Consider the following 288,358-nt stretch of genomic DNA (forward strand, 5'->3'; position numbering starts at 1 on the left):
ATCAAGAAAAGAACAAAAATGACACATGTCTAGCATGATAAAAAGGCATGAAGTTTCCAGAGATTCTAGGAAGTTGAGAACTTTTTCTTTTAAAGTTTGCCCCAACCTGAACTTTTATCAATAAGAATTCAGGAGAGCAGATATGAACCAGGAACTGATTTTCTCTGCAACCTTTAACCTTTCAGAGAATTATTTATACAATAGATGAATTCAAGTTTGTATTTCTAATAAAACTGGGTAATTTACAAACTATGGCAAAAAATGTCATTTTCAGATAGAAAAAGTGTGTGGCTTGATATTTTTTCTACAAGCTACTTGTCTGCAAAGTAACTTTTCTCAGCAATAGTTTTCTTAATAACAGCTTCCAAATTTGGACAAATTAAGGCGTTAAATAAACCTGAGGGCTAAATGCAGAGAGAAATGGCACATACTAATTGAAATGTTAAAGACAGTTGGGCTTTACATGTTTCTGGGGAAGAGGTGTACCACCAATTTTAAATCTCATCTTAAGGAAAATGGTGCCTTCATGCTGATCTCCATTAGATCAAAGTTACATGTGTAGGTCCAATCTTGCTCCTACTAAAACTCTCACAGACTTCAAGACTAGGCCCAAATGACTTCAGTGTCAGGGTCAAAATTTCTATATAATGAACCCCAAGAGATTCTATTTCAAGCTGTAGGAGGCCCATCCTACCATTGTCAGGTTAAGTGAACATAGTATAACCATTAAATTCCCAGGAAAGAATAAAATAAAGGAGTCTGAAAAGATAGTGAGGCAGTCAAGGAGCGGTTGGAATTAAGTGGGAGAAAGCCTTTTAATAAAAATAACGTTATTTAAGGACTTTCACGCTATACTTATTTTCTCTATTTTCTGTACCATTTAGCAACGTTGTTTTCTTCTCTAACTTCTATACAGACTCCTCTATATGCCCTTTTATCTCCTTTGTTTGTTAAACTCTCCCCCACAGGTCTGTCTATACTGGTGCTACCTCAGTTCAGGTACAGCCACGCGTTACATAGACTCATAGAGCATATAGGTTCATAGGTTTTAAGGCCAGAAGTGGCTATTGCCATGTTATACAGCATGTAGGGTGACCAGATTACATGAACAAAGTATTGGGACACATGGGGGAGCAGATCCAGAGTGCAGCCGAAGCACACACACAAAAAAAAAAAAAAAAAAAAAAAAAAAAAAAAAAAAAAAAAAAAGCTGAGCCAGAGCTTCACCAAAGCAAAACAAAACAAAAAAACCAAACCAAAACAAAAAAAATGAGCCGGAATGTCGGGACAAATGGTGTCCCGACCATACATACATTGGGAAGTGGGACAGACGACTGAATATCGGGACGGTCCCGATTTTATCAGGACACCTGGTCACCCTATACAGCAGAGTCAGATTAGATGATCTAATGATTTCTTCTATCCTTAAAAATCTTTGAACCCATGCAGTTGTAACCCAGGCCGGCTGAGTGTGGTGCTCTGTCCCCCTCCAGTGGCACCTAGAACACCTAGAGACTGATGAGTCTGCTACAGCCTTGACTTACAGCCATGTGGCTTTTAGCTCATGCAGTAGAGACTCACGCATTTAGCTTCAGAGGTCCCAGGTTTGATCCTGCCAGCCACAAAAACGGGGTCTGTTGGCATTACATAGTGTCTGTGCAAAGGTGCTTGAGTACCCACTCTGGGCTGTACAGAGGGTCTCTGCACCAAGGCCACACAGGCCAGCACAGAAGGCTGTAACTGGAGAAGTGCCACAGATCCAGTGGCCCCAACATCTATCACAGTTGACCTGCAGGGACTGTGGTTACTGTTCCAGGCCAGCTGGAATAGCAGCCTCAAGGAGACTGCACAGCAGCTCCATTCACTGCCCGTGGGTTGTGGGGTTGGATTCTACTTCCTAGCCCAGAGGTTGGCAACCTTCCAGAAGTGGTGTGCTGATTCTTCATTTATTCACTCTAATTTAAGGTTTTGCGTGCCAGTAATACATTTTAATGTTTTTAGAAGATCTCTTTCTATAAGTCTGTAATATATAACTAAATTATTGTTGTATGTAAAGTAAATAAGGTTTTTAAAATGTTTAAAAAGCTTCATATTAAATTAAAATGCAGAGCCCCCCAGACCAGTGGCCAGGACTCGGGCAGTGAGAGTGCCGCTGAAAATCAGCTCGCGTGTCGCCTTCGGCATACGTGCCATAGGTTGCCTACCCCGTCCTAGCCTCTCCAGCTCCAGCTATATTGAGCTTGATTATAGGGGCTTTGTACAAGTGGAGTGTTTTTTTCCCCATGGAATATATTTTTCACCTCTACAAGAAGCAGTTGGAAGACTGACATTGAGGGCTTGTCTACATGAGAATACTCAGGAAAGTTATGACAAATCAGTGGTAGCTGTGAAGTAAATGCATATAATTTAAATAGCATTAAACCCCTCTGTGGATGCTCTGATTCAGAAGTAAAATGGCCTTAGTTCACTGTAGCTTAATCCTCCTTAAAGGCCACTTCTGAAGCTGAATATCCATGCAGGGATTTAAAGCACTTTAATTTATGCACTTTAACTTCATGCCATGAGTTGATTCAGATGAAGTCTCCTGAGGCCTGGTCTACACTACAAACTCTTCTTAGCATACCTATATGAGTATAGCTACTCTAGCAAAGCTCCATAGTGGAGACACTGCTTGTATTGAGGCAAAGTTAAACCACACCCCTGTATTATATAAATTATGCTGGCAGAAGGACACGTTTGCTAGTATAATTGTGTCAGCACTAAGGGTTTTTGCCATCCTAGCTACGTTGGTTAGGGGCGTAATTTTTTCACACTCCTATCTGAAATAGTTATGGTGGCAAAACTTTGTAATGTAGGCCAGGTCCCCATGTAGACAAGCCCTAAGAAGGAAAAAAGCTGGAAGTAGAAAATACACAAAGGTGCCAGTACAAAGTACTTGAGGAGAGCTTGTCTAGCCTCCTCTCCATCCCAAGGACCAAAGATTTGCAATTCTACATGTCTGGATTTACTGATCTAATGGCTTTGGTGTCAATAAATAATTCTCATTGATATCAAAGATTTTGGCTAAGTTTAGTGTACTATGTTCAGAGCATCTGGCCTATTATTTACAATAAATGTGTTTCTTTTTAATGCGTATGCATTTACATTTGACATTCTTGGCCTGATGCTAGTTGCTCAGTCAACTGATGCTATTCTCAGGAACACATCCAGCTTCCTTCATAACAAAGTCATCTATTACATTGAGAAGTGCTGATTTCCTCCCGCTGCCATGATCAATGGTAGCAGATGATTGTACGTTGTGAATCAAATGTAATCCCTATTATGTCTCTACAAATGTTCAGCCACAGAAAAATTGAATGTTTCCACATCCTTTCAATGTTTGAATAATGTAAATATCCATGATTCAAAATGTAGGACTCAGGGGAAAAATGGTATCAAAAGTGGTTCTGTGCTGCCAACAATTACCTGAGGCCAGAGACTGTGTTATCGGCAATGACAAAAAGAATTTGAATTATCCAAACATGAAGACTGATCCTTCTCTTATTGAAATCAATGGAAGTTCTTCCACTGACTTCTTCTGGGAACAGGATTGGACCCATAGTTTGTATAAATTCATGTAATTACATCAAATGTGGGACCATCATCTTTTCCCTTTGGAAAATATGTGTCGGATTTATATCAAAAGAAAATATCAAAGAGAACACAGAATATGTTTGTATTTAATTCTACTGAATGCAAAATAAGATATGTAAGGTAAAATTATTCCATCTGGAAGATCCCTGAGCTAAAATTTCTGGCTTTTGCCTGAGCTTCATGGGGACTCAGAATTTTGCAACTTTTACCAGTTATTTTCTTAACTAAAACTTATCTCAATGTGTAGATTTCACTATGGAAGTGAATTGTAGATCAAAACTTATGATTAATGGTCAACGAATATTTAGTTCCCACATCTGGGGCTATAGTTAAGTATGTTTTATTTGTCTGAGGTTTCTCATTCTGTCATCCTTCTGCAGAACATTTACCAAATGAAGAACAGCATTATCCAAATCAAATTGATCTCATCTAGAAAAAATAATGCCCATAACAATATATTTTGCAAACAAGTCATAACACGTTTCAGATACAGATGTCAATAGGAGTCACACATCTGGCTCTAGGGAGGTAATGTTGTAATCAAACAATATAAATCCTAAGAGCTGGTCTAATAATAAATCATAATATTATTATACAATAAAAATTCAGCAAATTTAAAAATATCTTTCATGTAAATTATTTGAAAGTTTTTCTTTTCATTATTTGACCAGCTTTATTCAAAAATAGCCTTGTGTCTTTCTTTTTGCCACATGAACTGAAATAAAAATTCCGTTATCTTCTGTCAAACCTATTTTGCTTCTCTTTTAAATGTGACAAAGCTATTTGGAGAAATTAAATCTATTTCTCTCTCTCTCTCTCTCCATGTATACATAGCGAGAACCAGATAATTAAAGCCAAGCTTCTGCAATTTGTAATGTAATTGTGGTAATGTTTATTTTTGTGGGGTACAGATCATTTCATTCATTCTTAGAACTCAAAACATTATTTTTACTCAACTTTTTGCATGCAATTATGTGATAATTTTTGCAAATGTTAAATATTTTTTGCAGCTGCACATTAAGTAAATACTATTTTTGATTCTAAAATAGTCATAATTATGTGTTAGTACATGAGTAAATGCAATGGTATTGATAATTGATAACCGTATTGAGGTTGCAGGAACAAACCATTCCGATGTGTAGAAAGAATAGTAAATATGGCAGGCGACCAGCTTGGCTTAACAGTGAAATCCTTGCTGATCTTAAACACAAAAAAGAAGCTTATAAGAAGTGGAAGATTGGACAAATGACCAGGGAGGAGAATAAAAATATTGCTGAGTGAAATCAGGAAGGTCAAATCACACTTGGAGTTGCAGCTAGCAAGAGATGTTAAGAGTAACAAGAAGGGTTTCTTCAAGTACGTTAGCAACAAGAAGAAAGTCAAGGAAAGTGTGGGCCCCTTACTGAATGAGGGAGGCAACCTAGTCGCAGAGGATGTGGAAAAAGCTAACGTACTCAATCCTTTTTTTGCCTCTTTTTTTCAGGAATAAGGTCATCTCCCAAACTGCTGCACTGGGCAGCACAGCATGAGGAGGAGGTGACCAGCCCTCTGTGGAGAAAGAAGTGGTTCAGGACTATTTAGAAAAGCTGGATGAGCACAAATCCATGGGGACGGATGTGCTGCATCCGAGGGTGCTAAAGGAGTTGGTGGATGTGATTGCAGAGCCATTGGCCATTATCTTTGAAAACTCATGGCAATCGGGGGAGGTTCCGGATGACTGGAAAAAGGTTAATGTAGTGCCCATCTTTATAAAAGGGAGGAAGGAGGATCCGGGGAACTACAGCCCATTCGGCCTCACCGCAGTCTCTGGAAAAATCATGAAGCAGGTCCTCAAGGAATCAATTCTGAAGCACTTAGAGGATCGGAAAATGATCAGGAACAGTCAGCATGGATTCATCAAGGGCAAGTCATGCCTGAGTAACCTAATTGCCTGCTATGAGGAGATAACTGGGTCTGTGGATGAGGGGAAAGGAGTGGACATGTTATTCCTTGACTTTAGCAAAGCTTTTGATACAGTCTGCCACAGTATTCTTGCCAGCAAGTTAAAGAAGTATGGGCTGGATGAATGGACTATAAGGTGGATAGAAAACTGGCTAAATTGTTGGGCTCAATGGGTAGTGATCAATGGCTCCATGTCTAGTTGGCAGCTGATATCAAGCGGAGTGCCCCAAGGGTCGGTCCTGGGGCCAGTTTTGTTCAATATCTTCATTAATGATCTGGAGGATGGCGTGGACTGCACCCTCAGCAAGTTTGTAGATGACACTAAACTGGGAGGAGTGGTAGATATGCTGGAGAGTAGAGATAGGAGACCTAGACAAATTAGAGGATTGGGCCAAAAGAAATCTGATGAGGTTCAACAGGACAAGTGCAGAGTCCTGCACTTAGAATGGAAGAATCCCATGCACTGTTACAGACTAGGGACCGAATGGCTAGGCAACAGTTCTGTAGAAAAGGACTTAGGGGTTACAGTGGATGAGAAGCTGGATATGAATCAACAGTGTGCCCTTGTTGCCAAGAAGGCTAACAGCATTTTGGGCTGTATAACTCGGGGCATTGCCAGCAGATTGAGGGATGTGATCATTCCCCTCTATTCTGCATTGGTGAGGCCTCATCTGGAGTACTGTGTCCAGTTTTGGGCCACATACTAAAAGAAGGATGTGGAAAAATTTGAGAGTCCAACGGAGGGCAACAAAAATGATTAGGGGGTCTGGAGCACATGACTTATGAGGAGAGGCTGAGGGAACTGGGATTGTTTAGTCTGCAGAAGAGAAGAATGAGGGGAGATTTGATAGCTGCTTTCAACTACCTGAAAGGGGATTCCAAAGAGGATGGATGTAGACTGTTCTCAGTGATACCAGATGACAGAACAAGGAGTAATGGTCTCAAGTTGCAATGGGGAAAATTTAGGTTGGATATTAGGGAAAACTTTTTCACTAGGAGAGTGGTGAAGCACTGGAATGGAATGGGTTACCTAGGGAGGTGGTGGAATCTCCTTTCTTAGAGGTTTTTAAGGTCAGGCTTGACAAATCCCTGGCTGGGATGATTTAGTTGGGGATTGGTCCTGCTCTGAGCAGGGGGTCTTGAGGTCCCTTCCAATCCTGATATTCTATGCTTCTGTGTGTATACAAGCAATATTAACCTCTTTTAAGTCATATCTTCTTAGAGAAACTTTGCCAGTTTCTAACAGTTTATTAACACTGGTTCCACCCCACTGGTGTTAGCAACATTGAGATCTCTACTGTATATAGGTAACCAGAAGCCACCTGAATTTTAAGCACCGTGACTCCAATTTAGCAAAAAACTTAAACAAATTAGTTGTCTCATGACTTTATTGGTCTTATTTACATGTTTAAAGTTAAGTACTTGGTTAAATTCTTTGCTGGATCTTGGCCTATATCAGTTACATGTTGAGTAGGGTTACATGACCTAGTGCTTAAAATGCTGGTAGCAGCTGGTCAGCTATCTACACTAGGGCTCTCAACTTTGTTAGCACTGGTGGTTAACAAAGATGAGAAATTTTTGCAAAATATCAATAGTGTAGACAAGGCCTTACAGTTAAAAGACACTGGTGAGTTGGAAGCAGGTTCAGCTGAAAGTTGCTTGGGTCTAATGATAGAAATGAAGTTGCACTATAAGTATCTAGCTTGTATGTAAGGCTCCTTCTTACTGTGTCAACTTGATTAGTTTTTGGTGGTACTTTTGTTGTTGCCATTCTGTTCCAACTACAGTCATTGTAACAAAAAGAAAATGCATGATTTTATGGGGAGGGTGAAGAGACAGATCCCCACAAACTTTATTTCCCTCTAGTGCTACTCCCAAATGCTTGGCTAGAGCAGGACAGGAGAAAATAACACAAAATATTCCTAGCTATAGCCCCTCTGCGTAGTGCAGCCTTTCTTTTCTCATGGGGATGTGGCAGCAGGGGAGGAAGAGCTGCAGCTGCTTCTGTGCTTCTTCCTCTCCCCCTGCAGAGATGCTAATGGCATGCTGGGGAGTCTGTACACAGCTGCCTGTTTCTGTTTCCCTCCTTTCAGTCAACACACTGCAGCCCCCAGTCCTGAGAGGAGGGTAGGCTGCAAGTAGGGGAGGAAGGAGACTCCCACAGTTTACAACTGTGTTTATAAGAGGCGATGTGCTGACGTGTATATGAGTCTAGGGATCAGGGCCGGCTCCAGTTTTTTTGCCGCCCCAAGACGCAAAAAAAAATAAAAAAAATAAAAAAATAAAGCCACGATCGGCGGCACTTCGGTGGTAGCTCAACCACACTGCTTCATACTTCAGCGGCAATTCAACGGTGGGTCCCTTTGCTCCGAGAGGGACTGAGGGACCCGTCGCGGAAGACCCAGACATGCCGTCCCTTTCCATTGGCCGCCTCAAACACCTGCTTCATTGGCTGTTGCCTGGAGCTAGCTTTGCTAGAGACAGTGGAGACACAAACTAGCTGTGTGTATGTACAGGGTGAAGTAGCTGGTAGGCAGACCCTGAAACCAACCATGTGTGAGGAAAAGGAAAGCAAGTTTACATGTGAGTAGGGCTCAAGGGGCTGAGATATTATTAATACTGTATGTAGTGGGTTGTAGGATTACATAAGTGGGAGGGTTACTGTGCAAAGGGAGCTAGTGAGGGGAAACTAGTGTATGTGTGGATGAGTCCTGAAGGGCGGAAGATGAATTACGTGATGTAGTGTGTGGGTACAGGGGATCTACTGAGGGGTGAGATAGCGTGTGAGGAGGCCAGTGCACTGTTGCTAACTCACAATTTTATTGCAAGTTGCGATGTGGTGTTCACCTCCACACGAGCCCTGCAAAGGTTAATGAGGCTCAGAAGGGGGGGCAATTAACTTGATAGGTCACACTAGAGAAGAATTAGGCTGGACGAGCAGCCCCTGACTGGGAATAGAGCCCAGCTGAGAAGGGACAGGCGGCTCTATGATAAAGTCTGGGAGTTGGCAGCAGAAAGGGGTCTGCAGTGTGGACCCCTACAGTCACTCCCTATATGTAGAGAGGGAAAGGAGGAAATCAGGGGAGAATCAAAGGGAAGGGCATACTCAGAGGAAGGTAGATAAAGAGCCTGATAGAGGCAAAAAGCTTGATAGAGATGAAGTAGGAGCAGCTCAGGGAAGCAGTAGCAAGGTTTGGGACGGTGCAGACCTTGGCTTCTGGTTGCAGGGTCCCTGGCCTGGAACCCAGAGTTATTGGTGAGCCTTGGTTTCCCTACGAGCTGCTGAGGAAGTGGCACAGACCGGGCAGTGGAGCGAAGACTGCCTAGGACAGTGACATAACCTTAGTCCCAGATTTGGACCTTAGCGTCCAAAATATGGGGGTTAGCATGAAAACCTCCAAGCTTAGTTACCAGCTTGGACCTGGTACCTGCTGCCACCACCCAAAAAATTAGAGTGTTTTGGGGCACTCTGGTCCCTCTGAAAAACCTTCCCTAGGGACCCCAAGACCCAAATCCCTTGAGTCTCACAACAAAGGGAAATAATCCTTTTTCCCTTCCCCCCTCCAGGTGCTCCTGGAGAGATACACAGACACAAGCTCTGTGAAACTACACAGAGAGACTCCCCCTCTCTGTTCCCAATCCTGAAAACAAAAAGTACTTTCCTATTCCCCCAGAGGGAATGCAAAGTCAGGCTAGCAATCCAACACACAGATCTCCCCTTGATTTCTTCCTCCCACCAATTCCCTGGTGAGTACAGACTCAATTTCCCTGAGTAAAGGAAAACTCCAACAGGTCTTAAAAGAAAGCTTTATATAAAAAAAGAAAGAAAAATACATACAAATGTTCTCTCTGTATTAAGATGATATAACACAGGGTCGATTGCTTAAAAGAATATTGAATAAACAGCCTTATTCAAAAGAAGAATACAAATCAAAGCACTCCAGCACTTATATTCATGCAAATACCAAAGAAAAGAAACCATATAACTTACTATCTGATCTCTTTGTCCTTACACTTAGAAACAGAAGATTAGAAAGTAGAACTACTTCTCCAAAGCTCAGAGAAAGCAGGCAGGCAGACAAAAACTCAGACACTCAATTCCCTCCACCCAAAGTTGAAAAAATCCGGTTTCCTGATTGGTCCTCTGGTCAGGTGCTTCAGGTGAAAGAGACATTAACCCTTAGCTATCTGTTTATGACAGACAGTCATCCAGTGGGGCTTTGGTATCCCAAAAGGGGAGGCGTATGGTGACCTGACAGGAGGGCCAAGTCATGAAGAGAGAGCATGAATGATCTATAGAAGGGGGCGTTGGACTTGAGCAGAGCCAGGAAGAGGCTCCCCTAGAGGTGAGTGAACCTTGTGATGCAAGTCTTGCGATAGTTGGTGTTTTCTTAATACCAAAGCTATACTAGACTTCATGGACACTCTGGCATTTCTCCCTTCTTGGGGTAAAAACTCTGCTTGTGATAGGTTTGGGGTTTTTTCTTTGGGGGGTGGGGGTTAGTGGCAGAAGGAGGTGTCAGAACTGAATGCCATTCTTATGCTGGAAATGTTTTCATTTTTAAAAAGGTAATTTTTCTAGCCCTCTTTGATGTAGAGAAATGCTTGAAAAGTGAAACCTAAATGATGAAAAACTATTAAGCCAATTTTTTAAAAATTATATATTTTTCAAAAGATCTCATGATTTTGGGGGCCTGTTTGTTCTTGGCACTATTGCTAGAGTATGTGACAGTGGGGCCCTCCCTGGGGGAGCTAGTGCATAGCTGCCAAGTTCTGTGAAGCAACATGTGTAATGTTTAATGCAAATTATTTACAAATCAGCTCATTAAATAGAACAACAAAATAGAGGCTGTTTAGTTGCCATCTTAATTACAGTTCAGCTAAACATGTGACACTTCTATTCTCCACGGGGCCTTGGGAATATGGAATGCTGCTAGTGTGTGAGAGAGTGGGGGCCCTAGCAAGAGGATGGCCAGTGTGTGTGTGTGTAGAGGGTCTCTAGTGAAGGTGGTGGGCTACTTTGTGAAGGGAGGGAAGCTTGTACACCTGTAGGGCACTAGGTAGGGTTGCCTGATGATAAAAGGGGGAAGAAGGAGAAAAAGAAACAAGATGACAAGACCACCACAATAGCTGGAAATCAAGCAGGGATTTCAGCTATGCTCTGAACACAAACATGGAATTTTGTTATCTCTTCTCATTAGTAGCAGAGCCAGAGAGGGAAGAACTTACCCAGATTAAAACTGTACCTTCATATTAATTCCACCCACCTGTGTTCTGTCCCAGTACTTTCCCCAGGAATTGAAATTAGAGGCAGTGTTCAAATTTTGGAAAGGGTTGGAAAATGACTAAATTGGTAACTAGGGTGCAAATTATTTACAAATCAGCTCATTAAATAGAACAGCAAAATGTCTGAAAACCGGCCCCACACCTTCCCCCAGGCCTCATCGCTCACTGCTCTCCCCCTCTACTCCAGTGTGAACAGGCCCAAGGGACTTGCAAACCCCAGCTTCAGCAGGCTGCCTGGGAGTGCAGCTCAGAAGAGCACTGCGGCCACATGGGAGCAGCCAGGCCACCCTGCTTGCGAACTAGGATGCGGCCCTCCTGCCTCCCTGTGCATTGTTGCCCAGCAACCCTCATCCCCACCTGCGTGGGTCCTCCCTGCCCTGGAGCTGCCTGAGAGTGCAGGCTGGGAAAACACCAGCTGGCAGAGCAGTTTGTGTTCCTTCTGTCCCAGGGAACATTCCATGCCTGCTGGGAGCTCCTTACCCCCTTGCCATGCCTGTCCTCCACTGCAGCCGTGCAGCCCATGCTCCTCAAAGGGGCAGCCCAAGCTGGTTCATGCATGTATGCTGCCATGGTAACTGCCACTTCAGGGCCAGGTGACAGGCTGCCACTCTCCCCTGAACTGCCTGCAGTAATTGGATTTTTAGTGTCCGGTCAGTACATTTGACTGGACACTGCCAGAAATTGCTGCATCACCTGTTTCCACCTAGTGTCTTCCTGTAATTTTCCTGCTCTTTTTCAGTATACTTGCAAATGGGTACAGGACAGGGGCACAGGGAAAAAAGTTTGTGCTTGTCAGATTTCAAATAAATCCATGTCTTCTAATTTGGCATGTCTTAGTTGTGTCACTTGAGCCATTCACCAGTCAAGGAGCCCATGTCAGACTTCGCTCTATAGTCAGTCTGAGCCCACTGCTGGCTAACTCCCAATCAGTCACAGATGCAGTCTTGTATAGTGCTCCACACACCATTTCATACTAAAAACATTGTTCTGACCTCTTAATTAGAAATGTATTGATACCATTAAGATTTAGAAGTGTATTTGTACCAGCTGTTAACTTTATACCAGCTAACAGTTCAATTTAGACATTATCCTCCCCCTTCTGTCTAGCATGTCCCTCTTTCCTTAAACAGAGACCTCTTTCCCTCTCAGCTCCCCAGAGAGTCACTCAAGTTCCAACAAGTTTGACCTGAAGCTGGGGTGGTGCTGGGGGAATGAAGATACAGCTGCCTTGGTGAAAACTGCATGGCACTTCTCCTTCCTAGCCCAGCGGGAGGGGTGGGGTGAGCAGGGGAACTGCCTGTACTTCACTTGGGATTTCCTGGGGCCAGGACATAAGTGTGCATGCACTTCACTTCCCCTCCCTCATGCTGCACGTGGGAGAGACGTGGAGGGTGGAGAAGGTCCCTGCCATTTCCTCCCTTGGACTGCAGGGCAGAGTGGGTGAGATTGCGGGAAGTTCCATGCCACTTCCCCAAGCAGGGGTTGGAGGGAGTCGGTGCTGCGTGTCCCTCCTGTAGGCAGAAACAAATTAACAGGGTCGGGTTGCTTCACTTCCCTTCCTTAGACGGGCTGGCGGGACATGTCCCACCCCCTTGTTCAGAAAGCAGTTGCTGTTAGTGGACGTGGGGGTCCCTCCCCTTCATCAAACCAGGAGGAGTCAGAGTGGCTGTGGTGGTCCGGGGAACAGCTGCATATCCAGGATCGCTCTCTCCCTGAAAAGTGTGGTATTCTTCCATCGACTGAGTCCATAGGGAAGTGTTTGCCAGGAGCTGTTACTCTGCAGAAATGCTGTGTGTGCAGATCCAACTCCTGGTTTGTTCCATGCTGCTAGTTTGCTACAGTTTGGCTGAAGACGATGCAGCTTTGAGTCAGGACCAAGTGCCCTACTTTCTGAGTAAGTGAAGCAATGAGCCATGTTGAGGAACTAGTGCGAAAGGCAGCTGCTTTGAACAGCCCTGAACTTAATGTTGTTGCTTTTTCCTTTTCCTCCTCCTGTTCTGTCCTGCAGTTTTCCTTTTCTTTTTTGTTTTCTTCCTGTTCTGTCCTGCAGTTGTAAACTGCACTCAGCCTGTTGGGGGATGTGTTTACACTGACAGCATGTTTACATGTGCAGCTCTTTGGCAGCAGCATGGGATTCTGGCTTTCGTTTGGAAAGTGAACATAATCACCAGGTTACACTAGGAAATGCTCTCTGTTTTTCAAACCAGACCCCTCTCCTCTTCTAGTGAGTCCTCTCTTCTTCTTCCTTCCTGTTCTGGAGAAAAGTTTCATCACCCCTACTGCCATTGTGCCACTTCCCCCATGTCCTCTATACTCTCTTAGGGGAGGATAGTGGTGCTGTCCTCATTCCCCTGAGGGAAGCCCACTCTCCTCAGGGCACTGTACTGAACTTTAGGGAGGGGAGTGAAGATGTTCCTTTCCCCACCCCAGCAATTACATGTTTGGTGAGAAGCATAAGGATTCCTCCATGCTAGGTTCTCCTACCTGCCAGAAGGCAGAGAGGTGAAGATCTGCCCTTCTTTCCTCTGCTTTTTGGGAGGGGAATGCGCATCTCTATTTACCCTTCTGATAGCTTCCCGGCCTTTCTTTTCTGTCTTTGGGCATGTCTTTACTGCAGAGTTAAGTGTTCGGGTGTTCACACCAGGGTGAACCTGTCTGAGATGTGAGCAGCCACACTAGAGAGCCTGACGTGTGTGGCACTAGGACTTTGGGGGGCAAATCCCATGGTTCTCTGTGCTGCAGTAAACTGAGCTGCTGCAGGGCCTCCCAGAGGGGGGACAAGTGGGGCAATTTGCCCCGGGCCCTGCAGGGGCCCCCACGAGAGTTTTTTGGAGCCCCTGAAGCAGGGTCCTTCACTTGCTCCAGGGCCCCGGAACTTCTTCTGCTCCAGGTCTTCGGCAGGGGAGTCCTTCCGCCCCAGGATCTGCCACCAAAGTGCTGGGTCTTCGGCGGCAATTCAGCGGTGGGGGCTCCCTGCTGCTGAAGACCCCAGGCCCCCTGAATCCTCTGGGCGGCCCTGAGCTGCTGTATGATTCTTTCCCAGTGAATTGTGGGAGAACTCGTCTGGCTTTCTGGGCACATAGGGGAATTGTGGGAAGGAAATAGAGAACTAAGTGATCTAGCCTGTGTCCTCACTGCAAGAGTGTGTTACCAGCCTGAGTGAAAGCCTCACATTCTGGCTTTAGCTACACCTCCAGGATAGGCCAGCTTGCCTGGGTTGAAAGTACCATCACACTGAGATAAAAGTTTTGTGTGTGGAAAGGAAAGGGGTTAGAGACGACTCCCAAATAAGAGCCCTGGTTAATTCTGCAGTGAAGACGGACCCTTGGTGGGAGGAAAACAAAGATCCCCTCTCCCACCTCAGTGGCTGCCTTTTTTCCTTTTATCCTGGGAGAATAGACTAGGCATCCCGTCAGATTTTCACCATTGCTCTCCTTCCCAGTGTCTTGTCAGAGGACAGTGAAGTTCTCCCTATTCCAAGCAACTTCCTACTACTCTCCCATCTGCTGCTGCTGAGGGGAGTAAAACCCTCTCTCATTACCACTATGAGAAGTTTCCCACTGCCTTTTGTGGGAAGTGGAGGTGGCCTGTTGCAGTGTTGAACATAGTAAACAGGAACTGAGAGTGCTGATCAGCTGTTGGCCTTTCACCCCTTGCAAGCTGACTTTTTTTTTTTGCATAGAATGATGAGCTAAGCATATTGTTCTATTCACAGTATGTTTTTCTTGTCCTAGCTTGACCATCTCCCTATATTGGATGGAGAAAAGCCAGCAATTCTAAATCGGTTGACATTTATGTTTGAAGGGCGTATCAAGTGGGGTCCCACGGGGATTAGTTCTGGGTCCGGTTCTGTTCAATATCTTTATCAATGATTTAGATAATGGCATAGAGAGTACACTTATAAAGTTTGCAGATGATACTAAGCTGGGAGTTCTTTGGAAGATAGGATTAAAATTCAAAATGAAAATGACAAACTGCAGAAATGGTCTGAAGTAAATAGGATGAAATTCAATAAGGACAAATGCACAGTACTTCACTTAGGACAGAACAATCAGTTGCACACTTACAAAATGGGAAATGACTGCCTAGGAAGGAGTACTGCGGAAAGAGATCTGTGAGTTAACAGTGTAACTCTTGTTGCAAAACAAGCAAACATCATTCTGGGACATATTAGCAGGAGTGTTGTAAGCAAGATATAAGTAATTCTTGTGTAACCCACACACCTTCTGGGTGAGGTGTTCTGTCCCATCTAGAGGCACCAAGACCACTTAGAGAGAGAGAAAAAATGAGTCTGCTCTACAGCCTTAGCTAACAACAAGTTAGCATTTAGCTCATGTGGTAGAGGCTCCTGTACTAAGCTCCAGAGGTCCTCAGTTCAGTTCTGCCTACTGACGACCTGGGTCTATCAGCAGTGCACATGCACTTTACTGCGTGCTGATTAAGCCTCAACTGGAGTCTTATGTCTGGTTCTGGGTGCCACATTTCAGGAAAAGATGTGGATAAATTGGAGAAAGTTCAGAGAAGAGCAACAAAAATGATTAAAAGTCTAGAAAACATGATCTCAGAGAAGATTGAAAAAATTGGGTTTGTTTAGTCTGGAAAAGAGAAGACTGAAGGGGTAGAGGCACCAGAACAGGGGGGAGCCAAGGGACTATGGCCCTCCCACTTTTTGCCATGGTCCCACCTCTGCCCTGCCTCTTCCCCCTGAGGCCTCGCCCCAGCTGGAAGCAGCGACCAATGGCAGCTGTGAGGAGCCCACCTTCCAACTATCCAGGGGAGGGTGGGGCCCAAGAGCAGCTCTGGCCTGTGTCCCCATTCCCGGGCCAGATGGAGGTTTCACGGCTTCCCACAGATGCCCAAGCAGCTCTATCATGGCCAAGCTGTGGCTCTGAGGCCCTGCCTCCCCCTCCCCGCCTAAGCCGGAGCCAGGTCAGGATAAGAGCCATGTGGGCACCTGTGGGGTGCTGCAGACCCTCTACCTGCCCTGGTAGGGAGCTTGGGGGACAGGGATATGGCTGGGGGTACTCTTGCCCCCCCCCGTCAAGCGGAGGGCCTGGGCTTCCTGGCCCCGCTCCAGCTTGGCTGGGGGCGGGGCCTTGGGGGGAAGAGGAGGGGCAGTGGTGGGGGCCCTTGCTCCCCCTACTTTTAGGAAGGCTCTGCTACCCCTGGAGAGGGGACATAACCTTTTGTGTACTTGAAAACTGTTACAAGGATGAGGGAGAAAAATTGTTCTCCTTAACCTCTGAGGACAGGATAAAAAGCAGTGGGCTTAAATTGCAACAAGGGCAGTTTAGGTGGACATTAGGAAAAACTTCCTGTCAGGCTGGTTAAGCACTGAAATAAAGTGCCCTAGGGAGGCTGTGGAATCTCCATCACTGGAGATTTTTAAGAGTAGGTTAGACAAGCATCCGTCAGGGATGGTCTAGATAATACTTAGTCCTGCCATGAGACTTCTCAAGGTTTCTTCCAGTCCTATGATTCAACTCTTCTCATTGACGCTTGCAAACTTGCAGAACCTCTAACTGTTCTTTGTTGTCCATGTTCGCTGAAGGGAACACAAGAAATAATGGGCTTAATCTACAACAAAGGAGATTTAGGTTAGATTTTAGGAAAATCTTTCCAGAGCTTAACTATGGTTATAGTTGAATAGGCTTCCGAGGGAGGTTGTGGAATCCCCGTCATTAGAGGTTTTTAAGAACGGGTTGTACAAACACCTATCAGGGATGGTCTAGGTCAGGGGTCAGCAACCTTTCAGAAGTGGTGTGCCAAGTCTTCATTTATTCACTCTAATTTAAGGTTTCGCATACATTTTAATGTTTTTAGAAGATCTCTTTCTATAAGTCTGTCATATATAAATAAACTATTGTTGAATGTAAAGTAAATAAGGTTTTAAAATGTTTAAGAAGCTTCATTTAAAATTAAATTAAAACGCAGAGCCTCCCGGACTGGTGGCCAGAATCTGGGCAGTATGAGTGCCACTGAAAATCAGCTCGCATGCTGCCTTTGGCACATGTGCCATAGGTTGCCTACCCCGATCTAGGTTTACTTGGTCCTGCCTCAGCGCAGAGGGGGATGGATTAGATGACCTCTCGGAGTCCCTTCTAGCTCTACATTTCCATGATTCTATGAATTCTCTATGGGAGGGGAAGGCAACCTATGGCACGCATGTCGAAGGCAGCACATGAGCTGATTTTCAGTGGCACTCACACTGCCCGGGTCCTGGCCACCTGTCCGAAGGGCTCTGCATTTTAATTTAATTTTAAATGAAGCTTCTTAAACATTTTATAAACCTTATTTACTTTACGTACAATAGTTTAGTTATAAATTATAGCCTTCTGGAAAGAGACCTTCTAAAAACGTTAAAATCTATTATTGGCACACGAAACCTTAAATCAGAGTGAATAAATTACGATTCGGCACACCACTTCTGAAAGGTTGTCGACCCCTGTTCTGTGGCCAAGATTTTGTGACTAATGATTTTGTGTGCCTCATTATTTGGGTAGCCAGCTTGAGCTATATTGAACAGGCCTGATTTTTAGAAAGTGCTGAGCATGTCTCAACTGAGCATAAAAATTACTGATTGCTCATGAAAGTCTCGTCCTATGTAGTTAACATTTTATATAACATAAAATAGGTGTCACAATGCTGGATACTTAAACAGAAACAAGAAAGAGTGACTTCAGAAGTACTAGCCTTAAATAAAAGGGTGGGATTTTTTTGCATTGGGCTATGAAGGATCGCTGAGAGCTTAATGCATTTTTTTTATGCCAGCACCAATTTGGAACAGTCTTCTTGTCTTTGGAGTACCAGTTGTTTTTAATATTTTACATGTAATTTGAAAGATAATTTCAAAGTTCTTTGTAAAAGTTAAGCATGTTTTAATTCAAATGGTCAAAACTAAGGCCCTGGTCCTGTATAATAATCTGCAAAAAAGTATCATGAACTGAAACTTCTTTTTTCCCCAGACAAAGGGATGTTTATCATCCAAAGTGAACATCTCAACCTGTGCATTAAAGCAGATACATTTAGACTTGTTCTTGAAGACTGCAGTCAACTTTCCAAATATATGTTGTGGAAATGGGTATCGAAACGTCATCTTTTCAACATAGGCAGAAGCACTTGTCTAGGACTGAACATCAGTAATGAAGAGCAACCATTAAGCCTGTTAGAATGTGATTCTGCTCAGCATTCATTATGGTGGAACTGTAATGGAAAGCTCTTGGTTGGTGCATCAGAATACAAACTAGCAGCTGAAAATGGCAAACACATTGTGGCAAAAAGAAACACTAATCACCAGTGGAAGCAGTACATGTCCTATGATGAAGATCTTTGTGAACATCCATTTCAAGGTAAAAATAAGTCTCCATCCACAGTGCCATTAGAATTTTGTACAGGTTCTCTGAAGCAGGGTGAGACATAACTTATCAATTTCATGATCATTCCTGACCTGCATCATGCTGAGTCTTTAAATTAGGGTGTGTGTTTGTGTGTGTGTGTGTGTGTGTTTGTTTTTTACAGTATTATAAAGCATCACAAGTTGGATCAGGATCCCAGTATTACAAGCCCTATGGTTTTAAAAATCCTCAGGCAAACTACAAATATTCATGAGATTTGATTTTTAAAAAAGCACGAAGTACTTTGAGTCTGGTGCTGACTTTCAGATTCTTCACAGATCCCATCATTCCTTCCCTCACCCTCCATTTCAGTGCATGCAAGAGGAAAAAGTCAAGCTCAAACACAAAATGTGTGTGCACAAATATCAGGAGGGAATTTCTCTATCTTCCCCCTGACATGGACTCCATATTTCCCTCTCTTAATCCCTGGGCCAGCATTCTCTTCTTCTCTGACCCCCTGTTCACCTTTCCTAAGCACTCAACACTCCCTTTCCCAGTTTCTTTCCTTTCCCTATGTAAATTGCAGTCTGCCCTCTTCTTGGTAATTCCAGTCGCACCCTCTTGCTCCTTGGCAGTGTCCAGAAGCTCCTTCTTCCTAGCCCAAGCAAGCTGCCACATGTTCCCTCCCCAACCCCTGAAGGCTCCAGCAGCCTTCATCACCCCTGCAGATTCCAGTGCCCTCCTCCAACCAGCCGGAGACCCTATTTCTCCTACCTTTCAGGCTCCATCAGCTGTCCTCCCATCTCCATCCTCCAGGGGAAGTGGCTCAGGTTCTCCCCTGAGCCTGTAGTTTCACTCTTCTGTAGCACAGCTACCAAAGTGGGAACTGCAGGCAGCACAGGAACATTTCTGAGCATGTGGAAGCACTAGCAACTGTCTGCAGTTTCCTGGTGCCTCTTTGTTCTGAGTAGGGAAGACCCCCAAATAGAACAGTAGAGCCACCCCATTGCCCCCACCAAGCTCAGCAATAGTGGCCTCACCAAGTTAGTGAAGGTATAGCTCCTGTCTGTAAGGGCTGGTCCACACTACGGGGGGAAATCTATCTTAGATACGCAACTTCAGCTACGTGAATAACGTAGCTGAAGTCAAATATCTAAGATCGGATTACTCACCCGTCCTCACCACGCGGGATCGATGTTCGCGGCTCTCCCTGTCGATTCCGCAACTCCGTTGGGGTTGATGGAGTTCCGGAATTGATATAAGCGTGCTCGGGGATCGATATATCGCGTCTAGATGAGACGCGATATATCGATCCCCGAGCAATCGATTTTAACCCGCTGATACGGCGGGTAGTCTGGACGTAGCCTACGATACAAAATCGACCAGAGGTCACAATACAGTGTAGCAATATGAGGACTGGCAACCTCAAGGTCTGGATTTGAACACCTGAAACACTGGGGTATGGAGATCAGTATTTTGGTTTATCCTGTTATAGAGAAAGGGACCAAGAGCAAATTTCAGGAGCCAGGCTCAGATTTTAGGGGTATTTTGATCTGGTGTTTTGGCTAAGTGGTGGATGTTGCATATAAACTAAAGAGTATAGGTTTCCATATTTATAGACAATACAAGCATCCAAATATGTTAACATTTATAAAAAAGAAATGAAGATACAGAGATAAAATTGTCACTGTCACATTTCCAGCACGAGCTGTACATTTGACGCCTGACTCGGTCTCTCCATGAGGACCTCTTTCAAGTAACAAGGCCAGCACCTGCACTTCTCTCCTGCAATTCACCCCAATGTTAGGCTGATTCTCCAAATTACAGCATCCCACTTTGCCAACCATGTTTGCTCAGCAGGTCCAACTAGGTTTGGCCCCTGAGATAGACTTCCTGTTGGGAGCTGTAAGCAGCATAAAAATGCAGTGAGTTAGAACAGCTTCATTAAAACAAAATAGTATTTATTCACTTATAGAAACATAGCAATCAGAGAGAAAAGGTTTAAAACAACAAAAAGGCCTAAACAAACATTATCTTACTTAAGCTTAGCATTTCTCTCAAGATTTAGGTAGGCCTGAATCCCTGTATTCCCAACATCTGGGAGAGGAAGATCAGTGTCTTCTCAGCGATCACTACCTCCTTCTGTGTCCCTCTGAGGTTCAGGGCTGAGGCTTAAATCCATCCGAAATCCTTTGCTTCATTTTCCCCCACTTGGATTCCCCCACCCTCTTGGGGTTGCTAAGCCAGCCTGATGATCAGAGCATGGTGAGGCTAAATCTTCAAAGGTATTGACACCTGTATTGTTTAAATACCAGCAATTGGCTACTTACAGCCATTGATTTTGGGTTCCTGCCGATGTGCAAAAAATCACTTAGGACTGATAGCATGATAGCAATCAAATAGAATGAGGTATGTGTAATATAAAAATAATACAGCTATCTCCCATGTGTCTAACACTGTCCATTAACATTGTTGGGCTTTAAACGAGATTCATAGTGAATAAACTACTCTCCCACCTTTATTGAGACAGACTGCCATCAGCTCTGGGAAACTAAAACTGTGTATGCTATGCCTGAGCTGTAGACAGAGGACTTTGATCTCCAGGCTATCAGTCCAGCACCTTTCACAAATATTAGTTTCATGCTAAAAACAATTATGGTGCTTTAAAAATGCCCCTACACTGAAGGGCAATACTGTGAAGTTAATAAATTATTTAGTGAGGTAAAGCTTCTTCGCAGGTTTCAGATGTACTTAATTTTTTCCATATTTTGTTAATGAAAATATAGTAGGAAAAAAATCTAGATTGTTTGTTTTGTAAAGGCATTAACCAAAACTATAGTGAATTCAAATAGCATTAGTTACTCTTCCCCAAAGTCAGATTGTTACCGTTCACACTGTAAAATATTTTTTTCCTTTGGTAAAATACACTGATTAAAATTCTACTGTCAAGGAACTATAGAACAGAGGAATAAACAGGGAAAATTCAAGAACAGTAGAAATCCATAAGATTCTCGGGGTTTGTTTGTCATTGAATTATGTACAAATAAGGATATGATGTTCAAAGCCCTGCTCTTGAAATGCTCTAAAAGGATTTGTGCATCCAGACCAGGCAATTGCATGGACATTTCTATGTGCAATTAGTTGCAAATGCAGATTTTGTATGCATAATTACTTTTTGCATATACATTTTTTTAGTAGTAAATCAGGGTCACAGTTTTGAAAAATTGCCTGAAAGTCTTAGGTTGACTGGAATTTTTAAAAAATAAACTTCTGCTGATGCAGGGTATGCTGCTGTAGTCTTAATAACAGCATTGCTGTGATATAAAGTTAAAAAAAAAAAAGTAGAAAAGAAACTAGTATTTGACTGATACAGATTTTTCTATTTCCTTTTATTTTATTTATTGTAGAAACATATACCCTGCTGGGAAATTCTCTTGGTTTCCCTTGTATTTTTCCATTTAAATATAAGAACAAATGGTACTACGAATGCACCAGAGAAAGCAGGGAATTTTACTGGTGTGCCACAACAAGTCGGTATGAACAAGATGAAAAATGGGGGTTTTGCCCAAATGCTGGTATGTACTGCCTTTCTTCTCTGTTTTGTAAATAAAAGTTTGTCTGATGTCATACACTAGTTCAAGGAGAGCAGGCTGTTTTATTAATTGCAAGATCCTTGCCATTCCATTAGTATGGATGTTTCTTCAAAAAATTATAGCCATTACTATAATTCTTTATGCTTATCTCTGAGACCCAGATCCCTAGAGCAAAATATGAATACAAGAGATGTCCACTGACCTCCCCTGACTGTACCCTTGCCTTTCTACCAGCCCACCCATCCAGATGATCTATGGAGACTTTCTCCACAGCATGCAGTGAATGATGATTCATTCTGTACAGGGCCTCTACTGTTTTTGACTACAGTACACCTTTTAAAGCTGCTTTTGGTCACACACTGCCTTTAACAGGCTCAGTATTTGGCACTTGGTTCTCCGCCCTTCCGGGGGGAGCTGCAGTCCACTGTCCAGCCACTTCCTCTGTGGCAAGTGCAGTCTACTGTTTAGCCACTTCACCAGTGGCAAGGAGCAGGGTGGGAGGGACCCAGGCCCACGGATTCGGCGGCTTGCCTGTGGGAGGTCCGCTGGTCCCATGGCTTCCACGTACTCACTGCCGAATTGCCGCCAAATCCGCGGGACCGGTGGACCTCCCGCCGGCACACCACCGAAGGCTGCCTGCCTGCCGCCCTCACAGGGATTGGCAGGACCCTGTGCCCCATGGTTTGCTGCCCCAGGCACGTGCTTGGAGTGCTGGTGCCTGGAGCCTCCGCTGACTATGGGTCCCGGCTCAGGGACCCTATAGATAGCGGCCAGTTACTGCATCCCCTCTGACTCCTCTGTGGATCTCCCTGGGCCACTTCCCCGTGGCCCCAGCACCCTCTTTGCCCTAGCCTCAGGGCCTCAGCCTCCAGCACTGCTACGTCCAGGGTGCTTGCTGCCCTCAGCCTGCAAGGCAGCTAGTCTACCTCCCTCCTTAAGCTCCAGGGAGTGACTCCTTCTGCTCTGCCCTGCAACCCTTCTTCTATGAGCCTGCCAGGCCATGACTGGCTGCTCCCCTCAGACCTTTTCTAATTGGCTGCCTCTGGTGCAGCTTCGCTAGGGCTGCTTTTAACCCCCTTTCTGATAGTGTGGGGCAGCTGCCCCATCACAAACAGCAAAAGACACATCATGACACCCAAGACCACCCACTGCCAAATTTCAAGTCCCTGCTCCAAAGAGCATTTTGAAGGAAAAGGTCTCCAGAATTTCTTAACGTTGGTAATCAACATATTTTCCCCTACCTATGTTCTCGGAAACAGCTGAGCTATTTTGGGCAAATTTCCCCCCCAAAAAAATTCTGCCTGAGACAGACAAGCAAGGTGGAAAATTGCAGCCCAAATGGTTAGAGTTCAGCAAAGTTATAAGCAGCTAAAAACAGGGTTTTGTAATGGGGAAATGTCAGGATATCTTAATAAGCAGTACTACCAGCCTTGCCTTTATTAATTGTTCATAATGTGTTCATCCCTTAACAGATGTCTTCTTGGGCACTGGGTAAGGGGAGATGTAATTGCCTATCCCTTCTGGCTGTGGGGATCGGGGTTTGCCCTGTTCCTACAAAATTCACTGTGAGTTAGTTTCACCATTAAGCTTCTAGGAGCTGGTGCAAATTGTCATAGCTCTGACTGCAGTGAAGCTATGACAATTTACACCAGGTGAGGACCTTCCCGCTAGTACTCACTAACTTTGTGAAAGGCTGAACAGTTCATTTACAGTGGTGAAAATTTTTAAACTTTTAAAATTCATATAGCATCCTATTTCCTTGTGTGCTTTTAACACTAAACATTGAAAATGAGTTCAGACTCATGCTTCAATAGCATTTCCACTTTGTGTTCAACATTAACTAGATTGTTATATTATAATGTTCTCTGTAATTGTTTTGTTGCATCATATTGTTTTTAACTGATTTTCACACAGAGCCTGGTAGTGATATTTTTTGGGAGAAGAACCCTGACACCCAAATTTGCTATCAGTTCAATCTTTTTTCTGTTCTTTCTTGGAATGAGGCACGTGTTGCATGTCAGACACAAGGAGGAGATTTGCTAAGTATCACAGACGTGGCAGAACAGAGGTATATAAGTGGTGAGTAGATGTGTAGTTATGTTAAAACTTACTTAAATATATATTTTGCTTCTTTAGTTGGGCAGTTCTATTCATTTCAGAAGGGCCAGGATTTCATCCCATGTGTCAAATACTGCTCTTTAGTAGAAATGGGCTCCAACCAAAAGCTGGACCCAAACATCCCCAGACTATGGAGAAGTTCAGACCCAAGTCTAGATCAAAACTTTACAGCTTTGCGATATTTCAGCCAAGTTGCCCGAGGAGCAGGCTGCATAGAGTGGCTATTTATTACTTAGATCTGTGGAGCCCCAACCAGTGTATTCATGTAGAAGGGTTTCTATAGATTTGCAAAGAGATGCTGCAACATAGCCACCAATATCTAGCATATACATCTCTTTTCTTACCCACTTCTGTTTTCAGGGCATTTCCACACCATTTGTTCCAATAAAAAAAATTTTAAAATCTGAGTGCAAGTAAGATATGGGCTTAACAAAGTCCAAGGTTTATGTGTATGTTACTCCAGGATGTAATTATTTTATTCTTTCCCCTTCCAAATGGTTTACTATAAGGCTTATTATTCCATTCTTGAAATTGAAGTCTTTTTGGAAGTGTGCTGAGGTGTATCTGGCCTTTGCAGCTCCATGCGGGTAGCCCTGAAGTCCTATACATCCCTACCCAGGAAGCAGTGAAGTGACAGGAAAGGAACAGTAAAGGTGGGTCCTCCAGGTCTACCTAAAGAAACCTCATGGAAGCAGTGAATCAGAATCCAGTAGCCTTAACTAAAAGAAGCTGCAGGACATTAGCAGGTCAGTTCCTGGCTGAGATCAGAGGAGTGAAAAAAGGTGCTCCTCTCTTGCTTGGAGGTAGTGAAGAACCTGAGGGAACTGGGCCTGAGATAAGGTTGAAGATAAAAGGGGCCCAGTAGGAAAAGGCCCAGGGAAAAGCCAGCAACAGATTGGAGTAAGTAGTGCGTGGCTTCTGTTCATCAGGTCCCTGAGATGGAACCTTGAGCAGTGAGTGAGCCCAGGTTCCCCTAACAGCCACAGGTAAAGTGGTGTAAACCCCAAGTAGAGGACCGGCCTTGTTTTGGATCCCAAACAAAGGGCTGAATTTATAGCACCCAGAGCTAGGGCTGAAGACCCTAGTGAGGGCAAATAGACTGTTTGTTATTGGATTCTTTAGTACCACAGAAAGGGCTTCTTTGTACTTTGTGACCTGGCTGGAGGACCAAGCCCCTGAAGACCTGCCTAAGTCAACTATAGTCTTCAGGGGGTGCCAGAGATGAGAAAAGGACTGCATTACCACACCTAGCTACTAGGAGGTGATCAGGCAATGAATGCCCTGGTTACAACTTTGTGCTAGAAGTGGGATTCAAATCTCTATCCCATCAAGGTAGGATGAAGAGACAAGGGTAAGCATTTAACTGCATCATGTATGAGATGTCTGATATCCCAGATCTATAAATGGTCTTCACTGCAGAAGATATGAGGGAGATTCCCAGACTTGCATCATTCTGTTTGAATAACAAATTCCAGGAACTGTCCCATGTTGAGGTGTCAGTAGAGGAGGTTTTGAAACAAATTCATAAAGTGTAATATGTCATGAGAACCAAATGGAGTTCCCCCAAGAGTTCTGAAAAGCTCAAATATGAAATTGCAGAACTACAACATGTGGTATGTAACCTATCACTTACAATCAGCTTCTGTACCAGATGACTAGAGGATAGCTAATGTGACACCATTTTTTTAAAAGGTTCCAGAGGTGATCCTGGCAATTTCAGGCCAGTAAACCTAACTTCAGTACCAGGGAAATAAGTTGGTTGAAACTATATTAAAGAATAGAATTATCAGACACATAGATGGACATGATTTGTTGGGAAACTGTGTGTACAAGGGTGATCCAGTTGAGATAGTGTGCTTGGACTTTCAGAAAACCTTTTATAAAGTCCTACACCAAAGGCTCTTAAGCAGAGTAAGCAATCATGAGATAAGAGGGAAGGTCTTCTCATGGATCAGTAACTGGGTAAAGGATAGGAAACATGGGTATGAATTAATGGTCATTTTTCACAGAGGAGGGAGGTAAATAGTGGGATCCCCCAAGGATCTGTACCGGGACCTGTGCAGTTCAACATATTCGTAAATGATCTGGACAAGGATAAATAGAGGAGGTGGCAAAATTTGCAGACAGTACAGGATTACTTGGGATAGTTAAGTCCAAATCTGACTGTGAAGAGTTACAAAGGGATCTCACAAAACTGGGTAAGGGGCAACACATTGGCAGGTGAAATTCAATGTTGATAAATGCAAAGTAACTCACACTGGAAAACGTAATCCCAACTGTACACACAAAGGATGGGGTCTAAATTATGTCACCACTCAAAGATCTTAGTGTGATCGTGAATAATTATCTGAAAACATCTGCTCAATGTGCAGTGGCAGTCAAAAAGCTAACAATGTTATGAGCCATTAGGAAAGGGATAGATCAGGGGTCGGCAACCTTTCAGAAGTAGTGTGCTGAGTCTTCATTTATTCACTCTGATTTAAGGTTTCGCCTGCCAGTAACACATTTAACGTTCTTAGAAGGGCTCTTTCTATAAGTCTATACTATATAACTAAACTATTGTTGTATGTAGGGTAAATAAGGTTTTTAAAATGTTTAAGAAGCTTCATTTAAAATTAAATAAAATGCAGAGCCTCCCAGACCAGTGGCCAGGACCCAGGCAGTGTGAGTGTCACTGAAAATCAGCTCGCGTGCCGCCTTCGGCACCCATGCCATAGGTTGCCTACCCCTGGGATAGATAATAAGACAGAAAATACCATAATGCCACTATAGTAATCCATTGTATGCCCGCATAGTGAATACTGCATATAGTTCGGGTTGCCCCATCGCAAACAAGATATATTGGAATTGGAAAAAGTACAGCGAAGGGCATGGAACAATCTCCATATGAGGAGAGATTAAAAAGACTGAGACTGCTCAGCTTAGAAAAATGGGATATGGTGGAGGTCTATGAAATCATGAATTGTGTGGAGAAAGTAAATAGAGGAGTGTTATTTACGCCTTCGCATAACACAAGAGCCATGGGTCACCCACTGAAATTAATAGGCAAAGGTTTAAGACAAACCTAAGTACTTCTTCACGCAATGCAAGGTCAGCCTGTGGAACACATTGCCAGGGGATGTTGTGAATGCCAGAAGCATAACTGGTTTCAAAAAAGAATTAGATAAGCTCATGGAGGATAGACCCATCAATGGCTGTTAGCCAACATGGTCAGGGATACAATTGCATGCTCTGAAGTGTCCCTAGCCTTGGTTTGCCAGAAGCTTGGAATGGGGGATGGATCACTTGATGGTTACCTGATCCATTCATTACCTCTGAAGCATCTGGCATTTGCCACTGGTTGGAAGACAGGATGCTGGGCTAAATGGACCTTTGTCTGACCCGGTATGTCTTAACAGGGTCTTCCTCAGCAGAAAGCATAGGGTAGCAGTCAAGAAGCAACAGTTAAGGGTGTGTAGACAGATGTTTAAAATACTCCAGTCATTTAATAGAACACCTGAAAAAGGTGACAAGGGCCCAACACAGCCTTACTAGGAGGGACCAATCATGGTAGGGGAACACAAGGCCAGGGAACCCCTATTTTAGAAGGAAAACAGAGCTCCGAGATTGGGATAGTTCGAATTGAAGACGGTCAAAGCCATAGCACAACTTGAGATGATCCGTTTAGTACAATTATACAGTCTAGGCAGAGAGGAGGTATGATGGTATTCAAATCAGATCTTCCCTCGCTGCTTCGGAGGCGAAGGTAGTGCTGCTAAAACAGCTATGGGATTCAGAGTCCAAGAAATGCCAGGCTGATGGCCACCAGACAGCTAAGGGGAACAGGGAACTAGATGACAGATGTCATCAACCAGCCAAGACTCTGTGGATGGACAATAGAGTGCCATGCAAAAGAATTTGAAGCTACTGCTGCAGCTGGAATAAAAGAGAGCTAACAAGCTTTAGAAGTGACTGAGAGATCCAGCCCAATGTCAGGATCCAGACACCAGTCCCTCCTCAGTCAAGCAGCTACTCATGGAGATGGGTCTAAAATGGGAGATGAAGAAAAGAGGCTGCTAAAGGAGCAACTGCAAAGTCTGCAGGTAGCGAAGCAGACTAAGACCTCCCAGTTCCAAGAACAGCTAGACAAGCTCACCGAGGAGTTAAAGGAGAATCAGAAGAGTTGCAGGCAACAACAGATGGAGAAGAAAACTCTTTAAATTGACAGCGGGGCAAAGATGGAGGTGATCTAGCAGAGCAAAGATTTGGTGCTGACATCTGTGCAGCTTTGTAACATGAAGTTACATCAGGATTTACAGACAGTTTTGCAGAATATCTCCGAGATGTAGGACCAGATACAGAGCCACCATAAAGAACACAAGATAGTTCTACAAGCTCTCTGGGACCAGATCCAGATCTTGGAAGCACATCAGAGGAGTCTGCAAGATCAGAACTTAGTGCTGCAAGCTTCAGCAACAACAGAGCAAGAAGGTGATGCTCATAGGACAATGGGATGACTTCAGCGTTCAGCTATGAGAAGTCATCTGAGCCAGCAACCACTTTCTGAAACAAATTTGAGGAATTGAGAGGACAGAGGATGATGGTCCAGAAGAAGGCAGAGAGGTGTGATTAAACACACAAGTATGGACTTGAAGTGGAAAGCAGGGTGATAGTTGACCAGGAAGCTTACATCCCCACAAGGAGCAGGGTAAGGATTTGAGCAGCCGGGAAAATAGTGTGAGGATATGGATTCACCGCCCAGTGAAGGACTTGGTATCAACAGCTGCCAGTACCAAGCCGCTGTTGACTGTAGAAGCTCCAACAATGTCAGTAGCCTTTACAGCTATCCAACCCCTCCTGGAGTGGAGAAAAGTAGAAGATTGGGTCACTGCAGGTGATAAGGTCAAACAGGAAGTCGTGTCTCAATTCAACATCCTTCAGGTCCAAAAGGTCAAGGCCTTGTAGGAACTCAAAGAGATGTGCTCCTCAGGGGACGAGATCTTAGCCCAAGCAGTGCAGTGGGAACAGGACCCATCTCATAATTGAAAAAGAGACTGGGGAACAGCAGTGTTTGCTGCAGAAGTTGCTGACTTAGCTCCACAATTTGCTTTAGGTCTAGTCAGGGTTGAAGTCTAGCGGGTTAAAGATAAAGAGTGGGAAAGCCTGAAGGCTGACGTAGCTCATCCTTTGAAAAGAGTTGGAATTGTGTAGGGTGCAACCACTACAACAGGAAGATGGTTTGAGCCCAAAGGGACATGAGCCAGTTGTAATTAAGAGCTGCCCTGCTATAGACCGAATGATGTGAGCTCACAATGAAGCTGCAAGCTAAAGCCACAACTGGACTCCTGCTAAAAAGAAGAGCTATAGCCAGAGGAAAAAGGAAGATAAAAGTGATCCCGATATACTGAATTTCATCCATAAAATAGCACTGGTACAGAAAGAACAAAAGCAGGTATTCCTAAGCCAGATGCTCCAAGCAGTGAGCAAAACAGTACAATCCCTGGTTTTTGGAAACTCTGAAAGTGATCTAAATGTAGCTTGCGAGAGCCTTATCTCTGAAGGTTGTACATGCAAGTGCATCCAGGGAGGTTCCTCTCCAGCTTAGGAGGCCACAGCAGAAAAGTTTCTTGCTAGTGAAATCCCAATTCTGTTAACCACTCTAGAGATGAAAAAGAGCTTCAGCCAGCTGAACGCTCGGCACATCATAAATTACAGCATGCCATGTGCACTGTATGGGGTACCTATAATGGGGGAGCTCCAGGCTTTCATCACTTCATATTTCTCTGAGGAAGATAAGGGTATTGCCAAGAACCTGGCTGACTTCCTTGTAATAGCTAAACAAAAAGTGTCCCCGGCTAGAGAACATAGTTAAAGGGTAACTTTGGTCAAACCCACCTTTTGATGCATGTTGGCTCCAGAGCAGGGCAACTCCCAGGGAGCCTAAATTGCAAAAGCTTTCCAGGCAGAGAGGTCTGAGAGAGAAGACCCTGAGGAAGCAGGGCAAAGCCTGGAAAAGAGAGAATGTTACCTTCAGACTGAACCACCAACCCAACTCCTTTCTGTAGGAGAAAGTATGTGACGGGGTGTATCTGGCCTCTGCAGCTCACTAAGGGAGACCCTACAGTCCTACTACATGCCACCCCAGGAAGCAGTGAAGTAACAGGAAAGGAACAGCAAAGATGGGTCTTCCAGGCCTGCTTAGAGAAACCTCACAGAAGCAGCTAATCAGAGCCCAGCAGGCTTAGAAAAAAGAGCCTGCAGAGCCTTAACACGTCAGTTCCTAGTTGGACCAACGGAGTGAAGAAGAGAGAGCAGACCAGAGGATGCTGGCCCTGAAATAGGGCTGGAGATAAAAGGGGCCCGGTACTAGGAAGAGACCCAGGAAAATAGTAGCCACAGATTGGAGTAAGTAGTACATGGCTGCTGTTTATAGGATTCTTGGTTTAGAACCCAGAGTAGTGGGTGATCCTAGGTTGCTCTAAGAGCCACAGGTAAAGTGGTGTAAATCCCAAGAAAGGGATAGGCCTTGTTTTGGCTCCAGAACAAAGGGCTGAATTTAATGGGCCCAGAGCTGGGGCTCAAGACCCTAGCGAGAGCAAATAGACTGTTAGTTATTGTACACTTTGCTACTGCAGAAGGGCTTCATTTAGATTTAATGAGTTGACCGGAGGCACAAGCTGCTGAAGACCTGCCAAGGTTGGCTGGCAGACTGCGGGGGGTGCCTGGAGTGAGAAAAGGATTGCAGTTTCACACTCAGCACTCAAGAGATGAGTGCCCCTATTACAGGAAGTTACAAGTCTGTCCATTTTCCCTGGAGAATTTCACAAATACAATGCGAGAGCCTTTTAATTGCAAGCTATAACTACCTTCTACCCTGTGTCAAAATCTATTTCTTCTGCAGTACCTGTACTAACTGGATTGGGCTGACCAGAAGGTTTTGCAGGCTTTAAGTAAATATCATAAACAGAAAACACTTCTTCGTCTTTGATATATTTGTTTACCTGCTTGTGGAAAGGGTCTCTTAAATAAGCCTTTGTTTGTGATCTTCCCTTAGAGCCTGATCCTGAAACCCTTAAACTCAATGGGATTTCTAGTTTGATTAAAGAATAAGTGTAGGTAAAGGGTTACAGAATTGGGCTTCTAGTTTTGTGCTCTAAAGACTGCTCTGAATCCTTATACTTCCCCTCTCTACAAATATAAGTTTTTTCCTGTTGTTGTAGCTGAGGCTTGGCCTGACATGAGTTATTAACACATGGAAGGAGGCCCCATTTCTTGAAGGTAGACTTTGGAGGTAAACAGATCATTAGGCTAAAAAGACAGAATGTCTGGACCAGTCAAGATAAGAAGGAGGACACCCAGGGAACAATTTACTACAAGCAAAATGATGATGAACAAGATAAGATAGGAATGTAGAGAGGTGGTAAAGAGGAGATCGCACATGGACAGTATATGCTGCACAGCAATTGGTTTTTGCAAAGTAACCAAGTCAATCCAAAAATGTGTGATGCAATGTATAGTAAATGCCATGAGATATGTAATGCATATAAAGGGAGAGGCTTTCTGTATAACTTTGGAGCTGTTATGTATCCTGCATCCATCCCTGCTGAACTGATCAGATTCAAATGCAATGTAGTGTTGCTGTATGCCAAGTAAAGATACCTGAGTGACACAGTCTGGAGTCAAACAGAATTCTTGGCTAAATGGAAAGAGGTGTCGGAGGGAATCCCAACACAGTGGTGCCATGCCTCTACCTGGATCCATTCATCTGGAGCAGGTAATGTATAGTTTATTATACGTGTCAAGGTTTGCAATGGCATTAGAAGGGTTTAAATTTGAAGTTGCCAGAGCACTGGAGGGGTGGGTTGTATCCAAAAGAGGCCCCTATGGACTCCCCAGAGATGTGTTTGGGGGAGACTGGAACTGAGTGGAAAAGGAATTCCAACACCTAGTGCTGGGTAAGAAATGTAAAACAGACAAGCAAAAGACTCTGTTACAAGGCTTAATATTGGGAATCCAAGCCTTGGATAAACAACTGAAGGACTTAAAAATTCAGGTCCACAAATTGGAAAAGGAAATAAATATACAAGGTACATGCAATACAATCCAACAAGACATGTTTGGAGAAGAATGAAAGCTGTGAGTCATTAAGGAGGAACAAGACCAGCTCATGAAACAAGTAGCAAATTTACAGGACTAGTTGTGGCAGTGCCAGCGTGATGGGAGATGGGACCCAGCAGGGTTTTCCCAATTTGCAGTGTAGCTATGGGACATGCTTGTGCAGTAGAGGGATGATTGGAATAGATATACTCAGTGTTTTTTAAAGGACTGGCCTTGAAAGATATGAACCACTTAGCTATGCAGAATTCGGAGACAGTATTGCAGAAATCTTGGGGAAGTTTGTGGACATGGGTCATAGAGCATACCCTGGAGGAGTCAGTTTTAGGGGCACAGTTGGCATGGGTGCTTTACAATTTAAGATCAGCTCAAGCCGAGGTGATTGTTTAATATGAAGTTCTTCCCAAAGGAGGGTCTGAGTGAACTAGCAGATCGCCTCCTTCAGTGGTGGAATCTACAGAAGCCTAATATGCATATTTACTAGCCTCAGGAGAGAGAACACCCATTGACATGTTGTTAGTTGTGCTGTCCGCAGAGTGCAAAGATCGTGTTTTACAATTTGACCTTAATCCTTCTAAGTTGTACAGTCTGTTGTCCAGAGGAGAGCACTGGTGGGGGCCACATATAAATCCACAGTGTTGGTGGCAGAAGCCAAGATTTTCCAAGTGGAATCCAGCCCTAGGGACAAGGGACTTTTTGGAAAGGGACAAGTAGATCAGGAACATCGAAGACTCTGGCTGCCATTTGGGCAGCTTAAGAAAGAGGAGGAGGAACTGGAGGAGGAAGTGAAGAGATTGAAAGCTCTGCAGGGTAGCCAGTCTGGTGAGCACCCAATAGGGCTGCCAGACCCTTGCATCCCAGCTGTCTCTCGTAGCACCTCTTTTAGAGGATGGCTGGCATGTCCCATGGTAAACATCTCTATAGTTGGGGTGGAAGAGAACATGTTACTAGACAGTGGGGTAGCAATAACCATGACAGGGAACTTGCCAAAAAGGACTGAGGAAGGGAGATTCAGGAAGTTACTGGAGTAACTTGTCCAGTTCAGGTTAGGGAAAAGGAAACAAGTATTATAGGAATATGAAGAGTGTGACATGGTAGTAAATTCACAAGAAGAAATTCTAGGGATTCATGTGTTAGTGGAAATGAAATTAGTGGTGGATTTGACCAATATGGTGCTTTGGGGGAATGTGGAAAAAGGTGTCATGCCCAATGCATAAGAAATTGCTCTGAGATATGAACAGGACACACCTGCTTGGGTACCCCAACTAGTGGAGACCATGTCAGAGTCAATATCCAGTACCTAAGGAGTCCTTCAGTCCAATTCAGGAGATAGTGGAGGTATTGTTAGAGCAAGGTGTGATAAAGCCAGTGTCCTCAGTGTGTAATTCCACAGCCTGGCCAATGCAGAAGCCAGAAGCGGGATGGAGGTTGACCATAGACTATTGGAGCGTAAACTATAGGGCAAAATCTGTGGCACCTTTATGGCTTATCCTGAGATGACTACAAAAATCTCTCATAGAATGAAGTGGTTTTCCGCGCTGAACATTAGTAATCGGTTCTGGTCCCTCCCCCTAGTCCCAGAGTGTCAGTACAGGATGGCTTTTACATGCGTGAGGGCAAGGATTCCCTCACCATTTACACTGCTTCACGTGAGCATGGACTCTGGGACTTCCCTCAGCCAGACAGACTCATCCAGTACATTGATGAAATACTAATTCAATCCCCTATAGAAGAGGAACATAAACAGGTTTTGTTTGAGGCTTTGCAGTGTCTGCAGTTGTCAGGATTAAAAGTGAATAGTGGAAATAATCACAGTTGGCAAGGAAGAGGTGACTTTCTTGGGAGTGTCATAGATGAGGAAGGGCGAAGTACAGACCACCAGAGAGCAGAGTTAATCTCCAAACTGCCCATCTCCACAGACAAACAGGTTCCACAATCTTTGTTTGGAATAACAGGATTTTGCAGGGAGTTTTCTCCCCAGCAAGTCCACTGTATGAATTGGTAATGGCACCTCATTGGGACTGGCAGGAAGAGCACACTGAAAAAGTGGCTGAGCCGAATAGGCTTTTGGGGCACTCTGTACTGACTCGTCCGGATGAAAGTAACACTGGGTGCATTAAAAAGTCTAACTCCAAACAGTATAGGGGTTGTGTTGATGCAGAAATATGGAGATCAGGATCAGCCGGTGGCATTTGCCTCCTGACTGCTGCAGAGTGTGGAACTAAAGTATAACTGGTGTGAGAAAATAATCTTGGCAGCATACTGGGCTATTATCAAGCACAAAAACTTGGTGGGAAGCCAAAACATGTTTATAGTCAGCCAGCATACTCCCCTTAAGGTAGTTCTAGGAGGAAACATATCAGCTGGGCAAGTGAGTAATGAAAGAATTTAGAAATGGACTCTGGCTTTGCAAGGAGAAAATATGGAGGCTGTTCAGCTTATGGAACCAATGGAATGGATTGCAGGAATTTGCATAGGAGGGATGCTACATGAGTGTGAGGTCAGCCCCTCTAGCACTGGATATCCAATCTTTTAAAAGAACTTTATGCTGGCAGAGTTCAAGAGGAAGAGGCGCTTTGATGTACATACTGCCATCTATCTGCAGAAGGACAGAGGAAAGGAGGTCTAGCAGCAGTAAAACTGAGGGATGGAATAATTATAAACACTTTACAATATAAATGCCGGTAAATCGGCTCAGTATGGAGAAGTGGCAGCAGTTATTGGTGTGTTGATGGAAGAAAAGGGATCTCTCTAAACTTATCATAGTTCTGGACTCAGATTGAGTGTTCAGGGTTGCTGTATGAATGTTAGCTTGGTGGGCTCAGAAGTAGTACTGGGCTACTGATGGAGGAGAGATCAAATTCAGTAGTATGTGGCAAATGTTGGCTGATTTTGGTTAAAATTGAGGTGCACAGGAAAAAAAGCCAACCTAGCCACCAAGGATGCAGCAGTTACTGAGTCACCTTGGCCTTGGGAGACCGCTTTGGAAGCAACCCCGGTAGCAGTGCTCACTTGACTTGAGGTCAGCAACAAACACAAGCTATAGCAGAGTGGCTACAAAACATTCAGAAACAGGATTTGGAGCTAGGATCACTTTGGGAGCAAGCATGCTGCAAGGAAGTGAAAGTAGCAGGTCAGGATTTAGTAATAGAGCACAGATTCTTACGTGTAAAATCAGAAAATGGTTTGGTATAGGTGGTACCACAGGATATGTGAAAAGATCTGCTATTATGGGTGCGTGGGGTGGCCACCCCAAACTGGCAGAGGCCAGAAATAGGTTGGCAAAGCTGGGGGTTGTGGCCCAAATGGTAAAGGGACCTAAAGGAGCATCTTGATGCCTGCCTAATCTGTGCCAGACACAATCAGCTAACAGAAATCATATGGGAGCTCTTATGAGACAGGCACCCAGAGGTCCTTGGAAAGAATTCAAATGGACTATACTGGGGAGTTACCCTTAAGCCCAAGAGGTAATAAATATGTGCTAGTGGTTGTGGGTGCTTTTTCTGATTAGATTGAGGCCTTCCCCACCAAGAATATGACTGCCCTAACTACAGCAAAAAACTGGTGTACAATTTGTCCTGCAGAAAAGGGTCTCTAAGGTGATTCTTAGTCAATGGGAGCAGCTTTGTGAGGTCTGTTGTCAAAGAAGTGTGCACTGTGCTGGACATCAGTGAGAAGTTCCACATTCCCATGTCATCTAGCAGCACCAGGACAGGTTGAGTGAATGAACAGAACCATAAAATCTGAACTCAAAAAAGGGTTAATGCTACAGACAGCAATTGGGATGAAGTGTTACCACTAGTACTAATGCATATCAGAGCTAGGGAGTGCAGATGCACAGGCTTTTGCCCCTACAAGGTCTTGATGGGAAGACAAATGACACGGTGGGAGGACGGGATTAACCCAGTTCCAGCCCATCTGGCTACAGTAGCTCTATCGGAAGCCCAGGTACAGGACTGGCAGATGCAAATTTTACAGGTCTAAAAGAGCTTGGTGGTAACCGATGAGGCAGAAGTACAGAAGGCCAAGACATGGTTCGATGCAAAAGGAGATCTAACTGAACATCAAGTAGGATCTAAATTCATGATCCACGATTTAGATCTTTACTACACTTTCCCAAAGGCAAAGAGGTATGGTCCATGTGTGATACTGGATCAGTTTGGTCCCTCTGTATGCTTGGTAGACCTGGGAAGTAAAGGGCGGAGTTGAGTTCATGCAAGCCAGCTCAAAATTCACAAAGTTCAGTAAAAGAGAGAATTTAGAAATGGTTTCTTTCCTCTTTGTCTTGCAGATCTGCATCCATGCAGTGGTGGTGGCTTCCAACATTGGACACACTCTTGTGGTTTGGTGTGGCATTAGTTCTGTGGTGAATTTTTACAGCTGTTCAGATCACTCCTCCTATCCAAGTAGAAAGCCAAAGATGTTGACAAGCCTCAGAAGATGAATGTTCATCTGGTCTTGTGGTAAACCCCTCTGGCACCATGCTTAAGATCATAGTGACGAGAGGTGATTTACCTTGCCATGTGTAGGTTTCAGGGGGCCTGCTATCTGGCTACCTACAGGGCATACGAATTATGTTCTGTGACTGGCAAAAACCTGCAGCTGTCGGGACTCTCTGACTCCAGTTCTTGTGGGTCCGGAATGTCAAGATGGCTAATGAAGTCCAGGTGGTTGATATGGACTTAAGGAACTATAGGATGCACTAGAATTTCAGAACTTTGGATGTTCTTATATACACTAATTGTACTGACATTGGACTCAGATGGATAGTTGACATTATCATTTCTTTTTCACTGCTTTGGTGGAGGGTGGTTTGAAACAGTGAGCCTATGGTTCCACAGCCTCCTATGCATATCCGCACTGTTCTCCCTCCACAGGGCTCAACATCCCCCCTCTATTTTATCCAATCACTGCTCCATAGCTAGAAAATGGTATTTTTAAATACCTCACTCATGAAATAGTGGTAGTAGATATATTTTAGGCTGTACAAAACACAGGTTGACTGGAACCTGCCCAGCCCTATGTTTAAAAAAAAAAAAGTTTACCAATAATATCAGGACACACATTTATTATGGGAGGATCTGGTGGGAGGCATATTCCAAGAAGTACACAAAAATCGTAGAGCCAAAAGGGACACAGTGGCACCATGTGTGTAGCACTGGAGTTGGGGGGTCTCTCTATGGAATTATGCAGATCTAAAGGAATTGAACCTTAAAATTAACTTGATAACTGATAGTTTAGGTTGAGCCATTAAAAAGGGAGGAAGGATTAGTACTTTAACCTTGCAGCAGGAGGCATTAACTATTAATGCACTCCATTGCACAAACATTAAAATGGATTAATATATCTGTGAATACTGTGATTGAATCATTGAATATTGCATGCTGCATATATGGTACCAAACTTGGTATGCGTCTAATGGAGGGAATAGAAGAAATAAAACAGACTGAATGTTAAACAGCACACTTATCTGAACCACGCTAATGGATATGGGAATTAAGAATATCGGGAAGGAAAATTTGCAATTTGCGAGGCTAAAAGGTCCTGTATCTTGGGCACCACATGAAATTAATAATTCAGCTGTGACAATTGTGATTGCTATTCCTAGATGGACAGGCCAGGAATCCTAAAAGATTGGTATATGTTAAGAGTATGTATGGTATATGTTAACAGTTAACAGTATAATAGAGAATGGGACCTATAAACAACATTATCCCAGTGTGAAGATGAAATAGACACAGTCTGCTGTAAACAAATCAAGCACAGATGGTTCTGTGAGTGCTCAGCCCGAATGAACCTCCCACAAGCAAGGGAGCTTGGGTCCAACTAGTCTTTAAAGAGAGAGTGAAGGAGGTGGTACGGCTTGGGGACACAGTTTGTGCTCTGGGATGCCACAACTTTTCAGTGGAGACAAAACCATGGTGGGACACTGGATGGATTTTGTCTGAACCTCACCTCTCTGACTCAGATTGGGACCCATGACCTATGGCCAAATGTGAAGATGAAGGAGAATGTGACAGAGGTCATGACAGACAACACCAAATGGGAATCACTGGTGACCAATCTCTTTGCACCCGTTCATTCCTTGTCCATTAACATCACTGATTTGATACAAAGGAAAATAGAGCAGTTCATGACCATTGCCCAGCTAATAGCCAAGCAATGATATTGTTATCATTGGGATGCTAGTGTTCAGGCAGTGGAAACACCATGGTGGGCTGTACTAGAGGAGATGAACTTGCATCCCCTGGTTCCTACTTGAAGTCTAATATTGATGGTAGTTCAAATAATTACAATTACTGCGGTCTTAGGCATGTGTTGCTGAATAATGAACTTAAAAAAGAGGGCACAGAAAGACAGAAATATGATGAATATGAATGCTAATATAAAACAGAAAGACAGAAGCAGAGGAATGTAGCTGAGACCTGGCCTGACATGAGTGATTAACACATGGAAGGAGGCTCCATTTCTTGAAGATAGACTTTAGAGGTAAACAGATCATTAAGCTAAAAAGACAGAATGTCTGGGCCAGCCAGGGTCAGAGGGTGGACAACCAGGGAACCATTTACTGCAAACAAGATAAGGAAGGAATGTAAAGAGGTAGTGTAGAGGAGGTCAGGATGGACAGTGCATGGACAGCTCAAAGTAATCAAGCCAATCCAAAAATGTGTGATGCAATGTATAGTAAATGCAATGAGATATGTATATAAAGGGAGAGAGTTTCTGTGTAATTTTGGAGCTATTCTGTACCCTTCATCCATTCCCACTGCGTTTAAACCTGATCAACTCAGTGTAGCATTGCGGTATGCCAAATGAAGATACCTGAGTGACAAAGTCTGGAGTCAAACTGAATTCTTGGGAAGCCAAGTGGAAAGAGGTCTTGGAGGGAATCCCAACAATTATTACTTTCAGTAATAGGATGTGGCTAACTCTGAAATTCCTATTACACTAGGATTTGAAATGTCTAGTTTGCAGGTGAAGGCACTAAATATTTGTGTACATAAGACTGGCCATACTAGGTCAGACCAAAGTTCCATCTAGCCCAGTATCCTGTCTTCCAACAGTGGCCAATGCCAGGTGCCCTAGAAGGAATGAACAGAACAGATAATCATCAAGTGATCCATTCCCTGTTGCTCATTCCCACCTTCTGGCAAACAGAGGCTAGGGACACCATCCCTGTCCATCCTGGCTAATAGCTATTGATGGACCTATCCTCCATGAATTTATCTAGTTATTTTTTTAACCCTGTTATAGACTTGGCCTTAACAACATCCTCTGGCAGAGAGTTCCACAGGTTGACTGTGCGTTGTGTGAAGAAATACTTCCTTTTATTTGTTTTAAACCTGCTGCTTATTAATTTAATTTGGTGACCCTAGCTCTTGTGTTATGAGGAGTAAATAACACTTCCTTATTTACTTTCTCCACACCACTCATGATTTTATAGACCTCAATCATATCCCTCCATAGTCATCTCTTTTCCAAGCTGAAAAATCCCAGTCTTATTTATCTCTCCTCATACGGAAGCCGTTCCATACCCCTGGTCATTTTTGTCCCCTTTTCTGAACCTTTTCCAATTCCAATATATCTTTTTTGAGATAGAGTGACCACATCTGTGCACAGTATTCAAGATGTGGGCGTTCCATGGATTTATATAGAGGCAATGTGATATTTTCTGTCTTATTATCTATCCCTTTCCTAATGATGCCCAACATTCTGTTTGCTTTTTTGACTGCCGCTACACATTGAGTGGATGTTCTCAGAGAACTATCCACAAGGACTCCAAGATCTTTCTTGAGAGGTAACAGCTAATTTAGACCCCATCATTTTATATGTATAGTTGGGATTACATTTTCCAATGTGTATTACTTTGCATTTAACAGGATTGAATTTCATCTACCATTTTGTTGCCCAGTCACCTAATTTTGAGAGATCCTTTTGTAGCTCTTCACAGTCTGCCTGAGATTTAACTATCTTGAGTAGTTTTGTATCATCTGCAAATGTTTTCACCTCACTGTTTAACCTTTTTCCAGATCATATATGAATATGTTGAATAGAGCTGGTCCCAGTACAGACCCGTGGGGGACACCACTCTTTACCTCTCTCCATTCTGAAAATTGACCATTTATTCCTACCCTTTGTTTCTTATCTTTTAACCAGTTACCAATCCATGAGAGAACCTTCCCTTTTATCCCATGACAGCTTACTTTGCTTAACAGCTGTAGGTGAGGGACCTTGTCAAAGGCTTTCTGAAAATCTAAGTACACTGTATCCACTGTATCTCCCTTGTCCACATGCTTGTTGACCCCCTCAAAGAATTCTAGTAAATTGGTGAGGCATGATTTCCCTTTACAAAAAACATGTTGACTCTTCTCCAACAAATTATGTTCTTTTAAGTGTCTGACAATTTTGTTTACTATAATTGACCGTAAAATCATATTTCATTCATAATGAGCAAGAAAAGCTGAAACAAGATGGAAGGTGAAGAGATCATGTTATTGCGGACATACGTTATTCCTGCACAGTGACTGGCTAAGTTAGTTGTCTTTCAGTATAATACTGATTAGTAATGGAATAGAACATTTTCAAGAGCAAAGATTAAATGCCAATGGCATTCCTAAGCCTTCTGGAGACTTGTTTTAAGCTTTGCTTTGTTATCACTATGAGCGATCAGAACAGTATATCTGAAATGTTCAACATGCTTTGCTTATTTTTTATATTTCAGAGAAGTTAAGCACTAAAGGAATTCTGCTGTGGACAGGGCTAAATAGACTGGATGAATCTTCTGGCTGGCAGTGGTCTGATGGAGCACCATTGGCATTTGTGAACTGGAGATCAAGTACTTGATGTTCCTCTTGCTCTGAATTATTGCATTGTAATTGTATGCTCTCTATAACTGAAATTTATAAGAGTATTGGCCTTTTTTGTGTTTTGTTTAGAGGGATATTCAAAATTCCAGGGACATAGATCAGGGTTTCATTAATTGGACTTTTTAAAGTGTATTTTAAAGATATTTTATATTAGGAATTTTAACTGATTAGTCTCACGTTAATATGATAAGCCTTATGACATCCCTTGTCCCATATTTCAAGGCCATTCATTTCCACAGAAAATGGACACTGGAACTTTTCAGGTATTTCATGGGATAGCACTCAATGAGCAAACACATACCAACAAATATAGAGTGTGATGTTCAACCATCCAATTCCTGTGAATTCAATCCATTCCTTTGCATTACCCAGTGCTGAGCAGTAAAACTTGTTTTACTTTACTGAGAGTTTGTGGTTTGTGTATCAATATGCTAACACCCGTAGAAGATTATAAGCCTGTTTTGCAATTCAAAAGTAAATTGTGGTTAATTTTACATTTTTTAAAATTGGTTGTAGATCTCACCAATAGAGCACTTGGAGAAAATGACTGTGTAGTCTTTAATTCAAAGGCACAGTATGACTGGCAAAGTTATAAATGTGAATCTGGATTGCCTTATGTATGCAAAAAATATGGAAATAGTACAGAATATGAAACATTTGGTAAGTCTCTCAATGGTAATATTTCCTTTGGTGGGTTTTTTGTTTTTTACAATAAAGTATCATCTATATTTAGCATTTGTATTGTGATACATGATACTGCATGTTCGTATGTGGATATGTTCTGTCTTTACCTAGTAGTTTTGAATGGTTTTATATTTCTACTTTTGTAAATAAATAAATAAATAAGCTATGATTGTATTATGAAAACAATAGAGCATAGCCTGAAATTAATTTTGTGTAATATATTCTTTTCTTTTATTGTTTAACTAAGACATATGGAAGTATCATCCTACCCGCTGTAACACTGGCTGGTATCCCTACAACCACAACTGCTACAAACTTCATAAAGAGGAAAAGAGCTGGAATGAGGCTTTACTGTCTTGCAAGACTGATAATAGCAATCTCATTAGTATAACTTCCTTGGCAGATGTGGAGTTACTTATTAACCTTCTTGAAGATGGTGAGTGCTGGAGAGTTAGTTTAAACTCTGTTACTTTTAATAACTGAATTCTTTTTGATTCATTAAGTTCTTTTTATGATGGGTTTCCACATGACTCAGGCATGATATTATTTGTCTTGTACAGACATATGATAGAATAAGAACTTATGATGCCTGCTCCTTTTAGGACAGGAGTGGACAAACTTTTGGGCCTGAGGGCCACATCTGGATATGGAAATTTTATGGCAGGCCATGAATGCTCACAAAATTTGGGATTGGGGTGTGGGAGGCGGTGAGGGCACTGGGATGGGGCCAGAAATGAGAAGTTCAGGGTGCAGGAGAATGTTCCAGGCTGGGACCAAAGGATTCAGAGGGTAGGAGGGGGATCAGGACTGGGGCAGTAGGTTGGGTCACAGGAGAGGGTTGAGGTGCAGGCTCTGGGCAGTGTTTACCTCAAGTAGCTCCCAGAAGCAGCAGCATGTCCCCACTCGGGCTCCTACACAGAGGCGCAGCCAGGTGGCTGTGTGTGCTGCCCTGTCTGCAGGCACCACCCCTGCACCTCCCATTGGCCATGGTTCTCAGCCAGTGAGAGCTGTGCGGGTAGCACTTGGGTGGGGGCAGCATGTGGAACCCCCTGGCTGCCCCTATGCGTAGGAGCCGGAGAGCGGACATGCCACTGTTTCCGAGAGCCACATAGAGTGGGGAAAGCCTCTGACCCCCCTCCCCGACATATTCTCCCCTTCATGCAAAAGAAGAGCAGTAGCCCATGCAGTTCAACGCCCTTTTGTAAGGCTCCAGAAAACTCTGCTCCCTCTAGGCAGTGGGACTAGCATCACGAGTCTAACGGTCAAGTGTCTTTTACCATAGATCTTGGCATATTCTAGCTTCTGAGCAAGTCCTGAGTAAGCCCTTTGCAGTCTGATTCTTTTTCTTTTCATTTTATTATTGATTGTGCCCCTACAAACTGCTCCCAAGCATCTATATCAGGGATCGGCAACCTTTCAGAAGTGGTGTGCTGAGTCTTCATTTATTCACTCTAATTTAAGGTTTCACGTGCCAGTAACACATTTTAATGTTTTTAGAAGGTCTCTTTCTACAAGTCTATAATATATAACTAAACTATTATTGTATGTAAAGTAAATAAGGCTTTTAAACTGTTTAAGAAGCTTCATTGAAATTAAATTAAAATGCAGAGCCCCCTGAACCCATGGCCAGGACCCAGGCAGTGTGAGTGCCACTGAAAATCGCACATGCCATAGGTTGCCTACCCCTGATCTATATTGTAAAATTCCAAGATTGTCACTCTGAAGCCTAGAATGTCCGAGTCATGCTTGTAGCTGTTTCCATCATTTCAGACTGACTGAGTGCTCATTGGGTTTACAGTTTCACCAGGTTCAATCATCACTGGAATTCATGGTCTGTTGCATATTTTTTTTTTTTACACTTTACAAATTACACCTGTATGACAGCATGGGCTTTTACTTAATTCAATAATACTCCCTGTGCAAAAGCAATGGAGCAAGAACTACTACTTCTCAAAGCAGCAATGTTTATGATACCTTTTTCTTTACCTACTCAGGGCAACTTAAGTTGCAATCTATAGTGGCTCTTCCAAGATGTCATGTCTCCCCAGCCATGTAGAGCAGAGCGCCCATTAGTTCCCAGCCACAGAGGCTGGGAGGAAAAGGATTAGGGCTGTCAATTTAATTGCGGTTAACTCAAAAAAATTAATCACAATTAAAAAAATTAATTGCAATTAGCCGCACTGTTAAACAATAGAATACCAATCGAAATTTCTTCAATATTTTTGGATGTTTTTCTACAGTGTATTTGTACAGCACTTGTATTAGGTTATTTGAAAAATACAATTTCTTGTTTTTTACAGTGCAAGTATTTGTAATAAAAATATAAAGTGAGCACTGTACACTTTGTATTCTGTGCTGTAATTGAAATCAATATATTTGAAAATGTAGAAAAAATCCAAAAATATTTAATTAAATGATATTCTATTATTGTGCAATTAATGGTGGTTGATTTTTTTGCTCACACAATTCATTTTTTCAATTGCTTGATAGCCCTAAAAAGGATACCACTCCATAGCCAACTTTGTCTTCTATACCATGTTTTGTCCCCCTTGCATGCATATGCTCTTAATTTCTTTTCCCCCTGTGGGCATTTACAGATCATAACATCACATACATTGGTTTACTTTTGAAGCCATTTTTTATAAAGTAAAGCAGAAACATATCTGTAAATTTTCAGAAATTTTGTGTAATTTATTTTTCTAAAAAAAGGTGAAACTGACTGAAATTCTGCATTTTTTAAAAAAGGTGCTGTTAATCCTATGGAAATAATTGGCATTTATTTCTGCTTCATCAAAATTTAAAATATCTTTTACAGAAAATGTAACCGAAACATGGATTGGCTTGAACAGTAATAAAACCCCCGTTATTTTTCAATGGTCTGATGGCTCCTCAGTAACCTACACTAACTGGCACAAACAAGAGCCTAATATCTTTCAGAGAACAAGTCAACTTTGTGTTTCAGCACAAGGATCTGTAAGTTTTCTTTCCTCCTTTCCTTTAAAAATAAAGTTAGGTTAGTCAATTTTGGTCATGATCACTGTCGGTCTTTTTAATATGCATATATTTTTCCATCCTTGACCACATTACAACATTGCCTGTTGATGCTTAATGACTCTGAGTCTTGAAAAGTATGATATAACCTTAAAAATCAGTTTTAGGACTGTGCTGATGCACAAACAAAAAAAGAATGAGTCATAACCATTGGGCCTCATCCTCAATAAGAAATGGAATAATGCAATGCTTGCCGAATGGAAGAAGACAAAAATTAGTGGGCAGGTAGTTTTGTTTCAGTGAAGAGAAAATAATTTAAAATTCATATAGAGTGCATCTTAACTTATTGTGTTTAGGTTATTAACCTGAAAGCTCCAAATGAATTTTTTTGATAAAGTATGCCCGTTTCATCTTACTCTCAGTTCTCAGCATTTATAGCAGTTTATGGAACATCTTGTAAAAATATACACCAAGGAGCAGCATATACTGTCTAATCCCACTCCAAGTCATTGGAAGTTTTGCCATTGGTTTTTATTGGCAGCAGGATTGAACTCTAAATCTGCCAGAGATTTTGAGACTGGGAGCAAAATGCATACTTTAAAAAAAAAAAAAAAAAGTAAATTACAGTTCCTACTAGCCAGACAAGGATATCTAAAAACATTCACCAATATTTTATCTGACCAAAGGATAATTTAGTAATGCTCAAACCCACTAATAAACTCTTTCCTTAATGCCATGTGACACCATTTTCAGGTTTTATAGTAAAATACGTTTTTGCCAAAGAATCCTCTATTCTGCACAATTATCAGAAATTTTATCTAGTCCCTAATAATTGGCCCAGTCCTGCAAACCCTTCCTCATGTGATTAATCCTTACTCATGGGAGTAGTCCCACAGAAACCAAGGATTACCCTTAATAACTAAGAACTGGAAGATCAGGCCTAATGTCTTGGAGCCGAAGATAATTAATTAAATTATAATTTAGATACACATGAGCATTTTTCACCCATTTTGCACAGGTGTAAATGACTATAGAAAGTGCAACGTAGCAGAGAACAAGGCACAAAATTTAACTTTTAAAGCATTCATTTTGTGCATGTCAAATAGTTTAAAAATGCCTAGGGGCCCAGACCCACAAACCTTTACTTGCTTGAGTAAAGACCATGCACGCGAAAAAGGATTAATCGTGTCAGGCCCAGTGGTAGCTAAGAAACATCTAAGACATGATTCTGAGAGAGCTAGCAACAGCAGTTCTCATTGGCTTCAATCAGTTAAAGGGCATTTCATCTTAATATTCAAAGAGACAAATCCTTCTTGCCTTACTCACACAAATAGTATCATTGAAGGTTTTTTCTGAAGTCAATGGGAAGACTAAACACAGGAATCAAGTGAGGAGAATGTGACTGTTTATTCTCTCATCCAAAAAGGTCTGTTAAATAAGAAAAGAAACTATGTAATTGTGTGTGCGTTTGATTTGGTTTTTTATTTGTTTTTTTTTTGTTAGGCAGGACACTGGCAAGTTAAAAATTGTGAGGATAGATATTTTTACATTTGTAAAATAGCAGGACAGCTTGAAAATGACACATCCAAGAAGGAATCAGACTGTCCAGAGGTGAGTTTGCATAGTGCTTTTTTTACTTCATAAAATGTGATAGGAAACCATTACATATTTGTATATAACTATGTTTGCTTTTTCACATTAAAAAATATACTTGAGTTTTCCTAGGAAAAATCTCATTCCCATTGTTGGCTTTAAAAATGTATAAACCAAAGATTAATGTAAAATTTGCAAGTGCTCCTTTTATGGATCACTGCCTTGTCTGAAGTTATGACCCAAGTTCCTGCTTCTTTCTAGATCAAAAGTCAAAATACTCTTGCAGACCATCTGTGCAAATAATGACTGTTACATGATGCCCCACCTCCCACATGGTTTTCATAGTTTCAAGTGGAATGTCAGGGTGAAAAATAATCAGGTTTTTTTTAATATGGAGAATGAACTTTTACACACAATTTGACTTTCCTTTCACTTTTGTAAAACAAATGGAAAGGCATGAAGCTATCTAAAAGGGAGAAAATAATAGGAATTCAAGCTTTTTAAACTATGTAGTCCAGTGGCAAAACTTTTTTTTCTTTTTGCTACCAGTTTGTTCAACAGACACAATATAAAGAAACGTTCTGGGATTGATGGGTTTTAGTGTCCTTGAAAATTGCTCAAAACTTTATAGAGAAGTTTTATAAAAGCTTTTTCAATAGAAATATTTGTCCTTTCTTTGTTGTGAAGGCGTATTTCTGCTCAATGTAATAGTTTCCTCCCTCATCACTCCTCCCTTTTTTTTTTTTTTTTTTTTTTTGGCATTCCCTTTCGATGTTTGATTAACAAAGCCATGTGCCAGAGGTCAAGAAACATGACAGATTCAATTTAAATTGGAGAAGGGACCAAGCTAAAAAGTTAGGACCTAGATCCAATTTTCCCCCAAATTCAAGTCTGTTCAGAACTTAGATTTCTGTTCAGGTCATTATGGAGCTAGAGACTTTCTGTGATATTTGTATCCACATCTGGAGCCAAATAGAAAATTCCCCAAAGTTAGGGTGCTTGCGTAAAAAGGCATTTCACTTGAGCCAATCTCTATTTTGAGGTATATCAAGTAAAAATATACTATATTATTATTCTCAGATGTTTTGTCATTCTAAGATGTGTTGTGCTGTGAGTACTCTTAAAAATGAAGTTTAAAAATCTGATCACAGAACAGGTCCTGAGTTCACTGAATCTTGTTTCCTTCTTGTGTTTCAAAGTAAAAAATGGTATTATGATGATACCGTTAGCAGGAGTTAATTATTTAAAGCCAATGAACTGACAGAATTGTTACAGATGTCTTTTTCTTTCAAAGACCCTACTTCTTCATCTCAGCTCTTGGGCACAGGCTGTTAAGATTCTTGCAGTTTAGTAAGAACATGTCATTTTTTATAATTTATAAAGCTGCGAGCACAGGAAAGACCTCATCAAAATCAAGAGTGGGCAACTTTTCTCCCCCATGCTAGTGTATGTGTAAGCTTTCATGTGTATGCTTTAACAAATTAGTAAAGCATTCAAATAGCTGGTGATGGGGCTGATATAAATATTTAGGTTAGATTAAAGTAGACAGAAGTGAATGGGAGTTTGCTTGGGAAAGGAATGCAGAATTTGGCCTTGTGACCGCATCCATCATCTTTAGGTAAAGGTGGTTCTCATTATTAATTAGCAGTAGTATGACCTTTGATTATCATTCAATAGTGCACTGCTAAATGAAGAACTTGGATTAACATTCAAGTATCAAGAGTTTTGTTGTATTTAGGTCTTTCCATCTACCTGCAGGTTGTGCACATTTATAATTTCTTTGACCCATCAGTCACTACGCTCTTTTTCGTTCCATTTGACTATTTCACATAGACGGCTATTCTATTAAAAAAAGAAAATCCTCACTGTGACGGGGCTGTTGATTACAAGTGGTACTGGCAAATGGTTAGGTTCCTGGGTCTCAACTCTCCCCCATCTCTAGTATTGCCTGCCAGTGGTCGCTCCAGCATGTTGGCAATCTCACTTCGAGTAGATACTGCCACACTGTCTGGAGTGGCTCATGATTGTGAGTGCCTATCTCAGGGCAGACTGTCAGAAAACAGGGCAGACACCCCAAACTGGTGGTGTGTTCTATAATTAGATTTCACCAAGCCAGTAACAAATGTGAACTCCTGGATCACTATACCAGTCTTACCGTGGAGTCACAGACAGTCCCCTTAGACTCTCCAGGCTTGCCACTGAGACAAACTGAACTTTGTGGTGAAAGTTCAATTAAACCTAAAATCACACCACATCAGGTTTCTCCCAAGAGACCAGTCACTTACCCACAGTAATTGGTACTCCAGATCTTACACCAAAGACAATGCTGGCAGCCAATTCTATAGTAAATTAACTAAAGGTTTATTAGCTAAGAAAAACAATGAGAGTTGTTGGGAGGTTAAAGCAGGTAAAATATATGTACAAGAGAACCATAGTCTATAATTCCAAATGGTAGCAAGATATAATAATCTGCTAGTTTCCTAAAGGTCTCTCAAGGCTATCAGGAATAACTGGGTATTTCCGTCTTCTCATTTAATTATTCTGCCTGTTAGAATCCAAACAGTGCAGAGATAAAGGGATTAAAAAGAGATTCTTTTAATCCATATTTATAGTGTCTTCACACAGAAAACAAGCTGACAATGTCGCTACCCAGATGGACTTTTCCTTTGATGAGTGGGGAATGCACATAGCCTCTAATCTCCAACCATCACATAATGGCCACTTGCTTTGAAATTAACATTTTCTGTTAAAGTCCTTAAATCCTTCATAGTATTTCACAAGATTTCTTCGCGTTATTTAGTTACAGGGGTATACACAAAGTAAATGTTTGCTATTACACTATAATAGGAACAAATAAGTGAAAACAGTACATAACATTCCTCTAGTTTTCATGACATTTAAACATCTCAGTACACACTTACACATTACTTTGATCTGTACTAATACACAAGTGAATTGGTCTGGGGTCCTGATCTGACCTGGTTGTCCAGCATCACAGATTGTAACTCAACCCTCTAGCCAGGTCACCCATGAAATCTTCCTTTTCTGTGAGTGAGTCCAACCAAGTATAGAAGTCCAAAGGCCCTCTGGCCCCCAAAAAGGAGTTTCCAGCCCAACTGAGGGCCCTCAAAGGCCTCACATCATTACTGCAGGGCTCACAATGTCTTTAATCCCTTTATCTCAAGGAGGGAGGGGTTTATACCACCCTCACAGCAGACTTGAGAGCCTGGACTCCCCTACCAGTCTATCTCCTATTCTATCTTATCTCTTCTCCTCCCCTTTCTGAGCTGTCCAGCTCTATTTTAAACTCCTCCTCCAGCTGGAGCAGGTTCTGCAGGTGCAATAGGGTGGGGCTACGTAGGCCCAGAACTGCTCCTTCTATCCCAGTGTTGAGTTTATATACCACATCATGCTCACATTTTTCTTCAGAAAGATATTCTTAATTTTGTTCCCTCTCTCCTTTGCCCTCATTGGGGTGAACAGAGCCAGTTTCATTAGACCAAGCCGTGAATGAGAGACGCTGAGTGATTTGAGTGTGATTTGAAGGCATTCAACCGTTGCAAAAGGCAGTGAAGCACCTCCCAGGATCAGAACTTACATGTCTGACTCATAGGTCATAAATAGTGGAATGTACTGTGGGAGTCGCCTCTTTGCTGTCTGTTATTTTTCATTCTGTAAAACGTGCTCAAGCTTGGTATAATTCCTTGATTTCTATGAGTCTGTTAATTTTTAACCTGATAGAAGCAGTTGTGTTCATTTGATCAAAAGTAGTCAGTAAGTTAAATTTTTATTTTGGAATCTTTATCTTGCTAATTAGTTTTCTCTTTCCATCTACTCTGTGTGTTGATTAAATAGATGTTGCATCCCCAAACTGTAGTTTTCTGTATTAGCATAGCTGCCATCACGTCATAGAAAATAATGCCTGTTACTAGTAAGAAAGTTAGCTTTATTCCTGGTTTCATTCTATGGGCTCTACCAGGTTTACTTATTCTTCCTTTTCTTTGTCATTGTTGATGTACAATAACTAGGTAAATTCTGGTGGCTTGTCTCACATCTGATTTTAAATTCATTATGCCTCTTATTTTTCTCTCAAGGATTCTTAGCCCGGGCATGTTTTTGTCTTTACGAAGCTAGTCTTATCTATTTTACTGTTGATTTTATTACTTGATCCTCAGACTGATAAGCATTAAAAATCTCTTGTGCATCTGATCAGCTGATGCAATAATTGCAGGAATCACTATTTTTCCACTTCTCTCAACTCACCATGAGCTATTTGGCTCTTCTTAAACTTTTATTTATTTACTCATTCAACTATTTGTTTAACCTGTTATCTGTTAACAGGGAGCAAATGTCTTGTAACAAAGGTCAGCTTCTCTATGGCAATCTGTCCAAAAACAATGTTTTTAAGAACTTTCCTTAAACCAGCTTCTGGTAGGTGTTCTGGAGCTGTCAGTTACTTGATGACAGAGAAAGAAGTGAGAGACAAGGTGAGTGAGGTAATATATTTTATTGGACCAACTTCTATTGGTGAGAGAGACAAGCTTTTGAGAAGTTGGTCCAATAAAAGATATTATTTGACCCACCTTCTCTCTCTAATATCCTGGGACTAACACAGCTACAACAACACTGCATACACATATATCAGTGGGCAGTTATGGTCCTCAGTAATTTAACTGACATGTTCAAAGCTATCATAGCATAGCACTAAAACAGGCATTTCTCTTATTTACTGCTTGTCACTTGTGGTAAAAAGGGCCCATCTCCCAATACTGATACTGTTAATGTTACCATGCCTGCTGAAAATAAGATAGGAAAGAAGAAGGTGCATTTAAGGGGTGGAATGCCAAGTACAATTGATGAACAAAAATGAAATAGAGACAAGGTGGGTGAGATAATATCTTTTATTGGACCAATTTCTGTTGGTGAGCTAGACAAGCTTTCCAGCTTACACAGAGCTCTTCGGGTCTGGGGAAATGTACTCAGTGTGTCACAGCTAAATACAAGATGGAACACATTGCTGAGCATAAGTAATGAGCATATATTTCAGGGGACTGTTCAAGGAGAAGTGACCTGTTAACAACCTGGAAGCTGGTGCAGGGAATTGTTAGTGGGTATAGATTGTTGTAATAAGCCATGATTTTTAGTGTCTAGCAAAGTTATGAATTTAAGCTCCAAGGATTGTTCATCTGTGGGTGAATACTTCTCACAAAATGTTCACTCTATATCTGAACTTCAGTCCTCATTCTCTAAGGAAATCTGCAAAACACTACAAAAATGTGCCTCATATGGAAGCAATTCCGTACCCCTAATCATTTTTGTTTCCCTTCTCTTACTTTTTCCGATTCTAATAAATCTTTTTTTGAGATGGAGAAACCAGAACTGCATGCAGTATTCAAGTTGTGGTGTACAATGGATATATGCAGTGTATTGTGATATTTTCTGTCTTTTTATCTATCCCTTTCCTAATGGCTCCAAACAATTTGTTAGCTTTTTTGACTGCCATTGAACACTCAATGGATGTTTTCAGAAAACTGTCCACAATGACTCCAAGATCTTTCTTGAGTGGTAACAGCTAATTTAGACCTGATCATTTTGTATGTATAACTGGAATTATGTTTCCCAGGGTTCACTACTTTGCACTTGTCAACATTGAATTTCTACTGCCATTTGGTTGCTTAATCACCCAGTTTTGTGAGATCCCTTTGTAACTTGTTACAGTCAGGTTTGGATTTAGCAATCTTGAGTAATATTTTACTGTTGGCAAACTTTGCCACGTCACTATTTATCCCCTTTTCCAGATCTTTTATGAATATGTTGAACTGCACAGGTCCCAGTTCAGATCCTTGGGGGACCTGCTATTTACCTCTCTCCATTTGTGAAAGCTGACCTTTTGTTCTTACCCTTGTTCTATATCTTTTACCCACTTACTAATCCATGACAGGACCTTCCCTCTTATCCCATGACTGCTTACTTTGTTTAAGAGCTTTTGGTGTGAGACCTTGTCAGAAGCTTTCTGAAAGTCCAATTACACTATATTGACTGGATCATCCTTGTCCATATGCTTGTTGAGACCCTAAAGCATTTTAATAGATTGGCAATGCATGACTTCCCTCTACAAAAGCTCTGTCAACTCTTCCCCAATGTGAACATCTTGGGATGAAAAAAATTAGACCTGTGTAATAGCTATAATGTGCTTCATTTATTTTATCCTGCGCTATTGGCATTTTAAAAAAAAATTGAAGAAAATTAAAAGTATTACTGTATTTGAAAACAGAGCAGGAAAATAATATGAAGTAAATAACAAGAAGGATGATTTGCCTTGTCAAAGGTCAGCATTGAGGCCACTTTTAGTATTAAGTAAACATTCCATTTTCAGTTTAAAACAAAAATCATACAGCTGTAACATATAATACTGTGACAGGGTACAATCTGGACTGATGAATAGCTGTGTTCCCTCAATTCTCCAAGCTGAGGTGCCTTTTACACTGTTTCTCTGTGACAACTACCACTCCTGGTCTGCTCTCACACAGCTTCCAGCATGTAAGTTACACCCCCATATATTGTATGAGTGCTATAGCCAGCCACCCTTGAATTACACTGCAGTGCAACACCTGCAGTCCCAGTCCCAGACTTTCTTCCAGAAATATGTCTTGTACTGCCCATCCCCTTCTGGACAATACAAGCTAATACAAAGCTCGTCATTAATAGAAAATGAGATGCACAAATCCTGTTATCCCAAGTGGAGTTTCCCAAACATTTCAGTCCAGACACAATGGTTTAGAACAATAAAACAATTTTATTAACTACAGAAATATTTTAAGTGACTACACATAATCAATAAAAGTCTCAATTGATTATACGAAAATAAAAGTAAAACCCAGCTAATGCCCAGTTAAATAAACTAAGTCAATTCAAAGCAAGGATCTCTCTGACCACATGTTTCAGCAGTCTTACTTGCTGAATTTCTTTCAGTCAGGATCTTTCCCCCAGTCCAATGCTGCTTCCTTTGTTCTTCAAGTGTTGTCAATGCCAGGGGTAGAGAGAAAGGGAGAGATCATTTAGGGTGTCTGCTCCCCCTTCTTATAGTTCTTTCCTTTCACTGAGAATCATCTCCAGCTAAGGTTCAGGAGACAGAAAGGATATGTGGACAGGAAACCCCCAGTTGTTTCTTTGTCTAGGTGTAATTTTTTGCCCACATCCTCTTTCCTGCCAAAGAATGGCCACTTAACCAGGTGATGGTCCCTTTGATTTTGTTGACACCTCTCTGAGGCACTAGCTAGCCTTTTGTCTCTGGAAAACAGGTTTGTGACTGCTCTCCAAACTTGGAACATGTCTTAGTAATATCATACAGTAGAATATTATAACTTTACATACAATGTTGCCACACACATCCTACCGGGACAATAATGATCAGCAAATTATGAGTTTTCAAATGATACCTCATAAGACATACTTTGCACAAAAAATATCATAATCTTATAAAAGGGATAAACATAGGGGTACAGATGGTCATAAATACCAGCTCAGTTGAATCAACATGCAATGTTTCTTACACTTTTTATATTCTACATTAGTAATGAGTTATCACAACTGTAAACTAACAAGCACAATTAAACACTTCATCCCAAAATGACATATCTAAATGTCCTGGCATGTGCCCCCAAGATTCAGTAAGTAAACTCATTACCCTGTATTGACTATGTTGCCTGATCTGTTCATTATGTATTAATTCCCAGTTAGCATTCTGTGGTTTGACAAGGTTCTTCCTCATGATCAGATCCAGAAATATTAAGGCTATTACAAGGAATCTCATGTGCCCGAAGGAGACAGTTACATTTCAGAAAGGTGTTCTGTCTTTTTAATATTTTTATTAGCACAGTTAGCAAAATCTCACACTCCAACCCAGCAAAGCGGAAAAATAATATAAGATGATCAAAACATCCCACATATGAGCATCCATATATTCTCACCACTCCCTGCAGAAAAACCCTAAGCGTTAGTCATCATCCTCACTGTCCCCACCATTGGTCGTCATCATCATGGCATCTCCCAAGGTATGCAGGCCAGGATCAGAGGCGGATTATGGTTTTGTGGGGCCCAGGGCCAGAGCAAGTGCCCCCCCACCCCTTCCATCTGCAGTCCCCTCCTCCCTCGGTGCTCCTGCCGGGGAGCAGGGTTGGGCACAGGGGCTTTCCCCGCCTGCCTGGTGCTTCTGCTGGGTGGAGGAGCAGAGTTGGGGTGCGGGGGCTTGCCCTGGTAGGAGTGCTGGGCAGGCAGGTGAAGTGTGTTAAGCTTCCCATGCCCCAACCCCACTCTCCAGCAGGAGCAAGCCCCAGCACCCTGACCCTGCTCCCCAGCAGAAGCGCCAGGCAGGCAGAGTGGGTTGGGGTGCAGGGGTGCCCATTTTTCCAGGGCCCATCAATTGGCCAGCGCCCCTGGTCACGGGCCCTGTTGGCCCAGTGGCTAATCCGCCACTGGCCAAGATACAGCTTTTATAATGTGTTACACTGATGTCCACTTTGCCTAATGCATATTCAGTAGGGGTTTCAGCCCCTTTTCCTTATCTGTATTTCCTCACCCTAGGGTGAGGAATGTAGGGGTGCCCTTCTCCCTTTTAGGTTACTTGGCCTTTTATCTCAAGCTCATTTGTACATCAATTAGCTACCATGGCATTCTTGTTGTTGGATATCTGCTGATGTTCCTAACTTAAATTATCTGAAGCTGGCATAATCAGGCATCTTGTGGTTAGCTGTCTTCAGTTCAGTGTTACTTATTACAGCATTCTGTCTTGTGATATCTTATGGTCTAGGGTTACTCCTGCTTAGCTGTTTATGATAAGGATTTTGGGGACTTAGACCTTGATTAGTTTAGCTAATATATTATTTTACAGCCCTTGTGGCTTGTAGGTTCACTGTGTTACTGCCTTAATTTATACCTATGCCTTACCTAGCAAATACACCTCTACCTCAATATAACGCTGTCCTCAGGAGCCAAAAAATCTTACCGCATTATAGGTAAAACTGCATTATTGCGAACTTGCTTTGGTCCACCAGAGTGCACAGCCCTGCCCCCCCGGAGCACTTCTTTAGTGCATTGTATCCAAATTTGTGTTATATCGGGTCACGTTATATTGAAGTAGAGGTGTACTTATACTTACAGGCTAAAAATCACAGATTATTAAATAAACTTTTTATGTAATATTTTTCATGTTTAATGGATTTAAACTCTCAGTTTTTGATTCTGTAAAATTGGGATACATCTTCTTACCTACCTCCCTCAGATACAACATCCTTTTTAAAAAAAATTAATACTGGTATTTAACTTAATATTAGCTTCTTGTTTTTACAAAGCGAAGTCAGTGACACCAGCCATATTTCAATATGTATTCAGTAATTCTTTTCTTTCTTGTATTGTGTTTGTATTCATTTAAAATTAGATCAAAAACAACTCCGGTTTATGAACGGAGTAGCTCATCACATGATAGCAGGAAACAGAGGGCTACTGAAAGCCTGGTTCATCAAATTGTCAGTCAGGTATGGTCACAAGGACTCCACCAGAGCAAAAAGAAAACGGGCACATATGATAACATAATTAGTGATGATTACATAGAAAGTACAAAGAGAGATCACTTGCTTAACAACCAAACCAATTGTGCATATATATTATATATATGATATATAAATAACCCTTATTTTTTTTAAGGGATGGGAGAGACATGGTGGATTTTGTTACAAAATCGACAATACCCCTCGAAGTTTTGAACATGCTTCCAGTGGCTATTACTGTCCTCCTTCACTTGTAACAGTAACAAACAGGTAGTTAATCCTATTAGACAGTGCAAAGATATTTGTAACAAATGTTATTCTAACATTAAAAAAAATAGAGAAAATGTTACTATTTATAAATAATACTACATAGATTAATGACTGACTAAAATCAAATGTTCATTTTGTCATTGTTTCCTTCCCGAGTAGGGATTAAATTTGGTAGAGTGCAATTACTGACCTGATGGACTGTGTGTGGGTGGTGGCAGGTTCCTACAGAAAATTTCAAGTTTTTTTTTTTTTTAAAAAAACAAAATCCAAAATACTTCCATTCTGAAATGTCACCATAGTGCTTCACGCTGCGGGGTGCGGGTGGGGGGTTAATAGTTAAGGTCCCTCAAGTTCCCATACTCCTCTATAGGCTGGACTCCTTGATCAGACTCCTATGAGGCACTAGGGCAGCATTTTAAACTGAAAGCATTTGGGGTTTTAGAATTCATTTTTTAACAAAAAATAAAAGAGAAATTTTCCATTGAAGCAGTTTATCAATGGAAGATCGTATTTTCATTTAAACAATTTTTTTTCCAAAAACAAAATCTGATTTCTGTGAAAATTTTCTGTCAGCTCCACTTTCTATATAGCCAGCGGGGAGAGCTGGGAAAAAAAAGTTGATACTCTTCAGTCATTTATAAAGTATATTAGTGTAGGTATACTACTGGTCAATGATACATAGGTGTAAATGTTGTAAGAGGGGTTCCTAGCTTGTCAAGATTTATTTTACTACAAACACATTAGTTTTGATTCCCTCCAGAATTAGTTGTGTGGAAAAGTTGGGGAAAAAAACTGCCAGTGCTAACAAGGCTTATGAGCACCTTTGCTCCAAGGAAACATTTCGAGTGTCTGAGGACAAATGGCCTGAGGAGGAACCCTTTTACGTGTTCTAACCCTATATCCAATTCTTTTCTGTTACTGTAAGAGCAATAAAAATGATCAGTTACATTGGAGTTTATTAGGCTGTCAAAAGATACAATTGGGTGACTGACCTCTAAACTTGACCCATAGAATTGATTCATACAGAACCATAACTAGGCATTTTAGCAGCCGGGGACAGCAAACATATTTGTGTCTTTTACCATTTTTATCATAATTTTTCCTCCTAGAGGCGATGTGGGGAGGGCACGTTGGGTCACATCCCCCCTGCCCCTGATTTTTTTTTTATTTATTTATTTTTTTTTGGTTATGCCCCAGACTGGCTGGGTGGCCCACTGAAGTGAGTCAGGTTGGAGGTGGAACTCCCTCTCTGAGCACCTTTACATGTCACCTCCATTTCTACTCCATTTTTCCGATCCTGCAGCTTTGCGCCATGGGTGGTTCCCCACTTGCCCAGCCCTGGTTTCATAGAATTCTTGGAAATGTGGGTCACCAGTCACTGCTATTGTGTCTCCTTTTTTTGCTCCCTTTATGAAATTGCTACCACTCTATGGTAGTAAATTACACAGGGACAGATACCTGGTTTAGTGGAAATTGAGGTTACTTTGCAGGATACGACTGTAAAGCCTTGATCCTGAGCACTCTGGCCCCACTCCAGCAAAGCAATAAACTACATGCTTGACTTTAGTAGAACTACTCTTGCTTAAAATTAAGCACATTTTTCAGTTCTTTGCTGGATTGGGACTGGAGTCCTCAGCACCTGGCTGGATCAAGCTCTAAATAAGTAATGTTCAAATATGCATAAAATATAAGGAAATACTTTATTTTTTGACCTTTTTATTTGATCATTATTTACACATACGAACTTTCTGTACAAATATTAACAAACTTACTCATATCCTGCATTTGTTACCATTAAGAGACCTCTTCGTGTTTGGTGAACCTCTTCTCAACTGTCCATTTATCTTTTCAAAATTGAAAAATGTTAACTAGAAATGATAAAACCTACTTGATCCTGGATGTGGAGGAATAGGGACCTGTCTGCATATATGGTGGGATTGTCCTACCATAATAATATTTTGTAGAAAAATAATAAATAGAATTTTTCAATATAACTAAAGTTAGGCTACCCACAGAATCCATAGTTGTTCTGTTAGGTTACAGTCTAAAGGAAGTGATTGAATGGGGTGGGAGGTAAGACACATTTATAACACAGTTACTTCTAGCATCCAGATATGTGCTTGCTCACTTTTGGAAAAGAATAGATTCCCTCAACATTAGTGACATGGAGAAATAAAGTATGAGAAACCCGTTCAGTTGAAAAAAATGACAGATAGCACTGTCAGGTTCAAGAGAATAATTCAGTGGGATGGATTTAAAAATCCAGGAGATAGGTTGATGGAGATTCTTCTTGCTAGGACAGTGATTCCCTACATTGTTCCTAATACTCAATAAGTATCTTAGTAGACAAGTAATGCATGTTGTGAATAGAAAGGAAAGATCCTGCAGTTGCTGAGCATCTACAACTCTCATTAGCATCAATGGGAATTGAGGATACACAGCACCTCACTGGAGGCACAGATGTGATAACTGTTCATCGCTTCCACATTATCATTGTTTCAGACACTGGTTTCCAGTTGCCATATTGCACTAGCTGAGAAAATAGTAGTAAACATGGCATTTTATTTATTGTTTGGTTTCTTGGTCCTGATGTGACAACCACAAACACGTTTCTCCAGAATTAATGATACTTAGAAGATTCTAAATTATCATAATCTCTGCCAATATAGAGCATATTACTAAGAAGGAGGATTGTGGGGATGGAGGAGAAGCAAAAAGTCATAAATAAAAAAATTAATGAATAGTAGCTACATAGGCCCAAATCCTACTAAGATGTATGCACATGTTTAACTTTACACTCTATGACCATTCCCATGGAATTCAATAGTTCTCACAGTGCCTAAAGTTAAGAGTATGTAAGTCTCTGCAGGATTGGGTCCTTAATGCAATGTATGTAATTTTATAGGAAGCTGATTAAATGTGTTGATAAGTTAAGGCATTTATTTGTATAATGCTATACCAATAAATTATATTTTTGTAGTAAAAACAGGATTAAATATACCATTTATTAATATCACCCACGGAACAGCTTTATCTGCAAGTGTCAGAGCTATTGGTGTAGTGCCACTAGTTACTTAGTGCCACTGGAGTGTCCAAATCAAATCCTGAAAAACATTGTTGTGACAAGTCTTTTCTTGTTTTCCCATCAGTATTCTTTCTGTAACTCCCTTTGAACTTCTGCACCACTCCTCCCTCATCATGCATATGAAGAGTCTCATTGTTAAGCTCTGCATTATTTATAAATAATGCCTTCTGGGTGTTATATTTTCTTTCCATATATTGTACCATAAGCATTGAGGTTATTGGTTTATATGCAAATTAGATAGCTTAAACGATTGTTTTGTAAAGCATTTGGGCATATGCGATAATAGCCAAATTCTGCCTGCATTGCAAATACATGACTGACATTTATTAGGAAGCGTAGATGGCTTTGGATATTTCTCTCTTTTGCATCATTCAAAATATTTCATGAGAATTATTCACTGAAATGTGAATTAGGGTATCTTATTTTGACAAGATTTTTATCTTGACCTTTTTAAAGATTTGAACAAGCATTTATCAACAGTATGATTCGTAGCATGGTGGAAACTGATAACACCTATTTTTGGATAGCCCTACAAGACCTTAACAATACAGGAGAATACTTCTGGCTAACTGCAGAGGGGAAGAATCAGCCTGTGAGCTATACAAACTGGAACAAGCATCAGCCAAGTGAGTAATATATTGTAGTGATAAATGACAACTTCTCGTTAAATTCTAATATCTCCCACTATATTCTTGGGCCAGAATTAGTTTTGTCACCCTTCTTACATAGCCAACATCACTTTTCTTCCTTTACTCTGCCCAAGATATGTGTAGCATTAGGCTCACTTTGGATCAGACTGTAATTTTACAGTCTGCCCTGAGAAAGGGATAGCACATAACAGCACCTCCCCATGAGCAATATACTCCTCACTGTGCACCCAGCCAGGTAATCTGTCCAGCTATGACGGTTTGGTGGGGAGGTACAGCCAGGGGACCTCCCACAGTCGGCTTCCTCCCAGCCCATTTCCTCACAGCCAGCAGTATTAGGCAAGTAACCTCAGCTTCCCACTCCCCTGTGTGATTGAGTAAAGGCTATAATAATGTAGCCCCTTACTTCCAGTCTCAACCAATCCATGGAGTCTCAGGCATGGCACAATCATACTCACTCCAGAATGAGCTCTCAGTGCTATCATATCGTTGATCGAAGAGTAAAATCTTCGGTTATGTGATCGTTTAAGGGAAGGTCTAATAAAAGATTTTACCTCAGCCACTTTGTCTCACTAAATGTTGAGTTTATTAGGAAAAATGGTTTAAATCTATTTAATTTGATGCCTTTCAGCATCATAGAAAGATGACCATTACTAATTCATAAAACTATGTCCTGTTTGGACACCGAATGTTTTGTTCTGATGCTGAATACTCTTCTTTTCCTTGCCTTAGGCCATTCTGGAGGGTGTGTTGTTGTTCGCAGAGGGCAGCCTCTTGGTTACTGGGAGGTGAAAAACTGTAAAAGCTTCAAAGCTTTGTCATTGTGTAAGCAAAAAATTGAATCATATGAAGAAAATGAGCCTAATTTTGAAGAACCTTTGGATGTATGTTATCCTGGATGGGAATCAGAATCTAATCTGCTCAGCTGCTACAAGGTAAAAAAGGGTTACCTAAATCTCTTGATTTGTGTCAGGATTTTACCTATTGTTCCAAACAACACTGTTTAAAGAAAGAAAATTCTTCATTTAAACTTAAAATTCTAAATTTTCCAAAAGAATCCAAGACTCCTTGTTGCACTTGATCTTTTCTCCATTGGACTGGGACTGAAAACTTATCAGTACCATTTTATACAGCATTTCAAAGTTAATGAAAGCCAAGGTAAGATTAGTGTCAGAAAAAGACAGGGCAAAATGTCTTTTATTGCAAGGGCAAATTGTACTTCCTTAAAACAATTTTTTTTTATTTTTAAAATATATCTTAGCCTCCCAAAATCAGTTTTGTTCTTAAATTTGTGGTGGTTCTTATTTTATATGCAGGTATTTCACAATGAGAAAGTTCTGATGAAAAGAACATGGGATGAAGCAGAAGCATTATGCCAAGATCTTGGAGCACATCTTGCCAGCTTTACCCAGGTGTATGAAGAGGATTTTTTGAACACGTTTTTAAACAAAATGTTTGATCGGTAAACATGTATTTATAAAATTTAATATCACCAAAGATTTTTTTAAACAAACAGAACTCTCTGTGCCTCTACATCCTCATCAACAGTGGCCAGTAATTGACTTAAATCTCCCTCGCTGACTGAAGTGAAGTTGAAAATGAATTTGTTCTTCCAAAAGAAGCACAATAGCAAAGTTCTAATGTAATTCCTTTTAAAGACCAACTTTATTTGTGCTAGGGCTGGAACAAGTCTTACCATAGTCCACTATTTTTCATCATGCTCAAACCCTCCATGATAGGGTGGTCCGTTTATTAATCCTAATGATTTGTAAAGGGTCTGTTGCTGCTGCCATTGACGTCCATTGATTTGAATGAGAGTAAGAGCAGGCCCTAGGTTTAGAATCTTTCAATAACAAAATACATTGAAAAAGCATAAGATGTGGTCAGATGGCATTTTATTGAGCAATGCCTACCCAGGAGATTTTACTCAGTGTTGTCCTAATAATCTTAATGCACGTGATTGTGTCTTTCTGTTGTTGCTAGCTCCTAGCTGTTGAAACAGCCTATTAAACCAAATGAATTACTCCTCTATCATAAGTGGCTAGAGATTGTGCATTTTGATGGTGAAAGTCCTGACAATTTGCTATATTTTTTATGTCAAGATGTGCTCCGTGTGGCCCTGATCCTTATCAATAGTTTACTCTGTGAATATTCATTAAAGTCATTGTAACCACATGAGTAACTTCTCACCAGTGGGAAAAGGGGCTTCGCCATCTGACCCAATATTTTTTACATTGCCACCTTTAAATAGGTAACTTAATATTTTTTTAATCAGAGAAACAGAAATTATTTTATTGATGCCAGCAACTCTGCAGAACATTCCTATGAACTTTAATAAATACATTACAATTTGACATATCTCAATTACCAGAATTTGCTATTTGCAGGCTATTTATACATTTTAAAAAGGCTCTATGAAGCTAGACAAGACAAACATATCAGCAATGTTCTTCAGTTGTTTTCTCTTTTGTCTGTCACAGGGCTGATGAAAGACAATTCTGGATTGGATTTAATAAAAGAAGCCCCTTGTCTGGAGGAACATGGGTGTGGTCTGATGGAACTCCTGTAAATACTCATTTGCTATATATTCTAAGGACCTATTAAATTATTACTGAGCATGAGACCACAATTTAAAAACAAACCTTCCAAATAGCCAAACTGTGTGGCCAGAAAAAACAAACTCTTCCTTCACACGCATCCACTTCACTAACCGTAATCTGCTTTTGAATTAACAGATTTAGTCACATCTCTTGTGCCACATCTTAAATGGTGGCAAGTTTTGATTTTGGCGCACACAGTGTGGGAATATTATTTGAAATGCTACATGGCATTCAAAAGTACTAAAGTGTTTCAAGGGCATGAAGAGACTTCCAGTAAAAAATATAATCATTAGAATTGTATCCAGAAACATACTACAGCAAAATCACTCTCTATACTAATGATGAAAATAAGTGCAGAACATAAATACAAAATGCAAATCATGCAATACTTTGAACACAGAGGAAAAATGACATTAGACATGGGGCAGTCCCCGTCAGGAATGGCAAAAAGTTACTGTTTAATGCTACTCAGTTAGCTATATGAAAAAGGGTTTGAAAATGAGCAAGGAGTACTGAATAGGGCCCGGGAAGAGAGTAACTGTGGACCTCATTTTAAGAGTTTTTCACCATACTTCAGGTACCCCACGTTTATTAGTTTTCTAATGGTGCAATGTATACATTTCAAAACACTTTACATTTAATTTTGTATTAAAACTTTTAAACATCTTATCTGGGAATCTCAGTAAGGGCTGAGGAAAGCATTGGTCTCTTGCAGGTTGTATCTGCATTTTTACAGAGCATATATGTTGAAGATGATTCAAGAAATTGTGCTGCATACAAAGTAAATAGAACAATCCTGCCATTGCATTGCAATGGGAAGCGTGAATGGATATGCAAAATACCAAAAGGTAAGAGTCATTAAGCTATATTTTAATTTATGTATGCTACTTATAGTTAGTCATTATGTTATAATGAATCATAGAATATCAGAGTTGAAAGGGACCTCAGGAGGTCATCTAGTCTAACCCCCTGCTCAAAGCAGGACCAATCCCCCAGACAGATTTTTGTTCCAGATCCCTAAATGGCCCCCTCAAGGATTAAACTCACAACCCTGGGTTTAACAGGCCAACGCTCAAACCACTGAGCTATTCCCTTCCCCCTGAAGAGACAGGGGAAATGTTTATGGGTTATAGAATTCTCTTATTCCATGCCAGAACTGTGTTGATGTCAATGGGTGTTCTGCTGCATAGAATGAAAGCAGGACTGTAGTACCCTTAGATTTTGGATTGAGATTGGTGTTCCATTTGCTGAATGGCCTTCAATGTGCACATTGTTTAGAAATGACCTATACTGATGAGCAGTATGTGGAGATGAATGTTCAGCTGAAAACCTAGAACAAGTGCTTTATCTTGTTGCTGAAAAGTGTCATATTAGTTTAAAAACTATATGCCCAATATTTATTTTATTCCCTTTTGAATTTTATACCTGATCAACAAAAGAAGTAATATAATTTTTTTTGTTAAATTCTACTGTATGATTGCTGTGTGAAATTATTGTTTCATATTATTATTTCTTTACAGGTGTTAAGCCAAAGAGTCCACAGTGGTACATAAATGGTATGAAAAAGGACATTTTAGTTTTCACATCTTGAAAAGCTATTATGTGGAATTATATATTTAAGCTCTGAGTTAAAATAATTAATATAAGTTAAACTCCCATTAAGTAACGTTGTAAGAATTATTGATCTCATTGCTTCTATAAGGCCCAATTTTGCCACTCTTAGGGCTGATCTTCACTCAGGGAGATCAACGCCGCTGCAGTTGTTGCAGCAGGAATCGAGTTAGCGGGTCTTCACTAGACCTGCTAAATCGACAGCAGAGTGCTCTCCAGTCAACCCAGGTATGCTGGCTCTCCATGAAAAGTAAAGGAAGTCGACCAGAGATTGTCTCCCATCGATGTAGCGCAGTGAAGACACTGGGGTAAGTCGACCTAAGCTATGTCGACTCCAGCTACGTTATTCACATAGCTGGAGTAGCATAACTTAGGTCAACTTACCCCCATAGTGAAGACAAGCCCCAACTCATAGTGGGAGTACTCAAGTAAGACACTACTCAACTAAAGATATCAGAATCTAGCCAAGAGCAGATGGTGTAGGAATTTGGTATCCTCCGAGACTCATTAAAATCAATGTGCCAAATTCTGCCTTTGCTTATATGCCATGCAGCCCCTCTAATGTCATTGGAGTTGCATGGGGTATGATTCAGACCAGATTTTGGCTTAGTATCTCTGTCAGTTTGTAATATATGATAGATCAAAGTTAATGAGAGGGTTTTTTATAATGGAATCTTTGTCTTGTGATATATAGTATATTCAGATATGTTTTGTTAGTTGCAAAGAATTTTCCATGTAAGAATCCAAAGGAGGTCTTAAACCTTGTGCTACACATTTGAATCTTTTGCTTCTATTTTAGAACCACCATGGTCTTACTATCAAGGAGCAGAATACCTCTTTCATATTAGTGCTTCAGAGTGGACCATCTTTGAGTTCATCTGTGGTTGGCTTCGTGGTGAAATAGTCACAATACAATCCTCTAGTGAACAAGAATTTATTCACAGTAGAATAAAACAGGTAACAAGACAAACCTTTGCAAAATTAAATTTCAGTACCAATAACATCTCTTGGAATTTCTGGTTTTCAGTTGCCTTTTATAAAAAGTTGAAAGTCGTATTATTTTAAAAACAATTCTGCTTATATTATTACTATTATCTTTACCTCTTACTTTATCATTGTAAAGGATTATCCTGCTTTATGTTAGTAACCTTTTGGGCGGGGGGGGGGGGGTGGGACAGTGGTAGTTGCAGTGATCTGAGCCAATGAAGAGACAGGTCAGCTTGCTGCGTAAGTGTCAAGAGAAACAAAAAACAGCTCCTTTCTCCAAAGTTGTGGAAGTGCTTGGATGTGCATGTAAAGGAGCTTCCCACACTGCATGCACTGTGCCTATTTTATCATAAGCTTCTCCCTCTTTGTTCCACTCATCCCTCTGTGTCTGTGCAGGACATAGGAGTTGTTGCAGCTTCACTGAGTCCAAATTTGCCATCATGGTTCCTAGCTCACTCACAGAGTGGGGCTATGGATGCAGTTGCATAAGGCCAGATTTGGTCTTATACAGTTGCACAACAATGCTCTCTTGTCATATAGTAAATTGTAGCTGGCCTTTGGGTAATGATACTAGAGAACGTATTGAGGGCTTATCTACGCGGTGGGGCAATGCACTGTATGGGGGAGTGACTTCTAAAGTGCATTAAGGTATTTCACATTAATTGATAGAGACTGCTGGTGCTCCCTAAAGGTTCCCTAATATGTTTTAATGTAGTACTGTTTAAAGTAGTGATGTTTGAAAGTGCACCAGCAGAATTTACATGGACCAATTAATGTGCAGCATTAATGTGGGATGGATATAACTTTCTGCAGCTCAGCATCTCTCTCAGTTCTGGTATGTATGGGCTATTCTCCTGTCTGCAGTTTTGGGGGCATTTCAATTCTGTAATACAGTCCTTGCTGGTTATGTCCCTTACTCTGGACTGCATCCATATCTTCTGTCTCAGCAGTTCAGGGGTGGTTTGCTTTGCTCTCAAGCATTTCTTTTCTGGCTTTAATTTTAATTGATTTTTTTGGGAAGTAATGAGCAACCTTTACTCTCCCTTCCTCCCATTCTCATGAGCAATGTTGTGGTCTCAGTCACAGCTGGATCCAGCCTCCCTACCAGACTTTTCTACTCCTTTTCAGGCATGTCAGAGTTGCCCAGAATTCACCAGGCTAATCAGAGTAGTATTCCCATATGTGAGGCAGCATTTATAGGTTCTCTAGAGGGTGAATTATGACCTATCTGTTCACAGCCAGCCAACCCTCGCTCTGCCAGGGCACAGGGCCTTAGAGTTGGACTGGCATGTTGGGTTCCCCGCCCTGAGGAGCTGCGACTCCACTGCAGAAAAGCCCAATGTGCATACGCAGAACGTGTCAGGGAGAGAATCCAAGACAAGGGGAATGCCAGTCAGCCAGCTCTGGGGGCAAGTCCCAGCACAGACCTGAGCCATAAGGAAAAAACCCTTAAGGGGCACCAGGTCATTCCCACCTTCTCGCACACACCCCTGACCCCCAGATAACGAAGTGCATCCTAAGCTCCTTGGGGAAAGAGGCAGGCTCCTGCACAGCTCCCCTTCTTCCCAACAGCAAATCCAAGGACTCTAGCAATGAGACCTCATCTCCCAGGCACGGTGCCACATTTGGCTACACTCCGCAAGACAGTCACTCCAAACAAATCCTGTGCTCATCCAAATTCACAGGTGCTCCCCTGTTTGTGGGAAAATTGGAGTGTAGCGGTCGGTGCTTCCAAACCAAAACCATCCCTCACCTCCACACACAGTCACTATCCTGCCTGCTAGATGAGTTGGCAACTTTAACAGGAACCTACTTGTGTGTTCCGTTTTGAGAAGGTGCTGATAAGGGCCCCGGAATCTTTCTTGCCGAAGGTGAACTCATCTTCTCATGTCTCACAGGAGATGATCTATCATTCTGTCCAACGCCATAGCCTCCTACAGAAAAGCTGTGGGGGAATATGGATGGTTCATAAAGCACTAAGGATCTATATCAAATGTAATGAATCAACAAGAAGACTGGGCTTCTTGTTCAAGTCCTTTCATCCAAAGTGCCAAGGGCTCTTGCTATTGAAATGATCCCTGGACAGATGGATCAGGTTATGCATTGTAGAGGCATAGAAGACATCAGGTTCATCTGTTGCTGGTGGAGTCAAGCACCTTTCATGAGGTTTATGATGACTGCATGAGGAGAAAGAATCTGTGTTTTCATTGCAGAGATCTACAGGGCAGCAACATGGTTCTCTGTTAACACCTCTATTGGATACTACAAGGTGGATTTTCTATCCTCTTCAGAGGCCTCCTTTGGCCAGAAGGTGCTACATGCCACTTTGGCAATTAATTTTGGGAGGTGTTTTCCACGTCTCATTTGACTTTATTATTCCTCCCTACTTCTGTTCACTGCTTGTTATTTCTCATACATCTCATGAGAAACACTGGGCTGCAGAATGGGCAATTTCATACGCGATAATTTCCTTTCTGATAGCAGCATCTTCCACAAGTCTACCTTCCCTGGCTGGCTTCTTACCCAAGGAGCGAAATTTAATTTTTATATCTACAATTTGTAGGCCTGTTAGCCTCCTATACATGGTTTACTGGTTGGCGTTGGAGCTATTGTTGTTAATCGTATTCTATGAGGCTTTTATACAGCTTGGAATGAATCACGTGGTGGCAAGCTGGAGAAGGAGACCTGACCAGCTGGGGTTATTATAGCAGCATTGAACTGCACCCAGAAACTGCAGACAGCAGGGCAATAACTCGTATGTATAAGGACTATGGGAGATGCTGCTAGCAGACAGGAAATTATCAGGTAAGAAATTTCGGCTGAATGCTTTGAAGTCCTCTTCTTAAGCATACATCTCTAAAGAGATAATTGAAGGGCTGTAGTTGCTCCTCAGCAGTGCTGAGCAGGAATCGGTAATGCACAAGTTTCCCACTCATTAAGCAGATCCAGAGCTGGTTTAGACCTTGCACAACAGATCAACTTTTCCTCTGAACAGGCCTTCCAGGGTGTCACTCCCAACTCCCATTCTTTAGAATGCTGCATACGATTTCTTCTGAATTAGAGCCCTTTGTTACTAAGGTAATTTGTATGAAAACCGGATTTTTGCTTCTAAATTATCATAATTCTCATTTGTATATGAAATCAGAATCTCCATGGCAATCGTTGTGATGTAATAAGCAGATTATTATTATTTTAAATGGAGGAAATAGCTGCAGAAACAGATGAATTCCCTAGAAACAAACAGCCTGTTTTCATTTAAATGTCATTAGTAATAAAGATTGAAGGAAGAAAAATAAAGAAAAACACATAATAGCTATGATTCTGATGCCTTAGTCAGAGCAATACTACACTGCAGCACTAATTTAAAAGATCACCAACCACTGCTGAGCCAAAAAGATTCAAGCTGTAATTGTTTACTGTCTACTTTTACTTTCAGCGTGTAAAGTCCTCTCTGCTTTTACCTTAAAAAGTAAAACAAAAACCTAAGCAGATTGTTTGTTTCTTAATGCAATAGGATTTCTTTAAGCTTTCAATGACTTACTAGCCTGTTTTCATCTGTAGTAGACAGTCAGAATTTTCACACAAAATATATTGAAAATGGATTTAAACAGGGATAGGTTGTAATGAAAGAACATCTTATCCTTGTATACATTGTACAGCAGATGCTTAAATCACCAGATCTATTGCTTCTTATTATAGTTTATGCTCTGAGATTATAACTTGGTTTTATTTAAAATATATATTTTGTTCATAAAGTATATATAACACAAAATATTTTTCTGACTTAAAATCATTTTGAAAATAGTTATTCAAATGATTATATGAAGCAGGACTGGGCCTTAGGTGTTTGTTTATGCTTTACTAGGAGAACTATATATAATTAAACACTGGTAAAAAAAAAATTCTTACAGCTATCAAAAAGTGACATACGCTGGTGGATTGGATTGCACTCTGAAGTATCTAGTGATGGATTTCGGTAAGAATGTACTTAAGTGTGTGCTTGGGATTTTAATTTTGTTTTGTCTTTTTTTTTTAATTGAAAGATCTTGTTTACAAGTTGCCCTTCAGTTTGTCAAAATAAGACCCTGTTTTATGACTGCATGGAGTGTCAAGGATCCACTTAGGTTATTGGGAGTGGGCTGTAATTCAGAATTTATTACTGTTTTTTCTACCATTTTAACAGTATTTCTACTGAAAGGGCTATAATGGATATAACACAACAATGTGAATAGGGGTTTTTGTGAGCTAATTAAGGGACATTTTCTATCCCCTATCTAGTATCAGAGGGTAGCCGTGTTAGTCTGGATCTGTAAAAGCAGCAAAGAATCCTGTGGCACCTTATAGACTAACAGACGTTTTGGAGCATGAGCTTTCGTGGGTGAATACCCACTTCCTCAGATGCAACTATCCCCTATCTGTTTGGTGGCATTTATTAATGTAGTGGCAATTTGAGGGGTGGAAAAAAGAAGAGAATGTCACTAAATGTTTAATAAAAATAACAAGGAGTCCAGTGGCACCTTAAAGACTAACCGATTTATTTGGGCATAAGCTTTCTTTGGTAAAAAACCCACTTTTTCAGATGCATGGAGTGAAAATTACAGATGCGGGTATTATTATATGGACTAAATGTTTAATGTTTCTATGCAGGTGGAGAGATGGGTCACCATTAGTATATGAGAACTGGAATGAAGGAAAAGAAAGATCTGTGCACACACAAGGTGAAAGGTGTGGCTTCATTTCATCACAGACAGGTCAATATTGCATTTCCCTTTGTTGCATTAATCCAAAACTAATCATTTTATGGGCCTGAAGGGGTTATTGCACATTTTATTGCTAAATTAGATTGAGGTTCGTATTTCTCTAGAACATGCAAAATAACCCACACTCTAATTTTTTTTTTTTTCAGTAAGTGAACTCTAGATCAGGGAGGGCAAACTACAGCCCACAGGCCAGATCCAGGCCGCAGGATTGCCAGCCCGGTGGCGCAGCGGGGCTAAGGCCGCCTCCTTGCCTGGCCTGACCCCACGCCACTCCCAGAAGCAGCCGGTATCACATCCTTGTGGCTCCGGCAGGGCAGGGGGGGCAGGGCAGAGGGCTCCATGTGCTGCACTCACCGACAGACACCGCCCCCCACAGCTCCCATTGGCCGGGAATGGGAAGCCAATGGGAACTTCGGGGATTGTAGTCACAGGCCTGAGCCCCCTAACCCCCTACATTGAGCCCTCTGCCGCACGCCTCCTGCACCCCAACACCCTGCCCTGAGCCCACTTCTGAACACCGCGTCCCCTCCTGCATTCCAACCCCTTTCCCTGAGCCCCTTCCTGCACACTGCACCCCCTCCTGCACCCCAGTCCCCTGCCCCATCCCTACATTCATGGCCCTGCATACAATTTTCCCACCCAGGTATGGGCCAAAAAATTTGCCCATCCCTGCTCTAGATAGTGACACTCTTATTTGGAACAAAGCAATGGCAAAATAACCTGAAAATATTCCCAGAGACTGACTCAAAGCATCTAAAACAAATATTTAAAGTTCCAGATTTTTAATATCAAAATTATAAATAATCTAATCATACAATGAATCTTCAGTGCATATTAGAAATTTTTCTTGCACAACAATAAAGCTAATGCACTGCCAGTTTTCAGCCAGTTGTTCATCTCAAATTAGCTGGATTGATTTAGTAATGGTTTTTAATACTTTTGTAAATTGTATTTATTCCAACACAAAACTTTACTAACTCACTGCTCTAGCTTGGTTTTGGTTCTTTAGCCAATTTGCTTAAGGATTGTTGGTACAATGTTTTGTTATTCTCTTGTCAACTCTTTACATCATTGGCTGGATCTATATTTTTGCTACAGTTATCAAAATTATAGTGTTGCCAACTCACAATTTTATCATGAATCTTGTGATATTGGATGTTTTTCTTAATGGCCAGCTCCTGATGTCATTTAGTAACTTAAGAGTCACAGCTTTTGGGTTTTTTTATTAAATTAAATTAACTTTCTAGCCCATGTGGCAGTGGAGAAAAGCTAAAAAATGTAACTAGGTGCACCCTAGGCTCAAAAAGCAGCAGTCAAATTTTAAAAAGAACCTAAAATGTATTATTTTTAATAATCTCATTATTTTTTGGAACCTTACTTTTGGGAGTTAGCAATACCGTAAGTTCCAGGTGTCAATCAAAAGGATGTTTGCTGTTTCTCAAAATAGATTAAGTGTTGAGAGTAGGTTGAGTGGCAAAGTTGTGTAGTTTTGTTACCTTGTAAGAAGCAGTGTTTTGAAGTGACGATAGGGGCAGCCAAAGATGAAATATGTAGGTAGGTGGTATTACTGTTTATCAGAGGGGCACATGGATTGCATCAACTATGGTAGTATCCACTGCTCCATCATGGAGTAACCAAGGTACTGCTGTGTTTTGAGAGAGAGCATGGCTATCCTCGTGGCCAAAAGTGAAGATGTTTAGTAGAACTTGCAAGAAAGAGAACAGATGAAATCAGACAAAACGGGACTCTTCGGCTGAGTTTGAAATGATTATTTACTCTTTTTTATTTTCTAGTATGGGTCATCACAGTTTACCAACACAGTCAGAAAGATTTTAGAGCATAGTAGCTGAACTGAGCTGGTGCTCCACTCCTGTTACTCCCCAGGGAGCTGCTGATGCTCAGACCCTCTGAGCATCAGCCCCTCTATGTTGTATAATTCTCAGCAATAAATTGCCACTAGAGGGTTGCACATGTCATTGCTCATGTAATTCAAGTTGTGTGTTATCCAGCTTACGTGTAAATGTAGGTGAGGGTGAAGGGGCCTGGCCAGAGAGTCAGCAAGGAGCTTGTGGTGGGGAGGGGCACAGCAGTGGGGTGAAAGGAGCAATTTGCCTGCCTGGAGGTAGGGGCTGGCTGGCCAGATTTGGAGAGGGAGGAGTGTACAGCTCAGTCTACATAAGCAGGGAAATGTGTAGCCCTCAAGTAAGCTTCTGTCTGTGATGTTTGTAGACAGCAGCAGAGAATGACAGGGAGTTTCCTCTACCTCCAGCACCAAATGGGCGGTCTTTGGGTCTGTTCTTAGTGAAAATCAAACTTTTCTGGTTTTCCAGTTTTGAAATTTGAGGAATTGACCAGATGTGATTTTCAAAAGTTGTTGTGTTATACAGATTTGAGCTGGACAAAAAATTTCCATTGACGGTTTTGTTGAAATTGAAATCGTTAGCAGAAACATGTTGATTCTGACAAAATTTTTCAACAGAAATAAGTCAAAATGTTTCACTTTGAGAGTGCTGAAATATTTTTGTTTTGATTCCTTTTGTTTAGTTCATATTATATTTAAATATTTAAATAGTATATTTAATATTAACATATGTTTAATATTTAATATAATATAAAAATAAATGAATTAAAATGATAGAAACAAAACACTTCAGCTCTATCAAAATAAAATATTTCAAAATGGTCCCAAATCAATTTTTTTCTGAATTTTCATTTCACAGCAAATCTCAAAATTTCAGATTTTTGTTCCAATTCAGAATGAAAACAAAATTGAAAATATCAGTATTTCCAGCGGAATGTAAATTCCAGTTCTTGGCCACCTCTAATATAGAAAGACATACAGAGAAATACCATTGAGTTGAATGTAGGGCCTTGTGTCATTTGGCCAATAAATGTATAGCAATATTAACAATAACATCTGAGAAACAGTAATATTTAGTCATCAAATTGATGTACATAGCAACTTTTCCAACATGAATGTATTAACATTTCTATAATTATTTTTCACAGGACTCTGGGGTGATGAAAACGGTACCATTTCTCTTCCTTCTATTTGTAAGCGTAAAACTGTATGGACAATAGAGAGAGAAATTCTAAAAGACCAGAACCAGCAAGGAGAATGTCCCAAAGGATGGCTGTACTTTGGATTCAAGGTAAAAAAAAATATATTTTTTTTTGTTTGTTCAAAACCCATTATAAATTTATGATAGTGAGTTTTAAGGATATTTAAGGATATTACAGATTACTGAAGATACTGTTTTCCCTTTTGACAACAGGCTTTTTAGGCATATAAATATAGGCCCCAATTCTGCAAATGATTATGCTAACCAGTACTTCTATACACAAGTAATCTCATTTAAGTTACAGAATGTTTTGACTTCGTTGAGTAAAATGCAAGTGCTTGTGTGCGAAGTTACTCGTGTTTTTGTGTCACATATATTTAGTGTCTGAAGGATTGGGGCCTTAGCCTGTTCCATACCCCATGGCCGAATTAAAACATATGCACTAAGAAGGCTTTTATTGCCTAGGAGTGTGATTCAAATATGACAAGAAGTCTGTGCTAAATGGAGCCCTGTATTTTTCCTTCAGAAATTGTCACATTCCTATACATGTTGTTACAATAATGTTCAGAAAAGATTATAAACCTAAGTCTATTCACACACTAGAGTTACAGTGATAAAATTTTCTTTCGGTTTATATTAAACCTGTGTATTCTGTAACCCCGGCACAGATAGGTAGCCAGACTCTCATCCCTCGTTAAACTCCACTGGCTTCAGGGCTAAATTTGGCCCAAGGAACATTTCACCTTTTAAACTGGTTTGAATCTAGCCCTGATCGCTTGTGACTGAAAATTAATATCAAGAATGTAGAAGAGATGTGTTTACGTAAATAAATGTTTATTTTTCAGTGACCTGTTTGAACTGATTTGATGGCTTCAGCTCAGTTCCTGTTGGGCAGTTGTCCACATCACAGTATTCATGACCCAGCTGATCTTGATTTTTCACTCTTGTTGACAGTCTTGGCAGAGAGGCCTAGATACTGAAAGAGCATGGACAGTGCCCTGCCTGCTTTTGAAATAATTGTCATTCTTGCTTAGGGTTCAAACACAAGGGCAGGCCATTGCCTTTGTTGTACCTATACTGTGGGTAATCAGAAGACTATAGTCTTCAGGGCTGTCAATACAGCACCTTTAACGATCACCAAACTCATTTTAAAATGTAAAAAAGTAAACATTTTTTGCTTTTGGGAATAGTGCTTTTTGATACAAATTCCAAAGGATCCAGACCATCTGACGAACTGGTATTCTGCCCAGTCTTTCTGCAGTGAACAGGATGGGTCACTAGCTTCTATTGAAAATGAAGTAGAACAAGGTACTTTACTGATAATACTGTATTGTATTATAATAAAGATGACATTTTATTTATTCTATTAAGAAGTAAAGCATAATCTTTATTACAAAACCAGGAATTAAGAATACTCACATTCCAATCCTGGCTATGCTACTAACTCTTTCAAGTGACTTCGAACAATCTCTTTAAAATCTCCATTCCTCAGTTTCTCAAACTGTGAAACAGGGATAATATTTCCTTGTGTTCCTCAAAAAGTGTATTTTGAGGATTAGTTATTGTTTGCACAACACTTTGTGCTTACATACAAAGGTGATGCATGAATTAGAAATGCCAAAGATAGAGGGATACATTTTTAAAGATTGCTTTATAAAATTCCTATATTAGGAAAACAACATTATAATATTATAAAATCTACCTAATTAAAAATAGTGGTAATAATGATGAAAAGCTAGTATCCTTGTTGCATGAATGTAGTGCATTGGGTCTTATCTGTACTATATTAGATTGGTTTTTTTATAGACTCTAGTTTGGACTGGTCAGAGTAACAAACACCTGTGCACTTGGCACTTTTTATGTTCCCTGTTCAAAAAAGTCCCAGGTTAAAATTTGTCATGTGTGTAAAGTTTTTTTTTGTTGGTTGGTTGGTTTTTTTAGTTGAACTAAAAATCTAGCCTTCAAGCTCTGTTACACAGTCTAATTTTTAACTATCATGGAGAAATGCATGTTCAGTGAAACAATCACATCAAAAAACTAAAATTGTTCCAACAGCTATGGGAACCTCTTCAACCCTAATTAGATAACGGTCTAGATCCTGACCCCACTGAAGTCAATCAGTACCAGTAAATTTAAGATTAGATGGAAATGAAATGCTGCTAGTGCTCTTTCTTTCTAATAAGGACAATACCAATGAAATGGCATTGGCTGATGATTAAGTTTATCCTTTGTTTTAATGTGCTAATTGTGGCTATAAAGAGAGAGTTGCCCAAATGACTTACAATACTGTATGCGTTAAAATTCATTCTTTCCTTTTGCAGCTTTCATAACAATGAATCTGTTTGGACAGAGGACTAGTGTTTGGATAGGTCTGCAGAGTGATGATTATGGAAAATGGGTGAATGAACATCCGAAGGTATATTCCAATTGGTCTCCAGTTGATGTAGTTCATGTAAGTTTTATGAAATGTGTTTTGTGGGGAAGTGTTGTTTTGTACATAATAATCAATGATTTATTAAATTGTGGGGAGGTGTTGTTTTGTACATAGTAATCAATGATTTTTTTAAAAGGATAGGGCCTGATTGACAGGGGCTCAACCTGGGCTTACTTTTGCATGTGCTAATAATGGGGGGTACAGTTTCATAGGTCCAATTAAATGGTCCTCTGTAGACATCTAGCTATTTGGGGTAGACACGCATATTGAATCATTTACTCCTACAGCTATTTACAGGCACAAAATTGGGGGCATAACAAGTGGTAATGAGTTTTTAAAATCTGCTCCAAAGAGATTGGGGAATCAAAATTATCATGAAGTGTACTGTGCAGTGTATTGCTTTATGCATAGAGAAATATTTAGTTAGTTCTGATTTCACATTCTTTCAACTGAATTATGCAACATTTTCATTATGATGTTTCAATTTTTAATTATGATATTGTACATTGCACTGTTCATGTTTAGTGACTGTCAGCTGGTTAATCTTCGGCATGCTTTCTCTTGTAATTTTTATTTTAATCTGTTAAGAGTTGGTTTTTAGGCAGTGTTTATTCATTATCATGATATATGTTTATTACAGGGTCAGAGATATAACAGTGCTAATATTCAAGAACAAGTTCCATTGTGTACGTTGGTATCAAATAACCCTAATTTTCATTTTACGGGAAAATGGTACTTAGAAAGCTGTCAGAAAAAGTATGGTTTTATCTGCCAAAAGGCTCAAGGTAAGGATTTGTTTCTGTTTTACTCTCGCCCTCAGCCCTCTCCACTGTTAATTAACTTACTCACTTTCTTCTCTCTCAGCTGTGTTATGTTGTATAAATTCTTTATAAACCATGGAATGTAAATTACCTCTTATATGGTTTCATGTCAACAGCCTAAAACTACAAATTATCTGTAGCATTTTGGATAAATCAGCATTGTTACGTGAGCAATACCAAGGGTATTATTTTTGGTTTTTTCTTCTGGCTACACAATGTATATCTTAGATCATGGAGGGGAACAGGTATTTGGGGTGATGCATAACTTGGAGTAATGGTATGAAATTTAGACTAACCATCAGAAAAAACTACTGACAATGAGATTCAGTATGAGACCTGTAAAACTGGATTATAGAAAACTTTAGGAAAAAGTACTGTAGAGAACAATCCACACAGACAGAAAGATAGACTAGAAGACCTAATATAGTTGGGTTTTTTCCATGGATTCCAAGGCCAGCAGGAACCATTGTAATCTTCTAGTCTGACCTTCTGTATAACACAGGCATAGAACTTCTGCAAAATAATTCCTAGAGTGTATCTTTTAGAAAACAATCCCATCTTGATTTAAAAATTAGGGCCCCCATTAGCAACACTGCCGTTTGATTCCCCATTTACAATTACTTTTTGAGACCTATATTTTAGCCAGCTTTTAATCCATTTAATGTGTCCCATATTATTTTTATCATAGAGACAAGGTGGCTGAGGTAGTATCTTTTATTGAACCAACTTTAGAGCTACAGAGAGCTTTTCTCACTTGGGATGGGTCATTTAGTCATTTGTTCAGAGCTTCGTTTGTAGAAAAGTTACTCCAGAGAGAAGAAGCAGGAATGAAGACAAAATGGAGATGATGCAGCTGCCCTTTATATTCTTTTGCCATGTGGCTTGTATTTCCTTTGTCCCAAACACAAACTGCCCAGCACATGGCATGGAAAAGCCTTAGTATTCTGTCCATAAGGATACCAAATGCCTTGCTGACTCATGAAGTGTATTCCCAGGTTCCTTGCAGTGGGTTCATTGTACAGTTGATTACCCTTGAAGGGCCATCGAACAGGCTAGGCACTGCTGATGCTAATCTTTCTGGGGACGTCACAGAAACACAGCACAAGTTTGAAAATACAGATATACCTCACCATACAAAGTGATACAAAAATATAAACAAGATGATCATACTTGGCAAGTTATAACATTTTCGCTATTTTTATAGCTGCCTTCACTTCCCCTCTAAACATATTGGTATTTTTTTACCAGTAGGGCCTTCTTCCTTGATTGTGGGTATCCAATAAAGAGTTCTTGAGTAATTCCCAATTATCATTCACATTTTTCTGATTTTAAATTCTTCCTCCCAACTGATTTGGCTCAGAAGTGTTTTAAAGCTTTGTGCAATTGATCTTTTTTTCTCCCTCTCATCTGGTTCTGTTACCGTTCTATCCATTTGCCAGAATCAGTGAGATACTGCATAGGATATGTGACGCTCTTTACAGCTAATTTCTGAAGTCATCCCATAGTCTTTGTACTGTGTGCATTCATCTTTGACTCTGAGACTCATGCACAATTTTATCCCCTTGAAAAGGTAGACCTCACAGTTGAATATGTACATTACTCACTGTGCAAAATATGTATTTTTTACAATTCAAAACCAGGCTCTTATTAGCATAATAAGCAGATAAGCACACCTTTGGATTACTCCAGCTCCTCAGTCCAGTGGGAGATCAAGGAGATCCACAGTAAACAGGTGTGTAATGAGACCCTCTAAGGTTACACTCAAAACATCACTGTAAAACAGCATCACTGAGCTGGTGCATGTTTCTGTGTATATAGTGCTTTATGGGTACTTACCCTGGGATTGAGACCCACTGGCATTAGTTCCCCTTTGAATTCTTGTTGAAATTCAAAGTTTGAGAGTTGAGAGAGAGCCTTCCTCTCTGTGTACTGAATCGATTCATTTTCCACACAAATTCAATCTTTGGCCTTGCTGTGATTTCAAACAAGAGTCGTGTGTGTGTGTTTGCTGTGTTGACATGGTCTCAGGGATGTTCCTAGAAGAACTAACAGATTTGGAATTTTTACATTTGTTTTTAAGGATAGCCATTCTGCTTTGAGAACTGTTATTTTATTAAACATTGTCTGTTAAAGGAAAATGTTTGATACTGAAAATACTGGATATTTTGTCTTTTTCTTTCTGTTTGTTGCAGATACGTCCAAACATGCCATAGATGCATCTGAGATGTATCCAGTACCAGATACATTAGAATATGGAAACAGAACATATAAACTAATACATGGGAATATGACTTGGTTTGCTGCTTTAAAAACCTGCATGGCAAATGGAACTGAATTGGTCAGCATTACGGACCATTATCACCAAGCCTTCCTCACTGTCATTGTAAACAGACTAGGATATGCCCACTGGATTGGACTCTCTACCTCAGATGTACGTAATGGAGTCTGTGCATATGAACATGATATTGTAGATTCATTTTTACAGTAACAAGGTAATAAGCTGTTAAAAAAAGAAAAAGAAATGCATATTCACTTGAAATTGGTGGATTTGTAAATGGAGATGAGCTTGCAGCAAAAACCTCAAGCTGAATACCCCTGTACTTGGGAGAAGTTCAGATCCTGAAGCCAAACCCAACTATGCATCTTGGGCTTATCTATAGTTGTAACACAACATATAAGCTTCATTAAAGTAAATTGTAATCAGTGTGGTGTCACCACTGCATGATATGCTGGTATGATGCTAGAGTCCCAGCACTGAAAGGAAGCTTAAAGGCAGAAAGAAGAATATTCATAGGCAAAAAGCCTTTTGTAAGCTGACCACTGAAGTGGCTTTGGCTTCATTCTTGGTACACTTATGCTCCAGATAACTACTTTATTTATGGTCAGCTGCCACAATGGTTCCTTTAGTACAGTAAAAGTTTTTTTAGCCAGCATGTTGGGGAAATGGGAGGTGCTGGTAAGTGAATAATTCCAGTTAACTGAGGAGGAGGGAGTTGGGGCGCAGGCTCTGGGAGGGAGTTTGGATATAGGAGGGGGCTTGGGGCAGGGGATTGGGGAGTGGGAAAGGTTTCCCACATGTGGCAACCTGTCCCTGCTGTTTCTAGGTGGAGGCACAGCTAGGCAGCTCTGCACACTGCCTCCACCCAGAGTGCTGGCTCCGCAGCTCCCACATATTTTATGAGGCTCTTGCGGAATTACATAGTAATGGTCCTTGGGAATGTCTACATGGTTTAGTTAGGAAGCTGCCTTGGAGGAGGAAAAGCCAGATTTGCCAGCCCACGGAAAGGATATCAACCCAAAAGAAGAAGCCACTTATGTTACAGTAACACATAAACACATCCTAAATTTATTTTGGCAGAATGGGCTTAACTTTGAGTGGTCAGATGGTACCAAGTCTTTGTTTACCTTTTGGGGAGACGAGGAGTCACAGTCACTGGGCAGCTGTGTTTATATTGATATCAATGGGCAGTGGAAAGGTGCTAACTGTGAAAGACTTCTACAAGGAGCAGTTTGTCATGTGCCAACTGGTAAGTCATTGTTTAATTTTATATTAAATCTCTGCAGCAACTAATTTAGTTTTACACATTGGCTATGGAAGCATGTGAACAGAAGTATGTTGGTTCACAGTTGAATACTGATTATTATAATATTATAAAATATATAAATATTTGGGGCTAGAGTCACAAAAGGACATAAACTGCTTTAGGTGACTAAATCCCAGAATCAAGCCCCAGTGGGATTCACAAAACTGCTCAGGTGCCACCAAACTCTGTGCTTAAATTACAGCAGTAAAAGTTCCCTAGGCACCTACTCTTCTGCCTCTGTGCATGTGCACGTCAGCCCATGTCAGATGTCTCAGATGCCTAAGCCCCAGCGTCGTGCACTAAGTGGAGGAAGATAAGTGTTCCTATGCCTAACTTACCTGCAGGCCCGATCTAGTCAACGTGCTCAGAGCTCATCTATCGGCTCAAGCTGTCATCGGCCAGCTCACACAAAATGAGCAGCATCAGCCTACACCTCATTACCATTGCTATCATACTCACTTGGGATGTGGGAGACCCTCTGAGGCGGAGGGATTTGAACAGTGATGTCCCATCTTTTGGGAGCTTCTTCTGAGCATTAAGCTATTGGATATTCTGATGTGGTGTTCCCAGTCTCTCCTGTTGACGCTGTTCCATTGTGGCTCAAGGGGACTGAGTCCTGGGTCTCCCACCTCCCAAGTGAGTGCTCTAACTACCAGGTTACAGAGTCTTTCTCATATTCGCATCTGTCTGGCCCCATGACTGAGAATCCGAAGCAGGTGGAGCCACCTCCCTGCAGCCCACACTTAGGCACCTAACTCCATTAGAAGGGCAGAGCTTAGCAAACCTTGGCATCCATTGGCTAGCTGAGATGAGTAGACGCCTAGTATGTTGGCTTTTTTGAATCCCATTCTTAGGTGCCAGTTTCTCCCCATTCATTGTATAGAGGCTTAACTCAGGCTTTGTGAATCCTAGTGATTTTTAGGTGCCTAAAAGTTGGTGTGAAGCTAAATAAAAAAAAATGGACTTTGGGTTCAATGGGAAGAAGGAAAACACCTTCTTCTAACTGGAAAAAACTAATGAGAAATGTTAGATCTCTTGGATTAAGACTAGATTTAGCATGAAGTATAATACACTTTAATAAAATTCACAGAGCATGGATGATTTGGTGGTCATCAGTTAGAAATGAGTAGACTCTTGTCTAGATTTCCTGGATCCAAACCACAGTTTAAAATCCTTCCATGGATATCTTAGCCCTGAGGTAAATAGAGTTCCAGACAATTTACTGTGTAAGAGGGTTTTTGAATAAGACCAAAAACCGAGATCCTGTTTTCATTCTCTTACTTTAATCATAAATGATATTGTACTGCCTAGCAAAGAAGGACATATTTAACAACACTGGTGATCTACTTAAAATGATGCATCAAAAGTAACTAACCGTTTTTAATTTAATTAAAGTTACTGTCTCTGCTGAGTCTTTTGCAGTACTAAGCAGTGTCCTTTAAATGTTTTTTCAACACAGGACCACATTACCCTATCCAAGGGCCCAATCCCACTGCCATTGACTCCTATTGGCTTCAATGGGTGTAGCGTGTCCATTTAAAAATATATATATTGAGCTAATTTCTCACCAGACGGCATCTAGGGTGAGGAAGGGCAGCAGGATCAGTCACAATGATGCATCAAAAGTAACTAACCGTTTTTAATTTAATTAAAGTTACTGTCTCTGCTGAGTCTTCTGCAGTACTAAGCAGTGTCCTTTAAATGTTTTTTCAACACAGGACCACATTACCCTATCCAAGGGCCCAATCCCACTGCCATTGACTCCTATTGGCTTCAATGGGTGTAGCGTGTCCATTTAAAAATATATATATTGAGCTAATTTCTCACCAGACGGCATCTAGGGTGAGGAAGGGCAGCAGGATCAGTCACAATGATTGTATTTATTATGTGGCTGTATCCCTTAATTGTATCGTATTTGGGTTTAGGAATAGTTTACTTCAATTTAGCTTATTCCTGCAAAAAAAAAGAAAAAATAGATCTTAACTGTCAGTGAGTCAAGTTTCCATTTTTCTTTATAATTTTTACAATAAATAAAGATTTTCCATGCCATAATACAGTAAAAAGATTACCAGTTTACATGTATGCTTCTCAAGTGTAAAATTATTGCTAGTATTATTCTAAAATGATTTGTGGGATGTTTATTAATATATTGTGTTACTCCATTAAACCTACAATGTTATTTCTATCACAGAAAAGAAACTAATTGAATACAAAGGCTTATGCTCAGAAAAAAATGTCACCTGGATAAAATTTAGAAGCAATTGCTACAGGTTTTCCACAGTTTTTGAGAGTACAAGTTTTGATACAGCGTATGAATTTTGCAAAAAGCAAGGTAATCTGTTATTAGTTATCTTACAGCAATAAATGTCATGTATTCTTCTGAACATTTTAAATAAATTATTTAAATAGTGGCCTGTTTTATATGGGAGAGAAGATGATATTGTAACTAACTAAAACAACTAACAAATGTTCTAAAATACATCAAGATATAAGTTTTCTTTGCATTTGTATAAAATTCATTGATTGTCTCTTCAGATTACTGTAAATATCCTGTGATCACAGTTTCACAACAGTCTGACAGTTTCAGATTTATAGCTGCATTGTAAATTTAGAAGTTATATAGTTTAACCATAATTTAAAATCTCTAAGATAACTATGTATAATATTGAACTTTTGAAGCGCAATATTAAGTTTTGACACCATGCAACAGGTGTTATTTCTTCTGTAGCAAAAGCCCATGAGTGGGAAATGTAACTTCCATGTGGTGTGTGAGAATGAAACAAAAATATTTTGTTTAAAGAGACAGGCTGGAATTTTCAAAGGTGCCTAAGAGAGTTAGGTGCCCAGCTCCTACTGAATTGCTTTGAGTGTTGGAAAACTAACTTCCTAAGGCTCCACTGAAAATTACTGTATATACTCATTCATTAGTCCGTTTGTTTATAAGCCAACTCCCCAAGATGGTTAGATGAAAATAGCAAAAAGTGTATGACCCTTTCATGAGCCGACCCTATATTTCAGGGGTTGGCAAACTTTGGCTCTCGGCCTGTTAGGGTAAGCCGCTAGTGGGCCTGGATGTTTTGTTTACCTGGAGCGTTCACAGGCACGGAGCCCCTCAGCTCCCAGTGTCCACGGCTTGCCATTGCCAGCGCGCCAATTCCCACAGCTCCCATTGGCTGAGAACAGCAAACCGCAGCCGCAGGGAGCTGAGGGGCTCCATGCCTGCAGACGTTCCAGGTAAACAAAATGAAAGTGTATTAGATATTCAGTTCAATTATTCCATTCCTTAAAATCATCACATTTTGGTGTGGACCCATTTATAAGCCAATCCCTGCTCTCTGATGCGTCACTTTTTTACCAAAAATATTCGGCTTATGAACGAGTGTATATACAGTAAGAAGGGCCATACTGGGTCAGACCAATGATCCATCTAGTCCGGTATCCTGTCTTCCAACAATGACCAATGCCAGATGCTTCAGAGGGAATGAACAGAACAGGGCAATTATTGAGTGATCCATACCCTGTAGTCCAGTCCCAGCTTCTGACAGTCGGAGGTTTAGGGACATCCTGAGCATGGGGTTGCATGTAGTTATCTTGTGAAGAGTGAATTGCAATTACAGCGGGAGGAGATGATTTCCCACTGTGGAAGGCTAGATGAATAGAGTTTAATTATGTTCTGAACATGATCAACAATGAAGAAACTTGGTATATATGTTTCATCTACAGGATCTAATCTTTTAACTATTAAAGAGGAAGATGAAAATGCTTTTGTTCTGGAAGAATTGCACCATTATGGTGGTTCTGTCCAAAGGATTTGGTTGAACAAGTTTGTTGTGGACAGTAAGTAATGGAATACATTAATATGATGGTACAGTTACATTTCTTATTTTAATGTTGACAACCACATACCAGAACACTCAACTTGTTTATATCAGCTGTCTTTGTCAGTTTAGGATGCACTGGAAATACAAAGTTCTATCTCTGTAGCGGTTAGAGCCTGTTTGTAGCCTGTTTGGTTGGAACATTCTGGCTTGTGACCCACTATAATGGCTGGCTCACAGGAAGGATAATACCCTTATTCCTTGCCGGGGCAGGATGGGTGATCACTGCAGAGCAGATTCCCTTCTGTTTCACATCCCCAGCAACTCTACTTCACAGTGCAGAGAGACACCCAGTTTCATTGCCCACACCTTAACTGCTCATAATGGATGACACTGTTTTTGCTGTGAGAGACAGGTTTCTCAATGGGACCATATGCAGTCTGCTCCTGGCAGGTAGGCTACCTCTCTGAGGCTCTGATCTAGGAAAACACACAAGAACGTGCTAACATCCATCCATATTCAGGAGACACGCAAGTGGTTTCCTGAATAGGAATGCTTTCCTGAATTGGAGATGGAGGGAACAAAAGAAGCTCCAGCAGTGCATATCAGAGAAGATAATTTTGCCCATATTTTTGGGGAGTGGGCTCTTCAGAATCCCCCTATTTAGTTGTCCTCTCATTCTTTCCTGTTCAGCAAGTATTTAAAGACAAATTACACAGACCTCACAGTGCTTAAATATTTTTGCCCTTAGATGACACATTAACATGGATTGATGGTTCTCCCTTAAATTATTCAAACTGGGGCATCAGGGAACCTGACTTAGATCATCTCAAAGGGAATTTTTGTGTTGCTTTGAGGACCACAGATGGAGTATGGCAATTATCTCCCTGCAGCGAGAAAAAGGGATTTGTATGTAAAATGGATACAGGTATGTGTTTATGTGAAAGAAAGTAACCATCTCCGTATAACATTGTTTTATATGCCCCTGGTTTCCCCTTTTCCTTACTTTAGCCTTCCTCTGAAATGGTGTTCAGTTAAGGGCCTTTAATGCCGTTGCACCTTCAGTTTTCCATATGTCTGCAATCCTCTTCACAACTGGACTTTGCATCCATTAAGCCTGTAGTCACATGCCTCACTTGATTTTTGTAGTCTATATTTCATTTTTTATAGATTTTTTCCCCCTTTTTATTCATGGATATAGCTTTGAAGAAGTGAACTAACTTCAAAGTTTGCAATTTTATCACTGATGTTTTTTTCCTAAAGATGATTCTTTATTTCTGGTCCTCCCTAATGCCATTCAGAATTGGCCTGTAGGACCCATAAAATCCTTAGTTGTGGTCACCTTATTGTGATGGGGATGCAGACCAGTTTATAGTTGCGGGACAATGGGCACTGCTACTGATGGTGCTAGAGCTGCTGTAGCTGCTTTCCAGGCTGCTGAGTCGGCTCCTCTGCTGAGCAGACTATGTGGCCTCCAGCCACAAGGGCAGCTTGCTAAATAATGTGAAAAACAGCCTAGGATAGTGGACTGAACAGAAGCCAGCTCCCTGATTGTGGCCATAATCAAGTCACTTAACCTGTCTTCCCCCCTGTAAAATGGGGATATTTAATAATTACTTACTTACTTAACAATCTACTAAAGAAGTGGCATAAAGTGCTACTATATAAGTGCTAATGTTCACCAGAGTGTGCACAAAAGCCTCCAGTACCCCCCAAACTCTTAGCTTAGTCATATAATTGTTCTTTGAAACACTATAGAGTGTCGGAAACTTCACAGACAATAGTCACGATTTGTACAATAAGAGATTCTCACTCTCCTTTTATACATGAAATGAAATATAGAGCATCCTAAAGAATTAGCTGACTGACCCTCCTCGAAGTACCAAGTCTGCCTGACATATAGTGCTACTCTATAGTCACAGGGGACAGGAATCATTACATTTTGTGGATTAAAAAAATTATTTTGCAGGCCCACCTAAAAACACTAAAATCAGCATAAGCCCTGCTAGTTAGTCTTAAACCAGGCCTGTGTAACGATGCTCCCCTACTTGTCCCCGGTGAGAATTTCTTTTTTTTTTTCTTTCTTTTTTTTTTTTGACTAAATATCACTACCATTTTCATAATCACCAAGGCATGGTAAAGTTCTGTGATAATTTTGCAAGGTTCTCTTGTGCCAAAAAAAAAAAAAAAAAGAGTCCCCAACGTTAAATTGTACCAAATATATTTTGGGAAAAGCAGTAGAATCTTCTAAGTTTTCTCCTCATGAAACAACTGGCTCATAAGACAGGTGGCAGATAGAAAAAATAGATCTTTGATTTCCACGCTGCTACAATTCTTATATAGATCCAGTGGATGACTGAAAGTTGTATCCAAGTATTTATGCATAGACTTTTCTATGTCACTCAGTAGTATAGTATGTGCCTCACAAATATTAATGAAATTAGCCTCACAATTTCCCTAGAGGTATGTAAATGTTATTTCCCCCCTATAGAGAAGGACTTGGCCACAGTCACCCAGGAAATCTGTGGGAGAATCAGGAATAGAATTCAGATCTTCTTATTCCCAGGCTGATTCCTTAACCAAAAGACCACTGTACGAATAGAAAAGACTTCAAAGTATTAGAGCTTGACAACTCTCACCCAGTAGAGGCCCATTGCCTCCATTGAAACCCGTGGCAAAAATCAGGTGACTTCTGCAGAAGCAGATCAAACCATAACTGAGCATTCCTGAACTTTAGCTCCTTCATGTTCAGACCACGCTTATCTCACATGCACTTTGGTAAGTGAGAGAATTTCAAATGATGCATCAGGCCATATTTATCAGAGTCTGTTGTAACTCCCATTGACATCAATAAAGTTAAATCAGGGATGGCCCATTATTGTTTAAAGTATGCCCCTCCCCCCACAAGTAGCAACTTTACAATAAAGCATGTATGTTAACTTTTATAAGTTGTCTGAATAATTTTCATGCTAACTCTAAATTCTGTTTCAGATATCTTTGCAACAGCGCAAACTGTAAAAGGTAATTTCTGCTATGTGATACATTTATATTTTTATCAGAAATACTGAAACTAAAATGTTTTCTGCATCTATTTTTATGATATTACTTTCTTTCATTGTTATAGAACTTTTCTTCTTCTTCCTTTTTAGCATCAAACAGTGGTATCGTAGCTCTAGCTGTAACGGTGACCCTTGTGATGGTGGCTACTATTTCTACATTTCTGTGGTGCCTGTACAAACAGAACAACCATCTTTTCAACAGAGTTCGATGGTTCAGAAATTCAGATTATTCACAAATGAACTCTGAAGATCTAGCTGCGGAAGAAAGCATCCTCATTTCTGAACTTGAGAGAACTAGTGAAAATTAGTGGTGCAAGAAGGACTAAAATAATTGCATTTAATACATATAATACAAAGAAACTCTACAGAATAGTTCATTTTATGAACTAGTTACTACCTAGGACCAAATCACACCTCAGTCTTTTGCAATGGACAAAATGAAGAGTGGAAAAGCCATTCAAAGGAGCAAGTATCTGTCAAAAAGAAGGGGAGTGAAACCTAAGTAGCAGCTGTATGTCCCCTCCCTCTGCTCCCATGGTAGCTTCTCTGTGTGAATTCTCTGCAATAAGTCATCTGCAGATTTTTAGGGAGCACAAATGGGCAGAGAGGGGTTAGAACCAGGAAACACATGGTATTCGCAGCATCAGCCCATCAGCATTAACTTGGGTAGGTTTGCATTCCATTCCTGGAAACCCCTGTGGAAAATAGGTTTGCTGATTAAGAACAGATTTTCTTTGAAGCTCTGCTAGGGGATGGATTGTTCAAGGATTATCACTCTCTGTGATGATGCAAAAACCAGGATGTTTGCCTCTTCTGTTCGCACAGATTCAAGTAGACAATCCTGCTCCCACTGAAGTCAATAGTAAATCTCCCATTGACTTCGGTGGTACAGAGCAAGCCCTGGGATGGAAACTTGTTCTAATTTGATTTTGATTCAATACAGTTTAAGTGACCAGCACTAGGAGAATCAGTGAGTCTTTCCCTTGTGAGAGAACCTAGAATTCTCCATTTGCCTGAAGATCCTCAGGATAGGCCCACAGATCTCAGGACCTGCAAATCCTCTCATACTACATGGGACAATTCAACAGAAACCCTGAGGCCTGAAGGCAGCAGAGATTTTTCACTTAGCTTTGTTCCTTCTGTGTATTTTGTTGTTTGTTGCATTTTATTTTACACAAGAGGCAAAATCTGGCCATAATTAACATTAAATTTTTGCCCTGATTTCAGGAAACTTAAAACATAATCAAATTACTACAAGAATCTTTTGCTCAATACCCAGTTTTGTGCAAAGAGAATGACATTAGTATCATTTTTCAGACATAGGATTACCCCATGTAGATTTCCAGCATGTGGAGAAGTAGAGCCATTCTTGGTGGCTTTGCTTGCCTGTTTTGTTTAGGGTTTTTTTGGTTGGTTGGGCTGGGGTTAGTTTTTTTTAATTTGGTTTAATTTGTTTGTTTTGCAAATATAAAATTATGGGTGGGGAGGGAATTTGGAGTGTCAGAATTGACCAGTTCAGTCCACCATTCCTATCTTATTGTTAAATTGAAATACTTAAAACTTGGCATGGTGTACAGACTTTGACTTCTTCACATTGTTAGTACAATAACAGGAGTTACTCCAAGTTACCTGTTAAAGATTAAACTTTGAGATAACATACTTGGTGGGGGTGAGGTAGGGGGTTTCTGCAACAAACTAAGCACCTTGCGTTGATCCTATGTTTTTAGTTGGTGTCTGTATGAAGAAACTGATTATGATCAGTTTTATCAAGCTATGATAAAAACTTCCTTTGCTTATCTCTTACATAAGGAATTACTGTGACACCATCTAATTCTCATAATTACAATTAGCACTAGCCCAGGACTATAAGCGTTGATTGTGTTTTCTGTTCTTCCTTTAACTTGCTTTTCTTGGATCACAGGCATTTTGTATTATTCCTAATCTGAAAATTTGATGAACCCATTTTCATTCTGATTCATACCGATATTGACAATTTGTTTCACTGTTATTCCAGTTGGAAAGTTAAAATAGTGCACAAAATGCTCTTCTGTAGTTTTTTCCAACAAAATTGTGTTTGAGCCAATTAAATCACACCTATTTCACCAGCCGCAAATTCATTCCTTGTGCTTGTGTGGATTCACCAGAGCTGGTGCAGGGAGGTGTACATTGCACTTTGCTCTGCCAGCCCATCCCCTTGGAGGGAAAGAGAGCAGGGGATTTTCTTCTACCATGTTGTTTTTAGACTTTCCACTGACTGAAGGCAGACTTAATTCCTTTGGGGCCTCCAATGCACAGCATCCGTGCATCTCTAACCACCCGGGCCACATCTCGTTCTTGACATGTGCTGTATGTCAATGGGACGTCAGCCAGAGGGGAAGCTGTGGCTGCTTTTCACTCTGGTGCTAGTTCCCTCTTCCCCCAGCCTCACACGGTTGGATTTTCCACCTCTAAAGCTCTGCCAGCACAAACCAGGGCTGAATTTAGCCCTTAGCTGAATTTTTTTCCTTCCTGTCCATGACAGTCTTATAAATCCATGTTAATAAAATCCACAACACACCCACACAGTCACATACTGACATAATGATTGTCCGGCTACACTCTGCACATTCAGCAACAAGACTCTCAACCTTCTGGTACAAAAACATAGGTCTCTTCCTGAGCCACAGTGAAACCTCCGTTAGCTGTTAGTAGTATGGGGGGCAGTATAACTAACTTGATAGGCCAGCCCCATGAAACTTATGGCCTGATTCTGATCTCCTTTACATCACTATAAACCAGGAGTAATCTCATTTTAAATCTGAAATCATAATCTAACCATGATTACAAACACATAGGCAGGTCTTACTCTAGCCAGTAGATGGCAGTGGTATACATAAGAGCAGCCAACTCATTTAAAGTTAACTGGTCTTAGAAGTTAAACAGATAGGGTACTACTTATAAGGAATTGTACAGGGTCAGCTCTTACTCCTTTTGAAGTTAATGCAAGTGTTGCCACTGATTTTAATGGGTGCAAGATTGAACCCTTAGGATGATGTTTGCACATATATCAATTTAATTTATAATTAGAATCAGTGGGAGGATGACAATTTCATTTTGCGACAACTTCCAAGGTTTCAGAATTTGTTTTTGTTCCAAACTGGAATGAAAACAAAATCATTTGAAAATATTGAGAAGCAAAATTGTGTCAGAATGTCCATTTGGGATTGAAAAGGTCAAATTTTAGATTCCCCTTTCTCTGGTATTGATTGGAACATCCACCTTTGACCTCAAAAATTTTGCTGTCAAAAACTACATCCAAATCTTTACACCTCTGTGAAATGTTTTAGCTTTGATGAAACAGCAGGTTTTGTTTTGTCAAAAGTGTTCCAACAAGCTCTATTTATTATAATGACATTTGTTTTAAGATATGTACACATTCCTCTTTCTTTTACTTGTTGACTCTCAGCACAGTATCTTCTTTATCAAGGCTTTATGTATGAAATGAAAAATGCAAAAGCAATTTTTATCATCTACTATTTGTTTCAGTTCTGTTTCACTAGTGAAAGCAGATTTTATCCTTCCTCAGAGCTTATTCATAAGGAGCTGAGCCTTGAATATGCTGAACACCCTCAGTTTCCACTGACTTTAAGCAGAAATTGATGTCAGCCTAGATTCAGATCCTAAATACTTAATTAAAAAGAGGAAGGGAATTAAAAGATACTCTAGAGTATTACCTCACTTTAAATTAGAGACTCACTTTTGATATTCTTGGATTTTTTTCCTGTGTCTTAACTCTTCTGTAACTTTCTGATGCTTCTGTAATGGAGTAACTAGTGGTAATGATTAAGGAAAAGTAAGCATTCCATCAGACTGGATTGCATACAAGTGATCATGTCTTATTTCTGTAATATCCATTCTAACATATATACATTTCCAAGAAGGCCCAAGTAGATAGAAACAAAAGTCCCTCCTTTACTACTACTTTGTATTTGGGTTAATAAAGCATGTTATTTTTTGTTAGGCAGCTGCTAATTTTGACAAGCTCTTTAAAAAAAAATGCAACCTTTCAACCTACTGAATAAGTCTCCAATTTTAACAAATAAAATAAACTGTCTTCTAAACAGCTCCCATTGGAACAGAAATTAAATTGTAAATACGACAAATCTTCAAATTCATGATGGTTAGATTGTGCCCTGCTCATGGATGGTTGCACAGAGGAATAAGCTCTCTCTTCAGCCCCGTCACCTACTCCTGATACAATCATGTAGGAATGTCCTGGATCTTCTTTCTTTGGAAAAAGAATGGCGGCTGCATGCCTAATACTCTCCCAACCTTTCTTAGTGGGTAAAGAGGGACAGAAATGAAATGGAGCCCTGGCTTCTCCTTTTGTGTGTGACATTGCTACCAACATAGCACCTATATTGTATCAACAGATAGCAGCCATTTTTGAGTTGAGGTTACACTGGAATGCCTAAGCCTGTAAAATTTTAGGCCTGATTCTTATATTTGCACTAGTATAAGTCCTTTAACTTCAGTGACATACAGCATTTTAAAGGAGAGGAAAATCAGGCCTAATTAACAAAACTAGTGTCTGCAAGGCAGGCCAGCACACAAATAGTGGTGTCCAGCCATTCAGGCAATGACACTTTAAGCTCCTCCACAATGATTAGGACAACTAATGGAGTCTGACAGCTGTGCCTAAAATGAACTATATTGTATCAACACATAGCAGTCATCTTTGAGTCAAAAAAATTCACTCATGTAATTGGTTTCCTTTTTATACGGATTTTCTTCAGGAGCAGCTGAGAAAATCCCCTCCACTACCCTCCAAATCATATGTGGTGGGGATTTTGAAATGACTATTAAAAATTACCCTTTCAAAACTGTCTCCTGAGCATGTTTCTTCAGATCCCAGCTCTGAGGCAGCAACTTGGAAAGGCTCCACTGGAAGTTGGCCCAGTAGAGTGCCTCTCATTCTGCCATCTGGCAGATACCAGCAACATAGTAAAAGAAAGACATAGCCCTTTTCCATAGCCCCCAACATTCCTTCTCCCCTCTTCCTCCCCCCCCCATTCATGGGGCAAGATAAGGGATTCCCTTACCCCTTCCAGGCAGAAAGTAGGAGATATACACGTGGAAAACCCCCTCTGGCTGCAGATCCGTAGGGAGCAAGCCAGCACAAAGATAATGATTTGTAAACTGAAGGAAAGGTGGAGTCCAGTTATTCAGTAGCTTCAGGCATAAAGGCTTCATTAACATTTGTTTCAACATTGCGTCAAAAAGCTTAATGCTTTAAGGCTTGATCAGCCACTTATGCAGAAACCCTAACTTCAGTTGCTGCCAACTGGATAGAGTATGTAAACTTTACAAATAGCTCTGAATGTATCTATACAATAAATAAATAATTCTGAGGCTTAATTAGGTATGGGCTCAAGCATACAACCTTTACTGTCGTTAATAGTTCCACTGGCAGTACACTACACTACAATCCTTTGAGAGATCTCCCACTGTCACCAATGAACGTACCTATCTATAACTAGTTATTTACTCGATCCCATTGATGTACTTCCTGAGTACCTAAAATTCAATGTGACCGGAAGGGTTCTTTCCTCAAGGGCAAGAATCTAACATGGCTGCTGCCACATAGGACAAATGGGCCAGGCTGTGGACTGATAACACTTTCCAAGTGATTTCATGGTAAGAACAGATGAAATTACTTTAAATGCAAATGTATTTGCAACGTTTGAGTTTACATAGGGGGAGGGATTACACTGTGGCTTTAAAAAGGGGGATGAAGGTGCAACAAATCAGCAGTGGCTTCTGGAAACTCTGCCTGTGACAAATAGAGACAAATAGAATACCTACATGGGCATTAACTCCTGAGTCCACTGAGCACTCTCCACCGCTGGCCTCCAGCCAGGAATGGAGATGAGCCCCTTGCCCTCTTTGAGGTGTTTAGTATCTACAGTCACCTACCTTCTGCAATTATTGAATGCGAGCACCAAGATTCTGGCTAAAGGAGCATATAGGAAAGGGGAGAAACTATTTCACGTGCCCTCTACCCTGACCCATGTGTCCACACATAAGCAGCCAAAATCTAGTCCCATAAATACATTTAGTTAATAATATGGATTTTAACTCTTAATATTAAGACATGAGCTTCGCAACTCATCACTCTTCTTGCTATGGTCAGTAACAAAGTTGCTTCATCCTTTTCTAGTATAAAAAAATATACTGTGAAGTCAGATAGGTTTCTGTTGGCCTTATGAGGTGTTCAGCTACCTGTTCCTGGGCAGCACAATGCCAAGAATGCTAAAAGCAAAAACCAAGAAAAATTAAGATCACTATCTAAAGCAGTGTTATAAAGATAACAGGGATCAATTATACTTATTAGTCAAGAAGACCAAAACAAGAAGTAATTGACTGAAAAAGCAGAAGGGAAATCTTTATTACCATAGGAACAGTCAGACAGCAGGACAAGCTGCCAAAATAAATTGTAGAATTACCCTCAGTAGAAATATGCAATTACATTGAATACCCATGGTATCGGAATGATCAAATCACTCCAGCAACGTTGCAGGGAAACAAACTAGAAACCCCACTGGATGTCCCTTGCAGTTGATCCTGTGTAAGAAATCACAACATATTTTCTCTATTGATGAAGCACTATTCCCATCCTGCTCTCTTCCCACCAGCCATCATTCCCCACAAGTATTCTACAAACACAAACTTGGTATTCCAAGACCCTAAGTCCTCCAAAATGGTATTCAGGAAACATCTCCAATGTACCATGAAAGGGGCCAGAATGAAAGCCAGGAAGGAAGTATATAGACAACAAAACCTTCACAATCCCCACCACAGCTGCCAAAAAACAGGCAAACGAACAATAAACAGAACATTCACAAGATATAAGAGAAATGCAAATTGCTAAGGAAGACTAGGGATCAACACAGAAGCCTCATGGAAGGTGAGATAGTGAGTCAAGAAGAAGGAATGTCTATTTTTCATTATATTTTTTACAGAGAAGCCATAAACAAACTTGCAATTGGACACTTGATAGTCATGTCATCATTTTAATAACTTGAAAATATCTGTATTGTACATGATGCAACAAATCCATGGAAGGGAGTGGATAGGCCCTACCCCAAAACACCAGACTCCTCTGAAGCACTAAAGCAAAAGATGTTTTTCTTTAAAGAGATGTTGTTTGTTGCTTTGGATATCACCACAAGAAAAATAATTCTGGCTCAGATGCCCTCCCAATGTTTCTATCCAAGACATTTAGATGAACCAAATCACAGATCGTGCCTGAGCTCACTATCCAGGGTGAACCTAAGCAGATTATTTGCGCTCCTGGAAAAATGGTGACCAGTTCCCCTGCCAATCTCCTACATGTGGTGGCTGCCCGCACTTTGAAGGCCCCTTGCTGAAGTGCAGTCTATAGGGATCCACATTCTCTCCACATCTGAGAGAGAAATTCTCCTTGGTCCTATAACCTGGGGCTCACCAGGCCCACTATGGAGAATAATAGCACTTCCCTTCATTAAGGATGCTGAGATGAGGTCCGAGAGGGCTTTGTTTGGGCCTAGGCATCTATACCACCCAGCTAAAGCAACATTCAACTTGAGACAATCACAGAACTAAAAGTACTAGCTGATAGGTACCACACTAAAAGACAGAATTCTGCTTTTTCATCCCCGCTCTGGCACTGATTTCCTCTTAAGAAAACTCACTTAATCCTGCTGCCTCAATTACCCAAACTGTAAAATGGGAATAATAATAATAGTGAACTCAAAGGGGGAAGAACTGCAACCACAGAGAGCTAAAACTACTTCATAGGTGTATTAACATTTAACCACTTTGGGAGAGGCGATGATTAATTAATGAGTATATGTTTGTAAGCATGTTGATGCTGTAAAGTGTTACATATTGTTAGTAACATTAGTGCTTTTTAAAGCAAAGGTCCTATTGTTTCACATAAAACTACCACATGTGGAATGAAAAAAAGCTTAAATGGAAACTAACAAAACTTGCTGAGCACAGACCAAAACATCGTAAGAGAGTCCTGCAGCACACTGTGGTTTGTTTAATATTTTTATTTCTGGTGGCTCTTGATTGAATTCAGGAGGAGGAGGATGGCATTTAGACTCCAAAAACAGCTGGAGGATCAAGTTTGTTAATTGTTCGTTAACCCTCTATGGAACAGATTGCATTTGAAGTGTGTATAAAAAACATCCCAGGAAAGCATCAAAAGTAATTCAGATCTCTTTTGAAAAGTAACACTTACATGTGTCTTACATATTTACCAGGAATGAAAGAGAAAAATGAGGTGTATTTTATTATATGAGGTACTAGTAAGTTCCCAGACTGAATATGGAGAAAAATTCAGTCAGCCTCATTTTCTCCATGATTTTTTTTTCCACTCTGGTCAGCAACCTGAAGGCTGAAATAAGGCCCAATCTTAATGAAGGGCTCTATGGGAAGAGTTGAAGTTATATGTTTATTCTGATATAAAATATATAGAGAAGAATGCCTATTCACGGATTGTAGGCACTCTGACAATAATGAAGGGCGAGATTTTTTTCAAGGGCACAAATGGGATTTGGGCACCTATCTGCTCTTTGTGCCTTTGAAAAATTCCATCTACATTTACAATCACAACTATTCGGCTGTATCAAGCAATAAAAAGAACAGACTGGTCAGTGGATAGTAGACACCACAGCAGCATATTCCCATCCCACGCCACTTAAAAGTCCTCATTCTTCCCTTGCATCCCTAGCAAATAGATAGTGTTGTGTAGTATACAGATACTTTTTCCCAATTGCTGGTATATTGGGGGGGCAGGAGAGGGAAAGGAGGTTTTTCAGAGGGTGTATTGAACCAAAGTCTGGCTCATTCAAGTCAGCGTTTGGCTCGCTATAATTAAAATATATGCCATGGTTAGAGAAAAGAGAGTATAAATGCATTAAATAATACCTACTGGTAGCTTAAAAAAAAGAAAGGCAAAGAAATTAAATTTAGGAATGAATAAATGATTTGTATCATTTGTTTAACATGCTAGAATTATTTTGCTATTTGATACAGTTGCAAAACAGAGACATCTGCTGTTATCAAGCCAAGTGCCAGCACTGATTTAACTGAATGTATTATTGTTTTAAACAAACAGATCGCCTGAGATACTGACTCGATTTTTTGTACTCCTATTATTTAGTACCTAGTGATTTTCAGCTGAATTGGTTGGCCATGAAATTAATACTGGTGGCGTGCATATTTTTGATTTTTGTTTTAATATTTTAAGTGACATTACAAGTTCTGCTAATACTGTATTGCTAAACTACCATAATGTAGAAAATTTACTTTCAGGTTCTTTTAATCTCTTCCCACCTTGTCCTTCTCTCTTTCTTTAGTCCTAGTTGTCTGCTAGTGCTTATGTGTAGCAAATACTGAGAGCTACGGAGATGATGCACAAAAGCAATTACCATCTGAGCCAGTTCAAGAATAATGAAATTGTCTTCCATCCCTCCCTGGGCTGATGAGTTAAATGGCAACAGATAAGGTACAGTGAATATTCATAATATTGTTGACAGCGATTGATTAAGTTTAAATGAGCCCCAGATGGATCAAGAATGTGAATCTCCAAATATGATCTCACATATCTGTAGTAGTGGGGAAGTCTCAACACTGGGGGAAGGGCTATGCATAAACAAAGGACCCAACTCCTCTTTCAAGAAGGTGAAGGTGCCACAAAATGTCACAGCTATGACATTAGTTGGATTGTGGGCCCAAACCATCCAGTTTGTTTTAGGCCTTCACTTGTAAAAAAAAAAAAAATAGGATGGATATCCAATAATTGTTTGTATTTACTATTGTACCTTTGATAAAGCAAACATTGTCTTAATAGCAAAAGATTCCAGATTGACCCACCAGACAGTCCACAAGGCCAATAGCCAGCCAATCATTTGTGGTTCAGAGGAAGATTAGCAAAAGAAAAAAGTAGACAGTTATGTAATTTAATGTTGTGCTATTTGTGGACAGGTGCAGTATTAGTGAATTGAGCACAAGGCTGGCATTAATGAGATGCCACACCTGAGTTCTCCTCCCAACTTTGGTGTTGACTCATGTGACCTTAGCTAACTCAATCACTTTCTCTGTCTTAGTCACTCCATCTGTAAAATCAGGATAAGGATATTTACCCACCAGTGTGACAGGTTTCAGAGTGGTATATATCACATTGGTATGAGATCATGTGCCAGCAATGCCCCTCTGCCATGTACATTGGCCAAACCAGACAGTCTACGCAAAAGAATAAATGGACACAAATCTGACATCAAGAATTATAACATTCAAAAAGCCGGAGAACACTTCAGTTTCCCTGGACACTCAATAACAGACTTAAAAGTGGCAATTCTTCAACAAAAAAACTTCAGAAACAGACTACAACGAGAAACTGCAGAACTGGAATTAATTTGCAAACTGGACACCATCAAATTAAGCCTGAATAAAGACTGGGAGTGGATGGGTCACTACAAAAACTAATTTCCCCCTGCTGATACTCACACCTTCTTGTCAACTGTTTGAAATGGACCACCTTGATTACATTGGCCTCATTACCACTACAAAAGTGATTTCCGCCCCTTGTCAACTGTTGAGAATAGCCCACTTCCACCTTAATTGAATTGGCTCATTAGCACTGACCCCACCACTTGGTAAAACAACTCCCATCTTTTCATATGCTGTGTGTTTATACCTCCCTACTGTATTTTCCACTCCATGCATCTCATGAAGTGGGTTTTAGCCCACGAAAGCTTATGCCCAAATAAATTTGTTAGTCTCTAAGGTGCCACAAGGACGCCTCATTGTTTCCACCAATATGAAGCATTCTGGGATCAATGGCTGAAAAGTGCTATGTGAGTCAAAAGAGTTATTTATCTGTTAACAGTGGGGAAATCCTTCCTGACCCCCTTCAGCAACAGTTTGAAGTATCCTATTTTATACTTCATCATTATAGTGCTTCTCAGGATATGGGAGAAGACCATTATCTGGAAAATTTGAATGCAGAACTGCGTTTTCTAAGTTTTATTTTAAAACCAAATTTGGAATAGTGTTAATTCTAAAACCAATCTATGCTAACACCACTGTAATGAACGACTACCAATTTCAGCATAAAAAAGATGCACAAAACAACTGTTCTTTTCACTGATGTTGTGGGTAAAAAAAGTGGCAGAGTACTGCCAACCAAAAACTTGTTAATGCTTGAATATGTGTTAATAAGAGTCTTCTGAAACTGTGGCATAATGTATAAAAAGAAACTAGAGTAAGACATCTCTTCTATTTAAATCAATGTCAGACACTAAATTTGTGTTTCCTCTGTGCTTCTCTTTTGTGTCCAATGTTTGGGTTTAGGCATGTTTTGTCAGATGACTGAGTCTCTGCTCACGCTTTGGTTTTTGAAGCCAAGCAAGACTCTTGGCTTCACTCTAGCTTGTTCTCACCTTACAGTGTTCTGTCATGCCTTGTCTTACAGAGTGCCTGACCATAAAAGTATTTAGGCGTAAAGGTTAAAGATAAGTGCTTGGTTTGTAGTTATGATTGGAGTTAGGGTTTCACTTACAGCTTGGGTTACTGGTAATGCTTGTGTTTGTTTTAAGGTTAAGATTAAAAGTATTGTCAATGTTTGTGCCTGAGTTAAGGTGGGTTAGGGTTAGTATGTGGTAAAGATAATTCTGACACATTTTTAGCACTTTCTATTTTAAGAGCTGTATAAATGTTAAAAACCAAGTATTCGATGTGCACACGCTGGATAGCACTGTAAAATGCACATGAACATGAAGTGTGGAATGTATAGAGTGAAATGTCGCCATTGCAGAGTAAATGTATCATGACTGATGCTCTTGAATTGTGCACATCAGTTACAGATTTAATGTACACAGATTACAATTACTGGGCTTTGTAGACAGGGCTAGTGTATGTGTAGTCAAGCCCTGATCCCTATGTGTATTCCACATGTGATATGCATGTGCACCGTATGCCTGTGATAGATTTCTAGCAACTAATGTTCATTGGTCTGCGCAGTTGCCACCTTTGTGTTCCAAACCTAGGGTATTACTCGGGCAGTGTGGACCAACGCCTCTCCAGTTCCTTCTTATGGCCACCATAGCCTTAGTCAGAATCATGTGTGTTCACAGATTTCTCCGTGTTTCTTCTTCGGAACCTTTTAAGATATTATGCCTAGTTTTTAGTATTGTTAGAGTTTTGGGAGAAACTAATCTCAGAGTCCTGGGATTTAAGAACTATATCTCCTGCCTCTGCTCCTTCTCCTTGAGTGATGAACACCAGCATTGGCGGCTCTAGACATTTCGCCGCCCCAAGCAGGGGGGCATGCCGCGGGGGCGCTCTGCCAGTCGCCGAGCCGGAGCCACCTGCCGCCTTCCCGGCGACCGGCAGAGCGCCCCCCGCGGCATGCTGCCCCAAGCACGCGCTTGGCATGCTGGGGCCTGGAGCCACCCCTGGTCTGGGAGAAGCTCATCTCTCTGCTAAGTGAAGCTTCTCCCGCTCCTTGCCCCCAGGAAACTTCAAGGCACTAAAGGTCAATATGACTGGAAAGCACTTTATGGAGAAGTCCATAAGACCTCAGTTAGATTCTGGTCAGGGAGACGCTCATGTATATCAGCTTCAACCGACGAGCAGTGCCCTTTGAGGATGAGCTCAGGAGCGGAAGCGAGAGCTGCTAAGCCCAAAGAGTCATCAACTAGGGCTTCTCATGAGAGTAAGGGACACTCTCACAAGCACAAGGAGAGTGACCCTGCGAGGCCTGCGTCTAAAGTGATATGTATCCTCATGCACAGGTCCTAAGGGCTTAGACCTATATAAAACCTCCAAACACGAGGGTAAAGCACAAAGGAGAAAGGATCTGCTGGTTCTGACAATGGCTCCGGTTCATAAGCTTACTGATCAGCACCCACCAACACCATCAAAGAGTATATCTACACTGCAAGAAAACACCTACGGCTGGCTTGTGTCAGCTGACTCGGGCTCATAGGGCTCAGGCTGCAGAGCTATACAATTGCAGTGTAGACATTCAAGATCAGGCTGGAGCCCAGGATCTGGGGTTCCACAAGGGGAAAGGGTCCCAGAGCCTGGGCTCCAATCCAAGCCCAAATATCTACACTGCCATTTGATAGATCTATAGCTCAAGCCCTGTGAGCCAAAGTCAACTGACACAGGCCAGCCATTGGTGTTTTATTCCACTGTATACATACCTTAAGAGTTCCCAGTTAGACTGTCAGTAGCAACCCATCCCCAACTCACTATCCACCATGACCATGGACCCACTGGATCCATCAGGCCCAACTACCAGAACATCATATACTACAGGGCAAACCAAAACCTACATGTCTTTGGAGAACAACATCCTTCCCTACCCTCAATCTCTTCTTCTTTCAGGTCCAACCTTTATGAGAGACATTCTGACACCGGAAGAGGAATCAGCCTTCAGGAGACAGGGATGCTCTTCTCTCCTGTGTGTAGGCAAGAGTTTTCACCCATCAGTACTTTACCACTCTACAGGTTGAACGGGAGCCCGTTTTCTTTTCTGATGAAAATCCAGATGAATCATCATCCCCAAGTAGAAGGTGAGTTAAGACAGAGACTCAAGGAGATCTGGGATCTGTCATTCACCCAGATACAACTATTCAAGGAACCAATGGTACCCTATGCCAAGGGGTCCCTCAACCAGTCAACTCTTCATATTGGCCCTGTTGGGGTCCATGGAATCCCTATGCTAGACACCTCTGATCCTTTCATGAATCCCACTGACCCTCTCCTACATTACATCAATCAGCTCTGTTGGAGCATGAGGGAGAGAAAATCAAATTTGATCCACAGGTACCACAGATGTTTCATCTTCCTCTCCAGATGAGGCAATTGTTCCATCTTCCCCATCTCCGCCTGATGACCCCAGGCAATATCAAGAGCTCCTGCAGGGAGCAGCAAATGATCTCTAAATTCCATTTGAGGAGGTCCAAGATACTCAGCATCAAGGGTGTGGTGAAAGGGACTCTTGTTTCAGGTTCATCTACCAGGAGAGAGAAGCCATGACCTTGAAGGGAATTGTTACTCTGGTGTTTATGTGGTCTCCATCTGGTGAGTAAACAGACCAATGCTAGGCCTGTAGGTGAAGTTAATTTAGGCACCGGTTACTCCTGCTGGATCAGACATGGCAGAGATGTAGAGTGGGAAGTCATCAGCATTACAGAATGCTCTGCAGCCCTTGTCTCCTCACTAACCCTCCGAGTGGCCTCCTATTCATACTGAACAAAAAAGCTGACAATATCAACCTCTGGCCACTAGAGAGATCCCTTGAGGTAGTGGAAAAGTATTCTCAGAAAGATAAGAATGGAACCTTCTTGAGCAGCTCCAGCCACATATACTAGTGTTCACAAACAACTCAACAATGTCTTGTGCTCAATGGTGTCAAAGGCTGCTGACAGGTCTGAAAGAGTCAGCATGGGCACTTTAATCGTCATCCAGTGCTAGGAGGAGGTCAGCAATTAACTCAGAAAGTGCAGTTTTAATCCCATCCAAGCCTATAATGAGACTGACTGGAAATCTGAGGCATGAAGATACAGCCACCATTACCTTGTCACAGCCATCTCACTGGGAAGTTAGCCAGATTTGTCAACATCAAGAGTTGGTTTCTTGACCATGGGTCTCACAGTAGCTTCTTTAAGGGAGGCAAGAATGCTGCCCCTCTCTGATAGGGAAACACTAGCAATCTCAACCAGCAGTGGAGCCTGTACTTCCCTCTGGCCTTCACCATCTAGGAAAGCCAGGCTCCAATGTGCAAGTTGTGGAATGAAGCTGCCTCAGCACCTCTATGACCTCAGCAACTAATATTGACTGTGACACAGAGAAAGACATAATGTTTGTCCTACGTCAGTGGCTCTCAAACTTTTTTTACTGGTGACCCCTTTCACATAGTAAGTCTCTGAGTGCGACCCTCCGCATACATTAAAAACACGTTTAAAATCTATTTAACACCATTATAAATGCTGAAGGCAAAGCAAGGTTTGGGGTGGAGATTGACAGCCCGCGACCCCCCCCATATAATAATCTTGTGACCCCCTGAGAGGTCCCAACCCCCAGTTTGAGAACCCCTGTCTTATGTGGTTTTGTTTCTGCAGCAGCAGATATCTCAGTCTGAATCTCAGCAATTTTATCTGCAAAGTAATATGGCAACTCTTCACAATGAGAACAACTAAAATCAGCAATTATGTAGAAATTGCAAGGATTCACAACTGGCTGTCAACAGTTCACTGTGCAAGTTTTTGCAGACATTCTGGTGGAAGTGAAGAAACCTTCCTAGCTTCCCACATATCATATGATTTTACGAACTCTATATGCTGGAATCAGTCAGAGACAACAAGAGACTTCCTCAACCGATGCGCCAACTTTCTACCATGTCATGCATCTGTTGCAGTACAAGAATGCAGAGAAATACTTGCCAGAAAATCCCCCAGCTTCAAAGGGAGAAAGAAAAATATGTTCAAGATCAAAAATTTCTATGAATGGAACATGCTACTGAGCTGGCCTACAAGGCTACTACCTTCTCTACATTTAAATCCCCTCGTTAAGACCCTTTTCTATAAAGCCTACAAGAAACTAGCTAACTAAGACATTTATTTTATGCCATTAAAAAAAGCTTCACTGCACCATGCTGAACATTAGCCCTCAGTGAACTACCTCATTATGAGCCTGATCCGTATAAGCAGAAAATGGACACCCATGTCAAAGGAGCTTGATCAGAACCTATTTTAGTGATATTACCCCTTTCCTTTTTTTAACATTCTTCAGAACAGTGACGATTCACCTTATTCTCCCCTCACTTATGCCAATGTAAATAAGAATCAGCAGTCTGAGCCAGATACTATGTAAAACAAAAGCCCTGAAGTTTGTCCTAAGGAATTCTGTAAAAATTGTAAAAGAAATATCAGAAATCTGTAAAAAATCTAGTTGAAAAATTAGATCTTTTACCTCTCAGTTACTTTGCTGAAGTTATGCAACACAATGATTTCGTAATGCCTTCAAAGACTGTGCTGTTGCTCCTGGAATGGGAAGTCTAAACAACAACAAACCTATTTTCCTTTTTTATTAAAAAACTCTAAATACTCTTTAACATTTACAAATAATTCTTACGCATACAATGTTTGGTTACAAAATAAGCCAACAAATTGAATAAGAATCTAGAAGAAGATCATATTTAGAGATTAAAGATCTTTGGTGTCATCTCTTTTAACTTCTAACCAGCTGCTGGCTGTGTCTCACTTACCCCTGAATGCCACCAAAACTGGTTATATGGTCACCAACAGGGGCGGGTCAGCCAAACCCATGAATTCCTCCAAAGACATTCATTTGGCATTCAGTCATAGTTAAGATGAAAGTTGCTATTATCACATTTTTGTACCCTTATTTATCATACTAATTTCTGCAATAATAAAAAACAGTATTGACTCCAAGCCAGACAAGTGCAAACTTAATCATGTTTTGGAAAGTTTTGTGTAAAAATGTTTGCAGTGTTACTCAGACCAAACTTCTCTATATGTGAAATAACAATAAAATGACTTTTAGTATTTCAGGTAAGTGATAAAATATGAATCTCTGCATGTTTTCATTGCAAATATGTTTTCACTCAGCAGAGATTCTTTTTTATTAGAAACAAAATCAGAAAAAGGATCATTTTCATGTTTGTAACAAAAGTTGGAAATGCTATTTTCGAGGAATGCATTTAATTTTGCATGAATATTTCAAATGCATCCAAATTTATCATTTTGCAGAATGTACATGTCCCAACAATGCCAAAAAATACACACAGCCAAACAGCCATAAAAAGAAATTCATTTGTATTAAATTTGATAATCCAACCATGCTTCTAAAGAATCCCCCCAAGTTGTGCTTCAGAACTCCACTTTCATTTTGCATTTTTAGTGAGAATGGCAGATGCTTTATAAAATACAGTTATGGATGATTTCTGACAGATTGAAGATCTGGACAACTCCCTAACATTTTACAGGCAGTAGACAGAACCTCTCTTTGCTCATAACTTCAGCAAAAGACAAACTAAACTAAGGGCTCCACCTTTGGAGATAGCCATTACATGGAAACCAGCTATTATCCAATTATAACTAATAAGTCTGCATTTATTGTCAGATTGCTTGATTCTGAACAGTTCCTCTGGTCCAGAGGAGATGCTCGCTGTTATTTGGTTTTTGTTTTTCAGTTCTTGTTACTTTCATCAAAAATTTTACCATCTGAGTCTTTATTCCAAACTCATAGCTTACTGCAGTGTAAGCACTTTTGACCTATAATACCCTTTCTTCTCACACCTCTGCCATGCAGATTACACCCATCTATATCTACATTCCAGTTATGAGAATTATCCTAGCAGGTTTTAATTACAGTTTGCCCATTAGATCAAAATCTCTAAAATTTAGAAGTGTTTCTGGTTGTTCTTGTTTGTTTCTCAATACTCCTTGTATGTATATAGACACATTAGTATGCTCATACTCTGCATTTTGTTTCAGAACAACTCCATTGTCAGTCTTTTTTTGCCGGAGGCACATGCCAGATCATGTGAGTTAACCAAAAACTCTCCTCCTCCAGAAACCTAGTTCAAAGCTCACCTAACTAGCCCTGTCCATTTTGAATCCAGAAGATTGGCACTCCCATGTCCTTAATTGCATAAAATCTTGTCTCATGGCAGATGTAATTCCAGAGCTTCAGAAATCCAAAATCCTCTCCCCATCACTGTTGAGTGAGCTGGAGGCTTCCATTATCAGTCTTCCTTCTTCACTTGTGCTTGTCAACAGGGGGGGAAAGATGCTCAGATGCTTTTCCAGACCTCTGAGGTCATTCTCTGTTACCTAAAAACTTCTTTTACATGTGCCAGGTGTCCCCATATGAATTATGATCAGTAAGAGTTGCCCAACATTTTACAGAAATCTGGAACCCTTACTGTGATATTTTTGTCATGGCTCTCAGGAGCCAGCATCTTTTCTTTGTTTGGCTACAGGTTCCAGGTTTGATTTTCATTTCTACTAAGGCCCTTTTACACTGCTCTGGCAGTTTAAAGGTGCCATAAAGGTGGGTATTTTCCACCCATTGTAATGCCAGAGTTGTATAAAATGTCTGTAGTGTAAATGAATAATGGGCCCATTATGTTCCTCATTATAGAGTCACCAAACAAGATAATTTGCCCCTCTTTCCAGTGGCTCCATTTCAGTGCTCATGCCTACCATTCACTGTTTGGAGTGCTGACCTCATCTGGGCCTCTTCTGTCAGAAGCAAATATCAGTTTTAAATATGTGCTTCCCTTCTGTTTTTCCTAGTTTTTAGTCTTCCTTGTGGTTGCATTCCTCCATCTGCTTTCAATTTCCACCTCTGTCTTACCCAGGGCACCCCACCTTCCCTGTGTCTCCTATTTTTTTATTTAAATTTTGTGTTTATATTCCATGAAAACAAAACAAGATTCTGTACTTCCTTTTTTGTATTATCAGCTATAATAGCTTTCTACATATCTCTCCTGGTGATCATTCCTTCTATCCAAATTGGCATCCTGGCTTTTTCTTGGTGGCTTAATTACTGTCCTTGCCCACACAATCTTTACCTTCAGAATAGAAATGAGCTTGCACTTCATAAATAGTCATTATTCATTTTAAATTGTTTTTGAAACTTTTACAATATACAAACATCAAAGGGCATAAAACTTGGGTATATAAATTAATATACATTGTGCTTTTGTATGTTATAATAACAAGTGCGTCTTTTAGCAACTTTCATCATCAAAATGCTTGTTCCCATGTTTATACACTGAGCAACAAAGCAGTTTACCCGAGCAACAACAGGTGTGAGTTCTTTAACTATTTTTTTTCCTGACTCTATAACTGTCTGTCCCCAGTCTGGGTGTGTGTGGGGGGGGAAGACAGAAAATGTGTTTTAGCTGGCAACTGAAATCTGCAGGCAGCATGTCTATTGCGTTATATCAAGATTTCAACATATTAAGTATAAAAAAAAAGTCATTGCTGAGACATAATAAACTGTACAAACATTCATCTTTAGTACTCCTAAAATGTTCTTTTACCTTGAGACATGAAGGAGCAAGGCCTGTGATACCAATGATTTTGTCCCTGGTGTGATGTCTGTAGACAGCTATATGAAAAGAGACCACCAGCTGGAATTGTATTTTAGGGGAGCCAAACATGATTCTTTGCACAGTTTAGATTTCAGCAGATTTTAACTTACTTAATATACATCATTGTTAGTGTAAGTGCAGTAAATATGCACCACATTGCACTTGCTACAAACTTAAAACTATGTTCCCCCTCCTCACCCAGACTGGAGACAGACCGTTATAAAGTTGGAGGAAAACAGTTAAAGAACTCACACTCATGGGTACAGGTGTCTGTGCTAGTGATTGTTGTTATGATATTGTATGAAGGGAGAGACATCACATAATGTCTGAATATATTTTTAATTTTAGTTTTAATCTCCTACTTGTGTATCAGAATTTCCATTGAGAACTGTGCTCTCCCTCACTCTGGGTTAACTGTTTATTTACAGCTCTAGTGTTCCAGAAAATGTATATTTTGTTCTAAAAGAGCAGTCTTAATTTTGAGGCAACTTACAGAGAACCCTCTTCCCCCTGTTTGAAACATTTTTTTTTTAAATCATCTCTGGAAACACCTGCTTCCTGACTCAGGGCTCATTGCTGAGTTCCAGGAAGAACATAATTTTTGCTCCCTTATACAGTTTTGTTTGTATCCCTCCTTTCTGACAGTTACACCTGACAGCATTATATTCAGCCTACCTACATTCTCAGATAGGTGTCCAGATTTTAAAGTGACTGGATATGTTAGAAATATGTAACATTGTAAATGAGGTTGATTTAGATTACTGATCAATGATATGTCAAATAGCTCAGCTCAGTTGGTATTTATTAGTCAAAAACAGATCAGCACAAACAGAGAAGCAAATACATACCAGTCCCTGGGAAATGGCTCTGCAGCTCGAATCTGTTCCAAAAATGTGAACTCATTTTGATCTGTGTTTATATCTTATCCACTTACATCAAACAGAAAATACCCTAATTATCACAGACCTTTCTTCTGTTTCTTCTCTAGTTTGTACCACCTGTTTTTCAGGGTACAGAGAGACACCTACCCCAAATATTTCTAGGGCAAGCACCAATTATCCTGGCATCTTATCTTGCCCAAATATTCCTGATATTTCTGCCCAACACAATAATTATGAGTTGGCAAACCTTAACAAAACACACATCTCATTTCTGACAGTTCCTGCATGTACAAGAAATTGAGGTTATAAATTTTTTTCTGGCTAATACAATTCTACTGTAAAGCTTAGCATACCTAATAAGGTATACTACAAGTTTGGTTCATAGTTATATAGCTTAGCATAAACCTTCTAAAATATATGGTATTGGCTAACAAAATAGATTCAGTGTTGCACCTTCCACCGTGATGGAAATCTGACTTACCCCCCTTGAATAGTTTTGTCTTCTAAATTTAATTATAATAGATTCCCCCAATATTTTTTTCTGCAAATTTTGAGTGAGGGAATTTGTTTCCTAGCTGGGGCCCTGCCTATATAGATATCTCTGGATCACCATATACACAGTATATCTCTTCATAAACAGATTATATTTTATTTCACATGCCTTTTTGGGAAGGCTTTGGGATTTTTTTTCCCCTTCAAGTCTTATTTTTTCGTATCTGTGACTCACTTATCCCATATGCTCATGTTCTTAGCTGCAGTTGTTTCAAATCCGAGAGGCCATAGACACCTGAATTTTATAATCTGACAGTTAACTCCCCTACCAGTTCCTTCACAGAATGACCTTTCTCCTCCTCCTCATCTGTGGGAAGAAGGCATCTGTTTATTCCTGTGGATTATGTCTAGCACACTTTGTGTTCTTCTTTATGTTTTGATATGGCTCTTTGGCAACTAGCTTTCCACTACAATCCAAAGGAATACCACTCATCTCCCCAACCTGCACTTGGTAAAACCTTTTAGAGCCAACTTTTGATGGTCTTGCTCCTGTGAGTAATGGCTCTGAAGTAATTTGTTTTGGATGGAGCAGCAGCAAAATGCTATCACTCAAGTGGAGTTAAATGATTTTTTTAAACTCTCGTATGTTAATAACGTACATAGATTATATAGCACAAATCCAGCCCCTCCTCAACAAACACAGAGGGCCTTGTTGAAGTTCTGTTGCAGAAAGGATGAGGGAAGAATTTGAAATCTTCACATGGGGATTCCACACCTCTGCATGTGCACAGAGGTCTTCTCTGTGTACACTCCTTGTACACTGGCTGTCCTCCTCTGTAGGGGGAGTGCACCAGCAGCAGAGGCTATTACAGCCCTCAGGATGTAACAGTACCACAGAACAGTTTCACTGTCATGCTGCAGCCTCAGGAGAGAGTGCCTCAATTGAGAAACCCATTCTTAGGACTGTATGTTGGGTCAAGAATTTTCCCCACAGATTAAAAAAATAAAATTAAATGAAAAGGCTTTCTGTGTGTTTGATAGTGTCATGTTGCTGCTTATTAGATTGTGAAGCAAAGCCATGTTGATGTCAAAGGCTGTAATTTCCCTTATTGAACTGAAGTAATTCAGTCAAGAAACACCAGCGAGCTACAAAGGCAGCTCAGGCTGAACTCAGAAAGCCTTAAAACTGTACTAAGGAGCTGAGGCCTGATCCAGCTTCTAGTGAAGTCAATAATGAAACTCTCCCCCTTGAGCTTCTTTCTTCCATCATTTCTCCTTATCCTACCTACTCCTCCATAGTCTTCACTCCTCACCTCACTACATTCTCACCCTCGGCTTCTTCTTCCCTCTCCCATTTTCTCCCTTGGTCTTCTTTCCTCCTGAAGGTTTTTGTTTTTCTTTTCTGAGAACAGACATGATCTATTTGGCATGTTGCAGTACCATAGGACATATATATCCCTACGTTTTTCTTTCCCTTTTTAACATTATTGTCTTAAGCATGCCTCTCTGTAGTGCCTCTTCACTGAGACCCAAATTTGCCCCCATCCCATAAAGATCTTGTATATCTCTTTAATTATTACCAACCATGCCCCAGATACTCAGCCTGTGTAAATTAGAATAGTTCCAGTGACATCAATGGGGCTAAACAGATTTACACAGTGGAAAACCTGGCCCATCATTATTATGTATTATTTGTTAATCACCTTGAGGGGCCGGGCTGTATACAAGACCCAGTATTAGACCAATCCTTACTCCAAATATTTACGTTATAAACATAGGCTGCCACCAAAGCTCTGGATTAGAACATCAGCAGGAAATTCCAGAGCTAGCTCTGGTTCAGGCTCTGAACTTGGTATTATAAGAGCATCAATAATGCTGAATCAAACACTATTGGTTGCCAGCTCCTGTGAGTTTTGTTGCAAATGACATTTAGGGCTGGTGCTAGTCCCCATCTCCAATCCTTCGGCAAGTTCAGAGGTGGCAGAACCCCCTCTGATTGGCTGCCTGCCCCACTTACCCACCACCCGGGGAAGAGCAATCAATCAATCAATCAGAGCTGCTATAGGAAGAGTTTACTCTCTCTGTCTCTCTTAGCAACACCAAGCCATTCTCACAAGACCTTAGAAGCTCCCTCCTCCCCCTTCCTTCTTGTGAACAGCTGGACAGGCCTCTGCCCCTCCCGCTCCCTCCTGGGCCTGGGAAAGGGCAGAGAGGGTGAAGTAGGGTTGCCAATCCTACAGTATTGCCTTGGAGTCTCCAGAATGAAAGATTATTATCTTTAATTTAGGAGTGTCATGTGATGGAACCTCAAAGAATATGTCCAACCAAACTTGGCATCCCTAAAAGAGCAGGTGAAGATGCACTTCAAGCCCAGAAAAGGGTTAAATTGACTGATGTGTGGGCTGGAGCTGAATTGATGGGGGCTGAGGGGTTGTGACTATTGGGCAGGCTGCAGCTGAAGTGATGAGGGCTGAGAGGAGGTGACTACTGAGGGGCTGGAGCTGAACTGATGGGGAGGTGACGTGGAGGGCTGCAGCTGAAATGATGGGGGGTAGAAATAAATCCTGTGCTTGTAAAGCTTCTCCCACTGTTCCTTTTATGTGTGTCTCAGTGAGGCCCTTCGTCCCCTTTGCACCCCCACCAGGTGCCTGAGTGCCCTGAGAGATGTGATCTTGAGTAAGGTCTGCGGTGAAAGTAGCAGCGTAACCTCCTAGGACCGGCTTTCGCCCGGCAACAACTTACCCGCCCAGCCTGGAGTGAAGGAGAACACTCTGATTGGCCCCAGCCTCCTCCAATGGGTCGCAGCGAGTGCCCGTGGGACTGGGGAGTGTCACTGAGCTGGGGAGCTCTCGGGGGTCGGAGCAGCTGGCTGTCGTGCTCCGCGCTCGCCCCGTTAGAGGATGAGGAGGGGGCCCGGGCGCTCGCTGGCCACATGCTGGGTGGCTCTGCTCGCAACCTGCTGCTTTGCGTGCGGGGCATCCGCAGGTAACGCACAGCGGGACTTTGACTTTTACCTGCTTCCAGGCACGCACCCGGCCCAAGTCCCTGGAGCAGCGGGGCCACAGCCCCGGGGAACCTGAGCCCAGCCCAGACAGCTGGGCACCGGGGAAGACTCGGGACCTGGGGGAGGGAAGAGTCTCTGCAGGGGGCTGCGCTGTCCCGTCTGCGCTTTGGTGGCGCATTTAGTTGCAACTTCAGGACACTTGGGGGAGCGGGCAGACAAACGCATGTAACTAGCTGGGAGGAGCGGGCGTCTGTGGCGAGGGGCAGGGTCTCCTAGTGGGAAGGGATGTGCGCCCCATGGAGCGGGGAAGGGACCGTCCCAAGGACAGGCGAGAGGACCCCACCGTAGGAGTGATCACGAAGGCGGCGGGGCAGGGCTCAGTTTAAACGCTAATTCACTTTTACTTAAATTCCCGTCACATTTGCGGCGAGTCCCCTCCGCCTCCTCTACCGTGTAATCGTCCCCTTTGCGTCTCCAGAATTAACACAGCCCCAGACGGGCCATGTCTTGGCCTCAGTACCTGGAACCGAAACACCCAGGGAATCCTAGCTCCGAGAGATGAGAGTTCGGGTCCGCAGTATGAGGAAGTGGCGCAGCCCTGTGCAGCCGGGGAATTTCAGCTTGTTCGTTTGTGTTTGTTCACTGCTAGACGAGGCAAAGGAAACTCTCCCGCTAGGGCCAAGGAAATGGAAGAAGTTTAGTTTCGATATAATCTGACAAGGGCAAACCAATGTGTTAAAAGCAGGCGAGGCAAGTAGGGTAGGAAGCAAAGTCCAAAGAATTGCAGCTTGCTTAATTCCTAGTCTGTTTCACTCCGGAGGTGACCCTGCTGCTAGAAAAGTGCTGGTGCTGATGTGTTTAGGATTGGGGCACTAGGGAGTTCTTCCAGTGTGTAGTCCCACTCTCAGGTGCTGGACAAATTCTTCTGGTAGTCAGGGTGGATCCTAAGCAGATCAGCTGCTGATTTGTTCATCCAAATGGGGATATTTTAGAATATTAAATATTTGGTGGGACAGATTAGCTCTCCAGGGGCTCTAAAATTTAAAATAGTCTAAGGCTGATTTCTCAGGATCTGATTACCAGTTTTATTCATACACAGGTTGGTTGAACACTTGACAGTTGTTACAATTTGATGAATGTTGTCATCTGATGTTCATAAAAAGGACTTTGAATTCATTTGTAACTCTGCTGAAAAAAGGTCCACGTCACCAAAGCCATTCTAGGTATTCCTGTTGGCAGACTCAGAAGAGAAGCCAGAGATTGAATAGAGAAGGTCCCTGTAGACGGAGAGCAGAGGCATGTTGGTTAAAGTAGTGTGGGAAGCTTTTCTAAATTCACTTACAAAAGAATTTTTTTTTAAATCCACTATCCCTGCCTGTACCCTGTACTATCCAAATGGCTTGGAAAAATCACATTGCCTTCCAGCTTGGGAAAACTTGCCATAGCTGCAGGACAAAGGATGCTGCTTTTCACATGCCCAAGAGACAACCAAAATCCACAATAGATCTTTTTCTCTTTCCTTATCTCATCAGGTACTACTAAGGTGCCTATCAGAACAGTATCTAAAGTGCTGATTACGTCTCCGTTGTAATTCCCAATCTCTGCAGATGTTCCAAAATAGTCAGATCCTGAGAAGAGAAGTGGATACAACTCAAGTGGATACATAAGCTATGATTCCGTGGTGTTTCTCTGTTCTGCACTTCTAGTGGAAGTACAGTCTTGAATCTTACCATTTAAGAATCACAGCTATGTAGGGCTGGAAGGGACCCTAAGCAGATACAGCCAGGCCAAACCTGAGTGGACCTGTCACACTAGCCAGGCCACAATACCTGGAGTAGGAAACCGAGCCCAACCAGCCCTGTGGAACAGGATCTACTGCTGTGGGGTGTGTGTGGGGCAGACTTGCACCCCTCCTCCTCCCCCAAGCCTCTCACACCCCCAGGAGTAGGACCCATCCCACTTTACCACTGGAAATGGGGGAGGTACGTACTCCTCTGCCAGCATAGTTGCGACCGCACGGGGGGTTTTGCTGCCAGAGCTGTATCAGCTGGGGTGTTTGAATTTTTTCACACTCCTAGTTGACATAGCATATGTGAACATAACTTTATTGCATAGGCCTTGCCTACAGGACAGTTTTACCATAATACTGATATAGTTAAACTGGTATAACTCTGTGGACACTCTTATTCAGATATAAGAATTGTTTGTTTGTTTTTTTCAGTTTTAGCCTCAAATCCTTCCCAGCTGACATAAGATGTATTGAAAAAGGGCCAGTCAGTATCCACATGGGAAGTTATACTAGTGTAACGATATCCTTTTAAATCCACGTCTTCGGTTATACCTGAAAAACTTTCCCATATAGACAAAAATCTAAGTCACTCTTGAAGGGACCTAGGCCCCTAATGCTTCTGAAAATGTTACCTTAGTCCTAAGGCCGGTAAGTGTTAGGTAATTATTTTAAGCCCTGGTTAATTGTATGGTTTTATGGTTGTATGCACATTTCCAAGGTGGGATAATTGTCCATTATTATATTATGGTCGCAACCAAGAACTCCAGTCTGGATGGGGGTTCCAATGAGCTGGACACCATACAAACACACATTCAGAGACAGTTCCTGCTGATTAGTAGATAAAGATGAGGATGATCATTATTTATTATTGCTTGTGTATCAACTACAGCGTGCTGGTTGTTTTACCACAGGCATGAAAACAAGGTCCCGGACCCAGACAGGTTTCACATTAATCCAACATATGATCCAGTGTGCACTGAAGTCAATAGAAAGACTTCCATTGACCTCACTGGGCTTAGGATCAGGCCTTACATTGTAAACTCATTTTATGCGCATTTAGAAAGAATTATTTTTGTTTTATTAACAGAAATTTTTCACTTAGGAAGATGAAATTAAATGTGCTACTAAAACTAGGGTTTATGTAAGTTGTGCCATTGGTAAGTAAGACTGTGATTTTGTCACAGAGGTCAGGGAAGTCACAGTATCTGTGACTTCCAGAGACCTCCAGGACTTCAGCCTGCAGTGGCAGGGGGACCTTGCAGCCATCCACCGCCGTGGGTGGCAGGGGGATCCCCGAATCCACTGTCCGCTGCAGGCGACAGGGGTATCTGGCAGCTCCCAGCCACCCTCATCCCCCGTCTGCTGCAGCATCAGGGGGACCCCAGCAGCTCCCCATCATGGGCGGCAGGTAGATCCCTGCAACCTCTAGCAGCCATGGGTGGCAGGTTATCCCTGCAGCAGCAGGGGGACCCCCCCGGCAGCTCCGGCCGCCATGGGCAGCAGGGGGCCCACCACAGCTGCCTGCCTTCGTGGCAGCAGGGAGATCCCTGCAGCCCCCAGTCACCCGTAGCATTATCCCTGCAGCTTCCCACCATGGCAGGGAGACCCCCGCAGCCCTCCACTGTTGTGGGTGGCAAGGGGATCACCACAGCTAAGCCGTGCCGCAGAGTGTGGGGGCGGACCCCTGCAGCTCCCAGCCTGGGGGGGGACCCTGACTCTCCAAGCCCCCATGAGTGGTGGGGGGCCCAGAGCCCCTGTCCAGCCCCGCAGCTGCCCAGAGGTTCCCATTTTGTCATGGATATTTTTCTTTATTGCCCTTGACCGGTCCGTGACTTTTACTAAAAATATCCATAACGAAATCTTAGCCTTAGTGATAAGGAGTCGTATATGTACTGCAATTGCTAGTCCTTTCTGGTAGAGCATATCAAAACTTGTCTTAGTTTTAAAAACAAAATTTTGCATGTAAATCACACATGTATTTATATATAGGTAATGGTGCATTTACCATTCGCCATGAAAAAAGCAGCAAGTGCCTACAAGTTAAAAACTCACAGATCATGGCAGCAGACTGCAAGGAGACAAATGAAACTTTGTGGAAATGGGTCTCCCAAAATCGCCTTTTCCACTTGGGATCCCGACAGTGCCTTGGATTAAATATAGCCAAACGAGCATCTCCGTTGAAAATGGTTAACTGTGATTCACAACTTATGCTATGGTGGCGATGTGTTGATGCTTCCATATTTGGTGCATCCCAGTACAAGCTGACTTTAAAAGACAATGTTGTCACTGCAAGTATAAATTCGTCAGACGCCTGGAGAAGAAGTAACTCTTCCGATGATATTTGTGAATACCCTTACCGTGGTAAGTCTATGGTTCTGATTTTGTTCTGGAAGAAGTAGGAGATATGGTGATGATTTTCACTAACAATATGTGGGTGTATGCCAACTTCTAAGCATTTGAAAGACTGATAAAGGAAGGAAATGTTTGCCACAGAGAGATAGTGATGTTCAGGTACTACAAATTTGTAACCTGGTGTTTATTGATTGATTAATCACACAGAAGTGGTGTCAAGTAAAAGGCTAGTTTTGTACATGTACACCTACCATTCTTTTGATAGCATCCCTTTCATATATGAAACACTAGCCACCTTTTAGCAAGACTGTCGTTGATAGGCCTTTTCCTGTCCCTGTTTAATTCACTGGAAGTTTTGCCATTAACTTCATTCAGACCAGGATTTCAGGTTTTTTTCTTTCTCTACCATTCTAAATCTGTTCTTGACACTGATTAGTAGGAGTGGTGATTTGAAAACTGTGTAACTGGTTATCTGCAGTATTTTTTGCATTTAAATAAAAAATATTTTAACCACAATAATTGTTGGATCACTGGCTACTGTGCGAAAGTTCACGAGTAAATAGTTTTTCATGGAGAAAGTGTAGATTGAGCTATTTTCCCCATAACAGCATTATTTAAAAAAGTCAGGCCCTCAATAACAAACAATTAACTGCTTGGTTTGAAAAAAATAGGCCTGGATTGTATCTTTGCCACAAGCCCTGTATAAAAGGCAGGAAATAGCTGCCTCTGGAGTATGCGAAGAAGGAACAGAGAGATGGTTTTTGTCTTTAATAGTTTATTCTCTGCTGTCTAGGTAAAGGGGAATAGTCTGCACACTGTGCAAAGCCAAAAGCAGTAATAGTTCAATACCAGACAGCTGCTGAGCTGATTGGAAGATGATCTCATGCAACATGCTCCAAAACTCTCTATTATTAACTATTATTTTATTTATTTTATTCATTATTAAAATGCTTTGCATTGATGATACACACAAATAAAGACAGCCCTGCCTTTCTTTCCAGGATCCCAGGATCTGCTTCACTCTTCTCCTTCTTGGTGCCATGCAGCTTACCAAAATTACTGCTACTGCCATAGCTAGAGTAACTTATTATAGAGCTTCTGGTTTTCAGTTTTATCCAATAAACACCAGTAAAACATTCCTGATACAGAAAAGCAAAAAGAAATTGGTGTTTATCCAGTAAACACTAGAAAAAACAGAAATTGTTACTTGTATCTAAGGGCTTGTGTACATGGACAATAAGATGAATGATGAGGGTGTGATTTCTAAAGTGCTCTGCTGTGTTATGCATTAATTGGTCCATATTGACCCTTCTGGTGCACATTAAAGAGTCCCTAGCGCACTTTAACATAGTGCTGTTTGAAACAGTACTATGTGAAATAGCACCAGGGAACATTACAAAGCGATTACTCATGGCAGTATATAATATACATTATTCATACAGTATATGTAAAAGAAAACCCTGAAAATCCCATCTGTATCAAACTCAACAATTACAAAAATAAGCCCCCAAACCAAAATTAATATACCCCGTAAAACAGAAGCCCTATGTATTGTTATTACTTTATTATTTATTTATTTTATTTTATTTTATTTATTTATTTGCGTTGCAGTAGTAGCTCAAGTCAGGGATTGGGGCTGCATAGTGCAAGGTGCTGTACAGACATATGATGAAAAGGATGGTACTGCCCCCAAAAGCCTATACAAGCTTTTATATGACAAGAGACAACAGATGGATATAACAGACACATAGGGGAGTGCACAGTGACAATGAGACTTTTATGTTTAGCATAAGCAGCAGTGGTTAAAGCACACCAGCTGCTTTGCTGTTGTCAAATGTTCTGTAGGCAACATGGCAGAAGTGAATTTTTAGGAGGGATTTAAAGGAGGACAGTGTGTCAGCTTCATGGATTTTTACTAGGAGTTCTGGTCATGCATACTTACCCTGCAACTCACATGTGTTTGCCACAGTAGGAAGAGGATCAGCTTCCTTTAGCTATTTGGAAGTTGTAGGGAACTTGTGCCCACAGTGACAGCTTCCAGCGCTGTTTTTACAACTATCGTCCTGATAGTAAATGAGCACCTCACAATCATCAGTGGATTTTATACTCACAACACCCCTCTTAGGTAGGGAAGTATTATTATCCCCATTTTACAGATGGGGAATGAGGCACTGAGAGACAGAGGAGTTTAAGTGCCTAAAGATGCAGATAAACACCGAGGCCCAGATCTTCAAAGTTATTTAGGTGTGTGACTCACTTAGGTGCCTTAAATACCTTTTGAAGATCTGGGCCCTAGTGTGATTTACAGAAGTACCTAAGGAAGGTGGGCACCTGTCTGCAGCTTTAGACATTGAAATACCTTTGTCAGTTTGGCCCCAAGTAACTTGCCCAAGGTCACACAGGAAGTCTGTGGCTAAGCCAGGAAGTGAACAATGGTTTCTGGAGTCTCAGTCCAGTGCCCTATCTAGTAGACCATTCTTCCTCCCCTCCAAGAGATTCCCCTATCAGAGATCTACTGGGGGAATCCCTGATCCTTGATTTTTGTTTAGGTTAAGAGGAATCTCAGGGGAGTCCTGAGGGTCATATGAAGCCTCGCCCTCTAACAGAGGGAACTGTCACTTAGGCCATGTGTACACTTCAGACTTTTGCTAGCATAGCTGTATTTTTGAGGCATGTCATGTGGGGTGATCCCAGACGGACATAGGTGTGCTGACAAAAGCTCTAGTGTAGATGTAGTTTTGCGGTGTCCTTGCTGGGCGAGAATAGCTATAGCAGCAAATTGTTCCTAGTGTAGACTTAGTCTTGGGGAAAAGTTGCTGCAGGCCATAATGTTCCTTTAGCATTTTCATGTTTGTTTAAAGGGATCATCAACTTGAAATCGAATCCAGGGTCCCATACTGGGGTGTGGCTCACTTATGTCCTCAGAGCTCTTGGTGGTGCTTTGTGGCTAGCTGACCCCGACTCCTTGTGGGAAGGATTCACAGGAACAAAAGGGGAAACTAACTAAGGTGATGATACTGCAAATGCTTATACGCATGCTTAACCTTACATGTGTAAAGAGTCTTATTGAACTCAGTGGGATTACTGAAATGCATGAAGTTCAACACAAGTATGTTCACAGGATTGGGGTCTAATTGACCATAGAGGAAGCATGGTGAAACTGGCTAATACACAAAGTAATGCCTGGGGAGTGGGGAGGAACAGAAAAAATATTTTTCTTTAATCCCTTCTAGTTATAGTATTATTATGTATTATTCGTAACAATAGAGTACAGTATTCCTAGATAGTAGTTTGATTTGGTAATTTTTAAATTAACGTTCTCCACGTAAGTAGTAGCTTTTATTTGCTACTCTTTTCTTCCTCAACAAACTTGTGAGAGGGGAGTTTTAGATTATTCATTATAATGCTTTCAGGTGTGTTCAGATTTCTCTTTCAAATACTAAATCTTCTGTTTTGTTGCTTTTCCTACAGAGATCTATACGAGGGATGGTAACTCCTATGGAAGGCCCTGTGAGTTCCCCTTCCTAGTTAATAAGACATGGTATCATGACTGCATTCGGGATGAAACACACACAGATGGTGATTGGTGTGCCACAACCTCCAGCTACAATCAGGATGCCAAATGGGGAATCTGCTTAAAACCAGGCACGTAGTTTTTCTAAACAGATGTTCTAACAGAGTTCTGCAATTTCATGTGTGTACAGCTCCATTTTATGGTACAATATCTGCACACTAAACTCTTTTTAAATTAGGTCTCACTGATATTGGAACATTGATGTAACAATCAACACAAATATACTCTGTAATATGAGTGATTTTAACATACAACTAAAACACTTCCTTGCATTTTCCTCTGCATTACAATAAAGTTCACTAAAATGTATGAAAAAACCCAAATGCCGTTATTGTTTTGCTACAGTCACCAGTATCATGTGTTTGCATTAAACAGAGGATGGTTGTCGTGATACCTGGGAACACGATCCAGGATTGGAAAGTTGCTACCAGTTAAACACACAGTCTGCTCTTTCTTGGAAAGAAGCCTATATTTCATGTCAAACACAAGGGGGAGATTTACTGAGCATCACAAATACAAGTGAATTAAGTTATATACAAGGTAGGTGTAAAACTGTCTGTAATAAATGGATGAGAGGAGTATGTTGGCAGCAGAATATCAGGAAACCCTGACAAGTAGAATAACTTCAAGGTAGCATTAAAATTCTCTGGCATGTAAGATCTCTTGGTGCTTAAACTTGTATAATAGGAATGAATTACTAATCTAACCTGAGATTTTCTCATATAGCTCATCTGATTGTATTATAGTGTTTGTGAATGTAAACAGAAGTAAACTGCCAGTGTCCACACACAAAATGCAGAATGTGTCAGCATGACAGTTTTAGTGTCAGTGCAGTGCACAGGATCCAGGCTTGGATCTGGAAATCAAATTAGTTCTATCCATTCTAGCAGTGCACTCATCCCTTGAGGAAGAGGGTGTTTTGTGCCATTGTCATGTCATCACCTGTGCAGCCATACAGGGCTTAATTCAGGCTTGGACGCAGGAGGTGTCACTGTGTCTTTGAGTATGTGGGGAATAAAACAATCAGCTTCTGGAGGAAACAGGAGGAAGAAACAGAATTCTGTAACGTATTAAGGGCCAAATTTTGCCCAGGGACCTTAACTTCTTACTTCAGTAGAAGTTGCACATCCATATTCAATGCAAAATGTTTCTCTATTGGACATGTTTTCATGTAGCTCTTTAATTTTAAAACAACGGTTTAATGGATGAACGTAGTTTTAGTTAACCACTTTTAATTATTAATTCCAGCTAAAGATGGCATTGCAGAGGCATTTTGGATTGGCTTAAACCAACTGGACATTTCTGGAGGCTGGCAGTGGTCAGACCACACACCCTTGAACTTTCTTAACTGGAATCCAGGTAACCATCTTTTCAATTGAATGAACGTATATTCATAACACGCACTAGAACTTTACTTTTCATCTTCCTTTATTGCACGTTACCAAAGAGAACATTATTGTTCCATTGCTGTAAAAAGTTGAAAAACATCCATAGACATTTTTCTTAAAAGGTGAATCCTACTATTTAAACAAGTTTCAAATTATGGAAGAGTAGGGTTTATAAACCCCTAGTAAAAAAGACAACTTTTAAAAACACCTTCAGTTTGAGATTGTCTGCATATTTGGTGCAGCTCCAGGGTTCTTTTACAATTTCTTCTTCCCACTGGCAGAATGGATGAGATTTTATACACAAATTGTGGACTTCAAAGATATGATTATCATAACGACTATAATTCACCACATTATACTGCTATATGAAGGCATACATTTAACAGCATATAAAATAACACATATGTGCCGGAGACCTGGGATGAATTGCAATAGCAGCCTGACTTGTGCAGTTAAATTCTTAACTTTAAGGTTACATTAACGTGTGGCGTCTTAGGAGGTGAGGTAGAAAGATGAATTTTGGTAAACTTATTTTAATTGCTCAGAGTTCCATTGAAATCAGTGAGAGATTTGCTCATTAAGTATCTTGGAATTTGAAGCCTTGCATTTGAAATCTGGTTTCATTTGTTGTGGGTATTTATGAGAATCTTTGCTGTATAACTGAACACTAATACTAAGGCTCCAGCCCCTCCCCAAAGTAAGTCTGTCTGGTCTTTTTGGAACTGAACTCTCTTTTTTCAGCTTATTAAATAGCTTCTTGTTCCATCAAATGGTGGCCATTTGAGGAAGCAAGGAGAAGAGAGATAAGATGTGGCTTTTGTGAGAGTTTATTATTTTTGGATAAGTTTGCTAAGTAGACCTTTTTATAAGATTTGCCACATGAAGCATTTCTTTTATCATCTCTTCAAAGTCTAAGGACCCAGCTTTGCCACTTTTACACGAGTCACACCTTATTTGTGATTTCAGTGGGACAATTTGCAAAGCAGGGCGCTATTCATCATAAGTAGAGCTGTCAATCACAGATAACTCATGCGATTAACTCAAAAAAACTAATTGCAATAAAAAAATTAATCATGATTAATTGCACTTATAACAATATAATACCAATTGAAATTTATTAAATATTTTTGGATGTTTTTCTACATTTTCAATGTTGACTTCAATTACAAAACAGAATACAAAGTGCATAGTGTTCACTTTCTATTATTATTTTTGCTACAAAAATATACACTAAAAATGATAAACGAAAGAAATAGTGTTTTTCAGTTCACCTCATACAAGTACTGAAGTGCAATCTCTTTATCGTGAAAGTGTACTTACAAATGCAGATTTTTTTTGGTTACATAACGGCACTCAAAAACAAAACAGTGTAAAACTTTAGAGCCTACAAGTCCAGTCAGTCCTACTTCTTATTCTGCCAATCGCTAAGACAAACAAGTTTGTTTACATTGACGGGAGATACTGCTGCCTGCTTCTTACTCACAACGTCACTTGAAAGTCAGAACAGACATTCGCATGGCAATTTTGTAGCCAGCATTGCAATGTATTTGTATGCCAGATATACTAAACATTCGTATGCCCCTTCATGCTTCAGCCACCATTCCAGAGGACATGCCTCCATGCTGATGATGCTTGCTAAAAAAATAATGCGTCAATTAAATTTGTGACTGTACTCCCTGGGAAGAAGAATTGTATGTTTCCTGCTTTGTTTTACCCACTTTCTGCATATATTTTGTGTTATCGCAGTCTCGGATGATGACCCAGCAATGTTCGTTTTAAGAACACTTTCACAGCAGATTTGACAAAAGGCAAAGAAGGTACCAATGTGAGATTTCTAAAAATAGCTATAGCACTTGACCCAAGGTTTAAGAATCTGAAGTGCTGTCCAAAATATAAGAGGGATGAGGTGTGGAGTATGCTTTTAGAAGTCTTAAAAGAGCAACACTCTGATGCGGAAACTACAGAACCCAAACCACCAGAAAAGAAAATCAACCTTCTGCTGATAGCTTCTGACTCAGATGATGAAAATGAACATGCATCAGTCTGCGCTGCTTTGACTCATTATCAAGGAGAACCCATCATCAGCATGGAAACATGTCCTCTGGAATGGTGGTTGAAGCTTGAATCTTTAGCACATCTGGCACGTAAATATCTTGCAACCCCAGCTAAAACAGTGCCATGTGAACGCCTGTTCTAACTTTCAGGTGACATTGTAAACAAGAAGCAGGTAGCATTATTTTCTGCAAATTGTAACCAAGTTTGTTTGTCTGAGTGATTGGCTGACCAAGGGAGGGATAGCTCAGTGGTTTGAGCATTGGCCTGCTAAACCCAGGCTTGTGAGTTCAATCCTTGAGGGGGCCATTTGGGATTGGTCCTGCTTTGAGCAGGGGATTGCACTAGATGATCTCCTGAGGTCCCTTCCAACCCTAATAATCTATGATAAGAAGTAGGACTGAGTAGACTTGTAGCTCTAAAGTTTTACATTTTGTTTTATTTTTGAATGCAGTTTTTTTGGTACATGATTCTACATTTGTAAGTTCAACTTTTGTGAGATTACACTATAGTACTTGTATGAAGTAAACTGAAAAATACATTTTTTTTGTTTTTTACAGTGCAAATATTTAATCAAAAATAAATATAAAGTGAGCATTGTACACTTTGTATTCTGTGTTGTAATTGAAATCAATATATTTGAAAATGTAATAAACATCCAAAATATTTAAAATAAATGGTATTCTATTGTTATTTACTAACACAATTAATTGTGACTAATTGTTTTAATCGCTTGAGAGCCCTAATCATAAGTAAAGGTGGCAGAATCTGGCCCCAGTTGTCTGACAATCCAAACCATGTAGCTCAAAATGTAAAACTTTTAAGGGGTAGATGGAAAAGCCCAGTAAATTACAACCTGCTCCACTCCCTCTTTAAATCCATGGCAAAACTCACAATAATTTCCAAGTGTGCAGGATTGAGCCCTTAATCAAGAAACCAAATTATTCTTTTGACACCCAGTTTCCAAACAACAGAGAGAAGTGACCAGGAGGGACCGTGTATTGAAATACTTGTTGCCTCACTCATTATAAAGACAGAAAAACTTGATAAAACATAAAGCAGTGCCTATTACCAAATGATTTCTGGCAAATGTAGTCACTATTCTTTCGTTTTGCTTTTACTGTGCTTACTATATTAATACAGGTTTTCTGTTTTGGTAAACAGTATATTGGTAGTTTCCATTTGAAACTCCTATGATCATAAAAGCAGGTATTTGTAACTGAGCTACCTCTAAACATACACAAGGACATTTAAGAGTTGAGTTTTACTTAAAAGGAAATGAATTAATGGAATAATTGTATCTGCTGGTTTATGTCATAGCTTAAATTTTCCTTGTATTAATTGTAGTTTAGATAGAATATTCTGCTAGGTCTGCTAGGTGGCTAAAGTACAGGACTAGGAATGAGGATTCCTTGGCTCTATTCCTGGTTCTTTCAGAAGGCTTCCTGTGTGACCTACCGTAAAATTCCTTAGGCCAAAGGTTGTAAAGTGCATTATGATCCTCAGATGGAAGAAACTACAGAAGCAAGAAGTATTATTATTGCATCAAAAAGCGTGAGACAAAAGAAGCAATAATCACCTTCATTTTATATAAATTTGCACTCTTACATATAGTTCTTTCTCTCTCAAAGACATGCAAAATGTGTCGCCTTTGGATGGGTCAAGTTGTGTGGCGATGAATGCTGCCTCAGGTCAATGGCAGAGTTACCACTGTGGGACTGCACTTCCATATGTCTGCAAGAAACCACTTAACAATACAAAATCAGAATTACCAGGTAATCCATCTCTATGCATCTGCGTTTCTGGTCAATATATAGTGATATGAGGGTAATATCCACTGCTGCTATAGTCACTTGCCAGTGTTAAAATAATGGTCCTCTGCCCGCTCTGACCACATCAGCCTCCCTCCCCAATATCTGTTTGCACTGAGTCCCTTCTTTTCCTACATCAAGCTCAAACTTTTTGCCTTCCATTTCAAAACAGTGCAGGATCTTCCCTCACCCTCATCTCCCATTTCCGCCTACTTTCTCAAACATTCCCTGAATGCTTCCCAGTTGCTTCCTCCATGGTGCTTTCTTTATCATATTTTCCTGTTTTCAGCTTGTGGCTTCTTTCATACTGTACCCAATGTTTGGAAGTTCCTATCCTCTAGGCAGCCTTGCTCATTCAAATTCTTCTGAAAACCCATTTCCCTCACAAAGCTTGTCTGTATTGACAAGATAGTGTTTTAGGTGGATTAAGCACAGGGAACCTGATTCAAAGCCCATTCAACTCAATGGGAATCTTTTCATTGACTCCTTTGACTTTATATCAAGCCCAGAATTAGAAGCCTGAGTTGGTGTCTGACCCACAGTATAATCTTTACCTCTCTGATACCTTCTGCAGAGGGGTGTGCTGAGAGGTAGTTAATGTTTGTACAATGTTTTGGTGATGTAAACTAGAGAAGAGCTCAGCGTTATTCCAACACAGACCTCATTACCAGTGGTGTCCTCACACCTCCCATACCTGAACTGTGTCTCCTTGTTTGGTTTTGTATGAGTTAGCATATAAGATCTTTGAGGCAGGGTCTGTGTCTTCTCTTCTGTTTTATAAAATAATTTGTGTAGTGTTGTAAACATTCAGTAAGCTTCTAGGAAAGGTCTGACAGGCTGTATGAAATAGTAAGTTTACCGACTGTAACACTCCACCATTCAACTTGTGATTACTTCAAACGTATTTATGTTTTGTGCTGTGTTTTAAATCAGTAAGGCTGAATCTCATTGGAGTTTGAGACTATTTACAGGAAACCTACTTAGGAGAAAAAGACAGTAGGATCTTCAGGGCTGAGACTGGGAATTTTTGTGTGTGTTCACAGCATTAATCTTGAATGAGGCCATTCAGTGATACACAATACATACAAATAATATTGTATACTTGACATGCATAATTCCTTCTAAATCAAGCTGCTGAAGCTGAGGGAGTGATATACTGGCCACTAACAATGAAGTAGCTTTGTTTTTTAGCTGCTTGGCTGTGTGTTCTAATGTAGTTTCAAGGAAAGATGTGGCAGTGGTCATTTTTCTGACAAATACCTTTCACTTACATCTCAGTTAGGGTGATGGATAACTTTTACTTTCCACTGCAACCAGCTGCATTTTCTTTGCCCCTTCCCTACCACCCATAAATATTACTAATCACTGTTATTAGTTTCTCCCCTGCTAAACTAGCTGGATAGGTGCAAGCCCCACATGTTTCTCGTTGACCCTTGGGTTAGGTTCCAACGTTGTAAGAGCCATGTTACTTGTTTTCATTAACGTTACCTCTCTCCATTTTACTTTAAGTCAATGATGTTTGTAATAAGTGAGAGACATACAGGAATGCTGGTAGAGACTGAAGCATTTTCTGTGCACTTCATGTTAGAACGATTTCTGTACTTTGGGAAGAGAACTTGAACAGTATCACAGAAGTAGAATTCTCCTTCCATTTGACATAGTTGGGGTAGCTCTTCTCACTGAATCGGAGGGCACAATGTGGGACATTGAGATCGGAGCCAAAGAAAGAGGAAATACTAGCAGTTTCCTGCTGAGTGAATGCATTATAATTGCTCTGTTTTGGAAGCTTCAAGATTCTGCAAGAAAACATTTAACAAACTTTCAGTTTATACAATAATTTGTGTAACTCACATGGCATGTAATCCACTTTCTGTTCATTCTCAGATGTTTGGAGGTACTTGGAGACTCAGTGTGATTCAGGCTGGCTTCCATACAGTGGTTTTTGTTATATGCTAATGAATAACCAGGCTTCCTGGAATATGGCAAGTCAGTCATGCAGAGAAAATAAAAGTGACCTCATCAGCATACATTCTTTAGCAGATGTTGAGCTGGTTGTTACAAAGCTCCATAATGGTAAGTTTGGATAGTTAACAATATTAACAAAATTAACAATAGCTCACTGAGGCCAGAAATTAATGAATCAGCAGTTTAGAGAGAGAGATACAAGGCTAGATCCTCAGTATGTCTACATCAGTGTACCTCCATTGACTTCAGTAGTAGTATTACATTGATTTCAGTGTAGTAAACTGATTCATGTTAGCTGAGGAACTGACCCAAGAAGATCATCCTCTCTTGAGAAAACTATTTTTTTTTCTCCAAAGTTTTTAGGGTTGTTTACTCTGTTTTATACTGGTAGGGTTATGTTTATTTTTATTTTACTTTGTGTTTTATTGTATTCTGTTTTAAACAGAATGGTGATAGTTCTTCATTCAAATCTACACAGTTACTTGAATTATTACTTGACTATTGGTCATTGTACTTGTCTGTATTCTCCACTGCTGCTTTCTCTTTTTGGATTAGTGGTAATTTTGCTGGTATGTGTAAGCATCACAAAAAAAAGCAATTACGTATATTTATGCATAATAATAAAAAAATGCATGGTAAAAATGTTTTGTACTAGTCTCAGATCGCATTGTGAGAATGGATATTTGAGAATAATGCAGTGCATTCTGAGATGTGGCAGGTTTGGGGAGGCTTCTATAGTATTTTGCATGCTGTTAAGTCTTAAACTTGTTGGTTTCATTTTCATTTGCAATTATCTTACTTACTAAACTGAAGTTATATTCTCATCCCCATGTTAACTTTAGAAACTAAAGAGGAAATATGGATGGGTTTCATGAATGAGAATACTCCAGCTTTGTTTAAGTGGTCAGATGGGTCCAAAGTGGTTTTCACTTACTGGGATCAGAATGAACCAAAAATTCCTTTTAACAACACTCCTAACTGTGTGTCGTATTCAGGAAAGGTAAGAACCCAATGCTCTTTCAGTCACAGTAGATTCAGTGTTATGTGGTGTATGTGTGAAGGTTGAGAGCAAAAAACCTCAAATGCTACTGAATCATCTTAGCTATATAAAGAAGTATAGGGATAATGAAAGCAAATCTCTTTGTTTCAGAAATAACTATTTTACACTAGTAAAAGCAGCAAAGAGTCCTGGGGCACCTTATAGACTAACAGATGTTTTGGAGCATGAGCTTTCATGGGTGAAGTGGGTATTCACCCACGAAAGCTCATGCTCCAAAACGTCTGTTAGTCTATAAGGTGCCCCAGGACTCTTTGCTGCTTTTACAGATCCAGACTAACATGGCTACCCCTCTGATATTTGACACTATTTTAAAAAAAGAAATTGCTTGAAATTATTTATCCAAAGTTTGCATACTGTGTATCTTGGTTTCCCTGTTTGTGTGATGGGCTTCAAGGGAATGAAAACAATTGTTTGCATTTCTCAAATTCTGCCACTAGCAGCTGCTGCTTTGGCTGCTGTTGAGGGGCAGCTAGTTGTTTCTCCTGTTGCTCCATGTTGTTCTTTCAAATCCTGCTCTGCCTTCTGAGTTGCCACTTACCAGCTCCTTGGTATGTCTAGGTGACAGAGAGCCAAGAGGGATGCGGGCAGAGCTATAGAGACGAGGAGCCAGCCTGAATCAAACCCTACAGGCTTGAAGCACTATGAGCAATTTAGTCCCTCCCTTCTGAGAAGGGGTAGTGAGACACCTGGAGTGTGGAGTGAAGGAGAGAGACCCTGGTGCGTGGAGGGTAGTAAAGGGGACTGGAGGGGAGAGAGATCTTGATAACACCACAGAGATGCCAGAGTAGGGAGCTGGCCATAGCCATTCTCCTGGAAAAGACTTACTAGCTATTCTGCAACTACGCAGAAGAGGGTAGCGAGCCTTCCCTAAAGAGACATATGAGGGAGAGCAATGGAATGTTTTGGGAAGAAAGAGGTAGTATGGAGGAGGGCTTCAGGGCTTGCCTGGAGGTATCACTGATTTTGATAGCATCCGGACTTCTGCATACATAGCCGAACAAGTTGTTTTAGCAAACTCTGAACTTTGGGGTTTCTCCATTAAGGCTTTTATATGTACTTTTTAAATGATGACAGTGGGATTTTATGTGATTATGTATGTTTGGGCAGTATTGGATCATGATGAAACATCATTGTCTGTTGATGTAACAACACAGTGCATGTTAAAAGTGCAATTTAGGGCAGTTTGGGTTTGTATTTGGAGGGAACGATCTGATGAACCTGGGGGAGCTATTAAGTACTACTGTGACCAGCAGAGTTGGTGTCTTCAAGAGGGTCATCGCACGCCTTGATCAGTTAAGAAGAAAATGAGGTATCCGTGTAATGCTTTGGTAAAGGAAAGCAAGAGACGGCACTGGCAAGAAATAGCAGGATACCCTGCAGACAAAGGTCCCGTAAGCAGGCATAATTAATCAGGCTTTTTATAGGGCCAGTAGCCAGGAGAATCATTAATCCTTAAAGAGCAAGAACCAGGAAAGGCTGATTCAGCCTGGAGGAATCCCCACAACTTAAATTGGCTTATGTCTATATCACAGCAATGATTTTAAACTAAAGTATAAATGGAAATAAGTTCAAATTTGAAAGTTTTGAGGGGTTTTTAAATCCCATTTTTTCCTCCTTTCTAATAGTTGGGTCGATGGAGAGTCAGATCTTGTGAAGAGAAACTGAAGTACGTGTGCATGAAAAAAGGAGAGGTTTTGAATGAAACATCTGATAAACATTGTTCCCCGAAAGAGGTAATAATTCATAATGCCAATTATTGTAAAAATATGTGATTCTTTTATCTTACTTCAGTGTAAAAATGCTGCCTACATAAAATTACTTTTATTTCCTCTATTTTTGGAGTTCTAATTTTTAAAAGAATTTATCAAACATTGGATTGTCCTAGCTTTATAAAGATACATCCAAGTAGTTTTGACCCAAAATTTGACTTAATTTAAAATTCTCTTCACTCGGTAGGGGTTGTCTTTTAAAAGTCATACTCCTCTGTTTAGTGAGAAGTATACTGGGATGCTGGCAAGCAGTTTATTCCCAATATGTTAGCTGTAATGTTGTATTACTTTATTTTAAAAAATATATTTTACAAACTGTGACAAAGTTCCTCCTCTGTCTTGATGGTTCCTGCGCTTATTGGCGTATTTGTTCGCTTCAGAGATTCACCAGGTGAGTTAGGGAACAGCCCAGAGACCTTCCCGTCTGGTAGAACCCACGGTCCAAGTCAATTCCTCCTGTGTCTGATCGGAAATTGGGAGGTTTGGGGGGAACCCGGGCCCGCCGTCTATTCCAGGTTCCAGCCCAGGGCCCTGTGGACTGCAGCTGTCTAGAGTGCCTCCTGGAACAGCTGCATGACAGCTACAACTCCTGAGCTACTTCCCCATGGCCTCCTCCCAACACCTTCTTTATCGTCACCACAGGGCCTTTCTTCTGGTGTCTGATAAAGCTCATACTCTTCAATCCTCCAGCAATACACCTTCCCACTCTCAGCTCCTAGTGCCTCTTGCTCTCAGCTCCTCACGTGCATGCTACAAACTGAAGCAAGATCCTTTTTAAACTCAGGTGGCCTGATTAGCCAGCCTGTCCTAATTGATTCTAGCAGTTTCTTCTTAATTGGCTCCAAGTGTCCTAATTAGCCTGCCTGCCTTAATTGGTTCCAGCAGGTACCTGCTTGTTCTGGAACTGCCCCTGTTACCTTACACTGGGAAAAGGGATCTATTTAATCTGGGACTAATATATCTGCCTTCTAATGCCCCATGAAGTCGCTGGACCTGCTGGTCAGCCTCCTCCTGGCCCTGGCTAAAATGGCCATCTATAAGACCAGGGAGAGGAGGTTGGCCAACGGGGTCTCCTGTGACTGTGGGGCCTATTTCCAATCCTCTGTCCGTTCATGCATCTGGACAGAGTTCCTCTGGGCGGCTTCCACTGGCTCCCTTGACACCTTCAAGGAGCAGTGGGCGCTGTTCAGGGATCTCTGCTCGGTGTCCCAGTCAGGTTCCCTTCATTTGACCCTTTGACCACACTCCTGTCCCTGTTATTTCATTAGTTGTCCCCCCGAATTATTTGTTGTAAAAAAAAAAAGAAAACACTCTCCTGTATCCATCTGGCCTGACTCTGTCACAAAACCCTAATTTTAATAGGTGTATTTTCATTAATTTCCTTTGGGTTTGTTTGTTTGTTTAATTCAATTAAAACCATTTTCACCCCGAGACTTTCAAATGGTGTGCCTCCCAGCTCCTTCTGGATCTCAGAACAAGTGAATACATTCTTGATGCATAATGCAACACCTCTTCCCCTTTTTCCCCCACCTACATTCCTGAACAGGGTATTCGCCTCTAAATCACTACTCTAGTCATGTTCCTAAATTGATATTAATTGCATTTTTAAAATAAAATGTTTTAAAAATCTTGAGCTCATTAAAGTCAGTGGCAAAACTCTCATTTACTTCAGTGGGGCCAGAATTTCACTCTAGTATTGACTTTTGACAAGCAACAATTACAGTGCTCTTCCTGCACAGTTTTGCACACATAGTGTTGTGTTCTCTTTTGCCTTGTTTCCCCAAACACTATAGGTCTAGGGCTTGATCCTGTGGCCCTTACTCAAAGTAAGGATATTTGGTGTCGGACAGAGCCCATGATATGTCACTCCTTCGCATGTTCTTTTTTCCCTTGCTGAGAGCGTGAAAATTCTGCAATACCCTGATCTTGGGTCTTATATGTAATAGCATATCTGTGCCTGGACACCAAACAACGGTGTAATGCTTTCTTTTTGGGAAGTAGGTTGGACTATACTGTCAGAACTTGCCTACAAAAATATAAATGTTTCATTCTCTAAACTTTTAGGGATGGAAGAGACATGGAGACTTCTGTTATAAGATTCATAACAATAAAGTATCGTTTGGAGCTCAGTGCAATCTTACAATAATGAACAGGTACAGCCCTGTAGCTTTTATTATTATTATTTATTAATTTGTACTGCAGTAGATCCTGGAGCAGGGGTTCTCAAACTGGGGGTTGGGACATCTCAGGGGGTTGTGAGGTTATTACATGAGGGGTTGCGAGCTGTCAGCCTCCACCCTAAACCTGGCTTTGCCTCCAGCGTTTATAATGGGGTTAAATATATAAAAAAGTGTTTTTAATTTATAAGGGGGGGTCGCACTCAGAGGCTTGTTATATGAAAGGGGTCACCAGTTTGAGAACCACTTCCTAGAGGCTCCAATTAAGGGCTGTGGTGGTAAGCACAGTATAGACAAGTATTAAGAAGACAATTCCTACACCAAAGATCTCATAAGCTAGGTTTATATGACACAACAACAGTTGGTGGTGGGAGGATTAGGTAACATTAAAACAAGAATGATATGCGTGGTAGGCAGTAGTCTCAGCTTACCACCTGTCTATCCATTATCAGCTGTTAGTATTTTATAGGCAATTCAAACTTGCATATTTAGAAATTAAATTCTCTTAATGTACAGAATTTGTCAACCGCCTCTTATAACCATTTGGGCTTACCCATCTACATAGAGAAGAGAATATCCCTTCATTTTCAAATTGATTTGATAGTTACAAATGTCTTTTTAATATCTTTTTGAAATAAATTGTGACTATTCCAGGTTTGAGCAAGAATTTATAAACAGTTTGATTGGAAAATACAGTAAAGGCAAAGAAAAATATTTCTGGACAGGCTTGCAAGATATCAGCCGGTCAGGAAAGTATACTTGGGGTGTTGCAGATGGGAGACAAAATGAAGCTGTGATGTATGCAAACTGGAATTCCTTACAGCCAGGTAAAATCTTTAACAGTTGAGAAAACTAAAATAAATAATTGTGATAAAGTGCATTTATAGTCTCACAAGAGTGGCACAACTGTAATTCAAAAACCTTATGGCTTTTCTGAAAACCAGCAAGGACATTTTAAAAGTTGTCTTTGTTTATTAAAATCTTAGCATTTCCTGGAGGATGTGTAGCAATGTCAAGTGGGAAATCTCTTGGAAAATGGGAGGCCAAGGACTGTAAAACCTTTACAGCTTTATCTGTCTGCAAGAACTATACTGGGCCTCCCAGACAGCCAGAAGTACTTCCTAAGCCAACTGATCCTTGTCCTGCTGGATGGCAAAATGGATCAGGCCTTGCCTGCTATAAGGTAATACATTTTCTTATTAAATGCCTTATTTATTCTGGCACTCTCTTGCAGCCGTCTGTATATACATGTTAGTGGCCAGTTTGTGGATTTAAGCTGTGCTGCAGGGAGTTTCAGAGAAGCCGTACTGCACTGGGAGCCCAAGGAAGAATTCTTGCTAACTCAGAATTCCTCCAAAGGCTCTAGGCAGTACACACTGGAGCAGCAGCTCTACCATCCTTTGAAAGGTGCAGCATGCACTCCCCTCCATGCCAGGCCAGCACTGCTGACCAGTGCAAGGAAGGTTGAGGCACAGCTCTACCATCACCTTGCCTCCTTTCAGGATGCCACTAACAGAGGCGTTACTGCAGCGCTACACAGCAGCATTTGTTTGCTTTTGCATGATAGTAGAGACGGTTATCAGTCGTTCTGTACCGTCTGCTGCCATTGTAAATTGGCTAAGATGACGGTTATCTGTCGTTCTGTACTGTCTGCTGCTATCATGGGTGCCCCGGATGAGATCGGCTGGGGGCGCAAAGCCAAAACTGGGAATAACTCCCCGAGTCAAAGTGGCACCGTGCCAGCACTTTCAGGAGGCTAGTGCTGTTGACTGCACTAACAGGGAGTGTCTTCCCTCCAGCCTGACTGTGTCTGGCTGTTGTACAGAGGCACAAAGAAGGCACTTGGCACCTTGCAGCTTCTCTCCTCTCACATCCCCTTGTATACCGTCAGAAGCCATGAATGGGGACATTTGACTTTTCATTCTGGATGGCTACAGGAATATGTTGATCTTATCCACTAAAGAGTATAGGCAAATTTTGAAGTTGTATTTGCTGTTTTAAGATAGCTTTCTGAGTTGGCTGGAATGGATTCATTGATCTTGAATTTAGAAGCACACTTTATTTTTCCATTTAAAAATCCTAATGGAAATGCTTAGAATCAAATCCCATTAAAATGAATGGCCTATTTGATTTATACCTCCTAATTTCTGGGATGCAGCACAAAGTTTAGACAGATAGTAAACTCGAGATCACATTTTGTTGCTCAGGGTACGTCTACGCTACAGGATTATTCTGATTTTACATAAACCGGTTTTGTAAAACAGATTGTATAAAGTCAAGTGCACGCAGCCACACTAAGCACATTAATTCGGCGGTGTGCATCCATGGTCCGAGGCTAGTGTCGATTTCTGGAGCGTTGCACTGTGGGTAGCTATTCTGTAGCTATCCCATAGTTCCCGCAGTCTCCCCCGCCCCTTGGAATTCTGGGTTGAGATCCCAGTGCCTGATGGGGCAAAAATCATTGTCGTGGGTGGTTCCGGGTAAATGTTGTCACTCATTCCTTCCTCCAGGAAAACAACAGCAGACAATCATTTCGTGCCCTTTTTCCCTGGATTGCCCTGACAGACGCCATAGCACGGCAACCATGGAGCCCATTCAGCTTTTTTTTTTTTACTGTCACCGTATGTGTACTGGATGCCACTAACAGAGCATCAATCCCTCCTTTATGGTTTCTAAAAATAGAGTCAGTCCTGCCTAGAATATGGGGCAAGTGTACTAGAGAACCAGTGTATCAGAGAGCACAGCTGCTCCGTGTCAGATCCCGCAGAAATGATGAGCTACATGCCATTCACGGGGGGTGACTCTGCAACAACCCCACCCGTTGCTTCCCTCCTCCCCCAACCTTCCTGGGCTACCATGGCAGTGTCCCCCCCATTTGTGTCATGAAGTTATAAAGAATGCAGGAATAAGAAACAGTGACTTGTTAGTGAGATAAAATGAGGGGGAGGCAGCCTCCCGGTGCTATGACAGTCCAGGCAGGACATTAAGCGGTGCGGAGGAGAGGAGCCCAGCATCCCGCTGCTATAATAGTCCAGGCAGTACAGAATCTTTTCTTTACACAGGAAAGGGAGGGGGCTGATGGAGCTCAGCCCCCAGTTGCTATGATGAGGACGGTTATCAGCCGTTCTGTACCATCTACTGGGAATGACCAGGAATCATTCCTATTTTTACCCAGGCGCCCCCAGCCAGCCTTACCTGAGGCCGGCCAGGAGCACTCATGGGCTGATGGTGATGACGGGTAGCAGTCATATTGTACTGACTGCCACCAGGGAGGGGAGAGGAGCGGATACTGCTCTTCACTGCTGCAGCATCGCGTCTACCACCAGCATTCAGTAGACATAGGGTGACATTGAAAAGAGTCAAGAAACGATTTCTTTCCCTTTTCTTTCACGTGGTGGGAGGAGGGAGTAAATTGATGAGCTATACCCTGAACCACGCTGGACAATGTGTTTGAACCTACAGGCACTGGGAGCTCAGCCAAGAATGCAAATAGTTTTCAGAGACTGCTGTGGACTGTGGGATAGCTGGAGTCCTCAGTACCCCCTCCCTCCCTCCATGAGCGTCCATTTGATTCTTTGGCTTTCCATTACGCTTGTCATGCAGCACTGTGTAGCCTGGAGATTTTTTTCAAATGCTTTGGCATTTCGTCTTCTGTAACGGAGCTGTGATAGAACAGATTTGTCTCCCCATACAGTGATCAGATCCAGTATCTCCTGTACGGTCCATACTGGAGCTCTTTTTGGATTTGGGACTGCATCGCCACCCATGCTGATCAGAGTTCCACGCTGGGCAAACAGGAAATGTAATTCAAAAGTTCGCGGGGCTTTTCCTGTTTACCTGGCCACTGCATCCGAGTTCAGATTGCTGTCCAGAGCAGTCACAGTGGTGCACTGTGGGATACTGCCCGGAGGCCAATACCGTCCATTTGTGGCCACGCTAACCCTAATCCGATATGGTAATACCGATTTTAGTGCTACTCCTCTCGTTGGGGAGGAGTACAGAAACCGATTTAAAAAGCCCTTTATATCGATATAAAGGGCCTCATAGTGTGGATGGGTGCGGCGTTAAATTGATTTAACGCTGCTAAAATCTGTTTAAACGCGTAGTGTAGACCAGGCCTCAGCTAGGCTGAGCTTTGGGTATCCAACTTTTTAGGTGCAAATGTAGACCCTGCTGGGAGGTTGGATAGAACTGGGAGGAGGGGTTGGTGAAAGTAGGGGGCAGGGGAGAAGGTGGCAGTAGAGGGCGTCTGAGAGCTTCTTCAGCACAAAATGGGCATTCTGTTGGCGTGATTTTAGTGAAAATCAGGCTTTTCAGATTTTCACCAAAATCCATACAGTTCTGTCTTTCCATACATAGAACATTCCTTAGCATTTTGGAATTTAACAGATGCCTTTTTCAAAAATTATTGTGGTACATACAGATAGGAGGAGAAATACTGTCGAGCTGAATGTAGACCAACAAAAATTGGACTAAAAATCCAGAGAATCCAGCCATTCCCTCAGAACTGGGGAAAAAGAATGATTTAAAAAAATGTTTAATATCAAACTCTCCGCTTTCTTCCCCTGGAAAGAAATAATTTGTTCCTACAAATAATGCCCACATTTGAGTAGAATAACAGCGTCTAAACAATGCTGTCACTGAGTCATGCTGTCACTTTGTTTTTTTGTGAAGTTCTTTCATAGTGAAAGATTGCTGAGAACCAGGACATGGGAAGAGGCAGAACGATTCTGTGAAGCACTAGGAGGTCATCTTCCTAGTTTCAGTGATATTGCAGAAATGAAGGAACTCCATTATATACTAAGAGACATTATCAGGTAACAATCTAGAAATGCCATGATGATACGGTGATTTCAGTTACACACTGCTGAGATTGGAGTCTAACCTGGTGTTACATCTGAGAAACGCTGCATTTTTTGTGTATTTGTCATTTGAATAACTGTGATTGATGCTGAAGTTTTTACTTTTGTAAATGAGGGTCCTGAAGTTTCTGATTTAGTATGTGAAATCTGATTTTGTTTTGGGCTATGTTTCAACCCAGATTATTCATCAAAAGAAAATCTTCAACTAGTCCAAGTCTTCTCAGAAATGAAATTGAAAGCTCTAACAATTGGCCAGATTTAGGCTTAAAAGAAACAGGCTTGATTCCAGATGACTTTAGTTTTATGACAGTTATACATCTTTTTTTCCAAATAAGTCATTCCAATGCAGAACTAATTACTTTTTAGGACTCTCCTGGATCACTTACACCATTCGTCTTAGACATGTCCCTAAAGTGTATATCACTAGATTGTCAAGAAGGAGACAGTGCAGGACTTTGAAAAGCTCTAATGAAGTAGAAAATTGTATTTTTCCTATATAAGTTTGCTGTATAATAGCAATAGCCTTAATTGTTCTGTAGCATATTTGATTGCCTCTTCTTTGCATAATAGTTCATCTGTATCAGCACCCATTTATTTACTTCTTATTGCAAAGCAGTAGAGATTCTGTTAGTTAAATCAACCTTGTAAAATTCTGCTTTCCCACTAGAATGGAATGGGCAACACTTCTTTTTAAAAATGAAGCAGTTATATGTTTTCATTATCATCATTTTTGTATTGGTGACAAGATTTTGGGCAAAATCCTGGTCCCATTGAAGTCAAGGGCAAAACACCTATCGACTTCAATAGGATCAAGATTTCAACCTTTATGTCTCTTTATGTCCCCAGTACTGTAGTAAGTATAGATCCAAAACTTCATTGGACTCAGGTCCAGGGGCTTGCCCATTAGAAACATCTCCGAGGCAGCTTAGGCAATTATTAACTACTCTAAGAAGAGCCCGTGACAGTCAATCTCCTGAACATAATACCTCTTCTTTGGATAGTGTTAAAGGGAACACAAGTTAGCCAAAGTTTTCTTGGTGCTACAGGAATAAAGAGGCAAAGCTGAGATGTTTGCTTTCCATCTTCTCTTTACAATGACTTTAAATCTACATTGTTACAGTAAAACGATTGCTTCTTTCTGCTGAATTTTGGTCTAGTGACAGTTACTCTCTGTTCTCGACTGCTGTATTCCGGTTGACTTGAAGAAAAAACTTACTCTAGGAATGGCTGATTATTAAATTTTTTAAAGTGAGCTTTATTTTTGTGCACAAGATGCTCTCTGCCTAAATAAAAGTTCTGTTTTTTAATTAATTAAATCAATGAATAATGTACTATCTAGCAATCTGGTTGGCACAGATTCTATTTGGCATAACTGGGATAACACTGTACAGATATTAGATGAGTATGTTGAGTTCTCTGGTATCAATAAATTAAATGTTACATAAATTGTGAGTCTTGGATTTTTGTCAAAGAAGCTGTCTCTGAAAAGCCTTGTTATGCATGGGTATGATGTCGGATCCATGTGTAATAAGGTTTTTGATTGGCAGTTTAGCCTTGCAGAACCCTTGCCAGCTTAAATTTGTTGTTGCAGCCAGCCTCACTTAACTTTTTAAATTTTTATCCACAAACTAAAGCAAGAGCATTTAATATCTCCCAATGTACAGTCTCTTGTAATACGTTTTAAAAATTAAAAGTCAGTGGCTGAAGATTGGCATAACTGAATATCCAATTTGTTTTGTTTGGAAATCCACCAATTATGAAAAGGACCCAGCCATTGTTTGCACTAATACAAGACAACAGCAAACCCACATACTCTGTACATAGATGGAACATCCCAGAAAAAGGCACCTGTAACTTCTTTATTAAAGTGGCTTACTAATGTCCCTCAGATAAAATATACTATACAACTTTGTTGTATGTAGATGTAGTAAATCTATTCTAATTTTACTCTGTCATGTTGCAAATATAAGTTTTGTTTCTCTGTACCCAATTCACTATGAAATATGTTTAAGGAATCATTATATTTTGTTTCCCCACTGAACAGAGGTAGGTGGCACAGCTTGACAGCTTGCCAATACCTATCCAATATTAATTACAACTAATGGCCATGTTTATTTTGTTAGGAGTCAGGAGATGAAGATTTACAATTTCTATAGATTCTGGCAATGTTATAATGTGAGATATTGTATATGTCATATGTAAGGAACCTCAGACATTGCTTGATAGAGAAAGGGCTGGATCGATTTCCCTCCTCTTCTTCTCCTCCTCCTCCTCCCCCTCGTATCCTTGTCACAAACTAGATGTTTTTCCAGAACCATCACTGCAGCGAGGTCCTCCTTCATACAGATCTCCCAAAGAGTTGACAAATGAGCAGGTGCTTCATGGTCTGCACCTCACCTCATGTAATTAGAGTAGCCCCATTTGATCATATTAGTGTTTGATCTGCCAGTTTGTATGCACAGGCAGTTCAGGCATCGCTACATTGACCAGTCTTTGTCGGCCATTCCGGGAAGGTCCTCGTGGGGTTCTAGCTCTATTTCAGTGCATCTGACTGCACAGAGTCTTTCATTCCATAACCTCAGTCATGCCTTGCCAGCTGTCGTATCCAATGGTATAACACTGGTTATAATCCTCTTTTGTGATTTAAGGCATTCGTTTACTCCTGACTTGGATATCCCACTTGAAGTCATTTAGGATCTTTTACTTGACCACAGTGGAATTTAAATTGGCCTTAATACAGTAAGCACAGTATAAACTGACTGTGTAAGAGAGCAGCAATAACAGAATGCACACAACAGTAGCCCAAAACATGGAGAGAATGTTGATGAGATTGCAGGAGTGAATCATTTATGTCTTGAGATCATTAACTTCCACTAAAGAGATGTTACATGGTTAGTATTGCCTCCGGAGACTGGCACATTAAAATTATTATTCTTTGAATACATTTACACGGTGCTATTAGTTTACGCTGTGCTTTGCATTTTTTTAATTATGTAAAGCAATTATGTAAAGCATTTAGAACTTTTATTTCCTGAGTTACTGTTTTTTTTCTTTTAGAACAATCTTTGAAAAGTGCAACATACCTACCTCTCTGTTGCAGTATTGTCAGTGATCCATATAGTATTTACATCAAGTAGTAAAAAAGACTATACCGCACTTGGTAGCATTTACCAAGGTCTAATTCTGTGTGAGTACTCCTCATCTGAATGGAAAGCCTTCAGCACAGAAACAGCAGATGATGGAGACTTACAATCCTTTAAACTCAATCAAATTTGAGTGCATGGTAAAGCATAGACTGAGTCCATTTTAGGTTCCATCTGTGCTACAACACTATATGATGATCTAACTGTAACCACCCCAAAACCTAGGCTACTCAAGGTTTTAAACTAGAACAGATTTAGGTGCAATCTACAATACAACTTTTAACCATGTTGTAACTGGAGCAGGGGACAACAGTGGTGTAACAAGGTTCCCTGATGCCATCATAGGTGCAGTGCAGATGGAATCTTAATTAACAGCTGTATTCCAGCGTTACTTTGGCCTGGGATGCCTTCTAAATTTACTTCATGTGAAGTGATAGTGCATTCAACTTAGGGTACTAAAAGACTTGACTTGAGCAGGAGTCTATCAAAAATAGTGGATCAGTTGCTGAATAAGTTTCATAATTATGTTTGAGCTCTCACAAAGAAGCCAAACTATGAATTGATATTATAAGTGCCACATCAGCTGAAAAGTCTTACATAATCAGGTTAATTATTACAAATTGGGAAATAAATTGGGGAAACTCTTGACTTGACATCTGGTTAAGAAATAGGTGGGAGCATCAAAGTTCAAGGATTTTGAAAATTGCTCTATTTCCTCAAATAATTATTGCAAGTCTTCTTAAATAAGTGTTTTAGGGTCATTAGTCAGTACATGTGCCTGTGGTGATTCCTTGTGCCACTCTAAGCTTTGGGATGTGTCTCAGAGATTGTTAAGCAGTGCTTGAATAACTGTGCAGGGATGGACAATTGTAGAAGAATAAAATCCTAAAAGAAGAATGTCAGAAGCAATTCAGCTGTTAGATAAATGTAAATACCTGTTTCTGAGTGGTTTGCTGGGGAGTGACATATAGCATTCTAAGTTCTTTAGAGTCTACACTTGTACAAATTTAATTCCTATCACTGTAGAAGAGCAGAAAATATTGAACATGGTAAGTTTATATCCCACTGGTATATGAAGACGGTTAATGTTAGAGCAAGGCAAAATATTTGCCACGTAAAGATTATTTTTTAAGTAAAACATCTATCCTACTAATCAAAATCCAAGTAAACAAAATGAATAATGCCGTTTTTTGGACCTGAAGTCAACTGACTTCAGAGAATTTTGGATCAGCCCTATGTATGTGGAATTGCTGGCTGTCATTCTTCAGTGCATTAAGTGCCATTTCCCCTAGGACAAAGCAGACTTAAACCAGCAGGTCTGGTTACTGGAGTAAGAGCCAATTTTTGGCCCCAAATGATGATCTAGAATATAGAATTGTAAAATCTTTAGTTATGTACAATATCTGCATCTATAGGCCAGACTCTGATGGTTTAACACCCAAAGTGACCTCACTGACTTCAGTAGGCTACATACATTGTAAGTCAATGCAGTATTTGGTGTATGTCTACAAATTAAATAAAAGGATGACCAAGAATTTCCATAAAAAGAATCGGAGGACAAATAGAAATGGATGGTCTTGGAAATTAGTATCTTTACTATATTCAAATTAGTTATGCCTGTTACAGCCTGTCCCACTTCATTTCTAGACAGGCACCAGTCTATTTTAAATGGACTCAAATTCTAGCCCATGTCCCACTTTTTTCTGAGCTGAGTCACTGCTTCTGGTTCTGGGTCTCTAGGGCACACTCTCAGACTCATTCCTCTTGTCTGAGCCCTTCCTTGGGATATGGGACTCAGCAGTCCAGCCATCCCAGACCCTGGAGTCAGTGCCTCAGATCTCCCAACCCCCAGCTGTTTACTTCTGCTCCCTGAGAGTTCCATCTAGGCTGTGGGCACTCTGGCTTCTACATTAACCCCTTCAAGGCCAGTAAGGCAAGGAACACAGGCTTAGCAAAATAATTTTAGTCACAATCACTTTCCTCTTTAAAAGCATTCAAGAGATACAGATCTTTGGAAATAATTTTTTAAAAAAGTGCTGAGATGCTCCCTTGCCTAGTTTGAGCTCATCTCTTCTGTGAGTCCATGGTCTGGTCAGCATTTCAGGTTAGGCAGAGTCCCTCCTGCCTCCTCTCTCTCTCCAACCCTGTCTTTTTGCATGTGGCGATGGAGAGATCCTTTGCCAGAAAAGCATTCCTTAAATACAGTCTCTCTTCTTTTTTGCCATGTGCTCTACTGTGATGCTTTTCCCTTTCCCCCTCCAGGATCCTGTGTAAAACATCCATTTTTCCATGGGAATGGACTGGTAGTTTAGAGACAATCAGTGTCAGTGGCACTAGATTGTTGTCTTTTTGAAGGATAATCTCTGAGAAGTCATCAAGATACCAGCACTGTTCCCTAGGCAGCGTAACTGACTAGAACACTTCATAACCTTGCTTTGGCAAGGCTGGACATGCGTTCAGCATATAGAACAAAGTAGATGTCCTAAACCAAAATGAAGCTTACAATACAAATGGAGTTCACAGTCTGACCCAGATATATCCCACTCTGTCACAATGCCCTTAAAGTCCCAATCAATAGTAAAGAGACCTGTGGTATTACTGCAGTTTTGAATATATTGAAATCCCCTTTTATAGTGACAACCTTGCTCCTGGAATGGAACTGAGAATTTTAAGTTGTAATTACCCCACTCCTAAAAAATGAAAAACAAAAATAAAAAGACAGCCCTGCATTTGTTTAGTCCCCAGTAACTTCAATGAATTTACATGTGCCTAAGTGCTTTGCTGAATCAGAACCTAAGAGAAGAGAGAAAACACAAACCCCTTTGTCTTAGCTTGTTTCTCTATGCTACTTTTGTTTTAAATATCCCAGGCAATGGGACTCCAAATTAATATTGGCTTGTTTAATTAATATGTGCTATCAGAGGCTGTTTAAACTGGGATACAATACTAGTAATTCACACTGGGCTTCGTGGACAAAGCGAAGGGTTTGAAGAATTAGACGCTATACTTGTATTTTTGTACTTGTCTCAAAAGTTTGATATTTAAAGGAAAGCTTTTAAAATGACTCATTAATCTTTTTATTTAATATGCTAGAATGAACATACAGTCATGCCGAGGTTTTTCTTTTAAATATATATTTACAGTAATGACCGATGGGTCTGGGTGGGACTCAATAAGAGGAATCCAGATTCTCTAGGAACCTGGCAGTGGAGTGATAATAATCCGGTAAGTTACATTAATCTTTATCCAGAAAATACATATTAACATTTGTTTGAATTTAGATTGGATTGAAAATATAATCAAGTTACTGATATTTTAGATTAATCTTGTTCTGTGGCACATGAAGAATATAGAAAAACATTTATGTAAAACTTTGCACTTAGGAGACTTTCTCAATTAAAAATCTCATAAATAATAATCTGCCTTTATACTGTATTGCTGTCAAAATATTTAAATGTAATGATCCAAATGCTGCTGGACAGAACAAAATGTCTTTATATCCCAGGATGTACTTCAGCTTCTCAACCCCGTATCCTTGGTTTGTCTAGACTCCTCCAGAAAATGTCTATCTCACTATCAAGCTGGTTTATGTGTATAAAGTAGGGCTGTCAAGCAATTAAAAAAATTAATTGTTATTAATCGTGTGATTTAAAAAATTAATCGCTGTTAATAGCACTGTTAAACAATAATAGAATACCGTTTATTTAAATATTTTTGGCTGTTTTCTAACATTTTCAAATATATTGATTTCAATCACAACACAGAATGAAAAGTGTACAGTGCTCACTTTATATTTATTTTTATTACAAATATTTGCACTGTAAAAAACAAAAGAAATCGTATTTTTCAGTTCACCTAATACAAGTACTGTAGTGCAATCTCTTTATCATGAAAGTTGAACTTACAAATGAGGAATTATATACAAAAAAAACTGCATTCAAAAATAAAACAATATCAAACTTTAGAGCCTACAAGTCCACTTAGTTCTATTTCTTGTTCAGCCAATTGCTCAGACAAACAAGGTTGTTTACATTTGCAGAAGATAATGCTGCCCACATCTTATTCAGAATGTTACCTGAAAGTGAGAACAGGTGTTGTCATGGCAATGTTGTAGATAGCATCGCAAGATATTTACATGCCAGATGTGCTAAAGATTCATATATTCCTTCATGCTTCAACCACCATTCCAGAGGACATGCATCCATGCTGATGATGGGTTCTGCTCGATAACAATCCAAAGCAGTACAGACCAATGCATGTTTATTTTCATCATCTGAGTCAGATGCCACTAGCAGAAAGTTGATTTTCTTTTTTGGTGGTTTGGGTTCGATAGTTTTCATATCGGAATGTTGCTTTTAAGACTTCTGAAAGCATGCTCCACACCTTGTCCCTCTCATATATTGGACAGCGCTTCAGATTCTTAAACCTTGGGTTGAGTGCTGTGGCTATCTTAAGAAATCTCACATTGGTACCTTCTTTGCCTTTTGTCAAATCTGCTGTGAAAGTGTTCATAAAACGAACATCGCTTGGTCATCATTCGAGACTGCTATAACATGAAATACATGCAGAAAGTGGGTAAAACAAAGCAGGAAACATACAATTCTTCCACCCAGAGAGTACAGTCACAAATTTAATTGACGCTTTATTTTTTTAACAAGCATCATCAGCATGGAAGCATGTCCTCTGGAATGGTGGCCAAAGCATGAAGGGGCATACGAACGTTTAGCACATCTGGCACATAAATACCTTGCAATGCTGGCTACAAAAGTGCCATGCGAACGCCTGTTCTCACTTTCTGGTGACATTGTAAATAAGAAGTCAGCAGCATTATCTCCCATAAATATAAACAAACTTTTTTTGTCTTAGCGATTGGCTGAATGAGACATAGGACTGAGTGGACTTGTAGGCTCTAAAGTTTTGCATTGTTTTGAGTGCAGTTAAGTAACAAAAAAAATCTGCATTTCTAAGTTCCACTTTCATGATAAAGAGATCACACTACAGTACTTGTATGAGGTGAATTTCAGAATACTATTTCTTATGTTTATCGTTTTTACAGTGCAAATATTTGTAATAAAAATAATAATATGAAGTGAGCAGTGTACACTTTGTATTCTGTGTTGTATTTGAAATCAATATATTTGAAAATGTAGAAAAATGTCCAAAATATTTAATAAATTTCAATTGGTATTCTATCATTTAAGAATGTGATTAAAACTGATTAATCATGATTAATTTTTTTGAGTTAATCGTGTGAGTTAACTGTGATTAATCGGCACCCTAGTATAAAGTTAAGTACTGTATGTACACGTCTTTGCAGAATCAGGGCCATAGACTGAAAGCTGTTTGGGGCAGGTACAGTCTTTTATTCTGTGTTACAACAGTGCCCAGCACAAAGGGGCCGAATCATGACCAGGGTCCCTAGACAGTACTTTGATACAAATAATAATAAGTCACAATTCTGCCATCACTCCCCTTTCTGTAGGAAACTACTGTTGTTATGTCACACGATTTCCAAAGAGATGTCTATGACATTAGAGATTGTGCTGCTTTAAAGGTATGTTTCAAGATTTTAATAATATGAATATATTCATATGAAATTTTTATTTACAGTATATTTACTTTGTACTTTTAAGTTTTTGTACATTAAACTTAGACTGCTGCCGTAAATTTATAACTGTACACATTAGAAAGATGCTACTTTTCTTTTTCTTAATTCACAAACCTGCTAATTTTCACAAAAAACAGCAGCTTTACCTCCTCTGCTGAGTAAATATTTACTAACAACATATAACGAGGACTTCCTTCACCAACACTTCTTTACTTCTATTAAAATACTACTGTAATAATATGTTGCATACAGAGCAATTTAGCAAAATACTGTAATTATGGTCCTACAAGTCATTAATCCAGACTGGTGTGGTTCTCTTATATTCATAAATGCCTCATTACTGTGTAACTCTAACCACATGGTATGACTGCTAAAACAGTACTTCTCAACCTTTTCCATACAATTACCTGGTTTCCTGTTTTGGGATCATGCTGGGACATTCCCTCCCATTTATCCAGAACCACCTCTCATTTAGTATTCATTGAAGAGGGTGGTGGTCACTACTCTCTTGCCCCTGAAACCCCCAGGAGCCATAGCCCTTAGACTGAGAACCTCTCATCTAAAATATTAGGCTAACAAATTTTTGGATGTTAAGAAGACTGTCCCTAAACAAGTGTGAAGTAGGCATTGTGGCTTTTGTAACCACTATTTTCACAATTACAAGAGTCTGATCCTGTGTTGTCAAACTAAAGGAACCAACGTTATCTTTATTGTAGAAACCAGGAGGTGGCATCGAGCTTTTTTTATTTTGATTATACTAAGAAGAATCCTGTTTCTGGGCCAATTCAGATGATTGTCCCTTCGGGGCAGATACAAGAATCCTTTAAGGGGCAGTGACTATTACTCCAGATGAAATTTGTGGATTACAAAAAAACAAACAAACACACAGTGTTGTAGTGAGCTGCAAGATGAGATTTCTGTGAATGGATACATTTTAAACTGATTGCTTCATAATTTCTAGTTGTTCAGAGACTATTTTTGAAGCTGTACCTATATTTTATCATTTTAAAAATTCAGTTAAAACTGCAAAGGGTTGGCAACAGGGTAGATGACTTCTATTATCAAGGATATCTAAGGTATCTTATAAACAGTTTTATTGCTTCAGAAATTTGTATCTAGTATACCAACACAGTTTCCCACCCCCTACTTTTATGCAGACCACTCGAATGTCACGGAGGTATTTTTGGAGACTTCATTTCCATGATGGCAGACAATTGGATTTTTATTTAAAACCTTTCCTGTGTGATGCTAGACTTGAATGGGTTTGCCAGATAACAAAAGGTAAGCTGTATTTACATACATTTATTCATCTATACCACGGGCAGGCAACCTATGGCATGCGTGCCGAAGGCAGCACGCAAGCTGATTTTCAGTGGCACTCACGCTGCCTGGCTCCTGGCCACCGGTCCAGGGGACTCTGCATTTTAATTTAATTTTAAATGAAGTTTCTTAAACATTAAAAAACCTTATTTACTTTACATACAACAATAGTTTAGTTATATATTATAGACTTATAGAAAGAGACTTTCTAAAAATATTAAAATACATTACAGGCATGCAAAACCTTAAATTAGAGTGAATAAATGAAAACTCGGCACACCACTTCTGAAAGGTTGCCGACCCCTGATCTAAACTCTCATCTGTTTTTTGTTTAAAATGTCTTTAATTACTTCTTCCACTTTGTCATCATTAACAGTAAACCCAGGATCTCTGACTTTAAAACATCTCAGAAGGCATTAAAATAATCTTGAGACCTAGAGTCCTTAGAATGTGAGAGCGAGACTTGAACTTTGTGTATTTTAAATAAATAAGACGAGAGAGACTGTCACACTTGCAATGCTGTTTATTATCAACTTGAAAGGGTGCTTGATATAGGAAGTGTAAGGTTGAAGTATGAGTAACAGCTGGGTTATATTCTCTAAAGTTGTGTGAAATTCACAGTTTTTGGTTGTTGGGCGTCTTTTTCTTTTCTACTTGGGGAAAAGAAGGATATGAGCACAATAAATTTGGCAGACAGTACTTCACCACATCCTCTAACCAACTGGCCATAACAGTACACGAGGCAAGGGCCTGAATCCCTTGCATGTGTCATAAGCTCCTGTTCATAGAAACATAAACATACAAAACACTCACAAATAAACTATTACTGGAGGAAGGACCTTGTATCAGTTCTCTAGGATCCAACCTTGCTTCTACCCCTTAAGTTCCCTTGGAGTAAGAAATGTGCCACAAGGAATGTGGATATCTTAGTGTGGTGGGGAGATACAGATCATAGCGTTCCAGCATTTATGTGCTTTATTTAAAATGTATAAGCAGTATTTATAACAAAAGAAAATCCCCTGGACAGCTTGAACAGCTAATTCCTCCAGACTTGAATTTGGCCTCTAATCGTCTTGTAAAATTTATGACTTGGGTCTCCAGAGTAGCAAAATACACAGAAAAGGGTTTCTCTGGTGAGGGTGGAGAAAGGATGGCATGAGGGTTCTGCACAGATTCACTTGTTTTTGTGAGGAGTTAGGAGTTTTAGCATCTAGTAATCGTAGCTTCTTCTAATTATTCTAGTTGGTCAGAAAAATAGCTTTTGGGGACTTAAAACTTTCCTTGACTTGTTGGAAATTGCAGTGAAAATGCCAAATCTTAGTGCCTATGTGTGTGGAGAATTGGCATTATTATTAGTGTGAGCTTTGGTGCTTACACATCTCTAATAAGGAGAAAAAAATAACTTTAAGTCTGATGCGTGCAAAGCTCCCGTTGACTTCTGTGGAAGTTGTGTATCAGGAATGCAAGATCAGTGATTGTTTCTTTCTCTCCTGAACAGGTAGTACCCCAAAGACACCAGAGTGGTATACACCAGGTAAACAGATTTAGTTTTTACATATGTTTCAGTTACTTGTGTCTAGTGTTTCTCACTGTATATCCTTTCTAATGTTAGTGAAGATCATGCTGACACACAGAAGGCCTGATTCAGAGATAGGCCAACACTCTCAGCTCTCATTGATTTCAATGGGAGATGTAAATACAGCTCCTCTCAGCATCAGGCTCAGATTGTCCAGCCCTTTCCTTTTCTGAGTGTAATCATTTTCTAGGATTAATGTCATGTGTGTATGTGTGCTTTTCTTCCCCAGATGTAGATGGAATTCATGGACCGCCACTTGTTATTGATGGAGCTGAATTTTGGTTTGTGCCAGATAAAAACCTGAGCTACCAAGAAGCTGCTGTCTACTGTGCAAACAATGATAGTGACTTAGCATCTGTGGACTCCTATACAAAACTAAGGGCACTCCTAACCAAAATAGAAAAGGTAATGAAATACATTGTACATCAGGAATTGTCTTTGTTGCATTTCCAATATACGAATGTTAATGTTTTTCTCTTAATTTTTCACTGACATATAATCTGTAATAGTTTTTAAAACTCCTGTAAAAGGAAAGGCTTAGTTGAAAGAGGAAATAATCAATTTTGTTTTAATCTCCTTTAAATCTGCATTTAAATATTTAAATTTAAAACAACCTGTTAAAATAATCTTAATAACAGAACACAAGCTCCAAACAGCAAGGAGATGTTGTGACAAGATTAGCATAAACATTCCATTGTTCGTGGATTCAGCCAGAGGTGTAACACTGTATAGTCATTGTGTATATGTGTGTTCCAACATGGGGACATCACACCATTATCTGAATAAGAGGACTATATTAGAAACCAGTAATAAACAGATGTGATCAGTCCCTGTAGGGCAGAGCGTATGGTTTATGTAATCAGGAAATCAGCTGCTCTGTGGGAATCATTTAAAAAAAAAAGACTTCAGAGTGCCATATCTCAGTTACTGCCTTTTTTCAGTGTCATTGAGACATCACATCACTCTTTATTTTGTGGAAGTGGGAAGTTAACAGGGTCCCCTCATAGAGTTTCCTTAGAATTGTTCCATTAGGATTAAGATGGGGTTTGCCCCCAGGAAGAAAAATTCATGAGTCCAACTCTCCAATTTTGCAGATCCTACATGGTTTTGGAGGACACACAGGGTCATCCACAAGAAGGTTCTATGACTTCACACCAACTTTGGGTACCTTGCAGCAGAGACGATGTTGGGGGGGGGTTAGGGGTGTCATGTCCCCACCTCACCATTTCTGCCTTCCATTTAGCACAGAGCGTTTCAAACTCTGGGTGCACCCCACAGTTTGAAAACTGTCATCCTGCCAGGAGCTGGCAGATCAGAAGCTGGTGCGAGTCGCCTGGCCCACTCGGGCGCCTGGCTCTCCACACTGGCCACTTCCACCAGGCAACCTCTGCCACCTCTGCACAGCTGAGTGCCCCCCAGGCAGGGCGGGCAGCACAGCCTGAGGTGCACCCAAAGGAGCCTGGTGCCACTGGCAATGCCCCATGGCGCTGGCCCCTGTCTGCAGAGCCCAGCTGCCATGAGATGCTCTCTTGAGGTGCTCGCTTGCAATTACTGTAGTGCTTCTGGCTCTGTCGCTGCTCCTCAGCCCAAAGGCGACACATGGGGTGGTCATGTGCCCCCCACTTTCAAGAGTTACGTGCCCCCCACACCTTTAAATTATGCGTCATCTCTGCCTGACAGTGTGACTGCACTGGAGTTGTTAGGGATCCTGGAGCAAGTGCCCAGAACCCCTCTTTAAGATGTTTCCCATAGCAGAGGGTGCTCTGTTTCTATATATAATCTGTTTCTCTGTGCATTGGTGGGAGAAGAGGTACATCAATCCAGCTTGCCTCACACCCCCCAAACTAGCGAAAGGCTTCCTCACAGTCTGGGTGAAAGGGCTATATTGCCACAGAGACAGCTGATCTCTTTACTTTCTATGTGTAGGGATGGCTCTATGCTCAGAGGTGTCCCATCACTGCATGTATCCTGAGGGTATGATCTGGCCCCTAAGAAAGTTTTTATTTTAGTACTGTACTTTCATTTCAGTTACAACCATTTCATTCTTTATTTTAAATGTTCCTTCATGCTCTTTGCAAACAAATATTACTTCATTGTGCTGGCACAGAGGTTCCCATACTGCTCAGGGGGATTTTGATGGTCCAAAGAGCACTTTCTATTGGTCCACAGAGAGCTAGCTCTCACCCTTGTTTCCAGGTGAGAGAAACAGTGTAGATGGAGGAAAAGTTTAAGGACTGGATCCTCAGGCTCATTGCACTACTTTTTCCCACTCCTGTTCTCAGCAAAGGTTTCTTAAAACCAACCTTTATTCCTCCCTCCTCATTCCGCACTGAGAGCTACTTGGCTGGGCCAGAGGATCCATCCCAAAATGAAGTATGTAAGGCAGTAAGATTATCTCTGTTCAAAAAGGTCAAGAAACTTATTGCACTAAAGACAGCTACAAATACACAAAATCTGTCTTTATATTATCTTTCTATCTAAGTAATTGCTATAGTTGCCACAGAGATATTATATGATCTTGAATGGGAGAGTAGATCATACATGATTTTATGAAGAATAGGATGTACAAGATGTGAAGATGTCATTAAGATCACTATTAAGATGTGACCTACCATGAAAAAAGTTGGAGAACCCTTGTGTATTAGCACATGGGAACCCAACATTGAAACTAACTAGCCCGATTTTATGATCCCAACTGAGTGAAATGTAAATGTTCAAAATATAGTAAGCAGTGGGAAAATATACACCTCTACCCTGATATAACGCTGTCCTCGGGAGCCAAAAAATCTTACCGCATTATAGGTGAAACCACATTATATCGAACTTGCTTTGATCCACCGGAGTGTGCCGCCCCGCCTTCCCCCCCCCCCCCCCCCCGAGCGCTGCTTTACTGTGTTATATCCGAATTCATGTTATATCGGGTGGCGTTATACTGGGGTAGAGGTGTATTTGAATGTAATATTGGTTTTAATAATAAAGAACTACTAGAAACAGATTTGAGATTATAAAATATCTGACCTGACAATGCCCCTTTATGAACTAGAATTTGTGAATTCCCCATGCATAGTCTATAGCCAAGACCAAGAAGTTAGTCACTTGAATTTTTGAATCATTTACAAGAACATTACTTGTAAGTTCCAGTCCTGCTTCTGTTAAACCATTTACATCAAAAGGAATTTTGCCACAAGGATGGATGAAGACCAATGGTCTATCTTGGGATATTGTATTGTACATGGTGGTAAAATCTAGTTGTTTATGTTTTTTATTTCTTTGTTTATTTTGGCAGTTGTCGGGTGCAGAGCAGAAGTGGTGGCTGAAATACATGGATCGTGGAACTAGCCATCATTCACCGTATGTATTGTATTTGCAGGCAACATTATTATAAACTTTTGTTGACCTTTCTTGTATGGGGAAAAAAATTAGTGAAATAAGTGGGTTTTTTAAAATGACTATTGAATAGTCCCAAGTTGTTAACAAAGCTCACTTCTGACAGGTCAGGTACAAAAAGCATAAAATAATTATTTGAAAAACCTTGTTAACAAAACCACATTATCTGATAATTGTGACTCTTTTCCTTTCTCTTGCTTTCCCCCTTTTTTATCTGCTTATGACCTGCACTTTTCCTGGCCATGTCAAATTTAAAGTGTAAGGTCTCTCGAGCACCGACTGAGTCTTTATTTCTTTTGGTGAGGAGTTTAGGACACTGGGGATTTTGAATATAATAAATAATCAACAGAATATATGTGTAGACTTAATACTTGAACTAAGGACGTAGCATCTAATTCAAGCAGGAATGTTTACAAAGTGCTGTTCCCACTACAAAGGTTGGAAACATTTCTAATGCCTAAATTAGTAATAACAACACTTAGCTCTTATATGAGGCTTCATGTCTTAAAAGTGCTTTTCAGACATTGTCCCCAAAGACTTCTGCACAGGCATAAGTCTTTGAATGGCCAGGGACTTAATACATTAGTGGTATCATTAGAAGCCCTGAAAGCTTGAATCCTGGTCCTAACAGTTAACACTTGCCGGTTCCTATTTCATTTGTTTTTATTTGTGATTTTAAGCTTGTCCATGTAGCCCATTAATTACTTGAGTTCTGAAACAGGATTGAAGGTTTTTACATTATTTTACTCTTCCATTTAAGAAACCAACAAAACCAAAAACTTTCAGTTCATCTTGTAAGTTAAAAACCATGAACAAAATATTTACATATAGAGCACATGAAATTAGATAAGTCATCTTCTGTCCTCGTCTCTGCTTTCTGCCATGCCCAGCCACAGGAAGATTATCCTAGGTTAGGGGATCCTTTGGTGTTGTAAAACTAGGATAAGGCTCCTACACTACCACTCCTCCCTTTGGCTGGCTTGAGAGTTATCCAGGGCTTCTTTGTGCCCTGGGGGTCCCTGGTCCTTGGTGCCATTGGCAGGCAGTATAATTTAGAGCAGCCTTCAGGCTGCTTCTAGTTTATGACATAGTCTGGCACAGTGTTGATCCAGGATCAGGGAAATGCAGAGATGTCTTACAGCAACCTTTATACAACCCTCCTGAGTTGCACTGTGTGCTCCTCAGCTGCAGCTAAGGAACAGGGCCTTCCTATCCAAGCAAATCTTAGGATGCATAAGTAGCAAAATGTTACATTTTAAAAAAGAATAATTTAGAACAGAAGAATGTAGAATCTATATTTTATTATCCTCATGGTGCATGATAATGGAGGAGGGGTTGCAGTAGAGGCAAACAATTAGACAGCTCCTTAGTGTACAGCCTGAGTAGCCAGGCAGAGCTCCTGTTGTGTACCTCTCTGTAGGGTTTATTTGGTCAGTATATCCGTGACTACACTAATCACTACAGATCTTCTGACCCTACTGCCCACTTTCCTCTACACTAGCCCTCTCCCTAAACCTCTTGCACATTAGGGCACAGGCAACCCCTTCATATGTGTACACTCTTGAAATTTCCTCTCTCCCAAGCAGCAGAGGCACGCTAGTTCTGCTGCCATGCCCAGGATTTTCCCCTAAAAGAGCATCTTTTGTCAGGGACTGACTCTGAAATGTTTGTATCTAGTTTACAGTTATTTCCACGTTTCCATGATCGATTCTGGAGGGATTGTTGGTATATTTCTTCGAAGGGCTGGTATAGAGGTAAGGTTGTTTCTTTAATAAAAAAATATTAGCTCTGTCCAGAATGCAATACTGAATACAAGATCCAGGAGCAAATGACTTTTTGCACTGTGAGACAGATTCTGAAACTCACACTTACAGTGTATAGGACTTTATTCCACATTTCTCCACTGAAGTCAGTGATACTACTTGTAGAGTAAGTAACTACTGAAAGTGAGTAAGGTTGTCAAATCTAGTCCTTTCTTATCAATACGATATTTTCTCATACATTTAATTTTTTATGCTTTATTCTACTGTCATTTTAAAATACTTTACTTTGCATAATTTGCAGCTGTATGTTATAGTTACATAGGACTGTCTCTTCTCACAAGGCTAGGTAACACCTAGCACATCGTAGTCATCAGAATACAGATAATAACTTTATTTATATTTCCTACAGACTATCCAATAAACTGCAATCTGAAACTGCCCTTTATATGTGAAAAATCTAATGCATCCTTACTGGAGAAACATGAGCCAGAATATCACCCCCCTAAAGGAGGATGCCCTAAAGAATGGATTCTGTTTCAGAACAAGGTGAAGGGGGAATATAGGACGATCATCATTAGTTGCATTACGGCAACCTAACTTTGTAGTGTAGACCAAGCCTCACTTTCAGGCCAGAGTGTTTAAACCAGATCCCTCCTTTGCAGAGGACTCGGTAGCCTTCAGCCCCAACCCCTGGTCTTCTTTCAGGTGTCCCACAGCTCTCCTTCTCAGTGTTTGCATCGGTTCCATCAAGTTCCTTCTCCTAGGCTCGTCAGTCCAAAAGCTGCCTTCTTGCGATCTGCATTAATTCAGAGTAGCTGATGCCTTAAAACCAGCTTCTTTCTCAGCTGCCTCCACACTTTGTAGTTCAGCCCTTTTCCTCTCTGGGCTGAGAGACATTAGCAGATGGCAATCCTTGCCCTCCTGTGAAAGAGGAGGCAGCTATATGCTGCCCTCCTTCTCCAGGCTCCTCTCACTTAGCTGGGAGAGAGGGGAGCCTTGTCCCACCCTGCACACAAGGCTTCTGGGCCTTTAAAGAAACAGTAGCCTTGGTTTCCCCCAAGCATTACCTATGTCTCTGGGACCATCTTCCTCTCTCCCAACACCTGCCTCTGCCCGTCTGTAGGTCTTCATCTGCTCCAAAAGTCCTAGGAATCTTAAAGGAAAACAGGGTTTACTGACCCTTAGTCCCTGCTATCCTTAACTGGACAGTCACCTGTTAACGGCACCTTACTGAATCAGAGCCTGAATGCATTTATCTATAATTGCATTTCTAATACTTTCTCACAGAAAGCAAGATAAGTGAGGTGTGAGGGTTTTAGGGTCATTGATTTATCAATTACATCTAAGATACAATAAATCTTAAAGAGAAAGTGAACTTGTGCTACATTGCATAAACTTTTACCATTTTTATTTTGCAGTGTTTTCTAAAGATAGAACACAGATTTTTAACATTTAAAGAAGCCAATGAAGTATGTGAAACTTTTGGAGGCACTCTTCCATCAATCTCAAGCCAAGCTGAACAAGGTATGATGGTAAATTCAAGGCTCTTTATACTATACAGAACTTTAGACCAAAATAATATGTCAAGCCCCTTCCCCAGTCTATGCAGCATAACTGCACAGGATCATGCAGCAGACTGGGAATTCTGTGGCGGTGTTATCTGGTTGTAAAATCATTCAATTACTTTGAGTCTTACTGAAATAATTCTAAAAATTCACAATAAAATAAAAACCTATAACTAATGCCTTTTAATTATTTGCACTGTGTCAGAGGAATTCTGTCTGTCACAGAATGGGAAATGCACACACAATGGGCAAACCATGGAAAAAGGAAAAGAACCAGTTCAAAGACCAGTTTTTCTTCATACCCTTGCATATGAAGGGAATTAGAAATCGCAAAGACTACCAGAGATTTATGAAGAGTAGCAGGACTATGTCTAAAGCAGTTTCCAAGCCTTACTTCAGAAGTTAAAAGCTCATTGAGGTGAATGCAATGAAGAGAAGACATTTGCTGCAAATAGCTGTCTACAGATGTGTCTGACTACCTATCTGTTGAGAGAGACATCTGTTAATACATTTGTATTTCTGTAGTGGGCAGGTAGTTGCCTACAGATATGTCTGAAGATGTAGCTCACAACAGAGCTCCATACTATGTGTAACATTATTTGTATAGGTAAGTGACCTCCAGCCAAGTCAGTTCAGTGCAGTGGAATATAGAAAATAGACCAGGCAGGCCACTTCGGTAGTTAACAGCGCACAGTGGAAGAGCAGTCTGCTGCTCTCTCACAGCACTGAGATGGACCCACACTGGAACTCAAGTGGCTGAGACTGGAGCAATTCAGAACTCTTTTAACCCTAGAAAAGCATATTCTGCTTCAAACATTTCTTAGTATGATTGTGTAAATGGAAGTTCATTTCAATTGTTTGAAGGCTATTTAGCATAATAAATTAGTCCTGGTGAGAGATTTCTGCCAGCAGGGCTGGCTCAGGCTCTTTTGCCTCCCCAAGCGGCGAAGAAAAAAAAAAAGCCGCGATCGGCGGCATTCCTCGGCGGCGGGTCATTTGCTCCAAGAGGGACTGAGGGACCTGCCGCCGAATTGCCCCTGAAGACGCAGACGTGCCGCCCCTTTCCTTTGGCCACCCGAAGCACCTGCTTCCTGCTCTGGTGTCTGGAGCCGGCCCTGTCTGCCAGGCAAGTCGGTGCAATGGCAAAGCTGTGGTGGAGAAAGACAGCTCTGCCATAATTTAGGTAACCACCTCTTCCTGCCAGCCTTCCCTCCACCCCTCATGTACTGTGGCCCTTTCTGTAGCTGTCTATCGGATAGTGACTACTCCTGAGAGGTGTTAACCGTTAATGGGTTTGTCTGGTTTAGGAAAAGAGCTTGGGACTAGCCTGGAGCTAGCTAACATATGGCAGGTAGCTAGTTCTAAATGTCTTAACGAACATTCAGTGCTTAATTTATAATGAAAGAGGTGCTGGGGCTCAAGCAATTATTTTACATTCATAACTGATGCAGCAAGCCTGGAGGTCCCAGGGCTATGAACTGTCAAGCCTAGGGGTGCTGAGGCTAAGCCCTGGCACACATTAAGCATTCGTAACCTCACCCAATAGTGGGCGTTGCCACAGAGAAGAAAGAGTGGCTGTCTTGGGATTCCTGAGTCTTTCTCGGTTGGAACTGATCCCTTCCCTCTATCCTGACTTTCTCTGTTTCTTGGTTGAGTAAATCAGACACTTATTCAGTAAGTGGCTCTGTTTTAGAGGCATGCCCAGCAGTCAGAGAGCGAAGTGTATGGGAAGCAAGTGAAACTCTCCATGCCCTCAAAGAGGACATGGAGCCCGCTTTTGATGCTTCTGTGGGAAGTCAGTAGAAGATCTTACAGAGCAATAGGGAGGCACCTTCTGAAATTTGGGTGGAGACACAAGGAGACAAGGTTGATGTCAGGGAGAGAGAGGAGGAGAGAGACAGAAACAAGTTAAACTGATCTCCTGGCCCTCTATTAGACCTTAGCCTGTTAAAAGGCTAATCCTCTCAAATGATTTGTTTAAATAATGTCCTTGTCAGATATGGAAAGGATGGAATGATAAAACTGCAAAACACTTAATACTCTATTAAAATGGCTTATTGCATTTTCAAAGATTAGGGTGAGAAGTTAAGTTAATGTAGATGGGGGTTGTACTATCTTATTTATGCAAGCTGTTTTCCAAATGTTTGCTGTGGTTGTCTAAATCATAGTATGTACATTTTTATTTTTCTGCCCAACAGATTTTTTAACATCCTTGCTTCCTGGTTTGGAAGAAAACATTTGGATTGGTTTGAAGTTTTTTTTCAGCATAAGAGAAAACAAATGGGTAGATGGCAGTAGACTACTGTACAGTAACTTTCACCCATTGCTGAGAGGAAGGCTAAGGAAGATTCCACTTGATGTAAGTTATCTGTTTGAATATACAAACCGGCTGATGTTTTGTCCTATAAAAAGTATAGAATGTTGGTGTTTTGGTAACTGTATCAAAATAACAAAAGAGAAAAAACATGTAAAGGTCCCAAACCAAGAAATTGTATTCTTAATTGGCAGACATGGGGACCAGTAATGACTGAGCTCTTTGTATCTTTATTTGGATGATATGTTTTAAACACTAATTATTAAAATGGAAAGGGATGGAAAGGGTCTCTTTGCATATCTAATATGTAGCTGAGATGCCACATTCCATAAAAATGTAGATAGCAGAGGGATGTTACTATATAGTTTTTTGTTCAGTTATTTGCAGAATACATCCATAAACCATTACACATATTGTTTTCCTGGCTGCACTGTTCATTGAGCAGCATAAGAAACATAATGGAATGCCACTGATTAACAAGGATTTTTAAAGAGTATAGTGGGTCCAGGTAATGTTTTTCACAAACAATCTAGCAACCTGGTAATATTGCAAAATAAACTAACTGCGTGTTGTACTACTGCTCTGCACATACTAAGAGAAGGATGTTCTCCTAACTTGATCTTCATTCGCTCTCTCCACACAAGAATGTTTATATCATACATGAACTTGATGAGTTTTCTGGTTTTCAGATGTTTGATGAGGAGATAAACAACCAGTGTGGTGTAATGCTCAACAACCCCAAATCTTTGTATGTTGGAACATGGAATTTCTTGCCTTGTGCTGAGGAGCATTTTTTGGGTATCTGCCAGAAGGCACCAGGTAAGACTGACTGTGCCCCTAATATCCACCTGCCAAGAAGCCCCTTCATGCATGGATATCACCCTTCCTGAGGCACAATCTCCCCCTACACAGCACCTCAAGAAGGGTGTTCCCTGGTGGCAGGATCCTTCTGGCGACTAAACAGGCCCATACTGGGCATCCAGTGGTGGGGCCATGAGGAGAAACCTCATCGCTCCTGAAAAATTTCAATGCCTACATTTTCCATGACACCATCCACAGTGTGAAACTCCTTTTAGGAGGTGTTTGGGGAAAGCCATGGGCAGTGGAGGCCCTGATAGTGAAGTTCCTGTGGAGTTACGCTGCCTGAGAGTGAAGGCAGGGTGGAGGGCCCAATAGGTGGCATGGAGTACAAGGCCTCTAAGTGAATGGCCCTGATCTTCTTTGGACACTTTGGGGACCTACAGGGATTGGGGATGGACTTTGTTTCATTCAGTGAGAAATGGAGCAAATGACTCCTCTTCCCCAGAACAACATGGGCAACACTCCGTGAGGAGAACCACACAGAATTTTAATCCCACTTAACCAGCTCCTGTGAGTTTTAACAGTGAAGGGATAATATGAGGCCTCATCTACACTTGGAATTAGGCTTGATTTCAGATCACTTGTTTAGCTACCTTAGTGCAAACCCCAGGTGTAGACAAGGAGACACACAATTAACATTGGTGCAACTTGCCCTGGCTTCAAGCAGGGGTCACCTCCACTGATACAGTGTGGCTTTTCCTGTTTATACTCAGGATTGGGGAGGGGCGCTGCACCAGTGCAGCTATATTGGTGGCTGCCCACTGATTACTCGAATCAGGGCAATTACCCAATCTGAACAAAGCTTTAGTTACTGTTTAACTGCCAAGGGTTTAATATGCGGTACATCCATCTTCGGGGTATGTTCTGCTATGTATAAATCCTTTTAAATAGCTATTGATAAATTTGAAGGAGGGACGGACAGTGATTCAGTCTGAAAAATCGGAAGGGGATTTTTTTTTATTAATTATTAAAAAAAAAGAAAAGGTGAACTGCAGAGGCTCTGAACATTAAAAATGCTTGTAAGACTCCAATAAAAGAGTGCTGCTACTATTGATAAATATATTTCTCTCCAGAAAAGGAAAATGACATTCAGGGAAAGTGCAGTGATTGCTGCAATATGGTCCCCATGATTCTTGGGTTGTTAAGCCTCTAAACACTCAGGCATGCAGGGAAGGAGCGCTCAGTCGGCTCTTCCAGAAACTGCAGTTGTGCCTGGCCACAGCTCAGGATGCTGCAGCAGGGGAAACTTCTTCCACTCTGCCATGGCATCCTTGGCCAAGTACAGTCTGGCCCTATGGTTTTCATGTCACTTTTGTCACAGAAGCAAGTGAGTCAGCAGCTCGGATTCCTTGACATCTCAGACATTTAATGATTATCTCAAAATGTTGTGATAATTGTGCTTGTAAACATCAGCAATATTCTTTTTTCATCTTTGGGAAATGTATATTTTTCCCCTAACTCTTTACTATTAACCTTTAGGTGTGTGAGAACAAAACAGTTCTCTTTTGAAGCTGTTTACTGCATAGAAGCGCTTGACAGCAGCCATGAGCTAGTTCAAACATTCTGTTTCTTTCATGTCACCTCTCTAATCCACTGACAGCTGCAAATTGTGCATAAACATAAAATTAATATTATGGCTCTGTCATTTGAGTATTGGTCTGTCAGCCTATTCATCAGTCACTTGAGTGCTCTTATTTATACAGAGTAATTTTTTCCCTTGACAAATCTTTGTGTTCCTGAGACACCTCTGTGTTAGATGCCAATGCACATTTTACAAAATTCTAGGGCCAAATTTAGTTCTGGTGTCAGCCCATAAACTTCTTGGAATCATTAGATCCACATGCTCTAATTCCCCATCCATGTAAAGTTTGCATTTTTTATAGTTGCATGCATCACTTGGTTGGATGAAATTAATGCAGCTCAGTGTGATAATATTGGATGATTAGAACCCAAATGGTAAATTTCACCCTTCCCGCACAATACACAGATCAGGCGGCTTTGTGCAAGAAACTGAGCATATGCTATGGAAGCAAACTTTTACCTCTTTGCTTGCTCTTGCAGTGTACTGGCTGGAAGAGCTACCTATACCAGGTTTACTGCCCATTAGATTTATATAAGAATGAATCTGATGGCTCTTTACTGGACTCATTCCTCTCTCTGTCAGACTGTTCGGAGATGCATGGCCTCTGTTGATTGTCACAACATCTGTGCGCAGTTCTGTAGAAGGCTACCAGTTTCACATTAATTTCACCCAGAGCATATGTTTTTTCCCTAATAACTTGAACTCTTTTGTGTTAAATTGGATGAATCTGGAAAGCCACAAAGCCCAGTAGTTCTGTTACTGCCTTTCTACCAAGCTTGTATACAGGGACTTACATATTTACATTTAAAAAGAGCTTTACATTTTTCCATAGATACACACTCTATCGATTCTGATGTAGTAAAATTGTAGTCTACAACAGTCTATGAATCTTTTTTTAATTTTATTTTTGATGGTTATTCTCAAAAGAAATTTGAATGAGTTTTGCTGTTGCTGTTACAAAAGAAACTGAGAACTAAAATGTTTTGCAGTGTTTATCCTACTTAATGCTTCTGTTTCTTGATTATTTACAGGGGCTGCTGACAACCAGACACAGCAAGTCCTTAGTGAAACACTGACCTATCAAAATGTCCATTACACAGTAATTCTGAAGAATTTGTCCTGGTATGATGCACTGCGGGAGTGCAAACAGAAAAACATGCAGCTTGTTAGCATCACAGATCAGTACCAACAGGCTTTTCTTACTGTGCAGGCTGCTGTTCACAATTACCCTCTGTGGATTGGACTCTTCAGCAAAGATGTAAGTTTTATCTCCTCCCCATCCCTCCTTAGAACCATTTTTTAGGGTAGGATGGAATAGTAAAGGAATGGCTGGGGAAACAATGAAACTGAAAATTACTGGGTTATTTTTAAATAGATGTTTCCATTGACATCTATTTTCAGTTGCAGAGAACCATCTTGAAGCTAGAGGTCTACCAGGAGGTCAACCAGTCCTGATGCTCAGGGTTATATACTAGATTTTCAGTTCTCTGAGGTGCACATTCAAGTGTGGAACTCCTATTGATGGACTGATTGAGAGGAGACTACGTCCCTCAGGTTTAAGATGGAAGAAAATATTTTATAGTAGCAGCAAACTATATCATTGCATCATCTTTGCCCCTCTGTTGTCAGTGGTTCTGTAATTGCTGCTGTCATTTGAAATTCTGGGGCAGGGTCAAGGAAGGTCAACCAAAATGTTTTAAAAAGAGAAAATCTGAAAGAGAGCAAATGAAATCCAAAAGCAACTGCTAAAAACTGTTTGAAATATATTGTAAAATCTTCTCTTAGAACTTGGAATGGATTTTTTCAGGTAGGGTTTGTATGCTTTATTGCTTCTTAATAATGGAGAAAAGTTGTGAAAGGGTATTTTTAAAAAAAATATGCTTTTTTATCTTAAAAATATCAATAGTGTCAAGTCTTCTTTCTTCTGTGTTTGTTGGAGGACTTCTTGGAAATTCCCAGTGTGGATTGGGAGCTTTCTCATCTGTTAATTAAAAAGCTTGGGGCATGAGTGTGTGAGTGAGTGCTGAATCTTTAACAAACATCTTTTCTTCTGACCATTTATGGATGTTTGAATTAAATAAGTATTACCAAAACCAAGCAAAACACAAAGTTTTAAATAGCCAGAATAAAAATTGTTTTCGTGGTCATGTGTCTATGTCATCATAATTCTCCTACTTCTGCAGCTGTCCATAGAGTTTTCCAGGAACAACAGAGAAGGAAGAACCTGGTATTTTTAATGTATAAAACATACAGGGAATTTTTAAAGAAAACAGACTTTTCATGTCTTATGTGTACTTCACAAAGAAGCAAAAAAGAAGACAACCTCTCCTCCCTTTGTAGGTGACCTTTAAGTGGGGATCAAATGCCTCATCCTGTTGCATATGGCATTAAAGCTCTGAAACATGTAGAGAGGTACTGCCTACACAGCAGCTCATGCCTGTAGGCAATGAGGCAGTGCTAGGAGAGTTCTAGCGCTGAACATACCAGGAAGATATATTCAGCTAAAAAAAAAAAAAAGATTAGCACAGCTGGTATCGATTCCTAATATAAGAGTGGTCTTAAATACAGAAGAAGACTTTTAAATTTAACTTTCCTAAAGCATAGATCCACTTACTTTTCTTGTGTTTTAATACGATTAATTATTATTATTTATTTATTGTTGTCATCTTCAGGGCAGGAATATGTCTAATTATAAATTTGAGAAGTACTTAATATTAAACATTAATACGTTACATTTGATCTAACATGGGGAAACAACAGGACTGACTCTTAGAAATTGCTTCTAATTTCCATGCACAATTGTGCCCACAGTTAATGGCAGGTGCAAATGGTACCATTTAGAAATCAAACTACCTGGCTTTGCCTGCAAATCAAGCATAATAGTTAGACATCTAAGTTCTGCACTGTTGTTGTAGCCGTGTTGATCCCAGAATATTAGAGAGACGAGGTGGGTGCGGTAATATTTTTTATTAGAACAACTTCTGTTGGTGAGAGAGGCAAACTTTCAAGCTTACAGAGTAGTTCTTCAGGTAACCTCTGTGTAAGGTTGAAAGCTTGTCTCTCTCACCAACAGAAGTTGGTCCAATAAAAGATATTACCCAACCCACCTTGTCTCTCTAACATCTACGTGTTATCATTTGCCATTCACAATAGTCAATGTAGTTTTTTTCAGAACCAAAACTGAATGTGACAGACTTCGTTTATTATTTTAACAAGAGACCAAATCCTAAAAGCTGCTGAGCACCTGCAACTCTTGCTGAACACAGGATTTCACCGGGTAGAAATGTAGTATCATGTCATTTGATGTACCTAGACTTTTTTTTAAGTGTGTAAGCTCTCATCTTTTATTGGTATGATGCTAGGATGGAAAACATTATGGCTGGGCAGATGGAAAGCGCATTGATTTTAGTCGCTGGTCTGAAGAAGATGAAGAAACAAGTGAAGAATGTGTGTTTTTGGATATTGATGGATTCTGGAAAACTTCTGCATGTTCCTCTGAAAATCCGGGTGCTATTTGCTACTTGCCAAGAAGTATGTATTCTGAGAAAATACATTCTCATTATTTTTAAAAAACCATCTTTCATAAGTAATATACATAGTAAAACTCAGTAACAAAGATGTTTTATAATTATTTTAAAATAAAAATGTTCCATTATATACACTGAACATAGACTACTTTCTAGAACAGGCTTGTTTAGTTGTTTGTGTACCAGAAAACCCGCTGGTGCTTTGGAAATGGGCCATGTATACACCTGAGCAAGTTACCCAAACACTGTGTAATTATTTAATAGCATTCAGGATTGCTGTGTTGACCCAGATTGTGCCCTCCAGATCTGCCAACTGAGGACACCCTCTGCACATGGATCTCCCTCACCTCCATGTGGAAGGAGGATTTAGCCATCTCCCCTGCACCATCTGGGCCCCCATTTGGGCCCTGTGGAGGCCTCTTCATACAGTCTGGAGTCCAGGCTGCGGGGGGAGATTGGTGACTGGGTAGGTGGAAGGAGTTGCAAGTGGAGATCAAGTCGAGAGGTGCAAATTGAGCCTTTGCCAACTCCACAGAAATTGTTCCAAATAGAATAATGCACCCTAGGAAGAGGTCCCTTGGGATCTTCTAGGTTTGGCCAAGGACAACGGGGGAGGACAACAATTCCCCCCTCAAAAACCAAACAAAAAAAAGAGAAAAGAAAAGGATGATGTGAGGGAATCCCCCTGAGATCTTCACAGAAATTTCTTCCTCGTGAGACCACTCTTGTAGGTTTTTCTGTGGAAGGGCATGATATGGGCTATTGCTTTAAATACAAAATTGCAACCAGAAATTCTTTGTGATTATGGTATAATTAAGTTGATTCTTTCAGTCTGAATTACTAGAGGAGTAGTCTCATTAACTTCAATGGGAACAACAACGAGTACTTGTGGCACCTTATACACTAACAAATTTATTTGGGCATAAGCTTTCGTGTGCCAAAACCCACTTCATCAGATGCATGAAGTGGAAAATACAGTAGGAAGATATATATAGCAGCACATGAAAAGATGGAAATTGCCTTACCAAGTGGGAGGTCGAGACAAATCAATTAAAGTGGGCTATTATCAACAGGATGAAAAATCAGTTTTCTAGTGGTAATCAGGGTGGCTCATTTCAAACAGTTAACAAGAAGGTTTGAGTAACAGTAGGGGAAAATTAGCATGAGGACATTAGTTTTTTTAGTTCTTGTTGTGACCCAGCCACTCCCAGTCTTTATTCAGGCCTAATTTGATGGTATCCATTTTGCAAATTAATTCCAGTTCTGCAGTTTCTCATTGGAGTCTGTTTTTGAAGTTTTTTTGTTGAAGAATTGCCACTTTTAAGTCTGTTGTTGAGTGTCCAGGGAGGCTGAAGTGTTCTCTTACTGGTTTTTGAATGTTATAATTCTTGACATCTGATTTGTGTCCATTTATTCTTTTGTGTTGAGACTGTCCGGTTTGGCCAGTGTACATGGCAGAGGGGCATTGCTGGCACATGATGGCATATATCTCATTGGTAGATGTGCAGGTGAACGAGCCCCTGATGGTGTGGCTGATATGATTACGACCCATGATGGTGTCCCTTGAATAGATATCTGGACGGAGTTGGCAATGGGGTTTGTTGCAGGGATAGGTTCCTGGGTTAGTGTTTTTGTTGTGTGGTGTGTAGTTGCTGGTGAGTATTTGCTTCAGGTTGAGGGGCTGCCTGTAAGTGAGGACTGGCCTGTCTCCCAAGGTCTATGGGAGTGAGGGATCATCCTTCAAGCTAGGTTGTAGATCCTTGATGATCTTCTGGAGAGGTTTTAGTTGGGGACTTCAATGGGAATTACATGGTGCCCCAAGATTGGAATGTTTTACCCTTTCAGGATTGCTATGTAAAAATGTAAAAGGTAGTCTGTGCTTGCACAAGAATCACTGCAAAAGCTAAGTTACTGGATAATATTTGTTCTGGGTTTATTATATGTATTTGTTCCTAAAACTACTTAACCTAAAATAGTTTCTGTGAAAACCCTTTTTAAAGTATTTGCATATCCCATTTCATAAAATCATTGCTTCTTACCATCTTTAAGTTTATGGAAATATCACTGTTCTGAGAAGACTGGGAACAATGTTATATTTTATGCTGAATTTATGTTTTGTAACAGATTTTCATATCACACTGGAATTTGTTGTGAGGAATGAGCTGTCTTATTTTAAAATTGTGCATGACCTAAGAGAGTCTTCTTTTTTTTTTCCAGATGAGACTGAGAAAGAACAAGTTGTTGAACATATTAAATGTCCACATAAGTTTAAAAATACACCATGGATATCATTTCAAAATAGTTGTTACACTTTCATGATAACAAAAGATAGATGGCAAGAAATGAAATCACAAGAAGCCCACCACTTATGCAAGAAAATAAGTAAGTACTTCTTTTAATTACTAGATTTCAGATTGACAGTGTCTTTTACGCTGATTGTACAGAAACTGAAAAACTAGGGAGGTGAAGCCTAGCTGGAGTTTGAAAGATAGCAAATATTGTTGTCCATTTTTTAAAATCAGAAGGTCAATTTTTAATGCATAACGGGTCCTACACAGCAAAGGAAAGCCTGTGGCTGTCCCATGCCAGCTGACTCGGTCTCGCAGGGCTTGGGTTGTGGGGCTGTTTCATTGCTGTGTAGTCTTCCGGGCTTGGGATGGAGCCTGAGTTCTGGGACTTTCCCTCCCCACAAAGTCCAGAGTATGGCCCCAACCCAAGCCCCAAAGTCTACACAGCAATGAAACAGCTTCATAGCCTAAGTCCCACAAGCCCGAATCAGTTGGCATGGGCCAGTGATGGGTTTTTCCTTACTGGAAAAGGAATCTTGTTTTTAAGTGTATGACGTGCTCCTGAAAAGTAAGCTGACAGTGCTAGAAGCTGAAATCCTCCACTTGTCTACAAAATACTCACAGAACAGGTAGTGTTGACATTGCCTTTTGAAAAATGGTAATTTGTCCTCATATTTTTGTTGGCTGATGTGTTGTCTGTCCTTTTAGAATGTTTGGGTGTGTGTGTGTGTAGTAATGATTAAACAATGGCGATTAAAACTTAATTTGTTTTGTAGATGATAGATAAACTTGTAATAAACTAACTATTATTTTAAAAATTGTTTCAACAGATCCAGATGCATTTGTCTTGAATATTAGAGATGAGGAAGAAAATAACTTTGTTGTTGAGCAGCTACATTCGTTCAGTGGCCTAGCTACATGGGTATGGTTGGGTGTAATTTATGATGACAGGGGTAAGATTTTTTTCTTAATAAAATTTGTTAATTTACTATCATTAGACTGATACATTTCTTACATACTACATATGGTAGAGAAATCCAAGATACTATAAAAATAAATATATACTAATGCTTACAACTGCCTATATTTTCATTTATATTTTTAGAGGGAAATAATTGGATGTCTTTTGTCTGTTCTAGTGATATTTAGATCCTACACAGTCTGCTTAATCCAGGTTATTGATTTTACCAAAAGGCAGGATTTAAAAAGAGCACAATGATATGTGCTGACATTTTTAGCAATATACATCGGCCAGACTTACAGAGATACTGAGCACCCACAGCTCCCACTGAAGTTAGTAACAGTTTGGGTGCTCACTACTTTGGAATTTCAAGCCCAGACTGAGTAGCAAACTACTAAAGCTCCTACAGCTGCAATTTGTGACCAATCCTGCATTCTCTATTATGTGCAGTAAGTTTTCTGCAATTTTTCTGTTAGAATAATAGTGCTTTTCATCTTCAAAGCACTTTACAAAGATGAATGAATAACATCTCAGTGATGTAGATCAGTAATTTTTTCATGATCCCCAAGAGTCCATGTACTCTGCTTCATTCTGAATGTAGATTCTGAAGCAGGGTGTCTGAATTCTGTTGCAATCTGGAGCCCTTGGAGAGGTGGAGCAGGAGGTAGTTTTGGATTGTGGGGCAAGTGCATGAACTGGATGTTTCTATTTAAACAATAAACTGTAGAGTAGTTAGCAGGATTGGAACTTAAGGGATTCCATGCAGATGCAAAGATCTGATTTTAGTATTGGAGCCTTAAATTTTCATCTTTAGGTTTCAAATACTGAACTCATTGTGATGAATGGGGTAGGTCACACTTCTCAGAGCTATTATTTCAGACTGTTTGCAGACTCGGAAATACAACACTGCATCAATTACATTCAGTTCTTGTTTTAAAAGTAATCTTCATGGGCAGGAAACATCATTTAAAAAAAAAGAAAGAAGAAATCTTAGATTCCAGAGCATCTTACTGCAGAGTGATGGATATTCTGTCAAATTGCATGGCTAAGGAATTGCAGAACACACAGGGTCATGGCAATCTCCATTTTACAAAATGTGAAAACAAGGCAGAGACATTAGTCACATTAAGCTACCGAGGGAGTGTGCATCATAGCCAGTATAGAATTCAGGAGTTCCTGATTCCTAGTTATAGCTATTATCCACCAGACCACTCTTCTTCATAAAATAGTACTGGGTTACTTGCAGGGCACCTGTTGTTTGTTTGGTTTGGTTTGGTTTTTGTAATCTGAATTTTCACAATTCTGATTTGGGTAATCTACAGAGAACATTTTCTCGTGACACTTAGAATTTTGGTGAGGGCTTAGAGGAAACTCTAGCAACTTCAAAAAACATATTACTTCTGATCCAAAGTGAGTGCTTATGAATACTGGTCAGGAGCACACCATCTTCAGTTGTAGATGAATTTCATGTTTCTTAAAAAATCAGTGCTTTGCTCAAGGCTAACTATGGAAACTTTTTCATATTTTCCACAGATAATTCCCTAAAATGGTATGATGAAACTTATGTATCTTACAATAACTGGAAACAGGGAAGACCTAACGTAAAGAAGAATCAGTTTTTTGCTGGAGTGAACCGTGATGGGTTTTGGGATATTTACAACCTTACGCAAAATTGGCAAGCTCTCCAGTTTAATCAACACAGTATTCTTGCCTGTAAAATTGAAATGGGTAAGTAATATCCAGAAACAATTACACCCAAAGGTTTGGGAGCTGGGGAGGTAAAGTTTATTTTAAGGCTTAGTCCTGCAAGCCCTCCAGGAACATGACTCCCAATGAAGACCCTGCATCTGCTCCCATTGAACTCATTGGCAAAACTGTCATGGATTTCAATTTGCAGGATGAAGCTGTCTGTCAGTATTCTAGTACTTTGCTCAGGATGGATGTTGGCTGTGTGCCTCCATCTTTCTCCCATCATTTAGTATAAAAAAAGATAATATGTATCCCATAAGTAATTTATATTGAACACTTCAGTGCTTGAATTGAGTTGTTATAGACTGATGGATCTCCACATATTTCTAATAACATGAATGAAGTGTATAGAATTAACTATGATCTTAATCTTGAAATAGGGCCCAGAGAAAACAAGCCTCCATTGCCTGAGTATATACTACATGGAAATAGCACATACAGGGTCCTTCAGAAAAAAATAACCTGGTATGAAGCATTAAGAGAATGCAAACAGAATGGAAGTGATTTAGTCAGCATACACAGTGAATCCCATCAGGTGTTTTTGGAAGATATTGTAAAGCGTGATGGATATCCACTGTGGCTTGGGCTATCAAGCCTTGATGTAAGTTTCTACTGTCATGACCATCGTTTCTTTTTCTGCAGTAATTTTCTGCAGTTGATTTCCAAAAGCTTTGTGATCTTTCCAGGCTCTTTTAGAGGCTTGAATTTCATGCTAGAAGATTATTAGCTTTCTTTTCCCCCTACAACTAATAATATATGTTAATTTTTCCTACACGTTATTACACTTAGATATTAGGGGATTAAAAATGTATTTTAGAATGAGTGCCTGATTTCATACTTACATGACGGGCCAAATTCACCCGACTAGCATAGAGAAGTACAGCATGCAGCCTCTCTGCTCCACCTTGCCCATTATACCACCATTCTTCCACAGGGTTTTCAAAGGGCTTTAAGCTCCCCTTGGGGCCCACCAGCAAATAGTGCTCAGGGAAACATCAATTCAGTGCATCCGTCCACCACCCTACCCATCTTTTGGGCTCCACTAATCCCTTCACTTCCCATTGCATACTTTCCACAGCTATGGTTTCCACCAGCCTACACTTCCAAGTGAATCTAGCTTAGTAGCTTTCATCAAAAACTGATAAACTTTACATATTGTTCCCACCCCTGTGGTTTCACAGCTCACAGCATGACTAAGCGCACGTCCAGACTAACTCGCAGCATCGGCGGGTTAAAATCGATTGCTCGGGGATCGATATATCGCGTCTAGTCTGGACGCGATGTATCGATCCCCGAGCGCGCTTACATCGATTCTGGAACTCCATCAACCCGAACGGAGTTCCGGAATCGACACAGAGAGCCGCGGACATCGATGCCGCGCCGTCCAGACGGGTGAGTACCTCGATTTTAGAAATTCGACTTCAGCTACGTTATTCCCGTAGCTGAAGTTGCGTATCTAAAATCGATTTTAATTCCTAGTCTGGACGTGGCCTAAGTAATAGATTTGTTAGGACAGGAAGTGAAGAATGCCTTATGTAATTGAAATCATAGGGAAAAATTAGGGAGACATAATGTTACCAGGTTGGGATTTGGCCTGGCCACAACCCTACTCTTAGAATACCACAGACTCCTCAATGATCACAAGTGGCCAGGGCCTCAGTTTTAAGTATTACCGGGAAGATAGAAGCTGCTAACCATGTTGGGCGTTGGTTCAGTACTGACTTGGAGGAAATGGGTTTTTGACTCTTTAGTGCATCACTCTCTGTACGTTATCTGTGTTTATATTTGAGTAATTAAGACCTGAATGCAGTGGTATAAAAAATATTATTCTTTAATCAGGGAAGTGAATCTAATTTAGAATGGTCTGATGGAAGTGAATTTGATTACCGTCCCTGGGAACTAGAAAACTCTACATCTATTGGGAACTGCATTTTTCTGGATACTAAAGGATTTTGGAAACGTAGAAGGTGCACAGATGTTGTTGATGGTGCCATTTGCTATACTTCTTCAGACAGTAAGTCTGATTTCCTTTTTTCCTGTAATTTAACACACACTCTATTTTACATGCTGTATTATGAACAGAAAATGAAGACTGAAAGAAATGTGATTTAGACTAAACCAGACATTTTGTTCTTTAAGACGGATTGTTTAGAAGGAGTGGCAAAGTACTCGTCAGTATATCTTGTAAGCTTTGTGGCATCATACTTTGGTATTTGATAACAGTGGTGGCCAGATACCTAAACAAGCATTAAAAATAGATACTGCTTGTTAAACAGCCTAATGTGAGAGGGTTTCTTTATGCCCAAAATGTTTTCACTGCAGAGTTTTGTTGGCTCAACTTCCATGAAATACCAACTCTGTCAAAGTCATGTGCTGTCACTGGATTTCTGTTTTAAGATTTTCATAACTGCCTGGGACATTTCTTTCCTATGCCCATTAATGGAGTGAAACTTTAAACTGAGCTGAGCAGGGTGTAACACATTACTGAAAGGCTTTTGGGGGCATTGTTGAGTAGTAGTTAGAACAGGAGACTCGTAGTCAGTACTCCTGAGTTTTATTCTCAACTATGCCAAGATTAGCTTTGGGCCTTGGGCAAATGGCAACCTTTCTGTGCCTTAGTTTCTCCACTTATAAAATGGGAAATACATACCTTCCCTTTATAAAGCAATAAAGCACTTTGAGATCCTTGTGTGGAATGTGCTGTGGAAATTACCATATTAATTTATGAATCTTAGTTTGAATAGTGGGAACATGAGACTGTCACCATCTGTATCTGTTTCATACTCCCTCATTTTAGACAATTACCTTGGCAAAATCTGATAAATAAAACTGGTGACCTCAGATTATTTTAGTTTCTTCAAATTAGAGGGATCACTTTCAACATGACCCAATGTTTCATGGAATAAATTAATATAATTAAATTAATATAAATATAAATTAATATAATTTGTATAAATTGTTAGACTGATTACCTCTTTGTGACCTATGGTATAAATGTCAGCTCTTAAATCAGAGGTGCACAGTGAATGAGCATACCGTATTTCAAGGCCATTTGAATGCTTGAAATCCAGTAAGAATGAGCGGTTCCCCCACTAAAGGGAAGGTGAAAGTCCCAGAATATCTGGAACTTTTCCTGTAATCATTGGCTGATAATGAATGAATCTACTATATTTCAAGAAGCAAGCTAAATGGGATATAAATTAATTTTGTCGGTTAGTCAGACCGTTTCCAGCATGTGTGTGAATTTTTGTATATAGCATCCCTACCCCAGAGTGATTTGAGTCTGCAGAGCCTCTTTTAATTTGCATAATACAAAGTTTTTTTTATATTTTTACAGAGAGACAACTACAGCCACAGCAAACCAAAGGCTCCTCCAGGTGTCCACAGGGTACTAGAACATCGCAGTGGTTGCAGTATAAAGATCATTGCTATGCATTTGACATGGCATTATACAATTTTTCAGTATATACTGCAGAAGAGGCTAAAAGAGTCTGCCAGAAGCTGGGTATGTTTGGTTTTATTTATAATGTGTTATATCTTGTAACTAGCTCCTCATTAAGGGAGGATTAGAAAAAACACACTGGCAAAACTTATGCTTTATGTTTCTTTGATTTGGGAATATGTCTAATGGCTGGTTTTATCTAATGATTTCTGGAGCATTTGATTAATATTTTTGGTAAAGTTGTGCAGTGTTTTGATTACTTATCTGGAACATGAATGTACAAAAAGTGATACCTCATTTGTAACCATTGATAAAGGATTCAGAAGATCAAGGCTGATTTTCAAGGGAAAACCTTTTTATTTTACACAAACCACTTTATACAAATTGAAGCCTGTATTGTTACAAAGTCATTCTTATTATAGCCCTGGGCATAGGATGAATGCAGAGAAATCCCACGTAGGATTTGAAAGTAGACACTTCATACTTTAAACTTAATGACGCACACAGAAGCTGAAAGGCCAATTTTTGTGCTAAAAGAAGAGCTTTTTTTTTTTCTTTAGTAAATACTGGGGATTGTTTTGTGACAGATAATATAAGCAGCATGCAATTCCTCATGTACAGAATCTTTTGCTCCCTTCACAATTTTAGGATGTTTGAATTGTCATAATTTTAGCTATGTCATTTTTTTTTACGATTTAAGGTTAATTAAGCTGTGTAAAATAAACTGAAATAAAAGAAGCAGGTATTCCCATTACCAGGTGTGACACCCAGTTCAGGGCCACTTGGACCCAGCGTGTGTTAGAGCAAGAATAGTCCTTCTTTAACTTATGCTGTTGGCAGAAAGTCCTTTATGCCAGCAGAGGATCCGGTGCATTGAAGCATGCCTCCTGCTCTCCCCGCCCCCAGTGCACCCCTTCCTTGCCATTGCACATTAAGTGCAGTGACGTATATCAATATATGATTGTTATTTAAATACAGAAAATTGCCCTGATTCAAGGTGCTGAGCCTCTATTAGGTTAATAGGAATCAAGGGGGTTTACAGAAGATGCTTAGCACCTGACAGGATCAGTGCTTCTGCTTCCATACAGTATCATTTAACATCTTTCCAGACTTGCAGGAGAATTGTCTTTATTTTATTTTGCATCACCTTCCCAGATGATACAACAAGAAGTTAACTTTGATCTGAGGCTGCTCGTGACAGTGCACTGTTCTCTTAATCTGTGTTTTTCCTCTGCAGATTACATATCGCAAAATTTTAGGAGTCCAAATTAGCAAATGTTCTTTCTCGTTTCTGTGCCTTAAATGATCCCTTTTGAATTTTTAGAAAATCCATTTAATTTAAAAAGACTATGAGGGAAACCTCTAAAATTTCTTTCTGTACTGACCACTAAACTCTTTGCTTAGATCCTTCTGCAACTCTATTGACTATAAAGGATGCCGAAGAGAATACATTTGTCAGCAAGCACATAAGGCAAAATGACCTCATCACCAGAAGAGTGTGGCTTGGATTGTCTCAGAACTTCAAGGGTAAGAAGTAACTACTAACTATGTGTGTGTATATATCTTATATGTTAAATAAAAATGAATGAACATAATATAAAAATATTTAGAATTTGAAAAGTTAACTGCCCTTGCTATGCAATTTGTTAGCATTAATTTATACGGTATAGTAACTTCTACCTCTTCCCAGTTTGTGTCAGTTCCTAATGTTTCTTGATTTGTGATTTAGAATTATTTTCTCATATATTCAGTGGTTTAAATTCAAACATTTAGCTGCTAGATTAAGACACATGAGTTAGAAAAGGTATATGGGGAGAGGTGTTTTTTGTTGGTTTTTTAAAATTATTCTGAAATATTTATTTTACAAGTTTCACAGAATCATTTTTATTTTTGTGGTTTTTGAATGAAAATTAGATAATCAACAAAGGGATATTGTACAGGAGTTTGGGGTTTTGATGAGAACTAGTTGGCTGTGATTTAATCCAGGCAAAACTGAGATAATGGTGGATTGGTGGAAGCAGACAGAAGAGTAAGTGGAACTTATATGGGCATGCAACTACCATTTGTAAAACAGTATGAAAATTGGAGATGGTATTAGATTCTGGGCCAGTCTTAGATGCCCAGGTAGCAGCTGCGACAAAGTATTTTCCATCTGCACCTGGCAAGACAAATATAAACCTTTCTCTCCAATGCGAACCTTGTCAGAATTATCCATACTTTTATCACTTCAAGACTAGATTACTGTAATGCACCCTACATGGGGCTACACATGGGGACAATTTAGAAGCTGAATCTACTGCTGGAATGCTGTAGTGCTCTTACTAAGTGGAGTCGCACATTGGGAGCACATTAGCCCAGTACACCATGGTCTACACTGGGTTCCAATAAGATTCTAGGTGGACTTTAAGCCCGAAATGATTTGAGACCTGGTTACCTGAGGTATCCTGTCTCCCTGTGCCACATTTAGGATGAGCAGAGGCACTTGAGCTGGAACTCCTTCAATATAGATGAGACTGAGGTGGTGACAGGGCATTTTCTATGCAGGTTGCTCAGTAATTGAACTTACTTCACTCCCAACTCTTAGTCTGCCAGATCCCAGATTTGTTAACCTGGGCATGCTGCAAAGCTTGTCTCTCTCAGGAAGGGTGCACTGAGGTGGATATATTTATCTTTATGGGCAGTTTATGTTGTCATTTGTTATTTATGCAATAGGCACCCATCTCACTGGATGGGCACCTACAGTTGTTTTTTAGAAATGAGATGAAATAAATAAATGGCGATTTTCACATTATGTTGCAATATTGCAAATTTTTATGGTGATTTATCAAAGCAGTATTTGTGATCTTTCCCTACAGCTAAGTTCTTGAACTGGCTTGATGGTTCAGCGGTTAAATATGCCAATTGGGCAAACGGAACTTCAAAAGTCAATGGTAAATGCAGTGTTATCCTATCCACAAATGGATCATGGTCTGAAGTTGACTGCAGTCATAGTAAAGGCAGAGTTGTTTGTAAAGCTCCTCTAGGTATGTCTTTCTTGTGTTTAATATACAATTTACTTTTTTTTTTATTGTTACACTAAAGGATTTTTATGTCAGGCAAGGTCTGTGTACAGATCACTCAGATGAAATTCACTCCAGAAGACCTGTGACTTAAGTGGAACTTAAATGGTGCATAGATTCATTTATCCTGTTTATTTTTAGGCTGCTTTTGTTTTTGTACAGCAGCTAATTTCTGCTTTAATCTTTGTATGTTCAATACCTGGTTGTTGCATTTCTGTGCATGGGATATGTCGTGTTGATGGGCACACTAGAAATGCATAGATAGATATTAATAAATAGTTAAGTATCAGAGGGGAAGCTGTGTTAGTCTGGATCTGTAAAAAGCGACAAAGAGTCCTGTGTCACCTTATAGACTAATAGACGTATTAGAGCATGAGCTTTCATGGGTGAATACTGCATCTGACAAAGTGAGTATTCACCCAGGAAGGCTTATACTCCAATACGTCTGTTAGTCTATAAGGTGTCACAGGACTCTTTGTCACTTTCAATAAATAGTTAGAGGCCTTCATTATAAGAATGGCCATACTGAGTCAGACCAATGGTTCATCTAGCCCAGTATCTCATCTTCCGACAGTCGCCACTGCCAAATGCTTTCAAAGGGAATGAACAGAACAGGGCAACTGTCAAGTGATCCATCCTATCATCTATTCTGGCAGTTAGAGACTAGCGACAGCCAGAGCATGGGGCTGCATCCCTGACCATCTTGACTAATAGCCAATGATGGATCTATCCTCCATGAACTTATCTAATTCTTTTTTTAATCCAGTTATAGTTTTGGCCTTCACAACATCCCCCTGGCAATGAGTTCCACAGGTTGACTGTGCATTATGTGAAGAAGAACTTCCTTTTGTTTGTTTTAAATCTGCTGCCTATTAATTTCATTGAGTGACCCCTGGTTCTTCTGTTATTTGAAGGAATAATAATTCCTTATTCACTTTCTACACACTGTTCATGGTTTTATAGACCTCTATCATATCGCCCCTTGGTCATCTATTCTCCAAGCTGAACAATCCCAGTTTTTTTAATCTCTCCTCATATGGAAGCTGTTCCACACCCTTAATCATTTTTGTTGCCCTTCTCTGTATCTTTTCCAGTTCTAATATACCTTTTTTGAGATAGGGCAACCAGAACTACACACAGTATTCAAGGTGTAGGCATACCATGGATTTATACAGTGGCATTATGATATTCACTGTTTTATTATCTATTCCATTCCTAACATTTTGTTAGCTTTTTTGACTGCTGCTGCACTATCCACAATGACTCCAAATTCTCTTTCTTGAATAATAACAATCAATTTAGATCCCATCATTTTGTATGTATAATGGGGATTATGTTTTCCATTGTGCATTACTTTGCATTTATCAACATTTTGTCTGCCATTTTGTTGCCCAGTCACCCAGCTTTGTGAGATTCTTTTGTAACTCCTTGCAATCGGCTTTGGCCTTAACTATCCTGAGTACCTTTGTATTGTCTGCAAATTTTGCCTCCTCACTATTTACCCTTTTTCGGGATCATTTATGAATATGTTGAACAGCACTGGTCCCAGTCCAGATCCCTTAGGGATCCTGCAGTTTACCTCTCTATTCTGAAAATTGACCACTTATTCCTACCCTTTGTTTTCTGTCTTTTAACCAGCTACTGATTCATGAAAGGACCCTCCCTCTTATCTCCTGACTGCTTACTTTGCTTTAGACCCTTTGGTCAGGGACCTTGTCAAAGGCTTTCTGAAAGTCCGCTATATCCTCTGGATCACACTTGTCCACATGTTTGTTGACCCCCTCAGAGAATTCTAATAGATTGGTGAGGCATGATTTCCCTTTAAAAAAGCCATGCTGGTTCCTCCACAGCAGATCGAGTTCATCTATGTGTCTCATACTTCTGTTATTTACTACAGTTTTAACCAGTTTTTCTGGTACTGAAGTTAGGTTTACTGACCTGTAATTGCCAGGATCGCCTCTGGAGCCTTTTTAAAAAATTGGTGTCACATTAACTATCCTCCAGTCATCTGGTACAGAAGCTGAGTTAAGTGATAGGTTACATACCAAACTTAATAGTTCTGCAATTTCATATTTGAGTTCCTTCAGAACTCTTGGGTGAATACCATCTGGTCCTGGTGACTTATTACTGTTTAATTTACCAATCAGTTCTAAAATCTCCTCTATTGACACCTCAGTCTGGGACAGTTCCTCAGATTTGTCATGAAAAAGAATGATTCAGGTGTGGGAATCTCTCTCACATCCTCTGCAGTGAGGAACGATGCAGACAATTCATTTAGCTTCTTCACAATGACTTTATCTTCCTTGAATGCTCCTTTGAACCTCCATAGTCCAGTGGCCCCACTGATTGCTTGGCAAGCTTCCTGCTTCTGGTGTATTTACAAAAAAATTGCTGTTAGTTTTTGAGTCTTTTCCTAGTTGCAAAATTCCAAAATTTGCTAGTTCCAAAATTCTTCTGCTGGCATGTACCAAATGTATACCATCAGTCTGCATTCCCTAATATCCAGTCTGCAGTAGGACAGAAGTGTGTTTTCCCAAGTTTATTAACAGCTACAACAGAAATAAATATGGGGGCTACAGTATACAAGTATTTGTCTTCTTTCTTGCCCCACCAGTGGACCTCATATGGAGAGACAGGAATTCATGGTTTTAGTACTGGGGCTGGTCCTATGGGCAGCAGGTGCATGTATGTAGCATGCCAGGGAAAAGTTGAGGGTGTCACCACCTAGTCACTGAGAGATCATCTTAGTGGCTTCATCTGTGTATGCAGTGTTAACATGACAGCTACATAGATTTCAGCAAAATCTAGAATGTGTGTCCATGTCATAGAATAATCTCTGTAAGTTTTCTTCATAGTAGCAAGTTTCCCCCTTACTAAAATACCTGTCTTTTCTAGCTATTTCTGTATAGGATGCGGCACTACACTTTTTCCATTGAGGAGCTAAAGTAATTCTTGCTGTGAGTCCCATGTGCAGGTTTATCCATTCTTGCAGGTAGACAAACTACACTAGATTAAGGTCTTGTTTACTCTTAAAGGTTTGCTGGTATAACTTTACTTGCCTGGTGGATGGGGAAAGGATCCAGTTCCCATACTGCTACTTCACATTTCACTCCTTTTAGAATAGAAATCAGTTTCTTGGGTCAGAAAGGGTCCTTGGAAGCAGTGGAATCTTTCAGATTTTGCCTACACCTTGATGGAAGTTGAGAGGGAGGAACAATGGGAAGCTAATGTTCCTGTTCATGTTCTTAAGGAATAGAGCTACAAGATCTTCTCTGACCCTGCCTCAGAAATGGGTTTCCTCCTGCTTCTAGGAAGCTCAGGGACAGAATTAACTATGCACTGAGGCACAAAGTACATTTAAACAGTGAGGAAAACCAACATTAACAATGATAGGTTTTATGACGGATTCAGACCAGACAACTATAAAAGAGTTGTGGAAGGCAAATATATCAGCCTCAGGATGAGCATGTCCCTGTTCCCTGGGTAGCCAAACAAAGGCTACTCCAGGACAATCAAGACCCCTGATGCCAATTAAGGTAGTTAGGCTCATAGGCACCAACTTTCCCCGGCACCAGTGGGTGCTTGTATCCCGCTCCCACCCCCCGGCCCTTTCCCCACCCGCATTCCAACCCCATACCCAAAGTCCCCACCCCAACTCCGTCCCCTCCCTGCTCCTATTGGACGCCTTCTCCAAATCCTCCCCTGTACCCACCTCTTCCCCGAGTGTGCCACGTTCTCCCTCCTCCCCCCTCCCTTTATTCAGCGCAAGCGCTGGGAGCTAGGGGGAAAAGGCGGGCACACAGTGCACTCGGGAGGAGGTCGGGGAGCTGCTGCTGGGTGCTAAGCACCCATCAATTTTTCCCTGTGGGTGCTCCAGCCCCGGAGCACCCACAGAGTTGGCGTCTATGGTTAGGCTAATGCAGGCATCTGACTCCAGTTAACTAGCAAAGGGTCAGTTAAGACCATTAGGCTAATGGAGACAGCTGGAACTAATTTAGGTCCCACTCACAGTGCTTAAAAGCTCTCCTTCCAGTTCTCTCAAGAGAGCTCAGGTGGAAGGAGCTGGAGGAGAGGAAGCATTGCTGAATCCTAAGATAAGAGTGCAGCTAGGAAAAGGAGACCATGGGGAAGTGGACCAGGGAATCAAAACAGCACCAGTGGTGAAGGGGAAGCTGCCAACAGCTGCTCCTATTAAGGTCCCTGAGCTAGAACCCAGAGTAGAGGGTGGGCCTGGGGTTCCCCACCCACCCCCTTGCTCTACAGCACCCCCTGAGGGGGAAGCAGGCCTAGGTCTAGGCAGGATTGCACCTACTGAGCTCTGAGGAGCAACAAAGACGGGGGGGGAGAGTATTCCCCACTCCACCTTTCTGTACTGGCCTGTGATGAAAATCGCTCAATAAAGCTGTGACCTTTGCCACTACACAAAGAAAGGGAGGTCACATTGAGGGCCTTAGCAAGCTTCGGAGGCCATTAAATCTGCCCGGAAGCACAGAACCCACAACTACAGGCTTGGAATTTTGTCACCATTTTTATGCTTCAGTGTAGACCTTTAAGGTGTGTCTCCACTTCAAAATTTGCTGCTACTTCTATTTTTCAAAAAATGTTCATGTCAGAGGACCCAAAGTACACTCAGTTATATTGAGTGCAATTCCACATTGATTTAAATGCAAATAATTTCTTAATAGATTAAGAAATATCAGCAAAGTGATTCAAAATTAGCTACTAGATTAAATAGCAGAAAACTTTGTTAATACAGAGTTAATATTGTCCAGCAATAGCTTGTGCCATTTCAGAATGTCAAGTTCAGACTTCAGAAAATCAGGAAATACAGAGTTAAGGTACACCCACATATAACCTTAACTCTGGCCTCTTTGAGCAGTGCTCCCAAAACACCCATACTACACATACTCACTCTGTCTTTTCACTGTAAAGGAAAGGAGCTATCTGCACCTGCCCTGCACTCAAACACTTAACATACTCTCCTGATAGACTACCACACTTGTGAAATTCAGCAGTCGCTTCCCAAGTATATGCAAAAAAGTATTGCCAGAATAGGTCACCTTTAATTTAAGAAAAGCTGTTTGGGGTGGTTTTTTGTTTTGGTTTTCTGGGGAACTGTATCCCAAATATAGATCACTGACCCTATTCTGAATCTCCATGAGGCAAACCAAATATCAAGGCAATCCAAGTAACCAGACGGATTGTAGCACAATCAGAACAGTCCAGCTTTAAACAGAAAGGGCTTCCTAGCCTTAATCATAGTGGAGCTTGTGCTCAGCTATAATATTTGGCACTTATAGGAAACTGGCTTTTGAATTGATGGTGTGGAAAATATTAGTGTGTGTCTGTCTGTAAGACTTAAAATAGAGTTCCTGAACTTCAATAAAATGACTTTATAGTAACTGTATACATATTAGTATAAAACTTTCCTGTATAACAAATATTTTTCAGTCAAAAACACTGATTAACTATTTTCATTTCTCTTTTACAGGCACTAATCATACTGGAGTGGCTATAACATTTGCTCTGTTAATTATCCTAGTCTTGGTTGCTGGATTAATTTGGTATCTCTACAAAAAGAAACGGCTTCAGTGGGGTGGCTTCTTTGCAGTACGCTACGAACGAGGGATGAATGAAGATGAGACTGATAGCATGTTTACCAAAGATGGTTACTGAGAAATTGTTTTTGCTAATTGTTTTATTACAGATTCTACTGTGTGAAGCTATGGGGAATGGGCTACTTGACACTTTATTAGCTCCTTCTGAAAAACAAGTAAAAAGATTAACTAATGGCTAAATTCTGCCCTATAATGTGTGCAATTTTAAGTCAGTGGGAGTTAACTGAATTTGGCCTTAGCTGTAAATCTTGCACAAGGTAGAAGTTCCCTGAGCCTCTATAGCTCTGTGATTCCATATTAAATCTGGGTACTGCCTCTAAAATCTTTGCCTATATTATCTTTTTTTTTTCTTTTGGTAAAGTGTTTTTGGGGAATTGCAGGTGAGGAATAGACATTTAAAAACTGCAAATCAAACAAACTTTAAATTAAATATCTAGCTTTTAACAGGCAATTATCGATTAAACCGTTGGTGTCAAAAGACATACATTTTGAGGTACAGTACATTCCCTGTTCCTAGCATTGGGTCATCCTGCAACAACTAGCACAAAATACAATGATAAATACCAGATAAATGATATTTGGAATAACCACTTTTGTAATAACTCATTAATTATCAACTGTGATATAATACAGAAGGGCTTTTAACCACTGATATTTTCTGTTCTCACTGAGGTAGAATCTTAACATTTGGTATGCTTATTATGATCCATTGAGTGCAAGAGAGAAAAAAATTATATCTGAACATTGTTGTTTTTTTCTCAGAGGTCACCAACAAGCGATCATCACTGTTTCCTAATTATTGTTCAGGTGCCCTTCAGAGCTAGAATCATGACATAGAGTATGCTCTTTCACTCTGGGATTCTATCAATAAGGAAATATTCCTATTAAAAAAAACAGGTAACATTTAAGTCTGAGCCTGTTGCAGGCTCATACATGAATAGGCATGACCTCCCAAGATTCTACTGATATCAGCACAACTGGGATTAAGGCTCAAATACAAACATGAGCAAAATTCAAACCTTATGTAAACACTCTGTGACCGTCTAAAAGCAGTTCAAAGAATGGTGTATTTTTCACTGTAAGGAGACTGTCCCTTTTAAGAATTTTCAGTCTTCTTTTCATAGGCTCTTATATGTGGTGCTGCAAGTACCCCATAGCAGGCATGCTGAAAATCAGTTTCTGGGAATGAGGAGGCAATAGAAAAGGAAGACTAGTCTTTAAACTAGTATTTAGAGAATAACCTTTAAATCTTCCAAAATCCATCCTATGTTTTTAAAGTTGGTATAGAATTAGATCTGAATGATGATGTCCTGCACTAACACATGGGAAAGACTCATAGTTCATTTCCTAGTCTGTTGCACTCTGTTCAGAGCCAGTATTCCTGGTTCTGTAATGAGGAAATCCATACAGTTGATGAACCACAGTCCTGCCAGCCAATTTAAGGAGCTTCATTGACTATTTCCTAAGCAAATGCTTGTTTTTCAAGGATAGTTGGAATGAGATATTACTTGGAGTGGGTGGTGTGTAAAAGTGGGAGAAAAGTCAGGGCAGCAGAGGGTGCTATGACAGAGACTCTGGAGTAATGGGGGAAAGTTTAGACTTAAAATACAAAGTGATCTAGCACAGCTGTTCTGATCACATAATACAAAAGGATAAACACTGTATTTGGTCTGAATAGTATCCTAAGTCACTTGTGCTATGATTAAACATACAACTTGATAACAAATAAGGTATTTCCTCTATAATAAGTTTCAGAGGTGAGATGAAAATATGTCCTAGGTAGTGAGTGGGAGGGAATGTTTCGCAACTCAAGTTGTGTGCATACGTGCTACAAATTCTTGATCTATTTACATGCGAGATAAACTTGATTTTTTTTACATGCTGTGTCAGTTGCCTTTCCTATGTACTCCAAAAAGGCTACAAGAGTGAAGGGTTTTTTGAAGTATATATTACTTGATTAAACCATTATAGTAAGTCACTGTGTGAAAGTGGAATAATAATTGTAAGAAAAATGTTTCTTAATGCACACTGTCCTTTTTCAGATCAGATCTGTTTACTGTTTTGAAGGAATACATACTATTTAAGTAAAAAAACCACACTGTACACAAAAGACCAAATTCATTCCTGGTGTAATTCCATTGAGTGGTATTCCATCAGGAGTATATTTGGCCAAATATGCTGAGAATACTTTTTTTTTTTTTTAAGAGAGATTTTTAAGGGTGACAGGCCAGACCTGTGAGCCTCTCTTTCTGTTGCTGATGAAACACTCCCCTTTGTGCTTGTTGCACTATTCTGGATATGCAGTCTTTTTTTAAATGATACTTGGACAGTACAGTATCTTTCGAGCAAGATTCTTGTAGATGGTTTTAGCACCCATAAAAAAGAATAGGTACCAGACAAGCACACTAAAGAAAATAGTTCTGTATTAGTTCTCTGACTGGAGAAAAAGTAAGCACGTCGTCCTTTTGATACCTGGCCATAACTAAGAAACAAGAGTAAGAAAGAAATTGGCCTTGTAGCAATTCATGCAAAAAACTATTGAAATTGGCTGCAATACCTTGGAGTAAATTTTAGGTAAAATGTGATTATTTAACCTTGTTGCTGTGCTTCACATATTGCTTTTACAACAGTCTGGTTCTTGTGATCCTTTATTTTATTATAATTATGAAACACTTATATTACAGTAGCACCAAGCAGAGTGGGGTCTTACATGGTAAGTGTTGTACAAACACATGAGAACACAGTTCTTGCCTCTACTGTGTATTTAATGACAAATTTCCAACAAATGTGATAAAAATATTATCAATAAAGCAATAGGGAGCATGGCCATGATCCAGCAAAGCACTTAAAGGTGCATTATTTTAAGTTAACATAAATACTTAAATGTTTTGCTGGAAGAGGTCTAAATTAGTAGATTTAGAGAAGTTTTGTACTGCATTAAATAAAGTTGTATATGGTTGTGTCCTTTCCTAACAAAAGTACAGGTCAGGGTATTTTTGTACAAATATAAATTAGATACATGTGTGTTCAGCCTTGCTAGTTTTTTGACTATTTGCACTTATGGGCTTGCCTGGATGTGAATTTACAGATAGAAAGTATATTTTTAATGTTATTACCAAGATAACTAAATTATGATTTCAAGACACATGAATATACAATAAAAGGATAGTGTTTTTATAAAGTGTTTGTGTATTGTTGTGAATTATGTAAATAATTTTGTAAGGCACACTTCCAATGTTTTTTACAATATACCAGTAAATGGAATCTTGGGTAGCTTTTTATTTCAGTGAGCACAACTGTCTTAACATAAATGAACAGCCCACTTTCTGGATTGAAGTGTACAGTGAGGATAATATGCAAACATGCTCTTAACTCTTGAAAGAATAAAATTTATAAAAAGTCAGCCTAATATTTTTGTTTTCTGTGGAGAAAAATTAACAATGCTGAATGTCTGTACAATACTTAGCACAATCATGTTTCTACAATAAAGTAGTAACTAATGTTAAGGGAGTTAGTAGAAACTTGGATAAATTGGTGGTGTTAAATTCTTTTATAATGGAGAAAAACGTTGCTGTGGAATACAAGAAAACTCCTAATGACTACTAGGCTTCTGTTGCAAGGAGCTGGCAATAATTAAAGAGAAATGTGGCCAATTTAAAGCATTTAATGCATGTTAAGGTCTGATTCACTGGTGTCCCAGGGCTCCTTTCTGCCCATGTAACAACCTCTATAGTTGCAGTAAGAGCCCCCAAGGGAATTCCCCTGAAAATAGATGACTACACCTGATGGGTACTTCCCTATCTTCCAGTCCCAAGATACTTTTGGTCTGATGTATAATGAAACACATCAGTTATAAAATTTACATACCATCTTGCCTTTTTAAGATTTACTATGAATTCTCTCCTGCCTAAAATGACCTCTTAAATGTTTCTGGGCCAAATTCTGCAGTTCATACTGATATAAATCTCCCATTGACTCTAGCAGGAGCTTTTACCTAAGGACTGCAGATTTTTTTGTTTGTTGGTTAGGAAGGGAGACAAAAGGTCCTATAATGGTGCAGCCTGATTAAATGCAGGGCAGAGCTTCTTCCCTGGTGCTTAATAATTGAGATGGGGTTATTTTATCTTAATGTAATAGTATTTGTGGGTGAAGTTCACTGGGTATATTATAAATGTTAAGTTATTCTAAAATGCTAAAGAACAAGCATGAGAAAATGGGCTTTTTAAAAAGCCCATGTACTTCACCTCACACTGGGAGCTCAGTCATGGGCCTCAGACTATTATATGCATCTGTATTATTAGTGTCAAGTGTAGTTTAGATTCCTTGGGGAGGGGCTACATCTGTGTTTGCTCAGTATCTGTGTAATAAAAGGTGAGACAGGAGTGTGTGTAAAAGATTGATCTTTGTTACCCAGCTTCAGTCACATGACATGGATCAAGGCTATCAAAGTTTCTAGATCTGTGGCACCCGGCAGAAGTCAGTAGCCTACTGACTTCAGTGGCTACTGTTATTGCTTCCCTCCCCACACCTGTGTTGCCAGTTTTTCTCGTTCTGAAAATAAAATGCAAACAATATAACCCAAAGGTCACCACCACCACTGAATAGAGCCAATTGATAAACACAGACAACTAGGCCAGGCTTCTCCATGGCAGTTCGCAGGCAAGTTACCAGCACAATCCAATACTCTTGAGTTCTCAAACTTTTGTACTCAGAGCCTATTCCAAGCTAGCTCCACGTGGAGACGAGCTGACAGAAGTGCTGAGGCCAGGAGTTTAGAGGAGCCATCTAAAAGCGAGGGGGGGAGCTGGAGGCCAGCACGTCTTACACTAGTGGGGGATGCGGGAAGATTTCTCCTGTTAGTATAGTTGCATCGTGCGCTGCAGTGTTTCTGGCGGCTAATACGAACCGGTCGGTAGGCCGGGCGCGCTCGCTCCCCCACTGCTGAAGGCAGAGTTGGCCCTGGACAGCCCAGTCCCCTGGGGCTGGGTGTGTTTCCACGGCCTGACTCGCCTGCACCCCCGGACGCCTGGCCCCGGTCATGCCCAGCAGATGTCGCGTGGGCCCCGCGCCGGAGCCAGCCCTGTTGGGAGCGGCGCGTTAGCCCAGCCCAGCCCAGCCCAGCCTGCAGGGGCTGGGCAGCCTTCGGGGGCCGCGCTCCCGGCCCCGGGCTGCCCCCGGAGTGGGTGGTGTCCGGCCGGCCAGGGCGCTGCTCCCCCCTGCGGGCGCAGCTTTCCGAGAGTGAGCCGGGGCTATGGAGCCCCCTTTCCCCGCGCTGCTCTGCCTGCTCGGCCTCCTCGCCACCGCCTCCGGAGCAGCCGGTAAGGTCCCCTCCTGCGCCTGTCAGCCCCCCGCCTCCCTCAGCGTGCAGGGCCGCTTCGAGCCCGGCCGTTGTCCCCCTCAGGGCGGGCGAGCGGGGGGGCGACACCCCCTGCGGGAGGAAGCGCAGCCCACGCTGCTGGGTTTGCGGGCTAGCTGCGGCCCCGAGCTCGAGGGGCGGCCCCCCCCCCGGTGCATTGTAAGTCTATAGAGGGGAGGAGTTCACCCTACCGCTTGCATATTTCCCGCTGCCGGGGTGCTGCGTTGGGCACTGCAGGCCCGCGGGGGTAGCTGCTCTGGGACACTCTTGGCCTGCCATGAACATAGCTGTTGTCTGCGCTAGAAACGTAGGCCACGGTTTGAAACGTGGGAGCGAAAACATATTAACTAGCCCGACCATTGCAGCAGATACTGTCAGTCGTGGTTAAAAACCTCTTCCCCGGCCCTGGTCAGCCTTTAAGGGAGTCTAGTGTTAGCCACAACCAGCAAACATGTCAAAACACAACCTATCTCCAGATCCAGACAGGGCCACAGTCCCGTTATGTTTTTAGTCTTGCTCCTCATACAAAATCAGATGAGAGGCAAATTCATTTCCTGTTCCTCATGAGGGGAGAGGAGGCTTCTTCTGTTGTGTGCTGAGAAGTTTCATTTTCTGGAAAGTCCATTTGGCTAATGTACAACTATTGAGAAACAGTGGAAAGCAAACACCCCTTCAAACATGGAACATTAAAAAAACCATAGGATAGTCTGGAGCCAGTGCTTTCTCATGCTTTCTTATCAAAACTAACGACCCAGTCCTGCAGAAATGTACACGTATGTTCAACTCTAAGCATGTGAATAGTACCGTTAATTTTATTTCAGCTGGACAGTTTGAGTGAGTAAAGTTAAGCATGTGCATAAATATTTGAAGGCTTGTGACCTAATTATGAAATTAATAGTAGCAAAGGAAAGAACCAGTTAAACTAGGGAAAATGACATGTGTTGTGTTCCTGTCAGTTAAATGCCTAATGCCTGGGAACTATATTTTTCCCTTACCCAGGGTAGGCTTTAAATAGAGCTTTTTCTATATCTAGTTATATAGTAGGACTTTGATCCTACATAATTCTGGTAAAGAAAGTGTGTGCACATTATCAACATATATATCGGCGTTATGGCATAGAAAAAATCATGTTTAGTCTTGCAATTTATGAAAGACTTGCATTGCTGCACAGTCATAAGTTGTATGATTAAGTGGTTTTGATTTTTCAAAGAAATTAAGAGGGTTTTCTCCTTTTGAATTTTTCAACATTTCTGCACTTTTCCTAGATAATGCTATTTATTAGTCATGTGAAGTGGAAAAGTAAGTAAACTGATCAGTGTTATTCATTAATGCATCAGCACAATGCTGCCATGTTTAGGTTACAAATTGTATAGGGAAATGTTTAAATTTAAACAAAACATGTTTTCATTTAATTTAAAAAAATGTTTTAATTGTTATGGTAAAAGTTTCTAATTACTTGCATACTCGTTTATACATCGTGACCCCAGTCTACACTAGCACTTTTGTTGGTAAAACTTCTGTCGGGGCTATGAAAAAAACAGACCTCTGACCGACATAAATTTCACTGACAGAAGTGCTTGTGTGGACAGCGCTGTCAGCGGGAGATGCTCTCCTGCTGACATAGCTACCACCGCTTGTAGGGAGTGGTTTAATTATGTGGATGGGAAAGCTCTCTCCCATTGGCATAGAGCGGCTAGGCTACCCTGGAGACCTTACGGTGATGCATCTGCAGTGGTACATCTGTGCTGCTCTATGGTCTGTAGTGTAGACATAGCCAAAGTGAGATCAGGACCCCATTGCATTAGTCACTGCTCAAACACATAGGGTTAGTCTTCACTAGAAGTGATACAGCTGCGCTGCTGTAGTGCGTCTGGTGAAGACGCTCTGTGTTGACGAGAGAGCATAATAAAACCATGAGAGGCAATAGCTATGATGTCAGGAGAATCTCTCCCACTGACATAGTGCTGTCCATATCAGCCGTAAGTTGGTGTAACTTATGTCATCACTCAGGAGAGTGACTTATTCACACCCTCGAGTGACATAAGTTATAGTGACATAAGAGATAGCGTGTACAAGCCCATGGTAAGAGAGAGTCTGCCCTGAAGAGCTTGCAGTCTAAAGAGACAAAATAATTAAAGGGGAGTAGGGAGAGAATCAAAGCATGGAGAGGTGGAGTGACTTGTCCAAAGTCACAAAGCAGGTCAATAGCAGAACTAGCAAGATAACACAACTTCCTGAGTCCCAGCCCACTGCTTTATCCACTAGCGCACTCTGCCTCTTGGACAAAACCCTAGAGTTTGGACCAGGATACAAGTAGCACTATAGATTTGTCTACAGACTCTTCACCAGGGATCTCAGACTCAAATCACCACGAGGGCCACATGAGGATTAGTACATTGGCCCAAGGGCCACATCACTGACACCTTTTCATACAACGATACAAACGTATCGTAAAAAATGAAGAATATAGTATGCTATTTAAAGTCAATGCATTAACTTTTCTAAAACTGTAATGCAAAAAGTCAATGCTAATTTTGACAGTCATTTCATTTTTTGGCCACTTAACTGGCAACGTTTTGCATCAACCAGAGCATCAATATTAGGTTTGATATCCTCAGACAAAACCAATCTCAGTGTTGCTTGCAAATCGTACCACATTCCATACAAAAACCTACACAAAGAGAATGTTAAGACTGCACAGTTAAGCACACATGCCAAAATTAGGGTTGCATACACAACTTTTTCTCTTTGAGACTGTTATCATGTAATCTTTTAATTACAGGGTCACATACTGTTTCTCATATAATATATACCTTTTTTTCTACACCCTTAAATTTTATAGCATCTTACAGTGGTTTTTCTACTGACTTTTATTGCATTGTCACAGTAGCTGAATATATGCTTACTAGCAAAAGAGTTGCCACTTAAGTTTATGGTAAGTATGAGTGAGGGTGGACAAATGTGTATTGTGATGTGAAGTTGTGTTGATTTGTGCCTGGATTGTGTTGTGCTAGGAGATTTTGGTTGGTTTGTGTTGGTGGCAGATAAAGGGGTACGTGCTGGGGTGAGGAGCTATCCGTATTTGGACTTGCTGGTTGTGTTGTTGTTTAGGTGGTTATGTTGATATGTGAGATGGCAAGTAGGCACAAGGATGTGGCAGTCGGGCCAAGTAATCCCCATTCCATGTATGCTGGTCTTCTTACCGAGGGAAAGAGTGTCCCTGCCTGTAGAAAATCCCATGAGAGGAGAGTGGTGCAGGGATGATAATTCCATGCAGTTCCCCTTGCTGACTTTTTTCCCACATTGTTCTGTGGGGTGGGATGGAAATTCTCTCTTTTACCTTTCCACCACAAAAGGAAAAGGGATTTGGTCTCTGGAAGCACAGGACCATCTGGATGTAGATTCTGTGCCTTCCCATTCCTTTCTGGCCTGCAGTTGCTCTTTTTGATACGTGCATCCTCCCCTCCAGACCCATCAATGCCCTCTCAGTCAGCATAGTACCATTAGCCTACAACAGTGGTTCTCCTCCAGGAGTGTGTGTACATCTGGGGGTACACAGAGGTCTACCCGGGGGTACATCAATTCATCTAGATGTTTGCCTAGTTTTACAACAGACTACATAAAAACCACTAGCAAAGTCAGTACAAATTAAAATTTCATACAGACAATGACTTGTTTATACTGCTCTATGTATGTACTGTACACTGAAATGTAAGTACAATATTTATACTCCAATAGATATATTTTATAATTATATAGTAAAAATGAGGAAGTAAGCAATTTTTCAGTACTAGTGTGCTGTGGCACTTTTGTATTTTTATGTAGGATTTTGTAAGCAGGTAGTTTTTAAGTGAGGTGACACTTGAGGTTACACAAGACAAATCAGACTCCTGAAATGGGTACAGTAGTCTGGAAAAGTTGAGAGCCATTGGCCTACTACAGGCATGATACAAATGGTTGGTTTTGAAGTGTAGGTAGGGCCTGAGTGTTGAAGAATGTATGGTACATTTCACAATTTACAGTAAATTTGTATCATAACTGTCATTCATTTATTGATTTTTTTTTGCCTTGGCATTATTTTAGTTTCTCTTTTCTGTTGTCGAAAATAACTACATGTAATTGTGTATGCAAAATATAGGGCTTAAGAGTTTGTGGTGGTTCTGTTTCTTTCTTTTTTAATCAAATGTACCATCTGTTCATTGCCCTGGGCATATGCTACACATTTTAAAAAAATTGAAAGACTGAAATAAATTCTGTGGCTAGTGAGTGATTCTATGGCTTTATGGCTGTAAACAAACAAAAGACAAGTATTGAGATTTTTAAAATGGATTGTGATTTACATGAGTTTAAGTGGCTGCATTGTTGCCATTTCTGCAGTGCTGTCTTATTTTTAATAGTATTATATGAAGTTCTCAGATTTTTATGGTTAGAAAAGTCTATTCTGTTCTTAATAAGTATGTAAAACTCTTAATAACTAAACCAGGAGTGGGCAAACTTTTTGGCCTGAGGGCTGCATCAGGTTTCATAAATTGTATGGAGGGCTGGTTAGGGGAAGGGGTCGTGGCCCGGCCCTCACCTCCTATCTGCCTCTGCCTCCCCCCAGGACTGCGGGTGTACCTGGGCTAAACTATTAGATTAGCTAGGTTTTGGATGTTTTTATCACTGTGAATGAAAACTTGTGTGTTTGAGTCACAACCACACTAGTGGCTTAGCCTCATTGCTAGCTGTTACTGTAAAACAAATTGCCAGTTTTTCAAGTGCAAATGGAATTGCCCAGGAAATCCGTGGCAGAACTGAGTAAAACCCAGACCTGCATATACCTATGCTTTAACCACCAGACCATGTGTCCTCCCTGTACAATATATAATTAACATATACTTTTTAATTTTTTTAAATGTAAGTAAAAATCACCTCAATTATACGTTACTGCTCCATAGCCTGCAGGAAAGGATAGAATGAGGTATAGATGGTATAATGAGGTGTTTTTATTTAAAATAAAAGTATACGAAAAGTGTGTATTATAATATTAGAAACCAATATTTTCCTCTTCTTTCTGTATGTCACTTGTCATCTTAGATTTTTAATCTGATCAGGGATGGGAAAGCATATTGTTAATGTTCTTGCACATGTCCTAGCACAAGGTGGCCCAGATCCTGACTGAGGCCTCTGTGCATTACTGTAATGCACATAATTCCTACTAGAGTTAATTCAAATTGTATTAATATTATTAACTGTATAAATACCACATATGCATAGATCATGTATTTCAAAGCAAACAGATGCACCTTAAAACTCTTAGCCATCAGGAAGCCTATGAAAGACTTTCCCAGCTGGAAATGTAATTTTGATTTGTCATATAAACACACCTGAGCCTGGCCTACACTAGAGAATCTAATTGATACAGTACTTAAAATGTTGGAGGCAGCTGACAGCCCTTATACATTAGGACTCTCAATTTTGCTACCACCAGTAAAATGTAACTGATTTTAGTATTAGTAGGAAGTTTTGCAAAATGTCCCAACGCAAATTGGAAGAGAAAAACGTACTCGCTTCCCCATCTAGAGTTTCTGTGGTTTAGGAGAAGAACAAGCAGTTCTATGAGGAATTCACTCCAGAGCTGCGAATCTTTCTGAGATAGTGTGATTCATCAGATGCCTCTTTTTGAGATATGGTGTATTGATCAGAGCAAAGCACAGGAACTGGTTCTGTTCCTGACTGCGTAAAAGTAAAAGAAACTGTTGAGATGCTGTGCTTTTTCTTCTAAGTAGAGTAGGAGATAGCTTGCAGCCCAAGGAGGTAGGGGGCAGGGTGTTAAGATTGCTTTAAGCCATCTTTGACCCTGTCCAATCCTGGGCTGCACCTGTCTCCTCAATACCTGTGCTGGAGGAACCCTCTCCTGGATAGAACTAGGGTTTTTAGGGCCCAGTTATACTGCTTCATCCCTTCGCTGGTGTAAGGCTCTCACCTAGTGTATGCATTGGAAGGTATTTATAGTGAATTTAGTTGTAGTAAAGTTTCCTTTAGAGTGTTCTAACAAATTCCATTCTAAATGCACTTGTTTGCTGACCACAACTAAGCAGTCAGTGTAAATCAGGGCAAACTGTGTTCAGTGTCTTATAAGCTAACTATGGCCATGTCTATACTCCCATTTTTGTTGGTATAATTTGTCACTCAGGGATGTGAAAAAACACACCCCTAAGCAACATGAGTTTCACTGATAGAAGTGCCAGTATGGATAGCGCTGTGTCAGCAGGAGAGTTTCTCCTGCCCACCTACATACTGCCACTTGTGGAGGTGGTTTTATTATGTCGACAGGAACATAAGAACGGCCATACCGGGTCAGACAAAAGGTCCATCTGGCCCAGTATCTGTCTACCGACAGTGGCCAATGCCAGGTACCCCAAAGGGAGTGAACCTAACAGGCAATGATCAAGTGATCTCTCTCCTGCCATCCATCTCCATCCTCTGACAAACAGAGGCTAGGAGCACCATTCCTTACCCATCCTGGCTAATAGCCATTTATGGACTTCACCACCATGAATTTACCCAGTTCTCTTTTAAACGCTGTTATAGTCCTAGCCTTCACAACCTCCTCAGGTAAGGAGTTCCACAAGTTGACTGTGCGCTGTGTGAAGAAGAACTTCCTTTTATTTGTTTTAAACCTGCTTCCTAGTAATTTCATTTGGTGACCCCTAGTTCTTGTATTATGGGAACAAGTAAATAACTTTTCCTTATCCACTTTCTCCACATCTCTCATAATTTTATATACCTCTATCATATCCCCCCCTTAGTCTCCTCTTTTCCAAGCTGAAGAGTCCTAACCTCTTTAATCTTTCCTTATATGGGACCCTCTCCAAACCCATAATCATTTTAATTGCCCTTTTCTGAACCTTTTCTAGTGCCAGTATATCTTTTTTGAGCTGAGGAGACCACATCTGTACACAGTATTCGAGATGTGGGCGTACCATGAATTTATATAAGGGCAATAATATATTATCAGTCTTATTCTCTGTCCTCTTTTTAATGATTCCTAACATCCTGTTTGCTTTTTTGACTGCCTCTGCGCACTGTGTGGACATCTTCAGAGAACTGTCCATGATGACTCTCCTATTGGCACAGAGCGACTATATAAGCGATCTTACAGCGGCACAGCTGTATTGGTACAGCAGAGTCGCTGTAATCTTGCAAGTGTAAACATGGCCTTGTGATGGCATGCTGGTCGCAACAGGGTCTAATTTCTTTAGCAGACACCACAGTACGGCTCGGTGTGTGCTGGCCAACATTGTATCAGTAACGTGGTTCTTCAGAATTGTGTTCAAACACAATCAGATCTTATCATGTGGAAAAGTCCTTTTCCAATATCAGCTCTGACTTTGGTAGAAGGGAGAGGAGAGGAAGTGAGAATAATAATTGAAGCATTTCAACAAGTCTGCATACACACTGGCACTAAAAACTTCAGAGTAAACCAGTATTTAGTTCTGCAAAATCTGTCTCTGTGGCACAACTGGTAACCCACTTGTAAATCATTTGTAGCACTTTAGAGTGGAATATTTAAATTTATCAAAACTTCTAAAACCATTTTATTATGCTGCTCTGTAAAACTTTTGTGACTATTAACTGTGTTCTCCCTATTCTCCTATGATGCCTCCTGATGCTCTGATTCTGTTCCTTTTCTGTTTTGAGACAAATTCTACTTTCAGATGAATACACACAGCTCCTATTGAAGTCAGTGGGTGTTGCACACATGTATCTGAGATTCTGAGGCCAAACTTCATCATTTTCTGCTTTTCATTTTGCCCCTGTCCTCTTTTGTTTTGTTATATATTTAATGTTAAAGCTTTGCTTGCTGAGAGAGATTCTTGATGTACACATCTAATTTTGTTTCAGAGTAGCAGCCGTGTTAATCTGTATCCGCAAAAAGAACAGGAGTACTTGTGGCTCTTTAGAGACTAACAAATTTATTTGAGCATAAGTTTTCGTGGGCTACAGCCCACTTCATTGGATGCGTGTAGTGGAAAATACAGTAGGAAGATATATACACACAAAGAACGTGAAACAGTGGATGTTACCCTACACACTCTAATGAGAGTGATCAGTTAAGGTAAGCTATTATCAGCAGGATAGAAAAAGAACTGTTTGTAGTGGTAATGAAAATGGCCCATTTCCAGCAATTGACAAGGAGATGTGGGGAAATAAGCATGGGGAAATAGTTTTACTTTGTGTAATGGCCCATCCACTCCCAGTTTTTATTCAGGCCTTATTTGATGGTGTCCAATTTGCAAATTAATTCCAATTCAGCAGTCTCTCGTTGGAGTCTGGTTTTGAAGTTTTTTTGTTGTAATATTGCAACTTTTAGATCTGTAATCGAGTGGCCAGGGAGATTGAAGTGTTCTCCAACTGGTTTTTGAATGTTATAATTCTTGAGGTCTGATTTGTGTCCATTTATTCTTTTACATAGAGACTGTCTGTTTTGGCCAATGTACATGGCAGAGAGGCATTGCTGACACATGATGGCATATATCACATTGGTATATGTGCAGGTGAACGAGCCTCTGATAGTGTGGCTGATGTGATTAGGTCCTATGATGGTATCCCCTGAATAGATATGTGAACAGAGTTGGCAATGGTCTTTGTTGCAAGGATAGGTTCCTGGGTTAGTGTTTTTTGTTGTGTGGTTGCTGGTGAGTATTTGCTTCAAGTTTGGGGGTTGTCTGTAAGCAAGGACTGGCCTGTCTCGCAAGATCTGTGAGAGTGATGGATCGTCCCTCAGGCTAGGTTGTAGATGCTTGATGATGCACTGGAGAGGTTTTAGTTGGGGGCTGAAGGTGATGGCTAGTGGCGTTCTGTTACTTTCTTTGTTGGGCCTGTCCTGTAGTAGGTGACTTGTGGGTACTCTTCTGGCTCTGTCAGTCTGTTTCTTCGCTTCAGCAGGTGGGTACTGTAGTTGTAAGAACACTTGATAGAGATCTTGTAGGTGTTTATCTGAGGGGTTGGAGAAAATGCGATTGTATCGTTGAGCTTGGCTGTAAACAATGGATCGAGTGATGTGGTCTGGATGAAAGTTGGAGGCATGTAGGTAAGTATAGCAGTCAGTAGGTTTCCAGTATAGAGTGGTGTTTATGTGGCCATTATTTATTAGTACTGTAGTGTCCAGGAAGTGGATCTCTTGTGTGGACTGGTCCAGGCTGAGGTTGATGGTGGGGTGGAAATTGTTGAAATCATGATGGAATTCCTCAAGGGCTTCTTTTCCATGGGTCCAGATGATGAAGATGTCATCAATTTAGTGCAAGTAGAGATGGGGTGTTAGGGGACGACAGCTGAGGAAGCATTGTTCTAAGTCAGCCATAAAAATGTTGGCATACTGGGGGGCCATGCAAGTACCCATAGCAGTGCTGCTGATTTGAAGGTACTCATTGTCCCCAAATGTGAAATAGTTATGGTTGAGGACAAAGTTCAGCTACCAGATTTGCCGTGACACTATCGGGGATACTGTTCCTGATGGCTTGTAGTCCATCTTTGTGTGGAATGTTGGTGTAGAGGGCTTCTACATCCATAGTGGCTAGGATGGTGTTTTCAGGAAGATCACTAATGAATTGTAGTTTCCTCAGGAAGTCAGTAGTGTCTCGAAGATAGCTAGGAGTGCTGGTAGCATAGGACCTGAGGCAGGGCCGGCTTTAAGCTAATTCACCCGATTCCCCGGAATCGGGTCCCACGCCGAAGAGGGCCCCATGCCTAAGAGGGCCCTGCTCCGGGTGTCTTTGGCGGCATTTCGGCGGCAGGGGGTCCACTCCAGGGGTCTTTGGTGGCATTTTGGCAGCAGGGAGTACTTTGGTGCCACAGAAAACCTGGAGCGGACCCCCCGCCGCAGAAGTGCTACCGAAGCCCCAGACAACTGCCAAGTGTTCCAGTCAGGCCCCACGGGTCATAAAGCCAGCCCTGGCCTGAGGAGGAAGTCTACATAGCCACACAATCCTGCTGTCGGGGTGCCAATGCCTGAGATGATGGGGCATCCAGGATTTCCAGATTTATGGATCTTGGGTAGCAGATAGAACTCCGAGCAGGAGTATTCTAGGGGTGTGGCTGTGCGGATTTGCTCTTGTGCTTTTTCAGGGAGTTTCTTGAGTAGATGGTGTAGTTTCTTTTGGTAACTGTCAGTGGGATCAGAGGGTAATGGCTTGTAGAATGTGGTGTTGGAGAGCTGCCTAGCAGCCTCTTGGTTATATTCCAACCTATTCATGATGACAACAGCACCTCCTTTGTCAGCCTTTTTGATTATGATGTCAGAGTTGTTTCTGAGGCTCTGGATGGCAATTGCTGGAAATGGGCCATTTTCATTACCACTACAAACGGTTCTTTTTCTCTCCTACTGATAATAGCTCACCTTAACTGATCACTCTCGTTAGAATGTGTATGTTAACACCCATTGTTTCATGTTCTGTGTGTGTGTGTGTGTGTGTGTGTGTGTGTGTGTAATCTTCCTACTGTATTTTCCACTACATACATCTAATGAAGTGGACTGTAGTCCACGAAAGCTTATGCTCAAATAAATTTGTTAGTCTCTAAGGTGCCACGAGTACTCCTGTTCTTTTATCTAATTTTGTGAGTTTCCTGTGAGAGGCAACAGTCTTATGGTCCCATAATGGTAATACACCAGCATAATTTAATAGTATGCAAAAAAAAAAAAATAGTGCAGGACAAACAATCTCAAACAGAAGACAACAATGAGTTGTCAATACTTAAATTGTTTTTACAATGAGAAATGGTTGTAAGAGATTAGAGAAAACAAGTTGACCATGTCTTCCTGTTTCTGTCCTTTGCTATCTCTTTCCTTCTGAAAACCTCCTCATTCCAAAGGGTGTCTGGGTATGTCTACTCTGCATTTGGAAGTGTGATTGCAGGACAGGAAGATGTACTCAAACTAGCTTTAATCTATTTTAGGGGTAGGCAACCTATGGCACACGTGCCGAAGGCGGCACGCGAGCTGATTTTCAGTGGCACTCACACTGCCCAGGTCCTGGCCACTGGTCTGGGGGGCTCTGCATTTTAATTGAATTTTAAATAAAGTTTCTTAAACATTTTAAAAACCTTATTTACTTTACATACAACAATAGTTTCGTTATATATCATAGACTTATAGAAAGAGACTGTCTAAAAATGTTAAAATGTCTGACTGGCACGCGAAACCTTAAATTAGAGTAAATAAATGAAGACTTGGCACATCACTCCTGAAAGGTTGCCGACGCCTGAGCTAGCTAATGGGAATACCAATAGCAGTGAAGCTGCGGCAGCACAGGCTAGCCACACAAGTAAATAGCCCAGTCTCGGGCAGGCTTGTATAGCTTGCACTGAAGCAGCTTCATTGCTATTGGTACTTGTGCCAGCTAGATCAAATGTCTACATCTGTGCATCAATCATACCTCTGATTGCAGTGCAGACATACCCAATTACTGAGTCTTTCACCAGCACTTCCCCTGCAATACATCTTTGACGTTTGAGTGGCTTTTTAACTTTTTTTCATTCAATTGGCTAAGGGTTCCCCACTTGCTCTCCTGTGGCTCAGCAAGTTTGCCAGTTTAATTTTGCATTATGCAGCCAAAGTGATGTGCTTAATACTGCTAGTTTAGGCCCCATGTTTCCCTTCATTGGCAGTCAAGAACCTTTTCTGCAATTATAGTTAAAAGCTAACTTGTGATGGGTGTGATTTTTCAAAAGTACCTGAGTGAAAATCAATTAGACTTGAGCTCCTAAGATGTTTAGGCACTTTCAAAACTCTCACACTGTGTGTGTGGCTTGCTCACTCGCTCTCTGCTCAGATATATATTGAGAGGCCATTAAACTAAAGAGTGGATAAAAGAAAAATGTTTAAACCTTCTATTTAAAAAATGCAGAAGGAAATATATCTAAAATGACTTCAAGTTGCAAATGTGCTGAGTTATGAGGTTCCTGCTACACAAACAATGAAGTAATGCTATTTTTTTAAATTATAGCATTTTTAGAAACCTTTTGCTTCAAAGTTAAATGAAAGATTTAAAAAGATAACAGTGAATGAAAAGAATGAAACAAAGATTCCCCCTCCTTCCCCCATAAAGTGTTGTATGTGCCTGTTCAACCCAGGTGGAATGTGACCCAGCTGTTCCTTGGTTCATTTGAAGCAAATGAAGTTGATGACATGGAAATGGTTAGAGGCAGTATGTAAGTGGGAGGTATATAGCAAAATGGGTAGCTAGAGAAGGTTCAGCCCCAAAATTTCTCTCTTCCTGGTCATTTTGTGAGCCACCCCACTGCCTGCATGTATGCCCAGCTCAACAAGTGAAGCCCCGCATCTGGTGGTGCCAAGGCCAAAAAGTGGGCAGGACATTGTGGGGCGAGGGCCGTGCTTGCACACTGGATTCCTGGCAGATGGAGCTAGATTTTGGTCCCAGCAAGGGATGCTGGCTTCTGGTTCCTGAGTGGCACTTCCCGGAAAGGTTGAAGTTTGTGAAGTGTCAGTTGTTGGAGGCTCCAACAGGCAGGGAGGCTCAGGAGCCACGTCTGATGCAGAGTATGGGGGAGGAGGTGCTATGGTGTCCAGGGAGACCTCTCTGAGTGGAGATCCTGGGGGATTCCTGAGAGACGAAGATATGGCTTGCAGAGATTGGAGAGTAGAATCCCTGCGCTGGGGGTTGGGATGAGGTTCACTGGGACAGGGTGAGAGCTCTGAGGGAAGGAAGGATCTTGTGGGGATAGTGGGGAGCGCAGTCCTGGGGGAAAGAAGAATCTTGAGGAGGTGGGGGGAGGGAGTCCTGGGGAAGAGAGAAATCCTGAGGCCCTGTACCCAGTAAGGGAATGGGGGGGATGTTGCTGTGGGAGGGCCCCACCTGCATGTATGTGCATCAAGTGACACTGGAGCGGATGTCTCCATATCTGCATGTAGCAGCCCAGCAAGAACCAATGGGCTAGAATGGAGAGCCAGTCTTAGCCCCATGGGACAGGAGCTGCCTTTGTGGGGTGATGCAGGGTAGTCTCATCCCCACCCCCACTCCTACACACATGCTCTCTCAAAAAAAATTTTTCACCCAGCCACCTATAGTATAGAGTGGTGTTGCAAGAGCACTGTAAGGTCTAGAAGGAAACATCAGATCTGAAATAACCACTTCTAAAAAGGTTTGTCCTCACCCCTTGATAGGAGTCACTCCTATCATGTATCATGGCTCTGTCTGAACACTCAGGTCAAAGTTCAAATAATTTCTTCCTTTTTTGGCATTGTTTTATGGCATTATTCAGTCCTTCTGAGGATGAAGACTACTTAGTTTAATATGTTTATAAGGCCCTTAATTAGTATATGAGCACCTCCGAAGTATTTTAAAAAATATAAATAATGTGTAATATCCCTTTCCAGCCTACAGGAGAAATAACTTGCTTTTAGTTTATATTTTTGTTTGTGTGAGAGGTAGTAGGTGTGGGCAGTGTAATTTACTGAAGTTGAACTACATTGAAGAGAGATCAATTTTACCTTTAGGGATGGTTCCAGAGTCTATTTAAAATTGGGCCTCTTAAACATGTCTTAAATTAGGCACCCAAAAATGAGGTTCTCAAAATCACTCGTCACTCCAGAAAATCTTGACTACATTCTTCTGATGCTGTCTTACATTCTCTACTCTACTTAAAAGCCACTGGATTTTGATGTTTTTAATTGGAAACTATTTAGAAAAGTACTGTTTCTACTAGGGTTTTCAGTCATCAGTCTATAATTATTATTGCAGAAAATTAGGTGTTTCCAATATAATTTAAATATTTTGCATTTATCAAGTAAAAGTGCAGTATCTGATCTTGCTTACACAGCATGTTTCAGTGCTGGAAGGTGTGGAGTTAATTCCTTCAAATGTATGAATGTATTAGTTTTTGGTCGTTTAAATGGTATGTGCTATCAGTGTCTTGTAGCTTTTGTGTTGTATTAGAGTAGCGTGGAACCTCAGGATAAATAAAATGTAATGACCAAATAAACAGTAAGAGATCTGCATTTGTATTTTTTTAACAGTTTATTTAGGAAGTGTTAACAAGCTTACATATCCTTGGCATGTAAATATCAGAGACAAAATAATAACCATTACAACAGTGAGCTTTTGTTTAGAGATTATACAGGAATATAGTAATCTGTTCTCTCTGTTTAACAGGGTGTCACTGTATTACAGAGTGAGTTTCATTACACAAGCCATGACGTTTCATCACTAGTGATTTTTATTAAATTGAACGAACTCTTTTGGATCTGCATTTGTAGGACCGGATGATGCAGTGTGCTAAGACAATAGCCCCTTTTTATATTTAGAGGATATATTTTTATATTTCATCTTCCTGTGCAGCATGGGACATGGGTCACTTGCAGATTTAAAGTATTATAAATGGTGGATTCTCTGTAACTTGAAGTCTTTAAATCATGCTTTGAGTACTTCAGTAACTCAGCCAGAGAGGTTAGGGATCTATTACAGGACTGGGTAGGTGAAGTTCTGTGACCTGCAGTGTGCACACAGCATTCTAAGTGTGGGCATATCATGGATATATAGTTGCACTCTATTTCCTGTTTTATTATCTATTCCTTTCTTAATGATTCCTAACACTGTTGGCTTTTTTGACTGCCACTGCATATTGAACGGATGTTGCAATGATTTTTTTCCAATATGCATTATTTTGCACTTATCAGTATTGAATTTAATCTACCAAAATGTCCCCTAGTAACCCAGTTTTGTGAGATCCCTTTGTAACTCTTCTCAGTCATCTTTGGACTTAAATATCTTGAGTAATTTTGTATTGTCTGCAAACTTTACCACCTCAATGTTCACTCCCCTTCCGAGATAATTTATGAGTATGTTGAACAGCACTGGTCCCAATGCAAATCTTTTGGGGACCCTGCTATCTATCCATTTATCAACTGTGAAAACTGACCGTTTACTTCATTTCCTATCTTTTAACCAGTTACAGATCAAGCAGGGACCTGGTCTCCTACCCCATGACTGCTTAGTTTGCTTAAGAGCCTTTGGTGAGGGACTTTGTCAAAGACTTTTTGAAAGTCCAAGTACACTATATCCTCTGGATCACCCTTGTCCACATGTCTGTGAAATCCCATAAAGAATTCTAATAGATTGGTGAGGGATCACTTCTCTTTACAAAAGTTATGCTGACTCTTCCTCAACATATTTTCTTGATCTGTGTGTCTGATAATTTTGTTCTTTACTGTATTTTCAGCCAATTTGCCACATGCGGGAATAAGCTCCATGTTCTAGGTCCAGCTCCTGTGAAACTCTGCCTTCTGCTTTCACAAGCCTCACTGTTTTGGTCAACAGTTTCATTGGAGTGTCCCTGCCATTGGAGGTCATTATCATGGAGGGATAAGTGATCTCTCTGGTAGCTAAGGCCAATCTAATAGAGGACTTTGAATATGAGGATGCATCCTTGAATTTAATTCCCTATTCAATGCAGAGAGCAGAGTGCTCAGTTAATAGTTCCTGGTGGTCTGTGTTGCTAGGTAGACAGACCAAAATAGGTTCATAGAAGGTAATAAACAGGAATGCTGGCTTTGATTCTTCAGAATCACACATCTTTTTGTAATTACTAAAGGGACATGATTAAGTTAGATGGGTTTGGGAACATTAGTGAGAGGAGGCACAGACTAGAGGAAGAAACTACTTTCAGAATGAAAATATATTGTTTTGGTTAGTTGTCATGTCTGTCTTTTCTTTTCTCCTTCCTGCTCATTGAGCCATCAAGTAGCAGTTATATAGTGTGTCCCCAACTACATATTTTCTTACTGAATTTATTTCTCTTTTCCTGCGCTCTTATGGAAAATAACTGGTAAACTGAAATGCTATAAGAGAGGTAAAGGGCAAGAGTGGGTAGTAAAAGAGCATATAGTCCAAAAACAAAAGTGTTGACAAAAAACAGAGTCACTACAACTTTGTGCTGCATAGACAGAGGGATCACTTAGCTGGGAAGTGAGAGTTGTTCTCTGTTTGGTACTGATGAAATCACTTCCAGATTACTCTGAGTTTTAGGTACCTCAGTACCTGAAAGATGATGATAAAGTGGAGGAAATTCCAGAAAAAGCAATAAAAATAGCTAAAATGATGAAGGAATTGACTTGTGATGAAAGAGTAAATTAATACATATAACTCGTTCAGATGAGTAAAAGGGCAAATATTTTGCTACCACCTAGTATTCAAAGGGTGTAAACACAAGTGAGCAAGATGAATCGTTTAGAGTGGTCCAAGGTTATCTAGTTGAGAGTAATGGGATAAATAAATATCATGGTGATGGGCTCTTTATAAATACGTAGAAAAAAGCAAAGGACAAATTAAACTGAATATAAGGGAAATCTCCTAACTAACTCTTAGTGTCTATTTGTATTATTGTAACACCTGGGAGCCCTAATTGTGGACCAGGACCCTATTGTGGTGGTGTTGTACAAACAGAACAAAAAGATAGCCCTTCGCAGTGATATCTGTGAGATATGTCCAGAATATCCCAAGGGAATGGTGAAAGGCCTTCCTTCTACTGGAGACCTTAACAATTATATTGGCCAAATTACTGGAGAATAAACTAAAAAGCAGAATACTAGCTAGAGGATGGGTAAGTGATCTAATGAGTCTTTTGTGCCTCTGATTTCTCTGCTATGTCACACATCCTCATGTCCTGTATTTGTTCTTCATCTGACCTGTTAAATTAGATTCTTAAGAATATTGTATTTATTTTTACTCCAGATATTTATTGTTTTCATGCTCCATCAGAGATGCATACAATCCAGAAAGATAAACTCTATTATTTTTCTTTTCATCTAAATCACCATTTGAAACAATTTCTTCGTAACAACAACCATACTACTATTTAGTGTTTAGAATAATGATGTTTGTTCTTCTCTGTGTAGAGTGCCCTTCCTCTGCTTGGATTCCATTTAGAAGTAGCTGCTATATTTTTCTTCAAGGCACATTAGAGGAATTGGACAATATTGATGAAGCCAGAAATCTCTGTAAAGACAATGGTACTGTAATCCATCTCTTTTATTTCTGCTTCATTATTAAGAGATGTGTACTGTGGTTGCATTTAATGAATAACTGTATTATTTTAGGACATTATTGTTATTAAACAAGCTAAAATAATAAAGGTAATTAAACAGCATTTTGGAGAACCCAAGGGGATCAGGAAAGAAATTTCCCTTGTATGGCAGAACGTTGCACATTTGGCTAAATGCATTTTTTGTCTGTCTTTAAAGCAGCAAGTACTTGTTACAGGTCTGGTCTAATCTAGTACAGCCAATCCTGTGTTTCTGGTAATTTAAGATGACTTCAGCAGAGTTTTTACTGTCACCCAGGACTTTCTCAATAGTCAAAATATGGTAGTAGAGCAACTACTTTTTTAAAACTTCACCTCAATGGATGAGCTTCCAAATGTTCTTCAAGTTGTACTGGTGTTTATCTGAGAACGGAGGCTGCAGTGGCAGTCAGATACTCTGGAAACACTTCCATATCCTTGTTAGACAAGAGATTACCACAATTTTTGCTGTGTTAAACACATATAGTATCTCACCAGGTCACCCTGGACCCGAGTCCTTGCCTCAGTATTCTCTGTAAAGTCTGGAAGTGACTATCATTCTCTCATTTTTCATTACTGCTTTTCCCTCAGAGTAAAAAATCATAGACATACATTTAAAATTTCAGTCTATATTCTTCTTCTTTTAGCCATTCTGGGATGCATGGCAGAGGAGGTACAAGGAGTCTTCCCTAATCCCCTGCCCTGCCCCATCCCAGCCCCCATTCACAGCTAGGCAAATTCATGGTACTGCTCTTAGGACAGGGAGACCAGCAGAGTCTAATGAAGACACAGGTGGTGTTCGATTCTCCTGTGGGGAGGGAAAAAGAAACCATTACCCTGCCAGCTAAGCCGAGCTCATGCTGCACTGTGTAACATGGTGTAGTGGGCTTTCCTCTGCAGCATTCCCAGAAGCATTGTGCCTGCCTCATGTAGTGTTGCCAGAACAGTGCACGTCCACATCCTCTCCTTGCCACAGGGTGAGGACTTAAAGCCACAGACTAATAATAGTTCCTTCCTCTAGAATACCATCATTTTCTTTCAGTGGTAGTGAAAGTAAAAAAATATAAACTGAACTGACATCTCCACCATTGTAACCTGGAATATATGGTTAGAGACTGTCCGTAATTGCTTGCATATTATATCACTTACTCCGTAGGGACATAGTTCATCGTGTTTTTGTTTTAAATGGAAGATTACTTTGGTTTTCTTGCCATGTTTGGTTCAGTCATATACTTGCTAATGGGAATGGGAAAATTCCCAGTGGCTTCAAATGGAACATGATTAAGGTTACGATTTTGTCATGGATATTTTTAGTAAAACTCCTGGACAGGTCACAGGCAATAACCAAAATTCACAGAAGCCATGACTTGTCCCTGACTTTTACTAAAAACATCCCTGACAAAATGGGGAGGGAGGAAGGTCCATCACCCTTCCCCACTGAATGCAGCAGCAGGGAGCTGTGGCCCCCCACTCCTGCCTCATGCCTAGAAGGCACTCCTGACCATGGGGCTAGGAGCTGAGGGGGCCTCCCACTGCTGCAACTGAGAGCTCTAGGGGGTCCCCCACTGCCGTGGCAGCTGGGCTTCTGCAGGGCCCCAATATCACGGAGGTCACAGAAAGTCACAGAATCCATGACCACCATGACATTCTGGTAGCCTTAAATATAATCAGCTATTCAACATTTTCTTTTAACATTCAATTTACTATTCTGCATTTTATTTTATATTAAGTCTTATTTTACAAAGGAAAAATCAGCTGAGCACTGACAAGGAATTTCCGAAGCAGAATACAGTTCCAACTTTTAGCTATTTCAGAGTAGTATGTATTAAATCAAAAGGGTTGGGCTTACTTATGTGTGTGTGAAGATCTTTTCCCATAGCTCATTAATATTTTAAAGAGATTTGTATTGCAAACAGCATGTAAATGATATGATGATGATGGTGTAAATAACAAAAGAGCTTAAATTTTGTGTTTCTTTTGAATGATCCACTGGTAGTCAGTGTATTCAAATTGAGTACAAAATCTGAGACATATCAAGGGAGAGACTATAATTCAACCCTTTGATCTAATTACATTATCTAAATTGTTTAGACAATTTAGACAATTTTTCAAGATTACATACTTAAATGTCTAAATACCTGTGTGTTCGCTAACATCGTAAATGGCATTTATATGACACTATGTGAATGCATTGTATATCCTGTCAGTCTGTCATTGCACTGCTGAGATGTGGTGAATGTACGTACACAATTGATTGGTTACTGGGTGATCAGTATGTTAAGATGCTTTTAATATAATATTTATAGTTGTTTCACTTCTGTTGCATGAAATGTGCTTTCAAACTTAGATTTATAGGGTTTGTTTTTTTTTCAAATACAGCTTCTGGAGCAGACATTATTAGTATAAAAAATAAAGAGGAGAATACCTTTATACAAGAAACATTCAAAAATCACTGGCAAGGCCCTGATTATATTTCACTGGGCATGTTCTTTGACACAGATGGTAAGTGAGAACTACCTTGTTGATATCTTAATACTTTGTCTCTATTAACTGCAGAAAATGCAGATCTTTGTGGTGGAATTATTAAATTATATGACAGTCTCAGTTTCAGTTCTTATTGAAAAGGTGTCCACATCGAAAAAAACAATTGCCATGCTAATCAGAACTGTTGTTGACAATATCTGGAATTGAATCAGAACAGACACGTAACTCATCTCTCAGCCCTAGATAGTCCCTCCAAATCAGGGTTGAGACATGTCAGTAGAGGACTACGTGGAAGCTTGTATTGCTGCTATCTGTGCTATACCTGTGTGGAGGATAAGTATAGGATTATCTCCAGGTCTTTCAGTCTGACAGTTTTGACAAGACCAATATTCATTTTCACAGATGATGGTTACAAACATCTTTATGTGGTGTTTGCGTAGTTATGGAAACACACTTGCTTGCTTTTCTCCATTCATATCAATAGTTAAAAAAACTGTAAATAAAATTTGTCCCTTTGTATATATGTACTAACTTCAGATACACTATGTAAATCTGGAGTAACAACATTGAAACTAATGTATTATTTTGACTTTACATATCTGAGAACAGAATTTAGCCCGGAGAGGGGAACATGATTTTGCTAGAGATCTTGAATCATAGAATTGTAGGACTGGAGGGGACCTCAAGTGATCATCAAGTGCAGTCCCCTGCACTCACGGCAGGACTAAGCATTATCTAGACCATCCCTAACAGATATTTGTCTAACCTTCTCTTAAAAATCTCCAGTGATGGAGATTCCACAACCTCCCTAGACAATTTATTCCAGATCTTAACCACCTAACCATTAGGAAGTTTTCCTAATGTACAACCTAAACTGACCTTGCTGCAATTTAAGCCCATTGCTTCTTGTCCTAGCCTCAGAGGTTAAAGAGAACAATTTTTATCCTTTCCTCCTTGTAACAACCTTTTATGTACTTGAAAACGGTTATCATGTCCCCTCTCAGTCTTCTCTTCTCCAGACTAAACAAACCCAGTATTTTCAATCTTCTCTCATAGGTCATGTTTTCTAGACCTTTAATCATTTTGTTGCTCTTCTCTGGACTTTCTCCAATTTGTCCACATCTTTCCTGAAATGTGGCACCCAAAACTGGGCACGATACTCCAGTTGAGACCTAATCAGCATGGAAAAATCTTGGCTTTTATTATGCATGGGGAATGTTATTACATGCTACACTTCTTTCCTTGCCCCAGAACAACAGCAAAAGATAAGGTTAATTCTTTTTAAGTTTTCTAATACTTTGTGTAATATGTTTTTCTATTACAGAAGTTGTGTTCTGTTCTAGCCTATATGTGTGGCTATCTCCTTATGATGTGCCTCTTTCTTGATGTGGCCTTGAACTGCTTGCTGAGGGATGACTAATATTTATTAAATTACAGATTATGATCATTTAGATCCCTCTTTCTTGGGTCCCAAGCACTGTACCCTAAAAGCCCAAAGTTACTTTCATTAGGGGAGCAAAGTAGGAATATAAAACATCTCTGTGTCTTTTTAATAAAATCCTGATTTATTTTTCTTCTGCATATCTAAGAAAATCAGTTTTATGTCAGAATCTGAGGCTTATTATTACATGCTAGTTTAAAGCGGAGTTCAGAAGTAACAATGTTGCTGGATTTATTATTCCAATTATACAGATGGGAAATTGAATAACAGGGAGAAAATGTGACTTGCCCCCAATGTCACACACTAAGTCTGGCAGGGAATGTAACCCAGATGCCTGAGCCAAAGTTTGGCACCTTAACCATGAGACCAACTTTCCTCCTCTGGACTTCCTAATACCAGGATTCTCACTGTGTCCCTGCATGGAAAATATTCATGTTTGTCAGGATTCTTTTTATCTCCTCCTTTGCTGCGCTTATTTTCTTTGGTGGAAGCTTCCATGAAGATACTACAAACCTCAAAAATCTCTCTGGGCTGGGACACAAGTGTGTGACTTCTGTTCATGATAAAATCTACAGGCTCCATAGTGTGGATTACCAAGTCCATTTCCTACATCAAGGAGAGTTTGACATTATTAGTTTATTTAAATTAATGATCATTTTAATGTCCCTAGTCCTAAAGGATCATTCTACTGGTTTTAGGAGTTTTGTAAATTACCAGCGGGCTGAGGACAGGCTAAAGACTGAGTTTGTGATCTGGAGAATAGTGTATATTAAAGAGCTCCTGGTCCTAACATAAAATCCTTCCCATGTTCACAAAGAGGAAGACAGGAGAAACTTCAGAGCTAATATGTAAGCAGCAGTGTAAGCAATTTGTGTAGAAATTATAATCTTACTATGGCATGCAAAAGGATGGAAGCCCAGCCACATGGCTAAGATGACCGAATATGCATCATGAACACAAAAGGAATGGTCTCTATGAAAAAGAGATGTTTGATCCCAAACTGGCAATCACATATGATACTGTCCAAGAGCAATGAGTATATTCTTTATGAGAAAGAGCAGTAACAAGTGTCCTGAAGCATGATCTGGTCCAAATGTCAGCCTGGTGTATGTTGGCAGAATTTCTCTTGTCCAAGAAGGTCTTGAGAGCATATATTGGACATGAACTGCATCTCTCACTGCACTGCATTTGATGCATGTCGCCAGGATGCAGCCTGTAAAAAGTACCAATAACTTCAAAATGTTCAGTTTTCTTTTAAATTCAAGTATTTCATTTGATTTGTAAGTGTGAAAAACTGTTTTTGCATGAATGACATAATGTATAATTCCTTCAATCACAGATAATGCTTTTAAATGGTTTGACAAGTCGGAAATGAAATTTACCAATTGGATTGAAGAGGAAAGCAATGAGGAACTCCTGAACACATGTGCTTCTATGTACACTAAGTCTGGGGAATGGAAAAAAATCAGTTGTGAAGATCTTCCTCGGACAGGGACCCTTTGTAAAACAGCCTGTAAGTACAATGTGGGTCTACATCACAAGACTCTCGCCTTCTTTCTCTGTAGAGAGAGAGACACACACACACACTTTAAACTTTTGATTATGGCTAAGTTACAATAAAACGTTAACATACTACACTGTACATTACTTGTTCAGGATCAGGTTAATATTCAAAGAATGTGGCATTTTGGCTTGCTAGCTTGGGAGCCCTCCTCCTCTGAGTACACTAGAAAATATGACCAAATTTCTGTCCTTTTTTTGGCACTTCTCTTTTGTACATACTTGGTGTGAAGGGGTCATATTTTTCCAGTAGTGCACAATACAGAGTCTAGTTGCTAACAATAGAAAATAAATAATTTGTCCTTTGTTTAAAATGCAAATCCTCTACAGGAGCATTCAGTAAGCACAGCAGAGGATCTCCAGAAAGCTGGCATTTTGTCATAAAATGAATCTCTTTAAATTCCTCCCAAAATCATATCATATATTCCTAGACAACCACTACATGTGCAAGTATGTTCCACTTTCCCAAAACAGCCCCTCCCACAGAAAACCCCTCTAATAGCATCTCCCTAGAAGATGGATCTTAACTGGAGTCAAATGCCATCTATACAATAATTGATACAAAAAGACGGTTACTCACCTTTGTAACTGTTGTTCTTCGAGATGTGTTGCTCATATCCATTCCAGTTAGGTGTGTGCGCCGCGCGTGCACATTCGTTGGAAAACTTTTACCCTAGCAACTCAGTGGGCCGGCAGGTCGCCCCCTAGAGTGGCGCCGTCATGGTGCTCGATATATACCCCTGCCGGCCCACCCGCTCCTCAGTTCCTTCTTGCCGGCTACTCCGACAGTGGGGAAGGAGGGCGGGTGTGGAATGGATATGAGCAACACATCTCGAAGAACAACAGTTACAAAGGTGAGTAACTGTCTTTTCTTCTTCGAGTGATTGCTCATATCCATTCCAGTTAGGTGAATCCCAAGCCTTACATAGGCGGTGGGGTCAGAGTGAAATGTGGCAGAATGAAAACTGCTGAGCCAGAGGCTACAGCATCTCTTGACTGTTGAACCAGGGCATACTGCGAAGCAAAGGTATGGACCAAGGACCAATGGAGCTGCGCGACCGATCTCGTGGGTAGGAACACGAGCCAGCAAGGCGGCAGATAAAGCCTGAGCCCTGGTAGAATGCACGGTGATGTGGCTTGGGGAAATATGAGCCAAATCATAACAAGTGCGGATGTACGCCATCACCCAAGATGAGATCCTCTGAGAGGAAAACAAGCAAGCCCTCCCTTTGGTCTGCTACCGTGACAGAGCTGGGGCACCTTACCAAACGGTTCTGTCAGCGCAATATAAATGCGAGCACTCCACAGATGTCCAGGGAGTGCAATGGTTGCGCCCATTGCGTTGAGCTGTGGGTAACATGAAAGGCCGAAACCACCTTAGGGAGGAAAGCCGGGTGCGGTCATAACTGCACCTTGTCTTTGTGAAACGTAGTGTACGGCGGAACCACCGTAAGAGCTCTGAGCTCGGAGACCCGTCTGGCCGATGTAACAGCTACGAGGAAAGTTGTCGTCCAAGACAGGTATAGCAGAGGGCCGGTCGTGAACGGCTCGAATGGGGGAGACATAAGTCTAGTTAAAACTAGGTTGAGGTCCCAGGTTGGGGCTGGGCGGCGCACCCGAGGGTGCAAGCGCTCCAAGCCCTTGAGGGACCTCGAACCCATAGAGTGTGAGAACACGGAACGTCCACCTTAGCCTGGCTGGAAGGTAGAGATGGCTGCCGAGTGTACCCTCAGCGATGATACCGCCAGGTCCTGCCGCTGAAGGCCAGAGGCAGGCCAAATAGAGGGGATCGAGACCTCAGTAGGAGCAAGATCGAGCGTATTGCAGCTGTAGAAGAAACGCTTCCACTCGGCCCGGTACGTTGACCAGGTGGAAGGCTTCCTGTCACCCCGGCTCAGTTACGCAGCGGCCACACCGTGAGGCGAAGAGGCTGCAGGTCCGAGTGACGAAGCTTGTCGTTGCCCTGAGTGATGAGGTCTGGGTGGGGTGGCAGGGTAATTGGGTTGTTTATTGACAGGCCGAGCAACGTGGTATATCAGTGCTGCCTGGACCACTCTGGAGTGATCATGATGATGCGCGCTCTGCCCCTGCGGAGTTTGAGCAGGACCTAATGAACCAGTGGGAACAGTGGGAAGGCATAAAGGAGTTGGCCTTTCCACGGCATCAGGAATGCGTCCAAGACCGATCCCGAGGAGAGACCTTGGAAGGAGCAGAACATCTGGCATTTTCTGCTCTCGCGGTGAGCGAACAGGTCTATGTGAGGAAACATCTCCACTTCTGGAAAGCAGAACGCCTCACATGGGGCAGAGTGATCACTTGTAAGACAGGAAAGACCTGCTGAGTCAAAGCGCCAAGACGTTCCGAACGCCTGGGAGAAAGGACGTCACCAGCTCCATCGAGTGGGCCATGCAAAAGTCCCGGAAATGGATGGCCTCCTGACTAAAGGGGGGAGGACCATGTCCCTCCCTGGTTATTTATGAAGCACCTGGCCGTTGTGTTGGCTGTAAACACCGAGATACCACGGCCTCGCAGCTGCCGCTGGAACCCCTGGCACGCCAGGCGGACTACTCTCATTTTTGGGGCATTGATGTGGAATGCCAGCTCCCGAGAAGACCAAAGGCCTTAAGCTCGGAGGTGACCATGAGCACTCGAGCAGAGAGATGACGCGTCCGTCGTCAGGGGCAGTGAGGGCTGGGGCGGATGGAACCGCATCCCTGCCCACACCAGGGAGGGAGTTAGCCACCACTCTAGGGAGCCTAAGGTGCTCGAGGGAACGGTGACTACCATGACCATTGGCTCCCTGTCCGGGTGGTACACCGAGGTGAGCCGGACTTGGAGAGGACGGAGGCGGAGCTTGGCGTGTTTGGTTACAAACTTGCGGGCAGCCATGGACCCAGGAGACTGAGACAAGTACGAGCCGAGGTCGTTGGGAAAGCCTGCAGACCTCGGATGATTGTTGCCATCGCCTAAAACCGCAGTTGTGATAAGCAGGCTCCGGCTAGGTAGGAGACCAGGATAGCCCCTAGGAAGTCCAACCTCTGCGTGGGAACCAGACTGGATTGCTCTATAGTAATCATCAGGCCTAGACCTGTGAATAAGACCGTGACGATGCCCACGTGCTGAGTGGTTTGTGTCTCGGAGTCTCCTCGGATAAGCGAATCGTTCAGATACGGAAAAACGTATATCCGACATCAGCGAAGGTAGGCGGCGACAATGGCCGTAAGCCAGAAGTACTGACGGTTGGCTAGAAAGCGGAGGTATCTCCTGTGCGGAGGGAAGATGGCGTTGCGAAAGTATGCGTCCTTCATATCGAGGGCGGCATAGTAGCCCCCAGGAGGCAAGGATGGAATAATGGTTCCCAGGGATACCATGCGGAACTTCAACCTTATCCTAAACTGGTTGAGTCCGTGCAGGACTAGGAAGGTCTGAGACCTCCGTTCGAGTGGGGGACTAGGGCATAACGGGAGTAAACCCCCTTGCCCCTTTCATCAGTCGGCGTCTGCACCTCTTGTACGAGGAATTGCTCGTGAGAGGGGTCCCTGAAGGGGGACAGGGCTGGAACAAATTAGAGGTGGTACCTATGCTCCACCATGCGCAGGACCCAGCGATCTGAAATTAACTGGGGCCACGCTAGGAGAAAGCGGGATTGGGATCCCAGCCTGTGACTGGTACACCGCCCTCAGGCGCACCTTGGAAGGTTCGTCTTTGGTCCCAGTGGTAATTGCGAGGGACCTTGACCTTGGCTCTTTAGGGGTCCTGACGTTCGTCTGCGACCACCTTGGCCTCGCCGTTTGCCAAAGTCCTGTCTCTGGCTAGGCACAGAGTATGGCGGCTGGGGACAGAAAGGCCTGCGTTTGGTCACTGGCATATGCATGCTGAGAGAGCGCATTAGGACCCTATTGTCCATCAGGCTTCGCAGCCTGGGGCTGTCTTTGCCGTGAAGAGGCCTTTACCAACAAAGGGTAAATCCTGAATGGCATAGTGCAGCTCCGGCCGGAGGTTTGAAACCTGAAGCCATGAGATGCACCTCATGGCGACACCGAAGGCCAGAGTCCTGGCTGCTGAGTCTGCTGCGTCCAACGAGGCCTGGAGGGACGCTCTGGGTACCTTTTTCCCCCGTCCTCCAAGACGGCAGCGAACTCTTGGCGGGAGTTTTGAGGGAGAAACTCCATAAACTAAACTACCTTCACCCAGGTGCTATAATATAGCAGCCAAGCAAGGCTTGTTGCTTTGCTACCCAGAGCTGCAGGGCCTCTGCAGAATACACCAGGCGGCCCAGCAGGTTCATTCGCCAAGCCTCCTTCAGTTTCGGGGCTGGCGCCCGCAGGCCATCCCAATACCTCTCCTTAACAGACTGAAAGACAAGTGAGCAGAGAGGAGAGCGGACAGACGAGTAGTCGTACCCCTTAGAGGGCCCCATACCGGGTCCTCTACCTCTGGGACCTCCTCCACCTCAGGTTGACCTTGCCCAACTCGGCACCGGGGACCGGCACGGGGAGGCGTACCGGTACCTGGAACGAGATCCAGACCTGCAACCAGAATGGTGCCGGGAGGTCGACCGAGGTCTCGAGGCTCGGGGAGAGGCTACAGGAGTCAAGGTACCTGTCGCGGTGCCGGGAGTCGGAACGGTGCCGATAGCGGGTTGGCGAATGGGATACCGACCGGTGTGGCGAGTGCGACCAGTACCGATGAGGAAAACGGCACCGGGACTGCAAGTGGTGTCGGGTGTGCTGACGGGACCTGGAGTGTCTGCGGGACCGTGATCATGAACGGTGCCGCTCTGCTGTGCTGACAGAGGACGGTCATATGAAAAGACTGTATTACCCGCACCGGCGGTGCCGGGGTCAGGCAGCATCGACTCTGTCATGGCAATGAGATCCCTCGCCGTTGGTAATGTCTCCGGCGTGGAGGGAACAGCAGGCTCAACCACAGTGCATACTGGGGAGCTGTCAGGCACCGGATTCGACGGCCCTCGTGGGACCGGGATCGACGGTACCAAGGTTGTCAGAGCCGGGCGATCCGACTTAGACGAGCTCTCTGGCTGCGGTGCAGTTGGCACGGAAGCAGCAGGAGCAGTAAGCTCAACCACGGCGCGTGCCAGGGAGCCGTCAGGCACCGGATTCGACGGCCCTTGTGGGGCCGGGATCGACGGTGCCGACGTCGTCGGTGCCTCAGCAGGTGTCGGTGCCGGGCGGTCCGCCTTAGACGAGCTCTCTGGCTGCGGTGCAGTTGGCAAGGAAGCAGCAGGAGCAGTAAGCTCAACCACGGTGCGCGCCGGGGAGCCGTCAGGCACCGGATTCTACGGCCCTTGTGGGACCGGGATCGACGGTGCCGACGTCGTCGGTGCCTCAGCAGGTGTCGGTGCCGGGCGATCCAACTTAGACGAGCTCTCTGGCTGCGGTGCAGTTGGCACAGAAGCAGCGGGAGCAGTAAGCTCTACCACGGCGCATGCCGGGGAGCTGTCAGGCACTGGATTCAGTGGCCCTGGGGGACTGGAATCGACGATGCCGATGTCATCGGTGCCTCTGCAGGTGTCGGTGCCGGGCAATCCGACTCAGACGAGCTCTCTGGCTGCGATGCAGGTGACACGGAAGCAGCAGGAGCAGGGGGCTCGACCACGGCGCGTGCCGGGGAGCCGTCCGGCACCAGCAGGAATCGTAGGCTTTCTCGACCTCGGAGGAAGGGAGCGGTGCCGAGTCGACTTTGGTGCCGGCGATGGCCGGTGCCGAAAGGCCTTGGCGGTACCGGCGGGGTCCTGTGCCGAGGAGGCGCTTCTGCCAGCCGCTTGATCATCGCTCGGCGCCAAAGGTGGAGGGGTAAGTGAAAGTCCCGCTCCTTTTTGTTCTCGGCTTAAAAGCCTTGCAAATGGGGCACTTAGCTGTCAAGTGTGATTCCCTGAGGCACTTCAAACAGGAGTCGTGTGGCTCTTCGGCATCGGCTTCTGGCAGACCGAGCCCATTTTAAAACCCGGTGAGCCGTGCATGGGCTCCGGTGCCGGGTTCATGGAAGGGGCTACTTCCTGAACCCCGCTAACTATTACTAAACTAACTATGTTAGCAAAGAAAAAAACGTATAACTGTACAAATATATATAAAAAAGGATTATAACTGCATAACTGTATACGAGAACTACGAGTAGCTAGGGAAGTGGAGGTCAGCTAAGCTGCGCTCCACTGTTCCAACGACCGACACGGGCGGTAAGAAGGAACTGAGGAGCGGGTGGGCCGGCAGGGGTATATATCGAGCACCATGACGGCGCCACTCTAGGGGGCGACCTGCCGGCCCACTGAGTTGCTAGGGTAAAAGTTTTCCGACGAATGTGCACGCGCGGCGCACACACCTAACTGGAATGGATATGAGCAACCACTCGAAGAATTTTCTTTGAGCTACCCAAATTAAAGATGTTTATCATCTTTCCCATGTATACATCCAGATTGATTTTTGTCCAAATCCTTCTCCTAACTTTTCATCTGGGTTGTTTTTCTTATCTACATATTTTTCCATCAAAATTGTATATATCTTAGAAATTAAACCTTTTGTTCCAGCTTCCTCCTGGGTCAGCTCCTCAACTGCAGTTGAGGAGCTCTAGTTAGAGCTGCCTTGTATCCAGATTTAACAGTACAATGCTTGACTTGTAAATACTGAAAATATGGGATCGTTATATTATTTTCTATATTACATACCATTGATATGATTTCAAATCAGGACTTGGGAACAGATGTCTGAATTCAGTAATGTCAGTTCTTATCCACAATTAATAGACACTTTGATATTTCTTTGGGATAAATTCCTGATTGATAATGGAAATAGCTGAGAGAGAGCGCCTTGGCGACAAGAATTTAGAAAATTTATACAAAACCACTGTGGTGGTCTGGAAGACTGGGTGACTTTTTATTTTTGGTGATTTAAATTTCTTTCTGACTCATCAACTACTATGAATAGCTGTATTTGGGCTCCATTCTTGTTTGAGTTTTATGCACTGTTTTGATGTTTATTGTTAATCTACTTGATCACATCTTTTAACTGTGATGTATAACAATAACATGCCACATTAGGGAAGCTAGTCCATCTCACTTTGTAAGTTTATACAGAACTTTTTGAAATCACCCTTTGTCTTTTATGTTTCCTTGTGCATTTTAATAGAATATCTTGCCATGTTTCTAATGTCATATCAGGGATACCAACAGGGATGCGCTGAAACAAAAATAACTTTTGAAGGACATTCATTTTTATTGAGGCTATATCCTGAGTAACCAAGAAATTTTGTTTGTTCTATTCCTCCAAGAGGTTTATTATATTATTCCACATTGGAGGCTAATTTCACTTAAAGAGATTTTTTTTATGTTTCTCCACAATATTTACGCCTACACATTTTAAAGATTCCTTTATCCATTTAAATTTATGTAGCTCACCACAGTTTGTTTTGAGCTTTTTGGGAATATTAATTCCTAAAATTTCAGATTTATTGTAGTTTATTTTGAAGCCTGATACCTACCTAAGTTCCAAAGTCAATTGTTATGTAACTTTTAACAAGGCTTCTGAATCCTGCAAATATAACACATTGTCCACGTGCAGAGCTATTTTGTATTCTAATCCAGAAGATGTTTTGATGCCCTTTACCCAGGGGCTACTTCTTCTTACCTTTGTTGCAGGGCTCTCAAACTCAATTTACCTTAGAGCCAGTGCCAGTCCTCAAATCCTACCAGCAGGCCAATAATGTCACTGAAGATGGTGTTCAGAAAAGAGAATTTTTATATTTTTTTTAATTTTGAAATTCTTAGAAATAATGAAACTGTCATAAACCTTTATACAATTCTTCGCTTGCCAGACACCTGGCAATGCTTCAGTTCTGTCAGTTTTTTGATGTTTGGCCTCAGTAACTGAGCAGTTGAAACCTTCAGGATTTCAGCGAGGTGTGTATCAGATAGTTGTTTGGTATTTTGACTTGTTTATATTCATTGTGGGGGAAAAAAATGATGCTGCCTCCATGGCTGATTCTGCCTGGTGACTAGTGATGGTATTTCTGTCCCTCTCCCCCAGCCAATGAGAGCTGTGGGGGGCGGTGCCTACAGCAGACATTGCCGGCATCATGGCTGCATGCGTCTCTCCTCTGCGGGCCGCAGTGGCGAGGTTCTCTGGCCGGGACTTTGAGACCTCTGCTTTATTGCAAATGGCTCCATGGCCAAAGAAAACAACAGGGGGATAACAGGCAATCCTGACTCATATCCCTTAACAAATTAAAAGGAGGGGATTGATGACCATTTACCAAAGCAGATGCTCGAGGATGAGTATTTAGTGCCGACATGGCCCTATAACACTGATTTCCAAAATCTGTCTGAGGTGCTTCCGTTCCAGACAGTCGAAGGCTTTCTCAACATCCAAAGAAAGTAGCACATCGGAAGAATTCCTGGAATTAACATTATAGTTCAATTCAGAGTTCTGATATTATCAGATATTCCTTTGAACAACAAATCCACACTGGTCCAGCGGAACATATTTGGGCAAGATGACACTCAGGGTATGACTACACAGCAACTAAACATCCATGGCTGGTCTGGGTCAGCTGTCTTGGGCTCTCAAGTCTTGGGCTGCAGGGCTATAAAATTGCTGTGCAGATGTTCCGGCTTGGGTGGAGCCCAAGGTCTGGGACCCCCTTCCCTCCCCCCACAAAAAAAAACCAAAGGTCTACATAGCAGTCTTGCGCTTCAGGGCTAATGCCCCATAAGCCCAAATCAGCTCACCCAGGCCAGCTGCAGACATACCCATTATCTGTTTGCTAACACCTTTTTTACTTTTAGCATCCTCATTAATAAAATAAATAGGTGTTATGATGCACAATTGGTAAGATCTTTTCCTTTTTTAGGAATTGCCACAATTGTTGTCTTTCCACAAATCAGGAATCTCATTCCCCTGCAATATATCATACTTTATTTGCTGATTTTAATATGTCGTGGAAAATATCATCCAGTGTGACCAGATTTCTCCCTTCAGTCTCTGGAATACTCTTAATCCTTGCTTTCTTCCTGTGTTCTGTATTTTCCATGTCCTCCATCTTTAATTCTGTTTTTTCTTTTCTTCTCTTTCCTCCCCTCAATTATTTCTTTCATTTAGATTAGTAGTGCTGTCCAATTGCTTGATTAATCCTGTTTCCACATCTGATATTTTCCCATTCATATCATTAACTTCATTTTTTTATTTCTTTCTTGTAAGCCTGGAACTCTTCCCTCATCTCCATATTCATCTTTTTTTGTTTTTAACAGCAGGTCCTTCAGGTTAGATAGTGACTGGTCTTTCTCCACCTGCCTTCATAATTTGCTGGAGGGGAAGTTACTCTCTTTAGTAGTTAAATCTTTGTTTTGTTGAAACAGATCTTTATATTGGAAGATCTTTCCTTTCACAGACATCTAGATCTTCTTGTCTTTCCTTCTTACTAGTTGCTTCTCTCTAAAGATGCCTCTTGCCACACTTCTACTTGTCTGCTCTTTCCAGAATGGCCTCTGCCACGCTTCCTTTCCCAGCCACAATAGTAATTTTTAAAAATTTTGCTGCACTCTCACCCCTGTCTCTTTACAGGGTAATGAGGGTCCAGTTCAGTATCTCTGGGCTTGCAGAGTCATTTTTAATATGTTCTGCAAGCTGATGACACTGGATTCAGTTGCTCAATTTTTCTCTCACCAAAGCTGCTCTGTGGGACTGGGATCTGTCAGCTCTCTTCACCCGTTTTTCCCCTCCTCCTGCTTTTCAAAGCTTGCTCCACTGATGGTTACTCAAATGTAAGGCATGGATCTGTGGGTTCAGGGTTCTTTTTATATCACTTTCATTTATTCCCCCACTGCCGTTTATTGCAGAGAGCTGGATTAAGCCACTATCTTGTTTGTTGCCTTAGCTACATTCCTATAACTATGTTTTTAATAATTTTGTTTCACTGTGTGTTTGGTCTTTAACAATTAATAGACTAGATTTCACAATATGCTTAAAAATAGACTTTAATGGTGCTATAATTTAAACAATTCTTCCAGAAACCCTATTCCTCTCTCTCCTTTGGGCTGGTTCTGGGTTGTTTTCCAGTACTCTGCTTTGGCCAAGGCCTGATCTACAATAAAAAATTAGTTCCATTTAGTCACGTTGGTTAGGGGTGTGGAAAAATTCGCGCCCCCAAGAGGTGTAGTTAAGCCAACCTACATCCCTGTATAGACAGGTGGACAGAAGACTTCTACCACTGACCTAGCTACCGCCCCTTACCTATGCCGACAGGAGAATCTCTCCCATCAGTTTAGACAGTGTCTACACTGAAGTGCTACAGCGGTGCAGCTGCATCAGTACAGCTGTAGCATTTTAAGTGAAGACAAGTCACAAGTCTTGTGGGCTATAAAAGCTATTGTTTTTCTGATTTACTGATAATTATCTGAATTACTGACCCCTTGAATAGCTTGCAGAGAGAATTTATCTAATCACATGACTGCATATAATTTCAGTCTAAGGGAAGCCACAGAGAAGGAGTGTTCATGCTTACATTAGAGATCTCTCTGTAGCCTTGCCCTACCCACTACTGTCAGGATGTCTGTTTGTGGGTGATCCTTTTTTGTATAGTAGTTCAGTTTTCTAGAAGACAACACAATACATCTAAAAACATGAGTTTGCTGTGTTACTGTCTCAAAATCCTTATTGAAGAACCATATATTAACAGGAATTACAATAGCCTCTCATCTACTACAATGATAATACATTATACTGCAGTTAGTTTTAGAAACATAAGTTATGTGGATGTGGAACCATGTAGATGCATTGGTGTGTTGTGGAGGGAAAAAAAAAGGTTCAGTGTTGACACTTGGCAGCTATGTTTGTTGCAATCAAGTCAGATGAGCATGTCACAACCTGGTTATAAAAACAAAGTTGTACTTACAGGATCCTAGTCCTCTTCTCTTACCAGTGCAAATTAGGAGTAACTGTTGAAGGCAAGGCACTTACCCTGACGAATGAGAAGAATAAGGCCAGTGGTGTAGATGGGAGCCGAAGTTACTTGACTGAGGACATATAGAAGCCAGTCATAGAAGTAATATTAGAGTCTGGCTCCTAGTTTCACACTTAAATGACATCTCTCCTCATCCACACTTACGTTACCTTATTCTGCATTTTCTGTTAACTTCATGGACATCTGCATGAGTGGTGGGACCATCGTTTTTTATTAATACAGTTAAGTAAACTTTTTCCAGTGAGAGTGCTTTCTTCCCTCAATTGCTTACACATCAAAAACTGTGATGAAAATTAACTTTCTTTGAAAATAGTAGTTTATTCCATACAAACATGAAACAAGCTAAACACCTAATTTTAAATCTTTTTTTTCTTATAGTTGCTTATGAAAAGAAGTACTTACCAGGTGAGTGTTTGCATACCTTTGCTTGAAGTTTACAGGCTTTTTATGGATGTTATTCACTGCCCCACTCACTTGCTTCCCAACTCCCATCTCCAAAAAAGGAGACACTGTATTTCTCCTGGTTATGAACTACACATCTTGATTTATTTGTCTATTACCTTATCTTGGTGATGTGTATACATATTATGTCAGCTGATATTCTGTTATAATATTAGACTAAGCTTTCACAAGGAAGGGAAAGAGCTTTATTACTTATATTAGAACTTCAAAAGGCAAGAGGTTAGTAAAATTCCCACTGCTAGAAGAGAGGTCGGGCAGGGTTGCACAGATTGACATTTTCCAGCGCGCTTTGGATGGTTAGTCGTGTTTATCACTTGGATGTAAAATAGATAAAGGAATAAACTGATATAGGGTTACCGTATGTCTGGGTTTTCCTGGACACAACCTCTTTTTTAAATAAGAGGCAGTGTCTGGGATTTTTGCGGGCAGACGTTGCAGCTCAGAAAGAACTGTCTTCATGCCCCGATTGGTCTCTTCCCTGCAGCCACAGCTGTTGGATCCCACCCAGCTAGGCCCCAGCGCCCATCCCTGGGGAGGGGGAGAGGCCCAAAGGCAGCTGACTCTATCCTGGGCCTGCATCAGCATGCTGAGAGGGAGCGACGCTGCCCCCTAGCTTGAATGAGGTTGCAGGTACCCCCTCCAGCTTCCCCCAGGTACCCTTCCTAGTACACATACCCCTCCAGCTCCTCCTCCTCCTCCCCCCACCTTTGACAGTGTCCTCTTTTTTGGGAACCTGAAATATGGTAACCCTAGACTGATAGGAATTCTCTTTTTCTTTATCAAACCTGCAGCTGTTATGACTAACCCCTAAAGGGTTTGTTCAAAGTAACAAGTGGAGCTTTATCCCTCTCCTTTCCTAGACACAACTCTCTCATCCTGGCCTCTGCATAGTTTCTACCTACCTCCTCCATTTGCTAAATCATCTGAGATTTCAGAATGTACTAAAATTATTCAACTTAAAACATACAGATGGTCTTCAGACCAGAGGATGAGGGAAGCAGATCTCTAGGGTTGTTGGCTGTACGTGTGCATGGATAATTAAGGTGCTTTTTAGGCCCCACCTGCACTTCAAAATGGATTGTGTTTGGAAACTGTTTTTAAACTCTGTCATAAAAATGACTTCAGCTAACATGGTTGTGTCATCACTATGAATAGGCCCCAACAGGTTAACAGCATTTTAAAAAGAAATACTTCAAAATTATCCTTCATCCATGTGTGGCACAAATAGGTGTGAGCTGAAAATATTTTTGTAACAGGAAGCATTTTAAAAAACGCAGCATGGCATCCTGTGTACTGACACAAGCCTTAAATTAGGGGGTCAGGAACAAATGTCCCTTGCTGGGGCTAGCTCTACTACGTGTAACTAGTATGTAACTTAACTAGTCATAAGATACATATTCAGAACCAATTTATAAATATGTTACTTTGCTTGACCAGTTCCATAACTTCAATTATTTTATCATTTTAGCAGAGTAAGATTTTCAGTAGTGCAATACAAGAGAGGGCATCCCTATCTGAGCTCATAGTAACCTCTTCAAGTCAGGAATCAGCATTACTTTTATCACATAATCTCCAGGACACGGAGTTAATTTTCTTCAAAAGAAATTTTCAGTTATCTCAATGAAATATTTGCTAATTGGATCAATATTGAGTCAGGAGGCCTGTACAACAATTAAAGAAAATGGAGAAAGTGACTACCTTAGAAGATAACTTACATAGATATGAGGCAATTTTTCTTGTCTGCCAAATGTTAACCCACTGTTACCTGGTGGCAGTTAATGTCCCATTTTAACAAAATAGCATAAGGTTCATAATAGTTAATCAAAACTAGAAATAAATTAACATTTTTTTAAATAAGCTACTTTTTCTCCCTTTAAATCTGAATAGCTTATCACTTTATACAGAAGAAACCCTCTTATCTGTGGAGGTTTTGAACTAAATGGTTAACATAAGCTTGAATGGAGTATTTCTGAAGCATCTGGATTGATTCAGGATATTTTCCTCTGAAACTAATAGAACCTTGCTGTTGAATGAGTAGTTTTGCTCAAAAATATCTGGGTCACTGCTCATTTCAGTTGAACCAAACCATGGCTGTAATCAGATAAAAACAACTTTCTGAACTAGTTTAAATTTTTAAATAATCAAAGGCACTAGTTTTTCCTGAGCTCAAAGGATGGAAGTCATCCCCACTTTCTCAGCTGCAAGTTCTAATAATCAGGCTTTGTGTAGCTATTTTTGCGGGGAATAGAATTCACACGGGTGGGTTTAGACAGTAGTTCCTTTGTCGTTGAACGTGACCACTGCCATATCCTCTCCTTACAGCTTTGTAAATCTGGAGTAGCTTCCATTGACCTGGGTGGAGTTACTCTTGATTTATACTGAGGGGAGGGCGTAATATGGATCTATGTAATCATGCATCTAAATTCCCCTTGTCAGCTGGTCTGTTCAGAGCTTATGCAGATACTCCTTCCATGGCAGGCTCTTGGAGCCACTTAAACGCCGAGTAGGCAATAAGAGGAATGAAAAGAGAGAATGATCACCTTTAGGCAACAGCTCCATATTTTCTTCTATTTTCACAGTATTTGTGACACTTAAGGGCAAATTCTATTCTCAGACCTTGACTACTGCAGATTCTTTCTGTTTGTCAAGAAAGGCACAGGATCAGTGGGTGCTAGTTTAATTTTTTTTTTTAACTCCACACCCACATTGTACATGAGGAGCAGGTTTTCCTATAATGAGCACTAAGCAGCACATTCTAAATTGAATTCCCTGACACCTGTAAATGTACAATTTCCGCAAGTAATTTCCCCCTGAGGGATCAGAAAAATACCACAAACTGAATGGTAACTTGGTCTTCCATTACGTTTGATCGACTCTTGCGATTAAATTAATCCCTTGGAAAAAGACACAGCTATAAAATACTTCTGCCAAAATGAAGTTAATTCATTATTTTAGTGATGTGTGATGTCTAGAGTAGTTCATCCCTTTTTAACTTCAGAATATTTATTTGATTAAAGAATTCTGGAAAGTGAAGAGTAGAAACTGGGATTTGAAAAGACGTCCCAACAGTTGGAATTTTTCTAAGCAATTAAATGACGACAAAGTCAGCTATGAAGACAGAGTAGATTACAGGAAAGGAAGAGCTAATGGTTTAGGATGTTTGCCAAATAATCCCAAGGTTTCCATGTGCTGCCACTGAACAAACAATATGAATGCAATTAATTAAAAAATAAACTTGATAACTGTGCACTTAATGTTTATATCCCCTTTAGTATAGATACCTAGTGTATGAATGGTTATTTACAACACTATCTTCTTTTGTTTCAGATAAAACTGCTTTGACTACCACCTTGGTCATAATTTTTACCATAGTTGTGACAGTTTCTGCAGCATTATTTTGGTTCCTGTACAAAAGAAATATGTCTTCTGGAGCTTTATGTATAACACACCATTCAACAGCTGAAATGCCATACAGTGATGAAACTGTTCTAATAGATGAAGAAAATGAGTATACTGCTTAAAATGTAAAATTATACAATTTTATTTATATGCCAGAAGTGACATCTTACCCATATTTAGGCTTCAGTCCTGTAAGCACATGCATAACTTTACTCGCATAATAATGTGCTAGTTGTTAGGACACAGATAGAGAAGACAGACTAAAAATAGTCAAAAGTATTTCCTATTGGGCTGTCAGAGCTCATATTCAAAATTCTCTCCAAATGTATTTAGTGCACCTGGAAATACCTGGAGTATGAGTTGGTCTGTCTCAGTGAAGTGTCATTCTGAAAAGAGCAAGCATTTAATTAAACGTTAAGATTTCAAAAATTCTGCAGATTTCCATAACAGGTTTTTAATTCATTTGTTTCATCTGTGTTAATGAAAACCAATCATGCCTGTGGAATATTTTAGCAAATAAAAGTTTGAAAGACTAGCTCATTTTAATGAATATTATAGAAAGAAAATTTGAATTTGTGTTTGCACTGAACCTTAATTCAAAGAACTTCCAGTCAATGCACAGAAAATGAGCTACGTGGTCTGCATCCAGTCAAAACAGTCTGAACTTCAGACCATTCAGATTCATGAAACTGGTTTAAAAAAAAAAAAAAAAAAAGCTATTACCCAAAATGAGTAATTTGAGACAAAACTAAGCAAATTTGCGAATTACTTGCAAACAATTTAAAAGAGGGAGGTGAAATTCCTCAAATTATTTGCCCAGTTCAAATTAGGATTTGAGTCCAAATGTTCACAAACTCTCTAGTTTTGTATTTGCAGCTAATTGTAGCTGCAGGATTAAGATGTCAAGTCTTGGTCCCAGTTGTGCAGACCCTTAAAGTTGCGTAGAAATCATTCGGTCTCTGCACAGGAACAGGGGTCTGCCTCCACTGATCAGGGTTTAGCATCTATCATTTATAGCCATGCTTATTTGATTGCAAAACTAGCTTTCTATACCCTGCAATATGTAGTCAGCCTATATTTTTTAAGGGGGAAACTAGTGGGTAAACTGTTTGCCAAGAGTTCATCTGGCTAACTTGCAACTGTTTTAATATATAAAACAAAACTGAAAGATTGTTGTGTGCATGTGTACTCTGTTGCCACAAATTTTCTTTTCTATGCTTTTAAATGTTGCATTTTACCCAGTGAGACTGCAAAAAGACCAAAACCTTGAGTGAAGATTCTCAAGGGAGGTCCACATCTCTGTGAAGCAAAGGAATTGGTATTAGAGAAGGTAGATTTGATACATACCAAGCAATAGTTGGTAAATGATGTTAACAGCATGATACAGAACAGAATATTTATATGTATACAGTATGCTTCCTTCAGAACTTAATGGAATTAAATCTTAATTTCTTGAGCAAGTATCAGAGGGGTAGCCATGTAAGTCTGTATCCACAAAAACAACGAGGAGTACTTGTGGTACCGTAAAGACTAACATTTGGGCATAAGCTTTCATGGGTAAAGCTGTTAGTCTTTAAGGTGCCACCGGACTCCTCGTATTTCTTGAGCAGAAACTGGATTGGAACTGCAAAGAAATGCAGGCTGACCTTACTCTCTATAGATATAAAATAATAGGAGCAGTAGGAAAATTAGTAGTCTTCCTTTTTTGCAGTTCCTCACCTTCTTAGGTGATATGAGCTCAGGTTTTATAGGCACGCTCATCTCTCTTCCTCATCAAATCTTTTTACAAAATCTGAATGGTTCAAACATGAGAGCTTCATGCCTATTGCTCCACCCAGTACCACCTTCCCTGTTTCCCCTCCCTCCACATGCTGTTTTGTTGATTCTGTCTTGCTCCATACTGCTTCTCTATTTTCATTATGCATTTGATGTTCTTATTGCGCACCAAACCTGTTGTTTTGCCTCTTGCTCTTTTTTCACCTGTTGGAGATTTTCCCTGAAGGGACTTCTGCTGCTCTAATCCTTTTGTCCGCTAAAAGGTGATTAAGATTAAGATACACGAAACATTTTAAACATTCATATGAGTGGCACTAGGATGTATGTTGTCTAAGGGCTGAATAGAACGTTCAGTGGGATTCTGCCGGTTCCTAGAGAAGGGTGACAAAGGTGTGACAAGATTATGGCGATCAACAGATGGCTCAGGCAGTGGTGCTATAAGGAGGGCTTTGGGATGTACGGCCATTGGGAAGCATTTACGGACAGAAGACTGTTGTCTCGGGATGGACTTCACCTGAGCAAGGAGGGAAATAGACTTCTAGGATGGAGGCTCGCCGACCTGATTAAGAGAGCTTTAAACTAGAAATTTGGGTGAGATGGTTGGGAGATGTTCGGGAGATCTCCACGCCGGAATTTAACCTTGAGAGGGAAGTAAACAAAGTAAGAGGGGATACAGCTATGGACAGAAGAATTGGCATAAGGAGGAAGGGTAGTGTAGATAACAGACTAACAGCTGATGTTGGTGGTAGAATGTCTGTGTCTAACAGGGTACAGAATGTGAGTGAAGCCAAACAGCAAAAATTAAGATGTCTGTACACTAATGCGAGGAGCCTAGGGAACAAAATGGAGGAACTAGAGCTACTGGTGCAGGAAGTGAAACCAGATGATATAGGGATAACGGAAACGTGGTGGAATAGTAGTCATGACTGGAGTACAGGTATTGAAGGCTATGTGCTGTTTAGGAAAGATAGAAATAAAGGCAAAGGTGGTGGAGTAGCATTGTGCATCAATGAGGAAGTTAACTGTAAAGAAATAAGAAGTGATGGAATGGACAAGACAGACTCTGTCTGGGCAAAAATCATACTGGGAAAGAAAGCTACTAGAGCCTCCCCTGAGATACTGCTTGGGGTGTGCTACAGACCGCCGGGATCTGATTTGGATATGGATAGAGACCTCTTTAATGTTTTTTAAGGAAGTAAACACTAATGGGAAATGTCTGATCATGGGAGACTTTAACTTCCCAGATATAGACTGGAGTACAAGTGCTAGCAAGAATAGTAGGGCTCAGATTTTTCTGGATGTGATAGCTGATGGATTCCTTCACCAAGTAGTTGAAGAACCGACAAGAGGAGATGCCATTTTTGATTTGGTTTTGGTGAGCAGTGAGGACCTCATAGAAGAAATGGTTGTAGGGGACAACCTTGGTTCGAGTGATCATGAGCTAATTCAGTTCAAACTAGATGGAAGGATAAACAAAAATAGATCTGGGACTAGGGTTTTTGATTTCAAAAGGGCTAACTTTAAAGAATTAAGGAAATTAGGGAAGTGGATTGGACTGAAGAACTTGTGGATCTAAATGCGGAAGAGGCCTGGAATTACTTTAAGTCGCAGCTGCAGAAACTATCGGAAGCCTGCATCCCAAGAAAGGGGAAAAAAAACATAGGCAGGAGTTGTAGACCAAGCTGGATGAGCAAGCATCTCAGAGAGGTGATTAAGAAAAAGCAGAAAGCCTACAAGGAGTGGAAGAAGGGTGGGATTAGCAAGGAAAGCTATCTTAGTGAGGTCAGAACATGTAGGGATAAAGTGAGAAAGGCTAAAAGCCAAGTAGAGTTGAACCTTGCAAAGGGAATTAAAACCAATAGTAAAAGGTTCTATAGCCATATAAATAAGAAGAAAACGAAGAAAGTGGGACCGCTACACACTGAGGATGGAAAGGAGGTTAAGGATAACCTAGGCATGGCCCAATATCTAAATAAGTACTTTGCTTCAGTCTTTAATAAGGCTAATGGGGAGCTTAGGGGTAATGGAAGGATGACAAACGGTAATGAGGATCTGGAGGTGGATATTACCACAGCTGAGGTAGAAGCCATACTTGAACAGCTTAATGGGACAAAATCGGAGGGCCTGGACAGTCTTCATCCGAGAATATTAAAGGAACTGGCGCATGAAATTGCAAGCCCGTTAGCGAGAATTTTTAATGAATCAGTAAACTCAGGGGTTGTACCGTACAACTGGAGAATTGCTAACGTAGTTCCTATCTTTAAGAAAGGGAGAAAGAGTGATCCGAGTAACTATAGGCCTGTTAGTTTGACATCTGTAGTATGTAAGGTCTTGGAAAAAATTTTGAAGGAGAAAGTAGTTAAGGACATTGAGGTCAATGGTAATTGGGACAAAGTACAACATGGTTTTACTAAAGGTAGATTGTGCCAAACCAACCTGATCTCCTTCTTTGAGAAGGTGACAGACTATTTAGACAAAGGAAATGCGGTAGACCTAATTTACCTTGATTTCAGTAAGGCATTTGACACGGTTCCACATGCGGAATTATTAGTCAAATTGGAAAAGATGGGGATCAATATGAGAATTGAAAGGTGGATAAGGAACTGGTTAAAGGGGAGACTACAACGGGTCGTACTGAAGGGTGAACTGTCAGGCTGGAAGGAGGTTACTAGTGGAGTTCCTCAAGGATCGGTTCTGGGACCAATCTTATTTAACCTTTTTATTACTGACCTTGGCACAAAAAGCGGAAATGTGCTAATAAAGTTCGCGGATGACACAAAGCTGGAGGGTATTGCTAACACGGAGAAGGACCGGGATATCATACAGGAAGATCTGGACGACCTTGTAAACTGGAGTAATAGTAATAGGATGAAATTTAATAGTGAAAAGTGCAAGGTCATGCACTTAAGGATTAATAATAAGAACTTTAGATATAGATTGGGGACGCATCAGTTGGAAGCAACAGAGGAGGAGAAGGACCTTGGGGTATTGGTAGATCGCAGGATGACTATGAGCCGCCAATGTGATATGGCCGTTAAAAAAGCTAATGCGGTTTTAGGATGCATCAGGCGAGGTATTTCCAGCAAAGATAAGGAGGTGTTAGTACCGTTATATAAGGTGCTGGTGAGACCCCACCTGGAATACTGTGTGCAGTTCTGGTCTCCCATGTTTAAGAAGGATGAATTCAAACTGGAACAGGTTCAGAGATGGGCTACTAGGATGATCCGAGGAATGGAAAACCTGTCATATGAAAGGAGACTCAAAGAGCTTGGCTTGTTTAGTCTAGCCAAAAGAAGGCTGAGGGGGGATATGCTTGCTCTTTATAAATATATCAGAGGGATTAATATTAGGGAGGGAGAGGAATTATTTAAGCTTAGTACCAATGTAGATACAAGAACGAATGGGTATAAACTGGACACTAGGAAGTTTAGACTTGAAATTAGATGAAGGTTTCTAACCATTAGAGGAGTGAAGTTCTGGAACAGCCTTCCAAGGGGAGTAGTGGGGGCAAAAGACATATCTGGCTTTAAGATTAAGCTTGATAAGTTTATGGAAGGGTTGGATGATGGGAGAGCCTAATTTTGGCAATTGATCTTTGATTATCGCCAGATAGGTATGCCCAGTGGTTGGTGATGGAATGGGATCTGAGTTACTGCAGAGAATTCTTTTCTGAGTGCTGGCTGGTGAGGCTTGCCCACATACTCAGGGTTTAGCTGATCGCCATATTTGGGGTCGGGAGGGAATTTTCCTCCAGGGCAGATTGGCAGAGGCCCTGGAGGTTTTTCGCCTTCCCCTGCAGCGTGGGGCATGGGTCACTTGCTGGTGGATTCTCTGCAGCTTGAGGTCTTCAAACCACAATTTGAAGACTTCAGTAACTCAGGCATAGGTTAGGGGTTTGTTATAGAAGTGGATGGGTAGGGTTCTGTGGCCTGCTTTGTGCAGGGGGTCGGACTAGATGATCACATCGGTCCCTTCTGACCCTAGAATCTATGAATCTATGTTTGTTGAGGTATTCAGCAGTATTCATTCCTGTAGAGAATTTTCCAGGGAAAATTCTCAAGGTGTCATTCAAATTTGCCTGAGCCTAGCCTTTAAAAGGACAGCACCTATCCCTAGTGTTAAAGATACTAATCATGAACAAGCAGTGCACTAAGTAATTGAATGGAAGCTCTTCTCTGAGTTTACAGCAGTATAAGCTACTCCTGCATGCTGGTGCAGAGTTGAGACACCCTAGATCTAAGTTTACAGTTATATCCAAAATGTGGTAGCAAAGCTAAGAGCTTTCCTGGTTTATGTACAGACATTCTGGATCAAGTAACACCCCCCCCCCCCCCACCGCCCTTGGCAACATTCTCAGCTATACAAACTCAAGCAAGCAAGCACTGAAGGTAGTACTCCAGTCTGTGGATTGTCAAATCACTGAACAAGAGAAACATCATTCTCAAATTCCATAGACCGATTAGGAGGATTGTATTAAGTGTTCATATTCCTGTGAAGTATAGATGGGTGCTGTCCACTTTTCAAAGAAGTCTTAACTCTGGTTCACTAACCCATGTTAAAACAGTAATGGAGATAACTATTAACTTGGGTTAGGAACTTGTTAAAGCCTATAAGTGAGTGTGGGGTTGAATTTGAGCTGCTAACTTGAATTAAAACATCAGTTGATATGTCTACACTGCTGTCTAAACCCAAGTTAGCAACCTGGGGAGGCTAACCCAAATTGTTTTTTTGTTTTAAGTGTAGATGTACATACCCACAGGCATGACAGCAGTAATCGTGCTCACTTATGCAAACTTAAGAAGTAAACCTCACTAGAGGAAAACTAGTCTGTTCAGAGTGCACAACAAAATGTAAGTATGTGTGAGCTTCAGTGGTAACGGAAGCTAGATTTTTTTTTTTTAATTCAGTTTAAGCAGGCCCCAAGTGAAGTGAGGTGAAATGGTGGGAATACATTACGGGGGCCTGATCCACCAAGGGGCCTAGGCAGAGGGCCACAAGCTCATCTATCACCATGAGGAAAAAAAATCAGGCTAAAATTTTAGATGTTTGAGTTTGACTAAACATTACTTATATAATCTCATTATGTTTGATTGTACCTGTGGATCTATGCAGCATCTAGATCTTGCAATCTACCTGAGCCCATCAGCTGTGGTATTTGAACAGAAGCAACATTCTGAACAGTGAGCTAGTCTTGCGGGGTGCCTAAAAGGGTTGAGACACATAACAGTACCTTCAGGCTGCATAGAGGGCATTGATCACAGGTGTATCACTAATATTGCCATGTCTGGCTATAAATACAAATCAGACAGCCAGAAACACCAAGAGTTTAAAGAAAAGAAGCTGAAGGATGTCAATCAATGGTCTAATTTTTCTAGTCAGATAAGGCCTCGACAGCCTGGTTCACGCACTGCACAAACTGGGAAATCAAATGAAGAAAAACAGAAATATTGTGGTGATTTCAATATAGAGACTGTGGAAATTGAAGGACAGCAGCCAGATGAATAGTGATTCCAATCTAATGACTTCCAAAGGTAATCATGATAATAGTACCATCAGACTCAAGTTTTCAACAAGTAAGAGAACGTAGTGCTGCATTCCTTACTGATGCATGTTGGGGGGGGAGAGGGGTTGGGGTTTCCATCTTTTTTTTTTTTTTTAGATTCAGAATTGTGGCTAAACACATTAGATTAATAATCAATTTTTTTAATTTGGTGTACTGCATTTTCAAAATTCAGAAGTTCAGAAGTCAAGACCAAAAGATGTGGATGGCTCCAGTTTTCCTGAATTTTTTCTCAAATGCAAGACTTCATACAAGAAAAAAGATTCTGCAAGACTAGCTAAAAAAAATCTACTTTTGGGAAGGAACTTGAACTGCCATTACTTATCTTACTTAAGGAGATTAACAAAAAAACAAGTAATTTTCAGTGAAGCGTACATAGTCTTAAGAATGTTTTGTACACTGCTGGTGATAGGCAGAAGCTGAAAATAGTTTCAGCAAGCTAGCACTCATCAAAAACTGTAGATTATCTACTCTAGCACAGGTAACACTTGTCATGTTGTTGTTTTGTCTGTGTGTGACCTAAAAAAAAAATGTAGTAAGATAGTTTGTGATTTTGCAATGAAAAAGGCCAGACTAAAGTTGTAAAGTGATTAAGGCCTGTGTGTGTGCCCTTTCAAAAATAAAATATTTTTTCTTTCATTAGTGTCTGTCTGTATAGGATGGGATAGGAGCCTGTGTTATGAATTTGTCCTGGGCCCAGCAAAATGTTGCTTAGGCCTAGTAGGGAAGTCTTAAGTGACCGCACCTCCTCCATGGCAGGAAGTAGCAGAAGCCATGTTACTAGTCACTTAAAACTTGTTTCAGCTATACACTGTCAAGAACTGGCCTGTGTTGGCAGTGGACTTCCTAGATAATCCAATAGGGCAGCTTTTAATCTCAGAATTGGTAGATTCTAGAGTGCTTATGCATATTACAAATTGAGTTTGAAGGAAGAATTCTTCTTATAATGGTATCGAACAAGAGATTTAGTTGGAATAGAGGGACTCTCCTTGACCATGTTATGTATCTGTTTCCCTTGAAAAAGTTGTCACTAGTAATCTACTCCTTGACAGATGTGTCTAACCAAATGCAGCTGTAAAAAAAAAAAAAAAAAAAAATTAGGTAGGGATCTGACCCTAGATAATTTTAAGTATCCTACAGAAAGGCTCTTTTTTCTGTACATGACAGGTTGCATATACATTCTTAACTTCTTCCCAGAGTGGTATTATTTTTTATACCAGTAAATTGTTCCCCAGGTTATACAGAGAACATTAAGACAGTCTATATGTTACCAGACTTACAAGGTGAGATGTGCAGATCTTGCTACCATGTTAAATTTAGGGAGACCATTCTACAGTTACCCATGTTTAAAAAAGGAACATTCCAGCGTGGTTCTATGCATCATCTTTATTTATAAAGAAGTGACAACACTAGAAAACACATTGATATAACCAGTGCTTTAACAGTGAATGTGGGATCTAAAAAAGGTTTTTAAACTAAACAGGTCAATTAAGATTTTAAATCCTATCAAGTTGCATTTCTGCCAGGAATGCCAAAATGCAAGAGAGTTTACAGCTGCAATATTTCCTTAATGGAATATCCACATAATATCAAATATAATCTCAAATTTCCAAGTACATAAAAAAAGCCATCATTAACACTTAATAGTATAAGCCCCTTGCAAGTTCTTATTGCTATTGAGTTTAACACTCTTCAAATAAAATTTGGAAACTGAACACTGTAGTTTTACAGTACCCATTCATCCTATGTTAACACTGGAAGCAAGTGATTATAAGAAACTACAACATAAGCATTTTTAAAAGGAAAATTTATGCTATAAGTACATGGGTCCCGCCACCCCAAAACACACAATTACCAATATAGGAGAAACACTTGATAGACCAATCCAGCAATCTGACTACAGTAAGACGTTAATAGAAAGGGAGATATGACTTCCTTAAATATTTAAAATCTACTTTTTCAAAACAAGGCATAAGATCCAATCTCAAAGTGGATACAGCGTGGTATATCTAACTCTTGCACACCTTGCTGAATAGTTTTCAGATTCACTGTTTATGTTCTGGTATGCAGCAACAGATTGAGTTCAGTAATGCTTTAAAAAAATTATAGTAATATTCAATGCGCTTTCTACTAAAGAGAGCAAAAAATAAATGCATATTGATGGTACTTTCTTGCTAGTTCAGCATCTTTGCAGCACTTCTGTTTGGCTCTTGCAGCATTAAGCAGTGTCAAAACTTCTGCCAGCATCACTGTCTTCGGAATCATCCTCTGAAGCTGTTGGAACAATATAGTACAATCAAAAGCCTTCTTAAAGGTCTGTAAAATGTAGAATTAAAATGGCTTTTAGTTTAAATGTGAATAGAAGAGATTTAATTTATAATACCAAAATTCAGAATTTTCTATCACAAGAATCAGACCATTCAAATGCATGTTAAAATGCAAGATTTTCCAAGTTTGAATGCAGGCTCCTAGAAAAATGTATCACCAACATTACATGCAGCTGCCATTGGCAAAAAAAACAAAAACAAAAACCCAAACACCTGTACCTGCTTAAGCCTGAGTATAAACTAGCCCTTCTTTATGGTGACTAACACCAGTAGCTATGGCAGGGAAACACCATAGCAGTGGTGGTTGTGGGGATGAAAAAAGTCAAAGTGAACAAAGTATATTCAGGTATTTCTAAAATATCTAAAAAGATTCATTATCCCAAACAGAGAGGATACTTTAGAAAACTGATAGTTTTATGAAGCTGTCAGCCATGCTGTGTCACTTATTTTTGCTTCGAAGTAACAATTTTCCTAGTTTTCAGAGATTCTCTAGTACTATGTGCTATAGAAAATTGTGGTAGAAATTTATATAGGGCTGCATGAGAGGGACACAGAGGAAAGAATACCCATTTGCAACCTGAAAAAAAATAGTAACGTATATCTATGCAACACTCATCCTGACATGCTCTAAAATGTGTGTGTACACACAGGAATCTTCCACCACCACAGAAGTGCAACCACTTTTTGGGTGAGCAATGCAATTGTATAACTACTTTTCCTTTACTGTTAAGTGCCCTAAACTGTTTAGTGCTATGTTATAGCATACTTGCTGAAATTCTTTTTTTCATACTAAAGTGGGAGATAGGATCATCTATATGGAAAACTAAGATGTCAGTGTAAGAACTTTTGAACCATCCTGAATAAATCTACTTGCATGCAGGAACAAATTGTTCATGAATAGCTGCAATATAAGTAGCTGTGACAATTCAATTTTTTTTTTTTTTGGTTGTAAATTCAATCAGTATTTATTTTTAACCTTCCCTCCCCCGATTTTATCAGTTTAATACATTTTTCACAGCAGGGCTACAGATGATTCCCTGCATTGTTGGGGAAACTGGATCCCTGGAAGCCGAGGGTGCAGGGAAGGCTGTGGTGCTGGTGGGACTGAACAGATATTTCTGGCCAGGACTACAGCGAGGAAGACAAGCCCCTAAGAGTGGGGGAGGTCACCCACTGCTGAACACCTCTTTTCTGGGGACAACTCTCACACGCCCAGAGAGAGAGAGAGAGAGTGTGAGTGAGTGAACCGGGCCACTACCGTGGGGCTGCAGAGGGCTTTCTGCACACCAATGATGCCACATCCCTGTGGGTGTAGGAAACCTGCACTCACAGACTGCTATTATTGATTGACATTTTTTTCCATTGATTTCTGTGTCAGGTAAATTCAACATTTACTGATGGACTACCAATTTAAATTCAATTGTGCCAAGCCTAAGTTAAAAGGGAAGTCTGGCCTCAAATCTCCCCTTCCCCTCAAAAACTAAATTATTTTATAAAGACTTGAGGGAGAGCATATTTAATGCACAATTTCAGACTCCCAAACTCAATGTTTATGCCAACTGATAAATCATCTGTCAAATTCTCTGCAGATCAAACTCAAGGAGAAACAAGGCTCATTCCAGAATTCATTTGTTCTATAAAAGGAACACAATTACCTAAACAAGGAATAAGTTATTTTAAAAAATTCTGGTCACCTTTGTTTTAGAAAAATACTAGCTAGCTAACAACTAGACCATTACCATATGAAGTCATGCATTCAGGCTCATGAAACTAAATCATAATTTGTGTCCTGCAGCACAAGCAAAGAACTATCCCTATAGTACTTCAAACACTTCCTCTCATGGATGGAAATCATCATATTCATGCCTTATGACCTGTATTCCATTTTTCTATAAAAAGAGTCATCCATACACTGAGGTTGACAAATCAAAGCAGTCATCCATATCTTTCCAATGTCTACACGTAGCAAACAAGCAAAAGACAACATTTAGATCCATGCAAGTTTAAGCACTAGGCTACACAGGCTTCTGCCACCGTAGCCCAGGGCACAGGAATGAGGTAGTGAAAAATTTACCCAGTCGCTATACTTTCACTCTGCTAGAGGTCTTGCAACTGACCAGTGTGTATCACAGAAGCAGGTGCTGACAGAGGCATAGCCAAAATGGTTCAGGTTAGGGGAGCCGGAGAGGGAGCGATGTGCATCACCTGAGCAGTCTCAAATGCAATTTAAGCTGCCTTCCTCTAACAAAACCCCTATAAAAAGGGAACAGGCTGCAGGTCATCACCAAGTGACCACAAACTACAGTTTGGGAACTAATTACTCCAATAAATGAAGACAAGTTAATCTGAATAATTAAAGAATCTTGGTACTGTTATGCACAGGCTTCAATTACAGAGGATAGTCCTACTGGTCTCAAAAAAAAAAAAATCCACTCCCCAACAGACTATAAACATTTAGGAAAGCTAATCTGAGCCCTTAATCTAGATGCCAATTCACTCCCAACACCCTTCCAGTGTTACATGATGAAACAGGCACTGCCGTATAAACTCACAAGCCAGCTTCAGCATTTGTGTTTGATTCTATATCAAGCAGGATTATTTTCAGTGTAGTTTCCCTATGCTGGTTTAACCTGAAGTGAAACTGAACGTATCTAGAAAGGAAAAGCCACCTACTTTCAATATCTTCCATATGTGCCTGAAGAGTTCTTGCAAGGTTAATAAACTAGAAACAAGGTAAAGAGAAAATAATTTAAATGTTGCAAAAATAATCTGCAGAAATTTGCAACAAATTAGCACAGAGGTTTGCTTTCTTCTTTAAGGAAAAAAAAATGCATTTTATGCCTTTAACCCCAAAGCCCTTTCCAAAGGAGTCACTATGCCCTTATCAGCATAAACCATCAGTACAAAGATTAAGTTATTAAAAAAATAAGGCACATTGTATCAGACTATTTGTGTAATACCAACTGGAAGTGTGAATCTCCACTGTGTCAAAAAGAATCCTGACAGTGAAGTCAATGGTGTCATGTGCATGCTCTATATTCTGGAAGACATGTCTCATTTAAGAGTCAAATATACAGTCAGTTATGGAAATGGGAAAAACTTTAATAAAAACTATTTGGTTCCTAGAGTTACAAAATGTAATTTTTAGTTTATCTATTCTAAATGCAACTCAGTATATAAATTGATCTAATGAGTAATGTTTACTTGATTACGTGAACTAGTTTCATCTACATTAATCTGAATATAGTGGGATTTTATGGGGAAGTAGAACGCACTTGACTAGATGGTCAGAATCTACATTAAAGAACCTATGCAAACTATAGTAAATAGAAGGCTTAAAATACAATAAAAGAAGTCACTAATAACTTCAATGCTTTAAAAGATTAAGGTGGAGATTTTCAAAGCTCTGAGGGAGTTGAGTGCCCTGTTTCCCATTAACTTTCATGAAAATGGGGTATACAAATCCCATGGCATCATTGAAAATCTGAACCTAGATTTATAGCAATTAAAATTTACTAATTATTATAGTTATAGCTGCCTTCAGAACCACATTCAATACACCATACATTGAAAGTTGTAGTGATAAGAATATACTTTATATGTATAGCACCATAAATGTACATGACCCTGTGCAGTAGGAGATTAGTGCCAACAAGTTCCCTACCCCAAATGCTTAAGTCTAGGCATACTATCTGAAACACCAAAACCAGACATGGCCATGTGCTGGTCATTTGAAGGTCTCATGGAATAAGTTCACACTTTCTACAGTTTTGCTTCTTGTTAAAAGGACTAGCTTTTCAATAGCTAATTTGCTAAAGAGCTTTTTTCCATTATAGGATATCAAAGAGCTTCTAGCTATATAACTAGGTTGCTGCATCAGACTCCGGTCAAAGAAAGATTTCCCCTGGTACTGAATTACTAGTGCATCGTTTATTATACTCCTAAATGAGCACCAATTTTAGGATAAATATCCAATCATATGACTAGTAAGAGTTTCCTCCAGTTATTTCTTGACTTGCACTCTAAATTGACAAGCTACAATGTAATACAGAAGTGCAAACTGAGGGCCAAATCCTGCAGATGGGGGTTTACCGGTTCAGGCCCTAGTACTATAATAAAGGGATATTAGTGTAGTGTGGTATCTTTAAGACTGGTTGAGTACATCTGTGATTTTGATATTTGGAATTGTACATCTTGTACAATTGGAGATTTTGTAATCAGATTTTTTCCAGTTAAGACTTCTCTAAGACTTCTGTGAAATTAAATTTTGACTTTTTGAATACACTATAATAATAGTAGGAGATGTGCCTATCTCCTAGGACTGGAAGGGACCTCGAAAGGTCATTGAGTCCAGCCCCCTGCCTTCACTAGCAGGACCAAGTACTGATTTTTGCCCCAGATCCCTAAGTGGGCCCCATCAAGGATTGAACTCACAACCCTGGGTTTAGCAGGCCAATGCTCAAACCACTGAGCTATCCCTCCCCGTTTTCATTATCATACCAGACCACTAAAATATTCAATGCCCTGTTTCTTTTAACCACTAATAAAAGTGTATTTTGCTGACAAGACTATTTTAATACTGCATGATGCAATTCTCACAAAGACAGGAACTATGATTTTTATCATTATTACTTGTACTATGGTAGCACCTAGAAGCCCCAATTAAAATCATGGCCCCATTATGCTAGACTATATGACCACATTTTAGAGGTTACAAAATAAAGTACACAGGAAATGAGCTGTTAAGTGTATGAGCATAGCAAGGTAACAACTCACCAAATAACCTGAATGTTTATACAAGCAAGCAATGCCACCCACAAAATGAGACACTCACCCTGACACGTGTGCTGGCCTCACTTGCAGTTCCCAGCATATCAGAAAAGCGTTGTTCACACAAGTGTAATAACACTACAAGGTAGAGACCAGAGCTGATAAATTCATAGTCTGCCTTGAAGGGGACAGAAGAAAAATTCAACAAATCAAACTTTTTTGTATAAGCAATATGAAAAGCATACCAGTGTCAAGTTTCAATGGTAGTATGCTGAGGGAGGATGACAGATGCAGAGGCTTTAAACTATCTCCTACTACATTCTGATCTTAGTGCTCCAAGTAATTATGAAATCATAACTAATAACTGCTTAGGCCTGATCTCAAGACTCTTATTCATGCAAACAGATTTTACTCACACAAGAACTTGCACTGAAGTCAATGAGAGTAGTCTATGATCAAAGATTTGAGGATCAGGGCTTTTTATGGCTTAAGCAGTCCTTTTCATAGATCCCAAAACTATTAGCTCACTTTAGTGCTGAATAGCAGAAAGCAAAAATGCCCTCTAACCTCTCTTTTCCCAACTGGAGAGAGCTATTGAAAGATAACAGGAAAAATGTATGCAACTTCATCTAGTAAAGGAGGGGGAGGGGAAAACTAACTTTCAATAGTTAATGATTAATGGCAGAGAAAAGGTTTTAAAGTAGGGTAATACAAAAGAACTTGAAATGACTATTGTAGCAATTACAGGCCCAACTTCTGCTGGTGAGAAAGACAAGCTTGAAAGTTTTGTCTCTCTCACAAACAGAAGGTGGTCCAATAAAAGATACCACCTCACCTATTTTGTGTCTCTAATCTCCTGGGACTGAAAAGTCTATAACTATACCGCATACAATAGTGTTGCAACAGTTTTTTAAAAGAGTCAGTTCCTTAGGAACAAATTGCAAATCCCTTACTCCCACCAGCAAGCAATTACTCCAGGCATAGTCCCACTGATTTCAATTAGACTACTCCTGTGAGTATCTGCTAACCGATGCAAATAGTACATTTGTGATCTGGCCCCAAGTGACTGGATTCTTATAGTTACTTAAAAGTATCTGATTTTTCCTCTGGTACATCCACATAGGTGTCTGGGTTGAGATATGATTCAGAGTACACATAATGCAAACCTCAGCTTTCAGTTTTCTTACTATGCATAAATCGGGTCATGTCCTCCTTATTCAACAATTATGAAATTTCCAGATTACTGGAAATTTAAGTTATTTGAAATTATTCACATAACTCAGGTTGTACTATATTCACAAAGGTAAAGTACCAAGCTAAAAGTGTAGGAAAATCCTTTGAACAAAACTTTGTACTTTCTTAGTAGCCATCTGTATGATACTTATGTGTCTAGTAATAAAAAATACACTATATGCACACCCAAAGTGTGTTCGTGTTCCTTTTTAAGTATGCTGATATCTTAAGCAGTGAGTGACTATTTCAGGGCCCCATTTTTGTTTTTGTCTAGGTGGGGCAAGCAGCAGGATAGCAAATTTTAGGGGGAAATTTTTCACTTTGTCTACAAAGATAATTAGAAATCGTGGAGTTGTAAAGCGTTTTTATCATAGACTCATAGACTCTAGGACTGGAAGGGACCTCGAGAGGTCATCGAGTCCAGTCCCCTGCCCTCATGGCAGGACCAAATACTGTCCAGACCATCCCTAAAAGACATTTATCTAACCTACTCTTAAATATCTCCAGAGATGGAGATTCTACAAATTCCCTAGGCAATCTATTCCAGTGTTTAACTACCCTGACAGTTAGGAACTTTTTCCTAATGTCCAACCTAAATCTCCCTTGCTGCAGTTTAAGCCCATTGCTTCTTGTTCTATCATTGGAGGCTAAGGTGAACAAGTTTTCTCCCTCCTCCTGATGACACCCTTTTAGATACCTGAAAACTGCTATCATGTCCCCTCTCAGTCTTCTCTTTTCCAAACTAAACAAACCCAATTCCTTCAGCCTTCCTTCATAGGTCATGTTCTCAAGACCTTTAATCATTCTTGTTGCTCTTCTCTGGACCCTCTCCAATTTCTCCACATCTTTCTTGAAATGCGGTGCCCAGAACTGGACACAATACTCCAGTTGAGGCCTAACCAGCGCAGAGTAAAGCGGAAGAATGACTTCTCGTGTCTTGTTTACAACACACCTGTTAATGCATCCCAGAATCACGTTTGCTTTTTTTGCAACAGTATCACACTGTTGACTCATATTAAGCTTGTGGTCCACTATGACCCCTAGATCTCTTTCTGCCATACTCCTTCCTAGACAGTCTCTTCCCATGTATGTGTGAAACTGATTGTTCCTTCCTAAGTGGAGCACTTTGCATTTATCTTTATTGAACTTCATCCTGTTTACCTCAGACCATTTCTCCAATTTGTCCAGATCATTTTGAATTTTGACCCTGTCCTCCAAAGCAGTTGCAATCCCTCCCAGTTTGCTATCGTCCACAAACTTAATAAGCGTACTTTCTATGCCAACATCTAAATCGTTGATGAAGATATTGAACAGAGCCTGTCCCAAAACAGACCCGTGCGGAACCCCACTTGTTATACCTTTCCAGCAGGATTGGGAGCCGTTAATAACTACTCTCTGAGTACGGTTATCCAGCCAGTTATGGACCCACCTTATAGTAGCCCCATCTAAATTGTACTTTCCTAGTTTATCTATAAGAATATCATGCGAGACCGTATCAAATGCCTTACTAAAGTCTAGGTATATCACATCCACCATTTCTCCCTTATCCACAAGACTCGTTATCCTATCAAAGAATGCTATCAGATTAGTTTGACACGATTTGTTCTTTACAAATCCATGCTGGCTATTCCCTATCACCTTACCACCTTCCAAGTGTTTGCAGATGATTTCTTTAATTACTTGCTCCATTATCTTCCCTGGCACAGAAGTTAAACTAACTGGTCTGTAGTTTCCTGGGTTGTTTTTATTTCCCTTTTTTATAGATGGGCACTATATTTGCCCTTTTCCAGTCTTCTGGAATCTCCGTCTCCCATGATTTCCCAAAGATAATAGCTAGAGGCTCAGATACCTCCTCTATTAACTCGAGTATTCTAGGATGCATTTCATCAGGCCCTGGTGACTTGCAGGCATCTAACTTTTCTAAGTGATTTTTTACTTGCTCTTTTTTTATTTTATCTTCTAAACCTACCCTCTTCCCGTAAGCATTCACTATATTAGACATTTCTTCAGACTTCTCAGTGAAGACCGAAACAAAGAAGTCATTAAGCATCTCTGCTATTTCCAAGTCTCCCGTTACTGTTTCCCCTTCCTCACTGAGCAGTGGGCATACCCTGTCCTTGGTCTTCCTCTTGCTTCTAATGTATTGATAAAAAGTCTTCTTGTTTCCCTTTATTCCCATAGCTAGTTTGAGTTCATTTTGTGCCTTTGCCTTTCTAATCTTGCCTCTGCATTCCTGTGTTATTTGCCTATATTCGTCCTTTGTAATCTGACCTAATTTCCATTTTTTATATGACGCTTTTTTATTTTGTAGGTCACGCAAGATCTCGTGGTTAAGCCATGGTGGTCTTTTGCCACATTTTCTATCTTTCCTAACCATCGGAATAGCTTGCTTTTGGGCCTTTAATAGTGTCATGCATGCAATGTGGACATTTAAGTATGCAGAAAGCTAGACTACCACCTTGAATCCATCTGGAATTTGATCTTAGGTTCATACTAGTATTTCTAGGTTCATATAAACTTATTTCAGATAAATCAAGCAGAGTAACTGCTAAAAACAGAGACTACAAGGTGGAATCTATATTGGGTCTATGCCTACTAGGGACTATGTTGAGAATCTGCAGCCAATTCTCATTTATTTTGCTCCACTTAGACAGGGGACAGAATATGGCCTAAATAAATTTATATTCTGTACATGGTATCTGACCAATTTTTCTTTAAAAAAAAGAAAAACACAAAACAAAAAAACTGTACTTCCAGCACTAGACAGACACTTACCAAATTAGGCAAAATATACTAACTTGTTCATTTGCATGTGCCCTATAGAGTTCATGAATATCAAAATCCTCAAGATTAAGATGCAACTTCTCTTTACACAGCTCACAGGTAGTTACTGCTTCCAAAGAAGAACCTTATGGAAACAAAACAAGAGTCAGATCATATATTCAAGGCTAGATGTTTGGTCTAAGTGCCTGACTCAATTTTATTTTACATAGCAAGATTAAACAAAAAGGAAGTATGACGGCAATACTGTTGGAGTCACTGTAGGGAATATCTGTTACAGGGTTACGGTCCAACAATAGACTTTTTTCTTTTGTCAAAGTTTACTTGCTTTATTCTTATATGCCTCTTATGACGGCTCAGCAAAACCCCCAAACCAGTTTTAATCTCAATGCCGTCCACATATATAGGCCAATACCTAAAAGCAGCATAAAACTGTTAAGTGCTGAAGTTGTTTAATGAACAGATTTTTTTGGACTGCAATACCAGCTTTTAAAGATGTGGACATTCCCATTTTCTGAAAGATTTCCCAAATTCTCACTTTCATGTGCTCTGCAGCTAAACAATTAGTTTAAAGCTATAGCTATTCTGAACATTGTTAGTATTCCTTAAAACAAGGCATTCATTTGAGCAGATTGGATATCACTAAGGAATGCTAGGGTTCCAAAATACTTATAACTCTGCGATACTGTGCCTTGTTATAAAGTCATTAAAAAGTTATAGAATCATGGAAGATTCGGTTGGAAGAGACCTCAGGAGGTCATCTAGTTCAACCCCCTGCTCAAAGCAGAACCAACCCCAACTAAATCACCCCAGTAAGGGTTTTGTAAAGCCAGGCTTTAAAACCTCTAAGGATGGAGATTCTACCACCTCCCTAGATAACCTATTCCATGCTTCACCATCCTTCTAGTGAAATAGTGTTTCCTAATATTCAACCTAGACCTCCTCCACAACAACTTGAGACCATTGCTCCTTGTTCTGTCATCTGCCACCACTGAGAACAGCCTAGCCCCAATCTCTATGGAACCCCCCTTCAGGTAGTTGAAGGCTGCTACCAAATCCCCCCTCACTCTTTTCTTTTGCAGACTAAATAACCCAGTTCCCTCAGCCTCTTGTCATAAGTCATTTGCCCCACACCTCTAATCGTTTTCGTTGCCCCTCTGCTGGACTCTCCCCAATTTGTCCACATCCTTTCTGTAATGTGGGGCCCAAAACTGGACACAGTACTCCAGATGTGGCCTCACCAGTGCTGAACAGGGGGGAATAATCCTCTCTCTATCTGTTGACAACACTCCTACTAATGCAGCCCAATATGCCATTAGCCTTATTGGCAACAAGGGCACACTCTTGACTCATATCTAGCTTCTCAGCCACTGTAATCCCCAGGTCCTTTTCCACAGAACTGCTGCTTAAACCAGTCAGTCCCCAGCCTGTAGTAGTGCATGGGATTCTTCCATCCTAAGTGCAAGACTCTGTATTTGTCCTTGTTGAACCTCAGATTTATTTTTGCCCAATCCTCCAATATGTCTAGGTCACTCCGAAACCTATCCCTACCCTCCAGAGTATCTACCTCTCCCCCCATACTACTGAAGAAAACATCAAAATGTAAGGTATTTTAACAAAGAAAAAAATACATTGTAGTTATACCATCTTACTAGTAAATCCAAGCAACACCAGAAACTGAATCAAATCTCCAAGCATTTTGGGGTACTTTGAAAATTACATGTATAAAAGACAAACTAGGATTGCCAGGTACACTTTCAGAATTTCCATGCTTCTCTTGGTTTGTCTCCAACTGTTTTGCACATTCAACAAATCAAATGACTTCCCAAGATTGTATGATTTTTACTGCAATAGTTAGTCATTCCAACAACACATCTTTCATTTAATCAAGAGAAGAACTTGTTCTAAAAAGGTCTACCTTACCAGAATTAATCTTGGACTGCAGCCATTTTTTCATGCATTCCTGATGAACATATTGCAGACTTCCAGTGCATTTGCATGGCTCTATTAAGAGGTTGGTAGAAGATGCCGATGACATCTGGCAGATTCTACATAAATCACCTTCCTCCTCTTCAGTGTCCTCTAACAGGAGGCTGAGTAGGAAGAAAGCAATTTTTTCAAATAGAGACGAAAGCTACATGTATATGGCATTTTTTCCAAATTTTAATCCCTTTGACAAATAGTTCTCAAACCTGAAAAAGGAGTTTAAAACAAGTTTGAAGATAAGTGACATTTTAGGTGCCAAAGAACTGAACTGCAACTATCTCAAAATAAGAGGCCCCTTTAAATAAACTCTAAAGAAAAGTCTCATTAAGTCTATTAACCCATTCAGCTATGTTTTATTGACTAGGAATATCATATTGATTTACCTCTCTTTAATTTTCTGGAGTCTTTCAGGATCTCTTGAAGGTAATATTTTAGACTTGTCACTTTCTTCTCCATCAGGCTGATTCCAACCGGAGGGAATAATATCTACTGTTATCATAACATTGTCAGATATGCTGCTCCCTAATGCTGGGGGCACTGCAAACCGAAATAAAGAGCCGGGAAGAATTCCTGATATTCCAGAACTACTTCTACTGTGAGATGCATCTGATGTGGAAGCAGTAGTTGTAGGATTGCTAGATACTGCTGGTGTTGGTGGTCTGTTGGCAGCAGCCCCAGGGGAGCTGCTCTGTGCTTCAAGAGGAGTCTCTTCGCTAGACTCTCTTCTCCTAAAGAGGTGCAGTGATCTAGCAGGTGTTTCAGAGGTAGAGGTTCTTGCAGATTCATCTCTTCCTTCTCGCCTTCTTCTGGAGAACAGAGGTGTACATCTATTTCTTAGAGATGACGATAACCAGGATCCTGTATTTCTACTTTCAGGCTCTTGTCTGTAACTTTCAGCATCTGAATCAGAACTATGATTCTGTGAAACACCTGATAAGCCCCATCTTCGTCTAAGGAAGCTAAATCCCTGAGAAGTTTCAGGTGTCTGAATGCCTGGAACTTCAGGACGTGCAGTTGCATTAGTGCTAGATTGGGTTGAAGTTTGAACTCTTGGGACTACACATGAATCTTCAGAATCTGATGATCTTGCATTTAATGAGTCTTGGCTAGACCTCCGTGAGAAAAATGTAGATGACATACTTGAAGCTAAACGAGATAGTAATTGTCTAGTTGTACGCCTTCCTTCAGTATCTGCTGGAGGCTCACTAAGCGACCTTTGAGACGCAACTCTTTCAGTGCTGCTTGTGGAGGGAATTTCATCTCTAATGGCAATGTGGGTAAACTCTGGCTGTATATTCCTTTGGGAAGATTCCGTTTCCCTTGTAGAATAGTTAGATCTTGAAGAGCTCCTGCCAGAGACTCCAGAGAATAAAGATGAGTCATGTTCAGAAGGCAACTGGCGGTTCATGGACGTATTCAGCCTCAAAGTGCTCAATGAATTATCTTTTGGTCTCGCTCCCTGTGCATATGAAGAGGCAGGTCTATCCTGAAGATCTACAATGGAAGAATTGGAGAAAGAGACAGTGTACAGTGTCATTTAAAAGTTATCCAACTCAATTACAGTGAGTCTAGGGTTATGTTGTACTCACTTTTAAAGACTTTAAAAGTTTGCAAGATAGGTTGTAGACAGTCTAAATTGAGTACTGTTCTCTTAGTGAACAGGATTACATTATTAAGTAGATTCCAGATAAACTGAAACCAGTTTATTAAGTCAATAGCAGATGCACATACCCCACAATCCTCATCTGTATTTTATTCAAACTACCACCTTATGATTCAGCATTCTTTGTATGGAGGGATCAAGTTAATGAACATTAAAAATAGTATCTGTCAACCGACATTATGTAAGCACAATACTTATTTAATAGCAAACTGCATATATAAACAGTATTCTATTCAATACCTGTTCTTCAATCTCCAACCAGTTTGGGCCTTTTGAAGTAAATATTCAGATCAGTCTAATAATTTCAGTGACAAATGTAACAGTCATTAAAATACGTCTAGAATGCAGAATTTACATATGAAGCATATTTTCTCCTCTCTCAAAATAAAGGCATTCAGATATAGTTACAGTATTAAAAAAAAGGAGTATAAGAGCTTTGTAGAATACTTAATCCCAACTACACCTGAAAACAAGAGACAACAAAAACTGTAGTTTCAAAAACTACTCAAAGGTTATGTGGCCGCTACTAAGTTTAGTAGTAGTAGCTTCAGTTAGAGATCTTAAAATGTACTACAACTTCAATATGAATGATAATCAGATGCAGTGAAAAAAGAGAGCATCTTGTTTAACAAAATGCTCAAATATCTCCAATACAGTTAAAAAAAAACCAACACAACAACCCACAATTTCAATAATCCCTCAGTAAAAAAGGTTATACTAAGAGTAACTGTTAACTAGCAAGTATATTACTAACATTGACTTTCATTAACAACTCTGACTCTTCAAAATCTATTTCACTGTTCAATGGCTCAACCATCCAACTGGCTCAGACAGGATCATATGACTAATTATTTAGTATTATTGCTAGCAGTTGCTCAGTTTACTATCCAGATGTCAATTGGCTCAACAGAGTCATATGATCCAGCCAGCCAATTAAAATGTTATTGTTGAGTCCTCTAATTTGCTTGTGCCCCTTCCCCAGCATCCATCTGCTGCTTCTTTAGATGCATGATTTCTTCAGATCCTGCAGCTTGTCTTCAGAGTGCAGCCACAACAAGGATTTAACTCCTGGGGCAACTTCTTTGACATTACAGCAGCTGAACCAGGGTTCCTGTTTTATGTCTGAGACCCAAAAGACCAGCAGCCACAGCTGAAGATAGATTGCCTCCTTCCTTAGAGGAAAAAAAGGTTGGGAGAAAGTAAATCTTTTTAAAAAAGGAGGAACAGAGAAGTAACTAGGTAAGGAAACAAACTATTTTGCTTCCTTGTTTTTTAAAAATGGAATTTATTAACTGGAGTCAAATGTTTCCCTGTATAGTATAGCATTTTGATCCACTGCATGACATTTCATGATACACAGGCTCTGAAACTGGAAGGAGAACTGCACAGGCAGAACCCCTTTGAAGTAAGTAGTTCTGCACAGGTGCAGGGATCCTTCTGAATAGCTCTCCTTGCCCAACTGTGGCCATAACAAGCTTTCTATGCTATTAAATGCTAAGCTACCACTGGCAGGGAAATAGAGCTCCTTTCCTTGGACACTAAGGCACCCATCTTATGTTGTGATCTGTACATGCAGGAAGCCCCACTGACCTGAAAGAGTCTTTATGCAGGCACAGTAGACTACTCAGATCACAATGCAGAATAAGGGCCTATATCTTTCCTTTTCCCTTACCCATGAGAATGGGAATTCTGCAGAGTTTTGCATGAAGATGCCATTAAAGCACTGGTGAACTAGGTAAGATAAGGATATGTGAGGAGCCTTTCCTTGGATAGGTTAGGGTAGCTCTACAAGGCCAAAACAGCTTAAAGAGGAAGAAAGTGTGAAAGGCAAACCAGAAAGCCAGGCATAAGGATTATGTGATTCTGTTAAAATATACTCTCTACTTAATATTCAAGTCCAAAGATTGTTTTGAACCCCAAAGTCATATTAGTCTGTGTTAAGTTTTTTATAAAACTCTGTGCTTATAGGTAAGTCTGTCAAGCTGATTGTGTGTGCACTCCATTTGCCAATAGCTACTCACTTGTAACTTTAGTTCTGCACTTGTTTTCTCAACACATTCTCCTCTTGCAAAGATTCATGGTAGAAACCTCTGGGCAGGTAAATGGGCTACATGTGAGAGATCTGAGCTGATCCACTCTCAGGCAAGAGACCAGTTAGGAAAGAGGGACACTGTGTATAGATATCTTAGTCAAATAACCTTGTTTATACTTATTCTCCATCCACTGGGGAACACTTATGAAGTTAAACAAACCTCTCATTGGAAAAGGCTGAGAAGTTGAGGGAGCAGAGAGGTTTGCTGAAAATTTGCTGGCAATATAATCTTTCACTAACATAGAGCTCAGTTCAACAAATCCCTGCAGCTTGGTGTAAATACTTAAATGCATACAAGGCATTTTCAAATCAGAATCTAGATAGAACTGTTCAGCAATTAGACAGTAAGCTCAACTCTTATCCATATGTTTGACCAGTTGACTTAAGAGGACCAACAGGCTATAAATTAAAATAGATTTGTTAGATTTTTACATGTGACATGAAACATTAAAGGAATAACAAACACACAACCTATGCATTTGCAAGCTTTCAGCTGCATAATACATACATGCTGAAGATGTAAAGTCACCATTCCTGTGACTATAATCCACAAGACTACTAACAGATGGATCTGTTCTCCTTTCTAGCTCTCTCCTCTCTCTCACTAGCTCAGTTCCCAGAGAACTGAGTACCACTGACGAAGATCTAGGAACTTGATTATACCTCCAGGAGGAATCTAAAAACAAAAGAACTCTGTATTAATTTTACTGATACTGAAATTTTTAAACTATCACAAAAGTATCAATACCAGTTTTACTCAAACAGCTGATTTGCTTTGGTGTATTACAACATAATTGCACTGATACTAAAGGGGCTTCTTAAAACTTGTTTTCCCAGAACACTTTCTCAGTCCATGAGTAACTGAAAAAAAATTGAACTGCTCTTGCTCACAGTACAAAAAAAGTTTTTTAAATGGCAAGTGGTTTTTCAATTTTATTTTTTGTAACAGCTTCAGCATCTAAGCAGGAGATAGGTATTTCAGATTTGGTCTAAGAAATGTGCTCTTCAGTGGCTCTTTTAAACATTGGTTATACTATTTTTGAATGAAATACAGTTTAACAACACACACTACTTCAGTCTGAGGACCAGCCAAATCTAAAAAAGCAAGGATCAAATATTCCTTAGACCTTTAATGTTGCTTTATTATGAGTAGCTATTTCACTATTTACACCAAATACTGTTCTGAAGCTGCATTACAAACATGTGCTGCAAAGCATCAATACTATACAAAGAGAGCCTTTGCCTTCTCCATTTTGTTTTCTGTCACCAGTCAAGAGTTTTCAAATGAGGGCACCAGCCCATTCATCTGCGAGCAAGTCAGTGTAGTAATTGTCTCAATCCTTTGGGCAAAACTCCAGATTACAATGGACATTTCTACGTGCAAAGGGGTTTGTAAGATCAGAATCTGTAATCACTTATGGTTTCTTGCAGTTCCCACCTGACCGCAAAAAGCAGAGATGGTCAATGATGCCATGAGTTGTACTGAATATACAATGTATTATCAAAGTGGAGATGGGGAGCAAGGTAGTAGAATCCAATCATTTTGTTAAATTGCCAGTGTTCAGCAGGATATAAAGTGGTGTATACGGACTTCTATACAAGAAGAAAGTCTTAACAGAACACTTTCATTGTGTTTAACACTGGATTTTTCTTAACGTTATAAGCTTACAACAACCCTACCCAGACCCACAATTCTAAAATACTGTGAAGTATGGCAAAACAACCCAAGTACCCCAAGCCAATTTAACTCTGCCCCATTATTCTCTCCTAGGTAAGGTCAGTGTGATACATCAAACCTCTGATATCTTGGTGGTTTGGCCAGGATCCCTGGTTTCTGTGACCTTCTTAAAATCCATACTATCGCTTCTCACTTTTGGCTGAAGCCACCTTAAATCACATCCATCTTCGGTTAAGTTGTATAACCTTGGATGTAGGCACAAGCTAATGTTTCTATAGCTGCTGGGAATCAAAGCACTGAAGACAGCAACAGGGAATATACATGGTTTTAAAATGACTCCATATCTGACTTGACAGAAGTATATTGGGAAGATGAGATAAAGGCTAAAATGAAATCTAGTTTATATGAAGAGTAAGAGGAGAACTCTTGGTCTTCTCAAATCAGAGTAAATAGAGTCAGTGGCATACGTGTACTAAGATTTGAGGGTAAACTTATTAATGTCTGAGAGGATGCTGTATGGCATGCAATTCATAATCTGTTCTGAAGATATGCAAATATTGAGTAGAGAGGATAGAGTAATAAGATCATACTTCAGGTTGTTTGGTATTTTCATAACTTTCTAATTTTTTTTTACATTTACCTTCAACTTTAGTTTTAGCTGCTACACTTAAACTGAGTATTAAATTCTATGCCCACCCCACAGACACATTCTAGATACATATTTACAACCTTAACTCCAACAGTAGTTAGATTAAGCATTCTCCTAACAATCTAAAATCATATCAGCTCCATGTTGTTTAATACTGGCTTGAAAACTCTGTTGTAAAGATGGCCACCTTTAGCCCATGCTAAAAAAAAAGATGATTCTGCTTCTAGCTCCACCTCTACCCATAGTACTTCGGCCAGCTGGGGTATTCAGGGTTGTGTGAAAGGCAGAGCTAGGATACAGGGAAGAATTTGCTCCCACATGCCCTACTGCTCTTGCGTACCTGTTAAATTTTAGTGCCAAACTGCATCCATAAACAGCTGCAGACTTTCTTCCTTAACCAAAATGTCAGAGTCCTATCTTAGTCACTCCATTCACCTTTAAACAGGAATGTTTTCTACTGAAATAAGTGATTTTTAATACAGTGGTCTCTTCAAAACACTAAGTTAATATTTTCCTAGAGACTGATAAAGACACCAAAATTGTGAAAACTTTGTTTCTACTGTTTAAAGTTTGAGAGGCTTTAAATACTTAGATTCAAAACTATCAGTGGATATTTACAACTTGGTAAAAGCTTGATGTTCAGAACTACATTTTATATATATTATTTAGCACTAGTAATGCATCTCTTACCTGAAACTGTATTTAAGCCATTACTTCTCACAGAAGAGGTAGATGTATAGGAAAGCTTAGGTCTCTTTGAATCACTATCCCGCTGCTGGTTATGTAGTCTTGAGTGTGCTCCCTGAGTTCTCTCGGATTCACCATACCAAGTAGATGAAAGAGGAGAGGAGGCGGATGTGGACTGAGTGTTTAAAAAATAAATAAATAAAAACTTATGAAAGTTTCAGTTAAGCTTTTTACCAAGCTGCTTCTAGCCATATACAAGTAGATATTTTAAAGCTGGCTTTTACAGGTAAAGTCAGCAAGACAATTTGCACTGACTAATTTGCTTATAGAAACAATGTGGAAAAGGTGCACAGATACTATGAGTGCTATAGAAAAGCTGCTAATTTTACCTCAGAGTAAGCATATGACTTGGTTAAACAGTTAAAAGGATTCAGTAAAAATAGTCCTTTAGCTGTATTTTAGGTCTTATGCCAGTAGCCTTAATTAACTCCTCCTTTTCCCCTGCCAACCTCTCCTTCCAACCCCAGGGTTTAATCAATTTTTCTTAAGAACTCCCTTCCCCACTACACTACCTGTTTTGTAACACTGAAAAGCATTTCCCTTTGAGATGCAGAACATTGTCACTAAGCCATGTTTGAATACATGAAGGTGTCACAGCAAAGTGTTTTTTTCATATTGTCTACATTTTTAAAAGACAGTAAAGATCATAATAGCCTTTACAGTTAATAGCTTTAATGGCTCAATTCCATCTTTTAATACTCATCGTATTTTTAATTTGGGAAAAATATCTGTTTTAGCAACCTAAACTTATAGGTTCAGGCTAGCAGTTAAATCTCTTGCTTCTGAAGACCAAGAGCATGGATAAAATGTTGATTATAATTTGTCATAACACTGAACCGCAAGTTACATGTTCAGCAGTAGATCACAATTGACTGCTAGTCACTAATACAAGTTAAGAGAGAATCATTAGCACTGAGGAAATGAGGCATACATGTAGTTTTACTAAGACTTGTGTAACCAGAACAACATAACTTCATGGGTCAGCCAGTTACAATTTGCCTTGATACTTTACCTTCCTGTCCTAATTACTGGAGATCCTCCCTATAAATCACAATTCAAAATGTATTTGAAGAGAGTTAAGGAAAAGCTTTTTTTATATAGGGTTTAGGCAAAGCACCTGTTCTTACTTTTTATGACTGGGAGCTGTACTAGACATTTCTCCTCCCTGTCACTTTAAAAAAAAAGTAGAAACTAGCTTCCCAAACCAAATACAAAACAGGACTCATAACCCTGTTTAGCAATCGGACTGAATCACACACATTGCTCAATGAAGCTAACCTAAAAACAACAATTTCAGAAAGTACTGTGTGGTACAACATTCCTTTGCACTGCAGCTCAAAAGTCACTTTAGGGAAAAAAACAATTAAACTTTAAGAAAAAAATTTGAAAAGCCTGCAGTGCCTACTAACTACAGGGACAGGCCTCTTATAAGCACAGGAAGTTTGCACTTTGACTACATGCACAGTCTTTCACCATTATTTCCCTTGAAGGTTGGCAGCCCCACATTTGTTTTCTCACCCACTCTGACTACCTTCACCTTTTTAAATTGGTGGAAGAAACCCTGTTTAAACTTGTTCTCTCTTGGCAAAGTTTCCAAATATTTACTATTTTAAGAGGCCACAGACCTTTCTATGGCTTGTCCAATGTCCTGACTTACTGCTAACTTTTTTAAAACATTTGACTTCAGTATTGTGCATAAAATGTCATAAATAGCAAGCTTCAATTCTGTGGGGAGACCAGGCCCAGATGAAGGCAGATACTTCAGGCCCTCGTTCCTGGAGTCACAATATTAAATTTCAGCTTCCATTTTAAAAGTATGCAACCAGCAGGGTTCCAGCAACAAGGCAACAGTCTCCTCAAGGTCCCCCTGTGGGTTCCTGCAACAGGCAACAACAGCCTCCTCAGGGTTCCAGTGACAGATGACAGCCTCACATGCGGGGATGGGGGACCCTGCAGCTCCCAGCCACCATGGTAGCAGGAGAGACCATGGAGCTGCAGCAGCAAAAGTCACAGACAGGTCACAGCTTCTGTGAATTTTTGTTTGCCCATGAAAATCTTAGCCTTAACTATTTATTTGTAAACTAATCTAAAACAAATCTAATTCACATCATTCTCTTATAATTGCTGTATAAATGTCTGTTAACAACTCCAGTCCTCTTATTTCCCATCCTCCCCCGTCACTCTTAACTTGAGTCTACCAAACTTATTTTAAGCATCATAGCAGCGGATTCCTACTAGCGGGTTTTTTGACCTGGAAGATTTGTAAGTTAAAACCTCTGTTTCCCATATATTTTTATATATTATCAAATCTCACCAATCTGCTTCTGCTTCCCAAAAATCTTCCAGACCATGGACGATCAAGTGTCCCCGAGCAGCGAGTTGGAGAGGAACTAGTAAGCTTCCAAGGAGTTTCATGAGCTTCTCCTCTTTCTCCAATTCCCCAGTCTCTACTGGAACTATGCAACAGATTGGATTCCTAGAGAACATGCATATTACATGTAACTTTTTTAAAAAATGGCCTTTGTAGTCATGCTCTGTGAAGACTGAGTACATATTACGATGGTGGCACCAAGAGTCAGGAAACTTCAAAATTAAAGCAGGCCACTCCATCTTTAAGTGTTTTGGACTTAAGCTATAGGTGATCAATCTAAGAAGAATTGCTAAGCAAAGGTTTGTGGGCTTTGTTTTGTTAGTAATTTTTGGAAGGGTGGGGAAAGGAGGTAGCGAATTAGTTTTCTCATTTTTCTGCTGCCTCAGATTCCTCCCTGACATTAAGTTATTAATGGATTTTTGTACTGAGAGAAGCAAGGACCCAAACCTTTTGCTGGAAGATGTGAATAGCTGTCACACATGCAGCTGTAACCCAAACTGCAGAACTCTGTCAGTTTAAGGAAGCTGAAGTCTCTACACCCCCCTCTCATCGTTTGAGGGTAGGAAAGAGGAACTTTTAAGTTAAGTTTCCTGTGGTGTGACACGACTATTGCTATTCTTGAGTAACACTTTGTTTTTTTCTTAAACACAAGACAGAGCATCTTCTACACCAAAGCAGTAGTAGAGGACAAAACTACACTTGTTTGGTTCACCTTAACACCGAACAGGATGATGAATTACATTTTTTGCCGCTCTCAAGAACTAACAACAGAATAGCACACTGATTAAAAGAAACCCTGCCCGAACAAAACAGATGAAACAAGGGAGGGCAGTGTGTCAATTAAATTGGTAATGTGGCTTATTAGCAAAGTAAACCAATGCTGTTACTGTAAGAACACTTCACATAACATCTACGTCAAATTCACTTTATTCTTGTTTCTTTTCAGGCCACAACCATTTCCCTCCTATTCTGCTGCCTCTCTTCTCCTTACTTCTCTCTGATATTTCCTCAAATATATTCTACAGAGGAGTAAAGGATAGCATCCTGACTCTCCATCCCCTTGCTCAGGGAATACATTAGAGAAGTTTCACTTTGTAGGTTTGCTACCCAACTCTAGTGCAATTATATGGAGCCCTACCAAAGAAGGCCTACAGTGCCATCTGGAAGCAAAACATAACAAATCACCATTGTGGGGGGGGAGGGTTTACTTTCTGAGAAAAAAATTTAGTAGTTGGGTATCTATGTAGCTGACTCACCAAACATTGCGCAACAGGACTGAAATTATAAACAGCTATTTTGGCATGCATATTGAAGACAGTTCTGTATGGGAGCTTTGCAAAACACTGCTGGCTGAATAACTTCTGTACAAAATGTTCTTCGAATTGCTGGAAAAGTTTAGTGTATGGCAGTAGCTGCAACTAATTTGACTCTTGTATTTCCATCCTCCCAACACATCCAAAGGCTGCAGTCCATATTCTGGACAAATAGGGAAGTTAACGGTAATAGGATTGGAACATCACACTCTGGAGAAATACAAAAATTACTATCTTTGTATTTCTAGGCACTCTGATCAACTAGTACAGAGAAGGTTTTAACAATGTTAACATTCTTGAGGTTCCGTATCAACATCACTTAAGAGGCAACTTCCAATAAATTCAGTAGGAGTAAAATCAAATGCCATTTCTAATGACACCTGACAATCTATTTAAATAGAAACACAGCCTTTTTTCCTCAAGGGAGACGCAGTATGAAAGTTAACTTCATGCTATAAGTTAAATTCCATGTCGATATCTGGAGTAAATCATGTCCTTTTTTTTTTATTAAGCTACTCCTTCTAAAAGATATCCATAATGTTTACTTCCATATGTAAAACATTACAAAGTTTATTAGCTTTTCTTTAAGATCCACTTTAAATAATTTCAAAGGGCTATGGGAAGCTTAATCTTTTAAATACTCCTTTTGTGATGAGCTTCTGGAATCACTTTCTAAAATACTTTTAATTTCAAAATTAAGTTTTTAAAATCAAACTATTCTCATAGTTGGGAAATCCAGAAATTATCCAACTTTAAGAAACAGCTGTGCTTTTGTTTTGTAAAAAGTCAGTTACATGAGTTCATAACTTCTACTGAGGCATGTCACTTGCCTCTTGCCAAGTCTTGCAATATTTTTCTTTTATCCTCCAGCTAATGAAAACCTGAAAATTTCAGCTTTAATGTTAAGATTTCTAGTCCCCAGGCTTCACACACAATCTTGAAAATGCCACTTTGACCTCCAGCTCACGACATTTTCAGCACTGAGGGTGGCAATACAACATTTGGGACAGAAACTGTCCATACTCTGTCCAAAGGTAGAGACTTTTTAGTGTTTACAGTTTTGTAAAGGGGTATTCTGATTTCTTTTTTGCAACTGTTTAACCACAATCTCAAGGCTAAATCTTAGAAAATGTTCTCCAAGATTGGAGTGTGTGTTTAAGGGTTCTTTAAGTCTTGGTTTATTTTTTCCTAATTTTAAGAACTCCCGTTAAAGGGTTTTTCTCAGTATAGTAGGAGAGATGCTGGAATTTGTGATTTTTTTTTTTTATTTTTTTTAAATCAAATTGTTGCATTACCAAAACCAGAAGTTGCAGTTTCTCTTATGTTCCCACTTAAGTTTATGTAGTGCTGGTGTAAACGACATACAGCACTTATTTTATGGTGCTGAACAAACAGTCCTACCCTAGTTTCTCACAAATACTATGCAGTTCAAACAAACTGAATGGTGAGTGAGTAAAGCAGGAACACTACATAAAAAGATGGGGGGGGGGGGGTTAGAATGCTTTTCCTTAAACAAAGAAAGTGGTTTTAGTAGGCCCTAAAAAGCAGCACAAAAATCAGTGTCTTTGTCAAAAAAAAAAAGCTGCTCCCAGAAACTCACTTTAAAAAAAAAAAAAAATCTTATTTGTAGGAAAGGAAAGTGATTTAAGATTTTTTGCTTGCAAGTTTTGCAAAACTTTTATGAAAGGTTTGTATAATAGAAACCAAACTTGCGTTTATAGTCTTACATTTAAAACTGTAAATCATGTAAAACCAACTTCTTCTGACACTTACTGTGATGAAGTGGAGTTTTATTCATCTTAGGCTGCATGTGTCTTACTGTCCTATACTAATACTGTGTGTACCTGTTTCCCTGTGTACTGCGCCAGTATTTCGGTGGGGGAAAATGGGTGCAACTTTTGCAGAGGCCTTCAGGGCAGGTGAGGCTGCCCAGCTGTGTATGCTATGGCCAGTGCACTTTGTAATCTGAGAGCCAGGAGGGGTGTGTGACCAGGTGATCTTTGTCCTGCTTCCAGGGCAAAAGCTGAGGAGGAAGAATGGGGACGTTGGAGGTCAGATCACTGGTAGCTTGGTAGTCTGCTTGGGGAGACTGGAAGAGGGGGAGTCCAGGCTGTCTGGCCCAGGACTCACCATGGACTTGGCCGAAAGTCACTGATACCTGTGATAGCAAGCTCTGTTCTACTGTGTTCCTGTCAACTAAGAAACCCTTCTGTTCTACAAGCTGGCTCACTGCAGAAGTTGTGGTGCACGGCCCTCTGGCTTCCCCAGGAGCCCTGCCTGGGCGGACTTGTTGCAGGAAGCACACAGGGAGGAAAGGGATGCTGAATGCTCCAAGGTCAGACCCAGGAAGCTTCTTCCCTGGTAAAAATACGCTCCGAGAGGAGGCATGCTACACCAGAGTCCTGACTGGCTTTGTATGGAGTAGTTCCAGAGCACTGGCCTGGTGACTGTGACACTTAGACTACACAGAGATCATTTACTACTGTCAAATTATTTCCATTCTTCCTCAAACAGTTGGACGATACAAGTGCATCTTTGTTTGGCGTGACTTTTAGCCTGTTAACCATGTCATGCCTATAGGCCGTTAACATCCAATTTAGTTCAAAGTGTAAAATCTATTTGAAATCTTGGGAAAACTACAGTACCTATATGGATGGTCTTAAATTACTGGCTACTTCCATTAAAATTTACACTATACCAACTCTTCTCTTCTGATTTGTTCTGCCTTGCGAAGTTAAATTTTCCTATTATGAGGTACGCTTTTCAATTATGAATGCTCTTGGATTTTAAGAATTTTGTATGTGGGTGTAATTTTCTTCCATTCTATTCCAAGGTCATTACCTGTTATGCAATTTTTTTAAAAAAGGACACCGCAACCCATTTTGAAGGTAAATTTTATTATGCAGCTGCAGCAGCTCTTAGTAGTAGTTTGTTCGAATCAGGTTTCAGACTCAATCTTGAAGTGACAAAAACCTGTCAGTTCTGTTCCTATTTGGCTATATTTATTACTACTTATTCAGGATGATCTTACTCAGTTTACCTGCTCACTTGAAATCTGTACCTGTAGCAACACTGGAATCTGCTCCTAAAATTCCTTAGACAGCTGAGGTCACATGAGAAGAGACAAACTGTTGTCAGAGATAGTTTGGCTCTAAACACCTCTACCTTGATATAACACTGTACTCAGGAGCCAAAACATCTTACTGCATTATAAGTGAAAACGTGTTATATTGAACTTGCTTCGATCCACCGGAGTGCGCAGATCCGCCCCCCCGGAGCACTGCTTTATATCCGAATTAGTGTTACATTGGTTCACATTATATTGGGGTAGAGGTGTATCTAAGTACCAACACATGAAGTCTGCAGTAAGTTTCATTGACACTCAGTGCAAAATTCATACAATGTAGACTTTGCCCCTGGATTTCAGACCTTAGAGTGTTACGATGAAATCAAGAATAGTATTCCAATTTAACCAAGGAAAGGGCAAAAACTGAATAGGTCATCGCTAAAATCGCTTAATTTGTTTAGAAATAATCTGTCTAAAAATGTTAAGTTTAATATGTTTTCGGCACCACATGAATACTGATAAAATGGTTGGTTCTACATGTAGAGACATACGCATCATCCCTATTTTAAGGGGAAGTGAGGCAAGTGATTGATCCATGACTATGTAATGAATCAGTAGTATAGCTAGCAGCAGAGCTCAGGAGTTCAAGCCTTACTATGAGTGAACATGTTGAAAATGTTCTAACCTACGCATAAGCCATACTCTGCATCCAATATGCCTGGAAAGTCATGTATACAAGACAGGAATGTAGGAAAGATACATGGCTATATATACCTACTGAGCTATACATGGTAACTTGAATGATCTAGCACTCAGAAAACTAAATTCAAGAAATGGCTTATGTAACACAATGTTCCTGGATGGACAGTCAGCAGGGACTGAACATCTGACTTCTGGATTCTGGAGCCTGAGCCTATGCTAAAAGACCTGCTTTCTTAGTTTGACTGTTGGAGCAGACTCAGACTTATGTGACCCAGTTACTCAAGGAGCAAAGAGCCAAGTGGTGTTGCTTAGGGGTTCAGATCCCAAGTGACCAGGGCAAACTGACCCAGCTAGCCTTGAATAAGCATCTGTTCTCTTGTTTACACCTAAGAAAGTTTAACATGTTAAGGGATTTAATCTCCACCAACTGTGCTACTTTTAACACCATAAATCATGGCCTGCAAGATTTAATTTGTTTAATAAATTAAGCATTGCTTTCTCCCCCAAGCAATTTGTTTAAGAACTTTGTGTAAAAAAAAAAAAAAAAAAAAAAAAAAAAAAATCCAATGCTAACCCTCTACCTGTGATATTTAATACTAATTAGATGTGTTCCTATAGCTTCTGCAAAATGCATCCATCACAAATAAGCTGCTGCAAATTAGGAAAGAATGTAAAGCCCTGGATCCTTCCAGCTCCTCCTTGTATATGTCGTCATCTTTCAGAGCAAGAGAGTAACTAAAAGTAGTTTCAGGGTGCTTCTATTTATAGAGTCTTAATGCTGCTAAATTACCAAAAAGATAAGATGAAGCATAACAAACCACACTTTCGTCTCCTTCTATAGTTTCCACTGTAAGACAACGCCTCCATTTCAATGTAAACCAAAATGTCTTAAGAGCAGTGCTAGGACAGATATATTGCACTACAAACTCTAAGCTTTTGGGGACAGTTTAATAGAGATGTGTAGAGGAGGGCTGTAACTTCTGTAGACCCTCAAAGGAAAGGTCAGAATTGTCTGAAATGAGTACTTTTGAAGACTTCAGGGTGAGATGGATGAGGAGAGGAAGGTAGAAAACTAAATGTTCTTTTTATGGACTGCTTCTGTGGTAAAGGAGGTCTGTTTCTTAATCACCTGTACATGGCCTAGCACAACTAAGACCCAAGCCTTAGGGATTCCAAATGCTACAGTATAAATATTAAAAATACCTACTGAGTTGTTTGGTGCACGCGTATTGCAACCCTGACTACCGAACACAAAAAAGAGTTAAGCCATTCAACAGAACTACTGTTTCACCCAGAGGCACACATCTTACCATTACTGCAACTAAATCATATGCCACTGACCACCTACCAAAACCCTAATTCTGCTTACCTTTAAACTTTCTGCACAAGTCCTTTTACCCAATTACTTCTCCCCATCAACAGCAGTTGTGGATGTTTGATGGTGTAGTTGTCTGTGTTTGGAGAGAGGAGTTTGGTAGAGGGTTGTGGGTAGAAGGAGGGGATGATAGGCTGGCATCCCTAGGCAGGGAAGCAGAGCTAGTGTCGTCATATAGGGTACTTTTGGTAATGGTTAGGTGTGTGCTTGTGAGTGGAATACAGGGTATGTACTGTTAGGTGGCTTAACTTTTAACTTCCCTGCTTTTGTGGGTTTGTGTCAAATATTCTGTGTACAGTAATCCTATCTTTCACAAATTTTGTATATTAATTTCCCAGGTTTTTAGTGTTTAATTTGGGAGGGGAAGTGGACCTGCTTATTTAGAAGTAGTGGGAGTGGTAAGTGATCATCATGGCACACGTTATCAGCAAAATTTTTTTTTCCCCTTCTGTGCTGAAAGGGCGGAAATCGAAGTGTGGCTGCTAGTTCAAGTTTTATGTGCATCAGGCTCTTTCAGCAACCCCATCAACCAACCTTGTGTGTACAGCACAAATTCTGTTATAGTATGAATGGCTAAATCAAATGACCCTAAATAAAGTTTCTAAAAACCAATCCCTATCCTTTGCATCAGATCCACCTGCCTCTCTACATAAAGCTTGGTAATATTTGAGGAAAAGCATTCAGAGACCCAATTCAGAACATTCTTTCATAAAAATGTATGAAGAGGAACTACACACAAAATTAAGAGGGCATCAAAAAAGCAATCCTGTGTAAAATTTCACACCATTTAGCCATCTGGTTTTAGAAAACAGGGATGTATGCCTCATTTATCAGATGGATAGATAATAGACACACTTTCAGTCAGTCACAGCTAGCATTCTCTTTACCAACTGAAGGAAGGTTACATCAGCTGTATACCTCCACATTTCCTTTTCTAGAAAAGGAATAGCACTGATGTGTTCCCCATTTGAGTTAATCACTGAAACAACTATTAGACAAGACAGTGAGGATTAAACAGAAGTGAAGCCAAGCAAGTACTGTAAAAACTTCCCTGATAAGGAAAAGACTACTCCTATGCAAGCCAGGTCTTAGTCCCAAAAGTGCACTTCCACAGAAAGTTGGTCCATGATAACTAGATGAGCCAAGGCAGTGTGGTCCAATATACAGGTCATCAGGTTGGGAGTTAGACTTGGGATCTATTCCCTGTTCTGCCATACCTGATGTTACACACCAAGCAAGTCAGTTTCCACATCTTAAAAAAAGTGTTTCTCCACTTTTGTAAAGCACTCTGTGTGAGTTATAAGTACTCATTAACACTTGCAAGACTTCTTTTCTAAGAGGAATTTAGAAAATCTCTTTTCTGAATAGCATAAGAGGAGTTTTATTAAAATCTAAGTGTCAAATCATTAACTGAAGTGTAACATGAAAACTCACTGGCCAATATCTTGCATCTAAGACTTCCCCCAAATCTACTTATATACAGGTTAATCCTTAAAAGTGTGTTCTAGTTTACTAAACACAGTCTTGTTCAAGACAGTGGCGCTCAACCTTATTATACAGGAGGGACACAAACCTAAGTACAATTGTGTGGACCAAACAGATTCTTCATATTAATACAACTTAAAATATAAATCAATACAGATGCCTTTAAATTCAGCTTGTTTCATATGTATTTAGATAGAAATAACTATGTACAGTATTGTCTGTTTACACACTTGTGTAAACTAAAATGAGAAACATGACAAAGGGCTAATGAATCAACTGTTAGTATACTGTGTTGAAGCACCGCATTCTAGACATAACTCTGCCTTCACAGAGAATGTTCTAGTTAGCACCTTTTATGCTTTTATCTCTAGTTCTGCTAGCGTGCTGGCAGAATGACTTGAAGCCTGAAAGCCATCTCACTCCTTTATATCCTCATTCATGCCATATAACTTTCAGATAGAACAAACAGTTAAATACAACAGATCAGGTATAGCTTATTAACTGTGCTGTCATTTTTAGAGTTGAGACATTTTACACTTATCTATAACTAAAATGCTGTGCTCTGGCAATACTAAAACTTATGGTCCCCACCTCCCTGTAAGGCCAGAAGATCCTGATTTTACTTAAATAGACTTCCCTTCAAGATCCTACACTATAATCACCATCCTGATAGACAAAATATATGCATAGGACTCATTATGTTCCTTATTCAGGCACTGATTTGAAATGCTACATACCAGCAGTGGTGGGGAAAGATGGTAAAACGAAGTGACTCTAGGCCATTTCACGGCAGTGCAAAGCACTACCACTAGCAAGGCCAAATCTTTGTATTTATCTTGTTTGTGTGAGAAAACATGTTGAAATTCCTCCTTATAGTGCCCTAGAAATTAATCTTGTTAAGAATCCTGCTCAAAAGAGGCAGATATTAGAAGGTGTTACTTCTAAAAGCAAATATAAAATGCCTTACCTGACATCCAGAATCCAGTCTCAGTGAAGATTCTCTTGTATGATATGCATTGGTTAAACTGCTTCCTCTGCTTCCAGATAATGTTCTGGCACTTAAAGAGGAGGAACTGGAGGGTTGAACTGATATCTTTCGAGGAATCCTTGAAGGTTTAGACTCCATTCTCAGTGTTCTACATGAGACAAAAGTTATTTTCCCTTCCCCCCCCTTTTTTTGTTGGTAGTATAGAATGCAACAACAGATAGGTATGTTAAGTTTGTCATCAATACTTACTGCACACATGCTTTATATAGCGATTTTTAAAGCACAGGCCTGGGAACCAGGAGACCTCTTTTAATTCTAGAATTGCCATTAACTTACTATATGACCATAAGGTAAACTGCATCATGTTTTACCTTGGCTTTCCTATTGTAAAATAAGGATAATACTTCACTACCACCTGTTTATAAGTCATTTGGTGACCCTTTGCTAAGAGATGCCAAATAAGTGTAAAGCATTAGTTACCTATGGCATACTGAGGCAGATTACTAATACAATCAATCTCCCTCAAACAAAAAATTAAGAAACTTTTGTTTTTTCTCTGCTAGGTCTTGGCTAAATTGCTTTTTGGTTTTTCACATTTTTTCCTACCAGATCTACCCCAGTTTAACGTTTTCCCCCACCTCTTAGAGGTCTTCCCCACCCCTCAGTCCATCTAGCCACAGACTTTACTTTGGCAGGAAGGCAAATAGGTTTTTTAAACTCCCTTCCTCAATACTTTCCTGTGTCACAGAGCCATGCATTACTCCTACAGCATCGACACTTCTACTTCAGTTGGCTAGACACCTGATTGAAGAGTCTAGCCAAGGGACTAAAAGTACTATCAGTGTTCTATCCCACTTCCTGCAGGTCCAAAAAGTGGGCTGAGAAACTCTCAAAGTTAATGTACATTGCTACTGCACTGCTGCAGCTCTCTTCCTTTCTCTATTCTGGATGGTATCCTTGTAGTGCTTTCTAAGCAGCAGCATGAAAGTGGCATGAACTTTGTCAGTTTCTTTATGCCAGGAATGTGTGCAAGGACAAGGACACAACACGCTACTTAGGTGTGCAGAGAAAGGGGAAGATAGAGAGGGCCTCATTCTGTACTACCACCTGCACTCACATCAGAGTTAAATTAAGGCAATCTGTGCCTAGGGTACTAATCCACAAGAAGATCCACTATCACCCCTCTCCCAAATAATAATACTGCCATAATACCACCCTCCTTAGGTAGCAGCATGCTTCTGAATTCAGATGACTGGGCAGTTCACACCTCTTAGCTATTGTTCATGCCCTTTCCAGCTTCAGACAGACATTGACCATTCAGGCCTGGTCTACACTTAAAATTTACATCAACATAGCTACAGCATTCAGGGGTATGAAAAAGTTACACCCCTAAGAAATGCAGCTATGCTGATAAAACCCCTAGCGTAAATAGAGTTAGGTCAATGGAAGCATGCTTCCATTGAGCTAGCTACCGTCGCTCGAGAAGGTATGTTTTGTCTAAACTACACTTTACAGCAGCACAGCTGCACTGCTGTAAGGTCTCCCGTGTAGCTGCTCTATGCCGGCAGGTGAGAGCTCTCCTGCCAGAATAATTAAGCCATCCCTAACAAGCAGCGGTAGCTATGTCAGCAGAAGAGTGTCTCCTGCCAACATAATGCTGTCCACAACCAAGCTTTTGTCAAACTTTGTCAGTCAGGGGTGGGGGTTTTCACACCCCTGACCAACAAAAGTGCTAATGTAGATGAAGTCATAGTGTTCCTACAGCAATGGAAAAAGCTCTTCTACTGCCATAGACTGTATCTACACTACAGGATTATCCTGGCATAACTATGCTGCTATAGTACCCATAGGGTAGACATGGCTTCAGTTCATGTTTTAAAGCTTTGTCCTGGCATGCATGACTTGAAACTTATTCTGATTTGATAACATTTTACATCCACCAAGGGAAGAAGTTACATGGAAATCCTGCAAACTATAATGTATTTGTCACAATAAAAGTTTCACAAAAATTTGTCAGAATCAGTGGCTCCCTAGATTGTGCTAGATATTTTGAATGGTAACTTAAGACACTTAAAAAAATTAAACTCCTACATGGAATCATTTTCCAGTTCTAGCACTTTAGGGCTTGTTTACACATAGATGCAGGAATAAGACTATTGATTTAAAAAATAGCTATTCTAGACTGTCCTCACATGGAGTTATTCCAGAATAAGTACTGTTTCAAATAGTATACTATGCTAAAGCACACTGGGGAACTGTTAGTACATACCAGCAGGGTTTATGTGAACTAGTTAAGTGTGTGACATATTGATGCACTTTAGAAATCACATCCTGTATTGTGCATAATAATCCCATTGCGTAGACATGCTTATATTAAGACAGAGTTATTCTTAATTTTTTCTGTATCGCTTTTCCCAAATGCCTTGTGTAGATGAGCCCTTGAGTGTTTTCATATTAACCAGTACAATTTAACTACCTTAAAGGTAAATGCATGACCTAAAAGGATTGTTTTAAACCCAACAAAAATTAGTAGCGTTAGTACCAGGAATCTGAGCACAATTTTACATGTGAGAGGGGAGGAACCCACTGCAAAACTGTCCTAAAGGACTTAATGTAAGTGATAAATGTAACTTTAGATATTCAAATTACCATTGCATTACAATGTTACATAATTGTGTTCCACAAACAGTGTAGGGAAAATATACTGGTTGTCTTACTAGTGCTAAAATATAGTCATTTGACAACTGTGTATAATTACTGGGTTTGACCATACTTAACTTATAGGCTTCCTTGACTGACAACATTCCTCTATTCCCTGACACCCTCACTACAGCATTTTACTAGCTACACCAATACCTGCAAATTACACAAGTACACAGCACTGTCTGTTTACTTGACAAATTACACTGAAAAGGAAACCTCAACTGACAACCATTTTGGATTTTTACTCTGAGGGGGGCACTGGGACCTTACCCAACTCCTTTCTCAACTGTGGCAGAAATATGAGTGAACATGGATTCAGTAGGATTCAAAGTAGCACACTTTTGCAAGTTCTAAAATCCATTTAGACACTGAAGGATTAGACAGTTACACTGAAAACGTTTAAAGTAGATTTGTGGTACCGAAAACAGTTTATAAAAAAAAACTAAAATTTTACAAGTATAAGTGTTCAGCCAATTAATAATTTGGTAGACTGTATATTACAAGCTAGCAATTGGCTATGCACCAAAACTTTAGTTTTAGCTCTCCAGAACTTTGATTTAGAAGCCCATAGACTAGTCTCTGAGGAAGTGCTTAGCGCTTAATCCCCAGGAAGGGCTTGTCTACATCAGAAAGTTGCAGCGCTGGTGAGGGAGTTACAGCGCTGCAACTTAGGAGGTGTACACATCTGCAGGGCACCACCAGCGCTGCAACTCCCTGTTTGCAGCGCTGGCCGTACTCCCGTTTTGTCTCGGGTGTAGAGGATCCAGCGCTGGTGATCCAGCGCTGGTAATCAAATATAGACACTTACCAGCGCTTTTCTTGACCTCCGTGGAATAAGCAGGTATCCCAGCATACCTGAGGAAGCCTCTGGTAATCAAGCTGGTCTCCTTCCCCGGTTTGCTCTCGCGTTCCCCGAACCCCGAGCAAGCAAGTCTCCTTCCCTGAGGTTTGCTGGGTGGTTCCGGGAACGCGAGAGCAAACCGGGAAAGGAGACCAGCTTCGCCGCGGTTTGCTCTCGCGTTCCCCGAACCCCGAGCAAGCAGGTCTCCTTCCCTGCGGTTTGCAGGGTGGTTCCGGGAAACGCAAGAGCAAACCGCGGCGAAGCTGGTCTCCTTCCCCGGTTTGCTCTCGCGTTCCCCGAACCCCGAGCAAGCAGGTCTCCTTCCCTGCGGTTTGCAGGGTGGTTCGGGAACGCGAGAGCAAACCGGGAAAGGAGACCAGCTTCGCCGCGGTTTGCTCTCGCGTTCCCCGAACCACCCTGCAAACCGCAGGGAAGGAGACCTGCTTGCTCGGGGTTCGGGGAACGAGAGAGCAAACCGGGAAAGGAGACCAGCTTCGCCGCGGTTTGCTCTCGCGTTCCCCGAACCTCCCTTGAAGCCGCCCAACAGCGCTGCAGTGTGGCCACATCTAACACCACTTGCAGCGCTGGTTGCTGTAAGTGTGGCCACTCTGCAGCGCTGGCCCTATACAGCTGTACTAATACAGCTGTAACAACCAGCGCTGCAAAATTTTAGATGTAGACATGGCCGAAGACTGACTGTTGCCCAGATCAGTTCAAAGTCCACCCCAATCAAAAAGGCATGGAGCATTTGATACTTTTGTCACTCCCAGGCCAAACCACAGCCATTGGGATGAGCCTCATAAGATGCACAGAAGTAGGGACCATGTTCAGCCAGTTCTGCAGAAGAGCGGCTGCAGATTTTACCGAGAGGGACCTACAATGTACTCAGCACAATCCAAAAACAATCATTGCATATTAAAAGAAATGAGAAACTAGATGAATAGTGCACAAATCTACTACTGAACTGGTAGAGTGGTGTGCCCTTATGTCCAGTTCTGAAAAATATGGGGTACATCCCTAACTGAATGGATATGAAAAGATAACTATTTTCCTTACTATAATAAAGTACCTTCCATATTAGAAGTAACCCTTAAGATCTCTTACCACTTTCTTATGACAGTGGTAAGTTTGAGAGGGGCTGAAGCTTCTCTAAATTCCATTGCCTCCTAAACACTTAAGTGTAGCAAAAGGGTAAAAAAAGATAGCGTTGTTTCTCCTTCAACGATAGTACTGGCAAGCCAAGAAGCCCCTGTCTTACCCTTCTCACAATCCATCAGTGTCGCTAAGTACAGTAAAAAAGGAGAACCAGGCTTAAGAGTCTACCAGTTCATCACAGAGAAGAGATAGAGATGATAGGGGCTGGCACTGACATGGAGCCTCTCCAGAGTCATCAGCTCTGGGAAGGGAAGGAGGAAAATGAACACTGTTCATGGAATGCCAAGCTGAAATCTTTCTGATCCACCACAGGGAGAAGTGCGGGTTGGGGATCAAGAAAAGTGATGCTTATGGGTCCTGCAATTTTAGCTTGGAGGCATGTGATAAGGGGGACCACCTCAGATTTTAAGTAATAGAAAATTCAAGTAACTCTTCTCTAACTGTGACAGCTAGAAAAAAAATCCTGATCCAAGCATACCCTAAAGCTTTAAAAACAGAAGGCAAAGAAATTTCTAAAGCTACTGGGATTTTGGGAGGACCTTACTAATAGCTTTTGAACACCTGGACTTTTCAGTACTTCAAAGGATCAGAGTTGATGCTGGTTCACCCCAGGGTGCTAAAATCAGGTGCTGTTTTTAAACAGAAGAGAATCAGGCTGGGTGGGGGAAGACAATGCATTTACCAGTCTCTTAGAGCTGACAGAGGCCAATTCAACCATTCTGCAGATAGGGAAGGCTTGAGTAGTCATCTTAACTTACACCAGTTCTGAAAGGGCCTCAGTGGACCAATGCAGCACTACACAATAGAAGTGTGCTTATGCCCCTTCTGCCATTCAGGTGGAGGGGGTGCATAGAACCAGCATCCCTGCCTTTTAGGAAGGCCTATGCCTCAGGAGTTTGGGGAGTGGGAGAGAAGGGAGGAAGAAGTGTCTCTTAGGGACAGTTTGTTCCCTTTCCTCTAGCACATAGTCTATCAGGATTCGAAGGGACCTCAGGAGGTCATGTAGTTCAATCCCCTGCTCAAAGCAGGACCAAGCCCCAGACAGATTTTTGCCCTTGATCCCTAAATAGCCCCCTCAAGGATTGAGCTCACAACCCTGGATTTAGCAGGCCAATGCTCAAACCACTGAGCTATCCCCCGACCCTTCCTAAAGTTCCCTTCAGTGACTAGTTCTGGCATGGTGGAACCTACAACAAGGTAATGATCAATACCCCTTCAATAGTGATTCCCACCTCCCCAAGTCTTCTGTCTTAGTGGTGGTAATGGGTAGAAGGGATAACTGGGACTTCTGCATAGATATACGATTGATTAACTCTGAGCCCTCCCAGACTACTCAGTCCATCAGGGTCAAGTTTCGTCCCCAGACTCACTCAGGAAGGTGGGGCTACTCCCCCAGCCCTGACAGGAGACGGAACAGGGCAACTCCCTAGGCCCAGTGGAGGGAAAGGGGAGGTGTCAGGCCGGGAGTGTGCGCTGCTCAGCAGTCCCGAGCAGGGCTGCTGGTCTGGGGTTGGGGGCACAGGCTGAGGCCGGCCCTAGGACGAAGCGGTTCGGAGGGTGGCACGGGCAGGGCTGATCCATACCGGATGAGCTGGGGACAGAGGGGGTGGAAGAGTCACAGCAGGTGGCGGCGGGTGCCGGTGGCTCGTACCGCACCCCAAGCCTGGCAGGTGGGCGGGAGAGCGGGGGACGGAGTCTCGCCAGGCCAGGTAGAGACCCGGCCGCTCTGCGGCCCGGCTGGGCCTGCTCCTTAGACTGTAGCGGCGGGTAGGCTGCTGCCGCCACAGCCCAGAGACAAGATGGATATTGTGGGCCTCAACCTCCGTCAGGGTCCCCCCGCCCCGAGCCACGCCTGTCCCTACTCACCCGAGCCTGCGTCGCGTCTCCTCTGGTCCGGTCCCGTCCGAGATCCCCCCGCTGCGGGCGGCCCAGCCGCCTCCGCCTGCACAATTCACAATGGCGACAACTCCGAGTCGCCAGTCATAGCCCCGCTGACGCCCCACCCCTTCTCCGGCTCTCGCGAGAACGGGCAGGAGAGGCCGCTTCCTCCGCTGTCTCTCTTCTGGGCCCTGTCCCCTCGTCACATCTGGGAGCCCCGAGCCACTCGGGAGAGGCGGAGAGTCCCCAGCGCCGACCCGCCCCCTTAGCCCGTTACCACAATCGGGGGTGGGGTGGGGTTTCCGATCGACCCCCTCTAGCCCCCTGCGTTACTGCTCCAAGAGATGACTCCAAACGCCTCTTCCTCTCACCCCAGGGCACGTGTGATGAACGCTCAACGGGAACCGTCCCAAATTTACTCTGCTTCCTGTCTCCCCACCGAAAAAGGCATAATCGTGCTGGGGCCCAGCACCCCGAGTGCTGCTGTCCCTAGGGTTCAAAAGTCATGACTCGAACACCACGCTCTTATAACAGCCTCAGAAACCACGGAATTAAAAACAAACCCACTTTCTCCGCCCTGAGTCGTTAGGGTCAAGACATCCAAAGCCCTTGGAGGGGGGTGACTTATTTCAGGTTCAAAATTCAATCTTAAAACAACATCAATGTGGGCCTCCATGGCCTGCAGTGTAGGAAAGTTCTCTCACTCTCTGCCCTTCTTCATCCCTCCCCCCCTTACCTCAACCCGCCTTCCCGTCCCATCTACTCCCCAGCCCCACTTACACGTCCTCTTCCTACTCCACATTTACTTGCTCCTCATATTTTCCCTTTCCTCTTCCCAGCTCCTGCCCCTCATATTGACTCTGCTTCTTTAGCACATTACATCTCCTCAGTCTCTTCCTGTCCAACAGAGCTGGGCAAATATTTTTGAAATTCAAAACTGTCCAAAAACAAATTTCACAACGTTTGTTTAGTTTATCAGCAGCCCTACCGTCTAGATTCCTAACCAGAAGCCCAGAGGGTGGCAGTGTTCCCTGCAGGCAGCTTGGCTTCCGTCCCCAGGAACAAGAGGAGATGGCAGCACTCGTTACTACACGCAGCCTCGCTTCATTCCGCAAAGCTGCATGGAAACGGCTGTCCTTTTAACTGAAGGCGGAGACTTTCGGTTTGTACTATTGTCCTACTAAAAGGTAATAGGAGATGGCAGCCATTTTGATTAAGAGCAAAAGTTTACAAGGTTTGTCAAATCGTCAGACTGGGAAGCTGTGAAGCATAAAATCACCATGGTCCTTGGGATAATATTGAGAGCTGGCAGCTTTGCACTTCCCCCCCATTCATAGTATCACCACACCAAAGACGACCACTCCCTGGTTTTCAACTGGAATGCCTGGTGGAAAGGGGACCCTGGCAGCTCTGGTCAGCAATGCTGACTGGGCCCTTAAAAGTCCAGTCAGCGGCACAGCAGGGTGAAGGCAGGCTCCCTGCGTGCCGTGGTTCTGCACGGCTCCTGGAAGCAGCGGCACATCCCTCCCCCTGGCTCCTAGGCTTAGGGGCAGCCAGGAAGGCTCTGCGTGCTGCCCTGGCCCTAAGTGCCCCTCCGCAACTCCGATTGGCCAGGAATTGTGGACAAGGCAGCACACAGAGCCGCCTGGCTGCACCGCCGAATAGTTGCCAGAGTGGGGACATGCCACTGCTTCCAGGAGCTACTTGAGCTAAGAGCTACCCGAAGCCTGCACCCCCTCCCTCATCCCAATGCCCTGCCCCAGCCATGATACCTCTCCTGCCTTCTGAATCCCTCAGCCCCAGCCTGGAGCCCCCTCCTGCACCCCAAAACCCTCATCCCAAGCCTCACCCCAGAACCCACAGCCCCAGCCAGAGCCCTCACATCCCCCACACACCCCAAGCTCTGCCCCAGCCCAGAGCCCCCTCCCACACTCCAAATCCCTCAGCCAGAACCCTCACCTGCCTGCACACCAACCCCCAGTCCAAGCCCAGTGAAAATGAGCGAGTTAGTGAGAGTGGGGGAGAGAGCAACGGAGGGATGGCGGACAGAGTGAGCGGGGGGGGGGGCCCTCAGAGGAGGTCATGGCAAGGGTGTTCATTTTTTTGCGAGTAGAAAGTTGGCAACCCTACAGGTGAGCCCTGAGAGAGGGGGGAAGACAGCAGCCGGCAGGGTTTGGATCGAACAATGGGATGGGAGGGTGTTGCGTCCGGTTTTAAGAAATTGGAAAGTTGGCATCCCTACTTGTGAGTCACAGCCTCTGCAATAGCTCAGCACTGCCTTGAACTTCAGTTGTGCCATTGGCATTAGCCCTAATCTCTGTCACTCTGTTTCACCACTATTTCAAGCTCCGGCATTGCCTCTGCCCCAGACTCTCTTTGTCACTTCTCTAGCTCAGCACTTTCCCAAACCCCTACATTTCCAGTATTCTGGACTCCACCCTCACACAGATAGAATAAAGGGTGAGCAATGGTAGTGACGCACCCAAGTCTATGAAATCACTTTACTCTGTAACCCATTAACCCTCCTAAGTGCAATCTTCACCTGCATTTGGACTGTGACAGGGTCTGTTTTTTGACTTGCATTCTCAGAGAAACAGAAAGAGGAGGACTATGGGTGTAGAAATGGAAGAAAAAAAATAGTGGTAGAGGTTGGCACAAAGAAAGAGAGAAGGACAATACTGAATGCAAGAAAAGATCCATTGGAAAGGGATAAACTAGAAAAGAAAAACTTGAATAAAATGGAGGATTTTAGAGAAAATATATCAAATGAAACATTCCAATAGGATGAAAAATATATAGGAAAATTCGCTGAGGGAAATGGGCATAGAAAGAAACAAGAAGAGATACATGGAGGCATACAAGGAGATTAGGAAGAGGGAGGAAAAGGGGAATGTTGTGACTTTTTTTTTTTAATTAGTTACTGTCATAACTCTCCTACTCAGATCTGAACCTTAGAGTTCAGAACATGAGAAGCTAGCATGAAACCTCCAAACTTAATTACCAGCTTGGATCTGATATCGCTGCCACTAGCCAGAATTCCAGTGTCTGGCTCACTCTGGTCTCCCCAAAACCTTCCCTGGGGAACCCCAAGACTCAGATGCCCTGAGTCTCACCATAAAGGGAAATAACCCACTTCCCTTCCCCCTCTTTACCTCCTCCCAGATTTCCCCACCCTGGGTACTCTAGGATATTCCCTGCTTCAAGTCCTTGAAACACAAGTACTGAGAGATCAAATATTTCTCTCCCCTCACCCAGAGGTTATGCAAATTCAGGCTTAGTAAATCTAACACAAAGAGATTCTCTCTTCCCCCCTGTCTTCTTCCTCCCACCAATTCCCTGGTGAGCTGCAGACTCAATCCCCTTGAGCCCCCACTAAAAAAAAATCCACAGGTCTTAAAAAGAAAGCTTTATATAAAAAGAAAGAAAGACATAAAATTGGTCTCTGTATCAAGGTGACAATATACAGGGTCAATTGCTTAAAAGAAAAAATGAATAAACAGCCTTATCCAAATAGAATACAATTTAACACATTCCAGCAACTACACACATGTAAATACAAAAAAACAATATAAACCTATTGTCTTACTATCCTTGCACTTACAACTTGGAAACAGAAGATTAGAAAGCCTGGAGATAGAGAGATCACTCTCGGAGCCGAGAGGGTCACCAAACCAAGACAAAGAACTCACACCCAAACTTCCCTCCACCCAGTTTTGAAAGTATTTTGTCTCCTGATTGGTCCTCTGGTCAGGTGTTTCAGTTCACTGTTTGTTAACCCTTTTTATAGGTGAAAGAGACATTAACCCTTAGCTATCTGTTTATGACAGTTACAGATCATAGCATACAAAATTTTTCAATCTATTGATTAAATATAATTTGGAAGTTTTTAGCAGCACCAAAAATCTGAAAAATGTTCCAAGTTTGAACAAAGATAATTCATTCTTCTCAAGACTCAAACCCCCTTTGAATATGGTAGATCACAATTCTTTTCCTTTTTTGAAAAGTTAATATATATGGTTAGCCTGCCACAGAGCTAAGGGCTTCTCAGAAACTCAGTCTTACCATCACTATTAAAGTCATGAGACTGCAATTTGAAGCATCCCATATTCATGACCATAGTACCATTGAATGCACCTTCAGCAACATTATACCGCAATCAACAGAATTTACCATTACATAAGAGTGAATGTGTCTACAGCTACTAGCATTGCAACTTTTAGAAGTTTGTCCAATGGATCATACTCCTCCCTTATAATGTTATGTAGCACAACTACATTAGCTTAATCAAGACATGCCAACACATCACAATATAAACCTCAAGATAGCACAAGGGAGGAAAAGATATAATGATATTCTATTACAATATCATCACATAGCACCACATAGAATCTGATTAAAATCTGTCCCAAGAATTACGCCAGAAATACTGGGATGGTCTCCAGTGCTAATCAGAAAGCCTAAAGTAGCAGTGTGTGTACAGGTGGTTAGTTGACAGGCTGAGGGAACCTCCATCCCATTGCCTTCTTTAAAAGTCTTTGAAACAAGAGGAAGGAAATTCACCACAGAGGTTTTTATTAAGTATTGATTGATTTACTAAGCTCTAAACACTTGTCTCACTGTCCATGTTGCAGTAAGGAAACTGACACTCCATTTTGTATGCCTGCTAACAGGGAAATAACAGCCCAGATCAGTCAGTATTGTGTCCTACCTACACTTTTGTAAAGTTTTGACTGGGAGGAAAGGTGAAGGAGTCAGCAGTGCAGGTACTGTTTTCATCCATCCTCCCAGTTGAGAGTAACGGCCTAGGCAGGGAGAGACACATCCTGGAGATGAATACATGGTTGCGCAGATGGTGTCAAAAGGAGGGGTTTGGCTTCCTTGACCATGCAGTGCTGTTCCATGAAGGAAGTAGAGATGGCATCCACCTGACCTGGAAGAGGAAGAGCATCTTTGGACACCGACTCACCAAGCTAGTGAGGAGGGAGGACTTTAAATTAGGTTTAAAGGGGGTAGGTGACAAAAAGCCACAGGAAGGATTTTAAAAAGGTGACCTTGACAGAGTGTTGGAAGTTGGAGGGGAAATGGTAAAATACAATAGAGTCATAGGAGCAACAAGGAGGGCGGGGGAGGATTTGCTCAACATCTTTGATGTCTAAACACAAAAGCAAGGAGTAGAGGGAACAAACAGGAAGAGCTGAAGGTCTTAGTACATAACCTAAATTATTACTTAATTGACATCATTGAGACATGGTGAGATACATCTTATGACTGGAATGTTGGTATAGAGCCATGGTTTTCAACCTTTTTTTTTTCATTTGTAAACATTTCAAATGGAGATGTGGACTGCTTTGGAAATCTTAGACATAGTCTGCAGACCCCCAGGAGTCCACAAATCACAGGTTGAAAAACACTGTTCTATGGTAACAACATCCTTTTGTGGACCCCTTAGACATAGTCTGTGGACGCCCAGGGGTCCACGGACCACAGGCTGAAAAACACTGGTATAGAGGGCTATAGTTTGTTCAGGAAGGACAGGCAGGGAAAAAAGGGAGGAGGTGTTGTATAATACACCAAGAATGTATTCACTTGTTCTGAATTTCAGAAGAAGGTGAGAGACAGACCAGCTGAAAGTTTCTGAGTGGAGATAAAAGGGAAAAAATCAAGAGTGACATCATGGTAGGGCTCTACAGGAGACCACCAAATCAGGAGGAGGAGGTGACTAACAGGAAGGAATTGGTTGCGAATCTGAAGGTTGAAGGCAATTTGTGTGAACGTGATCATGAAATGGTAGATTTCGTGATTCTAAGGAAAGAAAGGAGTGAGTACCAGAATAAGGACAATGGACTTCAAAAAAAGCAGACTTTAACAAACTCAGAGAATCAGAGAATTGGTAGGTAGGGTACAGGGGAAGAATATCTAAGGGAAAAAGGAATTAAGTCAAGCTGACAGTTTCTCAAAGCATGTAGGGACAAAATCAGAAAGGCTAAGGCATAAAATGAGTTACATGTAGAAAGGGACATAAGAGGCAATAAGAAGAGGTTCTATAAATACATTTGGAGTAAGAGAGAGAGAAGGAAAGTGTTAGTAAACTGCCTAGTGGAGAAGGGGAGCAGATAACAGTTGACAACAAGAAGGCTGAGGTATTTAAGACCATTTTGCATCAGTCTTCACAAAAAAGGTTAATTGTGACTAGATGCTTAATACAATTAATATAACAACAAGGGGGAAGGAACACTAGCCAGAATAGGGAAAGAACAGGTAAAATAATATTTAGATAATTTAGATTAATTCAAGTTGACGGGGTCTGATGAAATTCATCCCAGTGTACTTAAGGAACTAGCTGAAGCAATCTCAGAATCATTAAAACATTATTTTTGTGGATACAGACTAACACGGCTACCCCCGATACCTGTCAGAATCATTAGTAAGGCTAAGTTTTTGTCATTGATAGTTTTAGTAAAAGTCCTGGACAGGTCACGGGCAATAAACAAAAATTCATGGCAGCCCCTGACCTATCCCTGACTTTCATTGAAAATATCCCTGACAAAAGGAGTAGGTGGGTTCAGCACCCACTGCTGCTGGGGCTCCCGGGTTCCTCACTGCTGCACTGCCTGGGAGCTCCGGGGTCTCCATATCCTGGGGCTGGGCTACTGCGGGGTCCCGTCACCCTGGGCAGCTGGTAGTTGCAGGGCCTGCTAGCTGCAGCTGGACAGCTGTAGGGAGTCCCATCGGCCATCCGCCATGGCTGGGCAGCTGTACGGGGTCCCCCCTCCCGCCCTCCAGGGCTGGGCAACTACGCCAGGTCCCACCAGCTGCCCACCATAGCTGGGCAGCTGCTGGGGTCCAGCCGCCCACCGCGGCTGTGTAGCTTTGCTGGGTCCCCCCAGCTGCCTGCCATAGCTGAGCAGCTGCAGGGTCCACCTGCCACGGCTGGGTAGTTGCATGGTCCCCGCACTAGGTTGGGAACTGTGAGGGCAGGGTGGGCTGGGAGCTCCAGCCCCTGGGCAGAAATGTCACAGAGGTCAATGGAATTCATGGATTCCATGACTTCCATTACTTCATCGTAGACTTAATCATTAGCAATTATCTTTGAGAATTCATGGAGGATGGGTGAGTCCCAGATGTCTGGAGAAGGGCAAACATAATACCTATCTTTAAAAAGGGGAACAAAAAAGACCTGAGGAATTATAGACCAGTCATCCTAACTTCGATACCTGGAAAAATTATTTAATAACCTATTTGTAGGCACCTAGAGGATAACAGAGTGATAAGTAACAGCCAACACTTATTTTTCAGAAACAGATCATGCCCGACCAACCTAATTTCTTGCTTTGACAGGGTTACTGGCCTAATGGATGGAGGGAAGCAGTAGTTGTGATATCTTGATCTTAATAAGGTTTTTGACACCATCCCACATGACATTCTTCCAAGCAAACTAGGGACATGTGGCCTTAAAGCATTGTAAGATGGGTGCACAACTGGTTGTAAAACCATACTCAGAGTAGTTATCAGTGGTTCATTGTCAAACTGAGAGGATGTTTCTCTTGGAAGTCCCACAGGGGTCAGGCCTGGGTCTGACACTAATCACTATTTTTATTAATGATTTGAATAATGGAGCAGAGAGTGTGCATATAAAATTTGTGGATGACACCAAGCTGGGAAGGCAGTTGAAAGCACTTTGGAGGACACTTTTAGAATTTAAAGTGACCTTGATAAATTGAGGAATTGGTCTGAAATGAACAAAATAAAATGCAAAGTACTCCACATAGGAAGGAAAATGAAATGCACAAAGGCAAGACAGGGAATAAGTGGCTATGCAATAGTATTGGAGAAAGGATCTGGGGGTTATAATGGATCATAAATTGAATATAAGTCAACAATGTGATGCAGTTGCGAAAAAGGCTAATATCTTTCTGGGGTATATTAACATGAGTGTCATATGCAAGGCATGAGAAATAATTGTTCCACTGCATAAAGGTGAGGCCACAGCTGGAGTACTGTGTCCAGTTTTGAGTGCCACACTCTAAGAAAGATGTGGACAAATTGGAGAGAGTCCAGAGGACAGCAACAAAAATGAAAAAAAGTTTAGAAAACCTGACCTATGGGGAATAATTAAAGAAACTGGGCATGTTTAGTCTTGAGAAAAAAGATGGAGGACCTGAAAACAAGTCTTCAGATATGTAAAAGTTATTATAGAAAGGATGGTGATAAGTTGTTCTCCATGAGCACTGAAGGTAGGACAAGAAGTAATCAGCTTTATCAGCAGCAAGGAAAATTTAGGTTAGATATTGGGGAAAATTTTCCAACTATCGGGACAACTAAGTACTGCACTAGGCTTCCAAGGGAGGTTGTGAAGTCCCTGTCATTAGAGGTTTTTAAGAACAGATTAGACAAACGCCTTGCAGAGATGGTCTAGGTCAGTAGTCTCCAACCTTTTAAAGCACAAGATCACTTTTTGAATTTATGTGCAACTGAGGATCTACCTCAAAGAAAATGTAGAAATAACAGTAATTACAGAAACCCAATCCTCCTTGCCCCACCCCTGCCCTGAGGCCACGCCTCTTCCCCACCCCTTCTCTTAATGTTGTAAATTCCTTTCTAAAGAAGCTGACCAAATGCCTTACAAAGCTTACTTAGAAATCAAGCAAGTATACAGTCAATATTCACAACTTCAAGTACAAAAATGATGTATGTGTACAAATAAGATGAATAGATTCAGTAGACCATTACCTTTACAGAGATAAGTTACACGGCACATGTAGCATAAAACATACTCCAGTTATGTCATATTCCCATAAAGCATTATGGGATACATCGTCACAGTCCCCATCTTGGTTGGTCTGTAGGCGCTACTGCAATAAACACAGTAGTAACAATACAAATTCACTTCAGATAAACATCCAAAGTGCTTCTGTCTGTCACATCTCCAGGCCAAGCTATGAATATGTTTTGTGTAGAGGGCACTGAGCTCCCTTCTTTTTAGGCAATGTGGATGCATTGTTATCCAAAAGAAATTTAGATGCTTATTAAATATTTTAAATACTTTTAGATTATTTAAGATAGGATTTAATTCTTACAATCTGGAACCTCTGGTTTCAGTGAGTAACATTAGCAATGTAGGCCCCAGTCCTGAAAACAATTATGCACATACTTAACTTTATATGTGAGTAGTCCCATTGACCTTGGTGGCACAATTCATGTGTGTAAAGTTAAGCACATGTAGGAACAGGACCTTAATGAGCAGGAGACAATGTAGCCTACGGCTAAGGGGACGCATCTTAGATCCATAGTGCTATTCTTTCAGTCTTTCAATATTTGACTGATTCAGCCGTGGTGCAGAGCACACACTGCTAGCTCTGTGTGTGTGGCAGCAGAAGAAGAGGCGCAGAGAAGTAGTAGGTTGAAGATTTGGGGAATGCCTCAAATCTTGCTGAGTCATAGATTAGTGGAGTCTGAAATCATCCCTTTTATTGTTGCATGGTATATGAATGCTAAGGTTATATGTGACTTTTGTATTCCTCGCTTCATTTTATCAATTAAAAAAAACAAATGCTATAAAATAGTATTCTTCACTGTCACTAGTAATAATACTAACAAAATTAGAACTATCACAAAGACAAAATAATTTATAGCTCATCTGTTAATAGTTAAATAAACTATTATGGTGCTGTTAGTAAGGCATGTTGCATAATTCCAATGGGAAAATTTTTCCATTTATTAAAAACATATGTCCAAACTTTATTTTATATCTAGGATTTTGCTGCTGAAGAATCAGGAAAATAAGGATTTTTAGTAAGGTCAGTTACTGCTTCCAAAGATTTTTCCTCAACTAAAATTGATATAGGATGCTTTGAAACAAAAACTTTTCAAACCTTATCAAAATCAAGATGACATAGGTTAGTCCCAGAAGAATCTCAGTCTTGTAGGATAACATATTGCAATGTGTGTGCCTATTTTATAAATGTGTTCTGCTTATGACTTGTTTCTTTTTCACTATCTGAAAACATTATAACTCAGTGTTTCTTGATAAATAATCTTTTTAAGACATAAATGTTTATTTCAATCTGCCACATGTTAAAAGCAACCAGAAAGTGTCCTTTTCTTCCCTGTGCCCTTTTTGCTTCACAAGCGTGCAAGGAAGAGGAAGTCATTCAAAAGCATGTTGTATACTTAATAGTGGATTAAGCTGCTCCCCCAATAATCTTCAGGTAAAGGAACAGAAGGATCATACCCTCTGCTTTCTTTTAATCCTAAAACATGTGGTTGGAGACTTGATATATTCTCCAGAGGCTCAACCTCTGAGGTAATGAAGTATTAGCTTAATGTGCCTGCTAATATTTTAGAGCTATTCAAATGCATCTTAATTTGGTCCTGTTCTTTAATAGGATAATTGGTCCCTTTTCAGTGGTTCTTTTAGTATTTCCAGGTTTTTTTAATTCTTGGGAATACAACAGCTAGTTTTTTTTATTCATCATTTTTAAAAGCTGGTTGTGAAGTCCTTCATTTTATGTCCACTTTCCTAGAAACCACAGAGCCTAAACCTGTACAAAGGCTAGATCTGCATATGGTGCAGACTGCAGCCTCTGACAATAAATTAGTCACTGAGGAATCTTTATCTTCACTGCTAATTTTCAATTTAATATATTGACCAAGCTGCTTCTGTTGCTTTATCTTCTCAGATGACTTGTATTTTCTCTGACTCAATTTTTGCCAAGATACCCAGTCTCGCTTGCAATTACAAAGTAAATATAAAAAACACAGATGAAGTTACACAACGCACAAACATTAAAAACAAAAAATCACTGGGACTCCAATAATGTCACATTACAAAATAGGAAACCTTGATCCTTCCTTAAAAATAGCTTTCATAGATAGCTATAGCAAATGTTAAATCTACAAATTATAGAACATCTTTACATTTCATTAAATAGGACAAAATAGTTAAGATAGCTTTATTTGTATATAATGCCTAACAACTGAAAATTATAAGCATCAAAAAGAAAATACAGGCTTGTTCACATAGCAGTCCTTTGTTTAAAGCATCTCTCCCTGTTGATATCCTCAATAGGATGACAGTGCTCCCAGACATATTTGGAGAGCAGTTCAGGGAACAGTGCTGTTACAGCGGAGCCCTCTAGGAAACCTCTTTTGCTTGTAATATCCTCAATAAGGTTGCAGTGATCTCAGCTGCAGGTGAAGAAAGGCCCATGTGGCAGTCAAGTTCTATTATCTGATACTCACAAGAGCAGTGAAAAGTTCTCCTTTGGAACTGAAAATGTCCCTGTTTGCTTTCAGTCAGGAAGTTATTGTTCTATTGTTGGAAGCATAAGAAAATCCGTTCAACTTTGTTATGTCTAAGTTAGAAGGAACAAAAACAACTGCACAAAAACATTTTTAACTTGATATCCATGGGGAAGTCTCTTAGTTACATATGAAAAAATATATATAGTTATGTTTGTAAACAAATAATTTCTGGACTTGCTCAATAGGTCCTAAGATTTTTAGCAAAGTCCATTCAAGCGCCGCAATTTACAGCATTATGTAAATAGGTGGGGAGTAGTTCTCCCTCCCCAATCTCATCAGCATGTTGTCATAGTGTCCAATGACAGGGTAATTATTGTTATTGTATTCGTAGTTAAAGCTTGAGAGTTTGGGTGCTAAGGAGATGAAGAAGTGGGGGGAGTGAGGCTCCCGAATTGTAAGTAGCACAAACAGAGAGAGTTACTGTGGCTTTTCTGTAATTGAAATACTCACAGTTCTGCAGGAAAATTAATGCTTTGGTTTTTTTTTCCTTCAGTTAGAGTTTGTCCATCATCTAGATATCTTGACACACAGTGCTAAAATTACAATAAACAGCTGTTTCCAACAACTGATACAAATCTTACCTTCCCCTGCCTCTTTCCCCCTACCATTCAAAAGATAAATGTCCCTGGCTAGAAGCTCAAATAAGAAAAAGGTAAAGTAAATTTTTTAAAATAAACTGTTCTTAAAAATGAAAAGAACTGAGTGTTTCCTTCCTTTTTGCACATAAAGCACCTAAGAAATCAAACACTGAGGGAGGCAGCATGGTCTAGTAGATTGGACACAGGACTCGGAAGCCACTCTTGACTTCTAGCCATAACTATGTCATAAAGTTATTTTATGTCATTGGGCAAATCATTTAACCTGTTTATGGGCCACTTGCTATGTTGCTCTGTGCAGTGCGGACATGGCCATATTAAGGTAAATTGTTACTTACATTCCTGAATTTTTAATTTAAATTATCTTGTTCTCCCACAGTTGTAGCTGGTCCCTTTTGGCCCAGATTTTTAAAAGTTTTTAATAATTGCTATGCTCAGTATTGTAACTCATAAATCTAATTTTCAAAAGGGATATAGGCATTTAGAAGCATAAATCCCATTTACAGTAAATGAGAGTTAGGCTCCTAAATCAATTAGGTGTGACAATGCTGAGCTCAGCAATGCCAAAATATCTTTAAAATCTATGATTTATATGTAGTATGTTTCTCATGTTAGGGCCAAATTCTGCACTAATTTGCACACTCTAAAACTCCTTTTGGCTTTGTAGGGGTTTCATTATTGTCCCATTGTACAAATGGAAAACTGAGCCAGAGGGAGATGTCCCAGGCCCCAGAGGAGTGTCAAAATTGGAACTTCAGCTCAATGATTCCTGTATCCCAGCTCTGCCAATTGACCAGATTCTCTTCTGTATCCATTTTATACTGGGTGCAGCAGAGAAAGGAGAGATTATCAAGGAATTGGTTACAACTTTCTTATTCTCTGCACAACTTAGATCGCTTGTGGCTGTTCCAGACTACACCAGCTGTCTTTGATCTCATGAAGTGCTTTCCACTCCACCTCAATTGGCAGGCCTCTCCATGCCTCCGATACACCCACTATAGCAAGAGCTGCAGGGTGAAAATGTAGAAGGCTCCAATGGCTCAATATCTGCTGGGAATCCCTTATACTGGGAGTATTTCCACCTGGAGTGATCTTGAAGGTTCATCTACCTTTAAGCCTCTTGAATCATGCAAAGGAAGCAGAGTGGGCCAAAGAATGTAGATCATTGCTTCTGTGTAAATCGCAAGCTGAGCATAACTGGATAGTAAAAACTGAGGCCTGCCATTCTTGAAGTTTTTCCAGTACTACCACACTGCAAAGTATACACGAGGCAGTCTTACACTATTTCCAATAAAGAAACACTTAGAATTCTGCAAGGAGGGCAGTTTTAGAGTATTCATGTTATCCAAGGGTATTGCCATGTTTGTTCATCACCATTTGTTCTGGAGAGACGTTCCTGATGGATTGTGACTGATGGACAGGAAAAATACTGGTGGGCTGAAATGTTGGGTCTTTGTTAGTATTGGGGAGACAAATTATTTAGGCCACTTTTTAAAATCTGCCAACCACAGACTGTTCAGTGCCTGTGCAAAACATAAAATAATAAGTAAATAATGTACAAATTGTCTCAATGCCAAAAAAGAACAATTTTAGACATCAGTTCTAAAATACATTTCAGCACCTGCTCCCTCCCCAGTAAAATCTGGGTAAAGTCTTGCAGCATACTCTGAAGGTCATCAAATCTGGCCTCAAGCAAACTATATGGGAAAGTGAAATCCAAAGTCAAGGGCCCCACATCAAGAACAACTATTGCTTGGGTCTTGGCTGTTCACAACTGCTGCAGAATCATGTAAGGAGAAAGGCAATGACACAGGTAGGTAGAGTCAATTTCACTTAAGGATGTACAGGTTAGAACCAATGCCTTATAATCCACCTGTAAATCAGTCAGTAGCCAGTGTACAGGAGTAATGCAGTGCTGATTTAATAAATGGGCAATCACGATCTGCATTAGCTAATTTCTGGATTGTTTTAAGATATAGCCTCTTCTACAGCATATTGCAGTAATCCAACTTTAAGATGAAAATGGCATGGATGACCCTAGGAAGATCTGTATCTAAAATGAAAGGTCACAACCTTTTTGCCAAGAGGAAACAATAAAAAGCATTATTGAGAAACACTGCTACTTGAACAGCCAGCAAAAATCCTTAGGTTGTGAGTCTGTGTAACAAACAGCAGGTATACCCTTTCAGTCAGTGTTAGCCTGCATACTCCTCCAAAGCTATTAGATACTAGCTGAGTCACTCAGTTACACCAGCTGGTCAGAAAAGATGATGTTATAAAGCTGTATTTTATCTGCATATTGCAGCCCATGTTGCCTCACTAGCCCTTTTTAAGAGGGATGGGAAATACTCCAGTAGATTTGTCCTTGAAAGTAGGTATTGATCCTGCTGGGAGATACTTATGAGGGAGCTAGAATTTGAGGCAAAGAAGCTCTAGATTCTGGTCTCAGTAGTCCTGAGATAAAGATCCTAGATGCAGCCAACCATAGGGAGATGGCTTGAGATGAACTATGTTATCTCTTTGTTAATAAAACCAGATCACAGAATGGGAGTGAGATGTGACTCCACACAGCATGTAGACGGTCTTTTAAAAAATATTGGGGAAGTCATCTCTTCACATTCCCCTAATGGTCCCATGCATATATTGATCAGAAGGGATGACAGACTAGCACCTGGCCTTTTAATGGTTCTGTTTGTTTCTTTCAGAGAGCACCCCAAAGGGGTAATAACTTCAGATAATTTCCAAAATCAGATAGCTTCTTAGGAGGATGCAGTGCTGTCTCTCAATGAGATAGTATAGATGCTTGGTGGAGAAAGATACAGCTAAACTGGGAGCCACACATCAGGAAACTTGACTTTAATGTTTGTAGGGTATCTGAGGAAACGTCAATGAAAAGTCATGAGAGTGAGATAGGATAGGAGGAAAGAAACAGTGGGGCAGAAAATAACATAACAAGGGAAGGAAATACAGTACCAGATCTTACATGCCTTTGTGGTGCTGCTAATTAGATATCCCCGCTGCTGGACTGAGGACTGGATGTCATGATAATGTGATGACTTTCAGCAATCACAGGTGAAAACAAAGTTCCTTAAACAAGTGCAAGGCCAGAGCGCCTTCCTCTCAGGGAGAAAGTAATTTAGGTAAGTCAAGATGAGTTGCAGTGTTGGTAGGTTGGGGGATGAGATGGGATGAGAGGGAGAGCTGAACTGAACTGATTTTTTTTCAAAGTCTCTTTTTAGGAAACCCCAAAAGGGAAAAAGTGGGTGCCATAGTTCACCCCCTACTCTTTTGTTCACCAACTCGGCCTAATATCTGTCACATCAATTTTGGTCTTTTAACTTTTAAAATTTGTCTTCACCACACATAATTCCAACAGTTCTTGAATCATATCAACATGGCCTTTTTGATTTAGACTAATCCAGCTTCTTTGCCTGCTTCTCTTGTACTTGTTAAACATTCAGTGTCGTAAATGATTTGGCCTAGTTTTCATGGTTATTGTAACATCTTATGAACTTTCACAGACACTATACATTTGAGCTCACAATAGATGTACACTTTGTAGGCCCAATAGTCACAACAGGCCTTCCCCCTCTTGTCTACGTTGAACAGATGTAGACAGTGAAGGGGTGGCAGTAGTACTTGTGATGTCTTGGTGCACCAGGAAACGGGGAGGCTGTGCCCGATGAAAGAAAATCTGTCCTGGATTTTCAGCCCTGCTCTTTGAGGACAGTGCTTACTGAGATCAGTCCAGTCCTTATTGTGCATCCATTTTGAAGTCATATACCCAGTGGTCTACAGGATAATGCTAAGAACCTTTTCCCATGGAGGGTCAGGCCTTTTCATTTATGAAAAATGAATTGATAGGTTCTTTTGTTTCAAGTATTTCTTTATTTTAGACTTAAAATTTGATTTCCAAATTACAAAAAATAATTAAAAATATCAAATTATCTTTAAATTGTTTTGCTGTCTGGTATTACCTAATATTTTCAGTGTTTATATTTTCGTATAGTAAACTACATATTACAATACTTCTATTTACATAATGTAAAATTATTTACATATCACTGAAACTTCCTAGCTGAATCTCTGAATCTTTCTACACAATCTAAATAGTGAATATAACTCATACATAACACTAGTTCAATAAGGGAAAAAAACTAATTGTATAATAAAATTTTGATAGTCTCCTTATTTAGCTCATTTTATCTGCTTATTAAACCATAAGTTCAGTGTTTAACATTATTAACAAATGTATTACTTCCAAATATAATCAAGGAAGGGTATGTATACAAGCTATGTAAATAAGACAGGAACATAGCTAGAAATAGCTGCTTTCTATATAAATGTTTGTTGAACAGATAAGAAGAGATTTACTACAATGTTACAGAAACACTCACATTTTTCAAGCTACTATTCAAATTATTATTAACATAAAAACTTATTAGTGTTTTGATTGTTGACTTATCTATAATTGGCAGAAAGCCATAGAAAGAAAATACACAACAGACTATTAGCATTTCTACTCCTCATTAAAAGATTTGAAAGGAAAAATAATCTATAGACTAAACCTAAAAACGTAGTAACACTTTACTCCTAAACCAACCAAATGTGGGAGAAAATGCTCCTATAATAGGAACAACTCTCAGACATTCAATAGCAGCTTCTAGGGGCCTATTTAGAAGACTTTTGTGTGATTACTATGCTGAACAAAATGTGGAATTTAAGCTGTTGTTAAATGCAGATAAAGGTCAGAGAGCAGGATCTCCACAAACCGTCATTTGCAATATTTCTAACTTCCTTTATCCACAGAAGGAATGTGCAGTGCTACAACTAGGCAGAATCAATGCAAAATAAGGTATTCCTGGCAACCATGAGGTATTTACTGCTGTTAACAAAGAGCAGCATACAAATGTGTTTGAAACTCAGACACAGACAACTGTTGGAAAAGAATCCCAGAATAGTATTCATTTTACGTCAACTTGCTGTTTGTGAAAGGGATATAATCTGTCATTTTTATTTAGGAAGTTTCTTTCTCGCTGCTGCTGCAGCTTTTTCTCATCAGTTCATGTTTAGAGTGTGTAAACAGTCTGGTTAATCAAAACCACACACAGACGTAAATAATGTTACAGACCCTATGCTTTCTACATGTTAACAGACCTGTCCCATTATCTCCCTATTATGTCTCAGAAAATGTATGTAGGCATTCCTTATCTAAATCAGCAGCAAAACAGAGTGACTGGCAATACAATTACTTATTTACCAGACTATATTAAAAGTGCACATATTAATTGTTTTCTGTGAGATGTATATGCTAACTGTATAGTTGCATATACCCTGACATGAATTACAGAACTGTTTACATTTTTTCTAGTTTCCAAATGCAGCTATTGTTCTCCTACACATACTCTTCAGTTTTCAGTGAAAATCTAGTATTATATACAGTGTTTGAGGATGGAATGATTGCTGGTATTGGGATTGAGGCTGGAATGATTGCTGGTATTGGGACTGATCCTTCCACTTTCACTCGAGTAAGCCTAACAAAAGAAATTAGTCCTATTAGAACTTCATGTGAATAAGAAAGTTGCAGATCTTTCACCCACATTTATCATTTGCCTAATTCTCCTTGAGCTTATATGAAGTGACAATTAAGCCACTCTTCTTGCTGTTAATCTTAACTCTCAAATCTATATACTTGACTAATTGGCAACCGAATATCAAACTTGTGTAATGAGTGTTGATATTCTCTGCAAACATGTACAAGAGTAAACAATACACCCTGTAACATTCATCATCACAAACCCAGACATAACTGGTTTGTATTGCACCATTCTATAAAGAGTTTATAAATGACAGATATACTGTAGTTGGTCAGCGATACTGAGGCTCTAATCCTGTTTACTATGTTTTAGTTGTATGGAGGGTGGGTCATATTTGTCTTCAACATATGGCCTTCAGAAGGACAGGAATGGGCTTGCACCATTTTGTCACATTTAGAATATATATTTCATCATTTCTTTTAACTAAAATATGCCTTTGAAACTGTTTTGGGATAGTCATATCAAGTTTGGGAATCTAGCCCATTTTTTTTTACTTAGTAACTACAGTGAGATTTTTGAGTTCTCAGGACTTCTGAAAATCAGGCCACTAATGTTTTGAAGGAATTAGATTATGAAAAGTAATTGAGTTGTTACTTTACATAACTAATTATTTTCTATGTTTAAAATATTGAACAGTCTATTTTTAATGACTTGTGTCCCAGGAGAACTGTACAATGTTAGAAAATAGTTTAATTTCTTTAACATAGATGCGCACACGGCCTTTTCAAAGTTCATGTGTAAAACTGCCAAAGTTTAGCTCTAATTAGCATATATTTTAACACATGTATGATATGAAAATATAGCTAATGATACTATGCTGTCTTGGAGGCTTTTCAAAGAAGCATTTATCTGAAGAGAGGTAAACTGCATAGGATTAACTCATGATTGTAATGGTAATTTAAATCCATTATTTTAAAGCATAAAGATACATAAAAAGAATTTGAAAACTTTATGCATGGGCACACATAAATGCTCCCGCACAAACAGCTTCCTGTTTTATCTTTCCCAAACTGTAAAGCATACAGCAAGTTTATAACTTAATATATCAAGCCAATTCCATTTAGTGATAACAAAATTATAATACTTTATTTTGGATTCCAGTGCAGACAAAATTGCAGTTTAAACCCATGTTGAATAGATATAGGTGCTTTGTAATGAAGTTTAGTCCAGAGTCCAATTCTGAGTTTTCCTTGAGTTGAAACACTCTCTGCAGCTGCAGCACAATGTACTTTCAGAGGCTGTTGGAACCAAAATATAGACACACACAGACCAGATTCGCTTTCCATAACACCAGTTTTATGCTTGTGGAACTCCCTTGATTTTAATTGAATTATAGCAATATAAAACTGTTTTAACAAGGTGGAAAATCACATCATTTGTATTGAATTTACCTTGGAGGCTAGTCTTAATTTTGGGTATGTGAAGAATGGATGTCTCTCTAGCATAGTTTTGCACCAGGGCAGATGGACAGTTCAGTCCATGGCAGATGAAGTGGTTTATCTTGTCTTCCAACTCCCATTTTTAACTGACTTGACATTTCCACAATGCAATGCAACTTTTCCTTGTCATTAAACCCCACTGTCAGTCACAAACTATTGCTTCTGCAATCAACTTCTGCCTACATCAGAAACTCAGCACTACATGTGTGGTCCAAATACTAGCCAAACTATTTAGTGCACTGAAGTGCTTTCTGTGAATGGGTGCAATCAATCAGAACTGATATTTAAGGTAGATAAGACTTTATCCTGGATTTGACCTTTCTTCAATCTTCCACTATCATCTTGGCAAATCTCTTGGTAACCCAGACTCCAGTTTTGCTACCAGTTTACATGGGAAGGTATATTTATTGTTCTTCCCATGGAAATCCACAGGTATTTTTTCCATTGGGCAAGAATATCAGCTGTGATACTGTATTTAAACAGTTTTGACATGATCTCACTGTTCCCCAAAAGCAGTGCTTGTAGACAACACAATATGGACAAATACCTTAATTAATGCTACAGGCCTATCTGTCCATTAGCAAATTCCAAGCTACTCTGCGGCTGATGAGTCCCTAGTCAGACACCTCGCATGCATATATCTCCTTACCCTTCCCCAAAATGTAGAAAAATCCCTTGTTTTTGAGCCTAACTCTTAATAGCAGCTGTGTGTTCAGCATGTTTGTTACCTTCAGATTTCTTCTATACCTTCTTTCTTTGGCTCTTTATAACCTCGGTCCTCCTCCTGATACCAGGTCACTGGTTCCCAGACTAGGAATTTATATGGCTGAAAATTGTTTCCCAGAGTTTTAATTCTTTTCCTGCTGGTCCATTCAATAATAGAGCTCATGCCCTATGGTGTTTTCCACTCTTATCTGGAGGGTCTGCTATACATTCCCAGCATACATGCCTGGGGTTTACGGCGGAAAAATCAATGGGCCTGATTCACCACTGCCTTGCTATTTGCACAGTTCATTTACACTAGTGTAAAGTAAGTGCACGGTAGGTATTATTGCTGCCGTTCTATTCTAGTAGTTTTATACCTACTTTGCATTGATGTAAATGACTACATATCATACCAGACAATGAAGAACAGGCCAAATGTAGATGGCTAGCAGCATAGGCATGCTATACTAGGCCAGGCCACTGGTTCATCTAGTTTGTTGTACTGTTTCTGACATGCATTAGGGCTCATCCACAGCTCAATTGCATCCAAATAAGGTGACCCAATTACTACAGAATTGTGTGCTGGCTCATTACAACATAGTTGCAATTTGTTGCTTGTTTCATATTAGCTCTAGTATAGTTTAAAAAAGAGTTGTGGGGATCAGGAATGAGAATGAATGAATCATACAGCTGCACTAAGAGAGACATAAACTGGTAGCAAAATGTTAGTGAGAAACAACTCCCCCACGGGTGATACCTCAGTGGGATTAGGAATGGGAGAAGGAGTGAGCTGCACCAATTTAGGCTTGGTCTACATTTAAAACTTATACCATCATATACCCCCTCAGTAGCATAGTTATGTCAACAAAACCTGCGGTGTAGCCACAGCTATGTTGACAGCTAACTTTGTTTGAGGAGGTTTCAGAGTAGCAGCCATGTTAGTCTGTAACCGCAAAAAGAACAGGAGTTGTTGTGGCACCTTAGAGACTAACAAATTTATTTGAGCATAAGCTTTTGTGGGCTACAGCCCACTTCACTGGATGCATAGACTGTTCGGGGAGATGATGTTCCTACACTGGCAGAAAAATTCCTGTCAACGTATGCTGTGTCTATATAGGAGCTATACCAGCATATATATGGAGAATAAATGGCATGTGGAGTTTGGGAATACAGTGGTGGTTTTGAAGCACTTCTGTTATGCAACATAAGGTTGAGAAGTATCTGATGCTATGGCTGTTTCTTGAGGGATCTTTTATAGCTGGAGTGGATGGGGTAACTATCTTGCCTTAGCTATTAATCTTGCCTTAGCATTTCCAATCCATTCAGTTGCTTTTAACCTTCTGAAACTTACATCTTTTGGGACCGTATTTTATAGATCTTGTCTTTGCTGAAGATTTTTTTTTTAAATTATGATCCAAAACCCTTCTGCCATTTCTGAGACTAAAGGAAGTGGTGGGGAGAATACACTTTTGCAATTACACATAAAACATTTTTTAACAACTTCATCTCAGCAGTTTTAGACTGAAAGTTTAAATGTGGTGGGAAACGGACCTTAGGCTGGAAATGTTTTTTTTTAATGTTGTAGTAAAAGTTGGTTTTAACTTGGCTGAGTGGTGAGGATTTAAAAATCATACCCTGTCAATGAGCAGTAACTTTTTTAAAAAAATGTTAAAGGTTTTCTAATAAAGATTTCTTGGTGTTATATTGGAAGGAGATTGTCAGGGCCCCAGTACTGAACCCAGGCCCACCAGATCTCTAGATGGCATCACTAGCTGTATAATAGCAGTGCACTGAACCACCATCTCTGACCAACAGCCTTAGTGCTAAAGGCCTACAGATCTATAACAACCATACCCTAAGACCCCTGATTGGCTGGAAAGATTGCATTCTCATTGAGTACCTGGACTGTATAAAGACTCCAACAGGAAGAGGAAACTGTCTGAGCTACAGTTTGCCCACCAGTTGCTGCGTAGACCGCTCTGTTTTACTGCCTTGCCTGACTCTGCCTTGCTGTCCTGCTGCCTCACCTGACCTTGCTTTCCTACCGCACTGAACCAGCCTCTTGGATTGGGTCTTCTGGCTACTGACCCCATGAGAACTCTCTGCCATTGCCCCTGACTGCCTTGAATACCAGTTGATTTCCCAGCTACCCAACCACCGGCACACACTTGACTACTGCTCTGGACTGCCCCCTAGCTCACCTCAGCCACTGGGCTTTACAGTTTGCTCAGATTGCTTCTGCCCTACCTGAAAAGGTTCCATACCCACATGGCACCACAGGCTCTCCAGCACACACTGAGCCTCCAGTAGCAGATAGCTCACCTA

The 288,358-nt window shown here is 40.8% G+C and overlaps 4 protein-coding genes across 15 annotated transcripts; 3 read left to right on the plus strand and 1 right to left on the minus strand.

Annotated features, from left to right (window-relative positions):
* Nucleotides 1-12,340: 12,340 nt before the first annotated feature.
* On the plus strand, nt 12,341-95,881 carry PLA2R1 (phospholipase A2 receptor 1). 3 transcript variants are annotated; one of them, XR_007776470.1, is made up of 32 exons: nt 12,341-12,754; nt 17,826-18,209; nt 21,602-21,769; nt 23,702-23,866; nt 40,722-40,835; nt 41,383-41,526; nt 41,798-41,986; nt 44,366-44,523; nt 46,045-46,152; nt 55,837-55,949; nt 59,491-59,660; nt 60,414-60,616; nt 60,998-61,143; nt 62,162-62,246; nt 62,997-63,129; nt 63,802-63,837; nt 64,692-64,849; nt 68,791-68,855; nt 69,527-69,630; nt 72,649-72,791; nt 73,892-74,009; nt 75,023-75,153; nt 75,776-75,920; nt 78,149-78,387; nt 79,315-79,483; nt 81,732-81,872; nt 83,264-83,377; nt 84,110-84,286; nt 86,350-86,379; nt 86,508-87,083; nt 92,012-92,093; nt 95,804-95,881. XR_007776470.1 is itself a non-coding variant. In XM_050969172.1 (30 exons), exons 1-30 carry the CDS (start codon nt 12,646-12,648, stop codon nt 86,723-86,725), a joined length of 4,377 nt encoding a protein of 1,458 aa, XP_050825129.1. In that variant the 5' UTR covers nt 12,341-12,645; the 3' UTR covers nt 86,726-88,524. The 3 variants fall into 3 exon arrangements, 2 of the variants coding, with proteins under 2 accessions (XP_050825129.1, XP_050825130.1); XM_050969172.1 differs by lacking the exons at nt 92,012-92,093; nt 95,804-95,881 and having other exon boundaries at nt 86,508-88,524; XM_050969173.1 differs by lacking the exons at nt 92,012-92,093; nt 95,804-95,881 and having other exon boundaries at nt 60,998-61,095; nt 86,508-88,524.
* Nucleotides 95,882-109,801: 13,920 nt separating this feature from the next.
* Nucleotides 109,802-179,257, plus strand: LY75 (lymphocyte antigen 75). Its single transcript, XM_050969168.1, has 35 exons — nt 109,802-109,940; nt 113,738-114,109; nt 117,572-117,745; nt 118,050-118,214; nt 118,923-119,033; nt 122,746-122,889; nt 124,810-124,998; nt 125,733-125,890; nt 127,576-127,683; nt 129,784-129,872; nt 130,551-130,723; nt 130,883-131,079; nt 134,571-134,713; nt 141,045-141,126; nt 143,384-143,455; nt 144,667-144,790; nt 146,328-146,363; nt 146,635-146,810; nt 149,692-149,756; nt 151,470-151,546; nt 151,965-152,101; nt 152,974-153,079; nt 155,319-155,479; nt 156,124-156,253; nt 158,909-159,135; nt 161,240-161,408; nt 163,622-163,786; nt 164,523-164,645; nt 166,187-166,381; nt 166,783-167,003; nt 168,242-168,416; nt 169,740-169,907; nt 171,249-171,371; nt 172,700-172,867; nt 178,395-179,257. The coding sequence occupies exons 1-35, from the start codon at nt 109,856-109,858 to the stop codon at nt 178,577-178,579; spliced, it is 5,193 nt and encodes a 1,730-aa protein (XP_050825125.1). The 5' UTR covers nt 109,802-109,855; the 3' UTR covers nt 178,580-179,257.
* A 4,365-nt stretch (nt 179,258-183,622) lies between these two features.
* On the plus strand, nt 183,623-222,423 carry CD302 (CD302 molecule). 2 transcript variants are annotated; one of them, XM_050969357.1, is made up of 6 exons: nt 183,625-183,839; nt 200,772-200,885; nt 203,315-203,437; nt 206,200-206,373; nt 217,770-217,796; nt 221,181-222,423. In XM_050969357.1, exons 1-6 carry the CDS (start codon nt 183,773-183,775, stop codon nt 221,372-221,374), a joined length of 699 nt encoding a protein of 232 aa, XP_050825314.1. In that variant the 5' UTR covers nt 183,625-183,772; the 3' UTR covers nt 221,375-222,423. The 2 variants fall into 2 exon arrangements, with proteins under 2 accessions (XP_050825315.1, XP_050825314.1); XM_050969358.1 differs by lacking the exon at nt 200,772-200,885 and having other exon boundaries at nt 183,623-183,839.
* Nucleotides 222,424-229,959: 7,536 nt separating this feature from the next.
* Nucleotides 229,960-266,663, minus strand: MARCHF7 (membrane associated ring-CH-type finger 7). 9 transcript variants are annotated; one of them, XM_050969226.1, is made up of 11 exons: nt 266,381-266,469; nt 265,197-265,309; nt 259,795-259,963; nt 250,829-250,990; nt 248,458-248,629; nt 245,949-246,116; nt 242,069-243,179; nt 241,623-241,792; nt 239,717-239,826; nt 235,750-235,863; nt 229,960-230,862 (listed from the first exon to the last, which is right to left on the minus strand). In XM_050969226.1, the coding sequence occupies exons 3-11, from the start codon at nt 259,951-259,953 to the stop codon at nt 230,719-230,721; spliced, it is 2,310 nt and encodes a 769-aa protein (XP_050825183.1). In that variant the 5' UTR covers nt 259,954-259,963; nt 265,197-265,309; nt 266,381-266,469; the 3' UTR covers nt 229,960-230,718. The 9 variants fall into 9 exon arrangements, 7 of the variants coding, with proteins under 7 accessions (XP_050825183.1, XP_050825188.1, XP_050825182.1 ...); XM_050969227.1 differs by lacking the exon at nt 266,381-266,469 and adding an exon at nt 233,589-233,637 and having other exon boundaries at nt 230,722-230,862; nt 265,197-266,224; XM_050969228.1 differs by lacking the exon at nt 266,381-266,469 and adding an exon at nt 233,589-233,637 and having other exon boundaries at nt 230,806-230,904; nt 265,197-266,225.
* Between the last annotated feature and the right edge of the window lie 21,695 nt (nt 266,664-288,358).

Source organism: Gopherus flavomarginatus, chromosome 10 (genome assembly GCF_025201925.1).
Source record: "Gopherus flavomarginatus isolate rGopFla2 chromosome 10, rGopFla2.mat.asm, whole genome shotgun sequence".
Lineage (NCBI taxonomy): Eukaryota > Metazoa > Chordata > Testudines > Testudinidae > Gopherus > Gopherus flavomarginatus.

Excerpts from the sequence above, each read along its gene's own strand:
- PLA2R1 (XM_050969172.1), top strand. The coding sequence starts at position 12,646 with ATGCTGTGTGTGCAGATCCAACTCCTGGTTTGTTCCATGCTGCTAGTT. Across the intron at positions 12,755-17,825 it reads CCAAGTGCCCTACTTTCTGA|ACAAAGGGATGTTTATCATC; the intron begins GTAAGTGAAGCA and ends TTTTTTCCCCAG. Across the intron at positions 55,950-59,490 it reads CTTGTAACAGTAACAAACAG|ATTTGAACAAGCATTTATCA; the intron begins GTAGTTAATCCT and ends ACCTTTTTAAAG.
- LY75 (XM_050969168.1), top strand. The coding sequence starts at position 109,856 with ATGAGGAGGGGGCCCGGGCGCTCGCTGGCCACATGCTGGGTGGCTCTG. Across the intron at positions 117,746-118,049 it reads GGGAATCTGCTTAAAACCAG|AGGATGGTTGTCGTGATACC; the intron begins GCACGTAGTTTT and ends TGCATTAAACAG. Across the intron at positions 171,372-172,699 it reads ATTGTCTCAGAACTTCAAGG|CTAAGTTCTTGAACTGGCTT; the intron begins GTAAGAAGTAAC and ends CTTTCCCTACAG.
- CD302 (XM_050969357.1), top strand. The coding sequence starts at position 183,773 with ATGGAGCCCCCTTTCCCCGCGCTGCTCTGCCTGCTCGGCCTCCTCGCC. Across the intron at positions 203,438-206,199 it reads CATGTTCTTTGACACAGATG|ATAATGCTTTTAAATGGTTT; the intron begins GTAAGTGAGAAC and ends CTTCAATCACAG. Across the intron at positions 217,797-221,180 it reads TGAAAAGAAGTACTTACCAG|ATAAAACTGCTTTGACTACC; the intron begins GTGAGTGTTTGC and ends CTTTTGTTTCAG.
- MARCHF7 (XM_050969231.1), bottom strand. The coding sequence starts at position 259,953 with ATGGAGTCTAAACCTTCAAGGATTCCTCGAAAGATATCAGTTCAACCC. Across the intron at positions 246,117-248,457 it reads TGGCTTAAATACAGTTTCAG|ATTCCTCCTGGAGGTATAAT; the intron begins GTAAGAGATGCA and ends TTTTGTTTTTAG. Across the intron at positions 243,180-245,948 it reads TGACTTTACATCTTCAGCAT|ATCTTCAGGATAGACCTGCC; the intron begins GTATGTATTATG and ends CTTCCATTGTAG.